This window comes from Oncorhynchus kisutch, linkage group LG13 (assembly GCF_002021735.2).
Source record: "Oncorhynchus kisutch isolate 150728-3 linkage group LG13, Okis_V2, whole genome shotgun sequence".
NCBI classification, from domain to species: Eukaryota; Metazoa; Chordata; class Actinopteri; order Salmoniformes; family Salmonidae; genus Oncorhynchus; species Oncorhynchus kisutch.
In genome coordinates this window covers 39,712,585-40,000,942 of record NC_034186.2, presented here as the reverse complement: position 1 = coordinate 40,000,942, position 288,358 = coordinate 39,712,585, and the positions used below count along the sequence as shown (strand labels likewise).

Sequence of the window (288,358 nt, the reverse complement as noted above, 5' to 3'; positions counted from 1 at the left end):
ACAAAGGCGGTATGAGTAACCAGACCATGAGACTGACCCATTTTGATCCATAAAATGTTTTATCCTGAGATGAGGTCTCAAAATAGACAAACTTCAAAGGTTTCCTAGTGCTCTTTTGTAACATACCCTATTATTCAATGGTTAAGAAATGAATGATTCAAAGATTTTCAGGGAAACATTTGGATGACAGCCTGTTTCTTGACATAGGCTTTGCATAAAAACCTGATCAAAGTTATTATCAAATATAGGTCTGGAATATTTGCCCTTGCGGTGAACTAGCAGCCGAATGGCTTATGAAAAATGGTGCAAGTCAATAACAGTTCAATCTTGTACAGGCTTAACTTAATGAAGAACAAATCTGAACGCAATATGACATTTTATTCAATAGTTTTGGAAATGGTCGTTTGGGAACCTTGGAGCCAAATGATGTGATGGCAGGTAGCCCTATGCGGGACTGCTGGCATCAAAACCCCCCACTGAGGGAAAAGAGTTCCAATGACGAGCCTTAAGGTTATTATAGCTGGTGGTGGTTGGGAGGTGGATTGTTGTCGAAAACTTTTGCTGAAAAACAGCAAGCGAGAGAATAAATATAAGTTGACATAAATTTATCCCAAGATTTACGCACATTGGTTGAGAGATAACTGCAAAAGTGAGCCCATAGGTTAAACAGAAAGTGTGAAGAATGTGCATTATTGTGCCGTGCTTACAGGCTACAAGGTAAATAGGTGGATGACATTCCACACATGGCTAATCAAATTGGTCTCATAGACTAGACGAAAAATAGTAAAGTAAATCCAGGACACTCAAATTTGTATGAAATCAAATCAAATTTTAATTGGCCAGATACATATATTTAGCAGATGTTATTGCGGGGGTGGCGAAAGGCTTGTGAGGGTCTTATGTGCCAGGCCGAATTTCTTCAGCCTCCTGAGGTTGAAGAGGTGCTGTTGCACCTTCTTCACCACACTGTCTGTGTGGGTGGACCATTTCAGATTGTAAGTGATGTGTACGCCGAGGAACTTGATATGTTACGTTTGGTATGGTTACATAGACAGATGCTTATTTAAGGCAAAAACAAAGTAGGGTGGTTGGTCGGGGTGGATGTATAGCGCGAACGTCTAGAATCCCAAAGGTTGCGAGTTTGAATCTCATCACGGATAACTTTAGCAGTTTAGCAACTTTTCAGCTACTTACTACTTTATAGCTACTTTGCAACTACTAAGCATGCTAGCTAACCTTTCCCCTAAACCTTTTAGCTAACCCTAACCTTAACCCTTTAACCCTAACCCCATAACGTTAGCCACCTAGCTAGAATTCGCTACATACATGTATCAAACGTTTTGCAAATTCGTAACAGACTAGGTTTTGCAAATTCTGAACACATTGTACGTTTTGCAAATTTGTGATGGACATGATCTGAGACCAGGTTGGGCTAATAGGAAATAGAAGAATCGCGACGCTATGCTGATGATATTCTGTTTGTATTCATTCCCACTATGCCTGTAGAATAGGAAACAAACGTGAATTATGCTATGCTTACTGGATGAAGATAAAAGAGCATTTAGACCAGCCTTCCTGATTGAACTTTCGGTAACTACATTTGATGTTAATGAAAATACACAATTTACTTGTATTTGGGATTTTGACATCTGAGAATAATCGATATAGCAAATGAATAAACATTAAAGCAGTTAAATGTTTATTTTATAACGGATGACTGAGCAATTCATTTCAGTGTCGCTGCTACTTCCAAAGGCAGAACTAACCTCTTATCAGATCATTTAAAATGTTCAATAGTCCATGATTGCATACTGTACTGTACATAGTGGAGCAAAGGTCATTGCCATGTAAAAGGACCCATGAGCACCAACATGTGAAGTTTATAGGAGCATGTTAAATTTGGTATCAAATTAAAGATAAGAGTCTATATATTTTTTTATGAAGTCATATAGTCATAGCAAAGGCTTTGATTTCTGGTCAAACAGATGGAAAAGTGGTCGTCAGAAACATCTACCAGAAAATGTTTTAATAAAATGTATTAGAAATACATCAAACACAATAATGTTGAAGTAAAGACCTTGCCAACTAATAACATATATGTTTTTGATACCATTCCATTTAATCCACTCCAGCCATTATTATGAGCAGTTCTCCCCTAAGCAGCCTCCACTGATGCGCACACACACACGATCAAAGACACCAGTCGCCTGACAGCACATTTTTCAATCACAGGCACTACATAGCACCTGATGATACTCTACACGTGAGTTAGCAATTCAGGGTGGTAGTGCATCTCAGAAGGTGGCAATTTCTTCCAAAACTAGTTCAAAGTCACCAAGTCAGTGTGTGAAGCTCAATTACTCTGCCCTCATCCCTCCACAGAAGGACTATAATCACTACCCGCAAAGGACTTATTCAGACCGCCAACATAATCATCATCAGTCACACCCGAATTGACCGGCAGCTCCTATAGAGCTCAACTTTTATAGAGCTCATAGAATCAGTCAACTTCCTTCAAAACACCCACTGAGGATGAATTGAGGTGGGAGGGACCAGAGATGGATGCCATTAATGTTTAGACTTATAGGGGGATAAGTGACAGCTGGTCGTAACTAATAAGAAAAGGCAACAGTATAGTTTTTTTAATCGTTTTTTTTTGCTGGGCAAAGAACTTGTTGAATCAACGTTGTTTCCACATCATTGTAATACTCTTCTTTTTTTAAATCTATGTGATGACATTGAATCAATGTGGGAAAAATGATTGGATTTCGCATTAGTTGACTTAACCAAATATATATATCAAAACTAGACATTGAACTGATGTCTGCCCAGTGGGATCCCTGGCTATGGTCTTTCAATAGTGTATATTATTCTCCTTGAACCCTTCCTTTGAAATGACCATGGTAGGTGTTAGTAATATGACGGAAACTATCCAGTTCAAAATTGTGTAGTTAGTCCGCACTCAAAAAGGAGATTCAAGGTTTCTTTTTCTTTTTTTAACTTCATTCAGGGGTGTGTAGATAGACAAACTTTTCGGCCTAAGCCTTCATCAGTGTCATTCAGCGATTTGACAGCGGTACACGTCCCTCCTCCTATCCCCCTGTGTGTGTGTTTACTCACTTTTCCACTTTTCCATCAATTTGAGGACCTTTGGAGTGGGTGCCGTCCTCTGGTTTTCCTGTTTCCCCAAAAATCTCTTTCTGGGTGCAGTTGATCGAACTACTCAGTCCTTTCATTAATCAGTAATCATGAATGACCTGACCAGGAAAAAGAACAGGCCCAAGTTATAGCCTTTGTGGGACCAATAGTTTTTCCCGGACAGATCAGATAGTCAGTAAAACCTCCAGGCTCTAGTCCTGAAGGAAAGGAGATGAGTGAAGGAGGCAATATTACTGGTACTGACTCAGGCTTCCCTGGGTTCAGAGGGAGAACTATAGTGTTCTGTGATGCCTCTGTGAATCTGTTACTGCTGCTCTCATCCCCCTGCAGCTCCTCTTACATAAAGCCTCTGACGAGGATGTCAAATGGCCTAATTAAGACTAAGATAACTGCTCCCGCTTGGCAAATGGAAACTTGCTGCAGCCAGCCGAACTCGCTTTCAAAGAGCAGTGTCACGTGTCATCACTGTTCGAGCTATTGATTGGTGAGTTTAGTCTCCCAATTTAATGACACGAGGAATAGGAAACCACGAATGGAAAAACATGCTGTCCAACTTATTTTGTTGTTGAGGCTCATCATTCTCTGACATATACCTATTTATTTTCCTCAAGCTACACATTTATACCGGCAAATGTCAGCAAAACAATTTGCAATCATTACTGGGAAGCACAGGGGTGACGTCTTTGTCCTTTAAATGGTAAGGTAGAGAAGAGAATAGAGATGTACAATCATTGGAGTACAATCTTAGGGATATGGGTCAGTATGTTGCAGGGCATATCTGTCACCTGTTCACCTCCGTCACTACAAGCCAAACCAATCCCACTGTATTAAAGGCCAGATGTGTAACAGAGACAGGACAAAGGGGCCTGTGTGTGTGTGTGTGTGTGTGTGTGTGTGTGTGTGTGTGTGTGTGTGTGTGTGTGTGTGTGTGTGTGTGTGTGTGTGTGTGTGTGTGTGTGTGTGTGTGTGTGTGTGTGTGTGTGTGTGTGTGTGTGTGTGTGTGTGTGTGTGTGTGTGTGAGTGAGTGGGAGAGACCATGTCTGGTCCTCAACAGCCTAATGAGTCTGACGTGGAGAAAGGCAATTGGAGACGGTGTCGTTAGTGTGATTGAAGTGGTCTATCAGTCACGGTGTGGGTAACTTCCTTCCGCCTTGACTAACTTGTATCCCCGCACATTGACTCAGTACCGGTAGCCCCTGGATATAGCCCTGTTATTGTTATGTACATTTTTTGTGTTACTTCTTGATTAGCTTTTTTTACTTTAGTTTTAGTAAATATTTTCTAAACCAACAACCCAGTTCAAGAAATAGAGTTAAGGGCTTGTAAGTAAGCATTTCACGGGGGCCTCCCGGGTGGCGCTGTGGTTAAGGGCGCCCAGGCACCGTCGCAACCAGCCGCGACCGGGAGGTCCGTGGGGCGACGCACAATTGGCCTAGCGTCGTCCGGGTTAGGGAGGGCTTGGTAGGAAGGGATATCCTTGTCTCATTGCGCACCAGCGACTCCTGTGGTGGGCCGGGCGCAGTGCACGCCAACCAAGGTTGCCAGGTGCACAGTGTTTCCTCCGACACATCTTCCGGGTTGGATGCGCACTGTGTTAAGAAGCAGTGCGGCTTGGTTGGGTTGTGTATCGACGCATGACTTTCAACCGTAGTCTCTCCCGAGCTCGTACGGGAGTTGTAGCGATGAGACAAGATAGTAGCTACAAAAACAATTGGATACCACGAAATTGGGAAGAATAGGGGTCAAATTTAAAAACAATAAAAAATAAAAGTAAGCATTTTACGGTAAGGTCTACACCGGTTGTATTCGGTGCATGTGACAAACACAATTTGATTTCATTTACTAGAGCAGCCATGTCCACCTCTAGTTTGACCCACATTCTGACGAAGTTGAAAGTCAAGCTGTTGCTCTTTCACTCTTTCTCTTGCCCTCTTTCTTCCTCTGCCTTTCAGAAGAACAGAAGCGGGGCTGTCAGGCTGAGTGGAAACAGAACGTGTAATTGGAGAGGTGTGCATTACCACAGCTCTTTCAAGTGAAGGGGGACTATCAAACAGTGGCATCCAATTGCAGGAGTAAATTCCCCTCAATGGAACTGATTTCGCAACATGAATATGCAGACAATGTTGATAAGGTATAAAAATTTGACTCTTCAAATTAATTAACTTCTAATTTATTCCACAAACCTATGCATGCACAACGTTAATGATAGACAATCTCTCTGTGTGTAGCCTAAATGTTAAGAATAAGAGGTCATTCCATTGTCTATCTGGCTGAATTCTGTGAAAAATACAAGCTTGTCATATAGGAATAATGTACCGTAAAACTTTTAATAGCCCAGGCATTTATTTGCTTTAATCACTGAACACAACTGGCGCTTCTATTTGAGCCTGGCGTCTATTTCCTTAATGCACACAACTTTTGCTCAATAAAATGTTGAAAAGACTACCACTACCACCTACTACTGTTTATTATGACCAGTAAAAACATAACAAATCTATCGTAGATAGATCTATCGTAGACTAGGCGGCCTATCATACACCCCCCAATTTCGCGCTTCAGCAGCAATCTCACCCATTGCCCCTCTTATATCCACCATAGTTGAGCCAACCATGTCAAACCACACCGATGTCTCATCCAAGCAATGACGTTGCTCTCCATCTTCTTTTGCGCAATCTTTATGGTAGCCTACTCAGAAACAATTCATTTAGACCCCGCTTTATTTCAAACAGGTGTTTATTGGCTGAAATGTGTGCCGATGCCTTCCTATTAAAAGGGACAGGCAGCTATTTGAGACAGCATTTAAATTGACGTTTTACAGTGCGTGACTCAAGTCATGACTACTACCTAGTGTAGAATAAGTGGCAAGAGTCGCGAGACAATTACAGGTCCCATGAAGACACACAGGTGAAGTATCTAATGAATGTCCTTGCATAGTGCTGTTTCAGCTTGAAATTACTATGGCTACCAATTACAAGTAAGAGGAAAATTACATACAACTTTTTGTCCAAACGTCAGCATTAATTACTACATGGATACTTCTATCTTAATGTAGGAAACGGCTTGTGAAATTCACCTTACTCTACACATTGGGAGGCAAGGTTACGGGTCGTTGCGCTGTGTGGAATGGCCGTACAGTGATGCTACCAAGCGACTAGCACCTTGGGATGAAAGAATGGCATGAGTGGGAGGAAAGTGACAGAAATAGGTAGTGTCTCTCTCTCTTAAACAAAAACACACTCTGTCATCTTCAGATAATCTGTGTAGCGCCTGACATGAGGCAACAGAGAGGTATGAAAAGTGACACTAGTGATTTAGAACTAGCATAGGGCGTCCCTACAAGAGCCAATGTATTTTCTAAGAGTGGTGCGATGTACTGGCTGGTTGACAAAACTCATATACACTGAACAAAAATATAAAACGCAACATGCAAAAATTTCAAAGATTTTACTGAGTTACAGTTCATACAAAGAAATTAGTCAATTAAAATAAATAAATTAGGCCCTAATCTATGGATTTCACATGACTGGGAATACAGATATGCATCAGTTGGTCACAGATACCTTAAAGGTAGGGGCGTGGATCAGAAAACCAGTCAGTATCTGGTGTGACCACCATTCGCCACATCTCCTTCGCAACTCCTTTGAGTTGATCAGGCTGTTGATTGTGGCCTGTGGAATGTTGTCCCACTCCTCTTCAATCGCTGTGCGAAGTTGCTGGATATTGGCAGGAACTGGAACATGCTGTCATAAACGTTGATACAGAGCATCCCAAACATGCTCAATGAGTGACATATCTGGTGAGTATGGGACATTTTCAGCTTCCAGGAATTGTGTACAGATCCTTGCAACATGAGGCCGTGGAACATGAGTTGATGGCAGCGGATGAATGGCAGGAAAATGAGCCTCAGAAACTCATCTAATCTCTGTGCATTAAAAATGCATTGATAAAATTCAATATTGATTGTGTTGATCATGTGAACTTCATACTTTCAAAATCTTCATCATCAGCAGTCATCATCATGAATCAAGTTGACAATCTACTGGCAAATCCTATTTAATCCTTGTCATATGAAGATAAATAATGAAGAGAAATTATAGATAAAACGCATTGGAGCTCATCGGCCATTGGACATAAACATTAAACAAGTTGGAAATTGCAAATTCAACAATGAATGGTTTAGAAGGAATCAGTGGCTAAGTGCAAGCATTGCAAATCAATCATTAGCCTGCTATTCAGTCCAAAAATGTATTGTATTCTGCTGCATAAATGACGTAATATGCCATGGAGATATGTATACTGTAGCTAAAAAAGTAATACTAAGTGTATGTTGTGTAGTAAGCTGTGAGTAGCCCATGTTCCTCTCTATTTTGACCTCTTAATTTCACCTACTGTTCTGACTTGGTGGTGCACATGTAGCCTATAACCTGTTTTTGAGAAATGTAAACATCAAATATTGTAAGAGCTTTCATTGTAACTTCATGCCATAGTTTGTACGTCTCAATTTTCAGTAGAAACCACGTTTAAGCAAGTCAGCCATATGAGTCTGTTTCGCTGCCAGACAAGGCTCCACTGATAGCCAGGTGTAGCAGTGGTATAGTGCAATTAATGTATTGTTTAGTGTTGTGTAGTGGCTTTGCTGGCATGCATCCCACTTCTTCTTTTTTTGACCCACCAAGATTTGCATGCTAAAGATTTGCATCACCACTGACCATTACAGCACATATTAATCAAATGCACAAATGACTTGGTTAGCTAGCAAGCCTAGTTTGGGCACAACACAGCTAGCTGCATATCTCATGTTTTTAATTAGATATTAAAATGTCTTGCCTCCAAACCAGTCAGTAAAGAGGCAGTGTTTGGAATGAAGTGAACCCATCAGTTGCCCTCTTTAGACCCAAAAAACAGATTGAACATTTTTAATTAGCTGGCTAGCAAGTTCACCAATTCAGGATTTAATTTCATAATTTACATATTCTTAAATTCACAACTAGTTAGTTTAGTTCATCTAAACAGCTGATAAGCAAATTTGGATGAGATCGCTTGTTAGCTAGCTATACTAGTTTTTTTTACCCGGAGCGGGTACTTCCGTCCGCCATTAACTTCTTCTTGCTCTTACTCTTCATTCTGGCGGTTCCCAAACAAACTTTGAATGTGCATGCTAAATCAGAAAACTGAAAAAAATAAGGAACACCTGCTCTTTCCATGGCAGACTGACCAGGCGAAAGCTATGATCCTTTTTGATGTCTCTTTTTAAATCCACTTCAAAATCAGTGTCAGATGAAGGGAAGAAGACAGGGTAAAGAAGGATTTTTAAGCTTTGAGACAATTGAGATATGGATTGTGTATGTGTGCCATTCAGAGGGTGAATGTGCAAGCCAAAAACATGTAACTGCCTTTAAAAGTGGTATGCCAGTAGGTGCCATACCACTTTGTGTCAAGAACTGCAACGCTTTTTCACGCTCAACAGTTTCCTGTGTGTATCAAGAATGGTCCACCACCCAAAGGACATCCAGTCAACTTGACACAACTGTGGGAGGCATTGGAGTCAAAATGGGCCAGCATCCTTGTGGAAAGCTTTCGACACCTTGTAGAGTCCACGCCCAGATGAGTTGAGGCTATTTTGAGAGCAAAGGTGTGCAACTCAATATTAGGAAGGTGTTTCTAATGTTTAGTACATTCATAGTACAAACTACCAAAAATATTTTTCTGTAAAAATATAATTGAATCTAATCATATTCCGCCAAATTGGGAGTTTTATCTGCCTGGCGAAAGATACTGTACATTGGATGTTGACTACAAAATCGCTCTTGAAAACACACCACACAGCCATTGTCAGAATTTCACATGAAACAGATGATCTACTCTATTCATATTACTTCCATCTACCATTATGAGAGGTCCCACAAGCTAGTCTGAAACAAAAATATCCTAAATGTTTTATGATTTATTTAACAAATATGATCAAAACCAGGGTACGTGAATGACTGATTAGGGATCCTTTCGCGATGCTAAGGGTAAACGTTACAGAAAAAGTATGAGAAGTGCCATCACTGAATACAAATGACAGATCCTCCTTTTCAGTCAATGTTAAAGTGACATCTTCGAGGAGACAGCTGTTACAAAAAAGCCATAGAAAATGCTACAGACTGCAAAGACACACAAGGTCTTGAGATTTTTTACAAATATAATACATAATGCATGTGTTTCACTGTGTTGACTGCACTTGTTTGCTGAATATGCCCTTGTAGAAAACATAACACTTACATTCAATACAGGAGCATTTGAGTCCATTGCACAATATGATACAAACAAGTGGCACTGACACTACAATAATACAACAAAATACATCACATGAACATCCACAGCACCAAAATAAGACCTTTCGAAATAAAAGTACAGTACAAAAGCAGTAACACAAAAAAACATGTAAATGTCATAACCCACAGAGCCCAAAATAGACAACAATTCACTTGACAAGCTAAAAAATAAATTTACATTTAAAAAAAAAAGTGATTCTGTTTCACTAGACAACTGAAAAGGAAATGCATGACTTTGGCTCCGTCATCACACAACAGCAGCAGATGACAATCTCCTATTGCATTTTGTTGTATATGGTTGGGAGTGCAACGACAAGTCTGGAGTGGCATATCCTTATTCATGGCTGCACAACACAGTGTACTCAGGTTGATGTGTTAGAGCAGTGGATTCCTCTTACCTGCAAGCTGATTGCTGGGTTCAACCACACTTAATCTACTCGATAGGCTCTTAGGGTATACAGTGGGGCAAAAAAGTATTTAGTCAGCCACCAATTCTCCCACTTAAAAAGATGAGAGAGGCCTGTAATTTTCATCGTAGGTACACTTCAACTATGACAGACAAAATTAGAAAAAAAATCCAGAAAATCACATTGTAGGATTTTTAATGAATTTATTTGCAAATTATGGTGGAAAATAAGTATTTGGTCAATAACAAAAGTTTATCTCAATACTTTGTTATATACCCTTTGTTGGCAATGACAGAGGTCAAACGTTTTCTGTAAGTCTTCACAAGGTTTTCACACACTGTTGCTGGTATTTTGGCCCATTCTTCCATTGACGACCTGAAATCCTCCATGAATGATCTCCTTTTGAGAACGACTGAGGCAGAGTTGCGCATTAGCACAGTTGAAGATACCATCGCTAGACATGACCAGGTCTTGATACAACTGCAAAAGGACAATGCCTACCACAAAAACAAGGTAGATCAGATGGAGAACCTGAGTAGACGTAGTAATATCCGTGTGGTGGGATTGAAAGAGGACAGCGAGGGCCGTGACCCGGTCCATTTCTTCACTCAATGGATCCCAGAGGTCCTAGGCATAATCAACTTCACCAAGCCGCTGGAAATCGAACGCGCCCACAGAACATCAGCGCCGAAACCCCGGCCAGATGAGCCCCCACAAGCCGTCCTGATCAGGTTCCTCTGTTTCCAAGACAGAGAGAAGATACTGCAACTCGCAAGAGCCAAAGGGGACATCACCATCGATGGAAAGAGGGTCAGCCTTTTCCCGCATATGAGCGCGGATCTCGCCAGACGTCGCAAGCAGTTCAGACCTGCCGCCAAAGCACTGAAGGAGAAGAACATCACCGGCTACCTCATCCACCCTGCGCGGATGAAAGTTCAGTACAAAGGCCGAAGCCATCTCTTCAACACACCGGGAGAAGTGCACACTTTTCTCAAAGAACTGAACAACGTCTGAGCCAGGACGGTCTCTCTGGGGGATAAAATGCAGTTAGTTTGTTTTCTCTTTCTCTCAGACTGAACTGCTGGTATCTCCCGGTCACTATAATTGATTTGTACATTTTCAACTAACCGTATCTTTCCGGAGTGAGTTCTATTACACTTACAGGAGAGTATATTTTGGTTTAGTCCATATCTACTGGGCGAAGCAATAAGTGGGCTTAGGCCCACTGCTTTCCCCCTCATTTATGTTAATCTTTCAAAAAGAGACTCAAGCAGCCCTTACCGTGGGCAGTAAATATTCAGCCATAAATATCTATTCACAACGTTTGTTTTCAACTTAGAGAGCTCGCAGGTTTTAGTTTACGCCAAAGTTTAGCTAGTAAGAGCAAGATGAAAAGCGAGCAGCAACGTATCTCTACAAGTGTATTCCTGTTTGATTGTTGGGATTGTTGTTTTAGTCTGACAATCGGGTGGGTGGGATTTGAATTTTTCTTCCATTTTTCTATGTTTATTGTTTCCTTCCTAAAGAGACACATAGGTCACTTTTGTGCTCAAACCAAAGTTGAAACATTTCCTAATTATCTGCATATGATAGATTACTATTCAGTTACATATTTGAAACCCAACCTATGCTTAATCCACTAAAATATGTCACATTCAACGTAAAAGGTCTTAACAGCCCGATTAAAAGGAAAAGAGTCTATGCATACCTTAAGAAATTAAAGGCTGACATTGTGTTTTTACAAGAAACACATCTTACAGCCAGTGAACACAAGAAATTGAAGAGGGAATGGGTAGGACAAGTTTTTGCATCCTCTTTTTAAAAAAAAGGAACTGCAATTTTGATAAGTAGACACATCCCCTTCTGCGTCAACAACACCATCTCTGATCCCTCTGGCAGGTTTGTTTTGGTGCAGGGGCATATGCTTTCAGAGTCTTGGACCCTATTGAATATTTATGCTCCTAACTTCGATGACCATATGTTTATTCAGAATGTCTTCCTTCAGGTCGCTCAAGCACCACCAGGATGGCTACTGGTTGGTGGAGATTTTAATTTTAGCTTAGATACAGTTCTTTTAATTTTAACTTAGATACAGTTCTTGATAGGTCTTCTGATAAACCCTCACTCATGAAAGATCTCAATTTACTAGACATCTGGAAACAGTTGCACCCACAGGATAGGGACTACTCTTTTTATTCACACCCACACAAGACACACACACGCATAGATAACTTTTTACTTTCGACACAACTGTTTCATAGAGTGTTAGATGTCGAGTATCTCCCCAGATTGCTTAGTGACCATTCTCCTCTGGTATTATCAATCTCCATTCCTACCAAGGTAAATGGAGCATATAGATGGAGACTAAATTCTACACTCCTAAAGCAACCTGAAATTTGTACATTCATCAAAGAGCAGATCAATATTTTTTACTTTGACAAACAAACCCTCTGCTCCTTACAGCTTCATTCTTTGGGACACATTGAAGGCCTATCTGAGGGGACAGATGATTTCCTATACTAAAGGGCTGAAGAGAAAACACGGTGCGGAACTGAGTGCCCTTGAATCTGAAATCTCCGAGCTAGAGAAAACCTATCAAAGAAGCCCAACTAAAGATCTATACAGGCTTTTGGTAAATAAAAAACTTAAATATAATATTCTGAACACATATCAAGCTGAGAGGGCCATCACTAAATCAAAACAGCGTTATTACTAGCTTGGAGAGAAAGCTCACAAAGTATTGGCATGGCAACTGAAAGCAGAGGAAAGTAAGAGGACAATTAATGCCATAGAAACTCTTACTAATGAGATATCTTTCGACCCTACTGAAATGAATAATACTTTTAAGAAATACTATGAAGACCTCTACACTTCCCAATCAAGCGATGATCTATCAGAGATCGACTCCTTTCTCTCCTCTCTCAACCTCCCATGCCTGTCAGGGGAAGACAGCGAGCGGCTGAGTGAACACTTCTCAGTTCCTGAATTGTTGGAGGCCATTAAATCCTTACATTCTAATAAATCTCCTGGGGAGGATGGCTTCTCTCCAGAGTTCTATAAAGAATTTAGGGAGCTGTTGGTCCCCTACCTTATGGAGGTACTTACAAAAGCCAGAGAAGACAACTGCTTTCCAGAGTCCTTCTCTCAGGCAGTGATTACTGTAAATCCACAAGAAAGGGAAAAACCCGCTAAAGTGTGCCTCCTATAGACCAATCTCTCTCCTTAACACAGATTGTAAACTGGTAACCAAGATGCTATCTAAGAGACTGGAGTCATGTCTTTCCCTGTTGGTCAACCCAGATCAGACTGGCTTCATAATTAATAGATTGTCCTCCAATAATCTCAGAAGGTTCTTTGATATAATTCACCTTGCTAACAAAAACAAAATACCTAGTGTCGCAGTCTCCCTCGACGCTGAAAAGGCCTTTGATAGGGTTGAATGGCCATACCTCTTTCGCGTCTTGGAAAAGTTTGGTTTAGGTACCGTGTTTGTAAATTTAATAAAATCACTCTAAAATTCTCCTAAAGCTAGGATTGCTACCAATGGGATTACTTCCTCCTCTTTCCCTCTTTATAGGGGGAACAGACAAGGTTGCCCAATTAGCCCCCACCTCTTTGCCCTCGCCATCGAACCGTTGGCTGAGGCTATTAGAACGTGCCCTGACATACATGGCTTTGAGGTGGGCCCCCATACCCATAAATTATCACTCTTTGCGGACAACCTTATCTTATTTCTAACAAACCCAGAACACTCCCTCTCTCACTTGCAGATCCTACTACAGTGTTATAGTTCTTTCTCTGGATATAAGGTCAATTTTGATAAAAGCGAAATCTTACCGTTGTCTGTCTTTGACCATCATACCATCAAGCACAAGTTTCCTTTTAGCCTATGGGCTTCACATATTTGGGCATAATGGTGGATGGTAATCTGAACAACCTCTATAAACTCAATCTGGCCAGTTTGTTGCAAAAGGTGGAGGTTGACCTTTGTAAATGGATGGACATACCTCTCACTCTACTGGGTAGAATCAATGTAATTAAAATGAATGTCCTGCCCAGATTTCTATATCTGTTTCAATCTCTCCCTATCCCTGTTCCCGCAGCATTTTTTTCCTCTCTCGACAAGCTGACCAGACGGTTTATCTGGCACGGCAAAACCCCTAGGGTTGGCCTGGATAAACTGACCCTTGATTACAGTCAAGGGGGCTTAAACCTCCCCAATTTTAGAATGTACTACTGGGCTGCACAGTCTAGGTTTCTGGCTCAGAGGTTTGACAATGGTCCCTCTCCCTCATGGTTGAACATTGAAAAGCTTGAGGTAAATGATGACACTGGGGCAGAATTGTTTTACAAATGGGACAGAAAATCTATAAAAACCATCACAGACAACTCTTTAATCATACATTCTGTCCTGGCATGGTGCAAACTGCATGAGCTGTTTCGGACGAGGGGGATTCCCTTCCCCTAAAACCCCTTTATGGAACAATAGATTGATCCCTATGTTTTTCCAGAATAATAACTTTAGACCATGGTCTGATAAGGGGATCACTCTTCTGGAACATTGTTACGAGGAGGGAGTTCTTATGTCTTTTGATCAGCTGAAACATAAATACCACTTGCCTAACAGGGACTTCTTTAGCTACCTACAAATACGAACCTTTATTAGGGTGACTCTCAAGGGACAATGGAACCTACCTAAGATGGCACCTATTGAACAACTCTGCCACGCAGACCAACCACTGTTCAAGACCATTTCCCGTGTATACGATGCTCTTATGTCAGGACTAACACTGCCTGGGCTAGATAAACCCCGACTTAGATGGGGAAAAAGATCTGGGTGTTGATCTTGATGAGGATCTATGGAGTGGCCTATGCAGGGATGGTGTTACATCCACATTGAACTCCAGATACAGACCGATCCAGTTTAATTTCCTCCATCAGCTCTATATCACCCCATCTAGACTGCACAAGTTCAACCCAGATACCTCCTCGATATGTTTTAGATGTGGCTCAGATGAAGGAACATTCCTCCATTCCACTTGGCAATGTTCAAAACTACACGGTTTCTGGCAGGGGGTATGCGATACCATATCCTCAATTCACGGGGTTGCATTCCCTTTAGACCCGGGGGTCTGTCTACTGGGTAACTTTACTAACACCAATCTTAGGCAAAGCCATACTATAAAGCTAACAGAAATATTGCTAGCGATTGCCAAGAAATGTATTGCTTTGAAATGGAAATTGGATTCCTCCCTGCCAGTTGCAATGTGGCTATCGGAAGTTAATAGTTGTATCCCTTTGGAGAAAATCACTTACTGCTTGAGGAATAAGTTAAAGACATTTTACAGGAATTGGCAACCTTTTATTGACTATATGGAGAATCTCCCCCCACATCTCATTGATTGAATCTACATATATAATCCTCACATAATGTTTCACACGTAATGTATAATATGTAGCTTACGGCAGGTGATCCAATGTCTCGTTATTATTTTTTTCTTATTGTATGTTTGTATATATAATTATAATTTTTTTGTTTGTTACACTCGTCTGTCACTTTGTCCTATCATTGTCTAATATCTTTTCACTTTTGTTTTGAATGTTCTTAATTGGAAAATGCAAAAATTAAATATAAAAAGAATAATTAAAAAAAGAAACGCATCGAACAACATTCATAAATGGCAAAAAAATACAGTAAAAAAATAAGGTTTTAAAGTGTCTGTCCTATATCTAGGAGATATAAGATATAAAACTCAGGAAATGTTTGTTTATTTTGGACACATTTAACCCCATACTTTTATTGGCACAAAACTACCTCCATACTTCCATTCATTTGTATGAGTTACCTTCAGATAAGTCCTGTGACACTTGTGGGGGTCGTAGAGTAAAACATACAGACTTTTTTGTGAGAAGACCGATTTTCAGGATGTCTTATGGTCTGACAAACACCGCTGTAGCTCGGCCACCTTCCACCGCAGACGCGGAAGGCCAACATAGGCAGATGCGATGGATAGAGACGCAGCACATGCAAAAAAACATTTCTCTGATTTTATTATGTTACTTAGATTGACGCTTAAAGGATTAATGGTCCACATTCATTATTAGCTACCCACTTGACATTAGTGGAGTGAGTGAGACGCCACTGTACTATTTGTATTGCAAACCAGCCCAGCACGGGCTGGAGTGGTAACGGCGTTTACAGTAGCAGTGGCACAGTACCAAAGTGGTTCTGGTTCCAAAACGTTTGATGCCAAACTAAAGCCTTTTTGGAGTTTTGTTGTGACCCAGAAAGTTGTGTAGAAAATATCTTATTTCTCTCCAGAACCAAGTCTTGAGCCAAGACTTACAATGAGTTCACCACAACCCACCATTTGGTCCAGGCCCACTATTTTGGAAAACACCTTATGAGGTCCCAACTCAGTCATCGGGTATGGGCGTATTACAGTTTCCATGGTAGATATACACCGGCCCGTCACAGTGGTAGTAGAGCTGGAACACGTCCCCATATCCGTGCTCCCTCCACCAGGTGCACAGTTGGCGGTTCCAGCCGCAAGCCAGTGAATGGATCAACCCTGGGTGTTCCATGCTGATCATGGTGAAGAAGTCCTGGTCACCCAGGTAACCCCTGAAGTGGTACTGGTCAGCCAGCAGGGACACGTTTCTGGGCTCCAGGAGCTAGTTGTAGCGGGCCGAGGTCTGCATGGCCCCAGGTCCAGCAGCATCACGCCACTGTTGAAGCCCGGCAAGCCGTCCGCAGGAGGCTCACCCACACGGGACTGAGGGTTCTCTTTACGGTACTGCCAGAAGGTGTGTCTGAAGGGGACACAAAGGAAAGTTTAGAGAAATAAGCATTGGTTGTTCAGTAAAGCAGGATGTTTAGAACAAGGTAGATAAAGCAATGTAGAGGTAGATTGAGAGGTAGTGTAGAGAATATGTACTTTCCTTGTTGTGTGGGAGACCAATAGATGGAACTGATGGCAAATTGGGAGCAAAAAGTTTGGCACAACTGCACCTACACTTTAAGTCAATTTAAATATTAAAACTGATGGACCTCCGTCTCCACAAAGATATATGGTTTTGAGGGAGTAAAGTCTTGTTGACTGTTCCCCTAGTCCCCTGTGCAGGTTCTGGATTATTATCTCTGGAATCCATCTACTTTGGATTTACCTCGCTATTTGATTACCCTCACTGATTCTCCCTCTGCCCATTGAAGTTCGATCCCGCCTCCCCCTCCTTGTTCGCTGGCTAGCAAAACTACTAGGTCCTCTCCACTCTCTCGGATGGGGCCCAGCCATCAATCTGTAAGTCTCCGCCCTCTCTTTGCTTTTGATCTGCTGGCAAGGGTTTTGTTTAAGTTTTGTTCTGTGGGTTCCTGCCAGTGCTGGCTAGTCTCGAGTTGACTAGGGCCTAGGCTAGCTAGCATGCTAAAATAACTAATGTTAGCTGGCTGGATAGCTTTCCGGGTTAGAATATCTAGAGAACATTCTTTGATAACTGGTTAGATGGCATTAAATCAAAGTTTTTATAAAATAAATGTGCACTATATACACAATAATATGTGGACACCCCTTCAAATTAATGGATTCGGCTATTTGAGCCAAACCTGTGGCTGACAGGTGAATAAGAATGAGCACAAAGCCATGCAATCTTCATGAACAAACATTGGCAGCAGAATGGCCTTATTGAAGAGCTCAGTGACTTTCATTGGATGCCACCTTTCCAACAAGTCAGTTTGTCAAATATCTGCCCTGCTAGAGTTGCCCCGGTCAACTAAGTTATGTTATTGTGAAGTGGAAACATCTTACGCACATAGCGCGTAAAAAGTGCGTGTCCTCGGTTGCAAAAATCACTACAGAGTTCCAAACTTCCTCTGGAAGCAATGTCAGCACAATAACTGTTCGTCGAGAACTTAAAGAAATGGGTTTCCATGGCCGAGCAGCCGCAAATTGGACTAAAATCACCATGCCTAATGTTGGCTGGAGGGGTGTAAAGCTCGCCGCCATTGGACTCTGGAGCCATTGGGCTCTACAGACCTCATCCTCACATACAACACCTGTTCTGCCAGTCACATTCTGTTAAAGGTCCCCAAAGCACACACATCCCTGTGTCACTCTTCTTTTCAGTTCGCTGCAGCTAGCGACTGGAACAAGCTGAAACAAATCATTCAAACTGGACAGTTTTATCTCAATCTCTTCATTCAAAGACTCAATCATGGACACTCTTACTGACAGTTGTGGCTGCTTCGCGTGATGTATTGTCTCTATCTTCTTGCCCTTTGTGCTGCTGTCTGTGCCCAATAATGTTTGTGCCATGTTTTGTGCTGCTACCGTGCTCTGTTGTCATGTGTTGCTGCCTTAGGTCACTCTTTATGTAGCGTTGTCTCTCTTGTTGTGAATTGTGTTTTGTCCTCTATTTTTTAATTTTTAATCCCAGCCCCCATCCCCGCAGGAGGCCTTTTGTCCTTTGTGGTAGGCTGTCATTGGAAATAAGAATTTGTCCTTAACTGAATTGCCTAGTTAAATAAAGTTTAAATACAAATCAAATAAAAAAAGTTCTCTGGAGGGATGAATCACGCTTCACCATCTGACCATCCAATGGCCGAATCTGGGTTTGGCGGTTACCAGGAGAACGCTACCTGCCCCAATGCTTAGTGCCAACTGTAAAGTTAGGTAGATGACAAATAATGGTCTGGGGCTGTTTTTCATGGTTCAGGCCACTTAGTTCCAGTGAAGGGAAATCTTAACGCTACAGCATACAATGACAGTCTATACGATTCTGTGCTTCCAACTTTGTGGCAACAGTTTGGGGAAAGCACTTTCCTGTTTCAGCATGGCAATGCCACCCAGCTGGACTCACCTGCTCCCGCCTTCTCCCATTGTGCTACTTACAAACAAAGATGTGACTGGCTCAGCTGTTCTGGGGAACTACGCTAAGCTTCAATGTAAAATAATGTGACCAGTGAAATTTAGAACGCGATCTGGTTTATATTATAACGTATTGCGCAAGATGACTGCAGGCATCTACTTAAAAAGTAGCTACAAATATAACAATTTATTAAAAAAATATTCCCCTGGCTATTTCCAAATACCTGTATACCGGTATACGGTATACCTGCCAAGCCTACTTTTGATGCGTGTACTAATGCAAATCAATATGTTACATATAGTTACACCCCCCCCCCTTAAAGGCCCAGTGCAGTCAACATTCTGTTGTTCCTGTGTTTCGTATCATATGAAACTAACACAGTAAAAGTTTTTTAAAAGGTGTTATTTCAAGATAATTGCTCGTTGAAAATACAATCTACACAGGACCTTCTACTGATGGCGCCATACTGTATGGCCGCCATTTTGTGATTCTTTTGGTGTTTATCTTTAGTTTTTTGGCAGTAAAATGTATCCACTATAATTTTTTATGATCAACAATAATTTTTGAACATCAGATCGTCAGTTACGAACCTCAATTTCGGCTTCAACTTTAACTCATCTACCTTGGGCTCTGTGTAATTCCGACCCAATTGTCTGGCTACCCAAGAGAAAAGGCTGCTGAAAAAGAGTCAGGAGAGGGGAAGTCTTGGCGAGAGTAAGGCAAAGGGAAAACCTGCCACCTCTTCCCTCCATTCTATTGGCTTGATAATAAAGATGGATGACCTCCTATTGTGGATATGTCATCAACGGGAACTTCACCATTCTCTGTTTTTCCGAAACATGGCTTTTGGACAAGATACCCCCCATGGCTATCCAACTCGATGGCTTCTTCATTCACCTTGCGGACAGGAAATTGGATTCAGGATAATCGAGAGGGGGAGGGGGAGGCCTCTTTATCAATAGCAAATGGTGCATCTGCACTGTAGCGCAGTGGAAGTCTCAACCTATTGTTCACCTGTTTTGGAATACCTGATAGTCAAATGCAGACCCAAATATCTATCGAGAGAGTTTTCAGCTGTTATTGTGACAGCTGTATATTTTCCACCTAAGGACAAGAAAAACAACAAGCTGGCACTTAACGAACTGTACGAGGCTATGAACAAGCAGGAAACCATGCACCCGGAGGATGCTTTCCTTGTTGCCAGTGATTTTAATTCCACGTCAAGACACCGTCAACACGTCTCCTTTGACACTAGGGGCGATAAAGTCCTAGACCATTGTTACTATACCCACAAGCATGCATAGAAGGCTTCAGCAAATCAAATCATGTCTCTATAGCTATGCTACAGGAATATGGAATATGTTCCGCTACTCCGCTGATAGCGTCGATGAGCTAACCACCTCTTTCACTGACTTCATTAGGAAATGCATCGGTGACATTGGTCCAAAGTGAAGGTTTGCTGCATCGCAGCCAACCCCGAGGCTATGGCTACGAACATGTACAAGAAGTCACAGGGGTGTGTCCTTGGTCCCCTTCTTTACACTCTTCACCCACGACTGTGTGGCCATGCATGACTCCAACACCATCATCAAGTTTGCTGATGACACAACGGTGGAAGGCCTGATCACCGGCGACGATGAGACAGCCAACAAGAAGGTGATCAGTGACCTGGCAGTGTGGTGCCAGGACACGAACCTCTCCCTCAACATCAGTAAAACAAGGGAGCTGATCGTGGAGGAGGGGGCGAGCACACACAGAGGGGGCGAGCACACCCCCGTCAACACCGCACCACTATAGAGGGTGGTGCGGACAACACAGTACATCACTTGCGCCGAACTCCCTGCCATCCAGGACCTCTACACAGGCGGTGTGAAAGGATGGCCGAAAAATTGTTAAAGAGTCCAGCCACCCAAGACAGACAGACAGTTCTTTCTGCTTCCTCACGGCAAGCGCTACTGGCGCAACAAGTCTGACACCAACAGGCTCCTCAACAGCTTCTACCCCTTCTACCCCTGCATTGACCCTTCCATTTTATTTCTATTTTTGCACTGACTACAGATCTGGGTTTGAAAGGTGCACAATTGGCCCAGCATCGTCCGAGTTAGGGGAAGGTTTGGCCGGCCCGGGATGACCTTGTTCCATCACGCTCTAGCGACTCCTGTGGTGGGCTGGGAGCATGCATGCTGACACGGTCGCCAGTTGAAAGGTGTTTCCTCCGACACATTGGTGCGGCTGGCTTCTCATTTAAGCGAGCAGTGTGTCAAGAAGCAGTGCGGCTTGGCAGGGTCGTGTTTCGGAGGACGCATAGCTCTCGACCTTCGTCTCTCCCGAGTCTGTACGGGAGTTGCAGCCATGGGACAAGACTAACTATCAATTGGATATCATGAAATTGGGGATAAAAGCAGCTAGTTTTAAGTTTTCCCCTTCCCACCCAGACAGTCCTAACAAAATTCTTGCTTGAGAAATAGTTTTTTGCTAAAAAGCCAATTTGGTCCATTTTAATTGAAAACTATTACAGTAAGTTAGTTCAATTGTAATTGTAGACATGATTTAATATTGAGACACAAAAATAGCTGCATTGGGACTTTAAGGACATTTTAACTAAATAAATACTTTGTCATGGCGATATGGACAGATGGATATGTTCCAGATAAGTATACCATCTACTGGCTGATTTTGCGATCTGGAGTGCAGGTCATTGTTTTAAAAGCATTAAGAAACGTGATAGTTTGTTATTCCATATCCCCAGTGACGAGAACCTTGATAGAGCACAACAGGATGTCCTAATTTCACAGACAGACCACTTATAAGTTAAATCATTATTTTACCCACTCATTGAATTTAGGCTATGACCAAATTGACAAGAACAAATTGGCTAACCCCAGAGAGCTCTGATCTGAAGGGTATTTTCTAGGAAAGGAGTAGCCTGCTTCCAACGTGCGGTGCTCTGCACTCCAAATCAAACAGAGGAATGAAGTCTAGTACAGAGGCCAGGTGTGTTTGCTCAGCTGTGGTTACCCTCAGGGCCAGACTCTGACTCTCCACCATTTTGACACCACAGCACTCCCTTATGGTGACCGAGGGGCAGATGCAGTATGGATGGATTTAGGGGAGCTCAGGGTGGACTCAGGACTGAGTCATTTAGCCCTCCACACACTGCAGGCTTAGCCCTTTGCAGCGTGCGAGAGTGAATAACACATATCTGCCGAGGAGGCCTGTCTCTCACAAGCAGCAGCTCATGCAGGTGTAACAGTATAACTTTAGACCTTCCCCTCGCCCATACCCGGGCGTGAACCAGGAACCCTCTGCACACATCAACAACAGTCAACCACGAAGCATCGTTACCCATCGCTCCACAAAAGCCGCGGCCCTTGCAGAGCAAGGGGAACCACTACTTCAAGGTCTTATAGCAAGTGACGTCACCGATTGAAACATTATTTTGCGTGCACCACCGCTAGCTAGCTAGCCGTTTCACATCCGTTACACAGGCTCTACAACCATTCAGAAGATGGTTTGCAAAAGCCCTGTCAAAACACAGGCAAGGTGAAAAACTCATCCTTCCCTCTCTTTGTCTCTCCATCTCAAAGAGGACTTTGTGGACTGAAATTCATTGGAGCCTATTCTCAAGGATAGTGCAGTTAACAATGGTCTCCCAGTAGAAAAGCTCTGCCTGACTCTCAAGGAAGACTTTTATCCACATGCCTCCAATTCAGAGAAACTCCCTCCTCTACTTGAGGGCCTTTGGAGCTGAAAGCTGTCCAGGTAAAGAACCAGGAGATCGCAACCACATCTCAAAGTCCTCCTGGAATTAACTCCTGCTCTTTGAAGCCCCGGGAGGCACCTGCAATGTTACGCCTCCTGCTTTTTATCTGTGTAACCTCCACTCAGGACTTTAGCTTGAAAAGCCACAAGAACAAGAAAACTTAAAAGAAACAAGGAGAACTGAAAGCCTAACCTTTTGCTTTGTCTCCACTACCTGATTTTGTGAACTGAGAGTTTCCGAGTTACAGTACTGCATCTCCATTCCATGGGTTGTCTTTAAAGTGCAACAGGTTAACTTGTGAGCTCTAGCAATAAATAGTAATCACAGTAATACAATGACTGAAACATTTTAAATCAAAGGATCAAAGTTGTGATGCTTGAAAGAAAGAGGACGATGAATTTGCAGGGCCACCACCTTTGCCTGGAGAAAGTTGAAATACATAATAACCTTGTCAACAATCTTTGCCGCACAAAGCGTCCTCCACTATGAGATGACGATTTAAAAGCCGTAATACGAAAGGTGAACCATCACAATTAACAGCCGAATCACATGAACAAAATCTTTCAGCTCAGAGTTTTCTACTGGCGTCAAATGTCAACCTACCAACGCAGTGTTTGTCCCTTTTTAAAATGCTTCTTGGAGCCATTTATATTTGGGCATCATGTGTCAACAAAACAAGGGAAAGCGTAGGTGTTTGGTGAAAATGTTCTGGCCTGATGGTTTTCACGTCTTATTAATGAGAAGGCCCTTGTTGTGCCTCAATCCAGATCTTGGAAACCATCCATCTCTCCTAAGTTTAGTTAGGCAGAGTGCTACGTGCACTCAGCCACATATTTGTGCCCTCTGCAATCGGCTAGGGCAACACTGACACAGCCTTTCCCATGGCTGTTTTGAGGCCAGGCTTTACGTTGAATAGGAAGCCATCTTACAGACGGAGGATAATCGGCACTAAGACTGCAGTGGAGGAAAACACTGGCCTATACCGACTGCTGAGCTAGGGTCAAGGTGAGGAGTGAGCTATGATGGGGAAGTACACTCTCCTACATATGTATTCGGGCAGTGATGCTAACATTTTAAATTTGGCCCTCTACTCCAGCATTTTGAATTTGAGATCAAATGTTTAATGAGGCGACAGTACAGAATGTAAACTTCAGGAATGAAAGCACTTTGTACTGTATATCTAGTCCCCCCCCCATTTGAAGATGTTATAAGTATTTGGACAAATTTCACTTTGTGTATTAAAGTAGTCTAAAATGTTGTATTTGGTCTCAATCCTTGCGCACAATAAATCAAATCAAATTGATTTATATAGCCCTTCGTACATCAGCTGATATCTCAAAGTGCTGTACAGAAACCCAGCCTAAAACCCCAAACAGCAAGCAATGCAGGTGTAGAAGCACTACATCAAGCTTGTGACTCCACAAACTTGTTGGATGCATTTACAGCTTGTTTTTGTTGTGTTTCGGATAATGTTTTGTCCAACAGGAAGTAAATGGTATATAATGTACTGTGTCATTTTGGAGTCACTTTTATTGTAAGTAAGAATAGAACATGTTTAAACACTGACAAGAATGCGGACGCTACCATGATTATGGATAATAATATATGAATCGTGAATGATGATGAGCGAAGGAAGTTTGAGGGAGAAAGATCACACCCCCAAAAATGCTAATGTCCTCCACTCTTTGTAATGTTGAGAGGTAGCATGCTTTGTGGAAGCCTCACTCATCATTATTCATGCTTTTGCTAAATCATGGAATTCTCAGGGTTGACTTTAAGTGTTCAAAAACGTCTTATCTACTCAGAAAGAAAATGACTCCAGTCATCATTCACTTCCTATTGGGCAAAACAGTTTGCAGAGTCACAAGCTTGATGTAGTCATTGCGTGCTAGGAATATGGGAACAAATACTAAACTTGACTAATTTTGTACACTATAAGTGGTATTTGTCCAAATACTTGACATCTTCAAATAGGGGGACTAGATCTATATTTCTAAACGGTAAATCAACATCTAACAAAAGGTCACAAAACAAGGAGACATTTGATCTCAAATCCAAAATGATGGAGTATAGAGCCAAATAAAAAATGTTTTGTGTCAGTGTCCAAATACATACATAGGGGAGTGTACAGCGTGGGGTTAGGGTTGGATAAAATTCTATCTTGGTGGCTGACTCAAAATGTCCACAGGGTAACATGCATAAACACACACCCACAAGTATTGCTGTACATGCACTTCTGTCCACTTTAGTAATTCCAATCCTCTGATGATAAAAGAGGGAAATTGCAATGTGAAAATGACTCATTTTAAAGTTCTCATGTCCAAGGACATACAGTACCAGTCAAATGTTTGGACACACCTACTCAAAATGTTTTTCTTTATTTTTACTATTTTCTTGTAGAATAATAGTGAAGACATAAAACCTATGAAATAACACATATGGAATCATAGTAAGTAAGTAGTAGTAAGCAAAGAAAGTGTTAAACAAAATATATTTTATATTTGAGATTCCTCAAAGTAGCCACCCTTGCCTTGAAAGCTTTGCATACTCGTGGCATTCTCCCAACCAGCTTCATTAGGTAGTCACCTGGAATGCATTTCAATTAACAGGTGTGCCTTGTTAAAAGTACATTTGTGGAATTTCTTTCCTTTTTAATGCGTTTGAGCCAATCAGTTGTGTTGTGACAAGGTAGGGGAGGTATACAGAAGATAGCCCTATTTGGTAAAAGTTCATTTTATAGCAAGAACAGCTCAAATAAGCAAAGAGAAACGACAGTCCATCATTTATTTCTTAAAGTAAGTTCAGTCAATCTGGAAAATGTCAAGAACTGTAAAAGTCGCAAAAACCATCAAGCGCTATGATTGAACTTTCTCTCATGAGGACCGCCACAGGAAAGAAAGACCCAGAGACCAAATTTGAGATTTTTGGTTCCAACCGCTGTGTCTTTGTGAGACGCAGGGTAGGTGAACGGATGATTTTCACACGTGTGGTTCCCACCTTGAAGCATGGAGGAGGTGGTGTGATGTGGGGGTGCTTTGCTGGTGACACTGTCAGTGATTTATTTAGAATTAAAGGCCCACAACCAGCATGGATACCACAGCATTCTGCAGTGATACACCATCCCATCTGGTTTGCACTTAGTGGGAATATAATTTGTTTTTCAACAGGACAATGACCCAACACACCTCCAAGCTGTGTAAGGGCTATTTGAGCAAGAAGGAGAGTGATGGAGTGTTGCATCAGATGACCTGGCCTCCAAAATCACCTGCCCTTAAGCCAATTGAGATGGTTTGGGATGAGATGGACTGCAGAGTGAAGGAAAAGCAGCCAACCAAAGCTCAGCATATGTGGAAACTCCTTCAAGACTGTTGGAAAAGCATTCCAGGTGAAGCTAGTTGAGAGAATGCCAAGAATGTACAACACTGTCATGAAGGCAAAGGGTGGCTACTTTAAAGAATCTCAAATAGAAACTACAGTATATTACGATTTATTTAACACTTTTTTTTGGTTCCATTTGTGTTATTTCCTAGTTGTGATGTCCTCACTATTATTCTACAATGTAGAAAATCATCAAAATAAAGAACAACCCTTGAATGAATAGGTGTGTCCAAACCTTTGACTGGTACTGTAGACAAAAGTCGAGTTAACATGTTCCCTTACAGGAATTGAACACCAAAATAAAAACTCTGCTCAGGCCCATCCATCTACATCAATCGAGCAAAACATGCATACAACTATTTCCAATAAAAGCTTTACAGAAGAGCCCAGAAGGAACTGTTCAAAAGGGAACAGCATGGTTAATGTACCAAAACATGCATTTACAATTACAAGTGTACCAGAACATTTCACCACTCACTTCTCCATGTCAAATAGTTCTCTGCTGTTTTTCAGCCCAAAATCTAAAAACAACAGATAAACCAGGATTCAACATTTGATCAAAATGAACTCGATGCATGTAGATGTGTGTGTATAGGCAACGAATATGTAACCAATTCGCATGAGGCCAAAAGGGTCTGGGTGTTGGACTTAATGGCTGAATTGTCATTCTTTGCCTTTGAGACCATAGTACTCTACTTGGTACATGAAGTAGGTCAAGATTCTGAACAGTCCGCTGTCGGCGCTCTCATCTGCTGTTTCTTTGTGAGCTCACAGGAAGACACCAGGCTGTGACGTGAAGCCTCTCAACAACAGTAGCATGACAGAACGTCAGGGATGATCTGTAACGCTCCTCATTCAAATCTTGCCTCCACATTTTCCAGAGCACGGGAACAACCAGATCTCACAGAGCAGATTAAACATGTTGAGTCAGAGATGGGGTATACTATTTTTACAGAGATAAAACAAACATAAAAACATTCACGCTATATTCCCAACCAATTATCCTTTGACAACGTGAAGCATGAAAACAGAACACCCTCAACAAAAAAAAAAATGTATTTTGATTTATCCAGAAAAAGGCCAAAGGGGTATGTTATAAGAAACTACTTGGCCGGTGGAAACATCAGCCTACACCTCATACGCATTCACATTCAATTATGTACCAACCCCCTCATAAGGAAATTACACCATGGTACAAAAATAACCCCTCGACCACAAACAAAGCATGAGTCTATGTCATCAAATCACATAGGCCTACAGTATGTGTATTCTCTGAAACAACGAGAATTACAGGTAGGAAAACAGTATTAAGAACAATCAGAAGCTAATGATTATAGCACTCACGATGACCTTGGTAGTTAAGTGGATGCTGTGTAGTCAGTGTGTGTCAAGAACATTTTCAGGAAATGACACGAGATAAGAATGCTGTTCATTGACTACAGCTCAGCATTCAACACCTCCAAGCTCATCATTAAGCTTGAGGCCCTGGGTCTCAACCCCGCCCTGTGCAATTGGGTCCTGGACATTGACGGGACTCTCCCAGGTGGTGAAGGTAGGAAACAACACCTCCACTTCACCGATCCTCAACACTGGGGCCCCACAAGGGTACGTGCTCAGCCCCCTCTTGTACTCCCTGTTCACCCATGACTGCGTGGTCATGCACACCTCCAACTCAATCAGGTTTGCAGACGACACAACAGTAGTGGGCTTGATTACAAACAATGAGACAGCCTACAGGGGGGAGGTGAGAGCACTCGGAATGTGCTGTCAGGAAAACAACCTCTCACTCAACGTCAACAAAACAAAAGAGATGACTGTGGACTTCAGGAAACAGCAGAGGGAGCACCCCTCTATCCACATCGACGAGACAGTAGTGGAGAAGGTGGAAAGTTAAGTTCCTCGGCATACACATCACAGACAAACTGAACTGGTCCACCCACACAGACAGTGTGGTGAAGAAGGCACAACAGTGCCTCTTTAACATCAACTTGTCACCTAAAACCTTGACAAACTTTTACAGATGCACAATTGAGAGCATCCTGTCGGCTGTATTACCGCCTGGTACGGCAACTGCACAGCCCTCAAAAGCAAGGCTCTCCAGAAGGTGGTGCGGTCTGCACAACGCATCACCGGCGGCAAACTACCTGCCCTCCAGGACACCTACACCACCCGATGTCACAGGAAGGCCATAAAGATCAAGGACAACAACCACCCGAGCCACTGCCTGTTCATCCCACTACCATCCAGAAGGCGAGGTCATTAGAGGTGCATCAAAGCTGGGAGCGAGAGACTGAAAAACAGCTTCTATCTCAAGGCCATCAGACTGTTAAACAGCCATCGCTCATCCATATATTAATATGCACATATTCTTATTCCATCCCTTTAGATTGGTGTGTATTAGGTAGTTGTTGTGGAATTGTTAGATTACTTGTTAGATATTACTCAACTGACAGAACTAGAAGCACAAGCATTTCGCTACACTCACATTAATATCTGCTAACCATGTGTGTGACCAATAAAATTTGATAAATGGCCCATAATTGAGCTCAATCAGTATTACTTTCTAATAGGCTTTTACCAGAATGTCTTCTTACTCCAGATCTCCCCTGTCAAACTAAGGTTGTTTTTACAAAGCAGACCAATTCTGATCTTTTTTTCACGAATTGGTTTTTTGACCTATCAGATCAGCTCTGAAAAAATCTGATGTGAAGAGATCCGATGTGATTGGTCAAAAGACCAATTCGTGGAATAAATGTCAGAATAGGGCTGTCTGTGTAAACACAGCTTAAGTTGACTATGGCAGTGGAAGTAAACCAGATCTTGCTGCAACCAGTAAGTAAACCAGACAGGTGCACTGGTTTATAGTTATTGTCTCTGGTGCACAGTGGTCTGGCTGTACATCCAGGTGTTACGTAAGCAGGGCTACTGGGCTTTAAAACATTAAGGATGAGACAGGAAGAACATGTTTTCCAGTAATTACATTTTCATTGGAGGGACGTGTTGTGAATGAGGACGAGGAAGGCTGTGCACTCCTGCATAATGCGTTTTCTGTTAGCAACAAACAAGATGAGGAGCAGAGAGCCTTCTCGGCCCTCTCACTCTGCACGGAGATCACCCGAGGTAGTTACACAAACAAACCAGTATTCATTCACAAACCCCTTTGTATGCACACAAACTATTTCTATTTAGCATGAACATACAAAGGTGTACAACAGCAGAAAGTGAACTGTATGACTATGATGCTAATATTCCTAGCGTATCTGTAATACTGGAAAACATTCCACAATCACATCATTAACGTTTGCTGCCTGCTGTCGTTACTTAGCATTTAAGGGCTGGCAGCAGTTAAATCCTACAAAATAGTTGATATTCAACAAGACAAATTGCTTTTGGGATTAAGCAGATTTATTACAATTAAATTCAAGACAGTTTTTTTGGGCCAAAAAACCTTTGTCTGACAAACTAAATACGCTGTGTTGTAAAAACATTTCATTTCCTCCCCAAAAAGCTGTCACCCATTTTCTTGTCCCCTTTTCTTCCCACAACTTTAGCTGACTTGTTTTACTGATTCTACTTCAGCCTGTTGAGTTATGCTGCCACTGCGACTTGGACAAACACATCATCGCTGCCTGGGAACACAAACAGGTCAGGATTGGAAAAATACTGGGTCTTGACGTAGGTCCTCGTGGGATACGGTAAACCCTTAGAGAGGCTAGTATGACTGTGTGCAGTAAGTTATGTGGACACTTGTCTGTTTGTGTACATTCAGGGGGGGGGGGGGGGAGTGGCAACAGTGGCAGGTCTACAGTGGGAGCAGAGGCCGGGATCTGTTTGGAGAAACTGGAGCCCTCTGCGACATGCCAAGAATGCTGGGGTTCCCCTGAAATATAAACCCTCCCTCTGCTCTGGCCCAGGCAGACAGCATCTCTACTGGAAAAACACTGCATAGAGACACAGCGTTAGGATGATACAGTGAGGGGGGAAAAGTATTTGATCCCGTGCTGATTTTGTACATTTGCTCACTGACAAAGAAATTATCAGTCTATAATTTTAATGGTAGGTTTATTTCCCTCATTAAAATGCTAATCAATTCATAACATTTTTGACATGTGTTTTTCTGGATTTTTGTTGTTGTTATTCTGTCTCTCACTGTTCAAATAAACCTACCATTAAAATTATAGACTGATAATTTCTTTGTCAGTGGGCAAACGTACAAAATCAGCACGGGATCAAATACTTTTTCCCCTCACTATAACCTCTCTATGTGAACACTAGTGTAACCCGGAAAGAGGACCAGAGAGGCGAGCACAGGATAGACAGGGCTGGTGTCTTCACTTCCATGGGGTACAGACAAGGGACGACATACATGAGAGACGAGGGGACATGAGTGACACAAAAAAACACTTTATACACTATATATACAAAACATCCACCAGAACCGATGTCTTTCCAGATGTCTTCAACAACAGACTGCATGAGTACACAGTGACAAGATACAGTGTGGCATGAACTGCCATACAAAGCCTATACAAGTTGTGTTTATTTCACTGGAGACATGCAGAATCCATTTTGTTTTTGCTGAGGAATGTGGTTTAGTGACACAGCAGTGAAAAGTGCTCTGTAGTGTAAAATGGTACTTAAACCAGCCAATTTACATTCATGCAAATGTATGGGTAATGGGTTTCTGCTAAGAGTAAAATAATGAGCAGTAAACAAAAAACATTAATCTAGTCTACACAACCTTCTGGAGAGTGAATATTGATGAAAAAAGCTTCTCTTTAAAGCGTGCGCAAGATTGATGATATGCAAGTCCAGTTAAATTGGATCCTTTCTCAGTCTTCCTCTTTTCAAAGTCTTGCTGAGATGAATTTGCTCCGGATGTGGTGAAAAGTAGCAACATTTCCTGCTCTAGACAGACTCCCCTCTGACACTTGGGTGAATATGAGCAAAGAGATCTTGTGTACTTCTACTACTCATAAACTGCATAGAATGTTCTATGAAAAGTGCTGTATGTAATAGGTACAGCACACACTGCCCCATCCATCTCCATAGCATTTGTACTCAAAAAAGGTGGGATCAAAAGTGAGAGGGGTTAAACAGCAAAACAGGCCTAAGTCTACAATGCTAGAGATGCAAACACTCAAACTCACTCCATCTTCATTTCATATACACTTGCTCACACACATTCACACTACCTCTAAAATCCTAGACTTGTTTGTTTACAGCAGTAAGCAGCTGCTCCACAACCCCTTCCTGTGAGCATGGCCCACACACACACACACACACACACAACCTCCCTCCGGCCGTGACGTCCTGTTTTGATGCAGGACCCGGGTGGAAAACAGAGCTGCAGTCTAAACGGACCAGTTGTGTTTCTGTTAGTGGCTGTTAATGGGATGTCACAATCAGGCCAAGAACAAAGGCTGGGAATGACTGAGCCTGGAGCCCAGGCTCACTCCCACACAGCTCTGGAGCAGGTCCAATAACATGCTTTTCTTACACCCTTTACCCATCTGACCACTGATCAGCTGGGCAGTAAAGTAGAAAAAATATTTTTCTGAAAATAGCATGAACATCTATGATAAGTCTCTTGATACAAACATATTGCGTCACGTCTCTTAAGGGAGCACAGCTCACATGTGCGCATGGCTCTTTTCTCCGAGAATGGAGAGCGATTCTTCTTCTTCCTATACTAAAACGTTCACTCCGTTTAGTCTCCCCCTATAGTACAGTATACAGTGTCTTCAGAAAGTATTCATGTACCCAATACTTTTTCCACATTTTGTTGTGTTACAGCCTGAATTCAAAACGGATTAAATCCATGTGTCACGTTCTGACCTTAGTTCTTTTGTTATGTCTTTGTTTTAGTATGGTCAGGGAGTGAGTTGGGGTTGTCTATGTTCGTTTTTCTATGTTGTGTTTTGAGTTTGGCCTGGTATGGTTCTCAATCAGAGGCAGGTGTCGTTAGTTGTCTCTGATTGAGAATCATACTTAGGTAGCCTTTTCCCACCTGTGTTTCGTGGGTGATTGTTTTCTGTTATGTGTCTGTCACTTTACGGAACTGTTTCGTTTCGTTCTCCTTTGTTATTTTGTTTAGTGTTCTCTGTTGAATAAATATAATGATGAACACTTACCACGCTGCACTTTGGTCCTCACCTCATTCCAACGACGAGCATTACACCATGTTTTTCCTCTCACCCATCTACACACAATACCCCATCATGACAAAGTGAAAACATGTTTTTAGAAATGTGTTCAAAATGTATTGAAAACAGAAATCTAACTTACAAAAGTATTCTCACCCCTTTGCTATGACACTCCAAATTGAGCTCAGGTGCATCCAGTTTCCCTTGATCATCCTTGATGTCACAACAACTTGATTGGCTAATTCAATTATTTGGACATGATTTAGAAAGAAACAGACTTGTCTATATAAAAAGATCCCACAGTTGACAATGCATGTCAGAGCAGAAACTGTAACATGAAGTCTAAAGATCTGTCCGTAGAGCTCAAGGATAGAATTGTGATGAGGCATATCTCAGCGGAAGTGTAGAAAACTTGAAATATTCTAGAAATTGTTTTCAAGAGGACATCGTTTTTTTAAATGGAAAAAATATGCAACTACCCAGACTCAGACCTGGCCGTCCGACCAAACTGAGCAACCGGGCAAGAAAGACATTGGCCAGGGAGGTGACCAAGAACCCAATGACCACTCTGACAGAACTACAGAGTCCCTTGGCTGAGATGGGAGAACCTGCCAGAAGGACAGCAGTCTCTACAGCACTTCACCAATCTGGGCTTCATGGGAGATGGAAGCCACTCCTGAGAAAAAAGGCACTTGACAGCACTACTGGAGTTTGCCAAAAAGGCATATGAAAGCAAGAGATTATAAAGCAAGAGATTCTGATGAGACAACAATTGAACTTGTTGGCCTGAATGCAAAGCGCCATGTCTGGAGAAAACCAGGCACAGCTCATCACCCATCGAACACCATCCATACTGTGAAGCATGGTGGTGGCAGCATCATGATATGGGGATGCTTTTTAGCGGCAGTACCCAGGGGACTGGTAACGATTGAGGGAACAATGAATGATGCAAATCCTTGATGAGAACCTGCTTCAGAGTGCAAATGACAGACTGGGGGCGAAGATTTATGTTCCAACTGGACAATGATCCCAATCATACAGCCAAAGCGACGCTGGAATGGCTTCAGGACAAGAATGTGAAAGTGGCCCCAGCCAAAGTCCATACTTCAAAATCACATATAAAATCTGTGGAAAGACAGGATGATTGCCAATCACAGCGGCTCCCCATCTAACTTAACAGAGCTTAAGAAAATGGGTGAAAGAAGGATGGGTGAAAAATCACCAAATCCAGATGTGCAAAGTTGATACAAACATACCCAAGACGACTCGAAGCTGTAAACAACACCAAAATGTGCGTCTACAAAGTATTGACTCAGGGGTGTGAATACTTATGTAAATGAGCTATTTCTTCATTTAATTGTCAATACATTTCGCCAAAAAATCTAAAAACCTGTTTTCACTTTGTCATTATGGGGCATTGCGTATTGCTGTAACAAAATGTGGAGTAAGTCAAGGGGTATGAATACTTTCTGAAGGCACTGTATATACTATATTCAGCATTAGGTACGGTTGAGCCTCTCCCTAATCTGTATTATGTTATCATAGGGTGGCGCACAATTCGCCCATCGTCGTCCGGGTTAGGGGAGGGTTTGGCCGGGGTAGGCCGTCATTGTAAAATAAGAATTTGTTCTTAACCGAGTTGCCTAGTTAAATAAATAAATAAATAATAAATTGTATGCCTTCCTCCAGCCCAAGCCACAGATGGTGGGAGAGAAGGGGGAATGTGTGTGGTGGGGAATGGGATCCCATATTAGATCATCTCATTGGATGAACTTCACAGCATTGTGATCTGGGAGTCTGCTTGTCCTTAGGCAACATCCATCCATGCTTATGTCCGTTTGTCTCACACCTGCAAGCTAAAATGTTGACACTATACTCCAATGAATTTCTCAAGTTCTAGACACGTTTCATGGGAACGTTTCAAGAACATTCATGTGTCCAGTTCTGTAGGTTAGGAGAATATTTCATAAATGTTACACTAAACATAGTTGCCATGTTCTCAGAATATAAGATAATGTTTTAAACATGTTTAATGGCAAAGTGGGTGTATATCCTGCCTGGTTTGCCCTGTCCGGGGGTATAGTCGGACCGGGCTACAGTGTCTTCTGACCCCTGCTATCTCAGCCTCCAGTAATTATGCTGCAATAGTTTGTGTCGGGGAGATAGGGTTAGTCTTTTATATCTGGAGTATTTCTCCTGTCTTATCTGGTGTCCTGTGTGAATTTAAGTATGGTCCCTCTAATATATTCTCTATGAGGACCCGAGCCCTAGGACCATGCCTCAGGACTACCTGGCCCGATGACTCCTTGCTGTCCCCAGTCCAACTGGTCATGCTGCTGCTCCAGTTTCAACTGTTCTGCCTGTGGCTATTGAACCCTGACCTATTCACCGGACGTGCTACCTTGTCCCGGACCTGCTGTTTTTTACTCTCTCCCTACCGTACCTGCTTTCTAACTCTGAATGATTGGCTATGAAAAGCCAACTGACATTTACTTCTGAGGTGCTGACCTGTTGTACCCTCTACAACCACTGTGATTATTATTATTTGAACGTTTGAACATCTTGGCTATGTACTATTATAATCTTCACCTGGCACAGCCGGAAGAGGACTGGCCACCCCTCAGAGCCTGGTTCCTCTCTAGGTTTCTTCCTAGGTTCCTGCTTTTCTAGGGAGTTTTTACTAGCCACTGTGCTTCTACATCTGCATTGCTTGCTGTTTGGGGTTTTAGGCTGGGTTTCTGTACAGCACTTTGTGACATTAGCTGATGTAAAAACATATTTATAAATCCATTGATTGATTGACAAATGCATAATGGGAACGTTGCAGTAATATTTCTGTGTATCAGTTGTCAGGATGTCTTTTGATGGTCCCAAAGAAACGTACTCCCCAAAAAATGTAAAATGTTATTAAACATCACGCATTGTTACTGTTGCTAAGCCAATCAAGGTCCTGATTGGTGAATCACTGATCCATTCATAGCTCTGTCTGTTGGCAAGTTTATGGATACTCTCAAACATATACAGTGCTTTTAACATACATGATTACATTGTGCATTTTCATAATCAGTAGACTTCAGTAGACTACAGTATGTTCTCTGAAGTCTACTGATTACAATGATATAGAATATGATATTATATCCTGTGTCACTTTTAAGAACTGTGATAGGAAACCTGCCCTGTACACGTCACTCTATGCAAAATCCCATAGGAATTGTCATGACTGTCCTGTGAGAATCACAATGAGTCAGATCAGCTTGGCAATGGCCAATAATAACCAGACTTTCTCTCACCCGCAGAGGGGAGGAGGGAACTGGTGTGGAGGTTGACACCTCCACATCCAGTCATAAATTAAGCAGGCGAGGACTCTCTCCCTCTCTACGCTCCAGTATTGGTGAAAGTAATGTGCCTTTGTTTCACAGACTTGTTATCGCCAAAACTAACATCCAAAAAGTTAATACCGGAAACAGTATTTCTAACGTAACTATGTGGGGAATGGTCAGTGGGGGAACTATGAAAAACGAATGTAATATGGGTGTTCATTTTGTGTTGTCATTAAAACCTGTATAACGAAAATACTGTAACTAGAAAAGTATATCCCCTTTATCTGTCAAGCTATCATCCAATATGTTGTGCATATAATATGAACATTAAATTATTTTTTGTTAAGATAGGAATGTGATTTTAGCTTTCTAATTATATATTTTTTTGATAATACTTTGCACAGTAACTAGCCCAACCCCGAGTGAGGTCAGAGAGCTTGTCAGCATGACGGAACGCCCTTTTGACCAAGAGTGCATAAAAGGCTTGGAAGAGAAACCAACTGTTAAACCAGAAAACATGAGGCGTTAGCTACATGTTGTAATGGTTGAAACTTTGAACCTCAACATGAGTTGAAGAAATAAACTCATCTTCTTTTAGACCAGAGAGCCAAAGTGCAGCAGCTCATGTCCATAGTGGTCTGAATCCTAAACTCTGAATAATCAACATGAGGAGGAAGAGGCAACAAACTCCCCTCTCAGACAATAACCCGTACAGCTGATTAGCTGTCCTGGGTAAAATATCTCAAACTCTTCAAACCATCCCATCCTACTACGATTCTCATATCACCGTACGCTACTCTCATCACCCCACTGGAACCATCGGCACGGCCGGCTGATCGTCAAATTAGCAGCTTTAGGAGGAGGAGGAGTGGAGGAGTGAACTCTGTAGTTCTGTTCAGGACTACATGACGGACAAGGACAGCCATACATAAATACATTCATTATGACTTATTTCAAACATGTGGCAGTTTGTGTGCAAAGTACATCATTAATGGGAGAATAGTTATAGAATGTATCGACGATATGGTCTTTCTCTCTATTTATGTTGTTGGGTAAAATGCCATATTGTGTAAGTCCGCTAGGGACCTTTGTCTCATGTAGTAAGTGTGTGTGTGTATTATTTAGATAGCTAGTAAATAAATGATTAAACCAATTTGTGTAGAACTGAATAATGAACAAGGCTGGGGTTTTTGTAGATCCAAGAAGGTTATGACTGTTCAGAATGATGATATTATTGATCAAATAGATATACCTTAGAGTTTAATTCGGAAAATGGTAACTCTTTAAATAACTTCTTCCGTGGTGCCCCAAATCCTAATGAGTTAATTGTTACATGATTATAATGTAATTGGGTAACAATTAAACAAACAGTTAGTGGATTCAATAAATAAGTCATCAGATTAATGAAAGGAAAGTCACAACAGAAGGGATTATGTCCAGCAGGGACAGAGGTAACCCATTTAAGCAAAATCCCTTGATGAGACCACAGAAAATTTACAAAAAGCTTGGATGTCTCAAAGATGTCCAGCTATAATGCCATTGCAGATTTAACCTATTACACTCTAGAGAGGCAGTTTTCCAAAATGGCCACCAATCAGCTCCATGGGGTCAAATAGGACAGGTTAACATGGCAGTATTTCAATTCATAATTGCTATGTAATGCCCAATGATGGCTTAAAATGTTTGAGTTGGTGTTGCGAACACAATAAAATGTCTGACCCTCAGTGTTCACTGACCCTCAGTGTTCACTGAAATAGCACTATTTCAGGTTTTGTTCAGCGCTAAATATCATACAAGTCTGCCAATCTTCACACTTCTATATCAAATCGAACAATATGGTATTTTTTGGGAGCTTATCTACTGAACTAAGTAGTTGAAACGTATTCAGAAAATCTACCCCAGAGCTCCTTGACGGATGACGATGACATTGATGTAATGGAAAGACAAATAAAACTATTTTCTGTTTGCTAAGTACCTGTTAAAACATTCTCTGTTTGTCCCCTGAATATTACAGAGTATGTTTATCTAGTGCAAGTTTTCCCTTCAAACACACAGCTTTGTGGCAGAGCTAATTACAGTAGGATTAATGTGAGCAGACAAATTCCTTAGGGAGGAAAGTAATTAAGCAGAGGACTGTGGACAGTGGACACACACAGGGCAACTGGGTGCTTCCTAGAACCATAAACTTGGCTCTTATGTCTCCGCAATTAGTTTTATTTGACACCTGAAAGGAGAGGGCATCAGAGTAAAGGAGAGGAAGAACGGCAACTGTCCTTCAGTGGAGAGAAAGAGAGGCAGCATTGATGAGCACAGCAGCACAGTGCTTCCTGTTGTTGCAGGCTAAAAACACAGTGACCTTCAGAATGTCATAACATATACACACACTTCCACACTCACAATTTTCCTTTTGGTGCACGCGTCCGTCCCCTTCTCTGATTCCCCCACCCCCAACCTCTCCCCTCCCCTCCCACTGGACTCTCGACCCTCCTCCTCAGACTCAACATATCTGGGTCTCTCTCAACTCCCCTCTTGTAACTTCCTCCCCCTTTCCATTTGGACAGCCCTTGACAGCAGGGCTCTGAGCAGATCTCCTCTCTGCCAGCTCCTGTCACTGTCACTTCAGTGGGAATGTGTGGCAAGGGAGCACTCGGAACGCAAAAAGTGACATCCTTTCAGCTTTTAGAGTGCCCCACTTTAAACAGGCTGGCCACGACTGGCCACAAGACCATATCGACCAGTCTTGCCTCTCTGCCACCCAAAGCCATACGTTTCAAGAGAAAGTTCTGGTCTGCTCTCTCATCTAAGTACTGTGATGTTGTTTCTCTCTGTTTAAGATATAGATTTTTGTGATGTGAAATGGTTTGTACAATAGCTTGTGGCAGTGATTCAATTTATTCAGTAACACACTGATGTTTTCCAACGCCAAGAGTCCACACATCATGTGTGCACATGTGTGCTTGGTTTCACTATCCTTGTGGTGACCAAAGTCCTCACAAGGATAGTAAAACAAGGACAATTGTACTACTTTATGTATTGGAATCTTTAGGGGTGTTAATAATTTTGCCCCCTACCTTTGAGAAAAAAAGTGTTACTTGTTAAACAAAATCTCTTTATCTGACCAATTGTATTAGGATAAAATATAATTTCCCAATTTTTTGAAGCATACAATATAGCTCACTATTTCAATGATTTACTTTATACAGTCATTATTTCTCATGTTTCTCAAGGGTGTCAATAATTTCAGACCACACTATACATAATGTCTTTGTGTTGTGTGGGTACATATTTTAACCGGTCCCCCAAAATAAAAATAAAGGGTATTTTAGGATTAGGGGTTAAGTTTATGGGTTAGGGTTACACTTGGGGATTTTGAATGGGAATCAATTATTTGGTTCCAACAAGGATAGTAAAACAAAAAGGTATGCATGTGTGTGTTCATTGTGTGTTGAATACCTGTATACCGGCTGCATCTCTCGGGCGATGCCGATCACAACTCCAGAAGGGAAGCGATCAAACTCCAGAAACAGCTCCCTGATGTTGCTCCTGTACTTCAGATCTACATCCAGCTGTACAATGCGCTGCAGATCTGAAACAAAGAGTTCAATACATTTTTACTCAGAAATTCAAACGTATTGCTAGCACCCCGTGAGTAGCAGATTACTTTGGCTATACATCATATCAGCCAAAATGATCAGCTATGAAATTATTCTGATTATTGTCTGATACCAATATGTTTTTAGCCATCATCTGATACCGATATAAAGGCTGATATATCATGCATCTCTAATCATAGCTCTGATGTAGGCCCTGTTTCTGGGTAGCTAGCTGGGCTAGGAATTGCCAGGGACCTCATGATACGATATTACCACCATACTTAGGTGCCGATACAATATGTATTGCGATTCTCACGATTCTATATGTATTGTGATTTTATTGCTATTTGATGTTTCAAACTTATTGCTCATCATATGTCTGCTGCAGAGGGACAAGAGAGAGCCATGAGAAGACGAGTTTTGAACAGTCATGGAAATAAAAGTCCTGAAAACAATTGGTCTCCTTGTTTAAAAAGCATGTGTAGAACAAGCTATGAAGGAAACATACTGGAGTTTTGGTGCAGGTAGAGCCAACTAGCCCAAAAATAATATTGTGATAGTCAAAACAATATCCCGACAGTATCGATTTTTCCCCCATCACTAATAGCCAGGAAGCAGCACTCTGTGGACACAGTCACCCCAGTTACCAGGAAATACAGACTCCTCTGTTCATTGTTTCACCTTCCTGTGTTTTGCTGGTTGGCATGGCAGTGAAAAGTAAGGACATTCTTAGGGTGCTGGACTGCTGTGCAATGGACAAAATACTGTGCCAATCTGGATTTACAGAGGGGTGTCAATCTGAAAACCATGCATTGGGTATTGGCATCTCAAACTGCTCAAATCTAACAGCGACTCTAAAGGTGCCCCTCACAATTGTGTATACTGTAACATACAGTTAACGAGTGTTATAGTAAAATAGTAACCTTAAAGTGCAAAAAGAAAGTATCTAGATACTCTATGGGCCTCCAAAAAAGTCCTCTGAAAGTAAAAAAAAACAAACAGATCTAGATCACGTACGCAGATGGTCCAAAAAGCCCGTAGTCTAAGAAAGCAATCTCGGTATGACCCCTGATGGTTCAAGAAAGTTATGCGGTTCCAAGAACCGAATTGCTAACCAACCTCCAAGAAGGAAATGCAGGTACAAGAAGAAGTAAGTTCCAAATCTAGATGGGTGATTTGATGGGAAAACCACATGATCTATTGGCAGTGGTGTAGTACAATTTGTTTAGGTGAGGAAGTGCAAAAAATAAATACCGACAAATGTAGCCAATTGAATAGGCCATCGTTGTAGAATATGCATAAAAGACATCCTCCAATTGCAACATCTGGTATATTGGACTGAAATGTGTATATGTGAAAGTATTCAGACCCCTTGACTTTTCCCACCTTATCTACATAAATATTCAGACCCTTTGCTATGAGACCCAAAATTGAGCTCAGGTGCATCCTGTTTCCATTAATCATCCTTGAGATGTCTTTACAACTTGATTGGAGTCCACCTGTGGTAAATTCAATTGATTGGACATGATTTGGAAAAGCACACACCTGTATATATACACAGTTGAAGTTAGAAGTTAACATACACTTAGGTTCGAGTCATTAAAACTCATTTTTCAACCAGTCCACAAATTTCTTGTTAACCAACTATAGTTTTGGAAAGTCGGTTAGGACATCTACTTTGTGCATGACACAAGTAATTTTTCCAAAAATTGTTTACAGACAGATTATTTCACTTATAATTCACTGCATCACAATTCCAGTGGGTCAGAAGTTTACATACACTAAGTTGACTGTGCCTTTAAACAGCTTGGAAAATTACAGAAAATTATGTCATGGCTTTAGAAACTTCTGATAGGCTAATTGATCATTTGAGTCAATAGGAGGTGTACCTGTGGATGTATTTCAAGGCCTACCTTCAAAGTCAGTGACTCTTTGCTTGACATCATGAAAAAATCTAAATAAATCAGCCAAGACCTCAGAAAAAAATTGCAGACCTCCACAAGTCTGGTTCATCCTTGGGAGCAATTTCCAAACTCCTGAAGGTACCACGTTAATCTGTACAAACAATAGTACGCAAGTATAAACACCATGGGACCAGCCGTCATACAGCTCAGGAAGGAGACGCGTTCTGTCTCCTAGAATGTACTTTGGTGCAAAAAAGTTCAAATCAATCCCAGAACAGCAGCAAAGGACCTGGTGAAGATGCTGGAGGAAACAGGTACAAAAGTATCTATATCCACAGTAAATCGAGTCCTATATCGATATAACCTGAAATGCCTCTCAGCAAGGAAGAAGCCACTGCTTTTTAAGTTTATCTTTTTAATTTAGATTTGGATAGAATTTTGATTAACTACATGACAATGATTGAGATACCAAGACATCCTTATAAATTAAATGAAACTATACTGCAAAAATGTGCATCTAAAACCATTACTGGCACGCAAGATTGTTAGAAATGGTAAGATAAATTGGCATTCCACATGAGAAAGGTTGCCGACTCCTCGTGTAGCCTATTACTGGCAACTTCAGGAGAGTAACGGCAGAAATCTGCGAAAGCCAGCAGCAGGAGAATGGTCGGGTCAGGTAAAAAAAAACAATCTTCTGGGTATCTTGATCTCTGGCTCCCTCGAGTCATTTGTGTCTTATTTCATCAAAACAGAGCGATTAAAGCATCAGACAAGCTCAATGCATATAGTTGATGTTATTAAAACTAGAGGTTGGCCGATTAATTAGGGCCAATTTCAAGTTTTCTTAACAATCGGTAATCGGCCTTTTCGGATGCCAATTATGGCCGATTAAACTGCAATCCACGAGGAAACTACGTGGCAGGATGACTACCTGTTAAATGAGTGCAGCGTCAAAAGGACCTTGTGGCTGCAAGGAGCCAAGGTAAGTTCCTAGCTAGCATTAAACATATCTTATAAAAAACAATCAATCTTCACAATCACTAGTTAACTACACATGGTTGATGATATTACTAGGTTGACTAGTTTCTCCTTTGTTGCATATAATCAATGAGGTGCCTGTTAATTTATCATCGAATCACAGCCTACTTCAACTTCACCAAACAAGTGATTTAACAAAAGCGCATTGCTGAAAAAAGCACAATCTTTGCACAAATTTACCTAACCATAAACATCAATGCCTTTCTTAAAATCAATACACAGAAGTATATATTTTTAAACATGCATATACAGTTAAAAGAATTCATGTTAGCAGGCAAAATTAACTAGGAAAATGGTGTCACTTCTGTTGCGTTCAGTGCAAGCAGAGTCAGAGTATATGCAGCAGTTTGGGCCGCCTGGCTCGTTGCGAACTGTGAACTAATTTGCTTCTGTAACCGTGAAAGCCTTGGTTTCATGCATGTTAATATCAGAAGCCTCCTCCGTAAGTTTGTTCTATTCACTGCTTTAGCACACTCCGCCAATGCTAATGTCCTAGCCGTGTCTAAATCCTGGCTTAGGAAGGCCACCAAAAATTCTGAAATTTCCATCCAACTACAACATTTTCCGACAAGATCAAACTGCCAAAGGGGGCAGAGTAGCAATCCACTGCAGAGATAGCATGCAGACTTCTGTCATACTATCCAGGTCTGTGCCCAAACAAATCAAACTACTACTTTAAAAAATCCACCTTTTCAGAAACAAGTCTCACCGTTGCCGCTTGTTATAGACCCCCCACAGCCGCCAGCTGTGCCCTGGACACCATATGTGAATTGATTGCCCCCCATCTAGCTTCAGAGCTCGTACTGTGAAGTGACTTAAACTGGGATATGCTTAACACCTCGGCCGTCCTACAATCTAAGCTAGATGCCCTCAATCTCACACAAATTATCCATGGGCACCCTCTGAGATATCATCCTGACCAACTTGCCCTCTAAACACACCTCTGCGTCTTCAACCAGGATCTCAGCCTCATTGACCGCTTCCGTAATGGGTCTGCGGTCAAACGACCACCCCCCATCACTGTCAAACGCTCCTATTGACCTCGTCCCGTCAGTAGAGGATGCCTGGTTGCTCTTTAAAAGTGCTTTCCTCACAATCTTAAATAAGCATTCCCCATTCAAAAAATGTAGAACTAAGAACAGATATAGCCCTTGGTTCACCCCAGACTTGACTGCCCTTGACCAGCACAAAAACATCCTGTGGCATTCTGCATTAGCATCATTAGCCTCCGCGATATGCAACTTTTCAGGGAAGTCAGGAACCAATATATCCAGTCAGTTAGGAAAGCTAAGGCTAGCTTTTTCAAACAGAAATTTGCATCCTGTAGAGGAGAATAAGAGCACCTCCTCTCAGCTGCGCACTGCACTGAGGCTAGGAAACACTGTCACCACCGACAAATCTACGATAATCGATCATTTCAATAAGCATTTTTCTATGGCTGGCCATGCTTTCCACCTGGCTACCCCAATCCCAGCCAACAGCTCTGCACCCCTGCAGCAACTTGGGAATATTGAACCACCAGCATTCATATGTTCTCATGTTCTGAGCAAGGGACTTAAACGTCAGCTTTTTTACATGGCACATATTGCACTTTTACTTTCTTCTCCAACACTGTGTTTTTGCATTATTTAAACCAAATTGAACATGTTTCATTATTTATTTGAGACTAAATAGATTTGATTTATTATATTAAGTTAAAATAAGTGTTAATTCAGTATTGTTGTAATTGTCATTATTACAAATATATATATATTAAAAAAAATATATATATATACATACAGTGGGGAGAACAAGTATTTGATACACTGCCGATTTTACAGGTTTTCCTATTTACAAAGCATGTAGAGGTCTGTAATTTTTATCATAGGTACACTTCAACTGTGAGAGACGGAATCTAAAACAAGAATCCAGAAAATCACATTGTATGATTTTTAAGTAATTAATTTGCATTTTATTGTATGACACTGTATATTTATATTTATTTAAAGAAAACAATAAAAAAATGTTTTTAAATTATACATTTAAAAATATATATATAAAAAAAAAGTCAGATTTAGCGGTATCGGCATTTTTTGGTCCATTTTTGGTCCTGGAGCAGAAGGGCAAAAGCTTGCTTGATCTTGATTTTCAGTATGAATACAGACCGTGAAAGCGCGGCCTCACGATCCTTCTGACTTTTTGGGTTTTAAGCAGGAGGTGTCAGAAATGTCACCTTTTCGGCGTTGAAGGTATCGGCGTTGAAAAATCATAATCGGTCGACCTCTAATTAAAACACACAGGAGGTGTTTATATAAGGATAAACCTACCTTTTAAAATTTCAACGAATCAATTGGTCAAAAGAACCGACGACTTTCAGTCGAGCAAGATATTTTTTGGGTCTGGGACAGACTGCTGCACGCTTTGTTGACACAGGTATAAGGCCCTCTCCCGTCCTCCACGAATCAAAAACCATGGATTGATATCAGCCTGAAAGAGGGAGGCTGCTTATAAATAGGGCAAGGTGACCGGGAACAATAGTGTTGTTAACCAATATAAATGCGACCTATGAAGATCGATCAAGATGGTGAAACAAGTATAGGGACAAAGTGGAGGAGCAATTCAGTGAGTCGGACACAAGGCGTATGTGGCAGGGGCTCCTAATGTTCACTGATTACAAAAAGAATGCCAGCCACATCGCCGTCACCAACGCTACCCTACCGGATATGCTAAACACATTTTTCTCACAAGTTGAGCACAATGATGCTGAGCTGCCAAGGCAAGTCTCCGATGACAATGTGGGCTACACACTCAGTCTCCATTGAGGATGTATGTAAGCCATTCAAACGTGTTAACCCTCACAAGGCTGCTGGCATCCCTAGCCGTGCCCTCAGAGCATTTGCAGACCAGCTGGCAGTTATGTTCTGACCTTTTCAATCTCCCTAGCTCAGGGCGCTATACTCACCTGCTTCAAGATGTCCACCATCATCCCTGTGTCCAAGAAAGGGAAAGTAACTGAACTGAATGACTACCGACCAGTAGCACTCACTGCTGTCATTATAAAGTAATTTGAGGCTAGTCAAAGACCATTTCACTTCCTCCCTCCCTGACACACTCAACAGTTTCCAAATCGCCTACTGTTCTGACAGATCCAAAGACAACGCAATCGCCATTGCACTGCACACTGCCCTTACCCAACCGGACAAAAGGAATGGATATGTGATGATGCTGTTCATCGACTACAGCTCGGCCTTCAATGCCATAGTGCGCAATAAGCTCATTACAAAGCTCACGGCCCTGGGTCTGAACTCCTCCCTATGCAACTGGGTCCTGGACTTCCTGGCGGGCTGCTCCCAGGTGGTGAAGTTAGGCAACATTACCTCCTCAACACTGATTTTCAACACTGGGGTCCCACAAGGGTGCGTCCTCAGTCCCCTCATCAGTCCCCCCCGTATACCCACGACTGCGTGGCCTCACACAGTTCCAACTCTATCAAGTTCAATGACAACACAACAGTAGTGGGGCCTGACTACCAACAATGACGAGACAGCCTACAGGGTGGAAGTAGGCACTCTGACAATGTTAGCAAAACAAAGTAGCTGATTGTGGACTTCAGGAGGAACGCACCATTGGGTGCACACTGCCTGCCATCCAGGACACCTACAAAACCAGGTGTCGCAGGAAGGCTAAGAAGATCATCAGGGACCCCAACCATGCCCTGTTCTCCCTGCTTCAAATCACTGACACGGGTAGTACAGGAACATCATGGCAAAAACTGGAAAATAGTTTCAGACCATCAGGCAGCTGAATAGCCACCACTAGTCAGCTACCTGCTACTCCCCCTATGGACATTTACCCCCCCCCCTCAACATTTCCCCTCACACCCCTTCAATGGTCACTTACCGCACATGCTGCTCCCCCTATGGACATTCTCCCCCTCACCAAATGACTTGTACTCTTCCCCAACGACATTCATCACTGTTGCAGTTAATATGTATATTATTGACTAATTATAATTGTCTTTATTTCTTTTGGTCCCCACACCCTTATATATTTATGCTGCTCCCCCTTTGGTCATTCCCCCACATCCCCTAAACAGTCTTTACTCTGCCTCCACTCCAAATGGACCTTTATTCATCCCTTCTACAGTTGTGAAGTATATAGTGCTATTTCTATTTCTATTGTTGCTTTATTATTACCATTTTCATTATTTTATTTAACTTTGTCCTGCATGTTTTAGCTCGGAGCCAAAGATTTTCACTATACCCTGCAATTACACCTGCAACCCTGTACATGTGACTTTTAAACACTCAATCTCTGAATCTGGAAAGTGAGCACAGAGTGCTTCAAAGATGGACCATAGCGCACACACTGTGCAAAAAAAGCTAGCCACCCAGCGTGTTCCCAGTACGAGCCTTATTTTTGCTACTTGTTGCTGCAGTTCGGCAGTGCAATCAGCAAGTTGGTTCTGGTTTTGGGGAGATCGACTGTATTTAGTGTACAATTTGTTCATGACGATATGGAAGTGGTTCACACCACCAACCTCTGACACTTTGTCCCTTACCGCCAATTCATGTCTATGGTTTAGACAGTGCCACACAACAAGGTTTGGATAGTGCTGGGAGAGCCTCCTGCGTGCAACGCCTGATTTCTTCCCCCAGCATGACACTGGCACAATCACTTGCGAAGGACACCAAGTGTTTCTTCAGACAATTGCCGTTGAATTCGTGACCACACAAGCGTCCAAACAAATGTTTCACAGTGTCCGCCTTTTGGGTAAGGACGCTGGATAAAATCAAGACTAAATCTGGGTCACGGGGCTTGTCGGTTTTACATTTGAAATAAACTATCAGCGTACTCTTGCTGCTAAGGCTTGTAGACTCATCTAAAAAATGTAAAGCTTACGGCCCTGGGTTGGTCTGATATGCGAGTGCAAGACCAAGTCAAGCTTCAGCACTTGATTAAGATGGCGAGAATGATAATTGCTATAGATCAAGAATCAGCCACTAACCTGTACACAAAACTCATCCTCCGAATACTTCTTCAAAAGAAAATTCAAACAGAGAGATATGGGGACTCTTTTATTCCAAGAGACATTTGGCTGTATAATAGATCGTCTGTTGGTCCCTCGAGTATACAGCATATTGCACTTTCACTATAAATGTGTAGCTATAGCACATTGAATGAATTATTTTGTGTCGTTTCTGTGGTTTCATGTTTTATTTACTGTCTTCTTAAGCACATGACCATAATACATTTGATCTGAATCTGACTTGTAAAATGACAGACATGTGACATCTGCACATAACTTATTTACAAACTATTCATGAGTATGCCTCCTGTTTGTTCCTCCACATACTGCTTGTCCATACGTCAGCACAGGGTAGCAGGCCTATCGGTGCCGTGGTGGTGGTGCCAGCTGCAGGGAGAGGACCTGTTCTGTCATCTGAGGGAACAGAGGTAGCTGAGGACCTGTGATCGGGAACTGTCAGTGTTACGGAGATCAGGCCTGGACCTGGGGACAGGGCAGGGAGGGAGCCGTCAAGGTTGTGATGCTGGCTGTAAGCTAGTGGCCAGGACAGATGAGGGAGCTGGATTAGGATATTCACCTATGTCAACTTGCTGGCTGTTTGCGTTGTTGTCAGGCCTATTGATTGTGGTAGTTGCTGCAGCTTTTGCAAAAAAAAGAAAATGCACCAATTCTTGTTTTGTCATCATTATGTCTATGACAGCTGGCCAGCTGTCCAAAAATGTACCTCTGCTAACCGTGCATGCTGCAAAGTGAGGAAATTATGACAAATCTAAGGATTCATTTTTTTACGTTCTGATTGATCAAAAAGTAGCCAAGCCTCTGACGGGCCTCCGCAGTGCCTACATGTAGCCTACAGTTCATCATTCTCACCACTGCCAACATAAGAAACCACCATTTACCTACCTCTAGGCTGCTATAAATATTTATCCGGTTTGTCATACTATAATTTTTCATGGAATTTTAGTGGTAACTTATTTATCATTTATATTTAATTATCAGAATACATTTACCAGCTCCGCGTATTCTCAAATTGAAAAAAGTGAGGGAAGGCCGCTCCTTCACTACACCCCTGGGTGCGAGACCCGTTTTCTGATTTCTAGACCATTCAAGGACTTCAAGGACTCTTTTCCAAAAACCTTCTCAGATCAATTTATTGGATCAATAATGTTAATTAGGGTAAGGAGTTTGACACCCATGACACTGAGTATCTATAACGCAAAGTAAGACACCAGTGATGTGTCGGTATTGAACCCAACCCAGCTCACTGTTTTTCAAGCCAATATAATCTAGGCCTATTTACAGTACAAGCAATCGCTGCCTAAGTCAAGCAAGAAAACGTGATTCCAGTTAACAATACTAACAAATAACAGAACAAGAAACAGTTTTCCAGCTTCTTGCTTCTTGAGGTCAGACAGTGGCATGCACTATAATCAAATGTGTCTCTGTCCCAATCTGATGGTTGAAGTCACAATGGAAAGGCCAACCCAAATTGGGGCCCTGGCCTGGAGAGGCCAGCACTGCACAGACAATGGCCCTGTATATGGAAAAAGGAAAACAAGTGTCCTAAACTAAGTCTGTTGAAACAAGAACAATGCTGGGTGACTGGGCTAGAGCAGGGCCTCCACGGAGACCTTGGCCAGAGAGATATTTTAGGGTCGGTCTCTGTCCAAACAAGCAGCGGAAACTAAACTGTCTGCAGAGTGTCAACCATTTTCTCCCCTGCTCTTTAAACAAGGAAGTCCCCTTCAAAATGCCTTCATGTGTTGCGTTAGCAGAGGGAGGTTGGCGGCGAGTCATACCCCGCCGGCTAATGCTGACTTTGTTCGTTCTGAGGGGGCTTAACGGCCTGCTTTGGAACAGGGGAAAGCAGGAAGAGAGTTTTCGGCTGATACATGATTGTGCTAAGCTATAATATAACCACATAAATCATGAAGGCCCACCCAGGCAGAGCCACATTCACGCACACTCTCCCATCGCCGCTTCTCTTTAACGGTCAATGACAGCTATTATGAGACCATTTAATGCTGACAGGCAGTGCAGAATGGCCTTTAAAACAAATGTGATTTTGACATGAACTGCAAGAGGTCAAATTCCCAATTAATACCGATAGGGCAATGCAGGGTGACATTTGACCATATCGGAGGAGCTGGAGGCTCTCTGGCCGGTGCCCCGGGGGTAACGTTACAGTGCACGATAACAGAATGTTTGCGTTTGGCCAACTCAGATTTATTTCACCAGGCCTAGTTTACCCGGAGGGAGAGACCAATTCCCGAACCGGAGGGATCACGGCAGGGTTCGCTGCCACAGCCCACCTCTGGCAACCAGCCGAGCGTGCGGACCAGCAAAGACCGTCTCCACGGACCAGGTTTCAGCAGGCCATGATAGGGCAGGCGGGCTGGCTGCACAACACTGCTTTGTCTAAATCATGCCTTGAAGGAATGTTGTGTCTGAGGTCAAGTATGTGGCATTGAATGGGGGGAGGGGTGGGTTTTTGTCTAATGTGTATTCATGTGATATTTGAGTAACTTAAACATTACTACAAAATCTATGGGCTAAAGAAATCTAGCTAAAAACATTAGCTGACATGGACTGGTTGATCTGGACATTTCTGACCATTTATAAATAGCTCTCTAATGTAATGACAGACATGACAAGAGGAATACTGACGATGCACTACCCAAATTCTAAATTTCTCCTTGTGCATTTTACTATTACAACTTTGAAGAGTAAGTTGAAAGATGGACTGAGTTCTGAACCCTTTATAGAACCCATAGCAGCTGTCAACAGTCTTTCTTTAAATTACTATAGCGGCCGCGAACAGCCTTGTTTTTCTAACAGTAATAACTGTATCAATATCGCAAAATTAACTTGCTAACAACCTGTTGTATTCGTGTGGCTGTTGTCATCAATCAGAAACAGGATTTGCGGTCATTTGACTTTTAAAAAAAATGACTCAAAATGGGGCCTCCAATTGGCATAGCGTCTTCTGGTTTAGATAGGGCTTGGTAGGTAGGGATATCCTTGTCTCATTGCGCACCAGCAACTCTTGTGCACGCTAACCAACTCTTGTGCACGCTAACCAAGGTTGCCAGGTCCACGTTTCCTCCGACACATTGGTGCGACTGGCTTCCGGGTTGGACGCACGCTGTGTTAAGAAGCAGTGCGGCTTGGTTGGGTTGTCTATCGGAGGACGCATGACTCTCAACCTTCGTCTCTCCCAAGCCCCTACGGGAGTTGTAGCGATGAGGCAAGATAGTAGCTACTAACAATTGGATACCATGAAAAAGGGGGTCAACATTTTTTTTAAATACTCCAAATGAAAATGCTGGAGTGGCCACGAATTTTCATTGTGGAAAAAGCTGCAGCTTGGTTGTTGGTTGGTGATATGGCTTCGGACACATCCTTGCACTTTGAAAGTGATGATGATGTCGAGGTGAGTGAAATAAGTAAAACAGCAGATACTATATGTTTGGTGTTTTTGATTGATGCTGTGAAACTGTTCTCAGATTAGCAAATCCTGTCATGATCACTTGGTTGGTACAAGTGAGCACATCAGCAGTGGAGCTTGAATGATTGTTCTCTGTCTCATGGAAATAGTTGCAGTGCTTAACTGTAAATAATCAGCTAACTAGTTGGTTGTTTTGTCTTGTTTCTACTGATGTAATTCATATGGAAGTGGCCCAAGCTTCTTGATATAGTTAGTTAGCTAGTCAGTCAGGCAAGAAAAGTTGTGTGGCGGTAAATTTGGGATGTGCTAGCGAAACGTCAACCTCAGCTGTCACTTTCACTAGCAAGCCATACAGACAACCAGCTAACTAGCCACTGAAATGGAGATGAGTAATTTGTGTTTCTGTTATCATGGTTGCTAGGTACAGATATTCATAGGCTATACATTGCCTCATTTCCCTATTGTTTGACAGCTTAGCTTTCGTGTTAGGATAGATGCTCGCGCAATGGAGCTAAATATAAGGCTCCCGAGTGGCGCAGTGGTCTAAGACACTGCATCTCAGTGCAAGAGGTGTCACTGCAGTACCTAGTTCAAATCCAAGCTGCATCACATCCGGCCGTGATTGGGAGTCCCATAGGGCGGGAAATGTGTTCTTAACTGGCCTGCCTAGTTAAATAAAGGTAAAATAAAAAAATGGTTTAAAGTAAAATATGTTATTGCAGTGATATTCATTTACATAGCCAGATGCTTGTTTGGTCCTGTGTCTCCCGATGCAGTTCATTTGGAAACTGTCCCACCTTCGTACCTTAGTAATTAATCAGCTAACATTGGCAAACTCTGTAGTTGGTCTATAAGGCAAGAAAATGAGAGCTGGAAGCAACATTGTGCTTTGCTCGCAAGACTGTCACACTTGATCCAGTCACTCCCTCCCTACAAAAGACAACCAGCTAACTATGCCCATCGGAATAGATGACATTTTTCTAAATCTGTTTGGCTAAATTGCGTCACGACATGGGGGTCCTGAGCCAGAAGCTCTTCCCCATCGTGGAGGCCATGCAGAAGCACTTCAGCGCCACCATCTTCTTCCTGTTCGTGGCCATGCACCACATCATGTCCACAGGTAAGGGTTGCCTTAGTTACAAAGATAAATGTGAATGTGTAACTTTTTCATAGGTATTTGTGTCATCTTTGTAATCTTTTACTTTCAACATCCTAAATAAATAACAATAGTTGATGTTAGAGGTCGACCGATTAATCAGAATGGCCGATTTCAAGTTTTCATAACAATCGGTAATCTGCATTTTTGGACACCGATTATGGCCAATTATATTGCACTCCACGAGGAGACTGCATGGCAGGCTGACCACCTGTTACACGAGTGCAGCAAGGAGCCAAGGTAAGTTGATAGCTAGCATTAAAATTATCTTATAAAAAACAAATCAAACATAATCACTAGTTAAACTAGTAATATCAACCATGTGTAGTTTATCTAGCTTGTCCTGCTTTGCATATAATCAATACGGTGCCTATTAATTTATCATCGAATCACAGTCAACTTCGCCAAACGGGTGATCATTTAACAAGCGCATTTGCGAAAAAAGCACTGTCATTGCACCAATGTGTACCTAACCATAAACATCAACACCTTTCTTAAAATCAATACACAAGTCAATTTTTTGAACCTGCATATTTAGTTAATATTGCCTGCTAACATGAATTTCTTTTAACTAGGGAAATTGTGTCACTTCTCTTGCGTTCTGTGCAAGCAGAGTCAGGGTATATGCACCAGTTTGGGCCACCTGGCTCGTTGTGAACTGTGTGAAGACCATTTATTCCTAACAAAGACCGTAATTAATTTGCTAGAATTTTACATAATTATGACATAACATTGAAGGTTGTGCAATGTAAAAGCAGTATTTAGACTTAGGGTTGCCGCCCGTTCGATAAAATACGGAACGGTTCCGTATTTCACTGAAAGAATAAACGTTCTGTTTTCGAAATAATGGTTTCCGGATTTGACCATATTACGACCTAAGGCTCGTATTTCTGTGTGTTTATTATGTTCTAATTAAGTCTATGATTTGATATTTGATAGAGCAGTCTGAGTGGTGGTAGGCAGCAGCAGACTCGTAAGCATTCATTCAAACAGCGCTTTCCTGCGTTTACCAGCAGCACTTCGCTGTGCTTCAAGCATTGCAAAGTTTATGACTTCAAGCGTATCAACTCCCGAGATTAGGCGGGCAATACTAAAGTGCCTATAAGAACATCCAATAGTCAAAAGTATATGAAATACAAACAGTATAGAGAGAAAAAGTGATATAATAACTACAACCTAAAACTTCTTACCTGGGAATATTGAAGGCTCATGTTAAAAGGAACCACCAGCTTTCATATGTTCTCATGTTCTGTGCAAGGAACTTAAACGTTAGCTTTTTTACATGGCACATATTGCACTTTTACTTTCTTCTCCAATACTGTGTTTTTACATTTATTTAAACCAAATTGAACGTGTTTCATTATTTATTTGAGACTAAATTGATTTTATTGATGTATCATATTAAGTTAAAATAAGTGTTCATTCAGTATTGTTGTAATTGTCTTCATTACAAATATATAAAAATCGTCCAATTAATCGTTATCGGCTTTTTTTGGTCCTCCAATAATTGGTATCGGCGTTGAAAAATCATAATCGGTCGACCTCTAGTTGATGTGTTGAATCTGTAAACCGTTGTGCCACATACTATTGACCAATAGTATGTGACCAAATACTTATTTTCCACCATAATTTGCAAATAAATTCATTAAAAATGCTACAATGTGATTTTCTGGATTTTTTTTCTAATTTTGTCTGTCATAGTTTAAGTGTACCTATGATGAAAATTACAGGCCTCTCATCTTTTTAAGTGGGAGAACTTGCACAATTGCTGGCTGACTAAATACTTTTTTGCCCCACTGTACTTTGACTTACCATCTATGAAAAATAAATCTGACCATGGGTCTTGAAGTATGTGTATCCTATATTGCCTTTTTGGTTATAATCTGGCCCATCTATGAACATATTCTTGTGTAATCTATCCCGTCGGATTATCCATTAGTCATACATATGCACACCGTGAACTGAGAAACAATCTGGCCGCTATGGACTTCATAAAATCATTTTGATTGATTGATTGATTGATTGAAAGTGCTGTATAGCATCACAAAGATACTGTTTACTGTGTGTGTGTGTGTGTGTGTGTGTGTGTGTGTGTGTGTGTGTGTGTGTGTGTGTGTGTGTGTGTGTGTGTGTGTGTGTGTGTGTGTGTGTGTGTGTGTGTGTGTGTGTGTGTGTAATGGGAGGCGTGTAACTATCATACAATTGATTATGGAAACCTCTAAGAGGTGATGATTAGGAAGAGAATACGTGTATGGTTGTCCGCTCCTTTCTCTCTCTCTCTCTCCCCGTTAGTCTGTTCCTCTAGGTCAGTGAAAGCAAGGGAAGTGATATGGAGACTCAGGGTTCAGCAGCAGAAGGCATGGAGGATGAGCAGTTATGAGATGATCGAAGAGATGTGGAGGGAGAGGAGGCAGCAGAGGGAGAGGAGGGAGAGCACAACTGAGAGGGTAGCCTACAATTCCATGGAGGGCACCTGCCCCAATTCCCACCATTCACCCTTGTGCCACATACCCTGGGCCTAAAATGACAGTAGCAGGGGTTTTGGAGTTGTTTTAAAAGTGGTAGGAGTCAGTTTATGTATGTTCAGATCTAGTGTTTTAAAAAAATTGACAGCGAGTGTCTTTACACAATGGAAGACAATATTTGTGTTTTTTCTATTGACATGAATGTGATGTCATATTAAATAGGTTGTGCTCTTTAAAACTAAGTTAACTTGTATTTGTAATTTGTTCTTTGTTTTTGAGCTGTGTCTAAAATGTGTGAGGAAACAAACTTAATCTTACATTCTCAGTAAATTCTCAGCAACATTCTAGAATTCTACTGGGGTCTAATGGGTAAGAAAACACCCCCGCGCCCCACAGTTTGGGAACCACTGACTTAGGGGACATACTGCTTAAGACAGACAGAAAGAATGAAAAATAATCATTTAGTATATTCCAACAATTGTCATCGACCTGCACTCACTTCCTAAACATAATCTAGTGCTGATTAGTGATGTGTGGGGGTGTTTTTTGTTGTTGCAAAAAAACTAAAAGATGTGGGTCCAGATAAAAGTTGTGAGGAGGACAAGGACTTTGCTAGTTCTCATCACCTTGTTTATTCCCCATGTTCTTGTTACAGGCTGAATTAAAATATGTACACACAATAGCCCATAATGACAAAGTGAAAATGTGTTTTTAGACATTTTTGCAAATGTATTGAAACTGAAATCTCATTGACATAAGTATTCACATCCCTGAGTCAATACTCTGTAGAAGCACCTTTGGCAGCGATTACAGCTCTGAATCTCTAAGAACTTTCCACACCTGGATTTTGCAACAATTGCCCATTCGTATTTTCTAAATTCTTCAATTCTGTCAAATTGGCTGTTGATAATTGCTAGACAAGCCAAGCTGAAAGACCTGTCTCACACACACACACTGCTCTCTCCCACTGTACACTGTACGAGATAAAATAAAATAAAAAAGCTATTATTGATCACTGTTGAGTCATGATTACAATGATGACACTTTCTAGTCACCAGTGCATTGGGACCTATCTGAAACTCAGTGTAACTGGGGCAGACAACATTTTGGTGGACTAACATTTTCTCTGTGGAATGGCACAGACTAAAGTCCACTTAAAGAACAGCTTCATACGAACTGCCATAAAGCCCCAGAAAAAAATTGCTTTGTGACGTTCTGTTATAATGGTCTGTCTTTGTTGTACTGAATTTTTTTATAAATAAGTCTGGCCCATAATCAGATAGTGGCCACATGACACAGTGAACATTCCAGATCAGGCTGTTTTGAGCCTGCCTAGAGACATTTCATACTACATTGAAAACAATCTCTGGCTTTATTCATGAGCAATGGTGTCATTCACACAGCTTCTCAACACAGCCCAGTCCAGCCCATTTCCCAGGCCTCTCAGCCTGTATTGACGGATCTGTTGGGTAGGATTTGAAAGCTGGAACGAGCTATTGAATCCTGCGTCCATGGAAATGCCTCGTAACTGCGCTGCAATTCCTTGAAGTTCTCCAGCGTCGGCTCATTCATCCCATCCTAGAAAAACCTGAAGTAGTTTCAGAGCAGCCCGTGTAAAATGAGATTTAAGATTCATTTCTTACATTTCTTACATTTTGCTTTGGACAACAACTTAGCATGCCACTGGGCTATGGGCAAAAAAAAAATGATGGGGGGGGGGGGTCTCAGTAAGGGTCTCAACTTACTGTTGTGAGTTAGAATAGTAAAATGCACAAGGTGAATTCAAAATTTGGTTGTGCATCAGCAGTTTTTATTTTGTTATATCAGTCACTGAGAGTCACTCAATTAGCCCATGACAGCTAACATATTTTAAACTGGTAAGTTAGTCTAGTGGCCAGCTATCTAAACTTAGTAATCATGGTCAATTTACTGTAATAATTTTGTTAGTCAGTCTCACTCGGATAGCATATTTTGTTAGTCTCACTCGGATAGCAGTGTGTGTGGGGGGGTATGGATGTTGGTACGCAGATCCTTGAGCAACTGCAGCCCCTCACGGTGAGTTCAGCTTTTTTGTGGCCCCCTATCCCGTCAAAGTTGACCAGGCCTAACAACTGTCTAGGTACTAAACAGGCTCCATCTGTCTTCTATCATATTGATTATAGATGAAAAATGGCACAACTGCCACCTCAAACAGCTGTTGCCCAACCACTTTCACACTAACAAAGTACTTCACACAGACTCCGTTCTCTTGCTCTATTAAGAAAGGCCAGGTGGAAAAGGAAGGGAGACAGGTGTGGTTGAGGCCTGGGGGACAGTCAGGTCAGAACATGTTGGAGACCACCCCTGGGAGTTTACAGGCAAACTCAATCTATAAAGGATGAATCACTCAGGGGCTTCATTAAATTAAGATAGTGAGAAATATTTCCATTGTGTACTTCCCCTCGTCTATTTTTAAGAGCGAGTTCTGCGTAGGATACTTATTTTTAGGCTGTTGTTCAATCCCTCATTGTATCCCTTTGGAGTTGAACGTTTGACAACTGACTGCATTGTATGATGAAACTGTTGTGTCCTGGAATAACCAGGTTGCCATTTTCCCCATGTGTATTGCCTCATGCTACTCAGGTGGGTGCATAGCGTTCTGTATGGTTGGAGTGAACGAAATGAACGGTTTGTATGGTTAGGGTAAGAGAGGGAGGAAGCCTAACAAAACGAATCTATTGCCCCCACAGAGACCAACATCCTTCCGAAATAGCTGGAACATTTCCGTACAAATGATCAACATCAAAACGATACATAAAATACAAATGCACTTCCCCTCACATCTGTGTCAATTCTAGCTAGCATTTAACTGTGCAGAAAATATAATGTCCAGTGGTCCACACACACTATCATATTCACACAATCTGCCCATCTTCAAGTGAAGATTCCAGCAGCCCCCTGCAGATATTACAGTTCCTCCGACAGAGGAATAGCTACTTGGTGACTCCGAAGCAACCTTTGGAGAAAGCAGCTCAGAACACAGTAAACAAAGAAGCCACACGAACACGCCTCTGCAATTTGGACGGGCAGAAAAACATCTGTTCAACCTCAGGTTAGCCTTCAATTGCTAGTTGAAGGGGCAAGCAGCTTGGCAAACAGCAACGTTGAACTGAAGAACCATGTTCAAAGTCCTCTGGAAAATGGATTGGATTCTTCAGTAAATTGGCCTCACAGAACTGAAAACTGAGTGACAACGGGTCACTTCAGATGGCGGAAGACAGCGCTGTGTTCAATCCTACTCCTTCCCCTCTCAGACTGTTGACTACGTATGGTTCCTTTGAGTGTGGCACCTTACATCATTTTTTACACTGAAACCTTGTTTCGCTACCACTTAAATGGACAACTGACTGACCGTGATCTTATAACCTCTGGATGTAACATCTTGTTGGAAAAGCATTCATTGAACTCTTCTACTCCTAATGCTTCCGTATTGCTGTAAGGAAGGAGCACAACACACTCATGTTCCAATGCCACTCTTCTTTTATGAAAGGGATTCATAGCAGGGCCACTGTGTGTGTGTGTGTGTGTGGTGTGTGTGTGTGTGTGTGTGTGTGTGTGTGTGTGTGTGTGTGTGTGTGTGTGTGTGTGTGTGTGTGTGTGTGTGTGTGTGTGTGTGTGTGTGTGTGTGTGTGTGTGTGTGTGTGTGTGTGTGTGTGTGTGTGTGTGTGTGTGTGTGTCAAGGTGTTGTGTAGTGAGCATTGATTCAGTATAAGGCGGTATACCATATATTAAACATTAAATCGCATAGAAATTGTATTTCTATGATTCCAACATTTCACGCAAGTGTTTTGATCTAAATCGGAAGTAAAATAGATTTTTGCCCATATCGTGCAGCCCTACAAGGCAGTGTCAAAATGATCTCAAATGAGATCAACTTTGGTTGAAGTTTGATTGAACAGTATAAAACAAATCACAATGGAGAAAGCCCCATTGAAATCACTTACAATGTATGTTTCAACTCTAAGGTCATGCACAACTCATAAAGCAAATGTTGAACTTTTATTATTCCAAACCATCATTCCATAATTGCTAAGAGTGTGCAAAGCTGTCATCAAGGCAAAGGATGGCTACTTTGAAGAATCTCAAATATACTTTGATTTGTTTAACACTTTTTTGGTTAGTACTTTTTTGTGTCCAAACTTTTGACTGGTAGTGTATATATTGTGATATGATATTTTGGCCATAAATCGCCCAGCCCTAATTTGGCTCCAAAAGCCCGGCCACTGGCTCTACCGGCTGAGCGGCGCCCCATGCTGTCCTTCCAGCGGGGTGTTAAAAGTGCTCAACCAGAGGGGACTGCCATCATCAGTTCACACGGAGGGACACTGAAGCGTCATGTGACAATCGAACAGAACACTTCCCTCCTTCCATGGGAGAGCATTCCATGCCATGTGTCCTTCAGGCCCCTGCCAGTCTACCGCATGCTTCGGCTAGGCAAACCGAACAAATGTGCTTGCATACTTCCTTAAAAGACAACTCAAAAAATCCGTCATTCATTTTGACGTTTTTGACGAGATCTTAGTCGCGCAATTTTACATCTAACTAACATGTTCGGTGCAGTTTGCATACACCTTTATCCAGCTATGTCCACCCCTACCCTCAACCCCCATCCCCTCAGTTCTCCCCAAGCATCCTGTGAGGCAACACAGAATAAACAAGTGTATACATTTGACTGAATGTAAGTGTAAGAAACAGTGTACGGTTTGTTTATGAGAGAGAGAGAGAGAGAGAGAGAGAGAGAGAGAGAGAGAGCAAAACACTCCTCAGTCTCTCATTGAGAGCCCTATCAGTGCCCACTCACTAGTCATGGCTCACTGCGTGTTAGAGAGACAGGTTGAGGAAACAAGATAGTGTGCAGAGACAGACAGACAGGAACGTGTTATTTCGAGGTTAACTGTCTACTCCACACAGCCTTATGGGACTCTGACTCCGTTAGAATACATTAACGTTGATTAGTCATAGTCTGGTCCCAGATCTGTTTGTGCTTTTGCCTACTCCATTGTCATGCCAAAACTGTTTTGCATGAGCATTCCACAAGAGAGCCGAAACAGACTGGCACCCGGGCTAGATTAGTCATCCACCAAGCACATAACTTCAGATTGAGCTGGTCACCTTGGGGTGTATTTTGGGGCACTTTGTGAGTCACCCCCAAAAAATAAATCAATAGCAGTAAACATCTGATAGAGTGTGGGGGCAAAAAAAACACCCAATTAGTATAGTGTGTAAGACTGAACTTCATAGTTTTAAACAGTAATGGTCAAAACATGTCAACCCACCAAGACATCTTCTGATGGTACTGACTGTGGAGTTGGACATACTGTAAATGCCTATGAAAAAGTTACATATTCATATTTATCTTTGGTGCTGAAGTGCTTCTGCATGGCTTCCACGATGGGGAAGAGCTTCTGGCTCAGGACCCCCATGTCATGGACCACCACAACACACACAAATGAGGGCAGTCAGTCATATGAGAAACATCTCATTCAGACAGTCAAGTCATTCCGACTTGATATTGTCAATTGCACAAGTCACATGGGATTAGAATAATAATGTCATGGGCAAAATCAGGGTGGGCATAAGGGTTCATCACCTTCAAACAAAGGTCCCCCTGTCCCACTTCCCCTCCCTCCCTCCTCTTCTCTGCAGGTCACTCTCCCAGCTCCCATGAAACACTGCTGCCCCCAGTGGGCCTAATCCCACGGTGCAGGGCAGGGATTTGACTCTAGCGGTCCCCACTCCCCAGTCAGATCATGTGGATCTCCCTCCAGATTAATGAAAGAGGATTTTGCAGTAATTTATTACTGCAGAAACAAATATGTTCCAGATTGTGTCTCGGTTAAATGCTACTGCATTAAAGATGTGTGTGTGTAAGAGCGAGAGAGAGACTGTGTGGTAAAGGTGGGGATTAGACATATTTAAAAGCAGATGTGTGATTTGGACATGCAGACATAATTTAATGTTCCATAACTGATTAAGATAAGCCTCCCCTACGTCTGGCAATAAAAACAGCCCTGGAGATTGTATTGTGGAACAGCATGTTAGCCTAGCTTTGGAAACAGCTAACTGTTACGTTAGCCCATAGAGTACCCACTAACCACAGTGCAATTAAAAGACCATCATCACATTAATTGTAGTTTTAATCAAATAAATCTTCTAAAGCTAACTGGGTGAAATCTGAATGTTGTGCTGATTTTGCCTTTCCCAAATGACTTGCAGCTGAGAGCGCCTCGACTTAGAAAAAGCGGGAATGAGAGCAACAAATTAAACATTTATATGATGTTTATTTCCAGATTTTGCTTGTATATTTAATAGATTACGTTATTTTTTTAAGAGCTATGTGTGAATAATTCAGATCGTAAACAAGACAAGGCAAACCACTCCCAACAACCCACATGTACTAAATAGCCTAATACAGGAGAAGTTATACTCTTATACCGTTATATTCCTCAGCTGTACTGAACCAACGTACAACCTACATTCTATTTCGACTTCATAGAACATAAAGGAAAGGGTAGGCAAAGGGAAGCAGTAGAGAATAGACTCACCTAACATAAAATAGGGTGTCTACAATTGTCATTGTGATTATACACTGAACAAAAATATAAAACGCAACATGTTGGTCCCATGTTTCATGAGCTGAAATAAAAAGATCCTTGAAATGTTCCATATGCACAAAAAGCTTATTTCTCTCAAATTTTGTGCACAAATTTGTTTACATCCCTGTTAGTGAGCATTTCTCCTTTGCCAAGATAATCCATCCATCTGAGAGGTGTGGCATATCAAGAAGCTGATTAAACAGCATGATCATTACACAGGTGCACCTTGTGCTGGAGACAGAAAAAGGTGCAAATTTGTCAGACAATGCCACAGATGTCTCAAGTTGAGCGAGCGTGCAATTGGCATGCTGACTGCAAGAACATCCATCAGAGCTGAATATTAATGGCTCTACCATAAACCGCCTACAACGTTGTTTTAGAGAATTTGGCAGTATGTCCAACCGGCCTCACAACCGCAGACCATGTGTATGGCGTTGTGTGGGCAATCAGTTTGCGGATGTCAACGTTGTGAACAGAGTGCCCCATGGTGGTAGTGGGGTTATGGCATGGGCAGGCATAAGCTACAGACAACAAACACAATTGCATTTTATTGATTGCAATTTGAACGCACAAAGATATTGTGACGGGATCCTAAGGCTAATTTTCTTTTTTAAGGTATTTGTGGCCAACAGATGCATATCTGTATTCCCAGTCATGTGAAATCCATAGATTAGTGCCTAATGGATTTATTTCAATTGACTCATTTCCTCATATGAACTAACTCAGTAAAATAAATGAAATTGTTGAATGTTGCGTTTATATTTTTGTTCAGTATAAATTCATTCAAGAAAACGTTGAATCTAAACCGAACAGTGCAGACTGAACCAAGTTGCTTACTTATGCCACTGAGTACAACAAAATCCAATTGCTTACTAAAGCCAATAAGAAGAGCATGTTCTGAGTTGGATAGTTGACTAAGTACATGACAGCCAACAGAGGAGAGGTTAAGCCTCCTTTACGCACAAAGCACTGGGATAATTACTTACTTGAGGAGAGGGGAGCTTTATCAAATTAAAAAAGGCCCCTCTGTATTAAACCCTGTGGGACATAAGCACAGGGGCAGCTGGTTGTCAGTCTGTCTGCAGCAGGCTGATTATCTGAAAAACCACTAAGGCCTGAGACCATGGCATGACCACATAATTATCCCATTATCTCTACAAGTTCTAGCATTATAGTGTAACTCACTACATGATCATGACTCATGTGAGGCTACATGTGAGGCTACAGAGTGTGAGAACATGTTTGCAAAGCCAACACTATATTGATAAGTCACAATTCCATCCATAATTAGGCTACAAAAGTAATTTTCAGTTTAAATGTCCTTCATAACAATTGGGTTATCTGCTAGCAAACAAGAAAGAATTTAGTAAGAAGAATAAAATACTCAGTCTAAGCAAAGCAAATGTTCCATTGTGAGTGACTCACAAGTGAGAAAAACAAAAAAGGTGACATTTCCAGTCACCTTGTTGGGTAGAGAATAACAGTTTCCTTTCCAAATCTGAGTCAAACTTCCGCTTTGTTGAGAAGAATGTTTTCAATTGAAAACAGTATAGGCCTAAATACGTAGCCTAGCTCACATTAACAGGATACAGTACAGTCAAAATAAAACATACAAAAACATAAGAATCAAAGGGTTAGATACAAGCAAGTTAATAAGAATTTAATTGGGCAGGTATTTGGTGCTGCACTGGTTTGAGAAGGGAAGCTCACATTGAGGAAAGCTTCCTTTCAGCTTTTCCTGGCTGGCTCGCTGAGTCCAGTCCACTGAACAGGGAGACTAGGGTCACCGACTGTCACCCCTCTACGTCATGAGAGCCTGCAGTACGAGCAACCACGGGGATGGCGGAAAGCCCATTGTCCTGTCCCATGCTTCTACCTACTGCCTAACAAATCATAAGCAATGTGGGCAACACCCATGGGACTGGGCAATAACAACAGAAACAACGATTTTCCTTCAGTTCATATGGGCTACTCTGTCAACAAAGCCACACACAAGCATATACACACACTTGTTAGAGTGCGAGTAACTTATACATGCGCGTGTGAGTGTGGGTCAGAGATGCTGTAATGAGCATGGCCCCCGGCGGTGGGATTGTATAGGCTGTTTGCTCTGGTTTTACAGGGATCTCAGCAGTGTTGTAAAGTACTTAAGTAGCACTTTAAATTATTTTTACTTAAGTCGTTTTTTGGTGTATCTGTACTTTTCTATTTACATTTGACAACTTTTACTCCACTACATTCCTCATGGAAATACTATATTTTTTACTCCATACCTTTTCCCTGACACTCAAAAGTAATCATTATTTGAATGCTTAGCAGGACAGGGAAATGGTCAAAATCACACTTATCAACATCCCTGGTCATCCCTACTGATTATCTGGTGGACTCACTAAACACACATGCCTTGTTTGTAAATTATGTCTTAGAGTGTGCCCTTATCTATGCGTGCATTTTAAAAACAAGAAAATGGTTCTGTCTGGTTATCTTAATATAAGGAATTTGAACATTTGGTACTTTTACATTTGATGCTTAAGTATTTTTCAGCAATTACATTTACTTTTGATACTTAAGTATATTTAAAACCAAATACTTTGACTTTTACTCAAGTAGTATTTTACTGGGTGACTTTCACTTTTACTTGAGTCATTTTCTATTAAGGTATCTTTTCTTTTACTCAAGTATGACACTTGGGTACTTTTTCCACCATTGGGACTCAGACAGTGTTTTGTCACTAAAAAGTCACGGAGGAGTTACATATCCACTGTCCTGTGTGGGCGCTCCTGAGAGATAAATAATTAAAGAAATAAGGTGAGGATCTGCTGAAAAGCACATCAACATGCTCACAGGTCATTGCAGTTCATAGCCAGCCCCATGAAGATCCGTCCCATTAGTGACTGTGCAGAGCTACTGCTGCATCCCATAGCAGGGGCCAACAGGAGCGCAGAGGAATAAACTGGATGTCACGGCCTGTCAAGTTCTCATTATATAGCATTACCCTGTTGTGCCTGGCAAAGGGGGCTGGAACAGGGTTCGGTTGGGAGCAAGGGAGAGGAGCATTAGCTGAAGAGGGAGTAATCTGTCCCTCTGGCTCTGAGCCGCCTAAGATGCTAAGCTGAGCAAACTGCTAAACTGAGCAAACTGCCACTCAATCCAAGGCAGAGGATCAGATTAAGCTAATGCAGTGCCTCAACATTCCCCATCAGATGAAGACATGTTACCGGGGACGTGCCTGGCTGGTGAGGGAGGATTTATTTTCATTAGCGGAGGATAAACAACTTGTAAACAAGTTTGTTATCGCGTGCTCTGTGACGCAGACAAAAGAGGTGAGCGGAGTCCCTTACTGCAAGAAACTGTACTCAGATCAAGGGGAAGACAGAGGAATTCCTAGTTAGGAATCGGAGGTCAAATTTTTATGGCAGAAAGTCGGCCATGTTTTGCTCTACCGCGGGTTTGAGATCAGACTGTCACATACTCTTCAGGTACAGGGCTTCTGTCAGTGAAGACATTCTAAAGATGCATCAAGACCATGCATGGACGATATTAGGTACAGCATAATCCTCCCAGTGGCTGAAAAAAGCAGAAGAGGGTATTTCTAAACCGTAATATGTTTTGAAAGGGCAACACTGCCCCCCTGTGTTAAAGAATAAAACTGTTCACTCAGTGCATTGTTGCACTCTCTAGCCAGTCTGCTCCTCCAAGCGTGGCTTGTGCTTGCCAGGTTCAGGATTAAGCCTTTTTTTAAGGATTAAACTTGGGTCTCCACACTTTAGGACTAATATGCCATGTAACACCAGCACAAATACACTGACTTATATGTGATGATAAGAAATGCATCAGGGCTCCAATCAGACTTGCCTCATACTGAAACGTTGTGCCGAGGAGCAGCTCCGGGAGCATCCTCTCGCCCAGCTCTCGGCTGGCCTCGTCGCTCACAAAATGAAGGACCAGCACCTCTTCGTCCAGGAAGAGACCGTATTTGGCCATGGATAACATGGCCACCCAGAACTTCTCCTGAAGGCTCCGGCTCCTGTCCACCTTGGTGAACATCATGAGGGCATGGTAGTACTGGCTGACCTTGGGTCCACTTTCTGACCCAATATCTGCCCTCCTAGTCCTGCCTTCGCCCTCCTCCCCATCTCCACCCTCTCCTCCCTCGGGGTGCAACAGCGTCGTTCCGGTTGGCGTTTTGGCTGGCCTGCGTCTGCTTGGTGGCGCTTGACAAACTCAACAGTGAGTTCAGTGAATTGGTAATTGCTGGAAACTCTTCCATCATCTCACTTGAACCTCTCTGACGTTATTTGTCAACAAAAAGGACAGCAAGCATGGGGGCATCTTCAGCAGTTATTGTTTATGGTAAGAACAAAATACAAGTTGTTGATACAGAATTGAGTCCCGTTCATCTAACGTTTGTATTAGAAAGTCACAGCAGCTCTGATATACTTTTTATGGGCAAAAAAAGAGCAAAACATGCCTTCTAATGACTTCAATGTTTGAAAATGTGAATGCAGTGCACCCAACTTCACAACTGGTAATTACCAGTTACCACCTCCTCACTTGGCTATTGCTATGAACACAGCAAAAATCCACTCCCCCTAGATCAGGTATTGGCAACTGGTGGCCCCTGTTTTTTAGGCCCAAGGATCAATTTCCCCAAAAATAATAATTTTATATACAGTACCAGTCAAAAGTTTTGACACACCTACTCATTCAAGGGTTTTTCTTTATTTTTTCTATTTTCTACATTGTAGAATAAGAGTGAAGACATCAAAACTATGAAATAACACATATGGAATCATGTAGTGACCAAAAACGTTTTAAACAAATCAAAATATGTTTGATGACAGCTTTGCACACTCTTGTCATTCTCTCAACCAGCTTCACCTGGAATGCTTTTCCAGTCTTGAACGAGTTCCCACATATATTGAGCACTTGTTGGCTGCCATCTCAATTGGGTAATGTCGGTGATTGTAGAGGCCAGGTCATCTGATGCAGCATTCCATCACTCTTCTTGTTGGTCACATAGCCCTTACACAGCCTGGAGGTGTGTTGGGTCATTGTCCTGTTGAAAAACAAATGATAGTTCCAATAAGCGCAAACCAGATGGGATGGCGTATTGCTGCAGACTGCTGTGGTAGCCATGCTGGTTAACTGTGCCTTGAATTCTAAATAAATCACTGACAGTGTCACCAGAAAAGCACTCCCACACCACCACCTCCATGCTTCGCTGTGGGAACCACACATGCGGAGATCATCCGTTCACCTACTCTGCGTCTCACAAAGACACAGCGGTTGGAACCAAAAATCTCAAATTTGGACTCATCAGACCAAAGGACAGATTTCCACCGGTCTAATGTCCATTGCTCATGTTTCTTGGCCCAAGCAAGTCTCTTCTTTATTTGTGTCCTTTAGTAGTGGTTTCTTTGCAGCAATTCGACCATGAAGGCCTGATTCCCGCAGTCTCCTCTGAACAGTTGATATTGAGATGTGTCTGTTACTTGAACTCTGAAGCATTTATTTGGGCTGCAATTTGAGGCTGGTAACTGTAATGAACTTATCCTCTGCAGCAGAGGTAACTCTGGGTCTTCCTTTCCTGTGGAGGTCCTCATGAGAGCCAGTTTCACCATAGCGCTTGATGGTTTTTGCGACTGCACTTGAAGAAACTTTTGAAGTTCATGAAATGTCCCGGATTGACTGACCTTCATGCCTTAATGTAATGATGGATTGTCATTTCTCTTTGAGTATTTGAGCTGTTCTTGCCATAATATGGACTAGTTCTTTCACCAAATAGCCCTATCTTCTGTATACCAACCCTACTTTGTCACAACACAACTGACTTTTAACAAGGCACACCTGTTATTTGAAGTACATTCCAGGTGACTACCTAAATGAAGCTGGTTGAGAGAATGCCAAGCGTGTGCAATATATTTATATTCCAGACTCTAACATTGCTTGTTCTGATATTTCTTATTTTGGGGATTTGTGTGTATTGTATTACTTTACTTACTGTTGGAGCTAGAAACATAAGCATTTCGCTGCACCTGCGATAACATCTCCAAAATATTTGATTTGACATTGAAGTCATTACATCTGGTTTGCAAGCATGTAAATGGTTTGTGTGGAATATATGGTTAATGAAATAGTGAAACATATGTAGATGTATTGTTGTAGGTACTAGTATGTGGAAGAGAGGGAAATATTCCTGTGTAGGGGTAGAAGGAATTTTGGGGATGGGAGAGCGTTTTATTTTTTTTATTAACCCCTTCATCACCCCCCCCCCCCCTTTCGTTTTTTTTGACAGTGTTTGTGTTACATATACATACATTTTAACATACACATTTTACATACATGTTTCATTTTATATAAATCAATCACATAACAATAATACATTACCAAACATAAACTTGATAATCCCAACGCTCAGCCACTCTCAGCCCATCCCACCTATCACCATAGACCACCCTCGTTTGGTTTCCATGTGCCATATATTTTTTAATTCTGCTGTGATGTTTTGCAAAATATTTTAACCTTTCTAATCATATATTATCCACAGATTGTGAGCTAAAGATGAAAACCTTTCCTACGAGTATTATTACATTATTTATTGACTGACTATTGCTTTCCAAATCGCCCAACACTCCTATTAGTAAGATTCATTTTAAGTGCATGTTGTGATTTTTTTTTAATATTTTTTTTAACATTCCTGAAACTGTGTACAGAAACAAGCTACATGGGGGCAATACCAGAATGACCAATCGATTATGTCTCTTTATAGTAAAATCTACAGAGCTGAGATTGTTGTATGCCCCATATATATGCATTCTGTTGGTGGCAAGAATATTATACAATCATTTAAATTGAAATACTCTAAGTGTTGAATCAAGTGTAATTTTTTGGAATTGGTACATCGAAAATCTCCACCCATTTATTTTGCAACCTGTGTGGCGCAGCTGTCAACATTTTTGTCCTCAGATGAAACTGGTATATTTTTCTATTTACGCCAGTTCCTTTCAGACGATTTGTATCATTTAATATATGGCAGGCAAACAAGTTCCTTGCCTTCTCCCATTTCCACTTGCCTCCTCCATTTTTGAGGTAGTGCTGCAATCAGTTGGTTGTAAATTTGGATTGAGCAGATATTCCCATATATTTTTGATAACTGCATATGTGACAACTCCTCCTTTCTATCCATAATATCATTAATAAATATAATACAAATTTGAAAAAAAATCCCCAAATAATATTTTTTTATTAATCTGTATATTTAAGTTAACCATAACATTTGTTGTAATATTTGTTTTATCTTTTCTGGGCGATAAAACTGAAATTGTAACCAACTTTGTATGGCTTGTTTAAGAAAGGGTGATACTTTAAACAAAATGTCATTTTCAATTAGTCGGAAATGAGAAGTTGTAATCTGTATGAAGGCAAAAAGGCAATTTTTAACAAAGGACAAGCCTTTCTTAGTAATCTACTGGAGAACCATTTTGGGTTTAAGTATAATTTATGTATGAGTGAAGCTTTTAGTGAGAGGTTTAAAGCTTTAATATTTAAGACTTTTAGCCCCCCAAACTCATATTTATTATATCAATAGGCATGTTTAATTTTGTCTGGTGTAGCATTCCAAATAAAATGAAATATTTTTTGCTCCCTAGATTTAAAAAACTAGTCATCTGGAGTGCCATTAGTAAGTAAGTAAACTGGGATAAGACCAGTTAATCAATGTGATTTTTCCATAAATAGACAAGTATTTACCTCTCCATGGTTGCAGAATCTTATCTATTTTTGCTAACTTTCTATTGAAATTAATTGTGGTAAATTCATTTATATTTTTTGAGATGTGAATACCAAGTATGTCTACTTCACCATCCACCCATTTTATTGGTAAACTACAAGGTAGTGTAAACACTTTTTTTAATGATCCAAGACATAATATGGCACACTTGTCATAATTAGGTTTTAATCCAGAGAGGCTAGAAAAGTGATCAAGATCTTCAATGAGACTGTGCAGGGATCCCGATTGGGGATTTAAGAAAAAAAATAGAGTCATCGGCATACTTTAACCCCTTGATGTTCTTGTTGGATCTCATTTTAATAGCTAGGATTTCAATGTCCACAATAAATAGATATGGAGACAATAGACAGCCTTGTTTTACTCCTCTTTAAAATCTCAATACTTTCTGAGAAGTAACCATTATTTACTATTTTACATCTGGGGTTGCTGTACATACTTTAACCCATTGTATAATTTGTACCAAATTAAAGTAAGCCAGGCATTTATATATAAATTTCAGTCGTACTTTATCAAACGCCTTTTCAAAATCTGCTATGAAGACCAGGTCTGGTATCTTCGATGTTTCATAATGTTCAATTGTTTCAAGTAATTGTCATATATTGTCCATGTAAAAGACCTGTCTGGTCAGGATGAACAGTATCTGGTAAAAACCTGTTTTATTCTATGTGCTATGCATTTCGCCAACATTTTTTCATCACAACATTGAAGTGTTAGAGGCCTCCAGTTTTTTAAATGGACTGGATCTTTATACTTACCACCTGGGTCCTGTTTTAGTAGTAATGAAATCAGGCCTTTTAGTTGAGTACCTGAAAGTCTACCATTTGTATAAGAGTAATTAAAACATGTTTATAATGGATCTATGAGTACATCAAAAAAGGTCTGAAATACCTCTACTGGTATACCATCAAGCTCTGGTGTTTCTCCAGACTGAAAATATTTTTTTGCCTCAAAAAGTTCCTCTTCTGTAAATTGGCCTTCCTCTTCCTCTTCTGTTTGTTCCTTTATTAATTTAGTCTGTAAACTGTGATTGACTACACTCCAGTATAGTAGGTGGCGGCATGCACCTCAACGTTTGTTTGCGGACCGCCATAATATCATAGAAGTAGAGGCAGAAGCTAGCGTGGTACTCCTTACTAGCGAACAGTAGCGTCACATATAGAACAATGAGACCGATATTTCACCGGATGTTTAAATGTGAAGCATCCGCGTGGCATTTCCACTCATACCAATTATGGATTTTGGCCGATATTTTGCACATTTTCTCACCGATGAAACATTTGACCTCAATATAGTTTCTGTTCCCAAAACTAAAATGTGTTATGAGTTTATTTTATTTTTTATTTAAACAACGCGATTTTCAACGGGTAAAGTCTACAAAAGTAGTAGACTTTACCCGTTGAAAATCGCGTTGTTTAAATAAAAAATAAAATAAACTCATATAGAAAATAAAAAAAATTAAGAAACATGTATTTTTTTATTATAAGGAGTGCAAAGGCGAATTGAGTTATTGCATATGTGCACTTCAGAGGTGGCGTTCCGTAACGGAAATATGCAGATGTCCGCTAGAAAGTGCCAATTATTGCATCTCGCCAGCTCGTGCTTGGCTCTGCCCAATATGACTCACTTGTTCCCGTTTGAAACGAAATGCTGTGGTCTATCTTGGTTTAGTTATATACATCTTTGGTAGCGTGCTAATGGCCGTGGGAATTCAATTGTGTAGCATTAGCTAGTGGAAATGATTGTTGTTTATGCTTGCTTGACTGCACAATTATATGTTACGTTCTTTAGATGCTAAATTAGTTGGGTTGTTACATCTAGCTAGACGTCTGTGCGTTTCAAATTAACATCTAGTCGTGGAAAATGACGAACGTTATTCAGGTGACAAATGTCTCTCCGAGTACCACCTCCGAACAGATGAGAACTCTCTTCGGGTTTCTTGGAAATATTGAAGAACTGAAGTTATTTCCACCAGAGTGAGTATTATGAATATTAAACAAATAGCTAGCTAGTAGCGACGTACATTTTCCATGAAAATTCTGCCAAATCTGGCTATCACATAGGTTGGGGCCTGTGCGGCCTCAGTCCACCCCTAGCTAGTAGTAATTAGTTAGCACACGCAAGTGTGCGTTTGCTCATTTAACTGATACAGAGGAGCCTAACTCGCGCCTACATGGCTGTGAGCTCGCAATTTAGCTAGATGGTTAACTTGATGGCTAGCTAGTGAACACTGCTTACTGCAAGCTCATGGAGTAGGATATCTGCGAACTCTTGTCCCTCCGTGCCTATATGAAACATCCTAACGTTAACCAGCTAACTGTACTGAGAAACAACTGGCTAGTAAGTTATCTTGTGATATCGAGAAATAAATCAGTCCTGCAGTCAGTAATATAGTAACTAGTTGACAAAACAATCTGTCGCGAATCAAACTGTTTTGAATTACAATGATACTGTGAAAACAAATGGCTCCATTGAATAACAGGGCAGGGTAGTAGGAGCTAATTAATCTGTTCTGTGCTTTGCTGTTTTTCACCTGTCGAATTACACCTGGCTGCACTGCAGTTAAGGTAGGAATTACAAGACGTCTTGATCATCCCTCTGAAGCTCTCATGGCAAAGACAAGAAAAGACTGCAAGAGATGCAACGTTCTTTCATTGCTCTCTCTTCCCAATTGTAACTAAACCAGACATAAAATATGTTTAATTAGGAAAGTGAGCATATATGTTTTCAGGAAGAAAGTATACTAACAGTGTCAGTACCATGTTTCTTCTACCATATGTCGAGAATCTTTGTATTTCTTGCACAACAAATGTGTATTTTCTTCCAGTGAATCTTCCTTGCCTGTGACTTCACGTGTCTGTTTTGTAAAGTTCCTTGAACCTGAGTCGGTTGGAGTGTCCCAGCATCTGACCAACACTGTCTTCGTGGACAGAGCGCTGATTGTTGTCCCATTCGCAGAAGGTTGGTCGTCTTTGTCCTATTTCTAATGTTTTCCAACATACAACAAAGCTCAATCAAACCCCATTGTTTATCAATATTTTATTTCAAGTAAGATTTAGTACAAAAGTCTTACCAGAGATTGACAATATAATAGGGGTAAACGGGAATACATGTGTAATTTTGCAGTTCTAGTATAGCCTATTAATACAAAATAATTGTATCTGTAATTTGTGTGTTGTGGTTTTCGAAATGGACAAGGCATCTGCTGAGCCCCTACCTTGCAGACTGAACAAGGTCCTCTACAGCCATCAAGAGATTAGACACACATGGCTGCTCGGCTCCTGAGCCCCTTCCCACTGTTGTTCTGCTGCAGAGAAAGAGTTTCTTTATATCTCCAAAGCATATTTTCATTATAAGGATAATCACTCAATGAACCATAGCAATAGCAGGGGCCAAGGGCCCTCCCTATCCCTCATGTCAACAATCTTAATTCTGGAAACGAGATTAAAGTAATCCAAGTTTAAAGGCCACAATCAGTAGTAGGTATGCGTCTAATAAACTAAAGGAAGCATACAAAAGTAAATTAACTGATTGCGGCAATGCATGCCAGAGTAGATTTGTATAGGACTCGGCCGACATCCATTTAGCTACTTTCAGCTACTGGCCTGAAATTCTGAGCATCATTTTAGTTATGATTTACATGCTTATCTGTTGTTTGGACTTAACCCACCCAATTTGAATAGCTTTGTTTCGCAGTCCTTTTATACATATGTGCATTTCCGTCCCCATATATTTTCACTAACTGCAGGTAAAAGTAGGACTGGTTGTTGTAGTGAAATGCTTTATGATGATCCTCTCCACTTGACTCTGAAGTCACACATTTAACGGAGGCTTTTCTTGTTGTTTTTCCAGTTGTTTTTCCTGGTTCAGCCCTATACAACAGGCCCTGCTGAAAATACCACCCAACAGTTTTGTCTTCTGCAGCTTATCCTGTTTCTCAAGTGTCTTTATTTTATTTATTTTTTCCAGAAAAGATTAAACCTGTTTGATTTGAAATTATCTTCATTTTAGATTGCACCCCCATGGACCATCTCATAAGATTTTAGTTTTTATTTCACTAATTGTATGTTTTTTTTCTTCAGCATTGGGCACATAGTTAACCTTTTCTGTTTGGGCTTTTGCTGGCATTTTCCCTTTTTTGTCAGAGCCTACTCAATACTCTGGCAGGTAGGTTAGAGTTTGGGCCAGTTCGAATACCAGAGCCGACAAGGTGAAGAAAGAAAGTGTTGCTTTGCCCTTGAGCAAGGCACTTAATCGTAATTGCTCCAGGGGTGCTGTACAATTGCGACCCTGACCGTGACCCCACTCTGCAGGTCCTCGGGGAATTGGGATATTTAGAAAAATAAACACATTTCAATTACACACTTGTGAGTAACAGGATTAAATATAAACAACCCCCAAATTATTATATATTATTCTTTCTGCAAGTTCAATTTTACAACACTTTACATGAGTGGTATCATACGAAGCGTGTTTGAGGAGTTGTCAAAGTAACTTTGGTCAACTCAGGATAACCAGTCATACGAAAGTGGCTCGCCTTTTAGCCAGGTAAATTTCTATGGCAACAGATCCTAACCAGCTCCAGGGCAGGCTAACTCCACTTACCCTGAATGAAATGACTGAGCAACGAGTTGAGGACCAATTCAATCAGATTCCCTCCCTTTTGCAAAGATTGCATCATCTGCTTCATTTGAGGAAGACAATTGTTTCAGTATTTTGTTAAGGAAATGTTTTTGTGTTAAAAATAGTCATGTTAAAATGTATCACATTACACATATAGTAATGACAGGATGCATTTAAAAAAAAAACGTTCAGCGTTTGCTTAGCCATGTGCGACATAAACACGCAGATGTAGGCCTGCTAGAGTTGGAGGCAGGCGGACGGGCAATATCCACCGTTGGAGTATGGATGAAGCCAGAGGTGAAATGTGAAACTAACTAATGCTGGTTAGCTGTAGAAAACCCTGAGTAGATCTAGCTTGCTTCATAGTATACCCCCCATGTGAATATATTAGCCAATCAACAGTGCTGTAGGCTCTTTGGAAGGAAGAAAAGCCATCAGCAAAAGCCCAGAAAACAGAATTTGGTTGAGCCTTTTTCTGTTTGTTTTGTAATGGTAAGTGTTTTTAGGCAAAAGTAGTTACCTTTTCCCTGAACTTTTTTGTGTGCTTTGTAGCGCAGCAGCCGTCACGAGTCGCTTGTTCATAAAACATCTAATGACACTTGAGAGCACATCCCACTGGACAACCGGCTGTGCTTGCTTACGTTTGGTTCATGACTTAAAAAAACAAGTACAGGTGATACAATCTTGGCAGTGTTGACCATAGTGTGTATTGTGACTTTATTCTTGTAGTAGTATTCTGAAATCATACTTAGCAAATCAGGGACCAACATTTTCCGCCAACACAAAATGGAATGTATGTCTTACTACATATCTATTGTGGTAAGACTAGTTAGGTTGACGTGGTTTGTTTGAGGCTCTGTTTGAGTGTGGGGGTTGTTTGCAAAGACCTGTACTGATTCTGTGGTGTTTTTCTCTAGGAGTGATTCCTGATGAGTCTAAAGCTCTTTCACTGCTGGCACCAGCGAACGCCGTGGCAGGATGCATGCCTGGAGGAGGCCTTCTCCCCACTCCGAATCCTTTGGTGTCCGTAAGTGTTATCTATTGGTGTCGAAATGAGACCTATCAACTGTGTAACCAAAAGCCCCATTTTGACAACAAAAAAAAGTAGCTGGAAGGAAGATTTGTCTGACTTGTGTCCCTTGTCCTTGCAGATGGGAGGCGTACCTCTTTCAGCTCTCGGAAATCCGAACATGGATCACATGGCTGCCATGGGCATGTCTGGCAACATCAACCCCCAGGTTGGACATGGCTACTTTCTATTTCACAACTCTGTACTTTAAAACGGGTGTAGGTTATAGTTTTAATCTGTATGTAACATAATAAAAAATTCCTGTCTCAATCTGTCAGTTTAAGCTAGACATGTCTGTTTTTTGCATGGGCTGCGTCTCAATCCACCGCATCTGACTATGGCGGCCTTCCGCATCTGACTATGGCGGCCTTCCGCATCTGACTATGGCGGCCTTCCGCATCTGACTATGGCGGCCTTCCGCATCTGACTATGGCGGCCTTCCGCATCTGACTATGGCGGCCTTCCGCATCTGACTATGGCGGCCTTCCGCATCTGACTATGGCGGCCTTCCGCATCTGACTATGGCGGCCTTCCGCATCTGACTATGGCGGCCTTCCGCATCTGACTATGGCGGCCTTCCGCATCTGACTATGGCGGCCTTCCGCATCTGACTATGGCGGCCTTCCGCATCTGACTATGGCGGCCTTCCGCATCTGACTATGGCGGCCTTCCGCATCTGACTATGGCGGCCTTCCGCATCTGACTATGGCGGCCTTCCGCATCTGGTGGAAAGTGGCCGAGCTACAGCGGTCTTTGTCAGACCATGAGACAAAAATCGGTCTTCTCACAAAGCTTCCGAACTTTTTGGTCTACAAACAAATCATTTTCCCACTCTATGGAATGACTACGAACACGATGGTGTTTTGCTCTACGACTGAAGTCGGTAACGGTGATGTGCCAACTTTGTCTGTAGCATCCAAATTGTTTGGGCTACAAACTAATGACCCCATTGTGGAAAGGGGAGACTCATGAACCCAATTGTGTTCTCCATTTTGCGCTACGCCCCCACAAGTGTCACAGGACCTGGCTAATACAAATGAATGGAAGTATGTAGGTAGTTTTGTGGCAACAGAAATAAGGTGTTAAACGTGTCCAAAAAAACATTTCCTGAGCTTTCTTATCTCCTAGATCTAGGACAGACCCTTCAAAACTATATTCCTTCCTTAAAGGCAATTCATTTTTTAATTAAAATTTTAAAAAATCAAACATGGTATGACCATCTTAAAACAATTGCATATGTTAGCTTAGTAGAACCCCCCCCCCCCCCCCCCCCCAAACAATAACCTTTTGATTTACTTCTCACATTATAAATGTATATAGCTATGCATTTTCATGTTCCCTATTTCAGGCCCTCTCTGCTGACTTTCTGAAGCTTATGCAGTCCATGGATCCTACTAAGTATGTATCACCTCCAATTCTGGCCAGTCTATGAAGAATATCTTAACTATGATTGTGTATGTGGAAAAGTCATCTGTAATTTCTCTGGGTGACTAACTGGGGTTTGACCATTGCAGGATGAATCCAATGGCTGCTGGTATGATGATTAATCCTGGTATGAAGAATGACTCCAACAAGGAGATAGAGGAGGCCATGAAGAGGGTCAGAGAGGCCCAGTCACTCATCTCTGCCGCCATCGAGCCTGGAAGTGAGTTATCACTAATTTAGACCACATATTTGCAGTATTACACTTTGTATTTTGACTGAATTACTCATTCCTCTCTTCTATGGCGCTCTTCCTCACGTCTTCAGACATTGACGGCTGTCACGTTAGTCAGTTCCCACAGATTTGTATTGTTACGTTGGAGTTTCCTGAGCTTTTGTTCTTCCTCTTTGCAGATAAGAAAGACGACAAGCGCAAACATTCCCGCTCCAGGTCCCGGTCGAGGCGGAGGAGGTCCAGGTCTCGTCACAGGTACGCCGCTGATGAGAAACTGCATACCTTCATTAAATCAGCAGTTTTGGATGTGCTGAAGGTTAGCCCCACTTTACATGCATGTTGGAAAACATCAGCAAATCAGTCACGATGCATCTTGAGTGGTTTGAGTGCATGGATTAGTTGGGACAGCTCTGAGTTCTGTTTAAAAAAATAAATTTAAAAAAACTGTCTATAATCTCATTGCAGGCGATCAAAGAGCAGGTCTCGACGGAGGTCCCACTCGAGGAGCAGGAGGCGGTCGAAGAGCCCCCGCAGACGGAAGTCCCACTCCAGAGAGAGGGGTAGACGCAGCAAATCCAGGTGGGTGGCCATCTACAGTGTTATATTCACAGCGGGGATCAGGGGAAATGTGGTGCGTGATGTACCTCTTTCAGGATTCCTTCAAGTCATTGTTTGCCTTCATTGTTTTTCCTGCTTGTAGGGATAGGAGGAAAGAAGATAAATCCAAAAAGCGCTCCAAGACGCCGCCTAAGAGCTACAGCAGCACCAGGAGGTCTCGAAGCATCAATCGGTGAGTGGTTTAAATAAAGGAGGAGTCTAGTTAGCTTGACCAAAATGCATTGATCCCGCTTGATGTTCTAGACCTTTCAGGAACTTGTCTTATCTTGTCTTCAACAGCAGACGTAGAAGAAGCCGCAGCGCCTCTAGGTCACCAAAAAAGTCCAGGTCCCCAAAGAGGAAACTGTCCAGGTCCCCTTCCCCTAGAAGGTGAGTGTGGTACAAAAGAGGGTCCCCCTAGTTCAGAACCACACTGGGCTTCACAGTGCAGTAGAAGCCGCAGCGCCTCAAGGTAGGTGTACCTGTCTGTATTTAAACTATAGTTTTTGTTCCCACAGGCACAAGAAGGACAAAAAGAAGGACAAAGAGCGAGACAAGGACCGTGACAGGGGGAGGAAAGACGTCAGAGATCGGAGCCAAGACGAAAGAGAATGCTCCACTAGTAAGAAGAGCAAAGACAAGGACAAGGATAAGGACCGAGACCACAAATCTGACAGTGAGAAAGGAGATGTCAAGGTGCGCAACCACTGACTTTCCCACATTAACGGCTCATTCTAATCGTATCTGTTAAATGTCCCTCTAAATAGCTTTTTAGCCATGACTAGGCTTAATCTGTACAGCGACACTGACCCTGAATGTTTTCATGTCCCGAGTTTGACCTGTTTCATGTGTCATTTATTCCTTTGTTGCTCAGAATGCTTTGCTCTTGAAGGTGACCAGGGATTACGATGAGGAGGAGCAAGGCTATGACAGTGGAAAAGAGGTAGAGGAGGAGAGGAAGAGCGACTCTGATTCTGCGTCTCCCCCGAAGCCCCAGGAGTCTTACGAGAAGCTTGCAGGGGAGAGCGGCAAGAAGTCCAAACAGAACGGAGATGACCACCATGATGAGGAAGACATGGAGATGAGCGACTGAGTACACCCAGGGAAACCCAGCCAGATGATGACACTGAAAACCGACATGCTCCACTCCCTACCGGTCTCTTTTTAAAGGCGTCTAGATAACGGGTCTGATCTTTTAAATGAATACTTGTGGGAATCTGGTGGGTTGTGGTCCTATTGGGGAGATGTACAGTTTTTAGAGTTATAGAGACACTTTCCATCTCTAGACTGGTTAGGGGAAATATTGTTCCTGTTTGAAATAGCCAGTTTATTTCTGCCTGTGTCTGGTGAGCATGTGTAGGAAATCAAAATATAAAATGTCAAATTGCTGTACTTTTATGTTGAAGGGCCTGTTGAATGTGAGGGATTTAGAAAGTGATTTCCTTTTTGGGCCTCAAAGATTTTATTCATCTTGAACATATAGGAACTGTTTTCTCCTAAATGACTCACTGAACTTATGTATACTTAAACCTTTTACAGGACAGGGGTTGGCCCCTCACCTACTCAGACTGTTAAATCGTTTTTAGCCTGGTACCATTCTGGTTTCGGTGTAGCTTTCTATTCTTTGTTGTAATCTTGACAAATTGACTCAATCTGTAAAGCACTTAATACTGTTGTAGACATACCCTTCCACCCGTGACGATATACTGTAGATTCAAATCAGTGTTTGGATTATTATGATGGAACACCCTGTACTGTCTACATGTTTTACAAATGAAAGTCTATAATAAAACGTGGTCAAAATAACTATGGTTTTGTGGTGGGATATGTTTGATAGCCTGCACCATTTTTGAAATGCATGATAAACAAATGGTATACAATTTCATTGTGTGGACATTTTAGTAAAAATGTTGTTCATTTCAAAATAGTGTTAGGCTTATACAAGGTTTCGTGTACAACTGGCATGTAGATGAGTGAACTTGTTTACATCAGCTCCTGGCAGCTAAAGCCATGGTAAGGAGTAAAGCAACATTCAGCCCGCAACAAAAAGTAAAGAAAACACATTTCCATTTGCAGCACTAACCAGTAGTAGCATGGAAGCATGATGGAAAGGTTTATAACTACCGGAGGGGTCAATAGGACCCTGATCAATGTACAAAGGCAATGAGTCGGGAGTACAAAGCATTCTGCTATTTATATTGCTGCTGGTGCAGTATTGATCACACTGCAGCTCAGCAAACCCTCCCTGTTGTACCCAGCAGAACCAAATGAGCACCACTTCAGAGAAGTCCTATTTCATTCCTGAAGCAAGGCATAGCTAAGCTTATCGGATTTTACCTTTTCCTTGAATGTAAAGCTTTGTTTATACCTGGTGCTAACGTGTCATTTGTCCTGATCTTGTCCACATTGATTGCCCAAATTTTCAGAAATATGTCTACATGTCATTAAAATGTGTTTAATATCCATCCTTTGTATCTGCATTGTGACCAGAGTTCCAGGTCCCTCCCTATATGCAAATGATTTGACAGCTATTCTTTCAAAATAATATTGATTTGTTTTAAGACACATATTGATGCCATAATTCAATGGTGCCACCTGTCAGTGATTTTAGAAGGGATAATGATTTAAATGGTTTCACTGTCCAGAACTGTCTACACTTGTAAGATATCCTACCTCCGGAGGTGGTCAGAAAGATCTGATCACATTGAGTCTTTTAATCGTTTACACTGTCTGAAAATGTGGGCACAATCAGAATGTGAACAAAATCAGGACAAGGATGGATGTTGGAACCAGGTATAAACGGGGCAACATTTTGCAATGTTCAGAAGCAATCGGGACTCAACTGAAACTGTTCTTCTGAAGATGGAAACTCTGCTGAATAACCCAGTCCTTGTAAAACCCAAGGATGTAAGACCCCACAGTGCTTTGTACACTTGGCTCATACATAGGTCTGAAGGGGAAAAGCCAACAAAGAGTTGACATAAGTGTGACAATGAAGACAAAAAACAAAGGAGAATTGGAGACTTTTACCAGCACAATATTATATGTACAAAAATATCCATTGCCACCACGATACAAACCAATTACCTCTTTGGGTGAACTCACATCAACTAGGCTTGGCATCAAACTTCAGAAACCCTTCTTGTCATAGAAGACATCTACACCCATATTAACACAAAGAAAGTAAAACAAACATAAAAGCAGCGGTATTTACACCTTGCGCAAAGGAAAAGGCCTGGTTTTTGCTAGCTTTAAAAATTGCATTTAGGGCTCGATTCAATCCATACCGCTGAAGTTGAACTCTATAGCGTGATTGAAATGTAATGGTCATTTTGCGATTGAGCCGACATATGCAGTGTTTACCGTGAACACAGTCTCTGCTAACGGGGGCACGTTGACTTTACACTTCTATCGCGCAGTGGCACTGAACCTCCGTGACTTGGAACGTAATCGAGCCCTTTACGTTGTACTTAAATCGTACCTAATCATCTATAGACAACTTTCACTCCTGGTTCATTTCCATTAACTGAATTGTACTGTTTATTACATAGTTTTAAAAAAAATTGTGGAATATGAAAACAATTCTTATATGTAATACTTATAATGCCACACTTTTCTGCCAGTCAAATAGGGTAAGACAACTTCGCTCGGGTACAATTCAATTTCTTAGCATGTCTATCATTGCTTTCAGGTGGAGTACCACAGAGTTGAGTAATCGACTGGCGCAGTAGGTCCTCCCCTCTGCTGCCAAGGCCAACTCAGCCCAGTACTGACTGGCTGTAGTGCATCTAACCAGTGCCCAACGTTCAGTGCAGCTACTCCATACAAAGCGCTGGATAGTAGCTACATCTTTTCACGTCCATTTTAAAACATTACACATACAATTTCCTTTTCTTGTCTTCTTCTCCTATGACAACTTGATGAAACATCAATGCCCTTTCATAGGTGACCCCTTTCGTGTGTCCACCCAACGGGGTTAAAGGTCAGGGAAGCGGCTGGGGTCCTCGTTGTACTCATTGGGGATGGTGAAGATGGACTCCTCAAACTCGTCGTAGCGCAACTCTTGAAATGTCACCGTGGCCGTAATGGTTGGAAAGACGGGGATATCTTTGTGGAGAGACGACAAATGTAAACGTGTTATAACATCAGGGAATATAGCTGGTCAGCCAGTCAGCAGGCGTCCAACTGGATCTCTTATATTTTAGAATATGTTTCCCACTAAGCTGTATACTATACATAGTACTTACCCAGTTTGACAGGGAAACCAGGAGGGAGTTTCATTTGAACAAACTCTCTGAGTTTATTAAAGTGCTTGAAGGGTGCTATCACCTCCAGGACGTTTAATAACCTGAAAATAAACAACAAAAAAGAACAGTCTTTCATTCTCACTCAATGAAGAATGGATTGCATGCATCACTTCATGCCAGAGAGTACAGCAGGTTACAGTCACTAGCACATTCAATTAGCGATGGGGATAATCGCGAGAAAACGAGGCCTCTGCACACCACAAAAGTGAGTGTTAACATTTTTGTTGTTGGTGTGATTACTGATCAATTCATTTATACATTTATAATTAGCAGGTGTTGTTTGTTTTAACAAACCTTTTTTATTTTTGTACTTATGTCTTGTATATTGTTTCCGTTGTGGTGCGGTTTTCATGTCAGCCCTTGGGCTTCCAACCACACCTGCACACCGTTTTTTTTTAGTATTCATTTGTTTTTTTATCTGTATTGTTGTCTATCGTGTGTATTCTTTGGTGCAAATAAATAAATGCACCGTGCCCACCAACCTCTTAAGCCCATTCATTCACACAAACGTCATCTCAGATTTCAATACATTATGAAGAAGAAAGAAAATACATTATTAAAATGTATCCCGCCTGGCAACTACTTGTGTCAGTCTAGACTTCCAAGTTCATTCGGGCGTAATAGAAGAGGATGCTTACGATTCAATGCTCAGAGGGAAGTCTTGACTCATGGCTACGGTCGCTTTGAAGTTCTTCTTGCTCTCTTTGCATACCAGGTCTCTTCCTAGATGAGGCGCTCTGAAGGAGGGGAAGAGGGAGAATGCCCAGTCACAAAATGAGGTGAAATTACTTTTTTGACGGAAAAGAAAGGAAAGAAAGAATCCCCCCTGGGGAGGAGAGCAAGGTAGAGCAAGGTAGAGCAAGGTAGAGCAAGGTAGAGCAAGTTAGAGCAAGGTAGAGCAAGGTCTGACTAACTGTGATCTGAAAGTAAATAACTGATGGGAGAGAGTGAATAGATAGTGGATGATAGGGAGAATATGGCAGATCACACAATTTTGAAAATTGAAAAAACAGGAAGTAGAACAGCTCTCCACAGCTTTAATTGATGAGGTAAGAGGGAATGGCCTTAAATGGCACTATCCACCCTGTCACAACTGTACATAAGTGATCTATCAGTCTGTCCATCAATCCCCCTGGCAAGATGACACTGCAGTGGATAGCAGCCGTCTTACGGGCTCCTGACCTATTTCGTGTGTTTTTTTACGCTGATCGTAACTTTTTTGTACATAATGTTTCCAGCATCATTTCCTATGACCGAAAACAGCTTCAGGGCATCAGAATGGATGAACATTCCAACTTAAACGAGAAGGCACCTCTGGACATTCTGCTTCCTCCGGACCAGGAACTAATCCCCAGGACTCGAAAGCGGAAGCGGCAGCGAAAGAGAGACAGGCGAGGCGGCAACCTGACGAGAGTACATTGGCGAGCAAATAGACCACCATTGCCCTCTGTTGTATTGACGAACATGCAGTCACTCGAGAACAAACTGGAAGAGCTCCGTATCCTCTCAACGGTACCTGAAAAACTGTAATATCCTATGTTTCTCAGAGTCTTAGCTGAACAGGGGGAGGAGAGGTGTGTCTCTTTGTTAACAACAGTTGGTGCGCAATCTCCAATGTTAAGGAAGTCTCAAGTTAGAATACCTCATGATAAACTGCAGACCATACTAATTTATCTAAATTTTTGGCACTAAGACCGCCCTGCCTTTGGAAAATCAGACTTTGACTAAACTCAGCAAAATAATAAATATCCTCTCTCTGTCAACTGCGATTCTTTTCAGCAAACTTAACATGTGTTTGCATGAACAAATATTTGTATGAACATAACAAGATTCAACAACTGAGACATAAACTGAACAAGTTCCACAGACATGAGACTAACAGAAATGGAGTAATGTGTCCCTGAACAAAGGGGGGTCAAAATCAAAAGTAACAGTCAGTATCTGGTGTGGCCACCAGCTGCATTAAGTACTGCAGTGCATCTCTTCCTCATGGACTGCACCAGATTTGCCAGTTCTTGCTGTGAGATGTTACCCCACTCTTCCACCAGGGCACCTGCAAGTTCCCAGACATTTCTGTGGGGGGGGGGGGGGACAGTGAGAGGATGATTATTTTTTTGCTGAGTTTATCTGTGACCAACAGATGCATATCTGTATTCCCAGTCATGTGAAACACATAGATTAGGGCACAATGCATTTATTTAAATTGACAGATTTTCTTTTCAAATCTTTGAAACTGTTGCATGTTGTGTTTATATTTTTGTTCAGTGTAAAAGAGCATATTTTCCATAACCGGTAGGTAGGTAGGTAAGAAGGCAGGAAGGAAGTGAGGTCTGGGGTCTGAACATAACCTGTAGGGAATACAATATATGATCTATACCTGGCATGTAGGTTTGTCACTATACGGAGGAGGGGAATGGGCAAGGTATATGCAAATGAAATACTGTAATATTTACTACAGTTTTTTGTAAATGTAGTTTTTTTTGTGGACTGTAGAGTTTTTACAGACATTACTGTAGCATTTACTACAGTTATTTTGTGGATAATACTGTAGTATTTACTATAGTAATCTACAGTACACTACAGTTTACTACATAATTCTATAGTAAGTACTGTAGTATTCTACAGTAAACCATAGTCTTTTTTCATGTGGGCTGTGACATGCTTAATAGTTGTCCGATGAAGCGGATGCTAAGATACAGGACAGTTTCGTTCCAGCACCGACTGGAATATGTTCTGGGATTCATAGGATATTATTGAGGAGTTTACCACCGTCTTCATTGATAAGTATATTGACGATGTCCTCCCCACAGTGGACGTACGTACATACCCCAACCAGAATCCATGGATTACAGGCAACAACACAATGAAACTAAAGGCTATAGCTACCGCTTTCAAGTAGCGGGATACTAATTTAAGGGATGCTTATAAAAAACCCGCCACGACCTCTGACGAGCCATCAAACAGCCAAAGCATCAATAGAGGACTAAGATTGAATTTTACTATGCTGAAGCTTGACAGATGTATCAAGGCTTGCAAACTATCACAGATTACATAGGGAAACCCAGCCAGAGCTTCCCAGAAATGCAAGCCTACCAGACGAGCTAAATTACCTCTATGCTCGCTTCAAGGCAAGCAACACTGAACCATGCATGAGAGCGACCAGACAACTATGTGATCTCACTCTCCGTAGCCGATGTAAGACCTTTAAACAGTTTATTAACATTTGCAAAGCCGCAGGGCCAGACGGAATACCAGGATGCATACTCACAGCATGCACTGACAGCTTGCAAGTTTCTTCACCAACATTTTCAACCTATCCCTGAACCGGTCTGTAATATCAACTTGTTTCAACCACCATAGTCACCGTGCCCAAGAACGGCAAGGTAACCTGCCTTTATGACTATCGCTCCGTAGCACTCACATCTATAGTATAGCCATGAAATGCTTTGAAAGTCTGATCGTGGCTCACATCAACACCATCATCCCAGACCTACTCCAGTTCGCATACCACTCCAAAAGAACCACATATGACGTGTTGTATGAATGCTGTTAATTGACGACAGCTCATTATTCAACACCATATTCCCCTCCAAGCTCATCACCAAGCTCAGGACCCTAGGACTGAACACCTCTGCAACTGGATCCTGGACTTCCTGACGGGCTGGCCCTAGGCGGTGACTTTGGCAACAAAACATCCGCAATGCTGACCATCTGCATTGTGTGCTTAGTCCCTTACTGTATTCCCTGTTCACCCATGACTGCATGGCCACGCACGACTCCAACACCATCATCAAGTTTGCTGACAACACGACGGTGGTAGGACTGATCACCGACTACGATGAGGTAGTCTATAGGGAAGAGGTCAGAGACCTGGCATTGTGGTGCCAGGACAACAACCTTCCCTGAACGTCAGCAAGATAAAGGAGCTGTTCGTGGACTACAGGAAACGGAGGGGTGAGCACACCCCGATCTACATCGATGGGGCTGGCTGTAGTGGAGTGGGATGAGAGCTTCAAGTTCCTCGGTGTCCACATCACTAAGGAATTAACATGGTCTACGCACACCCACACAGTTGTGAAGAGGGGATGACAGTGCCTCTTCCCCCTCAGGAGGCTGAAAAGATTTGGCATAGGCCTCAGATTCACAAAACTTTTCACAGCTTGGTACGGCAACTACAAGGCACCTGATCGCAAGGCGCCACAGAGGGTGGTGAGTACGGCCCAATACATCACTGGGGCCGAGCTCCCTGCCATCCAGGACCTCTATTCCAGGCTGTGTCAGAGGAAGGCCCAAAACATTTTCACAGACTCCAGCCACCCAAGCCATAGACTGTTCTTCCTGCTACCGCACAGCAAGCAGTGCTACTTACACTGACAACCCAACTCACACATACACACACACATACTGTATACGCCCACACACACATAACACGCGCATACTGACGCCACACACACACACACACACACACACACACACTCTTTCACAGTCACCACATACGCTGCTGCTGTTGCTGCTACTGTCTTATCTATTCTGTTACCTAGTCACTTTCCCCCTTCCTATATGTACCTCAATTACCTCATAATATATCTTCCTTGTTCACATGCATTGACTCCCGATTTGCCAGTCTCTAATGAACTATGCCCGCTTCTTAAGTAGGTGTCTTCTTAATTTGTTTGTACAGCACTGATGAAGGCATAAGGACTCCGTTCCTTGTTTTTATATAGCACCTTGCACTTCTTTTGAGCGTGGATTCAATGAATGATATTATTTCTGTATCTCGGGCCCCCTTGGGGTTTTCCTCTTCATGGTTTTGAGTGCGTTGAGTACTTTTTCCGAACACTACAGATATTTTCTCTCCCACACACCAGCCGCGGTTCATTCTAGCCTGAGCGCTAAACCCTCATACTGGTTTTCCCCCTCCCTGTCTATACCCATGTTGTTTTGACTCTTTATTGTTATTCACTGTGTATTTATTCCCTGTGTCACTATATCACATTTGTAACTCTGCACTGTTGGACCTTTAAGTGTGTATTTCACTGTTTGTCTACACCTGTGTGACAAATAACATTGGATTTGATTAGATTTAACCCTGTATGTAGACATTTGAGACTAACAATGAGGAAGAGGGAAAGGAAGCGTGTAAGAAATGTACTTGTGAGAAGGTGATGGTCACACTTACTTTCCGTTTTCTGCGTTGATGTATTCCTCCCAGGAGATATTGTTGGGTGAAGGGGCAGTTAATGACTGTCGCCTCACAGGCTAAAGAGAGAGTGGACATACATATGAGTGGCAAGAACAGACACCTGGCAATAGAGATCTACACCGAGCAAAGTCCGACATCAAACTGAGCACAGAGTACACAAATCTCATAAACAAAGTCATAGACTACAAAGAAAAACTAAAACACATTCAGACATAACCAACAGCACACGAAAGGAGCATAAAAATCCCAAGCTAATCACTTCAATATAGATTTTTTTGAATGAGCTTCTCAAAGTGGCTTTATTTTTTTGCTGTTGTTTGTAAGATTTTGCCTACAGTCGTGGCCAAAAGTTTTGAGAATGACACAAATATTAATTTCCACAAAGTTTTCTGCTTCAGTGTCTTTAGATATTTTTTGTCAGATGTTACTATGGAATACTAAAGTATAATTACAAGCATTTCATAAGTGTCAAAGGCTTTTATTGACAATTACATGAAGTTGATGCAAAGAGTCAATATTTGCAGTGTTGACCCTTCTCTTTCAAGACCTCTGCAATCCGCCCTGGCATGCTGTCAATTAACTTCTGGGCCACATCCTGACTGACGGCAGCCCATTCTTGCATAATCAATGCTTGGAGTTTGTCAGAATTTGTGGGGATTTGTTTGTCCACCCGCCTCTTGAGGATTGACCACAAGTTCTCAATGGGATTAAGGCCTGGGGAGTTTCCTGGCCATAGACCCAAAATATCGATGTTTTGTTCCCCGAGCCACTTAGTTATCACTTTTGCCTTATGGAAAGGTTCTCCATCATGCTGGAAAAGGCATTGTTCGTCACCAAACTGTTCCTGGATGGTTGGGAGAAGTTGCCTGTGAAGCCCTTTTTTTGCAAAGCAATGATGACGGCCAGTGTTTCCTTGCAGGTAACCATGGTTTACAGAGGAAGAACAATGATTCCAAGCACCACCCTCCTTTTGAAGCTTCCAGTCTGTTATTCGAACTCAATCAGCATGACAGAGTGATCTCCAGCCTTGTCCTCGTCAACACTCACACCTGTGTTAACGAGAGAATCACTGACATGATGTCAGCTGGTCCTTTTGTGGCAAAGAGGGACTTTGGGAGGGACTATATGCAAATTGCCATCATAAAAACTTAGGCAGCAGACTTTGTGAAAATTAATATTTGTGTCATTCTCAAAACCTTTGGCCACGACGACTGTATATCCACCTGAGGTGAATGAAATGTAGGATGCACAACCACGTTTGGGTCACTAGAGGGCCCAAATACATCACTAATGCTGAGAGCGGGATTGACCACATGAACAACACACTGCCAGTGGTAAAACCAACTTGATGATTTTACAGCTGCACACAAACTGCATGAAAGAAAAGGGGTAATTTCAATAAAGCACAGACTCAGTCGTTAATTCTCGACACGTGCCTCGTTACCAGCACCTTGACCTTAGGTTATCATCTCTCTGGACATCAAAGTAGCAACGGCCATCGAATTTGCTAAAAGGTTTTAATAAACGCAACAGTCAGACAATGGACAAAGATACTCCAAACGTTTTGAATTTGTATAATCCATCAGATATTGACTGAGTTATAGCACATAAAACATTTTACTGGCACGGACAAATAACAAATGGAATTCAGGGACTTTGGTGGGATCTATTGAAACATTCATGTTATTGTCTCTTAGAATACACTCATATATACATTTTCTTACTGTATCAGCAAATTTGTTATATTCTGTGTTAAAAGAAAGAAAATGACATGTCCCTCATTTGCATAAATACACCAGGTGTGTTTGTATATATGCACACATTAACATTAAGGGGAGGAACAGAGCTGCAACCACCATACACTTTCTATGTCTACCTTACCCGCTCTGTCTACCCTACTTGCACTCACCAGGGCTGTCTACCCTATCTGCACTCACCAGGGATGTCTACCCTACCTGCACTCACCAGGGCTGTGTACCCTACCTGCACTCACCAGGGCTGTCTACCCTATCTGCACTCACCAGGGATGTCTACCCTACCTGCACTCACCAGGGCTGTGTACCCTACCTGCACTCACCAGGGCTGTGTACCCTACCTACACTCACCAGGGCTGTCTACCCTACCTGCACTCACCAGGGCTGTGTGCCCTACCTGCACTCACCAGGGCTGTCTACCCTACCTGCACTCACCAGGGCTGTCTACCCTACCTGCACTCACCAGGGCTGTCTACCCTACCTGCACTCACCAGGGCTGTCTACCGTACCTGCACTCACCAGGGCTGTCTACCCTACCTGCACTCACCAGGGCTGTGTACCCTACCTGCACTCACCAGGGCTGTCTACCCTACCTGCACTCACCAGGGCTGTCTACCCTACCTGCACTCGCCAGCTCTGTCTACCCTACCTGCACTCACCAGGGCTGTGTACCCTACCTGCACTCACCTGCTCTGTCTACCCTACCTGCACTCACCAGGGCTGTGTACCCTACCTGCACTCACCAGGGCTGTCTACCCTACCTGCACTCACCAGCTCTGTCTACCCTACCTGCACTCACCAGGGCTGTCTACCCCACCTGCACTCACCAGCTCTGTCTACCCTACCTGCAGTCACCTGCTCTGTCTACCCTACCTGCACTCACCAGGGCTGTCTACCCTACCTGCACTCACCAGCTCTCTCTACCCTACCTGCACTCACCTGCTCTGTCTACCCTACCTGCACTCACCAGGGCTGTCTACCCCACCTGCACTCACAAGCTCAGTCTACCCTACCTGCACTCACCAGGTCAGTCTACCCTACCTGCACTCACCAGGTCTGTCTACCCTACCTGCACTCACCTGCTCTGTCTACCCTACCTGCACTCACCAGCTCTGTCTACCCTACCTGCACTCACCAGCTCTATCTACCCTACCTGCACTCACCAGCTCTGTCTACCCTACCTGCACTCACCTGCTCTGTCTACCCTACCTGCACTCACCTGCTCTATCTACCCTACCTGCACTCACCAGCTCTGTCTACCCTACCTGCACTCACCTGCTCTGTCTACCCTACCTGCACTCACCAGCTCTGTCTACCCTACCTGCACTCACCAGGGCTGTGTACCCTACCTGCACTCACCTGCTCTGTCTACCCTACCTGCAGTCACCTGCTCTGTCTACCCTACCTGCAGTCACCTGCTCTGTCTACCCTACCTGCATTCACCAGGGCTGTCTACCCTACCTGCACTCACCAGCTCTCTCTACCCTACCTGCACTCACCTGCTCTGTCTACCCTACCTGCACTCACCAGGTCTGTCTACCCTACCTGCACTCACCTGCTCTGTCTACCCTACCTGCACTCACCAGCTCTGTCTACCCTACCTGCACTCACCAGCTCTGTCTACCCTACCTACTCTATCTACCCTACCTGCACTCACCAGCTCTGTCTACCCTACCTGCACTCACCTGCTCTGTCTACCCTACCTGCACTCACCTGCTCTATCTACCCTACCTGCACTCACCAGCTCTGTCTACCCTACCTGCACTCACCTGCTCTGTCTACCCTACCTGCACTCACCAGCTCTGTCTACCCTACCTGCACTCACCAGGGCTGTCTACCCCACCTGCACTCACCAGCTCTGTCTACCCTACCTGCACTCACCAGGGCTCTCTACCCCACCTGCACTCACCAGGGCTGTCTACCCCACCTGCACTCACGAGGGCTGTCTACCCCACCTGCACTCACCAGGGCTGTCTACCCCACCTGCACTCACCAGGGCCGTCTACCCCACCTGCACTCACCAGCTCTGTCTACCCTACCTGCACTCACCTGCTCTGTCTACCCTACCTGCACTCACCAGGGCTGTCTACCCCACCTGCACTCACCAGGGCTGTCTACCCTTCCTGCACTCACCTGCTCTGTCTACCCCACCTGCACTCACCAGGGCTGTCTACCCCACCTGCACTCACCAGGGCTGTCTACCCCACCTGCACTCACCAGGGCTGTCTACCCCACCTGCACTCACCAGGGCTGTCTACCCCACCTGCACTCACCAGGGCTGTCTACCCCACCTGCACTCACCAGGGCCGTCTACCCCACCTGCACTCACCAGCTCTGTCTACCCTACCTGCACTCACCTGCTCTGTCTACCCTACCTGCACTCACCAGGGCTGTCTACCCTACCTGCACTCACCTGCTCTGTCTACCCCACCTGCACTCACCAGGGCTGTCTACCCCACCTGCACTCACCAGGGCTGTCTACCCCACCTGCACTCACCAGGGCTGTCTACCCCACCTGCACTCACCAGGGCTGTCTACCCCACCTGCACTCACCAGGGCTGTCTACCCCACCTGCACTCACCAAGGCTGTCTACCCCACCTGCACTCACCAAGGCTGTCTACCCTACCTGCACTCACCAGGGCTGTCTACCCCACCTGCACTCACCAGGGCTGTCTACCCCACCTGCACTCACCAGGGCTGTCTACCCTACCTGCACTCACCTGCTCTGTCTACCCCACCTGCACTCACCAGGGCTGTCTACCCCACCTGCACTCACCAGGGCTGTCTACCCCACCTGCACTCACCAGGGCTGTCTACCCCACCTGCACTCACCAGGGCTGTCTACCCCACCTGCACTCACCAGGGCTGTCTACCCCACCTGCACTCACCAGGGCTGTCTACCCCACCTGCACTCACCAAGGCTGTCTACCCCACCTGCACTCACCAGGGCTGTCTACCCTACCTGCACTCACCAGGGCTGTCTACCCCACCTGCACTCACCAGGGCTGTCTACCCCACCTGCACTCACCAGGGCTGTCTACCCTACCTGCACTCACCAGGGCTGTCTACCCCACCTGCACTCACCAAGGCTGTCTACCCCACCTGCACTCACCAAGGCTGTCTACCCCACCTGCACTCACCAAGGCTGTCTACCCTACCTGCACTCACCAGGGCTGTCTACCCTACCTGCACTCACCAAGGCTGTCTACCCCACCTGCACTCACCAAGGCTGTCTACCCTACCTGCACTCACCAGGGCTGTCTACCCCACCTGCACTCACCAGGGCTGTCTACCCCACCTGCACTCACCAGGGCTGTCTACCCCACCTGCACACACCAGGGCTGTCTACCCCACCTGCACTCACCAGGGCTGTCTACCCCACCTGCACTCACCAGGGCTGTCTACCCCACCTGCACTCACCAGGGCTGTCTACCCCACCTGCACTCACCAGGGCTGTCTACCCCACCTGCACTCACCTGCTCTGTCTACCCCACCTGCACTCACCAAGGCTGTCTACCACACCTGCACTCACCAGGGCTGTCTACCCCACCTGCACTCACCAAGGCTGTCTACCCCACCTGCACTCACCAGGACTGTCTACCCCACCTGCACTCACCAGGGCTGTGTACCCCACCTGCACTCACCAGGGCTGTCTACCCTACCTGCACTCACCAGGGCTGTCTACCCCACCTGCACTCACCAGGGCTGTCTACCCCACCTGCACTCACCAGGGCTGTCTACCCTACCTGCACTCACCAGGGCTGTCTACCCCACCTGCACTCACCAAGGCTGTCTACCCCACCTGCACTCACCAAGGCTGTCTACCCCACCTGCACTCACCAAGGCTGTCTACCCTACCTGCACTCACCAGGGCTGTCTACCCTACCTGCACTCACCAAGGCTGTCTACCCCACCTGCACTCACCAAGGCTGTCTACCCTACCTGCACTCACCAGGGCTGTCTACCCCACCTGCACTCACCAGGGCTGTCTACCCCACCTGCACTCACCAGGGCTGTCTACCCCACCTGCACACACCAGGGCTGTCTACCCCACCTGCACTCACCAGGGTTGTCTACCCCACCTGCACTCACCAGGGCTGTCTACCCCACCTGCACTCACCAGGGCTGTCTACCCCACCTGCACTCACCAGGGCTGTCTACCCCACCTGCACTCACCTGCTCTGTCTACCCCACCTGCACTCACCAAGGCTGTCTACCACACCTGCACTCACCAGGGCTGTCTACCCCACCTGCACTCACCAGGGCTGTGTACCCCACCTGCACTCACCAAGGCTGTCTACCCCACCTGCACTCACCAGGGCTGTCTACCCCACCTGCACTCACCAAGGCTGTCTACCCCACCTGCACTCACCAAGGCTGTCTACCCTACCTGCACTCACCAGGGCTGTCTACCCTACCTGCACTCACCAAGGCTGTCTACCCCACCTGCACTCACCAAGGCTGTCTACCCTACCTGCACTCACCAGGGCTGTCTACCCTACCTGCACTCACCAAGGCTGTCTACCCCACCTGCACTCACCAAGGCTGTCTACCCTACCTGCACTCACCAAGGCTGTCTACCCCACCTGCACTCACCAAGGCTGTCTACCCTACCTGCACTCACCAGGGCTGTCTACCCCACCTGCACTCACCAAGGCTGTCTACCCTACCTGCACTCACTAGTGCTGTCTACCCCACCTGCACTCACCAAGGCTGTCTACCCCACCTGCACTCACCAAGGCTGCATTCTGTAAGTTTTTACGTTATGTAACGTTGAATTGAACGGAAATGATGCTGTGCTGAACGACCAGTTGAAAAACAAGGTGGATTGGTTGTGGGTTGGGGAAAGCTGTCAGTATGGTCACTTCCCTTTAAAAACGTCACTTATTGCTTCAAGCCACACCTCGCCACGCCCACCAAACGGAAGCAGACATGCCTCAAAGTCTGTTCAAGAATGTACAAGAACATTTTGGGGAAACGTGTCATTGAACTGAACGCACCTCTGCATTGCCTACACTACTTCATTAATGACTGATGTTTATACGTTCTCTTGCAACTAGGGTGTCAACAACGGGATACCCTCGGATTAAAAATCGAAACGCTTGGCTCTAGATTACGCCTATCTAAAGATACTTTACATTGTTTGCGAGATCAAACAATAATGTGATTGTAATCCGTGTTCAATTTCGAAAGTTGCTTTCATTTTTCAGCGCATCTAATTTTGTAAACATTTCAACTGCATTAAATGGTTACTTTTTAAAATTCCTTCTCTTTCTTGTGATGTAGGTGTCGAGACGGTGTGTTAAATTCCCAACAAAGCTTTTAACGTTCTTCCAGATTCAACGGAAAGACAGTCTTTTCCATTGAGCCCATTCCAGCCATTACCGGCATGTTTGACAGGTCATTACAAATATTAACGGGGGAAAAAACACTACAGGCACAAGCAAGAGTATGAAAGAGTCACAGGAGTCAAATGAAAGCAATCAATCCAGCCAGATTTATTAAGTGACAAGTGGATTTTGCGCGTTGCTAGCGACTGACCCACCACACAGGCTTACTACCTCACATTGGCCAGGACAACTGGCTCCTCAACAGTAGGCTACTGCCAACACTGAAGACTTGGCAACATCGAGGATACCAACCGACGCACGTCCACAAATACGCACGTATGCACAAAAACACAAGCACACCCACACCAATACTGAACTCTATAATGTACTGTGGGATCCTGTGTTTTACATTATAGCCAGTACCATATATATATATGATTAAATATTATCTGATGTTGGCTGTGTGAAGTATCTGCATTTGTGCACTTGAGCATAATCATGAGAGTAAACAACTGCTTGCTACATCTACTTGCCTGTTTGTGTGTGTGACAAGAACTGAGTAACATGGCGTGACCTGCATGTTGCAAAACTGTAGATAACTGCCCAGCAGATGCTTTGTCCTTGTGTTTGTATGTAACAATATTGAGCACATGGTGTGACTTGCTGTATCTTACAAAGTTGTGGTTAAGCAGGCATAGGGAGGGGTGGTCATCACAAGGTTTAACTGAGATGGAAAAATACTGAACAACACAATAGCAGGAACTGAGCAACTGTTCTAACTAGGCTGCGATACCAGAACAGTAAGAATCTATACATCGACGGAGGGAGAACTCCAAGAAGCGCCAAGAGGCAGGGACCCGCCTGAGCGCCTGCAATAGGCTGAGCAAGTTTAAACCACGCCCAGCCTCTACTGTGATAGGCCAACAGACGGGTTGGAACTATGTCCATCACAGTATAAAGAATACTATTTACATACATCTTGTCAGTTCTCTGTTCTGCTCTGCGTGGCATTACAGTGAGCCCGTATATACGAAAGTTGCATTTGCCATTTATTACTTAGCTAATAAAAAATACTTAGTATACAATCGGTGACTCATTGTTATATTTATCCTGATACCAGATTCGAATTTACGCAACTCTAACAGTACCTATGGCCTACTTCAAGAGAAGAAAGACGGAACTGGCACCAGAATGATACCGTCAGTATCTCATCATTCAAACGTAGGGTTCCCTTTACTTCAAACCGGACAATGTTATTATCCCTATGTGACCCTGAGCGGTGGTGGATCACAGTGTTTTGATGCATTTGCAGTCGCCGCTGTTGTTGTGACGGGGGCAGAGTACACACAGCCTCCAGCCAGTGATCTCCTGGTATGCCAGTCCGTCTGTCGGCCAGTGCCACCCGTCGCTCCGTGGCACCAGGGGTTTTAGCCTTCATCCACCCAATCAATAGTACAGAGCCCTGCTTTAAACCCCCTGCTATCTGTTTCCCCAGGCGCCGCGCTGACCCGCTCTGCTATGCCACCGCCGCCGGGAGTAAACAGAGGGGGACGTCAGTGCTGGGACGAACTTGGAATGTTATTTTTCCCCTCAACCTACTTCTGCAAAATAGTTTACACTGAGCAGGGAAGCACTTATACAAACATGGATGGATGGATGCACAGCGGACTGTATAAGCAGTTTTTCCCGTTCAATACTGTGCTGACCTGACCTTGACCTATATGCTCACAGGTTTTAATACCGGTTAAATGCACAGTAAAAAATAAACTTTGGGCAACAAGATGAAAAATGCTTAAAAGCATTTACCGTCACAGTACAAGGACAACAATACCACAAGAAGTAAATACCATAGGACACATCGACAACACAAAACCCAGTTCCTGACAGGACAGGACTAACGAAAACAACAGAGCCGTTAAAAAGCATCTATTGAGCATTGTGAGGCAGTGACTTCCCTGTGTGGCAGCTTTATGCACAGTGCATAGACAGGGGCTCCCAAAGCAAACTCTCGAACGAGCTAGAGGCCGAAAGAGAGGGAAAGCACTGTTACTGTGTGTAAAGTTCAGCTGTGAGCTTCCATCACTAGAGGGGGGTGTTGTGCCTGGTATATAAGCGCAAAGGTGGAGGAAAGGGGTCGGAATGCCACAGACGAGGATCAGGAGGGCGGTTTTCATTCCGACAGACGGTATGTCCATATAAAACTACAAAGAAACCCAAGAGGGGTGTGGAGTCCAATTGAAGTATTTCCAAATAAACCATGCAGACGTGTTTCACTTCAAAAGAGCCCGATGCTAAGGGGAAAAATATGACGCTCTCGTGGTCCATGTAGCATTGACATGTTTTGGTAGGAGTGACTGGAGGTGAGAGGAGATCCCATAGGATGGTGATAGGAGAGTGGCAAGCAGTGAGGTCAGAGGGCGTACCCCGAGGGTCTAGCAGGAGAGGAGAGTTTCCGGACTGGACTCGCACTTAGGCTGCAGGTACAAGCAAACACTATCTTCACTTAACACATAGCAGCCAGCTCACAACCGCAACAGGTGACATCATACCAGTAGGCCCCAGCAGAACGTTCTGGATATGAAAATATGGTTAAGAGTTGGGTGCATGTTTACATTGTGGCCATATTCCCGTCCTCTGCAGCCAGAGGACCTCAACAGCAGAGCTCACCTCGTAGTTCTGCTCAATGAGGTTCCCTCCTTTGCTCAGGCTCTCCATGATGGCCTTGTTTCTTAGGATGTCCTCCTCGCTCAGGTGCTCCCGACGCTTCCGTGACTCCAGCACCAGCCCGTTCACCGAGTAGAAATCCGCCAGGAAATTTCCCACGCGCTCCTGGAGCCACAAAGGACAAGAAAATAAAACTTCTGAGTCACCAATTTCCCTTCAATACACCTCAAAGGACCGAGACAGACAGCAACACCCCCCCCCCCACACACACACACACACACACACACACACATGAACTCCCCCTCAGGTGAACACCTGTGGCTCTCCCAGGAGGCTTATCAAACACGACCACTATGTTTTGGTTACTCTGTTGCCCCTGAACTTTGTGGTGGAGAGATACGACGCGGTCAATGTGAGAAGGACATGGGCGTCCTGTACTTCATTGAATAACAAGGCCGTACTGTAGATCAGCAAAGGTCACATTTAGAGACGGAGAGGTAGTATTCGACAAAAGAGATGTATAAAAACCAACCGTTTTGTCCTCTCGGAACAGCCAGCCGGTCTGGGCTCTGGAGAAGGTGATGGACTTGGTGGAGAGAGTGGCAGAGTAAACATCGCTGCTCATAAGGATGTCCACCTCTTCCTCGGTCTCCATCTCTGACTCCTGCAACACAGGGAATACAGCCCTCTGACACACACACACACTTCACAGACACCGGGGATCATTTTGAAAGGCAAAATACGAGACATCGAGCGTCACTAGCTCGACTTCTGGAAGCAGAAATGCACAACGGTATGCTTGCGTGCGCGCGCGTGCGTATTTGTGCATCTGCGAGCGTGGGTGTATGCGCAAGTGTGTTTGTGTGTGCATGTGTCTCACCTCGTGGTGTATCCGCTGGTACACCTTCTGTTCATTGTCCAGCACCGCAAAGGACTCAGAGGGGATGGCGTCGCCATTAAAGATGAAACTAAGGTCACCACGCTGGCACTTCATATCTGTGAAGTCTATTAGGGTGGTGTCCAGTCTATGACCAATCAGAAAGAAAGGGAAGGAAGGATAGAATTTAAATTCAAACCACTTCATGGGCCAACAGAATGTCAATAGCATCAGCAACAGCACATTAAGACAGCACATATTGCCTCTAGTTCATGTCTACACTAATTGCTTCATCACATCTACATAATCCCTCCACACCCATCAAAAACCAAAAGAAGACTGAAAGAAGCAAGGAGAAATGGAGAAAGAGAGAGACACAGTGAGGGACACACACACACACACGGAGTATAAGTACACGTTCTTGTTACCAAGCAACATACAGCGTAAAAGTAAAGCTTGTTTCAATAAAACTAAAGAACTCAAACTTGGTCTCTAAAAGCTCGGAGACAGCTTTTGTGTTAATAGTTGCCGTGGGCGACAACCCATTTCTATGTTTTCCGACAAAAGCTAGTTCATTGGAGTCGTGGAGGAATGAGGTGTGACAACAAAGAATATAACGGAACTACTTTATGGGCTGCACATAGACACAAAGTGGAGAGTGAGAGGTATGACAGAGCTGAGAATTTCAACCATTGGAATGTAAATTAAGTTATGCCTAGGTCGGTTTCTTTCCCCACCTCAGGAATATCAAACAGACATTATGAAAGTCTATTAGACAGCTTTCAACCCTGGTAAATAAATGACAACCTACGCCCTCCCTTCAGCACTTTCTCACCACCACACACACACACAGTTTGATATGCCTGAGAATGATTTGCCCTGAATCTCCAGTGTTGGATAGATTCAGAGCATGGTAGAGGGGGTGGGGAGGAGGGGGGCAATTTGTGAGGTAGGTAACCTAGCAACACTTTAAAACTCTTTCATTTGTCTGTGTGTGTATGTGTCATTGCTGAGTGGGGTAAAATACAGGCCCTTTGAAGAACAAAACAGCCTAAACCTGGCTTCTCACTGAACACTGAAACTCAGCAGATCAACATACATTAACCAGGCTGCTAGCACATCAAAGCCAGACAAGCAAATTGTTTTTCGTTCTTGTTTTTTTTCTGTTTGTATTTGACCCTCTTGCCTCATCACTGCAACTCCCCAACGGACTCGGGAGGCGAAAGTCGAGTCATGCGTCCTCCAAAACATGACCCGCCAAACCACACTTCTTAACACCCGCCTGCTTAACCCAGAAGCCAGCCACACCAATGTGTCGGCGGAAACAACGTTCAACTGACGACCAGGGTCAGCCTGCAGGTACCCGGCCCGCCACAAGGAGACGATATAGCGCGATAAGCCAAGTGAAGCCCTTTCCTGCCAAACCCTCCCCTAACCCGGACAACGCTGGGCCAATTGTGCGCCGCCCTATGTGACCCCCGATCAGGGCCGGTTGTGAGACAGCCTGGGATCGAACCTGGGTCTGTAGTGATGCCTCTAGCACTCAGACAAGCAATTCTAACCACACTGTGTATTCAAACTGTGAATAGTGAATCTTGTTTTGTTACTGGATGGGACTACTCGGCGCTGGTTCAATTATAATGGAGCCGGTAGGGGGGTAAAGTTAAGGCAAACGTACGTGCTGATTCTCTCTATCTACGTGTAATTATTTGGATAGGGGCGCAGAGGTAATAGATCTGCAAACAGATGCCGTGTTACTCAGTCACAGCAGTGTGAGAACGGATTTCACACTCTAGTTAACCAAGCTTGTCGTTAGCCGCCGTGCTGGGGCTGGCACTACAGCTTCCCATAAGCTGGGAGAGGGTGTAGTGTTCAAAGCCAGGGTTTTCTAATCAACTGAAAAAGGGCCCTAAAAGCCTGAAAGTGGGTTTTTACCATGTCACATTGTCCTTTTTTATAATACTGAAGGCTGTGGATATCACTCCATAGAGGTGCCTGTCTAGTAAATGTTGTTGGCATGTCAATAGGGCAAGCATCAGTACCTGACACTTTCCCCATCCAATAAGACTGCATCTCTGCTCTGCCAAGACTCTGAACCAGATGGCTGGGGCAGAAACAGACTGGCACACAACCAGGACTAAAGATTGGTGATGATCAGTGTATCAACTCAGCTGAGGAGAACAAGCAACATTGTGTACTGTGTGTGTTTGTGTGTGTGTGTGTGTGTGTGTGTGTGTGTGTGTGTGTGTGTGTGTGTGTGTGTGTGTGTGTGTGTGTGTGTGTGTGTGTGTGTGTGTGTGTGTGTGTGTGTGTGTGTGTGTGTGTGTGTGTGTGTGTGCAAGCTGTACATAGGCTGTAACAGCTGAGAAAAGTCCAGACAGAATGATCTGTCCAAGGCATAGCCAAGGGGTCCGTCAGTGATACTGTGTTGATACTTACGTGTGTGGTTATCTCTCTGACATGCTTATTTCTTACAATGATCTCACCTTACCGGCTTCGCGCTAATTATCGCTTGTTACAACTTCATGAAAACAAGGGATTATTAAAAAGGATTACTTGACTTACCTGATGTTGATGCCCTGTTTGTAGATCTTACACACGTCAGAGGGCAGGATTCGGGAGAGCAAAGGCACTGCAACATGGGGGGAAAAGACATGGGGATAATCGATAGGCCAAGGCATTGAAACTTCACTTAATAATGAAAATCACCAACCGCTTCAGAGCCCATGCCAGCAACAGAATATGTGGTTCTGCAGTTGAATATGTAATGCTCTTTTTACAAATACGGTATGAGGCCAATTCAAATCCTTGGAGGGCACCATCCATGTTCCAATCACCACACTAACATGCTATAATATATTGCTAAATTCTAATGTACAGTATATGTCGGTATGCTAGTGTGGATATTGGAACAGAGCCTGTGAATGCCATGTGTGCACTCGGTGCACCTCTCTGATAGGAAATCTAGTACAGACTGGACAATGTGTCTGTTTTGAGACTGTTCTACCCCCAGCATATTGAATAGGGCTGGTGGAGCCCTGGCTTCTCTCAATGTGTGTGCAGTGCATAACACTTGGGTTGTATTCTGGGAGGTGAAACGTTCAGAACATTGCAGATAGAAATGGAATGAATAGAGCTGGCACAATTCCCTATTATATCTGCTCTGCACTATACATTTCTATGTGAACGTTCTGTAACGTTTCACCCTCCCGAACAGTCCTAATAGAAAGGCATCTCCCAATACAATCTTTGGATTTGAGCCCTTGTCACTCAGGGGCCCTACAACCCCTGTGAAATACTACCAAACTAACACTTACACAATCAGCAACCCTTTCTTTACTGGGAAATGTTGACACACTGTTAGCATGCTCTCTGGAGTACACTAGACATTTAGCCAAAGAAATGTGGGACATTTGTAACAGCATCTCTTCTCTAATTAATTCAGTGAAACGGTAAGAAGTTCAATGGATCTAAAAGGTAAGCTTAATTGAAGTAGGCATTCATAGGCCTTAGTAATGCTGTTGGTGTGACGTTGTAATGATGTATAGCCACCACCAGGGGGAGGGTCTGCCTGTGTGGGGAGGCGAGGCCACTCCCTACAGAGGATTACCTCTGTGTTGTAAACAATCTCTCAGTATCACTCTGTCCCCAACCAGCCGGGCAGAGAGCCCTTACTGACACCCACATAATTGGGCTCTCTGAGATGCTACCACCTCTCTCTCTCTCTCTCTCTCTCTCTCTCTCTCTCTCTCTCACACACACACACACACAGCATAACAACACCAACCATTCTGGTACTTCTAAGTAAACTTTAATCTGGTTAAATGCACTTTGTGTAGATGAAAATTGCAAAGAAACTGAACCGTTGTAGTGAGTTGACCTGATCATATACTCATCGTATACCTGTATAGATGCAGAGCAAACTCACCCCAACTTTGAAAGTCCCAGTGAAGCTCAAGATAAAAGTCTCCCAGCTGGAGAAAAAAAAGAAGAAGAATTACAATATGATTCGCAATCAAAATATACCAGAGAGAGTAAACGGGAGGAACAGTACATAAACATCTCTGTATCAAACATAGAATTTCTCAAATGAGTTTAGGATCCAATATGTAGTTCAAATGCTCTGAAATTACACAGCTGGCCCACCTAATCCCAGGGTACTACTGACCGGAAATAAAGCCCTCCAGTGACGTAATATGAATGATTGCGCATCTCTGAGGAGATATAATCCCCTGGAGTCAGGAGAAAAACTATCGGGGACATCTACGCCTGCTTCGTCACAAGAGTTACAGTTAAGAATTCTCGTCGTCTAACACACGACAGGCTCCAAGGCCTCAAGCGGATCTTATATCCCTTTCATCTCCTTCCTCTTATCGCTCCCCTCGGGGAGTCACAGTTAACCTGGCTGTGGCCTATGCCCAGAGCACCAGATGTTTATGCCCACAGAGAACCCTCAATAACATCATGCCGACTGCAGCACTGCAATGCTCCCCAAAGCCCAGACTACCGCTATGGTGCCGCTTTGTTGTGATGACCATAGATAGTGTGTGACTGAGTGACTGAGAGAGGGTCTGTATGTATGTGTACGTGTGCGTGCCGGAGAGTGGCATTTCTGACTGGCAGATGTGGAGTGAGTACACAGCCTGCCCTGCAGCGCATTGGATCATGCTTCATTTTGGGAGAGGAGTAAGATAGGGAGGGGAGAGGTGGAGAGGGTAGAGACGAGGTGGGAATACACAATATATCAGCCTTCATATCGGTTTCAGATATGAGGGATCAGGGATATGAAACTAGAGGAAGGAGAGAGAGAGAGAGAATGTACCGTACCTCTTTGAGGGCGTTCAGTAGCTTTGGCCTCTTGTCCTCCACACTCTCTCTGGACTGCTGTTTGAGCTTCCTTAGCAGTGCTGTGACTGACAGAGAGAAAAGAGGAGGGAGGGAGGGGTGAGACCACAACAACTACATTCAAGCATCATTACTGGAATCTCTATACTCTTAGAAAAAAAGGTATGGTTATGGTACAGTATTGTTCTTGGGGGTACACAAATTGGAAAATACACATAATGTACCTTCCGATGTACACATGGTTAATATATACACTAGATGACTAACAGGGGGTGCTGCTTTGAAGCCACCGCAAAGCTATCTTGGTACTCCAACCATCATTGTAAAACAGATTTTGTAAGCTAGAGAAACACATTTAAAAATGTTAATTGAAATACTGTAGAATTCCATTCATTCCTATGGAGAACTGCTTCTTCTGAGGAGTGCCTATATGGCCAACCGGTGGCTTCAAAGGCTCTTATTGGCCAATAGATAGCATTAGCAAAGGTTTATAGATATCATTGCACAATACTGTTTGGTACCTTTAAGGGTGTGGATAATGTAGTATAATGGTATATGTTTGTACCCAATTTTTTAAATATAAATGTACAACCATCACAATCTCATACCTCTTCATTATCATATTTCCCAGCATGCCCTATTGCAGGTAGATTTTTTAAAAAATTGTTTGTTTCAATATGTGTGTTTTTGCATATACATTGATTAATTTATCTTATGCTACACAAAGATAAATAACATACATCTTTCTAAACTAATACAATCTGTTAGTAGTTGGATTTATTGCATCCATTACTGAGATGGTTGTTCCCATTTAGATAGTTTAGGTGGTCTCATTTATCAATTTTTCCTACCTTGGCAATCATTCTAAGTACAGGTTGCACGTGATTAAAAGTAGGATTTACTGAACATATCACTTTGCAAGCCAGCTTAATGTTACTTGCCCGATGTGACCTGCAAATCAGGAGTTTCAGACCACTGTGTTGGGGTAAAAACTAGGCTGTCAAAGTAGTAGCTTATGATATACAGTGGGGTCTGAAATGATAGACACCCTTGATAAAGATGAGCAGAAATTACTGTATAAAATAAATCATTCAAATACTGAGCTATATTGTATTGTGAAATTGTATGGGGAAATTATATTATTTTATGCTAGTACAATTGCTCAGACAAAGATTTTGTGTTTAAAAAATAATTTAAAAAAATCTCAAATAGGTAGGATTCAAAATGATTGACAAACCTATTTTCAATATTTTTCATTACCTCACCTTGTGAGGATAACGGCACTGCGCCTTTTTCTTGAATGTTTTATGAGTTTGAGAAAACATTGGGAGAGATCTTAGACCATTCCTCCATACAGAATCCTTCCAGATCCTTGATGTCCTTTGTCTGCTCTTATCGACTGCCCTCGTCAATTCAAACCACAGGTTTTCAATGGGTTTCAAGTCCAGAGACTGATTTAGATTTTTTTTGAAATTATGATTTTGCAACCAATTAACAATTTCTTTGTGGATTTTGATGTGTGCTTGGGGTTACTGTCTTGCTGGAAGATCCACTTGCGGCCAAGTTCCAGCCTCCTGGCAGAGGCAACCAGGTTTTTGGGCTAAAATGTCCTGTTACCGTCTAAAGTTCATGATGCTGTTGACCTTAACAAAGGGTCTCAGGACTAGTGTAAGCAAAATAAAGATCAACCACAAATATTTTACAGAAGGTATGGGTTTATTTTCGGCAAATGCATCTTGATGGAAGAAATAAATGAAAGAGTATAATTTTGATAATAAAATATTCACTTCGGCACTCACTTGGTTTAGGCTACAGGACTGAAAGCCTTTGAATGCAACAACCAAACACAGTCATGGATGGTATTGGTAACTCAATTCACTTGAAAGGCACCCTGGGAAACATGCAAACAAGGTTTTACACTCTACAGTGTTAAAACAACATCCAAAAACATTTTTAGAAATACATTTCTGCCACTTAAAGGGAACAAACACATTTCTCACGGCGGTGGTCCCCTAAAAAGGCAATTTTTGACCTTTTCCAAAGGTCAGCTTTGTACCTGTACTATCTTGTCCCCTAAGGTACACTATTGGCTCTTTTAAGGTACGAACTGCAAGGGTACAATTACGTACCTATAACTAAAAGGTACAAAGGACTAAAGGGTACCACTACAGTAAGTAGTTTGTACCCCTTTAAGAACAAATCTAAACCTTTATTTCTGAGAGTGTAGTGTAAAAGTAATCAAGATAAAGTATCCAATCAACAGCATTGCCTATTGCTAAACAGAGGACCACATTTCACCATGCAAACCCCACCTTATACTTTACGTGTGGAAACTTAGTTGAGATGACTGAATCATTTGGCCACTGGGTAACTAAATATCACATCATGCAAAACTTGATCACACAGTAGAGTATTCTACAATATTAAAGCACATACAGGACTGTCGATGAATTTCAATAATGGGAGAGGCTCGCCTAGCGTGGTGAGACTGGTATTTCTAGTTCCTGAGGTACACTATGTTGGCTTCTCGTGGTGAAATGGCATAACAGGACAGCCCACTACACTGTGGCTAGGATCACATATTTACCAGGAAGTTCAAAGAGGGGAAGCGTCTGGGAGTAAACAACAAAGTTTACCGTTAATGAGATATGTCTGTAAGCGCTGACGGCCCAGCTTTCCTGACTGGCTGGCTAATACGAGCTCGCTTGTTTTCAAACAAATAAGACCGAGCTGAAACAGCCACGGCTGACTAACGTGTACCCAGGTTTTTTTGAGAGAGGTGGGAACAACAGCTAATTGCAGTTTTGGAGGTGTCGGGGGAATAAACGAAAATGGGGTGATCCGCCTGTAATATGCTTTTAGAAGAAAACACAGCATTTCATTACATCAAAACAACAAATCTGTAATACAAGGTATGGAATTATGACTGATTGTCACAGATCAATCCTAGTGTTTGATATGGTCACTTCAAATGCAGGGGCTGAAGTAGGCCTAACCTACTGTAGCTATTCAATCATACAGGATGTTTTCCTATCACACATACATGCACAATACATCCCACAATAATGAGCTAACTGTAGGCCTACACTGGTACCCTTAATCCTGTGTACCCCCAGGCCACAAACCCAAAGAGGCACACAAAGGGAGCTGGGACCTTGGTGCTGCTAATGAAACTAGGCCAAGGAGGACCAGGCTGGGGCCAAACACACACACACAAATACACAAACAAGCGCTCCACTCCTTACACACGCTGGGCTATGTTTTGGTGTTTTGGGGGCCAGGCATCTCTCTCCCTCTCAGGCCTGGCTGTCTAATGAGATTTGACAGCCTCCTGATCCTTACCACCCATCGGCGGGGGAGACCAGAGGGGGAGAGGAGGGAGGACTAACTCACCATCTGCCCACGGACCACCCACCATATACGGGTGGCCCATCCACCGGACCTCCCCTCGCTACTTAGACTTGGGCCTATTCACCCTCATTCACACATCATGGCTATTTTGCTGCCATAACTTTCAGAAAGTGGTCTGAGGAGGCACATACAGTGCATTCGGAAAGTATTCAGACCCCTTGACCTTTTCCACATTTTGTTACTTTACAACATTATTCTAAAATGTATTAAATAGCTTTTTTCCATCATCAATCTACACACCCTACCCCATAAAGACAAAGCAAAAACATGTTTTTAGACATTTTTGCCAATGTATTAAAAAACTAAACTGATATATTACATTGACATAAGTATTCAGACCCTTAACTCAGTACTTTGTTAAAGCACCTTTGGCAGCGATTACAGCCTTCAGTCTTCTTGGGTATGAGTCTACAAGCTTGGCACACTTGTATTTGGCGAGTTTCTCCCATTCTTCTCTGCAGACCCTCTCAAGCTCTGTCAGGTTGGAGAAGGAGCGTAGCTGTACAGCCATTTTCAGGTCTCTCCAGAAATGTTCAATTGGGTTCAAGTCCGGGCTCTGGCTGGGTCACTCAAGGACATTCAGAGACTTGTCCCGAAGCCACTCCTGCGTTGTCTTGGCTGTGTGCTTAGGGTTGTTGTCCAGTTGGAAGGTGAACCTTCACCCCAGTCTGAGATCCTGAGCGCTCTGGAGCAGGTTTTCATCCAGGATCTCTCTGTGCTTTGCTCCGTTCATCGTTCCCTTGATCTTGACTGGTCCTGCCACTGAAAAACATGATGCTGCCAACACCATGCTTCACCGTAGGGATGGTGCCAGGTTTCTTCCAGACGTGACACTCAGCACTCAGGCCAAAGAGTTCAATCTTGGTTTCATCAGACCATGTTTCTCAAAATATAAATTTGCAAAAATGTCTAAAATCCTGTTTTAGCTTTGTCATTATGGGATATTGCGTGTAGACTGATGATAAAAAAAATTAGTATTTAATCAATTTTAGAATAAGGCTGTGACATAACAAAATGTGGAACAAGTCAAGGGGTCTGAATACTTTCCGAAGGCACTGTAGATGTAATAGAAGCAATAGAATAGCAACATGTCCTGTCTGAAAGGGGTCTGGAGTGTTAATAATATTAAATCATGTATAATTAATGCTAAATAATCACCCACATAACCAAGACATGAAACAGGCAAAAGACCTGAGGCAACCCCCACTGGTGAAAAATGTACTACAGCTACCAGCCAGCTTCCGAGTAGCAGAGATAGGACAGTAAATATTGACACAGTGTAGGCAGCACCAGGCTTCACTGCGGGCCAAGGGCCTACTCATTATTGGTTACACAACTGCTAAGATGACAGCTAGCTAGATTACCTCCCAGACCAAGCTAAGCTAGCAGTCAGTCACAGACAGAGCAGGCCAAGGCAGGCCTGGGTGCTCCAGTTTTTCAATTCAGCTGCCACATCAGAGGCTATGGGACAAATCCCTTCCATCTCTACTGGGCTTTGATGGATAAAGTCCCCTGTTAGTCTCATCAAAGCACCCAGCAGGGCACCCAGCAGGGCACTGGACAGTAAAAGCCCTATAGACAATTAGCCACCATAGACCCCCACCCCAGGGACCAGGGGCTGCTTTTGAACTATTTCATAGGCTACATGGCGATTGATGTGAGCACAATGTGAGTCATTAACTAACGACTTTCATGCAATTATCATGAGCGAGAACATTATGTTTTGTTAATTATAGATTTCTTTCACATATTAGCAGGAATAAGGGGGCATTTGAAATCAGCAAGGGGGGCACAATTAATTTGAGGACATAGGCTACAAGATAGATAGGGTAATTAACCTATTACAAACAGCCTATGGGAATGCGGTCGTTCATACAGCTGTCTTACCAAAATAATGCAAACTAAATGCTGAAGGTAGTTATGATGAAATATGATGAAACATACCGATACATGGCTATACCTATGGGCATCATTTGAGTTCCTGCATTGGAATTAGATTGAATTCTGCGTACATCACACTATACCACAATAAACATAAAATGTCCAATGCTGAGACCATTTAGGGCTTTTGAAGAGACAGGTTGGCGCTAAATCTGTATCTCGGCTTGGTTGTATCAGCACCATGGAAAGGGTGTAGTACTGCCTACTCTACTGCCCATAGGCAGGGTGTAGTACTGTCTACTAGAGGTCGACCGATTAATCGGATGGACACACAAATGGACATACTTCTCACCCTGGACCAGGCCCTGATCCCTGAGACTCGAAAGAGGAAAAGAGAACGTACAACACTCCGTTCTATTGGTGAATATACAATCACTGGAGAACAAACTGGACAAGCTCCGTTCAAGACTATCCTTTCAGGCCTCCCGGGTGGCGCAGTGGTCTAAGGAACTGCATCGCAGTGCTAGCTGAATCAGGCCTTCAGGCCTTCATGGTTGAATTGCGAGACGCAGAGTAGGCGAACGGATGATCTCCGCATCTGTGGTTCCCACAGTGAAGCATGGAGGAGGAGGTGTGATGGTGCTTTGCTGTAGACACGGTCTGTGATATATTTAGAATTCAAGGCACACTTAACCAGTATGGCTACCACAGCATTCTGCAGCAATACCCCATCCCATCTGGTTTGCGCTTTGTGATAATATATATTTGTTTCAAACAGGACAAAGACCAAACACACCTCCAGGCTGTGAAAAGGCTATTTGACCAAGAAGGAGTGATGGGAGTGGGAGTGATGGGAGTGCTGCATCAGATGACCTGGCCTCCACAATCATCTGACCAAAACCCAATTGAGATGATTTGGGATGAGTTGGAGAGTGAAGGAAAAGCAGCCAACAAGTGCTCAGCATATGTGGGAACTCCTTCAAGACTGTTGGTAAAGCATTCCAGGTGAAGCTGGTTGAGAGAATTCCAAGAGTGTGCAAGGATGTCATCAACTCAAAGGGTGGCTACTTTGAAGAATCTCAAATATAAAATGTATTTTGATTTGTTTAACACTTTTTTTGGTTACTACATGATTCCATATGTGTTATTTCATCGTTTGATGTCTTCACTATTATTCTACAATGTAATAAAAATAGTAAAATAAGGAAAAACTCTTGAATGAGTAGGTGTGTCCAAACTTTTGACTGGTATTGTAAATACTTCTAGTTAAGGCCTATCCAATTGAACTATTGCTGTACATAGTTAATATACTACATATTATATCCATATACTGTCCATGTTGTCTATTCACCCCATTACATATATATTTATACTCCTAATATTTCTACACTTCTTAATTCCATTCTTTTACTTTTTAGATTTGTGTGTACAATGCGTGCACAATCATTAGTCAAGTGAGTATTCTGATCTTCTCATTATTTCTATGCACATTTTCCAACTCCAAACCATATAAACTTGAATGCTTATTGGATTTAATCATTTTCAGGTGATATGTATTCGTGTAATGAGTAATGAGGGAGGGTGTGGCAAAAGTGAAAAACACCTTATATCAAGGTGTGCATAATTATTAGGCAGCTTCATGACCTCAGGTAAAATGTGCCAAAAAAGAGATTTAACTGACACTGTCAAGTCAAAAATTGTAAAATGCCTTTCAGATGGATGCAACACTCTTGAAATAGCTAAACTATTGAGGCGTTGACCACCGGACAATCAAACGCTTTGTTGCGAATAGTCAACTGGGGCGCAAAAAACGCACGGAGAAGAAAAGGCGCAAATTAACTGCAAAAGACTTGAGAAGAATTAAACATCAAGCTACCAGGATCCCATTATCCTCCAGTGCCACCATATTCCAGAACTGAGAAGAATTAAACGTCAAGCTACCAGGAACCCATTATCCTCCAGTGCCACCATATTCCAGAACTGAGAAGAATTAAACGTCAAGCTACCAGGAACCCATTATCCTCCAGTGCCACCATATTCCAGACTTGAGAATAATTAAACGTCAAGCTACCAGGAACCCATTATCCTCCAGTGCCACCATATTCCAGAACTGAGAAGAATTAAACGTCAAGCTACCAGGAACCCATTATCCTCCAGTGCCACCATATTCCAGACTTGAGAAGAATTAAACGTCAAGCTACCAGGATCCCATTATCCTCCAGTGCCACCATATTCCAGAACTGCTACCTACCTGGAGAGTCCAGAAGTACAAGATGTCAAGTGCTCAGAGACATGGCCAAGGTCAAGAAGGCTGAAACACGACCACCACTGGATAAGATTCACAAGTTGAAGCGTCAAGATTGGGCAAAGAAACACCTGAAGACAGATTTTTCAAAGGTTTTATGGACAGATGAAATTAGAGTGACTCTTCATGGTCCAGATGGATGGGACCGTGGCTGGATCAGTAATGGACACAGGGCACCACTTTGAGTCAGGCAAGGTGGAGGAGGGGTACTGGTATGGGCTGATATCATTAAGGATGAGGTAGTTGGACCTTTTCGGGTTGAAGATGGACTGAAACTCAACTCCCAATCCTACTGCTAGTTTCTGGAAGATACTTTCTTCAAGCAGTGGTACAGGAAGAAGTCCTCAGCATTCAAGAAGGCCATGATCTTTATGCAGGACAATGCTCCATCACATGGATCCAAGTACTCCACAGCTTGGCTAGCCGGCAAGGACCTCAAAGATGCCCGAATAATGACCTGTCCCTCTTCCTCACCTGACTTAAATCCTATTGAGAATTTGTGGGCCCTTCTCTAACTTGAGATTTAGAGCGAGGGAAGACAATACACCTCTTTGAACAACATTTGGGAGGCTGTGGTTTCTGCTTCAGCGAAAGTTGATTGTGAACAGATCAATAAACTGACAGACCCCATGGATGGAAGGCTCATGGCAGTTATTGAAAAGAAGGGTGGCTGTATTGGCCAAAATTTTTATTTAATTGTCATTTTGTGTTACTTATTTGTTACTTACTCTAAAAATGGAGAATAAACAAGTGAGTTGGGAGAAATTATTTTTGTAATTTAGTTGCCTAATAATTCTGCACACTAATAGTTGCCTAATAATTGTGCTCACTTATATATTCTGGGGTGGCAGCATAGCCTAGTGGTTAGAGCGTTGGACTAGTAACCAAAAGGTTGCAAGATCAAAACCCCGAGCTGACAAGGTACAAAATCTGTCATTCTGCCCCTGAACAAAGCAGTTTACCCACTGTTCCTAGGCTGTCATTAAAAATAAGAATTTGTTCTTAACTGACTTGCCTAGTAAAATAAATAAAAACTTCCCCTGAAAAAGACAAAACTCACTTTTCCTTTGTTAAACATTCAGTTTTGAGGTTCAATAACATTTTGTTTTGGATTGCATTGTGTTTGTTCAACAATAAAAATGAATCCTGATCAATACAATTTGCCTAATAATTGTGCACGCTCCACTATAATTGAGAATTTCAATAAGCATTTCTCTACGGCTGGCCATGCTTTCCCCTTGGCTACCATACCCAGGTCAACTGCCCGGCACCCTCCACAGCAACCCGCCAAAGCCCCCACCATTTCTCCTTTACCCAAATCCAGATAGCTGATGTTCTGAAAGAGCTGCAAAATCTGAACCCCTACAAATCAGCCGGGCTAGACAATCTGGACCCTCTCTTTCTAAAATGATCTGCCAAAATTGTTGCAACCCCTATTACTAGCCTGTTCAACCTCTCTTTCGTATCATCTGAGATTCCCAAAGATTGGAAAGCTGCCGCGGTCATACCCCTCTTCAAAGGGGGTGACACTCTAGACCCAAACTGCTACAGACCTATATCTATCCTACCCTGTCTTTCTAAGGTCTTCGAAAGCCAAGTTAACAAACAGATTACTGACCATTTCAAATCCCACCATACTTTCTCCGCTATGCAATCTGGTTTCAGAGCTGGTCATGGGTGCACCTCAGCCACGCTCAAGGTTCTAAACGACATCATAACCGCCATCGATAAGAGACATTACTGTGTAGCCGTATTCATCGACCTGGCCAAGGCTTTCGACTCTGTCAATCACAACATTCTTATTGGCAGACTCGACAGCCTTGGTTTCTCAAATGATGACCTCGCCTGGTTTACCAGCTACTTCTCTGATAGAGTTCAGTGTGTCAAATCGGAGGGACTGTTGTCCGGACCTCTGACAGTCTCTATGGGTGTGCCATAGGGTTAAATTCTCGGGCCGACTCTCTTCTCTGTATACATCAATGATGTTGCTCTTGCTGCTGGTGATTCTCTGATCCACCTCTACGCAGACGACACCATTCTGTATACTTCTGGCCCCTCCTTGGACACTGTGTTAACTAACCTCCAGACGAGCTTCAATGCCATACAACTCTCCTTCCGTGGCCTCCAACTGCTCTTAAACGCAAGTAAAACTAAATGCATGCTATTCAATCGATCACTGCCCGCACATGCTCGCCCGTCCAGGATCACTACTCTGGACGGCTCTGTCTTAGAATACGTGGACAACTACAAATACCCGGGTGTCTGGTTAGACTGTAAACTCTCCTTCCAGACTCATATTAAGCATCTCCAATCCAAAATTTAATCTAGAATCGGCTAGATTAAGCAACAAAGCATCCTTCACTCAACAAAGCATCCTTCACTCATGCTGCCAAACATACCCTCGTAAAACTGACCGTCCTACCGATCCTCGACTTCGGTGATGTCATCTATAAAATAGCCTCCAACACTCTACTCAACAAACTGGATGCAGTCTATCACAGTGCCATCCGTTTTGTCACCAAAGCCCCATACACTACCCACCATTGCGACCTGTACGCTCTCGTTGGTTGGCCCTCGCTTCATACTCGTCGCCAAATCCACTGGCTCCAGGTTATCTACAAGTCCCTGCTAGGTAAAGCCCCGCCTTATCTCAGCTCATTGGTCACCATAGCAGCACCCACTCGTAGCACGTGCTCCAGCAGGTATATCTCACTGGTCACCCCCAAAGCCAATTTCTCCTTTGGTCGTCTTTCATTCCAGTTCTCTCATGCCCATGACTGGAACGAATTGCAAAAATCTCTGAAGCTGGAGACTCACATCTCCCTTACTAGCTTTAAGCACCAGCTGTCAGAGCAGCTTACAGATCACTGCACCTGTACATAGCCCATCTATAAACAGCCCATCTATCTACCTACCTCATCCCCATACTGGTATTTATTTATTTATTTTGCTCCTTTGCACCCCAGTATCTCTACCTGCACATTCATCTTCTGCCATTCTACCATTCCAGTGTTTAATTGCTATATTGTAATTACTTCGTCACCATGGCCTATTTATTTCCTTAACTTACCTCATTTGCACTCACTGTATATAGACTTTTTGTTTTCTTTTGTTCTACTGTATTATTGACTGTATGTTTTGTTTATTCCATGTGTAACTCTGTGTTGTATGTGTTGAACTGCTTTGCTTTATCTTGGCCAGGTCGCAGTTGCAAATGAGAACTTGTTCTCAACTAGCCTACCTGGTTAAATAAAGGTGAAATAAAAAATAAAAAATAAAACATTTGTGTATTGTTACTGTTGTGCATTGTGCACTGTTGGCGCTAGGAACACAAGCATATGTGTATGCAACCAATTACATTTGATTTGAAGGCCAAATGCAGTAACTACGCCAACAGTAAAACTGAGAAAAATGGCTTTACATTTTTGGGCTTAGCCCGACAAATATGTTGTAGGTAGACAAGTGATAATTCACTGATGTATCATCTTATTATAAAGTCATTTGTATGCATATAAACCATAACCACTGATTTAACCTATGGCCCCTAAAATGCAAATACTGCACCTTTGTATGACCTTAAACAACTATATATATATAATACAAAGGCAAAGTCCAGTATCTACAATCTAAATGTGTTTTTTCAACTGTCTTATTGTTTTTCTGTTTGCTGGAAACAGTTTGACAGTTCTAACTATATTCCAACTGTATTTAATGGTTTTATGTAGTTATGTTTTCATGTTTTTATGTTGTATTGTAGTAACCCTTAAGCATTTTTCGCCATAAGGTAAGGACTATTTCATGATGAATTAATGTTTATACTTATACTACTTTGTGCAGTATTTACAATCTTAATATGTTTTCCCAATTTTCTTGTGTTTTTCTGTTTGACTTATTTATTTTTTAAACTTTATTTAACTAGGCAAATCAGGTAAGAACAAATTCTTATTAACAATGATGGCCTAACCCAGCTAAACACTAATCCAGATGACGCTGGGCCAATTGTACACCGCCCTATGGGATTCCCAATCACAGCCGGTTGTGATACAGCCTGGAATGGTAATTTATTCACTTAGAGGTCATAGGTCAAATCAGTAGTCATTGTTGATATGCATAAAAATGTACTTCCTAATAAGATAATACATCAGTGCATTATCACTTATCTACCTACAACATATTTGGCTGGACAGCTAGTAAACTTTAAATACATTTTTCTCAGTTTCACTGTTTGTGTAGTTACTGCTCGTTGCCTTTGTATGGCAGAGCGGATAACGGATTACTTGGATTTTGAAGCTACTGCACATTTTACACTATATTTTCACTGAAACTGAGCATAATTGAACAAGGACACTTTATCACAAGATAAAAAATATACTATAAAGCCTGATATCAGTCTGAAAAATGTAGTTACTGCGTTTTGCCTTTGTAGGGCAGAGTACTGGTCTTGTCTTTTTAGAAATCAGAAAGGGCACTTTGAATACGGGATTTTAGAACCTCTATAAAGACCAGACCAGTACTTCCTGGAAAAGTGTGATATCAGCATCTTTCAGCGGCCTCATTCACTCAGATGTTTCCATCCTCACACAGACAGCTCCCACTTCCCTACCAGATCCAGAAAAGTGCTGAACCTGCTAATGTTTCAGAAACACTGGGCAATGCTTTCTTGGCGAACCATGTTAACTACCGACTCCATTTTATATTACTGAATAGGGAAAGCAGCCACTGTTTCCTTCAGTGCTACTCTCCTACCAGGTCATATCACAGGGCCAGGATTATGAGCTACTGTAATCATTTACAATGTGTAACATTCCCAGGAGTCAACTGCCAGGAATGAAAGTGATTCATTTAAGCGAGGATATCAGTGTGATAACAATGCCCCATGATGCCTTGAAAATAGACCGTTAGTGAGTCAGAAGGTAGGTACCAGTGGTGTCAATGAACTAAGTAAAAAATACTTTGAAGTACTACTTAAGTAGTTTTATTTGGGTATCTATACTTTACTATTTATATTTTTTACAACTTTTACTCCACTACATTTGTAAAGAAAATATGTACTTTTTACTCGCATACATTCTTCATGACACCCAAAAGTACTAGTTAAACTTTGAATGCCTAGGCAGGACAGCAATATGGTCAGAAATACGCACCTATCAATATAACGTGTTGTCATCCCTACTGCCTCTGATCTCACTAAACACAAATACTGCGTTTGTAAATGATATCTGAGTGTTGGAGTGTGCCCTGGATGTCTGTAAATAATAATATCCTGCCATCTGGTTTGCTTAACATATGGAATTTGATGTATAGCATTTACTTTGACTTTTCACTTCTACTCAAGTATGACAATGGATTACCTTTCGCCACCACTCTACTTAAGTACATTTAAAACCAGATACTTTTAGACTTTTACTCAGGTAGTATTTTACTGGGGCACCTTCACTTTTACTTGAGTCACTTTCTATTAAGGTATCTTTACTTTTACTTTTAAGTATGACAATTGAGTACTTTTTCCACCACTGGTAGGTGCGTGCATCGACCAACACAACTCAAAGTGTAGCCGAACATCATAGTAATTTCGAAAAAGATGTGCAGTTTTTGCTCCTTTCAAAACAGGTGGACCTAGTTGATTATTTAATTCTAGAATTGATTTAAAAAGTATCCGTTTTTAAAATGAATGAGAGTGCCTCTCCTTTGAAACAGTTACTAAGTCACACAGACCAAATGGATGCTGGGTAGCCATGTTAAGTACAGACTACAGAGGTCAGCCATGGTGTACCCTGGTTCATACCACAGGGCATTGTCTGCAGCGCAACCAAAGACCCAAATAAATCCATAAAAGCACACTCCTCCTCTCATAGTTGTACAGTCAGGATCCATGGGGAAAAAAAGAGGGAGAAGTATACAAAACCTCTGGCTTCTTACACACCCAAAAGACATCAAAGCCAGCCATAGAGGGTGTGTTCTTGAAGAGTTAGAAAGGTCCGTCAGAGAGTAAATTGATGCTTCTGCTAACTATCATTATTCTGACAAGCAAAAGTTCACAAGGCTAGAGAGACAGTGATGGACAGCCAAATGAAATAAGGGGAAGAAAGAGGAACACTTTTCAAAAGATACGTCATTCTAGTCCCTTTTTGAGTGCAATGTTCCATTATGGACACCTGCCTCTGTCTCTCACTCGCTTTAACACTTCAAAAGCTCCCTTTGTGCTGAGTACGGTCCATAACAGTGGCTGGCGGTTGGCCTCGGTCAGAGTGACAGAATAAAGTCAAAGTGACAGAATGCAGTCCCAATCTGTGTCACCTGTGTGAAGCTGAATCAGTTTGGAGAAAGAAAAAAACACTAGTTTTCCCCAGTTTTCCTATTCCCACAGCCAACATGACCAGGGGTGTCAAAAGACCTCTTCAAAATGGAAGACCAGTTCAGTTCCTCTCCCCATATAAAGGAATCTACTTTGATTCACAAGCCAAGAGTAGGGCCAGGGTGATAACATGGGCACTTCACTGCTTTGCAACTGGACAGAGGTTAGAAATAAAAATACAAATATGGGGTCAGGATGATGAGACAGAAATATCTCTACAAGCTTGGGGGATTGGCATACAGTGCCTTTAGAAAGTATTCACACCCCTTGACTTTTTTTTTTTAGAAACGCTGTTGGTTTACAACCTGAATTTTAAAATGTATAAAATTGGGCTTTTGGTCACTGGCCTACCCACAATACCCCATTATGTCAAAGTGGAATTATGTTAAGAAATGAAAAGCGGAAATGTCTCGATTCAATTATTCAACCCCTTTGAAAATATGCAAGCCTAAACAAGTTCAGGAGTAAAAATGTGCTTTACAAATCACAAAATAACTTGTATGGACTCACTCTATGTGCAATAATAGTGTTTAACATGGTTTTTGAATGACTACCTCATCTCTGTACCCCACACATACAATTACAGTATGTATAAGAACCCTCAACCGAGCAGTGAATTTCAAAAACAGATTCAACCACAAAGACCAGAGAGGTTTCCCAATGCCTCGTAAAGAAAGGCACCTATTGGTAGATGGGTAAAAAGAAAAACATACATTGAATATCCCTTTGAGCATGGTGAAGTTATTAATTACACTTTGGATGGTGCAGCCATACACCCAGTCACTACGACGATACAGGCGTCCTTCCTAACTAAGTTGCCGGAGAGGAAGGAAACCGCTTAGGGATTTCACCATGAGGCCAATGGTGACTTTAAAACAGTTACAGAGTTTAATGGCTGTGATAGGAGAAAACTGAGAACTGATCAAAAACATTGTAATTACTCCACAATACTAGCCTAATTGACAGAGTGAAAAGAAGGAAGTCTATGGAGAATAGAAAAGTCCCAAAACATGTATCCTGTTTGCAACAAGGCACTAAAGTAGTACTGCAAAAAATATGGCAAAGCAATTAACTTTTGGTCCTGAATACAAAGTGTTATGTTTGGAGCAAATCCACTACAGCACATTACTGAGTACCACGCTCCATATTTTCTAGCCTAGTGGTGGCTGCATCATGTTATGGATATGCTTATAATTGTTAAGGACAGGCGATATTTTCTGGATAAAAAAGAAATTGAATGGAGCTCAGCACAGGCAAAAACCTAGAGAAAAACCTGGTTCAGTCTGCTTTCCACCAGACACTGGGAGATGAATTTACCTTTCAGCAGTACAATAACCTAATACACAAGGCTAAATCTACACTGGAGTTGCTTACCAATAAGACAGTAAATTTTCCTGAGTGGCCAAGTTACAGTTTTGACTTAAATTTACTTGAAAATCTAAGGCAAGACCTGAAAAGTGTTGTCTAGCAATGATCAACAGCCAATTTGACAGAGCTGGAAGAATTTTGAAAATAAGAATGGACAAATGTTGCACAATCCAGGTGTGGAAAGTTCTTAGAGACTTACCCAGAAAGACTCACAGCTGTAATCGCTGCCAAAGGTGCTTCTACAAAGTATTGACTCAGGGGTGTGAATATTCATGTAAATTATATTTCTGTATTTCATTTCCATACATTTGCAAAAAATGGTCATTATGGGTTATTGCGTGTAGATGGGTGAGAAAAATTCAGGCTGTAACACAACCAAATGTGGAATAAGTCAAGGTGTACGAATACTTTCTGCAGGCACTGTAACACTGCCAGGTCATGCCTGTGGGACACACAGGGCAGAGAGAGAGGCTTGCATTTTCGAATGTATTATTTTTCATCTGAACACAAAAGCCTGAGATCCTTGAGGAATGTCCGCCTCTCTGACAGACAAAGAGGACGGCTTGGTGCCCACTCTGAGAGCCATGTGGAGGAAAGCACAAAGCATCCGTTGATCGGAAGTGGCACAGTGTTTCCCCCTACTTGTTGTTTTCTTTCCCACACAGGTGGGGCCCTCAAGAAAAGATGCACTTCTGATACCAAAATCCTTCATGGAAACCAACTGAGGCCAAATACTTTTCATTAGGAAGGCAATAGACATTGGTGTGTTGGCTAGGCCCACCCACCCCCTTCTATGATAGGGGGAACAATTCTGGTCAGGATTTATGGTCTCAGTACAGTGACAATAGTGCCAGTATATGAGTCAGGGAGTAGTTGCTTACTCATTTGTCGCTCTCCGTAGCTGATGGCTTCGGCGAGGGGACTCCATCCCTGAGCGTTCTTCACCTTCACTGGTGCATTGTGGGCCAGCAGCAGATGAGCACACTCTGTGGAAAAAAGAGACAAGAGGAAACAGTCATTTACTTATTACAGAGAGAGAGACAGAGCTAGTGGGAGAGAGCACTGCCTTGTTGGTTAACTGACAATTTGTCAATGGTTAATCTGATTTGCGCTGCTACATGACCCAGTGTGGACCGACTAGAGGGGACAAGGGTCAAGCATGGAAAATACACTAAATTATTGACCTCCAAAATCTTTAACAACTGTGTTCTGTGTAATGGTTTCTTCATAGCCTGAAGCCTGAAACGAGCAAAGAATGACAAGTCAACAGTACACCATGTTTCCCACCAAAAACGTTCCACCAGCCCTCTGCTGTGAAGTATTTCATTCAAACTCCACTGAGCTTTCCCATCAAACAGACAAAAGAGGCCCTGGAAGCTAATTTTATCTCCAACCTGACACCATGCCCATGTCACAGGCTCTAATTTAGACTTTTAACTTCCCTTCTCCAGGGAAAGCTTCCAGAAATGGAATTTTGCAATAAAGTGAGACATTGTGTATGCTTCAATTCAAATATAATTATCTTCAAATTCATATATTTACTGACAAAATGCAACATTTTGGTCACATAGACCTACGAAAAGGCCTCATAGGATTGTATCCCAATCTGACTATTTCATTCTGATTTTATAAAGGGGATGTACTGTCATACATTTCACTGTGAGGCTCTCTCTTTCTGTGTACCAGTTTTCATGTTGAATAATAAAGGAGACAAATGCTTTGTAGCAGTAGAGAATCATTCATCTAAACCTAAGAATAGTGGAGGGTCAGATAGGGAGTAAGAATGGGATGGAAATAGAAGGGTCGTTCCACGAAATGAGTCTGTTTTGAGTACCTTTGGTATTTTAAGTAGAAATTGTGCACCAATATTGAATTTTAAAATCCTGTATATTTAATGAAGTGCTAGTTAATGTAGAGACCACATTAACAATTCAATGCATCATGTTTATATTAATAAAGACTTGGTAATGTGTCAGAATTCAGCATGTCCCTCTGTGCAGTCTTTGTAACTTCTTGGAAAAGTTTAACCCACTTGACCCCAAAGTTTCTCCAAGTTTTCAACATCACTGTAAAGCCCTAGTTATTTTGTTGCTTCGACAAAGTCATTACTGAAGATCAAAATAGATGCTCTACACATACAGAGACAGAGAGGTGCTGTTTTGCTCGCTCGGATGCTGTCTCTGGTGAGATACATTCAGCCTATTGCGAATTGAATGAAATTTATGAAACACTGAGAGACGAAAGATAAATTATTTCAAATGTTTAAAAAACATTTTTCCTGGTAACATTTTTTTGGGGGAAAGTCTGGCTTCCCTTGGCATCCATGAATACATGCCACCTGCTTGGTTTCCAGATAAATGCACTGAAAGAGAAAAATGAAATAGGCCTCTACCAACATTCTGATGGTGCTTCTGACAATATAGTAAAAGGCGTGTTGTGTTGGGTGATGTGCTAAAGTCTGATGCATTTTGAAAACTTGCTAGTGTGTTGTGTTTATGAGGAGTTTCCTTGTGTGTGTGTTGTCGCATGAGCGGTAAACCTGTGGGCTGCTGTTTCCTCCTTGCTTGGCACAGATCTCACAAAAGTTCAAATTGCGACATTAATCACATAAAATGCATATGCCATATCTCACAACCGATTGGGCTTCCAGAATTTAGTATGATCGCTGTGACAACATTTTCCCGTAGATTTGCATTATTCCACAAAGTTCTACCTAGCGTTGCAGTAACATAACCGTGTGACATAGCAGGCTCTAGCTCTGCCTCCACTCTCCCTGAGTGAGAGAGGTGCGCACTGTGACAGACAGTCCAACAATGAGTCAAAGAGGTTTAGGCACATAGACAAATTTCCGGAATTTATTCCCCTTTAATAGGCACTTACTATAATCCATTCTTTATTTAACCTCTTAAATGGGAAAACATGTTTTTTTATTAAGTAGAACGTGTTCGTCGTGAAAAATGTTAAAATTAAGTGAATGTTTTTTTTTACCAAGTTGAACTACCCTAAAGGGACTCATTTTGTGGGATGACCCAGAACTGTTCCGTTAAACCACATGACCTCATGCATTCATACAGGCTTAGAACTTTAAAGCTAGGATCCCTTCCGATGAGCCATACACAAACAACATATGCAACGTCAAACAACCATCCCACTGGGCACAGACGTCAGTTCAGCGTCTAGTTGTGATTTGCATTTGCTTGGGTTTACTAATGTGAATTCAACGTGGAATCAACAACAAAAAAGCTCTCCTTGTCATTGTATTTAGGTTCAACGTTAGGCGGAATAAAGACAAGATCCCTTACATGAATGACTTTTTGCAAATCCAGTCAGTTTTCCATGTTGATTCAACATCATCACATAGATTTTTTGGCATTGAAATAACATGGAAACAATGTTGATTCAACCAGTTTTTGCCCAGCGGGATGAAGTCTGTAGGAAATTAGATTTTTGATCTCTGTCTTGACCAGAACATATCCTAGGCCAGGACATAAACAGACATCAATTAATGTGTACTCTGATGGGACGATACAACAGCCCAAACCCCCAGGCCTTGCCTATATTTATACAGGAAGCAGCACAGCAGCATGTGAATAACATAAGTTCTCTACTTCCTGGGTTGGGCAACTTGTCAACAACAATAGAGAGAGAAAATGGAGCCCGTTGTTCCGACTGTCAATATAGCAGTGACACCTCTAATTAAAATGGTGGCTTCTATGCAACTATGTTTTTTGGCTAATGTCATTTATAGCACCAAACATGCAGGTCAAATGCGGAAATTGTCAACAATCCGCTGAATGGAAAATATATAGGCCGGGTGTTTCATGGGCAGGAACTGGGACTTTCATCACTCCTTGTTTGGCAACCTGCTACAATGGATGACTCTAATAATTGAAGAAAGGTCAAATGGATGCTCTTCTGTGTGGAACAATAATATCCTGGGCACGTGTGTCAACCAGACAAACCTGTTGCTCAACTAATTGAACCCAAGTTTAATCTCTTTCAATCAACTCTGCCTTCTGCCTTGTTACTCTGCCAAACGTCACAGGAAATGCCCAAGACATTCCTCCCTTAGTCATGAGAATGGGAAATTCTCCTCCTCGGCACAACCGTCAAACACACAGTTTGTATTTCTGGAGGTTGTGTCTTCCACACAATTTTTATATATATATTCTATTTTAAATGTAACCTTTTTTTTAACTAGGCAAGTCAGTTAAGAACAAATTCTTATTTACAATGATGGCCTACCCCAGACGATGACAATGAGACGGCAGGGGAAAAAAACACTGTGCATGAGAAAATCGTACAGATGCACTCACAGCGAATGCCTCTGATTTACAGTTAATTGCCAAAATAAAGGAAACGGCAACATAAAGTGTCTTAATAGGATGTTGGGCCACGACCCAGAAAAACTTAAATGCGTCTTGTCATAGATTCTACAAGTGTCTGGAACTCTACTGGGGGGATGCGACACCATTCTTCCACAAGAAATTCCACAATTTGGTGTTTTGTTGATGGTGGTGGAAAACACTGTCTCAGGCACCGCTCCAGAATCTCCCATAAGTGTTCAATTGGGTTGAGATCTGGTGATGGCCATGGCATATGGTTCACATTGTTTTCATGCTCATCAAACCATTCAGGGATCACTCATGCTCTGTGGATGGAGGCATTGTCATCCTATGCGGTCCTTGCCACTCCCTGTCATTGCCAACATTCTATAAATAATGAGATCGAGGAAAACAGAGGGGTTGATCCTAATTTGATAACCCTCACAACGTATCCTCCAATCACAACAAATATCCAAATATTGGAACTCTATAACTTTTTTCTCCCCACAGAACAGTTGGTATCTGGTTGATAAGCACACATTAAGCACACATTTTTTGTTTTTTCCCGACAAAACCAGTCAGTCAAAAGATGCTAGTTGACGTCAAAATTAGTGGTGCACGACTCCAGGATTTTTGGAGTAGACTCCATCTCCTGTGGTTGGAGTTGCTAGCTCGCTCTTTCTTTGCTGTGAAAGATGTGAGAGTTTGTGTTCTCAAAGTAGACTACAGCAACTAGTCTCCTCCATTGCAAAAATACTGAATCTTAGGAGAAGGTTGACACCCAGAAATGGGAGTTGAAGGGCAAGGAGTCGCGGAATCGAATATTTTGAAGAAGACTCCCCACCACTAGTCTACATTCTCAAACAAAATACATACTGCAATTCCAACCACAAAACCTCTTTGCTTTGATTTTAAGTCTCAAAATACAATAGTTTGCCTAGCTAATAGCTAAATGTTTGTTTTTGAGGCTCCACATGTTGTAATGAAAAATATTAATGCTATTTTCAACAACCATTGAGCAACTCCACTGTAAATCCAGCTATTAATTATTGAGATTGCCGAAAGGCCAGTCTCTTTGGCAATGACATAGAGTGGCAAGGAGTGGAATGTTAGCCAAAAAGACTGGTACCCAGACTGGTACCCAGACTAGAGAAATTCAAACCCCTGCTAGATCAAGAACCCTGTTCCCTAAATTGTTTGGTGCATCAAAAATAAAAAGAGATGGACGCCTCGCTTCGCGTTCTTAGAACGATTTGCGTTCTTTTTTTTAAACATATTATTTCTTACACTGTTACCCCAGGAAATCTTAAGTCTTATTACATACAGCCTGGAGGAACTATTGGATATAAGAGCAACATCAACTTACCAACATTACGACCAGGAATACAACTTTCCCGAAGCGGATCCTCTGTTTGGACCACCACCCAGGATAATGGATCGGATCCCAGTAGGCGACCCAAAACAATGACGCCGCAGAAGGGGCAGACGGAGCGGTCTTCCGCCCACCGCTCCCGAGTATACTATTCACCAATGTCCAGTCTCTTGACAACAAGGTATACGAAAATCGAGCAAGGGTTGCCTTCCAGAGAGACATCAGAGATTGTAACATTCTTTGTTTCATGGAAACATGGCTCACTCGGGATACGTTATCAGAGTTGGTACAGCCACCCGGTTTCTTCTAAAAACAAGGCTCCCTAAATTTGATCAGCATATCGAATGCGTGACCCGGGCCGGCAACACTCTGGATCATTGCTACTCTAATTTCTGCGACAAATACAAACCCTCCCTCGCCCTCCTTTCGGAAAATCTGACCATGCTCAGGTCTGTTCAACGCTGGTCCGACCAATCTGATTCCATGCTTCAAGATTGCTTCGATCACATGGACTGGGATATGTTCCGGATAGCATCGGACAATAACATTGATGTATACGCTGATTCGGTGAGCGAGTTTATTAGCAAGTGCATCGGTGATGTGGTACCCACGGTGACTATTAAATCCTTCCCCAACCAGAAACCGTGGATTGATGGCAGCATTCGTGCAAAACTGAAAAGCGAACCATTGCTTTTAATCTTGGCAAGGCGACCGGAAACATGACCGAATACAAACAGTATAGCTATTCCCTCAGCAAAGGCAATCGAGCACATATAGAGACAAAGTAGAGTCGCAATTCAACGGCTCAGACGCGAGACGTATGTGGCAGGTTCTACAGTCAATCACGGACTACAAAAAGAAAACCAGCCCCGTTGCGTACACCGATGTCTTGCTCCTAGACAAACTAAACAACTTCTTTGCTTGCTTTGAGGACAATACAGTGCGACTGACACGGCCCACTACCAAAACATGCAGGCTCTCCTTCACCACAGCCAACGTGAGTAAAACATTTAAACGTGTTAACCCTCGCAAGGTTGCTGGCCCAGACGGCATCCCTAGCCGCGTCCTCAGAGCATGCGCTGACCAGCTGGCTGGTGTGTACGGACATATTCAATCAATGCCTATTCCAGTCTGCTGTTCCCACATGCTTCAAGAGGGCCACCATTGTTCCTGTTCCCAAGATAGCTACGGTAACTTAGCTAAACGACTAGCACTCACTTCCGTCATCATGAAGTGCTTTGAGAGACTAGTCAAGGATCATATCACCTCCTCCCTACCTGACACCCTAGACCCACTCCAATTTGTAGTGAGGATTGCACAACGCATCACCGGGGGCAAACTACCTGCCCTCCAGGACACCTACACCACCCGATGTCACAAGAAGGCCAAAAAGATCATCAAGGACAACCACCCGAGCCACTGCCTGTTCACCCCGCTATCATCCAGAAGGCGAGGTCAGTACAGGTGCATCAAAGCTGGGACCGAGAGACTGAAAAACTGCTTCTATCTCAAGGTCATCAGACTGTTAAACAGCCATCACTAACATTGAGTGGTTTCTGCCAACATATAGACTCAATCTCTAGCCCCTTTTATAATTAACATTTGGATGTAATAAATGTATCACTAGTCACTTAAACAATGCAACTTTATATAATGTTCACATACCCTACATTACTCATCTCATATGTATATACTGTACTCTTACCATCTACTGCATCTTGCCTATGCCATTCGGCCATCGCTCATCCATATATTTATATGTACATATTCTTAATCATTCCTTTACACTTGTGTGTATAAGGTAGTTGTTGTGAAATTGTTAGATTACTTGTTTGATATTACTGCACGGTCGGAACTAGAAGCACAAACATTTCGCTACACTCTCATTAACATCTGCTAACCATGTATATGTGACCAATTCAATTGTATTTTATTTGATTTGAAAACAAATAGTGCCGATTGAATGCACTTCCAGTAATACCGTAATACCGTATACCCTGGTAAGGGTTTTCACATTGTCAATTAGGTTAGTATTGTGGAGTAACTACCATATTTTTGATCCGGCCTCAGTTTTTCTCCTATTTCTCCTATCACAGCCATTAAACGTTGTAACTATTTTAAAGTCCCCATTGGACTCCTGGTGATATCCCTGGGCGGTTTAGTTCCTCTCCTGCAACTGAGTTATGAAGAGCGCCTGTATCTTTGTAGTGACTGGGTGTATTGATACACCCTCCAAAGTGTAATTAATAACTTCACCGTGTTCAAAGGGATATTCAATGTCTGCTTTCTTTCTTTTTACCCATCTACCAATAGGTGCAAGACTGCTTCCATCACGTGGACTGGGAGATGTTTCGTATTGCGTCAGCCAACAACATTGACGAATACGCTGATTCGGTGTGCGAGTTCATTAGAACGTGCGTTGAAGATGTCGTTCCCATAGCAACGATTAAAACATTCCCCAACCAGAAACCGTGGATTGATGGCAGCATTCGTGTGGAACTGAAGGCGCGAACCACTGCTTTTAATCAGGGCAAGGTGTCTGGTAACATGACTGAATACAAACAGTGCAGCTATTCCCTCCGCAAGGCTATCAAACAAGCTAAGCGCCAGTACAGAGACAAAGTAGAATCTCAATTCAACGGCTCAGACACAAGAGGCATGTGGCAGGGTCTACAGTCAATCACGGACTACAGGAAGAAACCCAGCCCAGTCACGGACCAGGATGTCTTGCTCCCAGGCAGACTAAACAACTTTTTTGCCCGCTTTGAGGACAATACAGTGCCACTGACACGGCCTGCAACGAAAACATGCGGTCTCTCCTTCACTGCAGCCGAAGTGAGTAAGACATTTAAACGTGTTAACCCTCGCAAGGCTGCAGGCCCAGACGGCATCCCCAGCCGCGCCCTCAGAGCATGCGCAGACCAGCTGGCCGGTGTGTTTACGGACATATTCAACCAATCCCTATACCAGTCTGCTGTTCCCACATGCTTCAAGAGGGCCACCATTGTTCCTGTTCCCAAGAAAGCTAAGGTAACTGAGCTAAACGACTACCGCCCCGTAGCACTCACATCCGTCATCATGAAGTGCTTTGAGAGACTAGTCAAGGACCATATCACCTCCACCCTACCTGACACCCTTGACCCACTCCAATTTGCTTACCGCCCAAATAGGTCCACAGACGATGCAATCTCAACCACACTGCACACTGCCCTAACCCATCTGGACAAGAGGAATACCTATGTGAGAATGCTGTTCATCGACTACAGCTCGGCATTCAACACCATAGTACCCTCCAAGCTCGTCATCAAGCTCGAGACCCTGGGTCTCGACCCCGCCCTGTGCAACTGGGTACTGGACTTCCTGACGGGCCGCCCCCAGGTGGTGAGGGTAGGCAACAACATCTCCTCCCCGCTGATCCTCAACACTGGGGCCCCACAAGGGTGCGTTCTGAGCCCTCTCCTGTACTCCCTGTTCACCCACGACTGCGTGGCCACGCACGCCTCCAACTCAATCATCAAGTTTGCGGACGACACAACAGTGGTAGGCTTGATTACCAACAACGACGAGACGGCCTACAGGGAGGAGGTGAGGGCCCTCGGAGTGTGGTGTCAGGAAAATAACCTCACACTCAACGTCAACAAAACTAAGGAGATGATTGTGGACTTCAGGAAACAGCAGAGGGAACACCCCCCCATCCACATCGACGGAACAGTAGTGGAGAGGGTAGCAAGTTTTAAGTTCCTCGGCATACACATCACAGACGAACTGAATTGGTCCACTCACACAGACAGCATCGTGAAGAAGGCGCAGCAGCGCCTCTTCAACCTCAGGAGGCTGAAGAAATTCGGCTTGTCACCAAAAGCACTCACAAACTTCTACAGATGCACAATCGAGAGCATCCTGGCGGGCTGTATCACCGCCTGGTATGGCAACTGCACCGCCCTCAACCGTAAGGCTCTCCAGAGGGTAGTGAGGTCTGCACAACGCATCACCGGGGGCAAACTACCTGCCCTCCAGGACACCTACACCACCCGATGCTACAGGAAGGCCATAAAGATCATCAAGGACATCAACCACCCGAGCCACTGCCTGTTCACCCCGCTGTCATCCAGAAGGCGAGGTCAGTACAGGTGCATCAAAGCTGGGACCGAGAGACTGAAAAACAGCTTCTATCTCAAGGCCATCAGACTGTTAAACAGCCACCACTAACATTGAGTGGCTGCTGCCAACACACTGTCAATGCCACTGACAGGAATTGATGGGAAATGATGTAAATATATCACTAGCCACTTTAAACAATGCTACCTTATATAATGTTACTTACCCTACATTATTCATCTCATATGCATACGTAGATACTGTACTCTATATCATCGACTGCATCCTTATGTAATACATGTATCACTAGCCACTTTAACTATGCCACTTGGTTTACATACTCATCTCATATGTATATGCTGTACTCGATATCATCTACTGTATCTTGCCTATGCTGCTTTGTACCATCACTCATTCATATATCCTTATGTACATATTCTTTATCCCCTTACACTGCGTATAAGACAGTAGTTTTTTGGGGAATTGTTAGTTAGATTACTTGTTCGTTATTACTGCATTGTCGGAACTAGAAGCACAAGCATTTCGCTACACTCGCATTAACATCTGCTAACCATGTGTATGTGACAAATAAATTTGATTTGATTTGATTTGATCTTTGTGAGGCATTGGAAAACTTCCCTGGTCTTTGTTGTTGAATCTGTGTTTGAAATTCACTGCTTGACTGAGGAACCTTCGGATAATTGTATGTGTGGGGTACAGAGGTGAGGTAGTCATTATTGCACACAGAGTGAGTCCATGCAACTTATGTGACTTGTTAAGCACACCAACAGAATGCTCTCAATGGTGCATCTACAGAAATTTGCGAGAGTCTTAGGGGCCATGACGAATTTCTTCAGCCGCCTGAGGTTGTAGAGGCGTTGCGCCTCTGAAACTGCCTGGTATAGAGGTCCTGCATGGCAGGAAGCTTGGCCCCAGTGATGTACTGGGCCGTTCTCATTACCCTTTGTAGTGCCTTGCGGTCGGAGGACGAGCAGTTGCCATACCAGGCAGTGATGCAACCAGTCAGAATGCTCTCAATGGTGCAGCTGTAGAACCTTTTGAGGATCTGAGGACCCATGACAAATCTTTTCAGTCTCCTGGGGGAATAGGTTTTGTCGTACCCTCTTCACGACTGTCTTGGTGAGCTTGGACCATGTTAGTTTGTTGGTGATGTAAACACTAAGGAACTTGGAAGCTCCCAACCTGCTCCACTGCAGCCCCGTCGATGGGAATGGGGGTGTGGTCGGTCATCTTTTTGCTGTAGTCCACAATCATCTCCTTTGTCTTGATCACGTTGAGAGAGAGGTTGTTGTCCTGGCACCACACGACCAGGTCTCTGACCTCCTCCATATAGGCTGTCTCGTTGTTGACGGTGATCAGGCCTACCACTGTGGAAACTTTGGCAAATGATGGTAATGGAGTCGTATCTGGCCGTGCAGTCATGAGTGAACAGGGAATACAGGAGGGGACTGAGCACGCACCCGAGGGGCCCCTGTGTTGAGGATCAGCGTGGCGGGTATGTTGTCACCTACCCTTACAAACTGGGGGCGGTTCATCAGGAAGTCCAGGATCCAGTTGCAGAGGGAGGTGTTTAGTCCCAGGGTCCTTAGCTTTTTGATGAGCTTTGAGGGCACTATGGTATTGAACGCTGAGCTGTAGTCAATGAAAAGCATTCTCACATAGTTTAATAACCTTAGCTTGCTTGGGTACATGAAAAATGCTGGACATCTTGAAGTAAGAGGGGACAGCAGACTGGTATAGGGATAGGTTGAATATGTCCGTAAACACTCCAGCCAGCTGGCCTGCATCATGCACTGGGGACACAGCTTGGTATGCCGTCCGGGCTGGCAGCCATGCTTGAAAGTCCTATAATCGGGAAGCCGTAGTCCTCTTGAGCAGCGTGTTTTCCTTGAAGCTGGCAAAGAATGTGTTAAGTTTGTCTGGGAGTGAGGCATCGGTGTCCGCGACATATCTGGTTTCCTCTTTATAGTCTGTTATAGTCCCTGCCACATGTATTGTGTCTGAGCCACTGAATTGTGACTGCACATTGCCCCATTAATATATTTTTGCCGCTTTGATTGACTTACAGAGGTTGTAGCTGGTCTGTTTGTTCTAGTCCATGTTGCCAGTCACCTTGCCGTGGTTAAATGGGGTGGTTACGCTTTTATTTTTGCTTGAAAGCTGCCAATTACTACGTTTTTTTGGTTTGGATATGCTTTAATCGTCACTGTAGGAACAACATCCTCTATGCACTTGATGATGCGAAACCAGTGACAGAGATAGTGTAGACATCAATGATATTCCAGAGGCGCCTCGGAACATATCTGATATATATATGAACATATATGATTTGCGGGTGGGGGTGGGCCTTGTAACCATCACAGAATAGGGAGAATAACATTGTTCAAGCATCTTCTCTCCCCGTGTGTCACAGGAGATTTCGGGAAAACTTTCCTAAGATTTCCTTTATTAATAATATCCCCAGCTACAACAAATGTGGCCTCAGGATGTGCGGTTTCCAGTTTGCTCAAAGTCCCGTAAAATCACTGTGAAATATCTTTTATAGCTGTTTCAAGCTGGTTGACCAAAACAAAAGTTTGGTTTTGCTCCACCAGCTTCAAACAGCTAGCAATGTTATAATGTTTACAGAACATTATTTAATTACCTCCAAATAACCTATAATTTCCAAATATGCACATTATTGAACAAAACATACATGTATTGTGTAACATGAAGTCCTATGAGTGCCATCTGATGAAGATCATCAAAGGTTAGTGATTCATTTTATCTCTATTTCTGCTTTTTGTGACTCCTCTCTTTGGCTGGAAAATGGCTCTATGTTTTTTTGTGACTAGGCTCTGACCTAACATAATCATATGGTGTGCTTTCGTTGTAAAGCCTTTTTGGAATCGGACACGATGGGTAGATTAACAAAAAGTTAAGCTTTAATTTGGTGTATTGCCCTTGTGAATGTATGAAAGTTAAGTATTTCAAAAAAATATTTTTGAATTTTGCGCTCTGCCTTTTCAGCGAATGTGGTCGAGAGGTTCCGCTAGCGGAACCCCTAGCCTTAAGAAGTTTTTAACTGACTCTTTGGAATTACTTCAATAGCAACAGTAAACAATACAAATGTGGTCTTTGTTGAAAATTGGTTACCATAATGATGATGATTTTACCTTCAAAACAACAGTTGCTTTGACTTTTTCAAATCCAATGTGTTTTCCACAGTGATTCAATCTCACAACATATTGACAGATTAAGTTGAAACCACATTTATTTAATCAGTTTGTGCCCAGTGGGTTGGGTGTCCCCCTTGAGTGCAATTACAACCAACTAAAGTAATAAGATGGGTTGGATGACTACTGAATGTCGGCTAGAGTGTGGAAGAAGGAAAATGGACATGATAAATTCAGAATAATTAGACAAATGGGAGGTATTAGGTACAGAGGGCAGTTGGGAGCTCAGCTTCCACATACTTAGAGAGAATTAGATCAGCATTTCTAGTCAATTCCTCTTGAAGAGGTCGGGAACTGTGAAGAAAGAGCAGAAAATGAGAACGGAAGAAAACATTTTAATGAGAAGGGGAACATACTACCCGTTTCCGAATACCCATACTAGCATACTACATACTTAAACTGCATACTATTTACCCATCGTCGAATACTATTTAGCACATACTGTTTAGTAAAAAGTATGCAGTATGCCACGGTCGTAACGTAGTAGAAGCTTCTGATTGGCTGAGTAGGTTGGGCGGGGCCCAGTGCTGGTGGATTCTTCCAAATTCAACAGACAGGCAAATCATTAACCAACCTGATAATAGCTCATTTTCATTTCCAAATCTGAACATGGTTTAGTATTTAGTTAAAAGGCTATGACGAAGCCCATGAGAACAAGAAACACTTTTCAATGAGATAACAGAAATCCACTTTGGGTAAAACATTTTTTTATTAAAGACTGTTTTCAGAAATGATTTTCGAAATGTTGCATACTATTAAAACGTATATTTTCGCATGCTGAGAACGGGTCACGGGTGATTCCGTTGCTTCCCGCTATTTGTTGATCGAACTGATTAGCTGTTGTCAAAGCAGAAATTAGTATTACAACCTGGCATTTAAAGTATACTTACTCAAACAACCTAATATTTAGGATGCAAATATAGGTATTCGGACAGGGCCAGTGTTTATATGAAAGTGGGTAATATAGTCTATTGCATGATTCAATTAAATGAATCATAATAATAAAGTTGTCCTCCGCTGATTGGGTGACGTTGGGTCACAAAAGGTCTTGCATCCATCTCCGAACTGAAAAGCAAAATGCTCACATGTCAGTGAGTGTTGCATCAGCATGATCTGTGCTTAGCCTCTTCTCGGCCCAGCGCCAGCTGATAAGACTGGTTAATGTAGAGCACGTGTCAAACTCATTCCACGGAGGGCCGAGTGTCTGCGGGTTTTCACTCCACCCTGTAATTGATTGATGAATTAAAGTCACTAATTAGTAAGGAACTCCCCTCACCTGGTTATCTAGGTCTTAATTGAATGGAAAAAACGAAAACCCGCAGACACTCAGCCCTCCGTGGAATCAGTTTGACACCCCCGATGTAGAGGAAACAGAGTTCCCCTGTCCGGCCACCGGAGGGCCCTCGGAGTGTGGTGTCAGGAAAATAACCTCACACTCAACGTCAACAAAACTAAGGAGATGATTGTGGACTTCAGGAAACAGCAGAGGGAACACCCCCCTATCCACATCGATGGAACAGTAGTGGAGAGGGTAGCAAGTTTTAAGTTCCTTGGCATACACATCACAGACAAACTGAATTGGTCCACTCACACAGACAGCATCGTGAAGAAGGCGCAGCAGCGCCTCTTCAACCTCAGGAGGCTGAAGAAATTCGGCTTGTCACCAAAAGCACTCACAAACTTCTACAGATTCACAATCGAGAGCATCCTGGCGGGGTGTATCACCGCCTGGTATGGCAACTGCACCGCCCTCAACCGTAAGGCTATCCAGAGGGTAGTGAGGTCTGCACAACGCATCACTGGGGGCAAACTACCTGCCCTCCAGGACACCTACACCACCCGATGCTACAGGAAGGCCATAAAGATCATCAAGGACATCAACCACCCGAGCCACTGCCTGTTCACCCCGCTGTCATCCAGAAGGCGAGGTCAGTACAGGTGCATCAAAGCTGGGACCGAGAGACTGAAAAACAGCTTCTATCTCAAGGCCATCAGACTGTTAAACAGCCACCACTAACATTGAGTGGCTGCTGCCAACACACTGTCAATGACACTGACTCAACTCCAGCCACTTTAATAATGGGAATTGATGGGAAATTATGTAAATATATCACTAGCCACTTTAAACAATGCTACCTTATATAATGTTACTTACCCTACATTATTCATCTCATATGCATATGTATATACTGTACTCTATATCATCGACTGCATCCTTATGTAATACATGTATCACTAGCCACTTTAACTATGCCACTTTGTTTACATACTCATCTCATATGTTATACTGTACTCGATATCATCTACTGTATCTTGCCTATGCTGCTTTGTACCATCACTCATTCATATATCCTTATGTACATATTCCTTATCCCCTTACACTGTGTATAAGACAGTAGTTTTTTTGGAATTGTTAGTTAGATTACTTGTTCGTTATTACTGCATTGTCGGAACTAGAAGCACAAGCATTTCGCTACACTCGCATTAACATCTGCTAACCATGTGTATGTGACAAATACAATTTGATTTGATTTGATTTGGTCCAGGCGGTTGAGTGCACGACTAGCATCCTCCCGAGTGACATAAGCCAGCCAGCACTCACCCCCCTGGCCTATATTTCCCTGCCTATTCCCTGGTTGTGTAATAAGCACAGCATTTAGCAGAAATGCTTTATGTAAGCCTGAGCAAGCAAGCAGACCGGCTAGGCTAGGCAGGACAGGGCACGGCAGGGCATGTCTCTCTGGCAAGGCCCCAAGAGCAGGGCTTGGCATTTCAGGGAATAGGAGCACTAGGCTAGGGTGGGCTAGTCCTAATGAGTGGACCGATGCCGTACAACCTCATTGGTAAGATAAGTTATCTTATCGCAATCTCTACAGCACAGGTGTCAAAATCAATCCACATAGGGCCGAGTGTCTGCGGGATTTTTCTCCTCCCTTGTACTTGATTGATGAATAAAGGTCACTAATTAGTAAGGAACTCCCCACACCTGATTGTCTAGGGCTTAACTGAAAGGAAAAACCAAAAACCTGCAGACACTAGGCCCTCCACGTTTGTCACCCCTACTCTACAACATTTAATCAACAATGAAATATATATGGCTTTCTCATTCATTCTCTTCTGTCTTATTTTCATTTTTTCCATAATCTCTAACAGAAGTGAGATGCTGCAACAGTCACTGGTTAGGGACAGGAGCAAATAAATATCTCAATTTATTGGTTGCACTCCTCAATAATTAGCCTAACTTATATGTATTTGGGGTTCCGGCCTTCTCATCTATCTTCTAAATAGATACTGTCCTTCCTGATGTTGAAGGCATTTCTCTGATTTGTGAAAAGTGTCCTTTTTATTGTGCCAACTGCCTATGATTTAATGCACTTGAATGTCAGATTCTGCTGTCTGTTGACAAGTTCCATCTCGTACCTTGGTACCAAACACGCAACTCGTTATCCTGGATCTTATGAATCCATTTGAGATGGCCTATCATTTTGTCTCTCTGTGCAAGCACTCCAGGACATGAGGCACAATGGGACATGAGGCACAACAGGACATGAGGCACAACAGGACATGAGGCACAACAGGACATGAGGCACTACAGGACATGAGGCACTACAGGACATGAGGCACAACAGGACATGAGGCACAACAGGACATGAGGCACTACAGGACATGAGGCACTACAGGACATGAGGCACAACAGGACATGAGGCACAACAGGACATGAGGCACAACAGGACATGAGGCACTACAGGACATGAGGCACAACAGGACATGAGGCACACCAGGACATGAGGCACAACAGGACATGAGGCACAACAGGAGATGAGGCACTACAGGACATGTGGCACTACAGGACATGAGGCACAACAGGACATGAGGCACAACAGGACATGAGGCACAACAGGACATGAGGCACTACAGGACATGGGGCCAAAGAAACACCATCCTAACAACTATGTCAGATATAGGCAGCTCAGTGATGTTCTGTTACTATACGCCAAATACAGGAATCCTCTAACACTTCCAGTATAATCCAGTATAATACTGCATTCAGCCCATAGCATTGTGCTGAGTGGAGACACAGACTTATCAGCTATACAGATATGCACTTAAATGATCTGACTCCCCAGATAATACAGCATCTTCAGTACTAAACGTGTCTCCTACAGTCCCTCTCACCCACTGACTTTCATTAGTATTCATTATGATTTTACCGTGCAGGGAGAAGAGAGGTCAGGGCAATTCCACATTAACGGAATTCACTTAATGTATGCCAAACAAAAACTTTCAAAGATTAACAAACCACACCCCAGCTAGCACATTTGGTTCCTTGGAAGTTGTGGGAATGTATGTTTTGGTTTCTGTTGAAGGATTTTGATCAATAATGACTAAATAATGTATACATTTGGCGTAGAGTTATAACTCAGAGTTATCTGTTGTCTGTTGAAGAATATGTTGGTACATAAAGCCAAGAGGAAGGGTCAACAGACAACTCGTGATCACAGTGAAACTAACAACAGGAAAGATGTCTGGTCCCCAACCAGGGAGGGGAGAAACCATTGGGTGTGCAGTAGATTGTGTAACATATGGTAGCAGAAGATAAGCAATGTGTATGTGTTAGAATTGAATTGAAAAGCAGCTTTGTCATTGTCCAAGAGGAGGAGGGACATTTCGTACGACATGACGCTATGTGTGATATATAAACTAATGTACATGTGATTATGTTCCGAGCTCTTGGGAATAAACGCTACTGATTCATTTTGAGACTGATCTTTGTCTATTTTATGCAAATAAGAACCTTACAAATTCTTAGAAACAGACAGTTGTTTTGCTTTGTTATAAATGAATTGGTGAACATATAGGAGTTAAATTCCTCTAACAGGTTCCCATTAGCTCTGGGAACGAAGCCATACGTTTCCTGGCCGGTAGAACGGAAAGTTTTCAAAACATTCTAAGAACAGAAGTGAAAATTTAGCCTGTTCTGGGAACCTACATTTTTAGAGTGCATGGAGGTTCTATTAACTTTCTGAGAATGGAAATTATAGGTTATTTGAAGGTAATTAAATAACATTCTGAGAACAATTTCTAAATGCTGTGAATGTTTTGATTGCAATGTAAGGTTATTTGGAGGTTTTTGAATAACTTTTTACAACTTTCACAACATTTTTTTTTAATAACACTGCTAGCTTAGTTTGGGTTGACGACACTGAACAAAAATATAAACCCAACATGTAACAATTTCAAAGATTTTACTGAGTTACAGTTCATATAAGAAAATCTGTCAATTTAAATGGACGCATTGGGCCCTAATCTATGGTTTTCAAATGACTGGGAATACAGATATGCATCTGTTGGTCACAGATATCTTATTAAAAAAAGAGGTACGGTAGGGGCATGGATAAGACAACCAGTCAGTATCTGGTGTGACCACCATTTTCCTCATGCAGCGCGACACATCTCCTTCGCATAGAGTTGATCAGGCTGATTGTGGCATTTGCAATGTTGTCCCACTCCTTTTCAATGGCTGTGTGAAGTTGCTGCATATTGGCGGGAACTGGAACACACTGTCATACACATCAATCCAGAGCATCCCACACATGCTCAATGGGTGACATGTTTGGTGAGTATGCAGGCCATGGAATAACTTGGACATTTTCAGCTACCAGGAATTGAGTACAGATCCTTGCGACATGGGGCCATGCATTATCATGCTGAAACTTGATATGATGGTGGCGGATAAATGGCATGACAATAGGCCCCAGGATCTCATCACAGTATCTCTGTGCATTCAAATTGCAATCAATAAAATGCAATTGTGTTGTCCATGGCTTGTGCCTGCCCATACCATAACCTCACCACCATCATGGGGCACTGTTCACAAAGTTCATGGGGCAAACCGCTTTCCCACACAACGCCATACATGCTGTCTGCCATCTACCCGGTACAGTTGAAACCGGGATTTATCCATTAAAACTTCTTTGGGATAGGGGGAAGCATTTTCACTTTTGGATGAATAGCAATTAGAAATTCTTCAGTTGCAAACCCCCAGTTTTATCAGCTGTCAAGGTGGCTGGTCTCAGATGATCCCACAGGTGAAGAAGCCGGATGTTAGAGATCCTGGGCTGGCGTGGTTATATGTGGTCTGTGGTTGGGAGGCTGGTTGGACAAACTGCCAATTTCTCTAAAATTATCTTATGGTAGAGAAATTAACATTCAATTCTCTGACAACAGCTCTGGTGGACATTCCTGCAGTCAGCATGCCAATTGCAGGCTCCCTCAAAACTTGAGACATCTGTGGCATTGCGTAGTGTGACAAAACTGCACATTTTTTGTGTTTTTTTTATTGACCCCAACACATCTGTAATGATCATGCTGTTTAATCAGCTTATTGATATGCCACAACTGTCAGGTGAATGGATGAGCAAAGGATAAATGCTCACTAACAGGGATTAAAGAAATGTGTGCATAAGCTTTTTGTGCGTATGGATCATTTCTGGGATCTTATATTTCAGCTCATGAAACCAACACTTTATATCTATATTTTTGTCTAGTGGTTTTTGAACTCCAAGCACAAATAGGACACATAGAAATACCTTTTCTTCGGCATTAATCATGCAAACATATTTATTTTTAATTGTGCACAGCATCATTGAGATTCAAACCTATGATCTTCTGTTTGCTATCCATGGAATTAGTCCACTGTGCCACCAGGATGGGGCTAGCATGCTGTGTTTTTTTTAAACTCATACAAAACATTTTAGTCTATTCAAACAGACGCAACTTCAAAGGAAACAAGTACTTATTAAGATCAGGTGTGGTCAATTAGTGGGTGTGGACAAAACACCTGAACACACTTAACAAATAGAGGAGTTTTGATGAAGTTGAGAACGGAATGTATGTTTTGAAATAATGTATGTTCTTTAAATGTCACAGTGCTAAAGCACTGAAATTCCTAAAAAGCAAAGTGACGAAACCTGAAGGAACTGTTATGCTCAAGTATTGAAATTCCCACAGAAGAATGTTGTTAGTTAACACTCTCTGAACAATTTGAGAACATGACTTTAAATAGAACAATGACGAAACATGTAGGAAACGTTATGTTGAAGTAATGAAATTCCCAAAGAAGAACGTTGTTTCTTAATGTTCTCCGAACAATTTGAGAACATGACTTTAAATAGAACAACGAGGAAACCTGTAAGAAACGTTATGCTGAAGGACCAAATCTGAACCAATCATAGATGTCTATATTTTACATCATAGACGTCTAAGTTTGGACATCAAAGTACGGCACAGCACTGTAGAGTATGGTAGAGCAGAGTACAGTAATGTACAGTATTGTACAGTACAGTACAATACAGTACATTATTGTGTACTCATCTTCAGTGTGCTCTACTGTGTACTGTACTTAAGCAATAAGGCACAAAAGGCATGAATACAGTTACAGGTAAATGGCATTGTTCAGCCCGATGCCATACATTTTTTAATATAAATGATTTATTTTTATATCAACCGGGAAATGTGTGCTTTAGTATTGTATTATTTGGCAACTGTGGTATAAGCAGGATAAACACCTCCATTCTGTACATTACCTTAGAAAAATTAACTCCACAAAGGAACTCAGCTCTGCTTCATCCATTATTTCCAAGGTAAAGTTCAGAACTTCTGTGTTTATCCCATACATTTTTATTTTACTTGACTTTACTGTATGTACTCTTCTGTACTGTACTGTGCTCTACATACTTGTAAAACATAGACGTCTATGATTGGTTCAGATTCAGACTGGACCAAATCTGAAACAATCATGGATGTCTATGTTTGGGCCAAGTCAAGGCCGGTCCGGACTAGGGCTGTTGCAATGACCATATTACCGCAACACTGGCGGTCATGAGTCAAGAAGGCAGTAAAATTCCATGTAACCGTTTAGTCACAGTAATTAGGATTCTCCAAGCTCTGATGCTGCTGCTGGTCATTAGTAGTCTACCAAACTTGCTAAATGCTCAGTACTCAGCACTCAATTGTACCTCTAATCACTCTGACATCAATGTAAATGTCTTCGAAAATCGAATCAAACACTTCATGAGAGCCCATGAGCTCATTTTGTGCAATATTTCTATAGGCTATGCAATTGCGCGAGAAAACAGAGTGATGGCCTCTACCAAAAAGAGGAGGATCCCATCAGCTTTCTATAGGCTAGGCCTGCTATATTTATTTCTCAACTTGCCTAATATTAAGCTCATTGCTTATATTTACAACAGGAGTATAGCCTACCTGACTGGCATGAAAATAAACCACGGGGAAAAGCGTCCTCCATTCGCTATTTACGTGCACAGATGATATGTATTTTTCCCGCTGCCCCTGTTTCGATAAAGGTGCATGATAATGGTCTATTCTAAATAAAAACAAATTTCACACATATATTATTTAGTATATGTAAAGACAAGATTCAATCAGGAATAGTCAGATGGGTGACAATATTAGCCTATCACTTGTGAATGATGCCCAGCATAAGAAAATATGCCTTATTTCCCCCCTTATTTCCCCCTAGCCTAGTCCAAAGGCCTGTATGCTTTAATAAGATTTGTATCACAACTAAAGTGGCCAAATAACTTCTTAAAATTAAGCACGTTAATCCACTTTACAAGGGGTGTAGAGACTAACTGGCATACATAAGCAGCGCATGAGTTTCACGTTTGGGGAAGATCATTTTCACCATAAAAATGCATCTTTATAATAAAAGCATTACATGCATAATTGCATTTGCAGTCACTTATGATAATGGTGTTTTCCGCTAATGGAACAATCACACTTATAGCCTACTGCCATGTGCGCATTGCCAGATCAGTACCTAACATAAGGACAACTCAGATGATGCTATTCTGTTCTTCTGAAATAGACTACATTTTCTTCATTTCATGCTTCTTTAGACTGGTCTAAAATAAATAACAGATTTACTATGACGGTGTAGGCTATATTAAATTGATTTATTAGACTTGTAGGCTATGTGTGGAAGCCAGGAGATGCTAAATGTGTTTATGTTAATTAGAGAGAGAGGGGGGGGGGGGCAGAGAGAGAGAGGGAGACAGAGAGATGGGCAGAGAGAGAGGGAGACAGAGAGGGGCAGAGAGGGAGAGAGGGAGACAGAGAGAAGGGCAGAAAGAGAGAGGGAGACAGAGAGAGGGGCAGAGAGAGGGGAGACAGAGGGAGGGAGGGAGACAGAGGGAGGGAGAGAGGCAGAGGGAGGGAGAGAGGCAGAGACAAAGAGAGGGGCAGAGAGGGAGACAGAGGGAGGGGCAGAGAGAGGGGAGACAGAGGGAGGGAGGGAGACAGAGGGAGGGAGAGAGGCAGAGACATAGAGAGGGGCATAGAGAGAGAGGGAGACAGGGAGACAGAGATAGGGGAAGAGAGAGAGAGGGATACAGAGGGAGGGAGAGAGGCAGAGACAGAGAAGGAGACAGAGGGAGCGAGACAGAGAGGGAGGGAGGGAGACAGAGAGGGAGACAGAGAGGGAGGGAGACAGAGAGGGGAGACAGACAGAGAGGGAGGGAGACAGAGAGGGAGGGAGACAGAGAGGGAGACAGAGAGGGAGACAGAGGGAGGGGCAGAGAGAGAGAGGGAGTGTATGTGTAATTCTGTGTGATTAGTTAGGTATTTAGTAAATAAATAATTAAACCCAATTTTGTATTGCTGATTCAACTTGTGAGCCAGGGTTCGTGCAGATAACCAAGAATTTACAACTTTCAGATGAGACTGAATTAAGATGATGATTAATATTGACTGATGTTGATGTAAAATATTACTAGGTCTTTAAGAGTTTATTCGGAAATATAACAGCTCTATAAACATTATTTCCTGGTGCCCGACTCTCTAGTTAATTACATTTACATGATTAGCTCAATCAGGTGATATTAATTACGGAGAAAATATTTTATAGAATAGCATGTCATATCACTTAATCCGGCATTGCCAAAGACACAACAGTTGCATGGACTCTGTGTGCAATAATAGTGTTTAACATGATTTTTTTAATGTCTAGCTCATCTCTGTACCCCACACATACAATTATCTGTAAGGTCCGTCAGTCGAGCAGTGAATTTCAAACACAGATTCAACCACAAAGACCAGGGAGGTTTTCCAATGCCTCGCAAAGAAGGGTAGTACCTAGTGGAAGATCAGTAAAAATACAAATAAATATCCCTTTGAGCATAGTGATGTAATTAATTACACTTTGGATGGTGTATCAATACACCCAGTCACTACAAAGATAAAAGCGTCCTTTCTAACTCAGTTGCTGGAGAGGAACGAAACCTCTCAAGGATTTCCCCATGTTGCCAATGGTGACCTTAAAACAGTTCGAGTTTAATGGCTGTGATAGGAGAAAACTGAGGATGGATCAAAACATGCATCCTGTTTGCAACAAGGCACTAAATTAATACTGCAAAAAATTTGGCAAAGCAATTAACTTTTGGTCCTAAATACAAAGTGTTATGTTGGGGGCAAATCCAACACAACACATTACTAAGTACCACTCTCCATATTCCTAGTTGTGGCTGCATCATGTTATGGATATGCTTATAATTGTTAAGGACAGGGGATATTTTCTGGATAAAAAAATTAATGGAATGGAGCTAAGCACAGGCAAAATCCTAGAGGAAAACCTGGTTCGGTCTGCTTTCCAACAGACACTGGGAGATGAATTCACCTTTCATCAGGACAATAACCTAAAAGACAAGCCCAAATCTACACTGGAGTTGCTTACCAAGAAGACAGTGAATGTTCCTTTAAGTTTTTTACTTAAATCTGCTTGAAAATCTATGGCAAGACTTGAAAATGTTGTCTAGCAATGATCAACAACCAATTTCACAGAGCTTGAAGAATTTTGAAAAGAATAATGGGAATCCAGGTGTGGAATATTCTTAGAGATTTATTGCCTATTTATGCTTATTCTGGAAAGGCTGTCTGGAGGCTCCGTATGGAGGGTGTGACGCAATTGCGGAGGCCCCGGAGGCACGCAATGGCCAAATCGAGCTCCTACCGCATTGCTGTGTGCCTCTCAAGTTTTTTAACAATGGGGAGAGCGCCATATACAGTTGAAGTCAGAAGTTTACATTCACCTTAGCCAAATACATTTAACTCATTTTTTCACAATCCCTGACATTTAATCCTAGAAAAAAATTCCCTGTCTTAGGTCAGTTAGGATCACCACTTTATTTTAAGAATGTAAGAATAATAGTAGAGAATTATTTCTTTCATCACATTCCCAGTGGGTCAGAAGTTTACATACACTTAATTAGTATTTGGTAGCATTGTCTTTAAATTGTTCAACTTGGGTCAAACGTTTCGGGTAGCGTTCCACAAGCTTCCCACAATAAGTTGGGTGAATTTTGGCTCATTCCTCCTGACAGAGCAGGTGTAACTGAGTCAGGTTTGTTGGCCTCCTTGCTCGCACACGCTTTTTCAGTTCTGCCCACAAATTTTCTATAGGATTGAGGTCAGGGCTTTGTGATGGCCATTCCAATACCTTGACATTGTTGTCCTTAAGCCATTTTGCCCCAACTTTGGAAGTATGCTTGGGGTCATTGTCCATTTGGAAGACCCATTTGCGACCAAGCTTTAACATCTTGACTGATGTCTTGAGATGTTGCTTCAATATATCCACATAATTTTCCTTCCTCGTGAAGTCATCTATTTTGTGAAGTGCACCAGTCCCTGCTGCAGCAAAGCACCGCCAGAACATGATGCTGCCACCCCGTGCTTCACGTGTTCTTCGGCTTGCAAGCCTCCACCGTTTTCCTCCAAACATAACGATGGTCATTATGGCCAAACAGTTATATTTTTGTTTTATCAGACCAGAGGACATTTCTCCAAAAAGTACGATCTTTGTCCCCATGTGCAGTTGCAAACCGTAGTCTGGCTTTTTTATGGCTTCTTCCTTGCTGAGCGGCCTTTTAGGTTATGTTGATATAGGACTCGTTTTACTGTGGCTATAGATACTTTACTGTGGCTATACTGTGGCTATAGATACTTTTGTACCTGTTTCCTCCAGTATCTTCACAAGGTTCTTTGCTGTTGTTCTGGGATTGATTTGCACTTTTCGCACCAAAGTACTTCATCTCTAGGAGACAGAACGCGTCTCCTTCCTGAGCGGTACGACGGCTGCGTGGTCCCATGGTGTTTATATTTGCGCACTATTGTTTGTACAGATGAACGTGGTACTTCAGGCATTTGGAAATTGCTCCCAAGGATGAACCAGACTTGTGGAGGTCTGCAATTTCTTTTCTGAGGTCTTGGCTGGTTTCTTTTGATTTTTCCATGATGTCAAGCAAAGAGGCACTGAGATTGAAGGTCGGCCTTGAAATACATTCACAGGTACACCTCCAATTGACTCAAATGATGTCAATTAGCCTATCCGAAGCTTCTAACGCCATGATATAATTTTCTGGATTTTTCCAGGCTGTTTAAAGGCACAATCAATTTAGTGTATGTAAACTTCTGACCCACTGAAATTGCGATATCGTGAAATAATCTGTCTGTAAACAATTATTGGGAAAAATACTTGTGTCATGCACAAAGTAGATGTTCCTAACCGACTTGCCAAAACTATAGTTTGTTAACAAGAAATTTGTGGAGTAGTTTCAAAACTATTTTTAATGACTCCAACCTAAGTGTATGTAAACTTCTGACTTCAACTGTTGCTCCGGTGATTGGTTGACGGTAGGTGGGGGGGTGGTACGTCCTGTATAAACACAAACTCACTTCCTTAACAACTTCCTTCACAATACCTCTGCCCCGCAAAGCGCAAGAAGTATGAATGCCCTGATGTCTGCGGAAGTCACATCGCAGTAAATGCTGTACGGCAGTGGTCACCAACTGGTTGATCATGATCGACTGGTTGATCACCAAGGCATTCCTAGTCGATCACCAAACATTTCTGTGAAAAACCCAACGATAAAATCTTGCATTATAATTTTTTTAAATCAATTTCATGCTGTTGGCGGTAGGTGGTCTTGATTCAGCAGCTCTAGCACCAGAAGGCAACGTGTTCCCATTTTGAACCATTTATTGTGTCTGAAGGTAGAACTCCGCCTACCCGGGCAGGCCCGGAGAACAATTTAAGTGCACCTATAAGCCTACCGCTGGCCAATCAGAGAGCTCAGATCACCGTGTCTGCACAGTTTCCTCAAGTCATAGCCTGTAAAAAGAAACCTCGAACTCAAAGCAAAGTTGATAATGCGAGATTTCAAAACTTTCAAAACCATGACTAGAGAGACTCAACGAATACAGCACAGGGCTGATGTTTTTATGAGTAAGTTCATGTTTAAGTTGTTATTCAGCACTGTCAACACTTTGTTCAACACTTCTATAAGCCATAAAATGCACATTCTGCCTACAGCCAGCACTGTAGCTGCAATTAATGAGTATAGCAAAGGGTTCCGATAAGCTTGCGTTGTTATTATTTGCAGCATGAATCCTTTTAATATCAAGGAATATTTCACTTTCTCTGGTCATAGGAGTAACAACATGAATTGGTGTATGGGGCAGAAATAATGCAGTGCGACTTGAGTTTCTCCATCAGCTGGAAGACTGTGTCCCATTTTCTCAATGGAGGCATGGAGGGAGAGTGGAGGGATGGTGTCAGCCTCACCGTTGCACCCTCTCTCCCCTCAGACTGACCATCAGATGCAGGCCATCAGTCCAGTAAAAAAAAGAAAAACTCATGATTACGCTCACGCAGCTGTGCATCAAGTAATACAACAAATGATGTATTACCATTGTGGTCATATACTGGGGTGGCAGGTAGCCTAGTGGTTAGAGCGTTTGGCCAGTAATCGAAAGGTTGCTAGATCGAATCCCTGAGCTGACAAGCTGAGCGGCCTTTTAGACCATCATTGTAAATAAGAATTTGTTCTTAACTGACTTGCCAAGTTAAATAAAAAAATGTGTTTTTAAAAATCTACCTAATTAAAAAATATATATATTTCAAAATGGTCTGAGAGGAACAACATTGGTAGGGTAATTCAAGCATATCCAATATGCAGTGATAATGTATTTGGCCTAGAGCCTACTGCACAAACCTCATTGCTACAGAAATGTTTTTAATTGGTTAACATTTTTTAAGTAAATCAAAAAAATAAATCTGAGCGGTAGAACTCAGCTAGCATTTTGACTCAGAAAGTGATCTTGACTCAGAAAAGGTTGGTGACCACTGCTGTACGGCCACTGCAGATGCCAGATTGACCATGCAGAGCCTTTTGCCCAGAAAGACTCATAGCTGATTCTATCATCATCGGGTTGAATACTTATCTAATATGAATATTTATGTGTTTTATTTTTCATTAATTCTCATAGAGTATTTTGTGTTGATCGTTGACAACAAATGACAACGAAATCAAATTTAATCACACTTTGTAACACAACAAAGTGTGGAAAAAGTCAAGGAGTGTGAATACTATCTGAAGGCACTGTATACTGTAATGGGAATGAGAGTTCCATGTTAATTCAATCTTTAACAAGGAACATAATGTCATGCCCTGATCTGTTTCACCTGTCTTTGTGATTGTCTCCACCCACCTCCAGGTGTCTCCTGTTTTACCCAATAGTCCCCAGTGTATTTATCACGGTTTTTCCTGTCTCTCTGTGCCAGTTTGTCTTGTTTTGCCAAGTCAACCAGCGGTTTGCCTAGGTCTTATTTTTCCCAGTCTCTGTTTTTTCCTAGGCCTCCTGGTTTTGACTCTTGCCTGTCCTGACGCCATATCCGCCTGCCTGACCACATTGCCTGTTCTGACCTCGAGCCTGCCTATCGCCTGGTACTGTTTGGACTCTGACCTGGTTTATGAACTCTTGCCTGTCACTGACCTGCTTTTTTTTACCCCTTTTGGTATTATAAATATCGGAGCTCAACCATCTGCCTCCTGTGTCTGCATTTGGGTCTCACCTTGTGCCCTTGAGAATTTCAATAAGCATTTTTCTACGGCTTGCCACGCTTTCCACCTGGCTATCCAAACCCCAGTCAACTGCCCGGCATCCCACAGCAACTGGCCCAAGCCTCCCCATGTCTCCTTCACCCAAGCCCAGACAGCAGATGTTCTGAAAGAGCTACAAATCAGCCGGGCTAGACAATCTGGACCCTCTCTTTCTAAAATGATCTGCCGAAATTGTTGCAACCCCTATTACTAGCCTGTTCAACCTCTCTTTCGTATCGTCTGAGATTCCCAAAGATTGGAAAGCTGCCGCGATCATCCCCCTCTTCAAAGGGGGAGACACACTAGACCCAAACTGCTACAGACCTATATTTATCCTACCCTACCTTTTTAAGGTCTTCGAAAGCCAAGTTAACAAACAGATTACCGACCATTTAGAATCCCACCATACCTTCTCCGCTATGCAATCTGGTTTCAGAGCTGGTCCTGGGTGCACCTCAGCCATGCTCAAGGTCCTAAATGATATCATAACTGCCATCGATAAGAGACATTACTGTGGAGCTGTAGTCATCGACCTGGCCAAGGCTTTCGACCCTGTCAATCACCACATTCTATCAGCAGATTAAACAACCTTGGTTTCTCAAATGACTGCCTCGCCTGGTTCACCAAGTACTTCTCAGATAGAGTTCAGTGTGTCACTGTTGTCTGGACCTCTGGCAGTCTCTATAGGGGTGCCACAGGGTTCAATTCTCGGGCCGACTCTCTTCTCTGTATACATCAATGATGTCGCTCTTGCTGCTGGTGATTCTCTGATCCACCTCTACGCAGACGACACCATTCTGTATACTTCTGGCCCCTCTTTGGACACTGTTAACTAACCTCCAGACGAGCTTCAATGCCATACAACTCTCCTGCTGTTGCCTCCAACTGCTCTCAAATGCAAGTAAAACTAAATGCATACTCTTCAACCGATCGCTGCCAGCACCTGCCCGCCCGACCAGCATCACTACTCTGGACGATTCTGACTTAGATTATGTGGACAACTACAAATACCTAGGTGTCTGGTTAGACTGTAAACTCTCCTTCCAGACTCACATTAAGAATCTCCAATCCAAAATTAAATCTAGAATCAGCTTCCTATTTCGCAACAAAGCATCCTTCACTCATGCTGCCAAACATACCCTCGTAAAACTGACCATCCTACCGATCCTCAACTTCGGCGATGTCATTTACAAAATAGCCTCCAACACACAAATTGGATGCAGTCTATCACAGTGCCATCCGTTTTGTCACCAAAGCCCCATATACTACCCACCATTGTGACCTGTACGCTCTCGTTGGCTGGCCCTCACTTCATACTCGTCGCCAAACTCACTGGCTCCAGGTCATCTACAAGTCTCTACTAGGTAAAGCCCCGCCTTATCTCAGCTCACTGGTCACCATAGCAGCACCCACCCGTAGCACGCACTCCAGCAGGTATATCTCACTAGTCACCCCCAAAGCCAATTCCTCCTTTGGGCGCCTTTCCTTCCAGTTCTCTGCTGCCAATGACTGGAACGAACTGCAAAAATCACTGAAGCTGGAGACTCATATCTCCCTCACTAGCTTTAAGCACCAGCTGTCAGAGCAGCTCACAGATCACTGCACCTGTACATAGCCCATCTGTAATATAGCCATCCAACTACCTCATCCCCATGCGGTATTTATTTATTGATCTTGCTCCTTTGCACCCCAGTATCTCTACTTGCACATTCATCTTCTGCACATCAATCACTCCAGTGTTTAATTGGTATATTGTAATTACTTCGCCACCATGGCCTATTTATTGCCTTATCTTACCTCATTTGCACACACTGTATATAGATTTCTTTCTACTGTATTATTGACTGTATGTTTGTTTATTCCATGTGTAACTCTGTGTTGTATGTGTTGAACTGCTTTGCTTTATTCTTGGCCAGGTCGCAGTTGTAAATGAGAACTTGTTCTCAACTAGCCTACCTGGTTAAATAAAGGTAAAATATATATATATATATATTTTTAAATACATAAGCCTAGATCGTGCACTGAAAGTCCCCTGCAAAAATGCATAAATCTTTCAATAGCATGTACTTTAGTCTCCCAGTGAAATTACATGTAGGCATCTAGTAAAGGGGTATTCCATTAATATTTTACTCAGAAGTATGTTTCCGGTCGAGCCAATATAACTCAACACAAAAATGTATGTACTAATGGATTCCACAAAGCCTTTTAGCAGATGTGGGGATAGTTATTTGTGTCAAACTACCCACATAGGCTATATATTATTCCACTGTATAAATCAAATAAAAATAATATGTAACATGCCAGAACTGATGAGACAGGGTATGGTCTCTGCCTAGATATTTCTGGGATGAGAACAATGACGTGTATATACTGTATAAACCATTGGCTGAGACTAGCTACCTTTTTGAACAGTCTGACTTTGAACAAAATCCCTTTATCAAACCATCTCGGTATCTTCCATGATCCAGAGAGATGATCACTAACATGAATGATCTGCAACAGTCATAGCAGAGTACATTTAGGAGATACAAATCTCTAGTCATTTGTACAGCTAGGTTCATCATCATCACTGCCAAGTTCCGTCGGTCAGGGTATGTGTGTACCAAATGTGCCACATTTACCAATCTCAATCATAGACAAGCGGCAATGGAGAGTCTCTGTTTTGTGCAGCCGTAGATTCAATATTAGGCTAGTTATGCAATCTTCACTATTCTCGAGACAGTCTGTTCTAGCACGGGAGTCCACTCTAGGGGTTTTAGTCTGTTGGCAAGTCCATTAAAAAGGGGTTGCCAGTGCAAACTTATTTTGGTCAGTTATAAATCCATAAGATCAACCTGTTGAGCATCCTGCCTTTTAGAGTTTGCCTCGGAGAGCTGTGATCTGTGACACAAGTCTGGCACTTTACCCTCCGCATATGGACATACCAGGCACACACATGCCAGACACAACACACACACTCACCCTCAGAAACACACACCCACAGACACACACACCAACACACACACACATACACAGAGGCACACACACACGGAGACATACACACACGGACACACACACACACACACACACACACACACACACACACACACACACACACACACACACACACACACAGACACACACAGAGACACACACACGGAGACACACACACACGGAGACACACACACACAAACACCCTAATGAACTCAGTGCACTACTCACCTTTGTGACCCATCATGACAGCGAGGTGTAGAGGTGTGTTTCCTGAAGAGGATAAATACAATAGAGAGTTTAGACTGTGCATTACAGTTAGGCCTGCATACAGACACAAAAACTGCCGCACTGACATTATCCAGCACCAACGCAGTGTTCGGCAATGTACATGTCTAACATCAGCACGCTTGTGTTCAGATGGGAGGGGTGGAAATAATTGAGGTGTGTTTAAAAACATTATCCAAAGTGCTAATTTTAGGCAGTGCTGGTAGGGATATTTAAGACCAACCAAAAGCTCGTTTTAGCGGTAAGGCAGTTGGTTATGGCATGAATTTTGACAGCGGAAATGCAGCCTATATAGCGGTGGTGCACACTGCCGATATGTGCATGGGACAAGATGTGACATCCCATTTTTATCTATGTATTGTAGGCAGGCCTACATTATTTTAGCCATGCTTTGGACGTGCATATAAAACCCCCTCCGTGATGTAGGCTACGTGTCCATGCACATCATGAAACGAGAGATGAGAACCTCGGTGTATATCGGTGAACTTCGTATTTAGAAGCTTTTTTCCTGTAACTATGGTTTGTTTTACATGTCATCTTTTTTTTAAAATCAAGCCCCCCATAGGCTACCCTTACCCTAAGCCTACTACAGTTGAAGTCAGAAGTTTATATACACCTTAGAGAAATACATTTACATTTTTCACAATTCCTGACATTTAATCCTAGTAAATATTCAGTTTTAAGTCAGTTCGGAGCACCACTTTATTTTAAGAATGTGAAAAGTCAGAATAGTAGTAGAGATAATGATTTATTTCAACTTGTATTTCTTTCTCACATTCCCAGTGGGTCAGACGTTTACATACACTCAGTTAGTAGTTGGTAGCATTGCCTTTAAATTGTTCAACTTGGGTCAAACGTTTTGGGTAGCCTTCCACAAGCTTCCCACAAAAAGTTGGGTGAATTTTGGCCCATTCCTCCTGACAGAGCGGGTGTAACTGAGTCAGGTTTGTAGGCCTCCTTGCTCGCACACGCTTTTTCAGTTCTGCCCACAAATATTCTATAGGATTGAGGTCAGGGCTTTGCGATGGCCACTCCAATACCTAGACTTAGTTGTCCTTAAGCCATTTTGCCACAACTTTGGAAGTATGCTTGGGGTCATTGTCCATTTGGAAGACCCATTTGCGACCAAGCTTTAACTTCTTGACTGATGTCTTGAGATGTTGCTTCAATATATCCACATTATTTTACTACCTCATGATGCCATCTGTTTTGTGAAGTGCACCAGTCCCTCTTGCAGCAAAGCACCCCCACAACATGATGCTGCCACCCCCGTGCTTCACAGTTGGGATGGCGTTCTTCGTCTTGCAAGCCACCCCCTTTTTCATCCAAACACAATGATGGTCATTATGGCCAAACAATTCTATTTTTGTTTCATCAGACCAGAGGACATTTCTCCAAAAAGTACGATCTGTGTCCCCATGTGCAGTTGCAAACCATAGTCTGGCTTTTTTATGGCGGTTTTGGAGCAGTGGCTTCTTCCTTGCTGAGCAACCTTTCAGGTTATGTCGATATAGGACTCGTTTTACTGTGGATATAGATACTTTTGTACCTGTTTCCTCCAGCATCTCCACAAGGTTCTTTGCTCCTGTTCTGGGATTGATTTGATTTCACAGGTACACTTCCAATTGACTCAAATTATGTCAATTAGCCTATCAGAAGCTTCTAAAGCCATGACATCGTTTTCTGGAATTTTCCAAGCTGTTTAAAGGCACAGTTAACTTAGTGTATGTAAACTTCTGACCCACTCGAATTGCGATACAGTGAAATAATCTGTCTGTAAACAGTTGTTGGAAAAATGACTTGTATCATGCACAAAGTAGATGTCCTAACCGACTTGCCAAAACTGTAGTTTGTTTACAAGACATTTGTGGATTGGTTGAAAAACACAATTTAATGACTCCAACCTAGGTGTACAGTGCCTTGCGAAAGTATTCGGCCCCCTTGAACTTTGCGACCTTTTGCCACATTTCAGGCTTCAAACATAAAGATATAAAACTGTATTTTTTTGTGAAGAATCAACAACAAGTGGGACACAATCATGAAGTGGAACGACATTTATTGGATATTTCAAACTTTTTTAACAAATCAAAAACTGAAAAATTGGGCTGTATGTAAAGTTCCGACTTCAACTGTAACGAAGGCTGGTTCAACAGCAATGCGTCAAGTGATTTTTTTATACTGCTGATTTTATGATGTCATTAGATTTTACATGTATTTGTTGTTGTTTAAAAAACAAATAGATTGCTTGTTTTTGATTTAATTTGATTAAAACCAAACGTATTAGAATGATTCACTGTCCTGGGTTTCTGGTGAAACAATGCAAAGCAATGCAACTTCTGGAGAAGTGTAAATGCGATCTGTAAGATTGTGTATATAAAACATAGGCCTATTTGAGAGCATCATAACAGTGAGTGGACATTCTCCTCTTCTCTTTATATTGGATTTTGTCCAGCTAATGTGAAAAGTTTGGATCTGCATAAAACCATCCATTGTTTGTGTTGTTGCAATATTATATGGAAGCAATTATGGTGCCTGTCAGTCTGTTTAGCCTATTTAAAACAAGTTGTTGTTAGAATTTGATTAAAAAACAGTCAGTATCTGGTGTGACCACCATTTCCCTCATGCAGCTCAAACACATCTCCTTCGCATAGAGTTGATCAGGCTGTTGATTGTGGCCTGTGGAATGTTTTGGCGGGAACTGGAACATGCTGTCATACACGTCGATCCAGAGCATCCCAAACATGGTCAACAGGTGACCTGTCTGGTGAGTATGCAGGCCATGGAAGAACTGTGCTATTTTCAGCCTCCAGGAATTGTGTACAGATCTGTGCGACATGGGGCCGTGCATTATCATGCTGAAACATGAGGTGATGGCAGCAGATGAATGGCATGACAATGGGCCTCAGAATCTCGTCACGGTATCTCTGTTTGATGCCCTTCTATTTGTTCTGTTCCGGACATTATTATGAGCCGTTCTCCCATCAGCAGCCTCCACTGCTGTGTATTCAAATTGTTATCGATAAAATGTTATTGTGTTCGTGGACTGCCGATACCATAACCCCAACGCCACCATGGGGCACTCTGTTCACAACGTCGACATCCACAAACCCGCTCGCCCAACACAACGCAATACATTCATCCATGAAGAACACATTACTCCATCATGCCAGTGGCCATCGAGGGTTAGCATTTGCCCACCGAAGTCAGTTACAAAGCAAACCTGCAGTGAGGTCAAGACCCTGGTGAGGACGAAGAGCATGCAGATGAGCTTTCCTGAGACGGTTTCTGACAAACCCACAGTTTCATTAGCTGTCCGGGAGGCTCGTCTCAGACCATCCCGCAGGTGAAGAGGCCGGATGTGGAGGTCCTGGGCTGGCATGGTTACACATGGTCTGCGGTTCTGAGGCTGGTTGGACGTACAGCTAAATTCTCTAAAATGATGTTGGAGGCTGCTTATGGCAGAGAAATTAACATTAAATGATCTGGAAATGGCTCTGGTGGACATTCCTGCAGTCAGCATGCCAATTGCACACTCCATCAAAATGTGTGAGGTCTGTGTCATTGTGTTGTGTGACAAAACTGTACATTTTAGAGTTGCCTTTTTATTGTCCCCAGCACAAGGTGCACCTGTGTAATAATCATGCTGTAATCAGCTTCTTGATATGCCACACCTGTCAGGTGGATGGATTATCTGGGCAAAGGAGAAATGCTCAATGACAGGGATGTAAACAAATTTGTACACAACATTTGAGAGAAATAATATTTTTATGAGTATGGAACATTTCTGGGATCTTTTATTTCAGCTCATGAAACATGGGACCAACACTTTACATGTTGCGTTTTATATTTGAATACGTTTCTTACTCATTTTTTCTCTGATTGAAAAGTTCTGTTACCGAAATCTTTCATTTGTTAAGGAAAAGCATTCCTGATTCCCTCAGCCTCACTCTTATTACGTGACACTTATGCATCGCATGCACGTGACCAATAAGGCCTGACCTATAGCATATCATAATCACATCAATAAAAAACTCTGAACACAGTAAAACATGTGAAATGTGAAAAATGGTGCCGATAGATAGGGCAGCCGAGCTTCTAGCCCCTAGGCAACTTTGCAGTATTTTGTTTTTATAATGTGTTATTTCTTACATTATTAGACCAGACATTTTTTGGTGTTATTCCATATAGCCGGGAAGAACATTTGGATATCAGAGCAGCGGTAACTCACCAGCATTTCCTGAATTGGATCAATTGTTCGTACCCCTCAGGGAAATTGAACTGATTACAGAGGCTGACCCAAAACATTGCCGGTGGAGAAGAGGTACCCGGAGGCGCGCACACCACCCATTGCTTCTGAGTATATTACTCTCTAGTGTTCAATCTCTGGATAATAAAGTTGATGAGCTGAGGGTGAGGATTTCCTTCCAGAGGGACATCCGGGGTTGTAACATACTCTGTTTCACGGAAACATGGCTCTCTCAGGATATACTGTCTGAGTCCATACAGCCAGTTGGGTTCTAAGTTCATCGCGCAAAAAGGAATAAATATCTCTCCGGGAAGAAGAAGGGTTCATGATTAACTACTCATGGTGTGATTGTGATAACATACAAGTCCTTTTGTTCACACGACCTAGAATACCTCACAATCAAATGCCGACCGTATTACCTCCCAAGATAATTCTCTTCGGTTATAGTCACAGCCGTGTATATTCCCCCTCAAGCTGATACCATGACGGCCCTCAAAGAACTTCAATGGACTTTATGCAAACTGTAAATCACATATCCTGATTCCGCATTTATTGTAGCCGGGGATTTTAACAAAGAAAATTTGAGAAAACACTACCGAAGTTCTACCAACATATTGACTGCAGTAATCGCGCTGCTAAAACACTCGACCACTGCTACACCAACTTCCGGGATGCCTCAAACAGGAAGTACATGTGCTAAGGACTATTCAGTGCTGGTTTGACCAATCGGAATCCACGCTTCAAGATTGTTTTGATCACGCGGACTGGGATATGTTCCAGGTAGCTGGAATAACATTGACAAATTTACTGATACGGTGACTGAGTATATTAGGAAGTGTATAGGAGATGTTGTACCCGCTGTGACTATAAAACCTACCCTAACCTAACCAGAAACTGTGGATAGATGGCAGCATTCACTCAAAACTGAAAGCGTGAACCACCGCATTTAACCATGGCAGGGTTACTGGGAATATGGCAGAATACAAACAGTGTAGTTATTCCCTCTGTAAGACAATCAGACAGGAAAAACTTCAGTACAGAGACAAAGTGGAGTTGCAAATCAATGACTCACGGACTTACAAAAGGAAAACCAGCCCGTCGCGGACACCGATGTCTTGCTTACCGACAAGCTAAACACCTTCTTCGCCCGCTTTGAGGATAACACAATGCCACTGACACGGCCCACTACCAACGACTGTGGGCTCTCCTTCTCCATAGCCGATGTGAGTAAGACATTAAAGCTTGTTAACCCTTACAAGGCTGCCGAGCCAGATGGCATCCTTAGCCATGTCCTCAGAGCATGCGCAGACCAGCTGGCCGGTGTGTTTACGGACATATTCAATCTCTCCCTATCCCAGTCTGCTGTCCCCACATGCTTCAAGATGGCCCCCATTGTTCCTGTACCCAAGAAAGCAAAGGTAACTGAACTAAGTGACTATCTCCCCATAGCACTCACTTTTGTCATCATCAATTGCTTTGAGAGACTAGTCAAGGATCATATCACCTCTACCTTACCTGACATCTTAGACCCACTTCAATTTGCTTACCGCATAGATAGATCCACAGACGGTGCAATCGCCATCGCACTGCCCTATTCCATCTGGACAAGAGAAATACCTATGTAAGAATCCTGTTCATTGACTATAGCTCAGCATTCAACACCATAGTACCCTCCAAGCTCATCATTAAATTCGAAGCCCTGGGTCTGAACCCCGCCCTATGCAAGTGGGTCCTGGACTTCCTGACAGCCACCCCCAGGTGCTGAAGGTAGGAAGCAACACCTCCACTTCACTGATCCTCAACACTCCCCTTGCTCAGCCCCCTCCTGTAGTCCCTGTTCACCCTTGACTGCCGGGCCATGCACGCCTCCAACTCAATCATCAAGTTTGCAGACAACACTATTAGGCTTGATTACCAACAATGACGAGACAGCCTACAGGAAGGATGTGAGGTCTCTGGGAGTGTGGTGCCAGGAATGTCAACAAAACAAAGGAGATGATAGTGGACTTCAGGAAACATCAGAGGGAGCAGTCCCCTATCCACATTGACGGGACCACAGTGGAGAAGTTGGAAATCTTTATGTTCCTCTACGTACACATCACTGACAAACTGAAATGGTCCACCCACCCCTCCTTCAACCTAAGGAGCCTGAAGAAATTTGGCTTGGCACATAAAACCCTCATAAGCTTTTACAGATGCACAATTTAGAGAATCCTGTCGGGCTGTATCACCGCCATGTACGGAAATTGCACCGCCCGCAACCGCAGGGCTCTCCAGAGGGTGGTGCGGTCTGCCCAACGCATCACCGGGGGAAAACAACCTGCCATCCAGGTCACCTACAGCACCTGATGTCAAAGGAAGGCCAAAAAGATCATCAAGGACAACAACCAACCGAGCCACTGCCTGTTCATCCCACTATCATCCAGAAGGCGAGGTCAGTACAGGTGCATCAAAGCTGGGACCAAGAGACTGAAAAACAGCTTCTATCTCAAGGCCATCAGACTGTTCAATAGCCATCACTACCACATTAGAGGCTGCTGCCTATATTCATAGACTTGAAATCACTGGCCACTTGAATAAATGGAACACTAGTCACTTTAATAATGTTTACATATTTTGCATTACTCATCTCATATGTACAGTGGCTTGCGAAAGTATTCACCCCCCCTTGGAATTTTTCCTATTTTGTTGCCTTACAACCTGGAATTAAAATAGATTTTTGGGGGGTTTGTATCATTTGATTTACACAACATGCCTTGTAAAACAAACAAGAAATAAGATGAAAATACAGAAAACTTGAGCATGCATAACTATTCAACCCCCCCCCCCCCCAAAGTCAAACCTTTTGCAGCAATTACAGCTGCAAGTCTCTTGGGGTATGTCTCTACAAGCTTGGCACATCTAGCCACTGGGAGTTTTGGCCATTCTTCAAGGGAAATCTGCTCCAGCTCCATCAAGTTGGATGGGTTCCGCTGGTGTACAGCAATCTTTAAGTCACACCACAGATTCTCAATTGGACTGAGGTCTGGGCTTTGTCTAGGCCATTCCAAGACATTTAAATGTTTTGGACCACTCAAGTGTTGCTTTAGCAGTATGCTTAGGGTCATTGTCCTGCTGGAAGGTGAACCTCCGTCCTAGTGTCAAATCTCTGGAAGACTGAAACAGGTTTCCCTCAAGAATTTCCCTGTATTTAGCGCCATCCATCATTCCTTCAATTCTGGCCAGTTCCCAGTCCCTGCCGATGAAAAACATCCCCACAGCATGATGCTGCCACCACCATGCTTCACTGGGATGGTGTTCTCGGAGTGATAAGAGGTGTTGGGTTTGTGCCAGACATAGCGTTTTCCTTGATGGCCAAAAAGCTACATTTTAGTCTCATCTGACCAGAGAACCTTCTTCCATATGTTTGGGGAGTATCCCACATGCCTATTGGCGAACACCAAACATGTTTGCTTATTTTTTTCTGGCCACTCCTCCATAAAGCCCAGCTCTGTGGAGTGTATGGCTTCAAGCGGTCCTATGGACAGATACTCCAATCTCCGCTGTGGAGCTTTGAAGCTCCTTCAAGGTTATCTTTGGTCTCTTTGTTGCCTCTCTGATTAATGCCCTCCTTGCCTGGTCCGTGAGTTTTGGTGGACGGCCCTCTCTTGGAAGGTTTGTTGTGGTGCCATATTCTTTAAATTTTTTAATAACGGATTTAATGGAACTCCGTGAGATGTTCAAAGTTTCGGATATATTTTTATAACTCAACCCTGATCTGTACTTCTCCACAACTTTGTCCCTGACCTGTTTGGAGAGCCTCTTGGTCTTCATAGTGCCGCTTGCTTGTTGGTGCCCCTTGCTTAGTGAATTGCAGACTGTGGCCTTTCAGAACAGGTGTATAAACTCAGCAAAAAAAAGAAATATCCACTCACTGTCAACTGCATTTATTCTCAGCAAACTTAACATGTGTACATATTTGTATGAACAAAACAAGATTCAACAACTGAGACATAATCTGAACAAGTTCCACAGACATGTGACTAAGAGAAATGGAAGAATGTGTCCCTGAACAAAGGGTAGGTCAAATCAAAAGTAACAATCAGGATCTGGTGTGGCCACTAGCTGCAGTGGTGTACAGGCCTCGGTGTAACGCTCATTCCTTCGACGATAAACACGAATCCAACCATCACCCTGGTGAGACAAAACCACGACTCGTCAGTGAAGAGCACTTTTTGCCAGTCCTGTCTGGTCCAGCGACGGTGAATTTGTGCCCATAGGCGACATTGTTGCCGGTAATATCTGGTGAGGACCTGTCTTACAACAGGCCTACAAGCTCTCAGTCCATCCTCTCTCAGCCTATTGCGGACAGTCTGAGCACTGACGGAGGGATTGTGCATTCCTGGTGTAACTCGGGCAGTTGTTGTTGCCATCATGTACCTGTCCCGCAGGTGTGATGTTCGGATGTACCGATCCTGTGCAGGTGTTGTTACACGTGGTCTGCCACTGCGAGGATGATCAGCTGTCCTTCCTGTCTACCTGTAGTGCTGTCTTAGGCGTCTCACAGTACAGACATTGCAATTTATTTCCCTGGCCACATCTGTAGTCTTCATGCCTCCTTGCAGCAGGCGTGAGGCACGTTCACGCAGATGAGCAGGGACCCTGCGCATCTTTCTTTTGGTGTTTTTCACTAGAAAGGCCTCTTTAGTGTCCTAAGTTTTCATAACTGTGACCTTAATTGCCTACCATCTGTAAGCTGTTAGTGTCTTAACGACCGTTCCACAGGTGCATGTTCATGAATTGTTTATGGTTCATTGAACAAGCATGGGAAACAGTGTTTAAACCATTTACAATGAAGATCTGTGAAGTTGTTTGGATTTGTATCACTTATCTTTGAAAGACAGGGTCCTGAAAAGGGTATGTTTCTTTTTTGCTGAGTTTATATACTGAGATCATGTGACACTTAGATTGCACACAGGTGGACTTTATTTAACTAATTATGTGTCTTCTGAAGGTAATTGGTTACACCAGATCTTATTTATGGTCTTCATAGCAAAGGGGGTGAATACATATGAACGCACCCCTTTTCTGTAAAAAAAAATGTATTTAAAAAAAAAGTACTTTATTTAATTTCACTTCACCAATTTGGACTATTTTGTGTATGTCCATTACATGAAATCCAAATAAAAATCCATTTAAATTACAGGTTGTAATGCAACAAAATAGGAAAAATGCCAAGGGGGTGGATACTTTTGCAAGACACTGTATATACTGTAATCCATTCTATTCTACTGTATCTTAGTCTATGCCGCTCTTAATTCCATTCCTTTACTTAGATTTGTGTGTATTGTCGTGAAATTGTTAGATATTACTACACTGTTGGAGCTAGAAACACAAGCATTTCGCTACACCCGCAATAACATCAGCTAAACACGTGTATGTGACCAATAAATCTAATTTTATGTGCCCACTCTGGTATTGGCACATGCACGCTAGCCAACAGCTTGCAGATACAGCGCAGATATAGCCTACTACATGATGAGATTATGGAGAAAAGTGCAAGATTTTTTGTTGGTCAAATGGCAGCCAAGCATTGATCGTCATGTCACCAGAATAAGACCCTCGATATTTATTATATAGGAGTATAAAGCGCATCACTGTGCACTTTCACCACCCTGTGAAGTTCATCATAACTTATTTCATTTGTAGCCTAATAAACTGCATGCTTTGTCATGATGTTATGAAAAAGAACATCTGACATGTAGGCTACTTTACTCGCATAAAAAGGTTGAATGGAAACCTGGTTTAATGTCAAGCCATTTTGAGGATGCTGGAATGATATTTTGGATGAACATGTGCATGCCTACAGGAGACTTTTGAAGTGGCCGAATCAGATTAAAACATTGTGACTGATTGTGTTTCTGCCACATTGTAAAAGGTCATACAATTTAAAAGTTAAATTATAAATATTAAGGCTATATTGAAGCTTTTCAGAGTAGTTCCACAACTGATCCAAATCTTATTAAATAGTCAAATCAGGGCTTTTGAGACGTTATTCAAATGACATTTTCACTGCAGCCTAGAATAGAATTGTATTGTCCCTAAACATGATCAATAGGGGGAGCTTTTTGAGATGTGTGTCATGTCTTCACTGTTCACTCACACAGTACCTGGCCTCTCTGCTGCCTATCAGCTATTCTTATTTGTTCTTGTGGGTTAATATTCAAAATTGATGCAGCTTTGAATGCTTTTATGTGTGGTATGATTGTTAGCCTGTTGCAGATCTGGACAAACTATCCAATAAGCACTATTGTCACAATGAATGGTGGATGGAGGGCAGGATGAAACGTTAGACTAGTAGGCTATACTGACCTGTGGTATAGTTAAGCAATAAGGTCAGAGGGGGTGTGGTATATGCCCAACATACCACTGCTAAAGGTTGTTCTTAGGCACGACGCAACGTGGAGTAGCCTGGATACAGCCCTTAGTCGTGGTATTTTGGCAACATCACTGCACTCTATACTCTTCTGTAAACTGATCATCTCTGTATACCCATCGCAAGACCCACTGGTTGATACTTATTTATAAAACCCTCTTAGGATCCACTCCCCCTATCTGAGATATCTACTGCAGCCCTCATCCTCCACATACAACACCCATTCTACAAGTCACATTCTGTTAAAGGTCCCCAAAGCACACACATCCCTGGGTCACTCGTCTTTTCAGTTTGCTGCAGCTAGCGACTGGAACGAGCTGCAATAAACACTCAAACTGGACAGTTTTATCTCACTCTCTTCATTCGAAGACTCAATCATGGACACTCTTACTGACAGTTGTGGCTGCTTTGTGTGATGTATTGCTGTATCTACTTTCTTGCCCTTTGTGCTATTGTCTGTGCCCAATCATGTTTGTACCCTGTTTTGTGCTGCTATCATGTTGTGCTGCTGCCATGTTGTGTTGCTACCATGTTGTTGTCATGTGTTGCTGCCATGCTATTTGTTGTCTTAGGTCTCTCTTTATGTAGTGTTGTGTTGTCTTTCTTGTCGTGATGTGTGTTTTGTCCTATATTTTTTATTTATTTATTTAATCCCAGCCTACGTCCCCGCAGGAGGCCTTTTGCCTTTTGGTAGGCCGTCATTGTAAATAAGAATTTGTTCTTAACTGACTAGCCTAGTTAAATAAATATTATTATATTCCACAAACCCATGAGGTGCCTTATTTCTATTATAAACTGGTTACCAATGTAATTATAGCTGTATAAATAAATGTTTTGTCATACTCGTGATATATGGTCTGATATACCACGGCTTTCAGACAATCAGCATTCAGGGCTCAAACCACCCAGTTTACAATCAAAGTTAGCACACTGAAAAGGAAAAGCATTGTGCATATGGGAAGTACCAATACACCTTAATTTAGGGGAGGCGCATGCTAGCAGATTAAGAAATTTGGCTAGGATGGAAGAAATTATATAGTAAAACCTGCAACTAGCGAATGTAACTAGGGGGAAAATACACTACCCTTCCCTGTGCCCAATAAAGAAAACACACAACCCTCCTCAAAGCAACAAAAAAAGTCTGCCAAACCCACCTTCCCCAGTAAATTGTGATGTGTCCCTAAATTCCCTGTTGAAAAAAGATTGCTGTCTGAGTGCAGTATAACTGCAGTACACTGTAGTATAACTGTGGTTAGAATGCCGTAAAACTGCAGTATGCTGCAAATACTGCATCCAAAATAACACAGTTATAACTGTGGTTAGAATGCCGTAAAACTGCAGTATGCTGCAAATACTGCAACACAGTTATTTTTACTGCAGACATTTAGCATTGTAACAGCAGTTACAGAGTAGTATAACTGCATCTCAACTGCAGTACACAGCTGAAAAGTTCAAACAAAACGATATTAGCGACGGTATCTGTATCAACCGGGTCAAGTATCCTAGTTTGGAACATGGAGATAAAGAGCAATTCGATTCTTACCATGGATATCTTTCTGAGCGATATTCTGAGTTCGAATGAGCGAGGACAAGCGTCGGACATCTCCCTTGAATACACATTCATGGACTGGAAAGTCTTCACGGGTTCGTATGATAGGGTTTTTGTTGTTATCATCGATTACGTCCGCCGTTGATAATGTGTTAGTGTTTGCATTTATCTGCGATTGCTGATTCTGATGTTGTTGCTGTGCCGATGGAGATTTGACCAACTTGTGATTGCTAAAGATTTGACTTGCTTTGCCTTTATTATTATTCTTGGTTAAAGTAAATGTCCCAGTTGCAGCCTCCTCGTCCGGTTCCAGTAAATCCTCTTCTTTGCTCGGTTTATGATCCTTGCGCAGGGAGCGGATCTTTTCTCCGGTCATTTTCTAAACAATTGACAGCAGAACGGAGGGTGCCGTTGACGATGACCCTCTGGGCAAATAGATGTATTTCGTTGGCAAGAATGCAAATGTTAGTTCACCCAAAAACTGTAGATTGCATAACATGAAAACCACAAATTCTTCAATGAATACAATGAAATAACAATGCAATTTAAATCGGTAGCAAATACTCCACAATAACTAAGTAACTACCAGAACTCTGTCCCCTTCTTCTCATTGACGAAACTGTCCCTGCATAAGCGGCTCCTACAGAGCGCATCTGCCATCTTCCGCCATCAGTATCGCGAGAGTTTACAACGGTTACAGATTTTACATGATTTATTATCTGGTGGTTACATTGTATCAGGGGATATTACAAACCAATGTGGTTACAATATTACAACCCAATAGCTACAGTGTTCAGGCCTACTCATAATGAAATGCATTGGCTACTATTATGCACACTAAGCATCAATAAGTTATTAATATTAGTTTAAAAAATATATATGTTGCAAAGCAAACTAGGACACTAGCAACTACAAGTTAAATTCTAGTGTTCTCAAAAAAGTTAATGGTTACAACACTTGACTGACAGACACGCACAGTCAGTGGAATTCTATGCATTTTATGTACACTTTGACAATAACAACATCGTGTTGGTTGTGAGGGCCACCACCGACCCAGAAGATTGGGTGATTTCACTCTTCAAGGATAATGTCAGTAAAGTCTTTAATTGGGTCAATACCGCAAGGCCGCGGGGCCCGATGGTATTCCAGGGTGCATTCTCAGAGCATGTGCAGAACAGCTGGAAGGTATGCTCACGGTAATTTTCAACCTCTCCTTGTCCCAGTCTGCAATTCCCACGTTTTAAGATGACAACCATCATTCCTGTTCCCAAGAAAATGACACACTGCTCAACTCATCTCAACCATAGACCGATATAGCATCCACAGTTACAACTCATAGGTGACACTTAAGACTTGTTCACACTGAAGGCCTTAATGCTTGTTTTTCACATCTGTTTTGGAATGATGATGGTCCAAACAACATGTTACAAGTAACTAAATCAGATTTATGTTCAGACAGTAGTCATTTGCATCTGGGTCATACCTGAAATTGTGATAGTACAAACTGGCCATGACTGACCCAGCAGACTCAGACCAGCTCTGCCACGTCAACTCCTCTCAAGGAGCCACAATTGGAAGGCACGAGGAGTTTCTTCGTGGTCTCATGGAAGGGTTCCAGACCTTGGCCGAACGCCACGACCAAGCATTGAACACAATGCTAGAGCAATTCCGTGGGTTGTCTACTATGCAGCCTACCACGACGGTAACCTCCCAGCCCCTCAGTTACCCGGCTGGTAGCAGCGCAGTCACCATTGTTTCCCGGCAACCCCACTTAACTCCCCCGGGGGAGCACTTAGATGGAGAGTTGGGCACCTGTTGAGCGCTTCTCGCTCAGTGTTCACTCATCATCGAGCTGCAGCCCTCATCCTTTCCCTCAGACTGCTCTAAGATAGCATACCTCATCACACTGATGTCTGGGAGGGCTCTCGCCTGGGCTACAGCAATATGGGAACAACAGTCGGCCGTATGCTTCAGTCTGGAGGAGTTTGTGGCAGAGGTAAAGAAGATTTTTGATGCTCCGTTGTATGGGAGAGAGGCTGCCCGGAAGTTACTCCAGCTTCGGCAAGGCTCCCACAGTGTAGCAGACTACGCAGTGGATATCTGCACTTTGGTAGCTGAGAGTGCCTGGAATCCGGAAGTACTGTTCGACATGTTCCTGCACAGATTTTCGGAGTAAGTAAGGGACGAGCTTGCTGCCCAGGAACTACCGACGGATCTCGACTCGCTCATCGCCTTGACAATTCGGATCAATGGGCGACTACGAGAACGAAGGAAGGAGATTCGATTTCACTTGCCCGTCCAAGGATTCCACCTCGCCTCTAAGGTATCCTGGAAGTCCCCGATGGCTCTGTTGCCGAGAGAACCCAAGGCTTTCCGAGTTTCCCCGGGCAACTCCAAAGACTGCTGATCCACCTCTTCCCCAAACCCATGCAACTAGGCAGAGCTAGGCTGTCTCCAGCTGAACGGCTATACAGGCTTCACACTAAGAGCTATCTGTATTGCAGGACTACTGGTCATTTTGTCTCCACCTGTCCACTAAAAGACCAGGCTCACTGGTAGGAACGGGTACTCTGGTGGGCCATACGGAGAAATTTTCCTCTCCCCTTGCATCCCTTTTCATGCCATGTTGCTGTGGGGGAACCAGTCGCAATCTCTCCGGGTACTCATTGACTCTGGGGCTGATGAGAGCTTTATGGACGCTACCCTGGACATTAGAGCACTGGACGGGCGCTCTATAGGCCAGGTCACCCACAATTACCACCCATCAATCTACGTGTGTCAGGGAACCACAGCAAGACGATCCAGCTCCTGCTCTTTAAGTCTCCTCAGGTTCACGTGGTATTGGGATTCTCCTTGCTCCAGCGACACAATCCCTTATTCACTGGTCTGCCGGTGCTATCATGGGCTGGAGCCCGTTCTGCCACGCCCATTGCCTGAAGTTAGTGCAGCCTGCCCCGGGACATCTTCCTGGGGCCTCAGAAGTTGCCCCAGACCTCTCCACCATTCCCGCGGAGTACCAGGACCTCCGGGAGGTGTTCTGTAAGGCCCAGACCACTTCGCTGCCGCCACACCAACCATATGACTACAGGATTGTTTTTCTTCCAGGCATCACTCCGCTACGGGGACAACTGTACTCTCTGTTGGGTCCAGAGACCAAGGCTATGGAGACCTACATAGAGGACTCCCTAGCTGCTGGGTTCATCCGTCCTTCTGCCGGTGCAGTGTTCTTTGTGGAGAAGGACAAATCTCTGCGCCCGTGCATCAACTACCGATGTCTCAACGACATCACGGTGAAGATTCACTAACCGCTACCTCTCATCTCCTCGGCCTTCGAGCCGCTCCAGGTTGCCACCGTGTTATCCAAGCTGGGCCTACGGAACACCTACCACTTGGAGCGGATACGGAAAGGGGACGAGTGGAAGACTGCCTTCAACACGGCCAGCTGCTACTACGAGAACCTGGTCATGCCCTTTGGCCTTACCAACGGCCCTGCTGTGTTCCAGGCTCTGGTTAATGATGATCTCTGTGACATGTTGAACCGGTTCGTCTTCATCTACCTCGATGACACCCTCGTCTTCTCCCGCTCCACCCAAGAACATGCGCTCCGACAGATTCTCTAATGCCTCCTGAAGAACCAGCTTTTTGTAAAAGCAGAGAAGTGCAAATTCCATCACTCCACCAACCCTTTTCTGGGTTACATCATCACTCCAGGGAGTGTACAGATGGATCCCAGGAAGGTTAGAGTGGTGGTGGATTGGCCCAAGCCTACGTCCAGAGTACAGCTGCAGCGTTTCCTGGGTTTCGCCAACTTTTATCACTGCTTTATCTGGAGCTACAGCACACTGGCTTTCCCCCTGTCTGCACACACCTCTCCCAAGGTTTCGTTCATGTGGTCCCCAGCTGCTGACTGGGCGTTCCGGGATCTCAAACACTGCTTCACCACAGCTCTCATCTTGGTTCATCCTGACCCGTCCCGCCAGTTTGTAGTGGAGACCGATGCTTCGGAAGTCGGAGTGGGGGCTGTTCTGTCCCAGCGGTCTGCCCTGGACCTCAAGTTGCATCCCTGCACCTTCTTCTCCCACCCCCTCAACGCCACAGAGAGGAAATACGATGTGGGGAATCGTGTGCTTCTTGCGGTGAAGATGGCATTGGAGAAGTGGAGGAACTGGCTGGAGGGGGCAGAACATAACAGATAACCAGATGTCCGTGCCTGACGTGGGCTCCCGTTGGACCCTGGCTTTTGTGCGACAACGCTTTTGGTGCACTACCATGGTTTCTGACGTCTCCGCATTTGTTGCCGCTTGCACGGTCTGTGCACAGAACAAGACTCCTCAGCAAGCTCCGGCTGGATTCTTCCAACCTCTGCCTGTCCTTCACCATCCCTGGACTTTGTCACCGCCACCTTGACCGTTGTGGATCGGTTTTCCACTTCATTCCTCTTCCCAAGTTTCCCTCTGCCAAAGTGATGGTCCAGCCCATGGTGCAGCACGTCTTCCGGATCCATGGACTGCCAGCTGACATGGTCTCCAACCGGGGTCCTAAGTTCTAGTCCCGGTTCTGGAAGGCGTTCTGCACCCTCATTCAGTCGTTGGCTCGCCTATCCTCCGGGTTCCACCCCCAGTCCAATGGCCAGTCGGAGCGAGCCAACCAGGACCTTGAGACTACTCAATGTCTGCCATGACCCCCCAGGGGGCAAATCTGTGGTGGCTCTATAGCTAATTATCTGCCCTTCGGGGTGGAATCCCTCAAACTCTTCCCCTGGTTTACCGGCCCATTTCCCATCTCCAAAATCATTAGCCCCTCTGCTGTTCATCTTCTTTTGCCCCGTACCCTTCATATACTTCCCACCTTTCATGTGTCCAGATTTAAACTCATGTCCCACAGCCCTTTGTCTCCTGTTGGTTCAACCTTGGGGCAAGGGGGTTCCAGTACCTTGTTGACTGGGAGGGTTATGGCCCGGAGGAGAGGTGCTGGGTCCCCACCAGAGACATTCTGGACCCAGGCCTCATTGCAGATTTCCAACACGGCACCCCGGTCATCCAGGTATGCACCCAGGTAGGATGCCAGGTGGCGCCCCTAGAGGGGTGGTACTGTCACACCCTGATCTGTTTCACCTGTCTTTGTGCTTGTCTCCACCCCCCTCCAGGTGTTGCCCATCTTCCCCGTTATCCCCTGTGTAATTATACCTGTGTTCTCAGTTTATCCGTTGCCAGTTCGTTTAGTGAAACCTTCCAGCGTTTGTCCCCATGCTCCTGTCTGTTTGTTGCTCCTGTTTCCTAGTCCTTCCCGGTTTTGACCCTTCTGCCTTCCCTGACCCTGAGACTGCCTGCCATTCTGGACCCTTTGCACCTTCTCTGGATTACTGCCCTCTGTCTGCCTTTGACCTGTCGTTTGCCTGCCCTGTATTCAAAATATACTTTAGTTTTTTCGACACTGTCTGCATCTGGGTCATACCTGAAACGTGATAATTGGACATGATTTGGAAAGGCACACACCTGTCTACATAAGGTCCCACAGTTGACAGTGCATGTCCGAGCAAAAACCAAGCCATGAGGTCCAAGGAATTGTCTATGGAGCTCTGATACAGGATTGTGTCGAGGCACAGGTCTTGGGAATATTGAGTTTGGGTGGTGGACCATTCTTGATACACACGGGAATCTGTTGAGTGTGAAAAACCCAGCAGCTTGCAGTTCTTGACACAAAGCGGTGCACCTGGCACCTACTACCATACCCCGTTCAAAGACACTTAAATATTTTGCCTTGCCGATTCACCTTCTGAGTGGTACATGTACACAATCCATGTCTCAATAGTCTTAAGGCTTAAAAATATATATATTGTTTTACCTGTCTCCTTCCCTTTATCTACACTGATTGAAATGGATTTAACAAGTGACATCAATAAGGGATCACCTGGATTGACCTTGTTAGTCTGTCATGGAAAGAGCGGGTGATGTTAATGTTTTGTACACTCAGTGTACCAGTCAAAAGTTTGGACTCACCTACTCATTCAAGGGTTTTTCTTTATTTTGACTATTTACTACATTGTAGAATAATAGTGAAGACATCAAAACTATGAAACAACACATATGGACTCATGTAGTAACCAAAAAAGTGTTAAACAAACAACATATATTTTAGATTCTTCAAAGTAGCCACCCTTTGCCTTGTCTTTGCACTCTCTTGGCATTCTCTCAACCAGCTTCATGAGGAATGCTTTTCTGCAGTGGGAACCACACATGCGTTCACCTACTCAGCGTCTCACAAAGACACGTCAGTTGGAACCAAACATTTCAAATTTGGACTCATCAGACCAAAGGACAGATTTCCATCAGTCTAATGTCCATTGCTCGTGTTTTTTGGCCCAAGCAATCTGTTATTATTATTGGTGTCCTTTAGTAGTGGTTTCTTTGCAGCAATTCGACCATTAAAACCTGATTCACGCAGTCTCCTCTGAACAGTTGATGTTGAGATGTGTCTGTTACTTGAACTCTGTGAAGCATTTATTTGTGCTGCAATCTGAGGCTGGTAACTCTAATGAACTTATCCTCTGCAGCAGAGGTAACTCTGGGTCTTCCTTTCCTGTGGTGGTCCTCATGAGAGCCAGTTTCATTGTAGAGCGTAATGGTTTTTGTGACTGCACTTGAAGAAACTTTCAAAGTTCTTGAAATATTCTGTATTGACTGACCTTCTTGTCAGTAATGATGGACTGTCATTTCTCTTTGCTTATTTGAGCTGTTCTTGCCCTAATATGGACTTGGTCTTTTACCAAATAGGGCTATCTTCATATATACCAACCCGGGTGCTGCTCTACCTTGTCACAGCACAACTGATTGGCTCAAATGCATTAAGAAGAAAATAAATTCCACAAATGTACTTTTAACAAGGCACACCTGTTAATTGAAATGCATTCCAGGTGACTACCTCAGGAAGCTGGTTATTGGGGTCAAAGGCATTTTGTAACACAGCGTCTACGGCCCCCAAGGGCCAAATCTGTGGTGTCGCCGTCTCTCTATTTTGCATACATCTACCTCTGTGCCAGATTTGACTATCTCAAAATAGTCCTTCTGAATTGTACAACTGTGTTAGCACTGGAGCAGCACCCGGAGCAGCACTGGAGCAGCGGAGACGCCATCACGTCATCAAGAAACATGACAGAAATTGGATGAATATAAAATATGAATATCTGCAGTGTGAGTGATGGGAAAAAAATTGGCCTCGAAGACGAAAAGTGTAATTTTAGGACTTTTCTAAATGTACTTCTCTATGGGGCCATCTATGGGAAATGTATTTTTGGGCTCGACTTTAGCTAAACTGCAATAACGAAATTATCCTATGAGCACATTGAAAAGTGTACTTCTAGAACGGAACCCTGGGGTCCTAGCTACAACCCCCAAGGGCAAAATCTGTGGTGGCTCCATAATGAAACCTTTCCAAGGTATATAAATGTGCCTCTCTGACAAATGTGGTACTTTTATATAAAAATAGTCCTTCTGAAATGTAAAACAGTTTTACCGTTGGGGACCATTTTGTAAAATGTCTGCCATGACCCCCCAGGGGGCAAATCTGTGGTGGCTCTATAGCTAATTATTTTCAGGGTACATGAACCTACCTCCGTACCAAATGTAGGTGTTGTTATCTCAAAACAGTCCTTCTGAATTGTAAAAGTGATATGTTTTTTATTGATGGATAGCCAGGGGCATGCTCCAGCACTCAGACATAATTTACAAACAATGTATTTGTGTTTCTTAAGTCCGCCAGATCAGAGGAGGTAGGGATGACCAGGGATGTTCTCTTGATAAGTGTGTGAATTGGACCAGTTTCCTGTCAAAATGTAACAAGCACTTTTGGGTGTCAGAGAAAATGTATGGAGTAAAAAGTACATCATTTTATTTAGGAATGTAGTGAAGTAAAAGTAAAAGTTGCCAAAAATATAAATAGTAAAGTACAGATACCAAAAAAAACTAATTAAGTAGTACTTTAAAGTATTTTTACACCACTGTATAACTCCGGTAAAGAAATATTCTGCCAGGTGCATAGTCTGTGGTTATAGAGTAAGACCTTAGAAGGACTGTCGATCTATAAACTTTAAAATGTTACTTTACAGTCAAACTGTCTTCTGACTGAAACACTCAACAACATAGCACACCAGCTCCCCCCTGTGGCACAGGACTGGAAATAGTGTGATAGAGAAAAAGTGTACTGCTTTTTATCACAGCAATAACTAGACTCTCCTCCGTAGCATCAAGACTCTCCTCCGTAGCATCAATGGGAGTATTGTTGTTGTTGTTCCAAAACCGGGCCAATTTTTTCTGGAGGCCCCCATTGCTAACCAGATCATTCAAATTTTGCTTTAAAAAAAACAAGTTGGACAGGCCCACTGGGCTAAAAATGGACCAGCCCACCAAAATGCCAGATAGCCAGTCCGCCCCGGCGCGGATGTAAATATATAATGCCGCATACTCTTCCTCCTATTGGCTTAAACCATGCATCATACCATCATTGCTGTGGAAAAATAAACCATGCAAGCAAGCATAGCAAACAAGCCACGAGCTAACTCGGGTTACGGGAAGTCCCTGAAATACCAATCGGTGCCATCCTCCCCTTGTAGAGAAGTGGTGATTGGGTTAGAAAGGATTTGGGCGTTACACGTCGCTGTTAAATTCACAATTTACTTTTCATTATGAGTATTCAACCGTAAAACATAGCGACACATCACTCTCAGGGAACCGGACTGGATTTGCAACACATGGCTTCTTCACACCATCAAAACGACCTGTCCACCGGTTTCCACCCGCAGTTCAAATCTTTCGCAACAGAAGCGATCCACGTTGGGCAAGAACCGGAGCAATGGAAATCTATGGCCGTAGTACCACCTATTTCTCTGTCCACCACGTTCAAGCAGTATAGCCCTGGAGATCATGCTGTAAGTTGCCTGATGCAATAACCTTGGTGTCTGGTATCGAAGGCTGTTAGTTCCGTATAGGGTGTCTTTATACCAATCCGGTATACTGAACCGGTCCCGTTCAACGAATTTTCAGGGAAAATGTTGATGTTAATATTCTTATGAATGAAAGTATGGTTGCTAGTCTTTCCGTGCCTAGCACATACGTTACCCATTTTATTACACAGTCAGAATGTTGTCTGCGCAACCTCTGACAGTGATGGGGAAATGAGCGTTTTTTGGTGACGAATATCGAAAAGTGAAAGTGAACAATTTATTAGATTTTACCGGATCATTAATGACCATGTGATCATCAGTACCAGCATCTGTTTATCTATAGAAGCTGTGGCAAATGTGTGCTCTCTACATGTAATGCATCTTCTCATCAGGGTTTTGAGTACAGTCGGAGTGGAAACCCGACCAGAAACTGCCTGGAGAAAGCTGTTGCTGCTCTGGATGGAGCAAAACACTGTATGTGTTCATGTCAGACACCATTACCTCGTGAATTTGCATCTAATCCAATTGAACAAGTTAGAGAATGTATATTCTAAAAGGTCGAAAATATACTTTTAACTAGCCTCGTGACGATAATGTGTTCTTTGAACTATCGTTAACTGAATTTCCTGTGTAGGTCTTGCTCTTGCCTCTGGGCTGGCTGCGACTATGACCATCTCTCACATGCTGAAAGCTGGAGATGGCATTGTCTGCATGAACGATGTATATGGAGGTAAGACATGGCCCACAGTGTCTAAAACTGTGTAGAGAACCACCAAAATGGTAGACAATGTTGTTGGTGAAAGACCACACACACCTAAGTTTTTATATTTGATGCATATGACCATGAAGCAGTAATAGATTATGATTTCTCTCCAGGTACCAATCGTTATTTCCGAAAGATTGCTGCAGAAGTTGGCTTGGTTGTGTCCTTTGCTGATTGCACCAAAATCGAGTTGCTCCAGGCTGCTCTTAAGCCAAACACAAAAGTGAGTGGAATTCTAAGTCTACTTAATGACCGTATTTCACTATTTTTTTTTTTTGCCTAAATCAACCCAGGTTTCAGGTTTCTTGTTCGTACAAGAATAGATGTCATCCAGCATCAGCGCAATTTTTTTTCTCCCCCTTTTGTTCTTTATGTTAAGTGCTCCATCCTGGAGTCATCGGACTCCATTTGAGAATTCAATAAGAGGCGCTTCACTCTCCCTGTGACTTGTCTTTCCAGTTCCTACATGATTATAGCTGCGAGTTTTGGGTTGCGAGCCAAACTATGAAACCTAAACACCTGTTGAACTTCTATTTAAAAACAAATATGCTCTTTTATTTTCTCTTTATGTAGTTGGTATGGATCGAGACCCCCACCAACCCCACCATGAAAGTGGTGGATATCCAGGCCTGTGCAGATGTGGTCCACCAACACAACACTCATACTGTGGTGGTTGTGGACAACACTTTCATGTCAGCCTACTTCCAGGTTTGTTTATACAGTACCAGTCAAAAGTTTGGACACACTTACTCATTCCAGGGTTTTTCTTTATTTTGTACTATTTTCTGCATTGTATGAAATTTTCTACAAACTATGAAATAATACATGGAATCATGTAGTAACCAAAAAGGTGTTAAACAAAAATGTTTTAGGTTCTTCAAAGTAGCCACCCTTTGACTTGATGACAGCTTTGCACACTCTGAGGTATTCTCCTGGAATGCATTTCAGTTAAAAGGTGTGCCTTGTTAATTTGTGGAGTTTCTTTCCTTAATGCGTTTGAGCCAATCAGTTGTTGTGACAAGGTAGGGGTGGTAAAATACTATATTATGGCAAGAACAGCTCAAATAAGCAATGAGAAACAATAGTCCATCATTACTTTAAGATACGAAGGTCAGTCAATCTGGAAAATTTCAAGAACTTTAAGTGTCTTCAAGTGCAGTCGCAAAAACCATCAAGCGCTATGATGAAGATGGAGCTCATGACGGCCGCCACAGGATTTGCAGCCCAAATAAATGCTTCCGAGTTCAAGTAACAGACACGTCTCAACATCAACTGTTCAGAGGAGACTGCGTGAAGCAGGCCTTCAGGGTGGAATTGTTGCAAATAAACCACTACTAAAGGACATGAGACTTGCTTGAGTCAAGAAACTCGAGCAATGGACATTAAACTGGTGTTATTCTGTCTAAAAAAAATATATATATTTGGTTTCCATGTCTTTTGTGAGACTCCGAGTAGTTGAGCAGATCTCCGCATGTGTGGTTCCCACTGTGAAGCATGGAGGTGGTGGTGTGGGGGTGCTTTGCTGGTGACACTGTCGGTTATTTATTTAGAATTCAACGCACACTTAATCAGCATGGCTACCAAAGCATTCTGCAGCAAAACACCATCCCATCTGGTTTGTGCTTAGTGGGACTCATTTGTTTTACAACAGGACAATGACCCAACACACCTCCAGGCTGTGTAAAGGCTATTTGACCAAGAATGAGAGTGATGGACTTCTGCATCAGATGACCTGGCCTCCAACCAATTAAGATGGTTTGGGACGAGTTGGACTGCAGAGTGAAGCAGCCAACAAGTGCTCAGCACATGTGGAAACTCCTTCAAGACTGTTGGAAAAGCATTACAGGTGAAGCTGGTTGAGAGAATGCCAAGAGTGTGCAAAGATGTCATCAAGGCAAAATGTAGCTACTTTGAAGAATCTCAAATAAAATATATTTTGACTTGTTTAACACTTTTGGGGGGGGGTTACTACATGATTCCATGTGTGTGATTTAAGTTTGTTACAATGTAGAAAATAGTACAAATAAATAAAAACCCTTTAATGAGTGGATGTTTTCCAAACTTTTGACAGGTACTGTATTATGTTTGTTATGCTTTGCTCCATTCAGCCCAGTGGCCGTTGGAGATGAATTAAGCTTAATGATTTGAAGTGGAGGTTCCTTCATTTCAAGCTCTCTTAAGCTTCCTAACACACCCAGTAATTTCCTCTCCTCATAGACCGGCTCAAACCGAGTCATTGATTAACCCAAATGTACTCTGCTTGTCTCCTGCTCTTTAGCGCCCCCTGGCCCTCGGCGCGGACATATGCATGTATTCAGCTACTAAGTACATGAATGGTAGGTACACAGTTTGTACATTGATGTTGACTGAAGAGAATTCCCATTGGGTTTGATCAAATGAGTTTAAATATTTGATTGACAGGTCACAGTGACGTTGTAATGGGCCTGGTGTCTGTGAATCGGGAGGACCTGTATGACCGACTGAGGTTTCTACAGAACGGTGAGAGATGAATGAATAGCAACTGGCAAAAAGCCATGTATGTTTAGGTGATAAACCGTTACATTTTTACCCTACTATGATTTGAAGCACTCATCGACGCAGTTGCTCAACTCGTGACCTACTTTCGCTCATCAAACATCCGCACATGCTCGTGATGCCAGGGCTTTCCACCAATTCTAAACCGCCGATAAAGAAGGCTTTGTGTAGCACTCTTGTTGGTTGTTTGTCTGAGGGGCTGATTGGTAGGTTTTGTAAGAATTTGTTCTTCCTTATTGTGCCTTAATCCTGATCCTAAAGCCCTCGGAGCGGTGCCGTCCCCCTTTGACTGCTACCTGTGTAACCGCGGCCTAAAAACCCTGCACCTGCGCATGAGGCAGCACTTCAAGAACGCCCTGGCAGCGGCCAAGTTCCTGGAGGCAGACCCCAGGGTGGACCGAGTCATCTTCCCAGGTGACGGGGGTGGGGTCTCTAGATATCAAACTAGTATTTCTGTATGTTGTATAAAACATGTAACATTGACATGACCTGCTTTCTGGATGATATAAAAAATATCAATGTAGTCACTCTGGTAATTCCCTGGGCCAGTATAAACACAGTTCATGCATTTCCAGTTACCCTCATATTCTCTGATTGAATGGACCGCACCTTGTGGTCATTGAATCTAACAGTTGACCGATTGGTTTTCCTCTTATTCCCTCTCCACTCTACAGGCTTGCCCTCCCACCCCCAGCACGAGCTGATGAAGAAACAGTGCACAGGCTGCCCAGGGATGATCACCTTCTACATAAAGGGAAAACTGGAGAACGCCACCATGTTCCTCAGCAACTTAAAGGTAATTACAAAATTGAGATGCTCATGTGTGATTGACACGACAATGCCAAGACGAGCTGTACTGGGCTGATATGGTTATGCATACAACGTAGTTGCTGGAAGTGACTCAAGGGTCGGCTCTATAGTATGAATCTGGCATCATTGTATTTTACTACAGTATGTGTCGAGGATTCAATCACAGATGGACACTGCAATAATTGTGCTGTTTTTATTTCAAGTTATTTGCACTTGCCGAGAGCCTCGGTGGTTATGAAAGCTTGGCAGAGCATCCGTAAGTATACCCAAATATCAAAACCTTAACATTAAACTGCTACAATATTACCATTCATTCACTATTCCACTAGTCTTGTTAATTATAATGTTTCAGCTGAACCAATTAATATGCTGTGGTATGAAAATGTTCAGTATTTTAATTGCTTAACTTTTAATAACAATGCCATAAGGGGGCAGTAGTGGTTAAGATAATTGTATTTATTTTGAACCAACTTGAATCAGACAAAATACATTTAACCTGTTTAATAGTGGAAGAAATGGAGACCTGCACACTGTCAAATAAATGGATCCAAAACTGAGGCTTGAATGCAAAATAAAGATAGATGTTTAATGGAAACATCACGGTGCCCAAAGAATATAATGCAAGAAAGGGAATAAATATAAGGTGAAAACAAACGTTGTGGCCTCATGCCATCAGTGTAAATTGTTGGTGCACACACCTGCTTCTTAGGAGCGGCCTGCCAGATCCCTACCTGGTTGGCCGCTCCTACCTGGTGAAGTGAAGAAGATCTGTCTGCACCACGTACACTCATTACTGGTGTCCCCCAGGGCTTGGTTCTAGTCCCTCTTCTCTCGATAAACCAAGTCACTCAGGAGACCATGTGTGGATATGACAGAGCTATCATTGCTATACGGATGACACTCAAACATTCAACCTCCAGCTGCGTACCCCCTCTAGCACCAGGGTCAGCGCACTCTCAAATGTTGTTTTTTGCCATCATTGTAAGCCTGCCCCACACACACTATACAATACATTTTATTAAAACACAAGAATGAGTGAGTTGTCAGAACCCGGCTCGTGGGAAGTGACAAAGAGCTCTTACAGGACCAGGGCACGAATAATAATATTAAATTATTTTGCCATCTTACATATTAAACCGTATTTGTGAATAACTCCCCACAGGTTAAGCCCAGTCTAAGCTCTTCTGTCCTGACACCCCAATACTGGAACCAGACCCCCCCCCCCCCCCAAGCTAGGACAGCAGAGTCCTTTCCCATCTTCTGAAATCAAACCCTACCTCTTCAAAGAGTATCTTAAATAATCCCCCTTCTAGCCCTCTCTACTGACGATAGCTACGATATTGATGAATAATATACTTTCTATGCCTGTGTAATGTGGTTGTCCCACCTGGCACTCTTAAGATGAATTCACTAAGTCGCTCTGGATAAGAGAGTCTCCTAAATGATGTAAATGTATTTGGCATTCAAGCCTCAGTTTTGTATCTATACCCTTTGACAGTGTGCGGGTCTCCTTCTTCCAGTATTCTTATTTTGACTCCTATGCACCTGGAACAGACACTTTTCAGTAGTAAGGACCTTTTTAAAAAGAGCGCCAACGGCCTCTGATCATACCTGTTCAATAGTCATGATAAAATGTTAAGTGCTTTCAAGATACTCTAATTGAGGCACATTATACACACCCCTGCATAACTTTAATCAGAAATGCACTTTTGTTTGAATGGTGAGCTATTTATTACCCTCTTCGTTCCCTCTCTCAGGGCGATAATGACCCATGCGTCTGTTCCTGAGAGTGATAGGGCGGCCCTTGGGATCAGTGACACAATGGTCCGTCTGTCTGTGGGGCTGGAGGACGAGCAGGACATCATCGAGGACCTGGAACAAGCCCTGAACGCCGCTGTAAGTACACTACACTCCCTAAAAACAGGTCTCAATTCAGCTAGCCTAACACCAAGAACCACAGATTTCTGCCCAGCGCGAAGTACAGTATCTATGCCAAGTCCAGACATGGGTCCTGGTCAAGAAGTGATAATTATCCCTGGAATATTTTTGCCCCACACATCTGTAGCAGATCTACTGAATATCCTGACCACACACAGTTGTTTCCATCTGTTGATTTATTCCCTCCTTATTTTGAGCAGCATCCAAAGAAGTAATATCTTCAGGGCGTGCCATGACCAGAGGTGGTCTGTCGTCAGCGGGACGGAGCGGCGCTTTAGCACAACGCACACAAACAATGATGAAATCATCATCAGGGAACAACCTGCTCTTTAAACATGACTCCTTAATTATTTAATAGATTCTTTGGATGCTGTTTTTATCAGGAGCACTTCCAAGGACTTTTTAATCCATTTGGCTGCTTTTGCATTATTTTAATGTTATCTTTTGTTTGGAGGGTTTTGACAGGGCATTGTGAATTTGAATAAGAACCTATCTAAACTGGTATCCGGGACACTAGAGTAAGGCAAAACATTTGAGTTACTTTCTGCTTCATTTAGTTAACTTGAACTAATGAACCAGAAGGTCTTGCTCTGGAAATGTCTGGATAGTATGCCTAGATGGATAATGTATGCCCAGTAAAGGGAGCGTGGGGAAGCTTTGTCCCCCAGTGTGTCTTAAAGTTGGCCAGTGAGGGAGTGCCAGTTTGTCCTTGCTGAGCAGTTTTATATTTTTAATAGAATGACAAACTAGTGCTGTGGTAGGATTATTATTTGAGCTATGTGGTGTTGCTGAACTCAACTCAGAGTTCACTAACGGGCTTGTTCTCTGATCAAAACACAGTGACATCAGGGTTGTCTATCTGAGGAGAACCAACCCCACATGTTGGAGCACTCATCTGACGGTGTAATCTATCACATATACTGCATCTGCCTGCTACTCAATGAATGTGCTTTGTTTGGGAAAGATCTCGTTTGATCATGTGACCATTACCAAACTCAATAAAATCAGTTTGCAGTACATTAACCTGTGCCTTTCACTTCCTGAAACTGTCTTTATATTAAAACAATCTTGTATTTTGGCAGCTACACAACATCCGGGTCTAGCGTTAGCCACTAGCAGGACCAGGGTTGGTTACTACAACAAACCCACAGCAAGGTAGCTCTCCAGGACCAGGGTTGGTTACAAAAACCCACAGTAAGGTAGCTCTCCAGGACCAGGGTTGGAGAGCCCTGCTCTAGTGCCACCTGGTAACTTATGCAGACTCAACACATGGATAATCTTTTAGCCATAGTGTACTTATGTCACCTGATTTGTACATTTCTCAATACTACTGCATATGATTTTACAATTAAAGACCCTTGTAAAATCTGTCCTCAATGAAGTATTTACACATTCCTCAAGCTTCTACAGTAGGGCTGTTTGATGTACCCCTCCCTAGGTTTGGAGCTCTTCCAAATACACACTGCTGTCACATTAACAGTGGTTCCCTGGCGCACTATTTGGTGAAACGCATGAATGTGTTAAGGTTCAAAATGCCTGCCAGGGTGGATACCTTTCAGATCAAGACTGTCACACTGCTGTATGGTCTAAGTGTAGAAGTTGAGCTGTTAAACGCTTTGACACCCTCTTTCAAATGTTTTGATTTCCACAATTTGAACTGTGACTTGTTTGAGTGGTGGTGGTAATGTCCTTTGGCACAATGCTCCCCAGCACTGTCACTCCCCCAAGTCTGTTCCTTTGCTGCAGCAGATGAGACTATAGGTAAAAATCAAAGCACCCTCTGTGTGCATCAATACATGTGCAATTGTATTAAATGCATCTTTTTTGGGGCCTTGTCAGATCTTGTCCATGTGTTTAGTACATATTCTCTATATTCGAAGCCTAACAGCAGTTTGTACTTCTTAGTGATCACCAACCTTTAAGTCAAAAAGCAAGCCAAGATCTACATTATTTTTTAAACATGACTTAAATTTAACAATAAAAACAGCTCTGTAGGAATGTTTGTGCAGTAGCCTAATACATTCACACCATTGGATATATGCCTGGCATGCCAATATTGTTCTTCTCAGACCGTATATTTCAAAACAAGCTTTGATAAAATAGATCAGTTGGTGTAGCACTTGAGGCACAGCTGAGCATACATTTAAATAGTATTTTTTATTTTACTGGGCTGATAGTAACTGCATCTGATGGTCATGGTGCTTTCAAGACAAAAGTGAACTCCAAAAGAAACTGTCAAATGACGTCAATGATCTTCAAGTCAGAAAGTTGGAGCTCTAGAAAGATGCCCGAGTTACGAACTTTGAATTCCGAAGTGGATGATCGTTCAAAACAAATTTTTCCCAGTCAGATCTCGTTTTTTTTCAGTTGTCTAGAACGCACGCATTGAAGTCTTAAGTCTGAGATCTCAGTTTTGAACACTGCATTAGTCTCTGGAGGGAGAGAGCAGCAGAGAGTCCGCCTCTTTCTTTCCAGACATCTGCCTCATGCACAAATATTGTTCCTATGACCAGAGATTGTGAAATATTCCATGATATTAAAACAAACAAGATGCTAATAAATAATCAAATGCAGGGCTATCGATACACTTGGCTATTCATTCATTGCAGCTGCAACGCCAGTGAAAGTAGGGAGAAGCGCGTTGTTTTGTAAGTGTTGAATAAAAACTTATTTACAAAAACAGCACTCTTGCTGGTCATGGTTTTATAAAAGTTACGAAATCTCACGTACGCTAGTATCAAAGTTTGCTGTGGCCAGTGTTGTGGAAACTATAGACAGCGCAATACGGGGAAAAGGGAATGCAAGCCTTTATCATTGGAGTAAATGATTAACAGTCCCTGTTGTCATCTTAGTTCACTTTGATAACTTCCTCATACTGTAAGGACAGACAAAAACAGAATGTGCCACAGTCTTGTGATAGAAGATTCTGCTTTTAGTTTAGAGAGAATAATCACCAGTAGGATTCCTTACATACACTGGTATAAAAATCAGGAAGACCATACAGCACATTTGTTTTTGAGTCACTGGTATTGGATGCTTATATCATTAGCTGCCTCATTACATGGGTTGACCTCTCAATAATGAACATCCAGATTCACTACATTGGTCTCTTATTTTGTCTCCGCCTAGTGGTGAATCAATGGTAAATCCCCAAAATTAAAAGACCACAGCATGAGATACAAGCATGTACTGTATTGTCCTGTTAATATTCATTACAGCTCACATCATTCAATTCACACCATTCAATCCCAGACATTCCAAATTGGCATTCTCAGTATGCAGGCACAGACATACAACATCAAACAGCAGTCAGAAGGACAGTGATTCCTCACAAAACCCAGACACACCCCCCCCCCCCCCCTTTCACAAAATGTAATCCATTGGAAGAAGTATTACTGGGATATTTGACATTTTGTCTTTATTCCTTTAACACACCATAATGTTGAATCTGTAGATGCTACAAAGCAACAATTAGTGTCATATGAAGCTTTAACGCTTTGCTCTGGGGTCCTACTAATAACCCCAGACAGGTACCCAAAATTATCAGTTCAGGTTCACATTTTGAACACGTTAACAATGGCTTGGTCGATTGTGTTGGTTCTCCTCTACACGCTAGGAGGCATTTGATAATGCATTAGACTCATTCAGGTCCCTCAAGCGTCTATTAGCTCAAGCAATAGCTCTAGCGATGCAGAAGGAGCTAGGCTATCGTCCTGTGCTAACACATTGACTATTTCCTACCCAGAGCAATAGCTCAAAGGTCTAAAAAAAAAAACATACAAACAAGACTTTTTAAAAATGAGATGTTTCAGGTGTTATGTCCAATAGAGCAGTGATTATTAAGCAATGATAGATGAGAATCATTGCTATCGATACCTATATTGTTGAACATAATATACTCTGCGGGCATATCAAAGTTCCAGACTGGGGTGTTACTTTTAGCGTTATGATCCAATTTGTAAGCATTACCAACAGAGTGAAAGTGAAAATGGATTCCTGCTGGTGATTTTCAGGATGTGCAATGATACAAGTAAAAGGAGGGCTGTGATTGGCTACAATGCCTACTATGTCAATTTCTCTGGATAAAAATGGGCCATAACTTAAACTAACAGAGATCCCACTCTTGAACTTTGATATGCACGTAGACTAAAGTATGTTCAACAATATATTGATAAATAGGCCAAATCAAAAAATATATATATATTTTCAATATGTCAATATTCATCAATTAATGTAAAAAATTTCTTATTGAAATGAAAATACTACTCATAGAGGTAGAGCTTCATATGACACCAATCTTTACTTTCGCATCTACAGATGAAACATCATGGAGCTTTAAAAGGAGGCCTAGGTGAGGTCCAAAATGACATACAAATGCCAACTTTGATTCATTATTTCTCAAATTATGCTTTTAGATACAACATGTCAAATATATGACAATCCTTCCTCCAAAGGACTATTCCATAGATTACATTTCGTTAAAAAAAACCAAAAGCATGTTTTTTTGGGGTCTGGTTCCATGAGGAATCACTCATTAGTATTACATGTCAAACAACTTTTGAAGAGGGGGTCCTCTGTAGTCGATAGTGATCCTGACCCTCCGATTGACATAGTGGCAGGTACAGTACAGTTGACTGAAGCCATATGTATGTAGCTGCAGAAACGTTACAGAAAGTAGAATCTAAAAAAAGGTCCATTTATAAGACATGGCATGCAGACCTTGACCAGGGTTTAGCGGGTTTTCATCCAGGAGGAAAGTGGCTAGTGCTGCTCCCATTTCCCCTTTGACAAGTGAAAGCAGTTCCTATACAGGGAGGAAATGGTGGGAGAGGGAAGAACGTGGCGTTAATCCATTTCCCACGAGAAGGCTGTTCAAGGCACCATAACTGGATCACAAGTGTTTTGGTCCTCATTCGAGCATGTCTCGAGTTGGTACAATTTCCTTGAATCAGCACAAGAGTATCATACAAAGATACATACCCCCCCCCATCGAATATTAAAAGTAGAAATTACCAACGAATTTGTACACTTGACAATGTGCAAATCAAGGCACTATTGACTTTACATTGAGCAAACTGTTTGGGTCTTCTCATAAGGAGACCGTGGAATGGAAATGTGCAATTGCCTGCAGTTTTTCCTCATGAAAACTAAGTATTTAAAAAAGAAAACATTTGTCCATAGATTCCATGCGGCCGCGCAAACTTGATTTAATTTGTCTCTTAAAAAACTACAACAATATATTAAGTGTAGAAAAAGTGCTTGGTGACACATCCTGTTATTACCAGGCATAAGTCACAAGTATATAAACACACATCCATGATCCGTGTCCATGGCAACAGCGACAATAATAGACTCCATACTGTATCCTCAAGACCGAGGGGGGCCCACCATAGATATCCAGTTCCTTATCGAGTTCTATTCTGCCTCCTGTCTGTGTCAAGCTGGGTCACTATAGGGGATGTCAGGGTCTGAGAAGCGTCTGAGGGCCTTGCTGGTGGCCTGGAGACTTTGTGGTGTGGAGCTAGAGAGGGAGGAGGTGGGAGAGGGGAACAGGCCTTTGTCTGGACTGATGTACAGGGACTGGGTGCCGTCTTTGCATCGGGCGGGCTGTTTCCGCCTGTTGATCAGGCTGAAGCCACGGCTGGCAGGAGGGGTTGAGGGCCGCAGCGGGGGGCTGCGAGCGGATGCCCGGCGGCAGCTTTACTGTGCCGAGGATGATGGGGCGATGGCGTTGTGGCCGGGAGTGGAGCCAGAGGAGACTAGGTTGCAGAGAGAGGAATGCCCCCTGGGGCCTTAGGTCTCTGGGCAAGGTCAGCTTGGCCTAATTCAGCAGGAGAGAACGAGGATGAGAAAGTAAGTGTTAAGAGGGGGAAAAAACAGCATCATCCACTCAGAGTTCGAGAGTAACAGCCATCCTGAAAGGGCTCAATATCACCACAAATAAACACCATGTTAGTTCGGTCAATACCTCTGCGTGCCACACAGACACTCATGCAAACACACAAAATGTTGCTTGTGAAACTGGGAGCCTCCAACCTGCTAGAGAGCAGACCTCCGCCACCCTCTTTAAATGCACCACCAGTTTCACCACAGCTTGTCTAGACCTACATCAGAGACAACATGGACAGACAGGGCCAGGTAGGCCGATGAGAAACACGTGTGTGAATAGGTAGGAAAGGGGGGGTGAGACAGTACCTTTAATACTGACCTTCGGGCTCAGAGTTGTGGCAGCGCTCGTCCAGCAGGCTCTCAGAGCTCACCGACGCCTCAGAATCCAGGTTCTCCTGGTCTGAACCAGGCTGCTCCAGCTCTGGCAGTCTGTAGGCTAGTTCCTCCCTGGAAAATAGGGGGAAGGGAGAGAGAGAACAGAGGGGTCACAAAAGTAACCAAGGGTTGGTGGATCTCCGCAACCCAAAACTATATCAATCAGATATAACCAGTGTATAAATCACAGTATTAAAATGTGCTGAATTCAGTGGTGAATCTAGGAATGACTCAGAGGCTCTGCTCGGTTCTTACTTCTCCTGTTTGATGGACTTGATGCGCGCCATCAGGTTCTTCTCAGCCTCCGTATCGGAGTCCAGCGGAACATCGTTCCCAGGGACCACAGTCGGGTCAGAGCACTCTTTCTCATGCACCTGGGAGAGAACACACAGTTATTCAGGACACCTCAACGATTGGGCTATCGCAATGGCAAGTCTACACCACACCGGTTAAGAGGATGAATGAATGGAGGGGAATGGTGGTGGTGTGGGAGTTAGGGGGGGGCTGTGTTAAGTAATCATGCATAGTGTTGCATAAGGTACCAGGGAACCATGATACCATAAGACAGGCAGGAGGTTGTGTCACGATCAGTAGGGAGAAACAGGCACTATGTTATTCAACCACACAACATGTAGGAAAACGTCAGTATCGGATGGGAAGGGTTTGATGCACTATTGAACGCAGCTTGAGACTGCAAATCTGAGCAGAAGTCATGTCATATGATACAAGGTTATTTTACACTAGGAGAAAAAAGTATATCATCAAGACAAACAAGTCATTCCCATGTCAAGCATTCCCCATTTCCCTGAGTTCCAATGCTTGGTACCGGTGAACAGGAAGAATCCACAAACCATCCCTCTAAAACCGTGGTTGTGCTGTGTGGAATCATGTATGTTCCACAAAGCACAAGTGAGTTATGATCAAGAGTGAAATGTCACTATATACTCGTCAACCATACAAAAGTCAAACCATACACAAAATCCTATGTAGAAAAGACCAACAACACCAACCCAACACCATCACCCTGAAGAACCTTCCCATCACAGACGCTGGGGACTGAAACAAATATGCAGTATCACAGGGGTCAAACAAGTTCCCGGAGAGCTACTAAGAGCAGGTAAGGTACGCAGGCATTTGCTACAGCGCAGCACTAACAACACTACTGATCCTGGTCTTTACTCGGGTCCACCATTCGTTGACTTAGTTGTGTTAACACTGGAACAAAAGCCTGCATGCCCTGTAGTTCTCCCGAAACCATAGTTGGGTGACCACTGCAATATTGTATACTACCAGTTAGTATGAAAAGGAGGGGAAGGGGGGGGCATCGACTACTACACGTCATGCACAGACGGGTGGACATGGCAAACTGCATCTAGCTACCAGGAGAACTGGAGCTAAGTGGATACGTACCACCACTCCTTTGTACGGAGCAGAAAACCTGAGGGGCAAATGCCAGTGCAGCTGAAGGAAGGGAGAACCACAAAACAATGAGCAGTAACCCATGGTGGACATGGGAACAATATAGAGTAGAACACTGCCCAACAGTACATCAAGTCCGTGACTATGGTTGGTTTGCCTAGTGAGTCTACGGACCTGGTAAGTGTCAGGATCAATCCATTTCAACTCAGGAAGTAAACAGAAATTCCAATTCCAGATGTTTCACAGAGAGGCATTGAGAAAAACAAATTGAAATGTCAGTTAACTTCCTGAATTGACATGAGATTGACCCCAACCCTGGGTATTGTTCAGACAGACCAAGGGATGTAGCATTGTGCGTACCGTGTTCTGCCTCTTGAGTTTGAGCTGGTTGACGGCCAGAGCCTCGGCATACTCCAGCTGTTCAATCTCTTCCATCTTCTCGTTGTAGCTTCGGATCTGCTCGTTGATCAGCATCTCCACACACCTGGGACACAGACATTACATCTTAGTCATCCAATTCTATTGTGTTAAAGGCACTGCATTGTTCTTCATAGAGAGTGTCCTACCTAGTTGCCTGAACAAAATAATCACTTGATAACAGAAAAGACTAGGGTTGAGATCAATCAAATTCATTCTAAAATGGACCATTTATCTTATTGCATTTCTTTCCCCTTTTTTTTATTTCACCTTTATTTAACTAGGTAGGCTAGTTGAGAACCAGATAGGCTAGTTCATTTACAACTGCAACCTGGCCAAGATAAAGCAAAGCAGTGCGACACAAACAACAGAGTTACACATGGAATGAACAAACACAGTCAATTATACAATAGAAAAAGTCTATATACAGTGTGTGCAAATGAGGTAGGATAAGGGAGGTACGGCAATAAATAATAAAAAATAATTACAATATAGCAATTAAACACTGGAGTGATAGATGTGCAGAAGATGAGTGTGCAAGTAGAGATACTGGGGTGCAAAGGAGCTAAAATAAATAACAGGATGGGGATGAGGTAGTTGGACGGGTGATTTACAGATGGGCTATGTACAGTTACAGTGATCTGTGAGCTGCTCTGACAGCTTGTGCTTAAAGCTAGTGAGGGAGATATGAGTCTCCAGCTTCAGTTATGTTTGCAGTTTGTTCCAGTCATTGGCAGCAGAGAATTGAAAGGAAAGGCGGCTGAAGGAGGAAGTGGCTTTGGGGGTGACCAGTGAAATATACCTGCTGGAGCGCGTGCTACGTGTGGGTGCTGCTATGGTGACCAGTGAGCTAAGATAAGGAGGAGCTTCACCCATCAAAGACTTATAGATGACCTGGAGCCAGTGGGTTTGGCAACGAATATGAAGCGAGGGCCAGCCAATGAGAACATACAGGGCACAGTGGTGGGTAGTATTTGGGGCTTTGGTGACAAAACGGATGGCACTGTGATAGACTGCATCCAATTTGCTGAGTAGAGTGTTGGAGGCTATTTTGTCAATGACATCAGAGTCAAGGATCGGTAGGATAGTCAGTTTTACGAGGGTACAAAGAATGCTTTGTTGCGAAATAGGCAGCCAATTCTAATTTAATTTTAGATTGGAGATGCTTAATGTGTAATTTTAAATGATTTAAACATTTGTTCCAGATATATAAAGTAACAGTGGTTCCAGTCTATGCAGTGATCAGAGAGACTTACGTGGTGGTCTTGGCCACGTCCCTCATGCTCATGAGCGGGTCGGCGCTGTCGGGACAGCGGAGGATGCAGGGGGCAAACACGATGGCCAGGGAGTTGGGAGACATGCGGTTGTGAGACTCCTCCTTAGACACTCTGTGAGAGGAAATAAACGTTACTCATGTTTGAGGGGGAAAATGTGTCCTTTCAAATTGTATTTGTCCAGCAACATAAACTGAGCATGGTGTTTTTTGTCATTAATCCTTTATTCAACCAATCGAGAGCCCCAGCCATGAGTATCGCACCTGACTAGATGGAAGACGAGCCTTTCCAAGGTGTTGAAGCATGCGGTGGGGAGTTGTTCCAACACTTTGTAGATGGCATGTAGCTGTTCTTGCTTTTCAGGATGTTCTGGAGGAGAAAAGTACCAACATTTTGGATCAACAACAAATGTAACGCAATGACACTCGACAATATTACACCACATTTCAACATGCAGTAGAATAGCTCAGTAGAATATACAAAGGAGAGCATATCCCACATGGGCTGATATAGGGGCTGAAGAAGAAAAGACGAGTAGCCATCTCTCTCAATCCTGGAGAAGAGCCATGGTCTATAGCGGGGCAGAGTTTTGTCTAAACCTAGCGTTATAACAGGACTCACCTACGGCCCGAAGGAAGTCATTGTAATGAATGAAGGTCATGAGGGGGTCAGGCAGCTCCCTCAGCCACTGTTTGACCAGCCCCGTCACTGTGTGGATGGGGTAGTCCTCCAGGCACACAGCGTGGGGGTCTGCCACACAACATCAACCATTACACAAGTCATGGAATGGGAATATGAAGAGGCATTCTTACGTCATACATAAGATCTTTAGGCATTATGAAATAAAACAAACACGCTGGTGCTTACATGTTAAGTACGTCTTACGTAGAACCCTTCAAGTGTTAGCCTTCAATATCTTTGTAGCCCTCTTGAAAGCGCTGCTATACTGTTTATGCTATGGCTGGTCCTTACCAGTCTCCATTAGCTGGTGGAGCTCCTTCATGCGGTTGGCAGAGCCAGACTTGCGGTAGATCCCCTCCGTGTACAGGCCGTTCATCTCCACGTGCTCCAGCATTATCTCCAGCACCATGGGAACAGTGTTTTTGTCGCTGGTCAGGTGACAGACTCGCACCCCAAAGTGCAGGCCTCCAGACTCCTCATCACTCTGCATACAGACGTCAACCATCAGTGGCAGGTTAGTCACATAGGAGAAACATAGGGACCAATCCTGAGTTGACATCAGCCAACCTAAATCATGGTCCAAGAATGAGGTTAAAAAGTTTACCTTTTTGACACAAAACGTGGAGCAGTCTGTGACAATTTTGCAGAGGCACTTCTTGTGGCACACCATCTTGCAATCTGGAGGAATACAAATATTATCTTAGCATTTGAGTTTACGGTGGGGCTCAGAAGAATGTAAAAACTATTCTCAACATTCACAATCATTTGGAGTGTCGTACTTGTTACTTAAATATTGTCCGAATATTTGTGTGTGTGTGGTACTCACAGCTACACATGCAGGCTTTCTCCATGCCCCAGATATAGGAGCTGCACTGGTCACAGGACTGCATGATGTTAACCTGGTACGTGCTGAACACATGGTCCAAAGGGTTCTCCATCTAAACCATAACCACAGGACCATTGATATAAATATTTAGAGAGTAATTTATTTGAATACATACAGGTACCTGCCAAAAATAATGGAAACACTTGAGTAAATTAGCAGTTGCTTTCACACAGGTGTGTTTCCGGAGTTAATTAAGCAATTAACATCAAGCTTAGGGTCATGTATAAAAATTCTGGGCAGGCCATTGTTTTGGCTACCATGGCAATGCCCCTATAGGATGACAATGCCCCCATCCACGGGGCCCGAATGGTCCCTGAATGGTTTGATGAGCATGAAAACAATGTAAACCATATGCCATGGCCATCTCAGTTACCAGATCTCAACCCAATTTAACACTTACGGGAGATTCTGAAGCGGTGCCTGAGACAGCATTTTCCCGTCAACAAAACACCACATTTTAGATGGAAGAATGGTGCCGCATCCCTCCAATAGAATCTATGCCATGGTGCATTGAAGGTGTTCTTGCTTGTGGTGCCCTAACGCCCTATTGAGACACTATGTTGGTGTTTCCTTTATTTTGGCAGTTACCTGTTTCGTGCCATATTGAGAACAGAGTGGAAAGATTTTAGGGCTGATCCTTTGTACTTACACTCTTGTATTTTTTGCGCCTCTTCTTCCGAGTTTTATCAGGCTGAAATACAGACAAACACATCAATACCCAATTTATTTAACCCATATATGAAATCAATGCTGTGTTTATCATACAGCGAGGCACTGGTTTTACAAAAGCCTTAAATGGTTTTGATTTTGTTTTTCTATTTGAGCAAAAGAACACAGCATTAGCCATAGCAAAATGCAGGAAATTAGCTTTAAAACTGCAAAATGTTCTCTCCGCTCCATGGCAAAATGTGAAGAATTGCAGGAAATTGCCTTTAAAAAAAAGATGGTGGCCTTTAAAATGTTCAGCCGCGCTGATGGGTAGATTGCACCCACCACCTAAGTCAAGCTTCTTTTTGACGCAGAAAAAACATTGATAATAGCCCTATGACAAAATAAGCAAGTTCACCTTAGCTGGTTCTGCCTCCTCCTTCTTGATCTCTCCCCGTATGAAGCCGTCCAGGACAGACTGAAAGAGGTTGACCACCAGCTGCACCTCACCCTTCTGCTTGTCTCCGGCCAGGCTGATCACCTTGTTCTGGTAGCCACGCATCAGACCGTTGTAGCCAATGTGGGGTTTCTGTCCACCACGGGAGAGAAAGAGAGAGTCAGAAATGCTTAAAGCATCACCCATTCATAATCCATAGTGTGTGAGTGTGTGTGTCCACATACTGGGAGAGAGTACATTCCCTTGATGGTCTCTCTGAACTGCATGGTGGCTGTGACGAAGATGTGCTCGGTTGCCGACAACTGCTTCCCCCTGGAGCGGAAGTCATTCACCTACAGAGAGATTAAACACGTGGTCAATTGAAAATATCGCGGAGCATACAATAAGTGTATTTTAGCTCTATGCATCTGGAAACTACACAAGGTGTGTCACGGAGAACAACCACCCTCATAACAGTTAGGCTTTAGCTGTATGAAGAAGATGAAAAGCGGTCCGACCTGATTCCCCAGGAACTCATCCAGATGTCGGAGCTCGTTGGCGTTGGTAATCTCCCGGTCCAATGAGGCGTTCCACTGCTCTGAGACCCGTGTGGCCCGGCTGATCTTGATGGTGGGGTTCCGGCTCACCGCCCGACCTCCGCTAGCCGGGTCTGAGTGGGAGCGGGATGTGTGAGAGCGGTGGTGTTGTGTGGAAGAGAGAGAGAGCAGTGTTGTCAATATGTACAGTGCCTTGCGAAAGTATTCGGCCCCCTTGAACTTTGCGACCTTTTGCCACATTTCAGGCTTCAAACATAAAGATATAAAACTGTACTGACACAATCATGAAGTGGAACGACATTTATTGGATATTTCAAACTTTTTTAACAAAACAAAAACTGAAAAATTAGGCATGCAAAATTATTCAGCCCCTTTACTTTCAGTGCAGCAAACTCTCTCCAGAAGTTCAGTGAGGATCTCTGAATGATCCAATGTTGACCTAAATGACAAATGATGATAAATACAATCCACCTGTGTGTAATCAAGTCTCCGTATAAATGCACCTGCACTGTGATAGTCTCAGAGGTCCGTTAAAAGCGCAGAGAGCATCATGAAGAACAAGGAACACACCAGGCAGGTCCGAGATACTGTTGTGAAGAAGTTTAAAGCCGGATTTGGATACAAAAAGATTTCCCAAGCTTTAAACATCCCAAGGAGCACTGTGCAAGCGATAATATTGAAATGGAAGGAGTATCAGACCACTGCAAATCTACCAAGACCTGGCCGTCCCTCTAAACTTTCAGCTCATACAAGGAGAAGACTGATCAGAGATGCAGCCAAGAGGCCCATGATCACTCTGGATGAACTGCAGAGATCTACAGCTGAGGTGGGAGACTCTGTCCATAGGACAACAATCAGTCGTATATTGCACAAATCTGGCCTTTATGGAAGAGTGGCAAGAAGAAAGCCATTTCTTAAAGATATCCATAAAAAGTGTTGTTTAAAGTTTGCCACAAGCCACCTGGGAGACACACCAAACATGTGGAAGAAGGTGCTCTGGTCAGATGAAACCAAAATTGAACTTTTTGGCAACAATGCAAAACGTTATGTTTGGCGTAAAAGCAACACAGCTCATCACCCTGAACACACCATCCCCACTGTCAAACATGGTGGTGGCAGCATCATGGTTTGGGCCTGCTTTTCTTCAGCAGGGACAGGGAAGATGGTTAAAATTGATGGGAAGATGGATGGAGCCAAATACAGGACCATTCTGGAAGAAAACCTGATGGAGTCTGCAAAAGACCTGAGACTGGGACGGAGATTTGTCTTCCAACAAGACAATGATCCAAAACATAAAGCAAAATCTACAATGGAATGGTTCAAAAATAAAACATATCCAGGTGTTAGAATGGCCAAGTCAAAGTCCAGACCTGAATCCAATCGAGAATCTGTGGAAAGAACTGAAAACTGCTGTTCACAAATGCTCTCCATCCAACCTCACTGAGCTCGAGCTGTTTTGCAAGGAGGAATGGGAAAAAATTTCAGTCTCTCGATGTGCAAAATTGATAGACATACCCCAAGCGACTTACAGCTGTAATCGCAGCAAAAGGTGGCGCTACAAAAAATCTAAAATGGAAAAGTGGTGCGTGCATATGTATTCACCCCTTTGCTATGAAGTCCCTAAATAAGATCTGGTGTAACCAATTACCTTCAGAAGTCACATTATTAGTTAAATACAGTCCACCTGTGTGCAATCTAAGTGTCATATGATTAATATATATACACACACACACACACAGGTGTACGCACACCTGTTCTGAAAGACCCAAAGTCTGCAACACCACTAAGCGGCACCATGAAGACCAAGGAACTCTCCAAACTGGTCAGGGACAAAGTTGTAGAGAAGTAGTGATCAGGGTTGGGTTATAAAACAAAAGTTCTGAAACTTTGAACATCCCACAGAGCACCATTAAGAGAAAGGAGAAATGCCCACAAACAAGGAGGTAAACAAATTTGGCCTCAACATTTGAGAAGTAATATATTTGTGTGTATGGAACATTTCTGGTATCTTTTATTTTAGCTCATGAAACATGGGACCAATACTTTACATGTTGCGTTTATATTTTTGTTCAATATATGTTGTTTTGTCCATGAAATGAAAGCTTTTAACTTAATTCAAAATTAGTTTTTTTTAACGGGGTTCTTCATATCACTGTAGTTATAACATCCCTTTTTACCCCTCTTAAACGCCAAACTCTCATGCACTGCCATAGCAAGAGGCTAGAGCCAAATTCATGAAAGGTCCAAACTATCTTGTTTTGATAAGAGCTTAATCCTACTTGCCTCATTATTTACCCTGAAAGCAAACACCTGGATTTTCTCTCTGGGTCCCATGTTCAGGAAGTGGCTGACCCTGTATCACCCCTACCTACATCACTACACTTTTCCAGCACCTTCACATGATTAAAACATCTGACAATTCCAGACCAGATCAGCACAAATAATGTGAGCCTTATTGTATAACCTATTGTAGAACTAGGACAGAGTTTTTCCTGGTTTCCTGGTATTTGTGGCCCTCAAGGCTGCGACCAGGTGCCTCTTACCTTCTCCTCGTTCGATCAGGGCCTGGGCCATGGTCAATTCTACATCGTCAGGGGTCTGAGGCTCCTTATGGGGACGTTTCTTCAGGATCTTCCTCAGGAACCCTGAGGGTCTACAGCACAATCAAACTGTAACCGCACTCAGTCAACGCAAATGCATTGTAAGTCTAACATGGGTTATTAACGTGTATTATGGTTTTTAATGGGTTTGACTAATTCTTGGCGCAAGACTGCACTATAGTAAATAGGCACAGGTGAGTAATGTATCTAATCCTAATAACATGTATAACAATTACAAGAGTACCTGTTGTTCAGACATTGATCACATCTGCCACCATGCATGAGAATTGGATAGAACATGTGTGTGAGATGTGAATGCTGAATCTTTATGAAGTGTGAATATCAAGAGGCAGACCTGTGAGGGTTTATGTATGCAAGACTACAGTACTACATTTTCTCATCGGTACAGTCCAGCACCACATGTTTTCAGGGTTTACAACTCCGCTCACTGAGAACCATGGTAACAATCCAAAGCTAAATCAAAACAAAGCACAATATTCGATCTTCCAATCCGATAACTTTGTCATGGCACAGCACATTCAAAAAAGTGAATTAATGAAAGAGTAAATGAAGTTAAGGAATTTATCCCATCCAATAAACTGTCTCTATAGCTATATATGGGAAACTCTAGTTTGTGCAGCAAGCCACATGAAGCTGGACAGTTTGATTACACAAGAAAGAGTGTTTTCCCATGGGCCATCTGACTCAGACCGCCTGGGTGGACAAAATCGTCTGCTGAAGTGTTTTCCTCTACTGTTACTATATTAGCCTCTTTCCATCACCATCACACAAGCATTGGGGTTATCCGGAAGACCCTTAGGACATAAGTATGCAATTTGACATCCAAAACCCAAGGCATCAAACCATAATATTGGCCAAGTATGGTTCTAATCTACACCACTAGTTCCCAAACCATTTTATGCTGTGACCTGCCAAAAGCTCTTATGACTCATCAAATAAACAAAACCAATATTTCTAGGTCCAACCCAGTCTCTTTTCACAACCCAAAAGGAATCAGCCATGAATCAAGGAAGGACTATTCTGTTCCCCATCCTGCTGTACAATATCTCCCATTAGTTTCCCTGAAGCAGCGTACTTCTCTGGGGTGGAAGGATGAGTATGGACAGTGTCCTGGTGGCCTGATGTGTCATGGGTCCTCCTCTTCATGCTGCCCTTTGACCCATCCTCTGTAGGAGACTGGCGATACAGGGAGAAAAATAAGAACAATGTGAGGAATCCAACTACACAATTCCCTTCCCATTGAGCAGGTGTTCAAAAGCACAGTTTGAGAAGATAAGGCCTTGTTAGAAACTCAATGGTGATAGATCATTTGTTTCAGTTGTGATTGGAAAGAGATGACACTTCCAGCAATCAAGAATGGCCCCAACCAAATAGCAACCAATAAACTTCCATGAGAACCACACCTACACAACTTCCAGAAACACCCAATCTTGGCGACAATTACCTTAAGTTCACCACTTCTCATAATTGATACACAAATTATGGATGACGTTCTCATTTTATTACCTGAAAAATACACCCATGTTTATTCCCATCAGCACATTGACTTTTTTTGTGGTGGATTTGGGGAAAGCCAAATTATTGAGTCCACAAATAATCTAGGACCACTTGTTATTTAAATTAATTAATCATTCAATTGAAAAATGAGAGTTGCGTTAGTAATCCACAGGAAAGTCATTGGCTAATAACACACTTACAGTAAGAGCCTGGCAAAATGGTAGCTACGTTACAACTACTTCTTTTTTTGCTGCCATGGACATGACATTTGATAAAAGAAGATTAACTGCTGGGTGAAATAGCCCATGACGACACACATGGCTTGCCGAAACAGCTAAATCATGACGGTTGACCAGAAAGGTTTTCATTGTGGAGTTGACCAACCCTGAAGTGTATACACTCCTAAGCCTCTTTATTATGTTCTGTGTTACATCTAAGGAAGTGTATGATGATGGGGTTAAACACTATGGCAGAAAAGGTCAGAAAATGGAGTCCAGAGATAAAGAGCCAAAGGTGTGCGAGGAGGCACCAGGTTTGCTTTGGCTGGCAGGGCTCAGTTTCTCTGAGATGGCAAGCTGTGCTCTGGCTTTGTGATTATACCTTATCCATGGACTTTGAGTGCAAGGGCCTGCTTGGGCCCACAGGGGACAAAGGGAAGCAGGTCCAATAGTCCACTTCCGCACTTTTCTTAAAAGGCGAGCGTCTACGAGCTAGCCGACGTTTGTGTTTGGCACGTTTACGGTAACGTGATCTGACCTAGCCAGAAAAGCACAACGACACTTTGAGCTTCCATTCAGATGGCTTGCAGGAAGGATGTGATTGGCTAGCTTCAGCCTGTTCAGATCTGATGTGCTACCCTCATATTTGATGAAAAAAAAAACAGTTAATAAGAAAAGGCAAGGCACACAACATGGTGGGTATAATACTAGAGCAACAAGCATGTTACCTCTCTGTTTGACGTAGCACCAGCCGATCCAGGGGACATAGCATCAAAAGATGACGAGTTTCCAACACTCCTGGAAATAAAGTAAGTACGATACAGAGATGAGGGAAATTCATGCTCATAACTGGGGGAATCATCAGTCCTTCCTCATGTTGCAAAAACAATGACATCCTGAAGCAAGTATAGTGTAGATATCAGAAGGATATGACATGTCGTACTGTGAATATTTTTTTATCCTGTCCTTGCTGTGGGCCTCAGGAGGACTGGTACTCTCTGGTTGTTGTAGATCAATCTTCCCCTCCTTCCATTTGTCTGCCTTCTCCTTCATAGCGTCCTGTTGGCTGTACCGAGTCAGGTTGCCGGGACCCAGGACCTCATGGCCGTTCCTGTTAGCCATTGGCTCAGGGGGGTTCAGGGGTAAGGTGCTGGGGCGTATAGGAGCAGGGGTGGTGGCTTTGGCTTCCTTCTTCCCCTTGTCGTCCTTCTTCCAGGCTACAAAGGTGTACTGGTCCATTTCCTTGCTATCCGTCCGGCCTTTTGGCTTTTCCTCGGCTCGGCTGGCTGCCTCCTGATCTATGACCTTAGGGGATGGCTCCTCCTTGGTGGCTGCCGAGGCGACCCGCTTACTCTCTCTCTGGCTGTGCTCCAGGCCCCGCTGGCGCCGAAGCTCCCTCTTCTCCTGGCTCCTGGAGGCTGTGACCTTGTGGAGGGGGGGAGGACGTAGCTTCTTCTGCCCCGACTGGGGGTCTGCAGAGGGGGTAGCCTCCGCAGCCGCCTGAGCCCCCTTGTGTCTCTCTGGTGAGTAGGGGGCAGCTGCCTCTGTGGTCCCCTCCTCCTCGGGCTCCTCGGAGTGGGCTTGCTCCTGTTCCTCCACAGCCTGGCTCTTCTCCTCCAGCTGGGTTCCAGCCTCAGCCTGTGTACTGTTGCCCTTATCAGGCTGGGAGACTGCAGAGGCATTCCCCTTTTCCACCTTCTCAGAAGGTGAACTAACTGCAGTTTCTCCATCTTCCACTTCCTCCCTCTGCTCCTCCTTGTCCTGGACAGGCACTTTGTCCCAATGCCGGCTCTCATCTAGAGTCCTTTCAGCTACCACCTGTGCCTCTAGTTCCTCCTGTGTCTCAGGTTCCTCATTGACGCTTTCTGCCTGCCTCAGCCTTGCCTCTTCATTCTCCCTCCTCTCCGCGGACTCCCACTCTGCCTCTTTCTTTCTCCTGAACGCCTCTTCCTCTGCATCCATTTCCAGTCGGGTTGCCTCCTCTGCCTCTCTCACTAGCCTAGCTGCAGCTTCTTCCCTCCTGGCCTCCTCATCCTCCTTTTTCCTCCTGTCCTCCCGTATTGAATGGCACCTGTAAAGTCCAACATGATTCAGAGGTTGTTCAACATCCATATCACAATGTTAGGCATCTCTTAGAATTTTTTAAGTATTTAGAACAAATAACTGTGGGGATTCTGGCAACAACAGTACCAGAATTCATGAGATGTTGTTAATAATAACTTAGTCGCTAAGTATCTCGAGGCATTTCAAACGTTATAAATACTACATGAAGTATTTCAGTGGTGTGGCCTGGTGCTGTACCTCCTCCGTGCTGAGTGTCCTCTGGCCAGAGCCTGTATCTTCTTGATGCTGGTCCGCCTGTGGAGGTACTGTGATCTCTGTCTAGAGCCCCTCCAAACGGCCTGAATCAGCGTGGCCGCCTGACGCCGTCTCTCCTTGTGTTGCCTACGCCATGCACGCTGGAAGGGACGAACAGGGGCAAGAACACATTATTAGCCTGTCTGCAGAAATATGATTGTCTCATATAGGAAGGTTATTGGACAATTTATATGTATTTCTTGGTAAGAAATAGACACCGAAAATGATAGTATTCAAGGCATTCCATACAGGGAAAAGTAATATCTTTGAACTGACATCAGTGCCTTTTCTGTACACACAGTTTTATGGTGGAACACAAAGGGTTATCACACAGCTTACCTGGATCAAGATGGCCGCCTGTCTCATCTCCAAGAAGTACCTCCTCTCCAGGCGTGCCCTGAACCAGAGCTGCAGGAAGATGATCTTACGCATCACGTCCTTGTGCAGCGTGTCCTGCAGCTGCTGACGCTCTAGTTCCTTCAGGTAAACCTGAGGATCACAATTGAAGAGATACAAGAGACACATAAGTGGAAAACTATCTCTTATTATATATCTCTTTGGGGAGCATAGGCTACCTGTTCATTTTCCTTATGCTAATAGTTTAGAAAGTAACACCACGATAGCCTATATCTTTAACTTATCATAGGAAAGTGAGGGTTGAGTAAAAAGAGTGAAGGAGCGCTTGTCTAACCTTGGTTTTGCCTATCTGGTAGGTGGTGTGGTCTAGATTCATCCTCTGGAACAAGGCTGAGATGTCCTCTGGCTTGGAGGGTGTGGCGTTTTTGGGCAACAGCACTCGGAATTGCTCGATGAATTCCTATTTATGGAAGGTACTTAGTTCATTGACCAACACAATCACAGATTTCCGTGAAATAGACAAACTACTTATTTGAAATTCATAACAGACACACAAAAAAAAAATTGGGGTCCACCACATGACTTTGACCGCACAATTTTTTTCATAACACATTCTTGTCCAGTACACGATTTTCTTCATAATGAATTCCAATTTGTTGTTAGGGTCTTGGAATTATATGTTATGATAATTGACCACGCCAATGTAAACGATCAGACATAACCATTGGAGGGGAGAGGGCAGGATTAGTGCATATCAGACAACTTCTTTTATCATGTGATTTGCGCACATGGGTTTGGGTTGCTAGACCTTCACGTTATACACACATCCTCCCAGACCAAACTCCCTCCTATCATTTCTGTATAAAGTAACCTACTGCCTTTATCTGTGATTGAAGTGCACTGTATACAAAATCGTGTGGTGGACAATTATTTTTGTACCCGCCATGAATTTCTACTTCACAATAATTTATGATTAGTGGGTTACATTAAGACAGACAATGCCCAATAAATATTTTCCTTCTTATACTGTAAATAAACACAACATGTAACAATTAACAATTTTACTGAGTTACAGTTCATATAAGGAAATCAGTCAATTGAAATAAATTAAGCCCTAATTTATGGATTTCACATGACTGGGAATAGTAATCTGCATCGGTTGGTCAGACACCTTAAAAAAAATACCAGTCAGCATCTGGTGTGACCATTTATTTACCTCATGCAGCATGACATTTCTCAGAGTTGATCAGGCTGTTGATTGTGGCCTCAATGGCTGTGCGAAGACGCAGAATTTTGGTGGGAACTGGAACACTGTCGTACAAGTCGATCCAGAACATAGCAAATTTGCTTAAGGGGTGACATGTCTGGTGAGTATGCAGGCCATGGAAGAACTGGGACATTTTCAGCTTCCAGTAATAGTGTACAGATCCTTGCGACATGGGGCCGTGCATTATCATGCTGAAACATGAGGTGATGGCAGCGGATGAATGGCATGAAAATAGGCATCTGGATCTTGTCACGGTATATCTGTGCATTCAAATTGCCATCAATCAAATGCCATTGTTTGCTTTCTGTAGCTTTGCCTGACCATGCCACCATGGGGCACTCTGTTCACACACCGCCATCTGCCCGGTACAGTTGAAACCAAGATTCATCCATGAAGAGCACACTTCTCCAGCATGCCAATGGTCATTGAAGGTGAGAATACCAAACTGTAGTCAGGTCGAGACCCTGGTGAGTATGACAAGCAAGCAGGTGAGCTTTCCTGAGACGGTTTGACAGTTTGTGCAAAAATTCTTCAGTTGTGCAAACCCACAATTTATCAGCTGCCAGGGTGGCTGGTCTCAGGCGATCCTGGAAGTGAAGAAGCCGGATATGGAGGATCTGGGCTGGCATGGTTACACATGGTCTGTAGTTGTGAGGCCAGTTGGACTTACTGCCAAATTATCTAAAACAATGTTGGAGGTGGCTTATGGTAGAGAAATGAACATTCAATTATGTAGCAACAGCTCTGGTCGACATTACTGCAGTACACATGCCAATTGCACGCTCCCTCAAAACTTGGGACATCTGTGTTATGTGACAAACTGCACATTTTAGAGTAGCCTTTTATTGTTCCCAACACAAGGTGCCCCTGTGTAATGATCATGCTATTTAATCAGCTTCTTGATGCAAGACACGTGTCAGGTGGATGGATAATCTTTGCAAGGGAGAAATGCTCACTAACACAGATGTAAACAAATATGTGCCCAAAATGTGAGAGAAATAAGCTTTTTGTGAGTATGGGACATGTTGCGTTTATACTTTTGTTCTATATATATATATATATATATATATATATATATATATATATATATATCAATCAGAGTTACACAGTTAGCTATTGGTAAATAATCAACAACAGATATTGCTTCCTTCCCGGTGTCTGCTGGCTATCCGAGTCAGTGAACAGGTGCAGCGTACCTGGAAGGTGTACTTGGCTCCATAGCCAGACCTTCGGATGCGAACAGTCTCCAGCATGCCTGTGTAGCGCAGCTGCTGCAGCACCAGGGTCTCATTCAGGCACATCTCCTTCTGTACACACACAGACAGAACGTCGTTAGAGGAACGAACGCAATAATTTTCCTCATCTTGGTTGTAAGTAGTAGCCTCAATGTTCTTTATTTATGCATACCTATGTACGAATAACGTAATGTATAATAACTGATACCAATACTGTATAGATGCTCATGTGTTATAGATGACTGCTAATGGAACTGTACCATGTTTTACTATAACTGCTTTTAGTGTCACAAAACTATGAGTTGTCCACAACGTGGTTTTTAAAATCTGTATTTTGTATTGTCAACTACCGTATCATTGTGGATGGACACTAATAAAAAAACGAAACTCCGACTCTGGTAAAACATGTTTTTAGTGAAGTGACTTTACCTTCTCAGAGTTGGAGCGAATACAGCGGACGAAGAAGGGCTCTGCTCTGCCCAGATTCTCCAGCAGCTTTGTCAGAGAGGTCTGTCAATGTAAAAGAGGTTTCATGTCAATTAAGACTTACCTCAACAAATAAACATTTCCCATGTTCTGCATCTGCATTGTATGAAGTTTGCATTGTGTGAAGTGTGGCTATGTCTTTTCAGGTGTATGTATGTTAGTGGCTGCCTGGCTGCAGTATTTGCTGGTGAGATCAGCTGACCTGGAACTGAGCGCTGATGCTGGGGGTCTTCTTCTTCTTGTTGAGGTGATGCAGAGACTTGGTGGAGCGGTCGTGGATGGTCCGACCGACGATGAACTTCAGGGAGCGAGAGTCCAGCAGGCTCTAAGGAACAGCATCAACACCACAGAGTTCTAAACGTCTGCAGATAGCACAACAGTCTCATTGATACTCTCGGAGTTAAATGAAATGTTTTGAAGGAACAAGACCCTCACTGGCCAGTTTATTAGGTACACTCCACTACATTTTTAGTAAATACCTGTAGTCAACTTGTGCAATATGTTAGGAGATAAAGCAGATTGCGTTCTTCATTAAATCGGTCGGATTAGTTTACAATATTAAGCTTACTGTAGTTTCCAAGAACAGTTGAGCCAGTCACGTAGCTTATGCCTGCCCATATCATAAGCCCACCATGGGGCACTCTGTTCACAACGTTGAGATCAACAATCCACTCATCCACACAATGCCATACACATGGTCTGTAGTTGTGAGGCCGGTTGGATGTACTGCCAAATTCTCTGAAACAACGTTGAGGTGGCTAATGGTAGAGAAATTAACATTAAATTCTCTGGCAACAGTTGTGACACAAAACTGCACATTTTAGAGTGGCCTTTTATTGTCCCTAGCACAAGGTGCACCTGTGTAATGACCATGTCTTGATATGCCACACCTGTCAGGTGGATGGATTATCTTGGCAAATGAGAAATACGCACTATAAGGGATGTAAACAAATTTTAGAAAATATTTGAGAAGTATGCTTTGTGCATATGGAAAATGTCTGATATTTTATTTCAGCTCATGAAACATGGGACCAACACTTTACATGTTGTGTTTATATTTTTGTTCAGTGTACTTTAGTGAAACACATTCGGCAGAAAAAAGCTTCATTTTCATTACATTAGAAGTGCAACACAATTTGGCTGGCAGAGCTACCAATGAAAAAGCAATATATATTTTGCAAAAACAATGCATGGCAATCATATTTTATATTTATTATATAATGTAGCAGATACATTTCCTAATGTTTTGCTTAAAGCTAATCTTGCATTTTACCAGAGAAAAGTAGGATGGCTACACCGAGTCAGAGCGCTGTCTGTTGATAGATTGCCCGTTTTGCACTTCTCCACTCGGATGAGAATTCACACAAGAACAAAATCAGTCTGATGCCAAGCAGATATTACAATAATAAGCATTTTAGATCTGTTCACAAAACGCAGCAAGCTATTCCTTATGCGTTTTATATTTTGCTGTGTAAAAAAAAACTAAGAATTCTGCATTAACGCGACCCCTAAGTTACCTTGCTTGTTATCCAAGTAAGTGGTTTAATTAATAAGGTGAAGGGGCATCATATTGTGTTAGCTTTCTGCCGTGCTTGAGTCAAAGCCCTTTGGGTGAGTTCTGTACAGATGCCACTGCCATCTTTTGATATCCTTGCGTTTTTTGTCCTCCATTCTTGACCCGTCTGCTCCTCCCCCATCTTCTCAGAGCAGAGCAGGCAGGCCCGTTGCCCTTGCGACTCCAGACTCCACAGACACAGCGTGTACACATGCTGCTCCAGAGCCAGAGTACCGTTTTCCTTCTGACAAGCATGTCAAAACTTTGTTCATTTGCACAATGCAGCTCATTCACTTGTATCATGTCCAAACTCAACAAAAGCTACCAATACATTTGGTAGCTCCTACCTATATATGTATAATTTTATGAGCTGGATTGCCGGTCTTTGCAATTAGTTTATTCTCATTTGCGCTTGTTAACATATCTAGCTAGCAGCCTCCATGGAAATTTGCTATTACTTGTGCAAATTGTGTTAGCATTCTGGCAATAGATGGACAAATCTGGATAGCACCCAACCTTAGCGCGACAAACACACATCCAGTCAGTGGCAGTCCTGTGGGTGAAAACAGCTTGTTGATGAGGTCGAAGGAGAATGGCACGAATCGTGCCCCCTAACAGGCGGGGCCACAAATAGTCAAATAACGGTGCAGTACAACAGTGGTGTGCAAAACGGCATCTCGGAACGTACAACTCGTCGATCCTTGTCGCGGATGGGCTATTGCAGCAGATTCTCGGATTGTATATTATATTTATTTTTCAAATGACATTAATATAGGCGTGCACATAGCTGGCGTATGTATGATGTATGAAGTTTACCTTGGGTATGATCTGTTTCTGCTTCGCACTCTTGTTTTTCCTGTGGGGAAGGGATAGGTTAGTGAGAGTGGCTCAGCTCAGAGACGTCGCTGAAAAGGTCTACGGGTGAGCATGGGGGCGAGCCGTGTTAGTATGGTGAGTCATGCTCAGTCAGTGAGGCGTGAGGGCTGGCACCTGGAGTATGGGTGGGATGACAAGGGCTGGGGATGATGGAGGGAGGTTGCGGGATGGAGGAAGGGGGAACCTGGCCAACCAAAATCAGCCAGCCCGGCCGAGACCCATACAACCTTTAGGATTACGAGACGTGTTCCCCGAGCTATCTTGTTTTCATCACTACATATAGAGCATTATATAAGCCTTCGGTTTATAGTGGAACTGTTGCCATGTCCCGACTACACTGCTTGACAGTGTGTTATTTGTGAGGTCAACACTCAACTTTTGTTTTGTTTGACTGTGTTGAAAATACTTGCATAGACTACACCCAACAACTATAGTTTTATATAAGTTAAAAGAAACAATAATTTGTAACAAACTTTTACATTCTTTTTGACTTCACAGTCATACAGTTTCATCTAGAAGCCAATGCATTCAGGTGAGTAATGTCCTTGTTCATGCAGCAGCTGATATTCAAGCCATCAGTGCATCCTCAGCTTTTATCAAGGCCTCTGCATCTCCATTAAAACCCATATGGGCAAAAGCCTTGTTGCACTACAACAGCCTCATGCTAATCAACATCACATTGGGACCCAGTCTATCTGGGCCTTACATTTCACTATCACGAGCAGCCTTGTGTTGTTGGGCATCGTTCTGCAAATAATTAGGATTCCTGTGAGGAGGTCTTTGTTCGTAGGTGCGGTCTCAAACAGCTAATTACATAGCCTGTGTCTTCAACTGTCTGTCACGGGTTGAGAGCTTTAACAACCATGTGAGGTGAAGACATTTTTTTGTAGTCAAATCAGGTGTGCTAGTGCTGGAACAAAATGTGCAACTAAGGGGATGCCTCAAGAGGACTAAGGTTGAACACTGTTCGAGCTGGGTTGGACTTGCTAGGCCAAGCTGGGCTGAGCTGGAAGGGGCCAGGGCTACAGACTCACTGAAGGAGGTGTCGAGGGAACCGCAGGCGACCCCAGGACTGCAGCAGCTTGCGAGGGTCCTCGCCATCCAGCTGCAAGTCCTTAATGGAGCTGATTATCTGGGCATGCATGTCCCTGATTCAACCCAGCAAGGGCCACAGTGGGTGAAGAGGACGGTGGGGAGGAGACGGGATGAGGGGGGGGGGGGGGGGGGGTTGGGCACGGGGCATAAGGGGAGGGCATGGGATGTAGGAACACCGCTGTTAGGACACCTCAAACGACAGAACCCCCCCCCCCCCCCCCCCCCCCCCACCACCAAAGAACCCACTTCCAAAGAGAAACACACACAGAACCGTTAGAGGTCTGAAGTCGAGAGCAAGTAAAACTTCTGGTTAACATGTGGGACAATGCCACTTCAGTTCAGACCACCCAGCCATTGCTGCAGTAGAAAGTGAGGTTGTGCACGGTGTGGATGTTCGCACACGCCATACTCCTGTAAGTAAGTATTGTGAGCATGCATTCCTGAATCAAAGCTTCAGTGGTTGACATCTTTTCTCCATGCTGGTGTTACACTGCTGGCGACTGGGATTGGTTTTATACTGGTGGTAAACTGGGGTGGACTGGTGTTGTTAAGATGGCTGTTCCTCTGGATCCATGCATTACTGTACTTACCACTCTGATCAATAAACCAAGGGAGGTCAGGCAGGAAGGGACGGGCCCATAAGGTACCATAGAAAAAACGGCCCCTAGACATGACGTCGTTAGAATTTTCAGGTCTGAAGGGACCAGATAGGGGGAAGCAGTATGGTGGAAACTCCCCCAAGCTAATCGAAAGCCTAGGTGGAGCTATACCCATCTTACTAACACCTATCACCTTTGCAAACACAAGGGGTAGGGCCCTAAGGAAGGAACTAGGGGTGGTTTAAACACAACTGTTCAGTTCCTCTCAGAGAATGCTCATATTAGAACGGGGGCCTTTGGTCCATTTAGAAACTACAATGATGCATTTCACTTTCTCCGTCGGCAATTGTTTATTACATCTCCGACCTCACCACTAGTACTCCAGGACCTGAGATGTATAGCACTTGCCCTGACCTGTTTCATTAACTAAACTTTACTACTACTGTTTATAGTATGCACACATTCTTAAATGCTGTACTAACCATATGTTAGTGTGCCCAGCCTTTCCAGTTGTTTCCTCCCAGTAAAATCAGTAGATTAGCAGAGCAGGGCAGCACTAAGACCTTCCTGTGTTCTACATTAACAATAATAAACTAGGGTGTTGAGACAGATTACCGTGGCCGAGAGATGAAGAGCGAAAGAAAGGGAGACCGTAACGTGAGCAATGTGGTGGAAAATAGAGAGCTAGAACAGGGGGAAGAGAATACGAACAAGATGCAGCCTGTTGATTATAAAGGAAAATGTTTGCCGTGTTTGATGTTTATATGAAGTATTTTTTTGCATGTTTCATATTAGGACTTCCCTTTCCAAACTAAAGAAACCTATGCCTGCTGCAAACTTTCATGACGTAGAGTCTCTCGTGTATCTCTGACATGATGAATATGAGCAAACTCAGAGCGGGAATGAGCCAGAGGCTAACTGCCCGTAACAACACTGTCCCTTCCTCCTGCTTGACCTCCCTCCATCCTTCTTCCTGCTCTCCTCCAGTCCACTTACTTCTTACTCTCATAGCTAGCAAAGATGTCTTCGAAGGCCTCTAGTGGGCGCTCGTCAGAGTGATCAAAGTAGAAATCGAGCATAGAAGCCCGTCTGTGGAGGGGAGAGAACAGCACACGGAGTCACCCAGGGGCAGGGGAGAAAACGCAGGGGCCAGAATGACATGGAGGATTCATTCCACCATAGAGATATTATTGCATGGATTTGATTCTATGGATTTGACAGAGCTTGCGTCATACAAGCGACCAGGAAGCACACATGGGAGCCAACTGTTTCATTCAGTTCCATTTACCGGGGGACTAGTGGGAGTTCTATTTGGCCAGTACAGATACACTTCCTGAACAATCGTATGATTCATAATCATGATAACACTGTCTGATCCTGCTTCATGTAATCCTAGGCGCTGGGACACGGATCCCACAGTACGGGTGCTCACCCTTTCATTTGTCATCTTTGTGACAAATGGATTTCTTAAATACTTTTACAAATAAAATGGGGATTGAAGCCCAAATCACAACGTGTTCTCTGTGAGAGGCCCCCCAATCAGGGACTAGTAAGGGGCTTGTTATTGTAAGGCAAACTGATTTAAGTTATTCTGGTTCATCCTAAATACAAATCTTTTGTCTGTATAGTATAGATACAGTGAGATGACTTGGTCTTGGATCAAGGTAGTCGGGTTTGTGCATTTAAAGTGGATTTTTGATGGAAGACTGAGGCATTGCCCGTGGGCTTTAACGCCACAGGCACTCTGGTAGATTGTAATCACTGTGAACACCTGCCGTTGTGCCTCAGGGGAGAGAGAGAGAGAGAGAGACCCATCTGTCAATCATGACATCACACCCAAAACAGTAGAGGAAGATGGCCCATTTCACAACGCTACCAGAGTATGTCTCAATTTCCACATTAACATACTATCTAGTACGCATGGCGAGGGCCAGCCATTTTTTGTGACCATGTGACCTAACAGGAAAAACAAACGAGGGCCCTATGCATGGGCAATACATCACTTCTTTCTAAGTGGTACAGAAATGTGGATACTGGGACAAATGTTTCCCTTCTTCCCTGTGTGTCCCTCTCTGTCAGAGGTCTGTGCCTTACCGGTACATCCTTTCTACAGGCGTGTTGGACCTCTGCAGCTCCCCCAAAGGAGTCCTGGAAGTGGGGCGCTGCACACCTGTTAAACACAAACCGACATCAGACACACATATAGGTTCTAAAAAGACGAAAAGACTACACCGCATGATTCTGCCTGTCAGAAATCAGAACAATCCAGTTGAGTCATTCCAGGGGCCATTTCCCTGCTTTGTTTTTCCTTGATTCAATTTAATACCATTAATCCCTATAAAAATACCCTCTTACGTCAATGGGCCACTTTTCTCATCTAGTCAACAAAACACAAATTCTCTGGTGGATAATGACTGAAGCTTGCAGGGAAAAACCTGATATTTCAAAAGCCTCATGTTTCCCCCCCAAGCCCTGCTAAACTAATTAAGCTAACACAAGTAAGCCTACTGCAATTATTGGTTACTGTGCATGTCACAGTTCAGGTAGTACAGTTCTAACTCTGAGACATGGCTGTAGACTCCTATAGTGTCTAAAGCATGTGTACACCTATACAATCAGCCGCCCATTGTACCGCTGCTCCCAGCTGTACACGCACTGTACCGCTGCTCCCAGCTGTACACGCATTGTACCGCTGCTCCCAGCTGTACACGCATTGTACCGCTGCTCCCAGCTGTACACGCATTGTACCGCTGCTCCCAGCTGTACACGCATTGTACCGCTGCTCCCAGCTGTACACGCATTGTACCGCTGCTCCCAGCTGTACACGCATTGTACCGCTGCTCCCAGCTGTACACGCATTGTACCGCTGCTCCCAGCTGTACACGTACCTGCGGTCTTGGCGGCCCAGCGGCGTCCAGCCTCGTTGAAGGCCGCCATCCCCCTGATGGTGGCTCGCAGGATGCCCCAGCGGAACATGGCCACAGGGTCCATCCCGATCAGCTGACGCACGTAGGCCCGGTCACTGCTGCGCAGTAGAGCCACAATGTCTGGACGCATGTGGTCCGTATTCTTCTCCCGGAAGTCCTGCCAGGAGAGTCACAAGGAGACGGTTAAGGATGTTGAGGCCATTTTAGAGTCGCCGCTAAGCTTATTAACGCACTGAACAATAATTAGATGTCAGTAACAATGAACAGTTACACAAATGCAAGACGCCTCGCCCAATCCCCTAGACATTACATGATAGTAAACACGGAGTCTGACTATGTTGGTGGGTGGTTGTCCATCCCTACCTTGATCTGGTATTTGACTTTCCCAGCAAAGTGGTGGATGACAAAGGCAGGCTCCATCACAGGCGTGGGCACAAAGTACTTATTCTCCTGGTGCTGCTGCTTAAACTTGGCCAGCAGGGTCTTATCAGTGGCATGGGGGAAGCTGAAGAGCAGGAGAGAAAATAGAGGGCATGAGAGAAGGAGGGGGGAGACGTATACCGTTTGAACCTGCATCTCATCTAAAATGTAATTTCTTGCCGCTTACAGGAAACTATGTAGCAAAGCAAATCTTTAGGCTGCAGTCACATGAAGATCAACACATGGGGGGGGGGGGGGGGGGGGGCGTGATGTCCTTACTTGCTCTCCTCGTCCAGTAGGTACAGGAGACCAGTGGGCTTCTTGCTGATGAGGTGGATGCAGCCCACGTTGTCAGTGTAGTCTATGTTGTGCCAGGTGATGCCCTCCGCCTGGTACTCCTCCTGTAACGGACCAATAACACGGTCAGAGCTAAAGACATAGGATCAGCTCTGTTATACTGTCCTTATGGCACCATAGAATCTGTGTTATTCTATTTCAATGAGGCGCACCCAGGGCCAACTCACCTGCTCAAGTTTGAAGATGTGCTGGTTGAAGTAATACTGAAGCTGCTCGTTTGCATAGTTGATACAGAACTGCTCAAAGCTGTTGGTCTCAAAGTCCTCAAAGCCAAATATGTCCAGGACCCCTATTGACAAACACTGGAACAGAACAAATACATACAGTAGGTCAGTTGGAAATGTAGGTAAGATTGCCTAATAATGTCACCAATATCATACTAGAGCTCTGGTTAGTTCATTCTTTTTTTTTGTCATTCGCGTAAAAATATACTTTTTTCTAGTTATTTCTGGGGAACTACCGACATGTCTGGCCTTGACAATGACGAAACATGGAGAGGGGAACTCTAAGCTGCATTCCTAGGTCTGTGCCGTTGTGTGTGTGTGTGTGTGTGTGTGTGTGTGTGTGTGTGTGTGTGTGTGTGCTCGCTCGCTCTCTTACCGGGACAGATTCCTCCATGTCTTTCTTGTTGAGCAGTGCATGATTGATGCGCAGGACAATCCAGTTGAACAGTGCACTGTACAGAGACTTGGCCATGGAGTCTCTCGCAGTGATGGCCTGAGAGACAGAATGGGAGAGAGACAGAGAAGGGTGAATGGGAGTAGACCGACGCACAGGGAAAAGGAGACCTACGACGACACAATGATCCCGGGGAAGAAATCCAGCAAGATAATGATAGACTGATATTCAGGGCCTATGGTTGCCTACCTCACTGTGGCTGTAGGGCAGAATCAGCTTGTCATTGACTGTCACCGTTTTCCTCTTAGTTAGTGCCTCGACCAGCAACTCCTCTTCCACCTGGGAGGTCACACAGAGAGGACATTACACTCACAATTCTCAAAGCTTGCGACATTACTAGGGACAGACCAAAAATACATACATTTAGTGGAGAGGAGGCTTCCTGTATAATCATTGGGGAGAACCAGGCTTCGTCAGTGGACAATAATAGAACACACTCACTGTTTGGGGATGAAACGGATAACCAGCCACATGTTCAGATTTTTACAATGCTCTAAACTCAACTACATTTGTCTCAGTGGACCATTAAGACAAATGTAGTTGGGCCCATTTTAGCTGTCTCCCTATAGCAGGGATAAGTTTGTCATTTTAGATCATAATAAATTAACATGGGGCCTGATCCTAGATCAGCACTCCTACACTGAGACGCTTAGAACGCAGGCCCCATTTCAAAAACTTTTTTTTTTTTGCTGAATCAGTGTTCCCACACATACTGCATCCCTCCAGGACCCAGAGTAAAGACTACTCACTCATTGATGTGTAGACAAGAGCAGCAGAGCCATTGTTACCTTGAGCAGGTCTGAGAGGGTAGCCAGGACTTCCGGTGGTCCCACGTCCAGTCCCTCGTCTCGGCCTGTAGACGTCTGCCTGTACGTCACGTTGCCCAGGTACAAGATGGCCGACAGCACAGAAAAGATCCTGCAGCAGACAGGTGTCATTATCATAGAACCACAATGAATAGAACAGGCCTTCCTTCTACAGTATTTCTATTTTTCTGCCATATTAGATGCACATGACTGCCAACTACTGCATCAGAGGAAAGGGTTGTCTGGCTACATTTGGGCAGGAGATTCAAGTGGATCCAAGTAACGCCAACCGACTACAGCATACGCAAATCTATATGACCCATTGCATTAGACAGCCATTTAATGGATCAAATGGGGTGTGGTGCCCTTGAAGTAGTGGAGATTGACTGCCCATTGGCATGTTCACTCACTGTTTCTTAGTGGCAGACAGGAAGCCCACCATCTCCATGGCCTGCTGCAGCCTCTCAAAATCATGACGCAGGTCTTCTTCATCTTCGATCTTAAAGTTTTGCTGCACAGACAGGAGAATGGGGAGAGCGGTTCATTAACATGCAGCGCACATATGGGCAAGAAACTAGGAGAACAGAGCATATGCAGGCCATTCACTGCATAACAATGACACCGCATACCAGGTTTACTACCAACTGAGTCAGATGGGGAATGTTACCTTGAGCCAGTTCAAGTACAGGGAAAGAGATTATTAAGACATGCGGAACCCAGGAATAGAATGAGAATCAGGGTACAAAGGATTATACAGTTGAAGTCGGAAGTTTACATACACCTTGGCCAAATCCATTTAAAATCAGTTTTTCACAATTCCTGACATTTAATCTGAGTACACATTTCCTGATTTAGGTCAGTTAGGATGACCACTTTATTTTAAGAATGTGAAATGTCAGAATAATAGTAGAGAATTATTTTTTATTTCAGCTTTTATTTCGTTCCTCACATTCCCAGTAGGTCAGAAGTTTACATACACTCTATTAGTATTTGGTAGCATTGCCTTTAAATTGTTTAACCTGGGTCAAACGTTTCGGGTAGCCTTCCACAAGCTTCCCACAATAAGTTGGGTGAATTTTGGCACATTCCTCCTGGCAGAGCTGGTAAAACCGAGTCAGGTTTGTAGGCCTCCTTGCTCGCACACGCTTTTTCATGTTCTATAGGATTAAGGTCAGGGCTTTGTGATGGCCACTCCAATACCTTGACTTTGTTGTCCTTAAGCCATTTTGCCACAACTTCAGAAGTATTCTTGGGGTCATTGTCCATTTGGAAGACCAATATGCAACCAAGATTTAACATCCTGATGTGCATATGTTGAAGCAACATCAAGACAATTTCCCGCCTCATGATGCCATCTATTTTGTGAATTGCACCAGTCCCTCCTGCAGCAAAGCACCCCCACAACATGATGCTGCCACCCTCGTGCTTCACGTTTGGGATGGTGTTTCTTCAGCTCGCAAGCCTCCCCCTTTTTCCTCCAAACATAACAATGGTCATTATGGCCAAACAGTTCCATTTTTGTTTCATCAGACCAGAGGACATTTCTCCAAAAGGTACGATCTTTGTCCCCATGTGCAGTTGCAAACTGTAGTCTGGCTTTTTTATGGTAGTTTTGGAGCAATGGCTTCTTCCTTGCTGAGCTGCCTTTCAGGTTGTCGATATAGTACTCGTTTTACTGTGGATATAGATAATTTTGTACCCGTTTCCTCCAGCATCGTCACAAGGTCCTTTGCTGTTCTTCTAGGATTGATTTGCACTTTTCGCACCAAAGTAAGTTAATCTCTAGGAGACAGAACGCTTCTCCTTCCTGAGCAGGATGACGGTTGCGTGGTCCCATGGTGTTTATACTTGCGTACTATTGTTTGTACAGATGAGCGTGGTACCTTCAGGCATTTGGAAATTGCGCCCAAGGATGAACCAGACTTGGAGGTCTAGAGTAGAGTAGATGTCCTAACCGACTTGTCAAAACTATCGTATGTTAAGACATTTGTGGAGTGGTACAAAAACAAGTTTTAATGCCTCCAACCTAATTGTATGTAAACTTCTGAATGTAGTTAAGGGACGATAATAAAAAGGTACTGTACAGAAGAGAACACAGCAGAAAATCAGATCAGTACCTAGGGAACTAACTAATGGGGATGTGGCTCTAGATTTAGTGGTGTATACAGTAACTGGATATATACTGCTTGAGGTAGAGAAATACATGTACTGTGCTAAGAAAAACATTACTAGTGTAGTGTAACTACGTAAAACCAGTGTGTGTGTGTGTCATTGCTGAGGGGAGGATGGCTCATAATGTCTGGAACGGAGCAAATGGAATGGCATCAAACACATGGAAACCATGTGTTTGATGTTGATACCTTTCCACTCCAGCCATTACCACTTGCCCGTCCTCCCAAATGAAGGTACCACCAACCTGTGTGTGTGTGTGTGTGTGTGTGTGTGTGTGTGTGTGTGGGGTACCTGCTTGAGGTAGAGGTAATCTTCAGGCTGCAGGAGTTTGAAATCCCTGCGCTCCTCCTCGGACGCTCCCACCAGTAGATAGTAAAACACATGGTAGTTCCTACAGGTACACAAAACCATGTTTAGTGCGTTCAGTAACATTTGTTTTGTGTGTGGATAGTGTGGTTTTCGGCTTTTATTATTTGTTTGCTTTCGTTATTTGGTGAAGGTGATATATTTTAAGGTGGCAATAAATAAATCATTTAATTTAAAAAAACGTGCTTCTTATATTGAAAAATAAATCACTTTTTATTTGGTACACATACACATAATTAGCAGATGTCACTGTGGGTGTAGCGAAACACTTGTGTTCCTAGCACTCAGAAGTCAACACTGCGGTAGTATTAGTTTCCACCACCCAACATTGACTCTGTGTCTAAGGTGCAAGCCTAGTAATGAGCGGGAATGCTGCTATCAGTTGTTCCAGTCCTGCCATCAGGCGGCCGGTCAGCTTGCATTGTTGTAAAACCACACGGGCATAATGAGTTTCCATGTTTACTACTGAGTCTCGCTGACATCACAGATACAGGCAGACGTGATCAAAACAGAAGCTCATTTCAACAGACGTGTTGGCATATGAGTAACATGAGTAGTATAATACTACAACTCCTGTAATACTATAACTCAGACACATCTAGTGAGAACAAGGGTTCATTCTGTTTATAGGCTATACCAACCCCAACCAAAGCATTTGTAGTAGAAATAGTAGCACTTTTTAATTTACCTCTATCTAACTAGGCAAGTCAGTTATGATCAAATTCTTATTTTCAATGACGGCCCAGGAACAGTGGGTTAACTGCCTGTTCAGGGGGCAGAACGACAGATTAGTAACTTGTCAGCTCGGGGATCCGAACTTGCAACCTTTCGGTTACTAGTCCAACGCTCTAACCACTAGGCTACGCTGCCGCCCCACTACGGTGCTAGTCACGGGTAAATAAATTATACATTTCATTTTATTCCTCAAAAAAATAGTCAGTTCACATATTGATGAAACTCTTTGGCACATATTCTGGCTGGGTAAAAAGTTAGCTCTGTGTCTAGGCCCGAAAGTCACCCTTGGACATGGCATGTTAACTGAATATGAAAAAGGCACCCAGGGGATCGTCCCTCTGTTTGTACAGAGGGCCTCCACAGGTCAATAGGGGTCAAAGATCATGACCCCTGCTGTTGCCCTTTACCTCTCATTCTTTTCTCTGGAGACCAGGCGAGACTTCTCCAGGAGATACTTCTCCACGATTGCCCTGAGAATGAGAGAGAGAGGAGAGGGGCGAGGTGAAAGGGGAGAGGGGAGAGAGAATGAAAACATCAATCAAGTCACACTGGAGTTAGTCTGGTCCTTTCACTTGGCTCTGTGTCTCGTGTTCGTGTGTACGTGCGTGCACGGGCGAGTTCATGTGTAAGGGTCGTAAAAGCGGGATGGTAGTGACTGAGGAGGAGGGGAAGCAAAGGCAGATGGTCAGTGGAACAATAAAGACTTGAACAAAGAGTCCAGATATGGACAGCCTTAGCGGGGTGCATAGTGGCATGGTCATGTTAACGTGCATCAAAATAGCCACTACGAGCAAGAGTTTGAAACTGCTCTAATTAAAATTTCAGGCATATGGAAAACATTAAGCTAATCTTCCTGTTTATTGACAAACTAAAAATAGAGTGTCAGGGCGATGGCTGAGTGGTGTGTGTATATTAACCCCTTACATTCGTGGAAATTGGCCTACATGGATAGGGCCAAATTTAAATGTTTCTAGCAGAATAACTATAAAAAGCATACATACCATGGTACCAATTGAAAGGGAAACACTTGATGGGGAAAATGATCAGACCAACAGTTCACCTGACAAGACTGAATCTAAAGTATTACACTTGATTTTGTGCATTTTTTCATATCCTGTACTTTTCACAGCATTTGTCAGTATAACATAAGAGTAGTCATTGAAATTGAGGTAGGTGGTACAAGATCATTTAAAAAACTAGCGTTTGAGTGAGGTCTAATTAGTGTCTCCAAGTGGCCACACACCTCTCCAAACTGGGCACAGTTCCTAAGTCATTTCAGTACAGTTATGATTCAAGGAGAGAGCCTTCAACTATAAGGTGCTTTTAGCTCTTCTAGCTTTGCCATTGAGGAAGTGAAACAAGCACAGTTTTGTTTGGAACACAGCCCTGCGTCCCCACCGGCACACAATTACTGTCGTTGTTTACGCAATCCAAAAAACATTTAATTATAAATCTCAATCTGGGTCCGGTGGGCATCATGGCTAGCTAAGTTATAAAATACGATCTTAGTGTTATGCTTTCAAAAAGGCACTTCAGACCGATTGTAAATTTTGGTCCGCACAGAATGGAGTCGTGAGTGCATTCACGTGCGTGTTCCACGGCTACTTTTCTGCACAATACAAACAAACACAGGCTCATTGTGTTCAGGACAACCCAGGCTATAATGCATGTCATCCTCGCAACTGTGGAGCAAACAGTGATCATCAAGGTTGATACTGTAAATGACATGAGTTTTCAAAACATGGAAATGAGAAGTACACATTCGGACTTTTAGGTGTGTGGTTTTGCTTGTACGACATCAAGCGGTATTCATTATAATCTTCAACGTCTCATCTTTCGGAACAGACTCCTCTCGACGTAGAGTATTTCCCCACACTCGGTTAACAAATGAGGAAAAGTAGCGCAAGTAGCAGGCCTTTTCCTCATTTGTGGCATCTGTTACGCGTGCGGTGCTCAAGTTTATAACGTCCGTTAGTCAAAACCCATACAGCGCTGTGGAGCGGAAAACCTGAGCTCTGACATGTATAGCATGTTGTTATCGTACAGCCACTGTGTTCCAATGTAGGCACTTCTCAAAGAAAATCTGGCATTTTCAACTGTTTACAGGATGACAGGTGCTGTGAGTGGCAAGGGTTAACACTAGTAGCTCAGGCAGGCAGAATGCCCAGTGCTGGGCATGGAAACTTCACTAACTGGCCCGCTGTCTCTTTATAGAGCTGATCTAATAAAAAGCAATGCCAGGCCAGAATGTGCACTAATGCATTACCACAACCAAGCTAAGGGGCTACTGCCTATGATATATTATCTTCATCATTAAGGTCCATATGCAATGCAGACACACTATGACCGATACAGACACACAGTTCAAGACCAGACTATGGATATTGGATAGATCCTCAAACTAAGAAGCCACTCCAGGTATCACAGTGAGAGTCTAATCTCCAAATCCCAGGCAGTGAAAGCTAGTGAGATCCAGTGAGCCAGCTAGACTAATGCGGCGCTGAGCGATAGAACAAGCGTTTCCATTTTAATAATTTAGCAGAGGCCCTTGTGAAGAACGACTTACAGGAGCAATTAGGGTTAAGTGCCCTGCTCAAGGGCACAGATTTTTCACCTACGTGGATCAGGATTCGAACCGGTTACTGGCCCAACACTCTTAAATCACTACGCTACAGTACATGCTTTCCTCTGCTGCTCCATTCACTGCTGCTCAGCAAGCCATTGTTCAGCAGAATGTCAGCAATGTCTAGCTGTAATCAATGGCTTCGGACTGACAGACCGAGACCCTCAACTACAAGCATAACAAGCTCAACCAGCACTACTACAGCTCAGCCACTGAAGTCTCAATGGCAACATTTCAGCCATCGATATTCAATTACTTTGACCCCTCTCAAGCTAAGCAATTCAATAAAAAGCAATGTGTCCCTGTTGTAGGTTGCCTGACAACTCAAACTAAATTATTCTGCTGCTCTATGTTCGCTACATACTTCAGTTTGACACTGCCATCGTTGAAGTCGTTTGTGGTGCTGCAGGATTGTTTTCAGAATACAGATTATTTATGTTCAAAAGATTAATCCACCCAGGACTCCATCTACATTGAGGAATATAGATGGTCAGTCACAGGCTTCATTAGGAAATGTATTGATGTTTTACCCACAACAATCCGGACATGCCACAACCAAAAACCCTAGATGAACTGAGATATCCATACAATGGTGAGAGCCCGTACTGCAGCATTCAATGTCAGCAAAATGAACCCTGATGACTTGGTGGCGCGCGACATGTACAAGGAAAGCAGGTATGAGCTTCGCAAATCCATTAGGGACGCATAAAGACCATACAGACTCTTGAATTGATGTTCGAGAACACAGACCCGCGTCACATATGGCAAGGACTACAAGGGCAAATCCAGCCGTGCGGTGCCCACCGAAGGCTCCCTCTCAGAAGCACTTAACACTTTCTATGCTCACTCCCTGCTCCAGACGACCAGGTGCTTTTGCTCTCAGAGGCTGACGTGAGGAAAACTCAAGACTTGAATGCTCACATAGCCGCTGGCCCAGTTGGCATCCCTGGCCAAAAAAAAGTGACATGCCCAAATGACTATCACCCCTCAGTGTGTGCTGACCGGCTGGCGGGCATCTTTTCAGACATCTTGAACCTGTCCCAGGCTATAGTCCAACTGCTTCAAGACCACCACCATTGACAGTGGTCACATTCCCAGTGACCAAGAAAAAATAAATAAATAAATGTGACATGCTCAAATGACTATCACCCCGTCGAACTCACCTCGGTCATTATGGAGTGCTTCAAAAAGGCTAGTCATGGCACACAAGGCCAGCCTGCTAGGCACACTGGACCCAATAATTTGCCTACAGCGCCAACAGATTCACGGAAAATACCATTTCTATCACTATTCACACAGCCATAACACAATAACTCCTGTGTGAGAATGCTTTTCATTGACTACAGTTCAGCAATCAACATTAACTCCAAGCTCGACACCAAGCTCAGAACCCTGGGTCTGGACACCACCCTCTGCAACTGGATCCTGGACTTCCTGATGGGTAGACCACAGGCCGAGAGGGCTCGCAACACCTCCTCCACACTCTCTTAACACAGGGGCCCCCCCAGGGGTGTGTCCTCAGTCCTCTGCTGTACAATGTACACCAACGACTGCGTGACATTTCACGAAATTTGGCATGCCGCCCCCGGGTCCTCTCCAAATACTACCGCCGTGCCATGACCATTTGCATCATTGCCTGGTCCACGAACACAAGGCCCAGTACATCACTGGCATGCAGCATCAAGGACCCCATACACAAGCTGTTCTCTCCCTTCCTGCAGGCTGACTGTATAGGAGTAGGAGGTCTGAAACCGTCTCAGGACCTGTTGGTTTCTACAAGCCATCAGACTGCTGAACACTTGAACTGACCACCTGCTCTGATTATCCTCACCTTAGCACACATGCACTCACTCATGCACACATCTACTTGGACATACATTCATGCCACACACACACCTGCTGCTACCAGACTCTTATTATACTGCTCAGTTTATGCACTGCCCCCCATTCCCCAATACAAGTGTAAATATTGGACTGTAAAAATGGTGCCTTGTATTATACTTACGCTAAAATCTTTATTCTATTCTACTGAGCTAATGACTTTGTTCCTATTCTTATCTTTTATCATTTCTTATTGGTGTTGCATTGTCAAGAAGGAACATGCAAGTGAGCATTTTGTTGGATCATCCACTATGACGAATAAAACTAGGTGACGTCAAAAAGTCAGTGATTGGATCATCTCTAACCAATCACTGTATCAAAGCCAATGACGCATTTTCAAAACATCGCTTTACCAACGTGTTTTCTGGCTCTGGCCCAACCCATTGGTCTCAAGGGCCAATCAGAATGGTTAGAATATGTTTCTGTTCTGAAAATCGTTGGGAGACAGACGCATTGCGGAGAAGAAACTAAAGTCTATGGGCATGGTGTAGCGTTTGTAATATCTTCACTGAAACGTTTGGGAGCAGCACCTCTGTTAGAGAGGAAATGACAGAGCAGAGCAGTGTGTGACGCAGGCAGTAACCAGAGAGACTGCAGGCAGAGAGAGGAAGGAGGCTCTGCTTTAACTTGGGCCAGCAGGCTTCAAACAGAAACAACCTAAGACAACTAATACACTTCTCACTAGCCTTGTATGGTATGATGGAAGTAACAGCCGCTGTCTGCTGTCACGGAGGTTTCTGCTAGTCACATTACAGTTCTACTGAATTTCAACGGTAACTGCCTTGTGGCTGCCTTTGAGAGCCGGTGTGTGAGTGTGCTGATGAGGATGTTGTTCGTGTTGAAGGGGCAGAGTACGGTGTGGGTGTGTGTTATAAAGTTTTACAAACATACCCAGGAACATCCACACAGGAGGAATGTAGTGTGTGTGTTTACAGGGTTACTCAGACAGACAGAGACAAGAGGATTGACTGTCATCACAACACACAGTGTGGGCCAACGGTCAGTACTTACCCTCTCACCACCCCGCTCTCCAAGTAGTTGACCTGGATGAACTTCCCAAAACGGCTGGAGTTATTGTTGTGGGCCGTCTTGGCATTCCCAAACGCCTGGTAGAAAAAGAGACCGAGAGAGAGGTTGAGATGGTTACGTTCACTGTGTGGACCATAAAATGAGTCTAGTTAAGAAATAGGAATAACTACACTTATGCTAATACTGGGGCTATTAGAAGCTGCCAATGTTACCAACAACAGTCTGCTCAGAATGACAACACACGGCCTCAGAGTCCAACACTAAATGAAAACAGCAGCTGAGAGACGGGGGGACGACGACTCCTCACTTTCCATCCCTGCCCCCCCCCCCCCTCCTTCTCTCTTGCAGAAGTCCAGGGGATGACACTAGCCCAGTGAGACTGCTGTGGGTATGGGGAGACTTAGGTCTAGAAGCCTCCCCCCAGCCAGGGACACAAACCCAGCCCTGCCACCAGTCTGAATGGGGAGCCCTGTTCACGCACACAGGCAACAAAAGGCAGCCACAGGGGAAGTTGAGTCAGTGCATTTTAAATAGGAGCCACATTGTACAGGGAGCAGTCTGAATTTGATACAGTGGTGGTTGAATAGATTTAGAGGAGAGGGGGTCCTCAAAGAGGGGGTAAGATTCCTTACAGTGAACCGTTGACCCATTTCCACTGTTCCAATAGACTGGCTGCCTGGGTATTATGCAGTCTTTAACTATTGCTCAATTTATGAGCAGAAATACTCACTATATCAACTTAAGCTCCAGGATGAGTGCTGCTGGAAGAATAATAATCTACATTTTTTGAGGGCACAGAAAAGAGTTGGAACTTTATGAAAATACCTATAACTTGAAGCAAATAGAGTGTAGACGCAGGAGTTGACAGTGGGGAGACGAAAAGTCTGTCTGAAATGTCGTCATCCATGGCCAGGATTATGTGGTTTAACATGAACCTGTTGGACTCCTCTTTCCCAGGAGACTGTATCCTCATGCTAGTGTGTGTCAATGTATGGTTGTGTGTGTTACTGAGGGGGCGATCACATTGACACAGGGCCAGGTTAATTAAGGCACTGTCAGCTGGCATTGACTGCCCATCGGTCTGAATGGTGCCTAGTGTTGTCAAACGGTTGTCCCAGGGTGAAGGCTAGCAGACCCTGGGAACGCTCCCCTGTGCTCAGCCTCTCTGCCATGGAGGGAATGCTAAAATGTGTCACAGCACCATTCACATTCAAACAGCCCTCTATGCAGCCTTTGTGATTGGTTGAGAGGCACATCAGTTAAGAGGAAGTAGCTCAACGGCTTGGCTACCCAAGCAAAGCAAAATAAAGGCTGACCTCCCCCTTTTTGTTAAATGGAGAAAGAGGGGGTTAAGAGAAAGCAGATGGAGAGAGAGCAAGGGGATTGGGGGAACAGAGCGAGGAAAAGCAAAGGTAGAAGATCGAAAGAGGAAGAGAAAGGAGGGGGGAGATGATTTTAAGATTCCACAGTGTTAAGCGAGAGTGTACACACACACATTTAATATACGACGCCTGACTGTCTTGACTGGCTCCTTTTTCTAGCGCTCCCTGGCAGCCGGCCCCCCTGTATATTTCCACTACAGAAGCCCAAGGCTCAGTTCCCCATTCAGTCCCTTAGCGGGCCACCTCAGACTCTTACCACTTCTCCTTACTAATCACGGCCTTACACGCTAATCGTCATTGTACGGACAGACATCTCAGAAGAAAGATCCTTGGTTTAAATGACTGATATTTGTTTCCCAGTATCACCGCCAGGCTCTGACCTCACAACCACTTGGCTACATGCACAATAGATTCCTAAGCTGCTTATTACGACAAACATTTCCACATTCATAGGAAATGCATTGACACTAAGAATCAGGCTTTATCTGCATAACCTATAACTGGAGGCTGATATGTGATCGCACCAATACGGTAACACAACAACAACCAAAATGGTACTTACAAGAATAATGACAAAACACTAAATTACAAGGCCAATATATATATATATATATATAAAGACACACACCCAGTGCCTTGGGAAAGTATTCAGACCCATTGACTTTTTCCACAGTGAGACATATTCTAAAATGGACTAAATAAAACATCTCAGCCATCTACACACAACACCCCATAATGATAAAGCGAAAACAGGTGTGATTATTTTCAATAAATTTGCAAAAATTAACAAATACCTTATTTACATAAGTATTGAGACCCTTTGCAATGAGACTCAAAATTGAGCTCAAGTGCATCCTGTTTCCATTGCTCATCCTTGAGATGTTTCTACAACGTTTCCACCAAAGGTAAATTGAATTGATTGGACATGGTTTGGAAAGGCACACACCTGTCTATATAAGGTCCCACAGATGTGTATGTCAGAGCAAAAACCAAGCCATGAGGTCAAACAAATTGGCCGTAGAGCTCTGAGACAGGATTGTGTCGAGGTACAGATCTGAAGAATGGTAGCAAAAACAATCTATTCAGCATTGAAGGTCCCCAAGAACACAGTGGCCTCCATCATTCTTAAATGAAAGAAGTTTGGAAACACCAAGACACTTCCTAGAGCTGGCTGCCCGTCCAAACCGAGCAATCGGGGGAGAAGGGCCTTGGTCAGGGAGGTGACCAAGAACCCGATGCTCACTCTGACAGAGCAAGATGGGAGAACCTTCCAGAAGGACAACCATCTCATCAGCACTCCACCAATCAGGCCTTTATGGTAGAGTGGCCAGACGGAAGCCACTCCTCACTAAAAGGCACAGGACACACCCTCGCTTGGAGTTTGCCAAAAGGCAGCTAAAGGACTCAGACCATGAGAAACAAGATTTTCTGGTCTGATGACACCAAGATGGAACTCTTTCCGGAATGTCAAGCGTCATGTCTGGAGGAAACCTGGCACCATGGGTGGCAGCATCATGCTGTGGGGATGTTTTTCAGCAGCATGGACTGGGAGACTATTCAGGATCGCGGGAAAGATTAATGGAGAAAAGTACAGAGATCTTTGATGAAGTCCTGAGCACTCTGGAGCAGGTTCTCAGACTGGGACGAAGGTGCCCCATCCAACAGGAAAACGACCCTGAGCACACAGCCAAGACAACGCAGGAGTAGCTTCGGGACCAGTCTCTGAAAGTCCTTGAGTGGGCCAGCCAGAGCCCAGAATTCAACCTGATCGAACATCCCTGGAAAAACCTGAAAATAGCTGTGCAGCAACACTCCCCAGTCAATCTGACAGAGCTTGGGAGGATCTCCCCAAATACAGGTGTGCCAAGCTTGTAGCATCATACCCAAGAATACGAGAGGCTGTAATTTCTGCCAAAGGTGCTTTAACAAAGTACTGCGTAAAGGGTCTGAATACTTATGTAAATGTGATATTTCAGTATTACATTAATAAATTTGCAAAAATATTTATAAAAAAAATGGATAACAAGTTTTTGTTTTGTGTGTAGATTGTTTTATGCCCCCCTCATCAATTTCATCCATTTTAGAAAAGGCTGTAACTTAGCAAAAATTTTGAAAAAGTCAAGGGGTCAGAATGCCTGCATGCCGGCTCCCCACACACTCAACCAGTCCAAAGTTGACACACCTACTCATTCAAGGGTTTTTCTTTATTTTTTACTATGTTCTACATTGTAGAATAATAGTGAAGACATCAACATTATGAAATACATATGGAATCATGTATTAACCAAATAAGTGTTAAATCAAAATATTGTATATTTGAGATTCTTCAAAGTAGCCACCCTTTGCCTTGATGACAACTTTGCACATACTTGGCATTCTCTCAACCAGCTTCATGAGGTAGTCACCTGGAAAGCCTTTCAATTAACAGGTGTGCCTTGTTAAATGGTCTTTTACCAAATAGGGCAAACTCTACATTATGGCAAGAACAGCTCAAATAAGCAAAGAGAAACAACAGTCCATCATTACTTTAAGACATGAAGGTCAGTCAATCTAGAGAATTTTAAGAACTTTGAAAGTTTCCTCAAGTTCAGTTCATCTCTGCTGCAGATGATAAATTCATTACTCGCCAGCCTCAGAAAACGCAGCCCAAATAAATGCTTCAGAGACTGCGTGAATCAGGCCTTCATGGTCGAATTGCTGCAACACCAATAGAGACTTGCTTGGGCCAAGAAACACGAGCAGTCCTTTGGTCTGATGAGTCCAAATTTGAGATTTTGGGTTCCAACCACCGTGTATTTGTGAGACTCAAGAGTAGGTGAACGGATGATCTCCGCATGTGTGGTTCCCACTGTGAAACAGAGGTGGTGGTGTGATGGTGCTTTGCTGGTGCCATAGTCTGATTTATTTAAAATTCAAGGCACACTTAACCAGCATGGCTACCACAGCATTCTGCAGCGATACACCATCCCATCTGGTTTGTGCTTAGTGGGAGTATCATTTGTTTTTCAACAGGACAATGACCCAACACACCTCCAGGCTGTGTAAGGGCTATTTGACCAAGGAGAGTGGTGAGTGCTGCATCAGATGACCTGGCCTCCACAAATCACCTGACCTCAACCCAATTGAGATGGTTTGGGAGGACCGCAGAGTGAAGGAAAAGCATTCCAGGTGGAGCTGGTTGAGACAATGCCTAGAGTGTGCAACACTGTCATCAAGGCAACGGGTGGCTACTTTGAAGAACCTCAAAATATATTTTTAAATGTTTAACACTTTGTTACTAAGTGATTCCATATGAGTTATATCATAATGCTGATATCTTCACTATTATTCTACAATGTAGAAAACAGTAAAAATAAAAACCCTTGAATGAGTAGATGTGTCCAACTGGTAGTGTGCGCGCACACACACACACACACACACACACACACACACACACACGGCAAGGCAATGCCCCGCCCCAGGCCCAAAGGGATTTTCCAAGGGCGGGAAAAAAAAAAAGCATGGAAGCGAGCGCACTCTTAACTACCAGGACCAGCACACACCACTCACAGCATGAAACCAAAATTGAAAAACATAATTGAAAAACAAAATATTAAATAACCCCTTCCCCACCCCTGATTGGAGGACATCAAACATTTATACTGTACATAATTTTTCCAACACTCATCAATTCCACCCTTCAGACAGTCACGGATCAACCCATCTTTCCCAATAAATCCTAATTCTACAATTTCCTCTCACAATGTACCTCCCCATTGCGTCTCACTAGGGACTTGAAACTCCATCTGCAACATTTCTGCCCAAATTGCCCCAAAAATAAACATTTTACCAAAAACCACAATATTTCCTACTGACTGGTCCTTTAAGTCCCCCAGCAATACAGTTTGCAGATCCAACCGCACCCGGATATTATGGCATAACCACAATTCTTGGACCAGACTCTAAAAACAAGCCACCGGTGGACAGTACCAAAAGATTCTGTTTCTGCATGGCAGTCTGCACTGGTCTGACAGTTGAATACCCCAAATACTGAGCATTCTTTCAAAGCGAGAATTGTTGTTTTGTATATCAATTCATAAAGCCGATGCCATGATTTTGGGACATTGAAAATCTGTTCAACTATTTGTAATTTTATGTGGCATAGTTGCCAAACCTCATGACCGTATGTGAAACTAATACATTTTACGATTTATTAAAAAAGTGATTGACATTTTTTATTTGATGCAGACAAACAAATGAATTCATTTTTGTCTGTGGGACATTCAGATGCTAGTTAAATATAACTGTGCAACTTATCTTGTAGGTTTGGCCGTGCTACAGGTCATCTCTATGGCTAACCAGACAAAGGTATCCAGGCACAGGTCAACTGAGCATCCAATCATTCATTTTGTTATGAGACTGTATGTGTAGTGTTAGGCAGTGTTAGTGCTTAGAGAACATTGATGGGGATTCAGTACTGAAAGTGGCATGTGACAAGGGTCCCCCTGTGTGAATCACATCGAATTAGAATGATCAATTGTAATTGTGTGAATCACTATACATTGTGGGATATCATTGCACTGTAAAACTGTGCAGAAATCAATGCTGGAAAAGAACCGCCCTATCTCAGATAAACACGTTAACAGACCTTAGTAATCTTCAGACAAGCTGCACTCATTTGCCTTGAGTAGAAAATAAACAAAAAAAAAAGGGGTTGAATGCCAGGTCAGTGGAAATAAGAAAGAGATTTGATTGGAGAGGTCTCCGGTTAAATTGCTTCAATATGCATCTTCTCTACTGTAGTCAGAGGATGGCTAGCCACATATTAGTACAGGACCCAGTGTACTGGAGTCAGGCAGGGCTGCAGGGAGTCTCGCTCCAATGCCATGGTTCACCAGACTGGTCCCATTTCCAGGAGCCACACCCAGGGCACCATATCAAGAAAGTCTGTGGTCAATGCCATGAATACTGTACAACTGGCCTGTTACATGAGAACCTGTGCTGGTAACTTGGAAAATAAGACAGCCATTTATGTTCCTAACCGGTGAACAGAGTCAACTAGTATGGTGTGCAAGAATACAAATGACCTACAATATGAGCAAACAATCACATCCCTTGAGAGCTAGGCTAATTTGACGTAGCTGAGCTCACAGTAGATGACTGACAAATTGCTACGTAGCTGCTGATGAATGGCCAAAACAAAAGAACTGGTCTTACAGGAGCTGAGGCCATTGTGTGTCATGCCAGGGAGCCAGTTTCCCACACCACCAACCCACTGTAGTGCCACCGGGCATCCAGCCTAGCCAAATATAGCCAGGGAAGAGTGAAAACGCAGGCAGGCTGGGAGATAAACAATAGGCACCCAGAATGGCCGCGACTCCTCTATACTTCCTGAGCAACAATGCGGCGTCTGTTGACACGCCTAGTGGGCCGGTTGGCCAATGGCGAGGGGAGGCTCCTGCAGCTAGCTCTTCCTGTAGCATAAAACTGCTGCTTCCTGTTAGAGTCTGCCGTTTTAGCCCACTAATAAGAGGTTTCTGTCTCTGGGCTTGGAGACGGTGTGTGGCATGGGGTGGGTATGGTTGGTTAGACTGGCCAAGAGTCTGGTAGAGGTTAAAACCTGGCTTAACTCTGGGCTTTCTGCTAGGCTGGCCCATCAGCCAATCAAATCGATGAAGCAACTAGTTTGTATTATCCAAAAAGAGGTCACATTTGAGTTCTACCAGCATTTGGCTGGTGGCTGTTGTTGAATTCCCACCCCGACATCAACATTGCATTTTAAAAGCCTGTAATAATTAATGAAGTAACCTTTAATATAGACATGGAAAATTCAATACATCAGATTTTGTAAATGAATAAAGACTTGCCAAAGTACCAACATTCAGCCTTTTGTCCATCTGTGCACCCTCTGACTTCTAGGAAGATTTTCTCCCACTTAACCCAAACATGTCTCCAAGTTTTCACCATCATTGTAAAGCCCTAGTTATTTTGTTGCTATGACAGTCAGTTATGAAGATATTGTTGTCCTGTTTAATAAAAATGCAACACGTAAAGCATTGGTCCCATGTTTCATGAGCTGAAATAAGATTTCGCAGAAATATTCCAGGCACAAAAAAGTATTTTCTCAACAAAAAAAATAGCACAAATTTGAATACGTCCCTGTTAGTGAGCATTTCTCCTTTATCAAGATAATCCATCCACCTGACAGGTGTGGCATATCAAGCCGATTAAACAGCTTGATCATTACACATGTGTACCTTGTGCTGGGGGAAATAAAAGTCCACTAAAATGTGCAGTTTTTCACACAAGACAATGCCACAGATGTCTCAAGTATTTAGGGAGCGTGCAAATGGCATGCTGACTGCAGGATTGTCCACCATAGCTGTTGCTAGAGAATTTAATGTTAATTTCTTTACCATAAGTCACCTCTCACATGTTTTAGAAAATGTGGCAGTATGTCCATCCTGCCTCACAACCGCAGACCACGTACATGGTGTCGTGTGGGTGAGTTTTGCTGATGTAAATGTACCCTACAATAGTGTAAATGTACCCTATTGTGGCTGTGGGGTTATGGGATGTGCAGGTATAAGCTATGGACAACAAACACAATTCCATTTTTTAAATGGCAATTTGAATGCACAGAAAAAAACTGACAAGATCATGAGGCGCATTGTCATGCCATTCATCCGCCGCCATCAACAATGTTTCAGCATGATAAAACACTGCCCCATGTCACAAGGATCTGTAAAAAATTCCCGGAAGCTGAAAATGTCCTAGTTCTTCCATGACCTGCATACTCCCTAGACATGTCACCCATTGATCTGGGTATCTGTAGCCAACAAATGCTTATCTGTATTCCAAGTCATGTGAAATCAATAAATTAGGGCCAAATTAATTTATTTTTCGATTGACTGATTTCCTTATATGAACTAATTCAGGAAAATCTTTGAAATTGTTAGATGTTGCTTTTAAATTAATTAATGTGATTAGTGACTCATTTAATTTATGATTCCACAAAAACAAGCTTATATCTGAAATGTCAACAGAGCACTAAGCGTACTGCAAGCTTTATTTTATTACAGCCTTTCCCTTTTAATTTAGCTTGTGTCATGCCAATTTTTGCTTTATAACTGTCACAGATGACCACCACATGTAAAATTCTCAAAAGTTACTGCGAGAAAGTGGCAGTGAACTTAACAGAGCTCGATGCTTATTATGGGATGTGTTATGTTAGGAAACCTGAGATTTTGGATATAATGTTAATGCTATGTTAGAGAAAGATCCCACTGAACGATTCAGAACATGAATAATCATATTTGTCTTGGTAAAAAGCCTTATAACGTAAGTGACATATCCTCACAAAAGCACATTTTCTGACACCCTATAAACCAAACATTCGCTAGCTAACCAACAACCATAATGTATTTGAAAGACAAAAAAATGTTTGTTTTTAATAAACATTGAGACAAAATATAGTTTACATGTTGTCAACAATATAAGCCAACTCCGTTGGTTTGCCCCATAGTTGCGCACGAGTCAGTTTTGTTGCTAAGTTCATTAAGTTGAACTTCTGCGCCTTATGACAGAATGTTAAAATTAGGTGAAATCAAGTTATTCTAACCAAAAAGGGACTCATTTCATGGAACGGCATATACACTAAGCCATAGAAATGTTTTTATGCAAAAACTTCACTCAGAGAGTAAAGATAAAGAAATGGGCGACAGTCTGGCTGGCTAAGGCTAGGTCTCAGACTGGAGGCTGAGGGAGGAGCGGTGGTGGGTAGATGGCTAGCTTCCTGAGCCCAGAGCAGAATTCACACAGTGCTATTTGAGCCACAATGATGTCATACAGTGTGACCAGCCCTGAGCAAAACCTGCAGTACTACAAACTCTCCTGCAGAGGGATAGGAACTTTTGCTGCACGAGACAAAAAACAATAAGTGTGCTCTTGCAAGTTATATTACAAGATTAACTGAGTTTATCTGAAAGTCTAAGCTAATAATACAGGCGTGGCATGAGAACACTGTCAGCACACAGTATACTGTTTCGACTTGACTTGCAGATCTAGAGATGGTGTGTACTGATAATCACCCAGTGGTTATTGGCAGTAAAACAAACCTTCAATCTACTTCAGTGTCAAAAGTATGCAAGCCAAAATTACCTCAAGAGTTAAACGTTCTATTGCAATTGTTTATGTTCAAGTCTTAGCCCTGGAGTGAGAATACGACACATGAATAAAAGAACAGGAGCAGTGACATCTTCCTGTATCAGGCTCTCTGTAAAAGGGACCAGTCTAAAACAGCTCTTCAAAGCACATGAGAACACACAGGTGAAACAGAGGTACCTGTATAACCAGTTGTGTGAACAAATCAAGTTTTAGAGCAGGCTTTCAGTTTGTGCACATTGGACTGAGGCAGGAGACTGCAAGGCCCTACAGAGGGTAGTGCGTACAGCCCAGTACGCACTACCTATCACCCAGGACCTATCAGAGGAAGGCCCTAAAAATTGTCAAAGAAGCCAGCCACCAATGTCAGTCTGTTGCCGCACAGAAAGAGGTACCAGAGTGCCAAGTTTGGGACCAAAAAGCCCCTGAACAGCAGCTACCCCAAAGCCATAAGATTGCTGAACAGTTCATGAAACAGCTACCTGGACTTTTTGCTTTTCACCTACATGTACATAGTACTTCAAATCAATCACCTAACCGAAATGTAGATATTACCCCAACTACCTCGTACTCCAGTACAGGGGTCCCCAAACCTTTTCACTCAAGGTCCCCTTTCCAGCATTAGGGAACAGCCACCCCCACACGCCGATATTTCTATATGCACAAGCACTGTTCATGACGAACTATTCATACCCCTCTTGTTGGTGGAGAGAATTTTGCAGCTAATTTTTAATAAAATGTTTCCATGTTTAGTGTGTATACATATATGAGTGACAAAAAAAAAAAATCTACATCTACAGGCAAATTATTTTTTGCCTCCGGCTGTTGGCAGTAGATGCACTCGATTCAACTGCCCTGCGCCAGGTAGGCCATTTTGAACCATTTAATTTGTCTGAAGGTACAAACGCTGCCTCCCAGGAGGGCCCAGAGAGCAAATCAAGTGCACTATATGCCTACCGCTGGCCAATCAGATGGCTCAGATGACTGTGTCTGCAGTAATGTGGCAGGCATAAAAGAAAGCGACATCAAAGTTGATACTGTGAGATTTCAAAACGTTAAAACCATGACTAGAGAGAGACTGTCAACGAATACAGCAAAGAGATGCTGATTTATGATTGAGTTCACTTTCAAGTCAACACTTTTATAAGCCATAAAATGTGCCTTCTTCCCATTGCCACTTAGTGCTACAACATGCACTGCAGCAGTAACAAATTAATAGGAAAGTACATCTATAGGCTTGCGTTGTTGTTAGCGGCTTGGGTCTTTCTTAATAGCAAGGAATATTTCACTTTCTCTGTTCATAGGAGTAACATGAATTTGTGCATGAGGCAGAAATAATGCGGTGCGACTTGAGTTTGGCCATCAGCTGGAAGGCAGTGTCCCTTTTTGTTCAGAGTCAGTGTAGGAAAGCGAAGGGATGTTGAGAGGCAGACCACTGCTGCCCTCTCCCTCTGCGGAGACTGTTCCGGCAATAAAACGCTAATTATTTAAAATGTAAGCTCCCTCAGCTGTGCTTCACAAGTAATACAACAGATCTATTACCGGTGTGATCATATAGCCTACCTCAAATATTGAAATATATAATTTAAAAAATGTCCCAAACAATGCATTGGCAATGCACAGGGAAATTCAAGCAAAGCCAAGCTGCGGTGATAATGTATTTGGCCAATAGCTCACTGCACAAAACGAATTGCTAAAAAATAAAAACACATTTCCCTTTACTGTGGCAATTGTGATCAAGTCAATGCAATATTTGCCAGTTTCAATGCAACATACCAAAACAAACTGCAAGAGATTTTGTTGTAGGCAGAACGCATAGGAGTAGGATTTTATTGCATTGACACACTACTCTATACAGACCGGTGCAGCAAAAACAGTCAGCGCTACAATAGGATTACATGCAAATAGACCATTGCCATATATCGATGTGCCATTTACTTTGAACTGGACTGTGTTTAAAGCATGAGCGGTCATGAGTAGATGTTCTTGTTTGGAGATCAAAGCAAGAGCTGCATGTAGCCACGTGTACACCTAGTTCATATCCTTTGCTAGTGAGTTATTAGCCCAGTTATAGAGCGTTTTTTGTTGTTGTCAGCAATAGGGGAGGATTGCTTCCTGCAAGAGCACAAAACATGTACATTTCTAGACATCTTTGAAAAGTAGCCAGTAGGCAGAGGTTAGCATCATTTGTCTGATTCTGTAATAATGGTATGGAAATAATATATTTTTTATTGTAAAGTGTTCTTGCATCACACAACACAACCTTTTCATTCACCTCCTTGTCTGAAGGACAAGTAGATAAACAGGTTAATGTCAAGCCCTGCATGTTTTTCTTCAAAAGTCTCAGGGAATGTAGGTCCTACATTGAACACCACACATTGGCTGCTACTGTAGACTGATGGAAATAGAATTACTATGTTAAAATGTTATGGGATGCATTTTGATGGCAGCCAATCAGGTAGGCCTACATTACGATCAAATAGCCACATTAGCCTACATAACCACTTAAAACTAACTTAGAGGGTACAGCGTCAGTGTTCACAGAAAACACATGCTGGCAGTTGCCCAGAATTTTCACAACCTTCAAGTTTACGCTCAGCAGACCTGAAATCTTCTCAGTGCCGGAGAAAATTAGAGGGTGCATTGTTTCACGGTAAAGTCTAAAGATGTATTCGGCTTAACTGACAAATCCCCTTTTTTTTTTAAAGTTCAGATACTCAGAGGCTGTTACGTAATCGAGCAAATCCAATTTTATTTGTCACATGCGTCCTACCTAACAGGTGTAGACTAACCGTGAAATGCTTACGGGACCTTCCCAAACATGCAGAAAGAAAAAAAAAAAGAGAAAAGGTTGATTTTCTTTTTCAAAGAACAAAAGGAATAAATAGACAATGAGTAACGATAAATTGGCTATATTTATTTTTTTTAATTTTTTTTTCACCTTTATTTAACCAGGTAGGCTAGTTGAGAACAAGTTCTCATTTGCAACTGCGACCTGGCCAAGATAAAGCATAGCAGTGTGAGCATACAACAAAGAGTTACACATGGAGTAAACAATTAACAAGTCAATAACACAGTAGAAAACGAAGGGGGGGGTCTATATACAATGTGTGCAAAAGGCATGAGGAGGTAGGCAAATAATTACAATTTTGCAGATTAACACTGGAGTGATAAAAGATCAGATGGTCATGTACAGGTAGAGATATTGGTGTGCAGAAGAGCAGAAAAGTAAATAAATAAAAACAGTATGGGGATGAGGTAGGTGAAAAGGGTGGGCTATTTACCAATAGACTATGTACAGCTGCAGCGATCGGTTAGCTGCTCAGATAGCTGATGTTTGAAGTTGGTGAGGGAGATAAGTCTCCAACTTCAGCGATTTTTGCAATTCGTTCCAGTCACAGGCAGCAGAGTACTGGAACGAAAGGCGGCCAAATGAGGTGTTGGCTTTAGGGATGATCAGTGAGATACACCTGCTGGAGCGCGTGCTACGGATGGGTGTTGCCATCGTGACCAGTGAGCTGAGATAAGGCGGAGCTTTACCTAGCATAGACTTGTAGATGACCTGGAGCCAGTGGGTCTGGCGACGAATATGTAGCGAGGGCCAGCCGACTAGAGCATACAAGTCGCAGTGGTGGGTAGTATAAGGTGCTTTAGTGACAAAACGGATGGCACTGTGATAGACTGCATCCAGTTTGCTGAGTAGAGTGTTGGAAGCCATTTTGTAGATGACATCGCCGAAGTCGAGGATCGGTAGGATAGTCAGTTTTACTAGGGTAAGCTTGGCGGCTTGAGTGAAGGAGGCTTTGTTGCGGAATAGAAAGCCGACTCTTGATTTGATTTTCGATTGGAGATGTTTGATATGAGTCTGGAAGGAGAGTTTGCAGTCTAGCCAGACACCTAGGTACTTATAGACGTCCACATATTCTAGGTCGGAACCATCCAGGGTGGTGATGCTAGTCGGGCATGCAGGTGCAGGCAGCGACCGGTTGAAAAGCATGCATTTGGTTTTACTAGCGTTTAAGAGCAGTTGGAGGCCACGGAAGGAGTGTTGTATGGCATTGAAGCTTGTTTGGAGGTTAGATAGCACAGTGTCCAAAGACGGGCCGAAAGTATATAGAATGGTGTCGTCTGCGTAGAGGTGGATCAGGGAATCGCCCGCAGCAAGAGCAACATCATTGATATACACAGAGAAAAGAGTCGGCCCGAGAATTGAACCCTGTGGCACCCCCATAGAGACTGCCAGAGGACCGGACAGCATGCCCTCCGATTTGACACACTGAACTCTGTCTGCAAAGTAATTGGTGAACCAGGCAAGGCAGTCATCCGAAAAACCGAGGCTACTGAGTCTGCCGATAAGAATATGGTGATTGACAGAGTCGAAAGCCTTGGCAAGGTCGATGAAGACGGCTGCACAGTACTGTCTTTTATCGATGGCGGTTATGATGTCGTTTAGTACCTTGAGTGTGGCTGAGGTGCACCCATGACCGGCTCGGAAACCAGATTGCACAGCGGAGAAGGTACGGTGGGTACCAGTATGGAGTCGATGTGCTGGGGGACGAGGTAGTTGAGGTAGATATGTACATATAGGGAGGGATAAAGTGACTGGGCAACGGGATAGCGGTAAATGATTGAGTTGTGTTTAAGAGGTAAATGTTGAATGCTGCCTGAAAGCTAAGCTAGTCCACCAAACACACTAATTTAAACAGTCACGCTACACGCCAATGATCTCACCTCATCAAAATGCGACCAAAGCTGAAGAGATTCCGCACAGCTTCAGAGCCCAGACAGAGAGGAAACAGTTTACCTTTTACCCAGTCTAACTTTGACTGCCTCCAAGAAAAAGGAGTCAATAAAACCAAATGCCAAAATGTAAAGATTGAAAGCAACCTCATATTTAAGTCATTAGTTGGAATTGGACTTGTTGGAAGAGGAAACGGTAAGACTTGTCTGAAAAACAGGAACACAGAACTTCTAAGAAGATATTACTTCCTCTGTAAAATTCAATTTCATGTCAGCCATCATGTGGGCTTGTTGCAGAACGTTTGCTATGCCTTCTAAAAAACCTTGCAGAGCCTTCTGCAAGAGCAAGATGAAACGGTGTGTGTGTAGGTGCTTGCACAGGTCTGTGCACTTTACCGAAGGGCTGGTAAGGCCGTTACGGAGGAGCCAGGATGGAGCATATGGTCCTGGCTGAGTCCTGCAGGAATTGGGTCTCGATTGTTTCACGGGCCAGTCTAAGTCTGCCCGTCAGACCACAGGCCTGGGGAAGCAGCAGGGCAGTCTGGAGCAGAGAGAGAACCAGCCTCATCCAGCCTGCCAAAGCGACAAGGACTGCTGATTGAGGGGGGGGGGGGGGGGGGGATCTTCAGTTCTCTCCAACCAAAGCCTTGGGACCATCTATTCATCTTGCTGCTGCCTTAGAACATTGCACAGTGACTAGTCTCTCCTGTAAAAGGGTCATGATGAGGCATTGCAGAGAGCTGAAAGTTTGACGGATAGTGTGCCAGATACTGTATTCTATTCTGCCCACTCTGCAGTGCAGTAAATTGACCAGACCAGTTGACATTTACACAGAAATGCTGCCATTCTAGTGTGAAACCAGAATGAACACTGTTAGAATTCAAAGGGGTCTGAGAATTTAATACCGATAAGTTTCAATGCTGCATTTACTTCCAATAAACTGCATTCCTCCTGAGGCCTTTGACAGTTTATGACCTATTTTTAGCCACATTACTGAGGAATAAAACAGAAGTATGTGAGAGGGATTTGATACCATATTAGAGCTGGGGCCCATTAGTTAAACACCAAAGCAGCACTTGCTCCACACTCGTTTACAATCAATGACCAGTGTGTGTGATATCTGGGTTAGACATTTGGCAATTCTGCTGAGTTGTGTCTCTCTGATCTAACCCAGAACCCTATACCAACTGAGCCACACAGGACCATTGATCTGAGCGTGTGTTAAACGCAGGGAGTTCTGCTAGCTGGTATGCGGGGCTCCCGGGGGGCGCAGCAGTCTAAAGCACTGCATCTCAGTGCTAGAGGCGTCACTACAGACCCTGGTTTGATTCCAGGCTGTATCACAACCGGATGTGATTGGGAGTCCCATAGGGCGGCTCACAATTGGCCCAGTGTCGTCTGGTTTAGGGTTTGGCCATTATTGTAAATAAGAATTCTTAACTTAACTGACTTGCATAGTTAAATAAAAATGTGTGTTGGGATGTCCAGGCGGACTCAGATGTGACATGATGCCTGGGGCCCAGAGAAGAGCATGCCTGTCCTCCTGTGATCACTGACTGACTCAGTCCGATTACCACCTCTAACAGGAAGTGCTTCATAACGTCACATGACCAAGGGCCCAGAGTTCACTGACAACACATTACTCACATGGAACCCAAACCGGCTGCACTCGTGCGTCATTGTGCATACATTTATTTTGTCCCCCCACACCAAGCGCGAATTTGTCCTGGGATATAAAACATGGAGTTGTTATTTTACCTGAAATGCACAAGGTCCTCTACTCCGACAATTAACATTCATAGTATTACCACGACGACCGACAACACAGTTCATCTTTCAATCACCCACATGGGTATAACCAATGAGGAAATGGCAAGTGGGTACCTGCTTCTATAAACCAATGAGGAGATAGGAGAGGCAGGACTTGCAGCGCGATCTTCGTCACAAATAGAACCGACTTCTATTTTAGCCCTTGGCAACGCAGACACTCATTGGCACGCGCGAGCAGCGTGGGTGCAATGATTGAATAATAGATTTCTACATTTATTTTGCAACACTCGCGCACACGACACGAGCGGTGTAGTCAGCCTGTCAGGCCACAGGTCAAACAGGCTACATACCGTTAAGATCATAACTACAATCCTATTTGTAAAAGGGTCATGATGAGACACCTCTGTGTGTGTGTAAACTACTCAGTCACCTGATACAAAACACTGATGATGCACAGGCACACATAATTTGCTCTATGCGGCTAGTTGTTCCCTTGTTGCAACTCGTATTACAGTAGGCCTAAACTTGATTGATTCAAATTTTCCAATTATAGGTAATGAATGGTAGCCATTGTTCTGCAATAACGTGTGTGATCCAATTAGAATGTACAATTTCATTTCGCTCTAGACCACAAGCTGGGACATTATAATGAACCACATGGGAGCTCTAGAGTTAAATCAGAGATATTCTAAAGCTTGTGTCTAGAAAGTATTTCCATGAGCTTTCCTTTAGTTTGCACAGCTGTTCAACATAACTGACGATGACTCCTGGTCATCACTCTATTCTCACATAACATTTATATATAAAAATAAAAATAAGTTTTACCTTTATTTAACTAGGCAAGTCAGTTAAGAACAAATTCTTATTTTCAATGACGGCCTAGGAACAGTGGGTTAACTGCCTGTTCAGGGGCAGAACGACAGATCGGTTACGAGTCCAACGCTCTAACCATTAGGCTACCCTGCCGCCCCAATATGGATATGGAACAGAGGGGGTATATCACAAAGCAGGATCATTGAGCAAAAACATTCAGATATAGCAGCTTGTCATCTGCCAGAAAGCCAAAGTTGAATGCGTAAACACCATATAATTTAACTAAATCTTTCTTCAGGACCCAGAAAATGTGTAGTTGTTTGAGAATATTTACAAACATTTTCTAAAGGGTTAAACTGATGCCTGGGACAATATCTCCACATCTTCTTTCATTTCTTCCTTTTGCACACATCTACATCAGCCTCAGATCCTCTTTCAGGTCACATGACGGACGACTAACAGATCTCCAACTCCTGGCTCAAGGAAAACACATTTGACAAGGGAAGCATCTCAAAAGTCCTCTTCTCTGGAAGAACTAGGTTTGATGCTCGTCATGCTTCGTGCACTTCAATATTATGCATGTGGACAGATTGCAGGCTCATGCATCATGACAAGAATAGTCACCTGTGAAGAGGAATCCTCTGCCTTGGGAATGAGATCTCCGCTAAAAACGTTTCACAATGGGTTTAATTCCCTGCTAACCTTGACTGAGACTGGACAAATAATGGGGAATGAGTGTTCACATACACCAATTGACAGACAGTGAGTCAGAAACACACATCCTTAACCCCATTGCAACCACACATACATCCTGCTAGACGAGGTATGATATTAGGTATGAGCTCCAACTTCATTACACATTAGTGATCAGATAAAAATAAATGTTTTAAAGATACCGTTACAGATCACAATATTTTGGGGGGACGATATATCACAATATTATCTTTTACTTGCTAGGTAGTGCTAGCGCTAGTCGGCTGTACGTGCACCAAAACTCTTAGCCATCTTTTTAAAATAGCGAGCCAACATGTTTTCAGCCCTTTTATTTCCATGACTTATCAAAACAACATGTTCTAATGCTATCTTGTTGCTCTGCAGCAGACATAGCCTATAGTGAGCAACATTTTGGGAGCATCAAATTTTAAAAATCTATCGAACCGCAATACATTTCGAATGGTGAAAATTGCAGTACAAATGTGGCAACTAAGTATCACGATATCATCGTATCGTGAGGTCCCTGGCAATTCCCAGCCCTATTGCACATGCGTACAAAAAGTCTTACCTCCAGCACAGGCCCAGCACCCAGGATGGTCCTCTCCACTCCACTGGCATAGCCCTTCTGGCTGAGGGCAGTCAGACAGTGGATGAGGAAGTTGGTGCTCTGCGTCTTTCCTGAGCCGCTCTCCCCAGAGATAACGATGCACTGGTTTACCCTCTTTCTTAGCATGGCGTAGTAGGCCACGTCCGCGATGGCAAAGATGTGCGGCTCCAGTTTCCCCAGCTGATGGTTCTCGTACATCTTGACGTACTTGGGGTTGTAGATGGGTAGGAACTTGAAGGGGTTGATGGCAATGAGGATAGACCCGGCATAGGTGTAGATCTTTTTCTTGTGGAAGCGGTTACGCAGGTTATCCAGGATGCTGCTCTCATTGAGCACTGGGAGGTTGCACAGGTCATCAAAGTCCTCCTGGCGCGGGGGGAGGAAGCCTCTGGCCGCCAACCTCTGTGCCTCCTGCTCCTTGCAGAGGACGGGAAGGTGGACGTAGTGGATGGTGCCGTCGCGGTTCCTCTCCTGGAGAACAAAGTAGAAGCCCTCGCTCTGGGGGTGCTGCTCCTGGGCTTTGCGAGGCCACAGCAGGACCCTCTGGACGGGGAGGTCCCCCGACTCCAGCACCCACTCCTCCCCGCCGCACTCCTTCACCTCGGCCAGCACGTAGAGGAGTTGCGGGTCCACACCCAGGGCAGAGGCTGCGTCCTGGATGACAGAGGCAGCCGTGGCATCCTTGGGCACCTTGAGGGAACAGCAAGGTGGGCAGTCCGCTGAGAGTCGTGGGTAAACCTGCAGGCTGTAGGCCCGCCCATCTTTGCTAGCTGCTCCGCCTTCGCCATCATTGACACTCATTCTGGGGCAGGTGTAGTCGCCTCAGCATGCCGTCCACACTGCCTTCTGTTCTCTCACCACCCAGCACCTGGGGAGCACAGGAAGACAATTGTTTTTAGAGACAGTTTTACATTGAAGCTCATATGGTGAAAAAAAACTGTGGTGCAAACGGTTAGCCACATCTACGCTAAAAGTGCCAAACGACCCTATGAAAGACAGCGCTGTTCCAGATTGTTCCAGATTGTGGAAGTTTCCCATTGCAGCCTCGCAAAAGGCCTAAACAGTTTCCCACAATGGCATTATGCCGGTGTTTCAAAATGCTTACAAATATGTTGGTTTTAAAACGAAAGACTCACAGCCAACAGGGAAAACTTAGATTTGAGCATTTTGAGTATGTATAAACTCCAAACGTCTGTGTGTCTTGGACTAAGCAGTTGGAGTGGACACTTGCATCACAGCATATAGGCAGGCAATTGAAAACTGGTTCTGAATGATTGATTTTTTTTTTTTTTTTTAATAAGTGGATTTGAAAGATCCTTCAACTATTTGAATCAAGCAATTTACACTTACCATCAAGGGAACTCTAAATCCTTCACTCCACTTAATGGTTGAGTAATATCAGTAGAATAACTAAATTCAGAGCTAAGATTATTGTATGGGACAATATTCAAAAGTTTGAGAAAGATAATCAGAAAAATAGTAAAAATGTATTTATTCGTTCCTTTAAAATTCTGATAGATGAAAATGCAATGCATTTAAGGTTCTTTGTTCAAGTAAACATCTATATTTATTTTAAGGTTATGTCATTAGATGTTGACTAAATATAAGCTATACCAAGGGGTAGGGGCCAGTACAACCAAACTGTTGACTGCGATTCAAGTTTTAGTTTTGTGCCACTGTCCATCTGACACACTAATGTTCTGGTTTTCTGCATCTTGAAGCCAGTCTCAAATCTCCCGGACCATAAAATTGGCCAACATTTGATTTCCCCAATGGAATGTCCCGATTTTCCACTAGTGAGAATTTCTGTTGGGTTTGGGTTCATTGGACACAGATCAGACACCCATGCATGGCCTAAATGTGAGAAGTTAATGGGATGATAATAATAATAATAATAATAATAATGACTCATGTTTCAACATCACTACAGTAGCTGTCACATGAAAGGCCTACTCTAAAAATAGCACCACCACAGAAACTTTACTGTTAGCAGCAACGGTCAAATGATCTTGTCACCTCAGCATCTACCTCCAAATTAGGGCTGACCCAATTAGTCAACAGGCCGATTGTTTGGTCATTAACCTCTCTGCGCACGGAACCCGGTAGCGGGATGAAATTCGAGAACATACGGTGATTGCTACATAAATAGTCATATTAAACATTCATGAAAATACAAGTGTCTCACATGTTTCGAAAGCCTAGAATCTTGCTAATCCAACCGCGTTGTCAGATAAAAAAAATAAAAAATAAAGATTTACTGCGAAATAATAAGATGCAATTATCTGAGGATAGAGCCCCATAAACAACTATTTCAACCAGCACAGGGGTAACAAAATCAAACTGCAATAAAATAAATAGTTTACCTTTGACGATCTTCCTCTGTTAGCCTAACACGAAACATTTTGTGAACCGCTTGTGTCGTGAATTCCGTCTCATTCCATTTGACGACACATTCGAGGTAAATACACAGTAAACGTGACTTTTCCAGTCATGTTTGGTTTCATTGCAATCAACTGTTTTGTTTGTAACACAACCAAACCTGATGGGTCATTTCGTGGGACATATTGACTGAAAGAAACCGATTTGAAGACAAGTAATGACATTGTGCACCAATGATTTGTCCGCTGTTTCGTTGATTGACTGTATTTTAACCCAATGACCACTCATCGTCTTGAAATCTAGCTGGGTAGATAGCCAATGAGCTGAGGTAAATGGCAATATGTAATGTTTGTGTTGGAAGACCAACCCATGTAGTAAACTCCGTGGGTAAAGAGGTTCATTCGCCATTGATGATTCATACCGGAAGGAGCAACGCATGTTGCGCACAGCATTGTTTTGGTAAAGCGCATATTCAGCTGTTTATATATCAATCAGTATGGCGACTAAGTCAGGAAAATCTAAATATACAGATGTACACACAATTTAAGAAGAAATTGGAATGGAGGAATATTTTTTTGAACGGAGGAGACATCGTTTTGGACTGTTAAGTTCTTCTCATGCTAATGCCGTTGTTTGAAATTAATATAAAATATTATTTGTGGAATGAAATAGCCTATTTGAGGCTGTTGAGGGGAGGGCAGGCCCACAATGGCCAAAGTGAAATGGAGACAGATATGCATATCCTTGGTTCTGTGCCTGAGCTCCAGGCAGTTAGATTTGGGTATGTCTTCAGGCAGATATTGAAAAAAGTAGGGGGGGGGGGGGGGGGGGGGTAGCTCTAAGAGGATTTATTAAGCGGTTGGTCATCTGAGATTGTATATGTTACTGCTCGACTAACATACACACAAGATATGCGCCCAACTCAGTGAACTAATCCATTGCGGCGGCATAGACCTAAAACCAATTTATGCTTGATCCCAAAATGTGGTCAGAGGGGGTGTGACGCAAAACAAGCTACATACCGCGTCACCATGCTATTCCCAAAGTTTGTAACAATGGAGGGCTCTGTATAGCTCCGCATTGACATGATTTGTTGATGGTAGGTGGATGAGGCGGTACATCCTGTATAAACACAAACTCACTACCTTGACAACCGCTCTGCACAGGTGCGCAACCTTCACTGGGGAAGGGGACAATGTCATGCTCTGATCCAATGGAAACGTCATAAAATAGGCCTACCTGTTAACTTCCTGTAAGTACTTGACTGTCTGAAATTTGCATATGAAAACCATAACTGGCACGCAGATTGGGCAAAATGGTAAGATAATAGGCTACCTTTCTCATGTGGAATGCCAATTTACCAGCAACTTCAGGAGAGTAATGGAAGAATCTGAGAAAGCCAGCAGGAAAATAGCTGGGGTCAGGTTTTTTTTCCTTCTTGTTATCTATATCTCCGGCGCACTCAAGGTATTTGTACCAATCGATTGGTCGAAATAACAAGACAACTTTTGGTCGACAAAGATGGGGTTTTTTTTACCTGTTATGGCTGCAACCCTTTCTCAATTTCCGCCTGAAGACATACCCAAATCTAACTGCCTGTAGCTCAGCCCCAGAGGCAAGGATATGCATATTCTTGGTATCATTTGAATGGAAACATTCTGAAGTGTGTGGAAATGTTAATTGAATGTAGGAGAATATAACACAGTAGATCTGGTGGAAGAAAAGAAAAAGAGCATACGCTTTCTGTTTTTTATTGTTGTAGTATCATCTTTCACATGTACTAGAATAGCCACACAGTCAGATAGTATGCTGGAGATAATTTTGATGGATAACACAAGAGGGCAACTGTAGGTGTGCAAAGTTTGAGACTGATAACTTCAGGAATGGGTGAGCTACATGACATTTAGCATGAAGTCACCCAGGTGTCCCACACAAGTTGCCCAAATGTACCCAAGTGGCCGAATTGGTGAAATGACCTATAACTATATACAGCAGTGCAAATAACTATATACAAAATATCAAAAAGCAATTCTAACACACAAAAAATGTTTTTTTTTAAATATTAGAAAATAAATATTTTTAAAAAAAAGTACTTGGAAGTCCTCGTCATAATATTTTGCTGACCTGTGCCTTGTCCCATAGCAGTCTTTTTCTGATGTAAAGCAGAGGCAAACTGAACAAGTGGTGCATTTCATGCGACACAGAACACAACAACACCTCCATGCTGTACCCTTTTGGCTCTGAGGCACAGTCATGCCTGCAGTAATGAACTGTGGCATATGAACACCACTGGCGGCACAGGTAGAGCGGGCAGCTTGGCACCGGGGCCTCCCAGTCGGAGTCGCTATCACTGTGAAAGAAAACATTTTTTAAATATTTGTATTGTATGAGCCTTTTATCATCACATAAAATAAACAGATATGTATTGATTGTATAGAGCAGAGGGAACAGTCACTAAGGTGTTCCATTCAACTCCGGCCATTGTTGTGTGTATGTGTATACACACACAAAAAAACGAACTACACATTTCATTGCAAAAAAATATTTATTTATAATAAATATATATTTTTTGTATATTTCATATAACGGCATTAGCACTAACCCGTCCAGAAGTACGTCCTGTCCTTGCAGAAACAGCTCCTCAGTTCGTTTGAATGATAACACTCCAAGATTCCTCAAACTAAAAATCTCACTTTCACTTTAGAGTTTGACTTCGCTTTACATGAAGTTTGCCAGGATATCTTCAATGAAATCGTTGAAACTACAACTTTCCGAAATACAGCTGCGCGTAAAAAGCCTTTACAGCAACCCCTCTGATCGTCAAGGCGAAAATGGAGTTCCCTGCGCGTGCGATTACAACAAAGGAATTGTGGTCAAACCCCAAACCATTACATACTGGCGTTTACCTCAGCTCATTGGCTATCTACCCAGCTAGATTTCAAGAAGATCAGTGGTCATTGGGCAGAACTATAGTCAATCAATGAAGCGTCGCTAAAATTATTGGTGCGTCAGGTAGTAATTTATCGTTGTCTTCAAATCAGCTCACTTCGGTCAATTCTCCCCGCAAAAAAAACAACGGTGTTTGACTGTGTTGCAAACAGAGGAATGCACTGACACCCACCATGACTATGTAACGATTGTTTACAGGGGCGAATCACGCAGAATACTCCGTAAAAAAAATTATGGAATTCACTGCACAAATAGTTTAGAAAATCTTTAGATTTAGGCTATAAAAATTTATTTTATCAAAGAAAACGGCACTTAATTTGATCAATGGGATACTCAGGAAGAGAAATAAGAGCAAGATATCAGAATGTAAGTCATAATTTTACCTTCAGATGTAAGTGTAAAAACTGTCATGGCAGAAAATGTTTGTTCTTGATTGCTCTTCTCAAACAAAAGCATGGGATTTGTTCTCTGTAATAGCTATTTTAAATTGGAAAATGTAGTTTGATTACCAAGATTCTAATCTTTTGAAGGGTGTAAGACGCTTGCATTTTCAAGAATGTTTAATTTTACGAAATTTCCCCTGATGTTGACCTCTGTACAGGGACAGCAGCCATAACAAAACGCACGCAGACACCCACTCTGTTAAACACGTCGTCTTCCCATCCATGGATGATTACATTTCCACATTGGCAGAGCTCCAGTAGTACTACATTATGAACCCTAAAAAGTCAATAAGCAGAAACAGTGGAGAAGCTGTTCAGGCTGGAAACTCAGACATCAGTGATTTCCTGAGGGAAGTGACACTAACCATCTCAAGCATTTGGCAGCATTTTATGGTCGACCACAAGACAGCCAAAGAAACTCAAAAAGTAATATGATGAGTAACACAAGCAACATAAAAAGGCAATGTCGCCTAACAAAATGTACAGGAATGGTTTTAAGACTATGCTAATTGATAGGAAGTTAAAAGGCAGACATTTTTTGAAAAGCTTTTAGTTAAGGGAGCTGTAAATCTAATTGAAGAGAGTCCCTTTCACAGCCTCCTCCAACAAGCTGACAGTGGCAGACTGTGGAGAGACTGGCATGGAGCTGTGCTATACTAGTAAATGCCACGGTTCCTCCGCTCTTTGACCAGATGAGACTGGCATGCTTTGTTAAGGTGATGCCAATAGCTTTTGGCTCAAGGTCAACTTGAGATCCCAGATTTACATGTGGGCATTTGTTGCAAAAGGACCTATGAGCATCAACATGTGAAGTACATAGGAGCATGTCAAATTAAAGCTAACAGTATATTTGAGAAATGAAGGCATATACATTTTTCAACCATTTCCATCCAAAAAAATTGGAACAAGCAAAACCTTTGATTTCAAGTCAAACAGATAGACAACATCTACCAGAAAGTATGTAGGTAATAGAAAAACATAAAAACACAATGTGAAGTAAAGACTATTATCAAAATGAATATTTAGCTTTGGAGAAATGATTTGCTTTCTGTAAGTTTAAGAAACATTGCCTTGTAATTCCGCTACCAAAAACCCACATATATCTTATTAAAAGATATTTTCTAACTACTCTCCCTCATGAGGGAGGATAAGGTTCACTGAAGTAACCATTTTTTTTTTAAAGTAGACCTACCAATTAGCTAGTGCTTTTACTGATAAAGTTTATGAATTATTATTAAGTGACTAAAACTCGTAATTCTGTTAGGAAATTGGTAACGGAATTAGTGCAATTGAATTGGCAAGAATGGGAACTCATAGTAGTCACAAACCACAGTTGTGTCACCTGTTACTGTCCTGTCCTCCATTCCCTTCCACTAGCATACTGTTATGTTGAGCTTATAACTGTTACTCTTTCCACTATCTGGTGGTCAAAGTAAGACTAAAAGTCTGGACAACCCCTCCTTCTCACTACCTATCCAGTTGTCATCGCTCTCCGCTTTTACTGACACTAGGGTTGTGCGATATTACAATAGAATCGTAAATCAACGGATGGTTGACAGCCATCGTCTACGGTGAAGACGACATGTGACAGACCATAGTTTTGCCTATTTGAACTTGAATGGCACCCTGCAGTAAAGAGTGTACAACAGAGCATGGCACATGTCTAATGGCAGAGGGTAGCATAATTTGTCTTATTCCGTGTAATAATGGTATGGGAATAATAATGCATTTTATTTTGTAAAGTGGTTTGCGTTCAAACACCACACATTGGCTGCAGTTGCTACTGTAGGCTGATTGATAGCGGTTCCATTGCCATGTTAAAATGTTATGGGATGGATTTTCTCCATTGTTTTTGATAGCAGCCAATCTGGTACGCCTACATTACGATCAAATAGCCACAGTAGCCTACTTGGCCACTTAAACCGGATACAGCCTCAGTGTTCACAGTAAATGCACACTGGAAGTTGCACAGATTTTTCATAACTTTCAAGTTGGATCTCAGTAGACCTGAAATTGTGCCGAGAAAAAAAAAGGGAACATTGATCCTGGCTCACCCTACCATACATCCTTACCCCGTCCAATTAAAATATATATTTTAATGGATTTGACCGAGATGCGCGCCGACACAAAACACCCATCATTGTCAGATGTAAAAATAATAATAATAATAATAATAATAATTATTATTATTATTATTATTATTATTATTATTATTTCACCTTTATTTAACCAGGTAGGCTAGTTGAGAACAAGTTCTCATTTGCAACTGCGACCTGGCCAAGATAAAGCGTTGCAATTCGACACATACAGAGTTACACATGGAATAAACAAAACAATGAATACAGTAGAACAAAAGAAAACAAAAAGTCTATATACAGTGAGTGCAAATGAGGTAAGATAAGGTAGTTAAGACAATAAATAGGCCATGGTGGCGAAGTAATTACAATATAGTAATTAAACACTAGAATGGTAGATGTGCAGAAGATTAATGTGCAAGTAGAGATACTGGGGTGCAAAGGAGCAAAATAAATAAATAAATAAATACCAGTATGGGGATGAGGTAGGTAGATAGCCCATCTGTAAACAGCCCATCTATGTACAGGTGCAGTGATCTGTGAGCTGCTCTGACAGCTGGTGCTGTCATCCGATCAAGCATCCGATCAAGAGAAACAGAGCCTCTGTCTCAGTATGTGTATCTGATGCTATCTGGACAAAGAGTATGGCATGACACTTTTGCCAGACCGCATCAGATACATGTGGCTACAAATTGTATGAAAGAAAAGCACTGTTTCAGTACATCCGATGCTATTTTGGACTAATGTGCGAAGTTAACCTACTTTTTGAAGTGATTTGTTTTACCATCAGATGGAAACATGACTGGTTGTGTTTATGCAACTTTTTTTTTTTTAAGTTACGTGAATACATTTTTACAGTTAAATTACATATTACTATAAAACCCACAATAGAACCACTAAAGCAGTCATATGCCATTTTTAAAGTCATGCCCCCCTCAGTCTACTACCTTTCATAAATACGTCTATAATACACAATATCGTAAGAACCTTAATATCAAAGAGAACTGGTGTTTGACAGTTTTAGGAGGGCAGTCATTTTTTATATGGTTCCCCCGTTGTCCCACCTTCCGACAGCAGGGCTGGCACTTCTCCTCCAGATAGGCACAGCATCTTCAACTATTTGATAATTGCTTCGAAAGTTTGCCTAATCTATACTGGAATTAATTTATAAACAAATAAATGAAGTAGGCAGAATAATGGATGAGTTGATGCGAAGGGAAGCAAACAATGCATAATTGATCTATTCTAATAATTGAAATGTTATGTACTCCAAGTCTTCTCTGGCCTACTTGGAGTACACAGCAAGAGCGTGCGTAATTTACAATGGCAAGAAGAACGTGACTAAACGATGCACTCGTTAGCATTGCTACAACATCTGAATGAAAACGACTCAGATGTTGGAAAGAAATTCATCATGACATCTCTGATGAGTATTCTTATAATTCTGAGCCTCACCCTGAACCTACACCTCCGAGAGCTAAGCACAGAAAAGCCATAAGTGTGCGCACTGAGCAGATGCCCACGCCAGCAAATGAAACGGTGAGAGGACAGAACCATTTGGAATAGAACAAGCCGATGAGAATTCTACGATCTATTGACACAAAATGTCATCCGATCAAAATTGTATTTGTCAGATGCGCCAAACACAACAGGTGTAGTAGACCTTCAAGTGAAATTCTTACTTACAAGCCCTTAAATCAACAATACAGTTCATCGCTGATGGGGCAGGCCCTAAAATCTCAAGCAAGAAATAGAAATCAGAAATCGCACTAAACAGCTTTTGATATTTAGGCTGTGACACACACACACTAACTGATAATTCACTTTTTGACTGGTGTCATATAAACACTTACAGTATATCCAGCTCAGAGCTCCAGCTTTGCATTTGGTTTGCAAAAACAGGGCAAACTGTCCAGAAAATATTATTTAACACTAATGTCAGATCATAGCATGGGCCTTCAGCCTAAAGCCAAAAGCTAGGATTTATTTTATAAAAACACTCCTCAACCATATTGTGCCTAGCTGTTTAAAACTTTAGGGACAGGGGGCAGTATTTTCACGTCCGGATGAAAAGCGTGCCCAAAGTAAACTGCCTGTTACTCAGGCCCAGAAGCTAGGATATGATTTGGATAGAAAACTATAAAGTTTCTAAAACTGTTAAAATAAATGTCTGAGTATAACAGAACTGATTTGGCAGGCAAAACCAAGGACAAACCATCCAGGGGAAAAAAACATTGAGGTCATAGTATTTCCCATTGGTTTTCTATTGAAAGCCCTATTTAAAAAGGAACCTGGTTGCAGTTCCTATGGCTTCCACTAGATGTCAACAGTCTAGAAATTGGTTGAGGTTTTTCTTTTGAGAAATGAAGAAGTACGGCTGTTCTTTGTGTCACTCCAGATGGATTATACTGTTTGGTGTGAGTGAACTGGAAGGCGCTTCACGTTGTTTTTATCCGGTATTAAACACAGTATATTCCTTCTTAAATTTTATTGATTATTTACGTTTTAGGATACCCTAGGTTGGATTTAGGAATATTGTTTGAAATGTTTGGATCAAGTTTACAGGTAACTTATTATTAGATACTTTGTAGTCATGTTGGGCGAGTTGGAACCGGTGTATTTCTGAATCAAACGCGCCAATTAAAATGGACATTATCGAACCAAAGGACCATTTGCGATGTTTCTGGGACATTTGAGCGCCAACAGAAGATGATCTTCAAAGGTAATGCATTTATTATATCGTTACTTCTGACTTGTGTTGACACCTGCCTTGATTGAAAATGATGTTCATGTGTTTGTATGCGGTTGCTGTCCTCAGATAAGCACATGGTCTGCTTTCGCCGTAAAGCCTTTTTGAAATCCGACACTGTGGCTGGATTAACAAGAAGTTATGATTTATTTTGATGTATTCCTTCTATTTTCGGTTATTGTGAATATGGTTATTTCTGTAGTTTGAATTTGGCGCTCTGCAATTTCACTGGATGTTGTCAAATCGGTCCCGCTAATGGGATTGGTGCGGGAAGGGATCACTAACAGGTAAAAAAAAAAAAAGAGGCTATATTCCCTTCTGTCTCCATTCAATATGAATATGACTTTGGCCTAGATCCTTATATGCATGCATGGCTTTCTCCCAATCAAACAATGAATGAATGAATCGAACTGAAAATAATGAAATTGGGAGTCTATAGGTCTAGGAATGGGCTATTCTCAATCACAGCTTTATGAAAGACAGAACAAACAATGGCCTATTAAGAGGATGAGGCAAATAAGGCAATTCTCTAGTTCTGAATAAGGTAGACGTTTGCTTCTATCCAGCCCATGACTTATACCATCTCACTAATGTGTTAAGACAGCCCGTTCCACATCAGTTGACTGTCACTTTGCTCCATCACATGCGCGAGACCGACAACTGTTCCATGCTGAAGCTTGCCTGCCTCTGCCCAGGCTTTCAACTACCTTGTGTTTCATCAGGATTCGTCCAGTTGTAGCATGTGATTTAGCCGAACGGTGGTTTAAGCCAAGTTAATTATTATGTATTTTTTGATTGGCCAATACCATCATAGAGCACAATGTTTTAGGAATATATCACGATAGGGTTGGGTGACAACCTTTGTCCTAAGTGACACCTACTAGGGCCGGGACGATACCAGCATTGCAATACTGGTTAGCATCATTGTGAGGAAATAAACACGAAGTGAATTTAACTTCTTTAGGAAAACAAACATTTTCCAAGCTATAGCACACATTTTACATACAGCTGGATTTTATAGGCCCAATGAGTAGTCTGCTTCGTGTTGTGTTTTTTCTGGCATGGGAAAAAAAAAATGTCCTGATATCGTCACAAGCCACCACCTACCCTCTTCCCATTTACTGTAATCAGCATCCTCACCCACTGAGCACTAACCTACACCGGATGTCAAAAGGCAGTTTACATTTGTTCACTCAGCCGTGGCATTGATTTCAATGTCCACAGACTTCATTCTTTGATCCGGTCCGGACTTGATTTGGCCTAAATATTGACGTGACTATGCATAAACAGCGAGTAGCAGCAGCGTAAAAATTTAAATAGTCGGGATAGCCATTTGATTAGCTGTTCAGCAGTCTTATGGCTTGAGGGTAGAAGCTGTTAAGCCTTTTAGACCTAGACTTTGCGCTCCAGTAACGCTTCCCGTGCGGTAGAAGAAAGAACAGTCTATGACTAGGGTGGCTGGAGTCTTTGGCAAATCTTTGGGGCCTTCCTCTGACACCGCCTGGTATAGACGTCCTAGAAGTCAGGAAGGTTGGCCACAATGATGTACTGGGCCGTACGCACTACCCTCTGTAGCGCCTTGCGGTCCAAGGCCCAGCAGTTTCCATACCAGGTGGTGATGCAACCAGTCAGGATGCACTCGATGGTCTGATGATCTGAGGACCTATGCCAAATCTCAGTCTTCTGAGGTGGAATAGGGGTTGTCGTGCACGCGTCATAACGGTCTTTTTTTAAATGTATTTTTATTTCACCTTTATTTAACCAGGTAGGCTAGTTGAGAACAAGTCTTGGTGATAGTTTGTTGTTGATGTGGACACCAAAGAGCATCACCTTTGATGAGGGGTGTTCGGCCCTCCTTTTCCTGTAGTCCACAATCATCGCCTTGGTCTTGATCACGTTAAGGAAGAGGTTGTTGTAACTGACCTCACTATAGGCCCTCTCATTGTTGGTGATCAGGCCTACCACCGCTGTGTCGTCGACAAACTTGATGGTGCTGAAGTCGTGCTTGGCCACGTAGTCATGGGTGAACGGGGAGTACAGGAGAAGACTAAGCACACCCGATGGGCCCGTGTTGAGGATCAGCATGGCAGATGTATTGTTACCTACCCTTACCACCTGGGGGCAGTCCATCAGGAATTTAGAATCCAGTTGCAGAGGGAGGTGCTTAGTCCCAGGGTTCTGAGAGTAGTGATGAGCTTTGAAGGCACTATGGTGTTGAATGCTGAGCTGTAGTTAATGAATAGCATTCTCACATAGGTGTTCCTTTTGTCCAGGTGGGAAAGGACAGTGTGGAGTGCAATAGAGATTGCATCATCTGTGGATCTGTTTGAGCGATACGCGAATTGGAGTGAGTGAGGTTTCTGGGATGATGGTGTTGATGTGAGCCATGACCAGCCTTTCAAAGCACTTTACGGCTAGACGTGAATGCTACATGTCGGTAGTCATTTAGGCAGGTTACCTTGGCGTTCATGGGCACAGCACTATGGTGCTCTGCTTAAAATTTTTTGGTATTACAGACTTGGGCAGGGACTGGTTGAAAATGTCAGTGAAGACACTTGCCAGTTGGTCAGCGGAGGCTATGAGTAAAAGTCCTGGTAATCCGTCTGGCCCTGCGGCCTTGTGAATGTTGACCTTTTTAAAAAAGGTCTTACGTCAGCTACGGAGAATGCGATTACACTGTTTATCAACATTTTAGGCTAAACAATCAGCCGCATTGCATTTAAATGTTTTTTTGATGCAAGTGGCTGTATTAATTATGTATGCTTGGAATATTTAATTCTTGCAGAGAAGGACAAGTTGACCAATGGAATAAGTCAACTTTTGTACTATGGGGGATAGTAGATCGGCATAGTCTAGTGCGTTCGCGGTTCGTTAGGCCTTGTTGGCTGATGAAAAGTAGGCCAAATGTGGACAGTTGTAACATCTTCAATATGCGCCTCGCAATTCAATAAGATGGACGTGCGCAGTTGCATGCCCGTCTTCAGTCTTCATTCATTCACTTGTAGCCTTGGCCACATCAGAGGGCCATGTGAGGGGTTCTTCTGAGCACGGCAGCCGGGAGAAGGTAATTATAATTAGCCTATTACATTCAGCCCAAGGGCACAATGGCTATTTTGGCCACAAAAGGCATGGATTTTTTAGGGGGCATTACAACCACACAAGGTGGATGCCGCAAGGAAATTTGCGGCCTGGTGAGAATATTATCAACCGCTTGTCAAATTGTGAATGAGAGACTGATGACGTGTGTGCAGCTTGCGACTTACATTATTAGAGTCTCATCATGCAGCCTGAGAATGTATTAAACATATTGGCCAACATTTGCATCACAACTAAAGTTGCATAAATAACTAAATTAAGCATATAGGAGGACCAGTTTCTTTGCTAACCACTCACAAAATAGCCACATGTGCACTTCCTTTGAAATTGTTTGGAGAAAATATCCTATTTTATTAAGCTATGTTCAATTGTATTCTTCATATTAATAAAGCCACGGAATTCAATGATATCTTGCCTGCTAAATGAACTAGTGTAGCCCACAGCTACATGGAATAGACAGATCAGGGCCTAACACATAGACAACTCAGTATGGGTCAATGGCAAAGTTTTAAAAGGGAAAAAACTTGAAAAGGGATTAAATTAAATTTCAAACACTTATGTTCCCTTGAGTCTTACCCATGCACTTACTCACAATCGTGAGTAAACATTTTTTGAAATGTTTTCAGACCATTATTTCAAGCAAAGAAGAGTATAATATGAATATATGCACAGTCTCAAAGATTAAACATTAAAGTTAAGAGTAAAATGAATATATCCTTGTTTGTGTTTTTTTTACTTTTCACTGAACGACCCCAAACCCCCCTCATGAATTTTTTTAACAATGTTAAAAACAGTGTTAGGAAACATTGTAATAAATGAATAGTAAAGTTACTGAAATACAGTAATTCGACATTCTACATTACAATTGCAATAGTCAAATGGTTGTGCATTGTCTTAACATTAAAATCTCCACATTTGCATAGACAAAGTTTCTAATTCTAATATTAAAACATCATTTGAGATTAAGTTTAAGCAGAACATCGCAAGATTACAACTTTGGATTAAGTTTAATTGTGCAAACTATTCATGAGATTCAAACATTAGAAGACAAAGAAGTGATCACTTTGTAGCAAAAGTTAAACTAATTGAAGTTCCCAATAAATCAAACTTACCTTCTTAAAACAGTGCTTTTGATGTTGTTGCACTAGCGTGACAAGAAACCAGCCCAGTCTGTGTCAAACAGCCGAGACGCTCTTGAGCTGAAGGGCTCGGGCTCACTGATCAGACTTCACATCTCCTTCAGTGGAAGGTAATGTCTTGTCCAGAAGGCCAGACCAAAAAAACATTCCTCACTTCATGACCTGCACTTTCTCCCCAATCACCTTCAGCACCTGGCCTACAAAAGGGGCGGTCTTCATCGCTGACAATGACAAAACTACCTAGACTTTTAGCAAGTGTTGACTTGGCCACAGCTTCATCTTGCTGTTCCTCCGTGATGGTCTTCTCCTGATGGTGTTTTTCATTGAAGTTCACTTCCACAGTACTGAAACAGGTGTTGCAGATGCTTAGTCTGCTGCAGAAGCAAGACACTCGCTTGCCACTGTGGAGGTGACCTGGTGCAATTTCATGGTTCCTTTGGCTCCAACAAGGTTGTTTGGCACAGATTCCAAATTACCATTTTGGTTGCACCATATGACTTCTCACATAACCACATTTTAGAGGCAACTACTTATGCACCCATGTGAACACTTGACTTTGACAACAAGTATGCATCTAAATTTATCGAAATAAAATAAGGTTCAGATATTTCTACATTCTAATTAGTTAACGGTCGCACCGAATGATCAGATATTTGGGGTAAAACCTGAAAGGGAGTGGAAATGTAAACTTAAAGATTTACAAGAGACTTGCTAACCTTTATTCTTAACCAAAGCGTATCTTAATGATGTCACATCCTGTCATGAGTACCATCATGTGATTTGATCAAAAATAGTGACTGTAGGTCGCACCAAATGATGCTATTTTTCCAAAATTAAACTGTCTAAACCATACAGACGTATAGTGCAATAGACCCTTAAATCATGCCAGAATAGTCATTTGGCAGTTTTATGATTTGTGATGTTTTATTAACATATATAGGATTGCATTAGTCGGACAGTCGCTCCGCTCCGTATTACTTTTTTGAACTTTAGAGCACCGAAAGGGACAGGTTTTTTCTCCTCTCACATTCAACCATCAACTCTTTCAGGACTCAAGATTAAGGGCATAGTTACTTAACATTGGTATAAATGGGTTGTTGATTTTGGAAAATATTTCAGTCAGACACCAAAATATTCACAGCAGGTCATTGACCCGTATGCTAGTCGGTTCTTCTGAAATAGACTACATTTTCTTCATGTTTCTTTAGACCTGTCTAAAAATAAATAATGGATTTATTGTGATGGTTTAGGCTACATTAAATGGATTTATTCGACTTTTTAAAAAGTAGATGTTCCAAAGGTCTGCATCAGTGGCTTGTAGGCTATGCGTGGAAGCCAGTAGATGCTAAACGTGTTTATACTAATTAACAGTCATTCAATTACCGTGAGACCGGCAGTTATTTGCTTGACAATTTTTCAGGACCGCCACAGCCCTAGTCTCGGTGTAATTCTGTTACTGTGGTTCTGCCCATATCCAAGTACATCTAAAAGGAAGAAAGCAAAAGGAATATAATATAGCTATCTATAACTAATATTGATGTAAAACAATGAGCTAAAACCAAAAGCAGAAAACAGCTGATTATAGCCCAGTGTAACATATCATGTAACCTAACTTGGCACTGGTGGCTTTACTGAGTGAACCGAGAAAGAGAGACAAGAAAGACGTAAATTACTGTAGGCGCATAACCATCATTTATCACTGCTGTCATCAGGCCAGAGGTAGTTTTTTTTCAATGTGAAAAATACAAAATGTCGACCTACATGCCCAAAAACGAGTCCCTCTCCCAAAAGGAGGAATTGGTTTGTTTTGTAATCAAAACATCTTAAAAGCCATTGTTTCCTCTTGGTAAACATGCAAAAAGCCTTACCAAATGCAGGCCTCTTCTCCACATTCACTATAAATTGCTCCCAAACAGAACAGCAACAAAGCTGTAAAGAGACCATAGCCAGAGATGGGCATCAATAGTAAGACACTCTGGAATCATTCAGGGAAATCGCTACAAAACAGCAGCCAGTGACTCAATTGTTGACCACAACCAGAGAAATCCGGCCTGTAAAATGCGAAGGCATGCAAAAATACTGGGACCACAAAAAACAGCATTATCATTATCCTCCATTATGAGCTGGTCTGGTTTAAATCTTTCCACTGATACCCACACCGGCTTCAAAGCAGAGAAGCAAATCCGTGCGAGGGGGTCTCAGAACATAGTCGAAAAGGGTTACTGCGAATGTTTTAGCCAAACACAGAACCTCCTGGAAGCTTGGAGGATGGCCAGAATTCCAGAGATAAAGATAATGGATTGTCTGTGTGGTGGAGGCTACTGTGAGCAGAAAAGGAATTAAAACAAACAAGCTCCTTAGAAGTAGCAAATTGGTGGAGGGTAGCCCTATCGCCTCTGAATTATCAATGGGAATAGGGTAAGTGTCAGTGGAGGGGCCGCAGAGTGGAGGACGGCGCATAATAATGGCTGGAACGGAGCAAATGGCAAACCATGTATTTGATACCATTCCACCTACTCCACTCCAGCCATTACCATGAGCCAGTCCTCCCCAATTAAGGTGCTACCAACCTCCTGTGGTACGTACCTACTGAGCCCAAAGTTTAGACATTTCGATCATATACTGCCCTAATTTCTGTAAGAAAATTTGATTAATATTTCATTCTCTCTAATGTGATGTTATGAATTTACTTGTTTTAATAAGACGTACACATTTTTAAAATATGTTAAAAGTCCAGACTGTGCTTAATGGGTAGGCTACAGAATGTACCTTTAAGCCCTTGGGTGTTCCAAATTAGTCCACCTCTTAATGATTTAAATTATTTTTAAAATGTAAAAAATGTACAAAAGAATAGTTAAGTAAAATTACATGAATCTCGCCTAAAGTAAAAAATAAATAAAAAAAAAATATATTCATCATGAAAGTTGCACTCATATCCAATCAAATTTCAAATCAAATGTATGAGGGGGCGCTTGCAAAGACCATAAGTAATTGAAAGCTGATTCAAAAAGATTAAGATGGGCAAAAGAAGACACACTGGACAGAGAAACTCTGCCTAGAAGGCCAGCATCCCAGAGTCGCCTCTCTTGACGTTGAGACTGGTGTTTTGCGGGTACTATTTAATGAAGCTGCCAGTTGAGGACTTGTGAGGTGTCTGTTTCTCAAACTAGACACTAATGCAATTGTCCTCTTGCTTAGTTGCATACCAGGGCCTCCCAATCTCTATTCTGGTTAGAGTCAGTTTAAGCTGTTCTGTGAATAGAGCTGTACACAGCGTTGTACGAGATCTTCAGTTTTGGTAATTTCTCACATGGAATAGCCTTCATTTCTCAGAACAATAGACTGACGAGTTTCAGAAGGTCTTTGTTTCTGGCCATTTTGAGCCTGTAATCAAAACCACAAATGCTGATGCTCCAGATACTCAACTAGGTCTAAAGAAGGCCAGTTTTTGTATTGCTTCTTTAAAAACAGTTTTCAGCTGTGCTAACATGCTTGCAAAAAAGGGTTTTCAAATGATCAATTAGCCTTTTAAAATGATAAACTTGGATTAGCTAACACAACATACCATTGGAACACAGGAGTGATGGTTGCTGAATATGGACCCCTGTACACCTATGTAGATATTCCATACATTTTGTTTATTATTATTATTCTCTTTTTTATTTTTAATCAGCCGTTTCCAGCTACAATATCAAATGACTACACTGTATTTCTGATCAATTTGATGTTAGTTTAATGGACAACAAAAAAAAGATTTCGTAAACAAGGACATTTCTAAATGACCCAAAACTTTTGAACGGTAGTACACAGTTTACATTTGTTTTACACTTATTTGATGACAATTATTTAATTCCAAGTCATCTCTATTTGTCAGGTCTGAAATGGAGAGAAAATCGAGAGGGAGAGAGACCAGTTGCTTCACGAGGTATCTACTTGAAAAATACATGCTTTAAGATTAATAGTTGGTAATCAGCAGTTATAAAAGTATGCCTTTTTACTTTGAAGAACTACTAAAATACTTATTGTCAGAGAGCATAGGCAGCAGCTCTAAAGAGATACGACTTGGATTGAAATAAAGTCAAACAGGCCTAAAACAAAAGTAACCATTTAATTATTTTATTCAAGTGAATAAATGGTTAATAAGTGATAAGCAGTAATGTGCAGTCACTCATGGCAGAGCATTCAACCTGCACAATGCAGCGCATTTAATGTAAAAAAAATATATTATAAAAAAATCTGAGTATTTGTTAATAATCAAACCGAAACTACCTCAAAAAGCTATACTGAGTAGGTACAAAAAATATATATTTGGGAAATGTGTTTGAGGGTCACCTCCACACCAAAAGTATTTTTTGCAGCTTTGAAATTGTACACTAGTTGGAATTTACACAACCGTCAATAACTTAATAAAACACTTGATTGGCTTAGAATAAAAACGTATGGATAGAACTACATTAAAATAAAGAAAACATTCTTTAAAACAATCAATCTAAAAATTTAAGTGACTTAATAGGTACGCTTAACCTAGGTCTGGCCTAAATCAGATTACTCTCATTACCTTTTGTAAGGGTAATGAGAGTAAAGACAGCATTTCCTAACCATTTAAACAATGATGATTGTCTCAAGATTTCAATGAAAGTTCTTGTTAAAGCACCCTTAGAGCAATGTAAACTAGGCCCGTTTGTGTAAGACCAAATATTTCCATCACTGGACATTTTGCTGTGGCTTTTCAATCCTATGCCTCCAAGGACCGTAACAAATATCACTTGTGATGTGACCAATATTTCAATGAGCTCCATTCTCAAAACTTAGAGTAGACGAATAGCCCTCGAGTTCAGTTTTACTGAACCTTAATGACGTCACCAAGACGGACATAAAATGCACGCACACAAATGACAACTGTTTTACTGGAAGCACATAAAGTATGAGAGCCAAACAAACCTTTTGTGATGGAAATTAGGAGTGTGTTTCTGGAAACACTGGTGAAACAAAATAGCAGTGCCAGCTTCAATATGGGGCAAGGAACAGAAATCTGTAAACACCACGTCGCATACACAGATTTTATCAATATAACTGATCCCACTTGGCACAGAGAGATAGGCAAATCACTCAAGTCGCAGCATTTCCCTGACTGCCTAGCCTGGAATGCCAACTGTGCCATGTTACTCACTCCTCCACGCCATTTAAAGCTATAAACCCCACCCAAAGTGGGGGAGCAAAGCCTGAAGTGCAATACAGTTGAGAGAGGATCCCACCCCATTCCACAATGAATGGGTCTTGCTATAGCTTTTATGAACAGTTGTTTTCAGGGTTTATGACCGAGCTGACAGCATTAAGATTACGAGCATTTCGCTACATTAGTCAGTGAACTGCAGATGGCTGTCAGGCTTCTGCAAACACAGAGCAGCCAGTCAAAGCTGAGCAACCACTGGGTGACTGGCAGGAAGTAAATGAGCCATTACTGAGACAGACCAATGAAGGCGTTTGGTCATTAACCCCCACACAACATTATAGCTCTTTGGGGGTCAACCCACAGGAAGTGAATTCTGAGTGGCCTGGTCTCCTAGAACATGAGCTAGGAGACAATCCCTTTGAACGAGGCAAGCGGGAGGGGCAGGATAAATGCTGTACAGGCTTCCCATGCTATGATGAATGTAAGGGTTATGCTAGGCTTCCCATTAGTGTGACACAGGATTAGCTAAGAGGCAACTATCAGTCTCAGAGGAAGAGTATATCTTCCTGCAGACCACCTAATTCTCTTTGGGGGGGGGGGGGACGATGGCCATTGAGGCGGTCAGCAGCTAGCCTGATTGGGATGAGCAGTAGAGTTGGCCCGGGGCAAAACAGATTGTCCCCCAGGCACAAAAAGAAGGGCCTGCAGTGGAGAATATATATATTTTTTTTTAAATCAGCCAGAGTCCCTTTTATAAAGTGCAGACGCAACCAGAGTCAGTCTGAATGAAAGAGAGCCTCCCACTGAAGCATGTGGCTGAAACAGAAACACTGCCTTTGTTTAAGGAACACCTCAGAGATTGAACTCGTCTAGCAGACGGCCAGGGCAGAGAGAAACTCAAGGGCCAGCAGAAAAGAGCGATGCAGGCAGCCCCCTCCTCCCCACCAACACCACTTGGTTCCCTAAACCTTGCCAGCCATTAACAAAACACGAGTTCAAAAATACTCTGCTTCTTTCTTCAGGGAAAAGTAAATAGGAGAACAGAGGGATCCCTAACTGCATTTGATTTGTATATTCTCAAACTCTACACCCCGTTCTGCCACCTCCACTAGCACTGACATTGACATTTTATCAAAGGAAAATGTACTCGCCAAGACAGCTGGGAGTGACAACCACATCAATCTTAAGATAAATGCTCCAATTGTAAGTCTTTGTAAGTAATTGTCTGCTAAATTACTCAAATGTTAAATAAACATTTGGTAAAATATTCCATATAAAAGTAAGCTGACAGACAAGGGAAAGACTAACCATGAGCCAGCCAGACATCTGATGGGCTATTCTCCTCTGGAATAGCCCATCAGTACCAAATGGAAGAGTACTAACGATGGGATGCCAGTGAGTATGGTCCACAGACTGCACTGTATTGATTAGGTACTGCAGAAACATGCACAAGTGATCAATAGATAAACAAATAGCGGGCTGCCGTCACAATATCTTGAAGCCAGGCATAGACCTAACACTGTTCATACAAGGTCTTCATGGGACACGCAGAGGGCTGATTGGCATGCATGCAGCAGCAGGGAGTACGTTTGCAAAATATAACTGGATCATGACCCCGGGATGAGACTGTACATCGAACCTCTCCCTCTGTTCCTCAGGGAATTCAACACCAATTTTAGCTGGGCTCAATAAAACCCCTTTGTGTAATTTACACAGCAGGTCGGTAATCCGACAGGCCTGGCACGAGCTCCCGAGCTCTGCCCCCCCACAGCCTCACATGTGGCACTGCTCCAGTAACACAGTCCAGATGCCAAGTTACTTAGTTTCCCCTGCAAAGGGTGTCAGTGCCAGGAGAGGAGCTATGAGTGCTATAGGCCAGGCCACAGCGTGTCCACACACCAGGAAGGAAAACAACATGGTCGGTCTCCTTTTCATGGCTTTAAACCAACCTTTTCTCCGTTTGAAGTAGGCTAGGGGCGGTGGGTAGCCAGTTAGTGTTGGGCCAGTAACCGAAAGGTCGCTGGTTTGAATACCAGAGTCAAGATGAAAATTCTGGTGATGCTCAAGGGCACTTCACCATAATTCACTCCAGGGGCACCGTACTACTATGGCAGACCCTGTAAAACCACGTTTTTTATTGTTTTATTGAACCTTTATTTAACTAGGCAAGTCAGCTGAGAGCAAATTCTTATTTACATTGACGGCCTAGGAACATTGGGTTAACTGCCTTGTTCAGTGGCAGAACTAAAGAGTTTTACCTTGTCAGCTTGGGGATTCGATCTAGCAACCTTTCGGTTACTGGCCCAACGCGCTAACCACTAGGCTACATACTGCCCTTTTGTGACAATGAAACATTATTTTTTTACGCCGGTTTAAATGGCACTTCATAAATGGTTCTCATCGCGGTCATGATGGCATATTTTATAGTGGCTCATGCTTACTGTGTAGGCCTAATTGTTTCAACAAGCCTATTTGTTTTCACCTTCTCCCAGTCAACCCACCAAATTCTTCCCCTCTTTTAGAGCAGAGGGTTCTAAATCACTATAACCCATTTTGATTTGAAAGAAACCTTCCAATACATATTTGCCCATTGGAGAAGAGGTCAGAAAGTGAATTTTTGGACCAGAATGACAAATCATTTAAGAGACAAAAAGGAGCTCAAAGTTGGCCATTTTGTATACCCCACCATACCTCCCTCGCTGGAAAATATAAAACAGTTGAGAATGAATTTAAAAGATTACAAACATGGGTGTAAAACTTTAACACAGAAAACAAAAACAACAATTTCAAAGACTTTACTGGGTTACAGTTCATATTGAAATACTTAATTAGGCCCGAACCTATGGCTGTCACATGATTGGGAATACAAATATGCACCTGTTGGGTCACAGAAAGCTGAAAAAAATATGTATGGGCGTGGATGGTATGACCACCATTTTCCTCATGCAGCACGACACATCTCCTTCGCATAGAGTTGATCAGGCTGTTGATCTGCGACCTGTTGTCCCACTCTTCAACGGCTGTGCGAAGTTGCTGGATATTGTCAGGAACTGGAACACGCTTTCATACACATTGATCCAGAGCATCCTAAACATACTCCATGGGTGGCAATTCTGGTAAGTATGCAGGCCATGGAAGAACAGACATTTCCAGCTTCCAGGAATTGTATACATATCCTTGCAAAATGGGGGAGTGCATTATGCTGAAACATGAGGTGGTGGCGGAGGATGAATGGCACGACAATGGGCCTCAGGATCTCGTCACGTATCTCTGTGCATTCAAAATGCCATTGTGTTTGTTGTCCATAGCTTGCGCCTGTCCACACCGCAAACATGCGGCACTCTGATGTCAACATTGTGAACAGCAAACCACTCGCCACCACAAAGCCCTACACGCCATCTGCCGGTACAGTTGAAACCGTGATTCATCTGTGTAGAGTACACTTCTTCAGCGTGCCAGCGGCCATCGAAGGTGAGCATTTACCCACTGAAGTCGGTTACGACACCGAACTGCAGTCATATCAAGACCCTGGTGAGGATGAGCTTCCCCGAGATGTTTTCTGACAATTTGTGCAGAAATTCAGTTGTGCAAACCCACAATTTATCAGCTGTCCGGGTGGCTGGTCTCAGACGATCCTGTAAGTGAATAAGCCAGATGGAGGTCCTGGGCTGGCATGGTTAAACGTGGTCTGCAGTTGTGAGGCTGGTGGGACGTACTGCCAAATTCTCTAAAACGACATTGGAGGTGACTTATGGTATAGAAATAACATTAAGTAATGTAGTAATTGCTCTGGTCGACATTCCTGCAGTCAACATGCCAATTGCATTCCAATGCCATCTCGCTCAAAACTTGGGAGATCTGTGGCATTGTGGTGTGACAAAACGGCACATTATAGAATAGCCTTTTATTGTCCCCAGCACAATATGCACCTGTGTAACGATCATGCTGTTTAATCAGCTTCTTGATATGTCACACCTGTCAGGTGGATTAGTTACCTTCACAGTAGGTATGGTGTTCTTTGGATGCAACTCAGCATTCTTTGTCCTCCAAACGCGACGAGTTGAGTTTTTACCCAAAAGTTATATTTTGGTTTCATCTGACCATATGACATTCTCACAATCTTCTTCTGGATCATCCAAACTTCAGACGGGTCTGGACATGTACTGGCTTAAGCAGGGTGACACGTCTGGCACTGCAGGATTTGAGTCCCTGGTGGCGTAGTGTGTTACTGATGGTAGGCTTTGTTACTTTGGTCCCAGCTCTCTGCAGGTCATTTACTAGGTCCCCCCCGTGTGGTTCTGGGATTTTTGCTCACCGTTCTTGTGATCATTTTGACTCCACGGGGTGAGATCTTGCGTGGAGCCCCAGATCGAGGGAGATTATCAGTGGTCTTGTAGGTCTTCCATTTCCTAATAATTGCTCCCACAGTTGATTTCTTTAAACCAAGCTGCTTACCTATTGCAGATTCAGTCTTCCCAGCCTGGTGCAGGTCTACAATTTTGTTTCTTGTGTCCTTTGACAGCTCTTTGGTCTTGGCCATAGTGGAGTTTGGAGTGTGACTGTTTGAGGTTGTGGACAGGTGTCTTTTATACTGATAACAAGTTCAAACAGGTGCTATTAATACAGGTAACGAGTGGAGGACAGAGGAGCCTCTTAAAGAAGAAGTTACAGGTCTGTGAGAGCCAGAAATCTTGCTTGTTTGTAGGTTACTAGAGATTATGATCGATTGTTTTTGATAAGTTTAATGCTAGCTAGCAACTGACCTTGGCTTACTGCATTCGCGTAACAGGCAGTCTCCTTGTGGAGTGCAACGAGAGAGAGGCAGGTCGTTATTGTGTTGGACTAGTTAACAGTAAGGTTGCAAGATTGGATGCCCCGAGCTGACAAGGTGAAAATCTGTCGTTCTGCCCCTGAATGAGGCAGTTAACCCACTAGGCCGTGATTTAAAAATAAGAATGTGTTCTTAAGAGACTTGCCTTGTTAACTTCTTAGAGATAGGGGCAGCATTTCCACTTTTTGATAAATAGCGTGCACAATTTCAACTTCCTGCTACTCATGCCAGGAATATTATATGCATATGATTAGTAGGTGTGGATAGAAAACACTCCGAAAGTTTAAAACTTGTTCAATCATGTCTGTGACTATAACAGAACTTATGTAGCAGGCAAAACCCCAAGGAAAAACTGTTCAGAATTTTAAATGTTCCTGACAGTTCCCTCAGTTGTCTTTGCCAAGGGAAATTAGATAGCGCCCGTTTTACAGTTCCTACGACTTATCCAGGATGTCACCAGTCTTTTGAATTGTGTTGAAGTTAATCATTGGTGAAACGAAGAAGAGGCACATCCTGGAACAACGTTACTTTTGATAGTTACGCAAGAGGGAAAAAGGGGCGTGTTTTGTTTACTTTCTCTATCGAATACAGTTTTCCCCGTCTACAATTTGATCGATTATTAACGTTTAAAAATACCTAAAGTTGTATTACAAAAGTAGTTTGAAATATTTTGTCAAAGTTTATAGGCAACTTTCGAAATGTTTTGTAGTGACGTTGTGTTTTGGAAAGCTGTTTTTTCCGCGGATCAAACCTGCTTTATAAATTGACATTTTGGGTATACATGGACGGAATTAATCGAAAAAAAAAGTACCAATTGTGATGTTTATGGGACATATTGGAGTGCCAACAAAGAAGCTCGTCAAAGGTAATGCATGTTTTATATTTTATTTCAGCGTTGTGTAGCGCCGGTTAAGAGGTTAAATAAATAAAAACTTCACTTCATATGTGCACTCGCTCCGGAATGGGAAAAATATCCTTTCTACTTTATTCAGCTAAGTACAATTCTATTCTTCTTACTATAAAAATCATACAATATAAAATCTTGTCAGATAAATGAACAAGCCTACAGTTTATGTCAGGTATTCCCACAACTGGGGTACGCGCAATGCCGTCGTGGGTAATCCAAATAAGATTCCCATTTATTTATTTTTAAATACATTTATATTTCCAACAGAGCTATACATTTGGGTGATGTCCGTCCGTCCATCCGTCCCTCCCCCCCCGCCTGAGTAGCCTTGTTTCACTGCAAAAAATACAATTTAATTAACCATCTAGTGTTCAACAAATTAACAATGTCAAATACAGGTAGCCTAGTCAAATAATTAAACATCCAAACCTATTAACCACTACTCTCTCGCGGGAATTCCACTAACGGTATGTAGCCAAACGTAGCTGCTGCTCATGTTGGTAGCTGTACTGATGGTGCAAAAGCCATGACAGGGAGACACAGTGGAGTGGTAACACGAGTGCAAGCAGTTGCTCCCGACGCCACTTGGGTACACTGCAGCATCCATGAGGCTCTTGCTGCCAAGGGAATGCCTGACAGCTTGAAAACCATTTTCACTGTAGTGTCCAAAACGTTTAACTTTGTTAAACCAAGGCCCCTGAACTTTCGCATTTTCTGCACTTTACAATGATATGGGCAGCGACCATGTAACACTTCTACAACATACAGAAGTGCGCTGGTTATCAAGGGGCAAAGTATAAACATGTTTTAATTGAGAAGATCTTAAAGTTCTCTTTTACTGACCATACTTTTCACTTGTCTTAACGCTTGCATGATGACTAGTTTCTCACGACTGGCCTATCTGGGTGGGAATTTTTCCTCGCACGAATGATCTGAATCTAGGATTACAGGGACTCTCCGCAACTATATTCAATGTGCGGAACAAAAATTGCGGCTATGATTAAGAAGTTGGAGCTCTTCTCTGTCTGCATTAACAAGGACAACAGGTCTTTCCATCATTGTATGATTTTGTGTGCAAATTAACTCAAAGCTTACAGACAATGTCAAATGTGGCATAGCGAAGCACCCGAGTGAATTGGGTGCGCAATTACTTTCCAAAAATGACAACACAAACTGGATTCGTTATACCTTTCATGCCCTGCCTCCAGTCCACTTATCAATATCTGAACAAGAGAGCCTCATCGAAATTGCAACAAGCGGTTCTGTGAAAATTGCATTTAAAAATCAGAAGCCACTGCCAGATTTCTGGATTGGGCTGCGATCACGCTGTTAAGACACGGATGCCCTTTGCAACCACGTACCTATGGGAGAGTGGATTCTCGGACCTCACTAGCATGAACTAAATACAGGCACCGACTGTGTGGTGCGCGTTTGACCAGTAACCGAAAGGTTGCTAGATCGATTCCCCGAGCTGACAAGGTAAAAATCTGTCATTCTGCCACTGAACAAGGCAGTTAACCCACTGTTCCTAGGTCATCATTGTAAATATGAATTCACTCTTAACCTCTCTGGGGTAGGGGGCAGTATTTTGACATCCAGATGAAAAGCGTGCCCAAAGTAAACTGCCTGTTACTCAGGCCCAGAAGCTAGGATATGCATATAATTGGTCGATTTGGATAGAAAACTCTAAAGTTTTAAACTTTTAAAATAATGTCTGAAAGTATAACAGAACTGATATGGCAGGCAAAAACTGAGGACAAACCATCCCCCCCAAAATTAATTCAGCCTACCACTGTTTCCAATGGTTGTCATGTTTATTATTCGGCGAAATCCTCCCAGATTGCAGTTCCTAGGGTTTCCACTAGATGTCAGTCTTTAGAAAGAGTTTCAGGCTTGTTGGAAAAATTAGCTATAATTTTTAGGTTTTTTAAGTGGCTCCCATTTTGGCTGTAGCGTTTTCATGCGCATGGATGAGAGCATAACTTTTGTTGTTAATCTCCGGTAAAAACAATAACGATTCTCCGCCTTAATTTTATCGTTTATTTATATATTAGGGTACATGAGGTTTGATTATATACACGTTGTTTATTGGTTACGTTTGGGATTCATTTTGAAGGAGGGAAACCGGTGGATTATTGAATGAAGCACGCCAGCTAAATTGAGTTTTTGGGGATATAAAGGACATTATCGAACAAAAGGATGTAGCTGGGACCTTTTGGAGTGCCAACAGAAGAAAATCTTCAAAGGTAAGGCATTTATTATGTCGCTATTTCTGACGTTCGTGGCACACCTGCCTGGTTGAAAAATGTTTTTCATGCTTTTGAATGCAGGGCGCGGTCCTCAGATAAAATCTGAGCCTTTTTAAAATCTGACACAGCGGCTGGATTAACCTGTAGTGACGCCCAGCCCGTGAACGGGGCAGTTATCATCTGACACTAATTAGCATAACGCAACGGACATAAATCTTCCTAGAAAATCTTCCTATTCATGAAAATCACAAGTGAAATATTGGAACACAGCTTAGCCTTTTGTTAATCACCCGGTCATCTCAGATTTTCAAAATCTGCTTTACAGCCAACACTCGACAAGCATTTGTGTAAGTTTATCATAGCATTATGCCTTGCTAGCAGCAGGCAAACTCGTCACGGAAATCAGAAAAGCAATCAAATTAAATCGTTTACCTTTGATGAACTTCGGATGTTCACTCACGAGACTTCCAGGTAGACAGCCAAAGTTCATTTTTTCCCAAAATATTATTTTTGTAGGCAAAATAGCTCCGTTTGTTCTTCACGGTTGGCTGAGAAATCGCCCGGAAATTGCGGTCACCACAACACCAAAAAATATTCCAAATTAGCTCCATAATATGGCAAACGTGGCATCGAAATGGCAAACGTTGTTTAGAATCCATCCTCAAGGTGTTTTTCTAATATCTATTCGATAATATATCCGTCGGGACAATCCCTTTTTCTCAAGGACCGATTGGAGTAATGGCTACCTCTGCACTTTACGCGAGAATCTCGGAGCCACCATGTGACCACTTACGCAATGTGTCCCCATACGGCTATTCTTCAACAGAAATGCGTAAAACTACGTCACAATGCTAGTGACATCTTGAGGGAATACGTAAGCTCGTTGATGGTACATTCACAGCCATATAGGGAGTCATTGGAACGCAGTGCTTTCAAAACCTGGGGCACATCCGGATTGGATTTTTCTCAGGCTTTCGCCTGCAACATCAGTTCTGTTATACTCACACACAATATCTTTACAGTTTGAAACGTTAGAGTGTTTTCTATCCAAAGCTGTCAATTATATGCATATCCTAGCATCTTTTCCTGACAAAATATCCCGTTTAAAAACAGGAACGTTTTTTTTTTTCAAAAATGAAAATACTGCCCCCTAACACCAAGAGGTTAACAAGAAGTTAAGCTTTATTTTGATGTATGACACTTGTATTTTCATGAATGTTAAATATTTATATAATTTGAATTTCACACTGCAATTTCACCGGAAGTTGTCAAGATGGGACGGTAGCGTCCCACCTGCCCGTGAGAAGTTAACTGACTTGCCTAGTTAAATAAAGGTTAAATCAAATGTAGTGCTGAGTACCAGGCAGTTAGCAAGTTTGGTAGGCTAATAATGACCATCAGCAGCATCAGCTCTTGGAGACGCCCAATTACAATGACTAAACAGTGAAGTGGAATTTGACTGCAGTCATGACTCGTGACCGCCGTTGTGGCGGTTATACGGTCACCTTAACAGCGCTACCCATAATTAAGCTTTTCACTGTTAGTCTACACCTGTTGTTTATAATGCATGTGACAAGTAACTGTAGTGATGCATTTGAGACATCACATTGTTGGTTAGCAGTGAATTTTTGCCATATTAGTATAGATGTGTCAGGAGTCAAAACAAGGTATCAATAACAAGATACAATGAGCTGAAACAAGCCACCTACGATTCCCAACATAGAAACTTCTTGTCATTGTTGCCAGTTATCTGACCGTCCAGAATCATAACACAACAGACTTCTGCCCCATCGTTTGGGACGATGTCAGCTAACAAGTCTATAAACCACACGCAGCAGACCAACGAGGTTTAATCACAACTTTCAACCCAGAGGACCTGCATGCATGAGAATAGAGGAGTTCCCAGCAGAAGATTATTTTAACCAGAAGGCAGCTTGAATGGATGGGGATGACTGCGTTAAAGGGGAAATGTGCCTTCAGTGAGGCGGATGAGCCGAAACAACTCAATGCGGTCACATGAAACATTACCTTTACAATAAGGAAATCCAGAGCATTCCATGGCTCAGGACATCCTGCCTTTAGCCCTTAACTGCTCAGACCTGGTGGGGGTTAGGTCAGTGGGGAGCAGAATTTTGAAGAGAGAAATAAACCATAGAGCAGACCATTTACAATTAGAGGCCTCTAGAGCTGACAACTGTTCAATCTACATCCCATTGAAACATGTCTGTACATTCTGTAATGCTGCATCCCTCCTGAATAAGCCTGAGCAAAGAGACAGACGGACGGAGGGGGGGGTATTCTTCTCTCAAGACGTGGGCAAGAATAGGGAGAGGCGTGGAGGGAGCAGCTGTGAGCGTCAAGTGGCAGAACTCAAGAGGTGAATGGGAAGTTGTGGCAAGGAGGCAGACAGAGGGGATATTGTGCGGGAGCACTCATGTGGGCCTCTGCTCTAAAAACACATGACTCCATTGTGGCACCAGAATAGCCACAAACTTTTCCCTCCCCCCTTGCTAAGCCCTCCCATACTCCCTCACTCCTACTCCTAGTAGACAATGCTCTGAAGACAGGAGCTTAAGGTCAAGTACTAAACCCGGACCACACCCCATCAGACTAAACCATGTGTTCAACCGGGATTGCCATAAAATAGCATGTTGATATAAGGAGCTTGTCTGTTACCAAAGAGGGCTTGTGTAATCTCTTCCTATAGGGAAGTGGAGCAGTCTTCACTGTGGCGTGCCCCTGGTGATGTTTGGGTGCCCTGTCGGGTTCCTGCACTAAAAAGGTGCGACTACAACCATTTTAGAAAGGATAACTCCTTTCTTACCTTGAAAATCCACAGATGGTCAGTAAAGTGACAAACTATGACCTAAACGGCTTCAGGCACATTGACTTACCAAAACAGTCAATTTTGCTGAACTAGAATGCCATCTCAAAACCACGATGTTGCCCCGAACCATAAAATGTGGTCTAGGCCTACAGCCTAGGCCTGCTGACAGTGCCACTTCCATATGGATCCTTTTTTTAAATTTATTTTAACTGACTTGCCTAGTTAAATAAAAAGGTAAGAACAAATTCTTAATGACGGCCTAGGAACGAACAGTGGGTTAACTGCCTTGCTCATGGACAGAACAGATTTTTACCTTGTCAGCTCGAGGACTCGATCTTGCAACTAGGCTACCGGCCGCCCCAAATGACCCTAGAATGTCTGTTATATTAACATTCAGCAAGATATAGAATCTTCCACGAAAACATAACATACATTTGGAGACATTCAGCCGTGAACAGACAGACTTGGACAAAGGTAAAAAATAGACTACAAGCAAACGCAACCAGGTGAACCCGGGCAATACTAAACACTGAGTCTAGGTCTTCTGTTCTTTCCCACCCATCACTCACCATAATCGTTAAGACATCCCTCACTACGCAGCCAGCTCGAGCTGCAGCCTGGAACATATACCGAGTTCAGTTCAGTCACACTGACTGCCGTTGCTGGACTAGCTGGCACATTCATTTGGAATCATTCGTCACTATTATTGCCTCGCCTGGCTGATTTATTTATTTTTTCAAAAATGTCCCTCCTTTGCGCCTGTCCCGTCATTAATCGTCAAGTCAAAATGGTGGGTGGGAGCTCCATTATGAACGGGTCTCTTTAGCCTCGTGTTATTTTCCCTCAGTGTTCTCTCAAGTACACAGTGTTTATTTACTGGGCCTTGATCTCCAGAGGAACCTTGAAACTGTGGCACTGGAACAGGCCACTGATATTCATCATCACCATCATGAGGAGCAGCGGGGGAATTCACGTCACTTCATAGACGTAACTTTTCACATCGCAACCAATTCAAGTCACTCAGCAATGGACATATTACAGCAATTCTAAAGTTTATGAAGCATCAATATCAGGCTAATGTTCTAAAACAGGAAACCAAAGCGCACCCAGGACCTGTACTGCTAGTCAGAGAAAATGGAGAAAACAGGGTGGCCTTGACCGATCGTTGTGATTCTGGAGTAGCCAGGTTTAAGGTGGATGCTAGGACTGGGTCTGGTGCAGGGGAGTGCCTGTCATGTCTCTGGGCCTGGCTCACTGACCACAAAGGATAAAGGGGGAATGCATTACTTCTCACCAGGGCAAACAACCAGTCATCCTGTCCACACCACACACACGGCCAGACAGTGCTCTTCCTGAGAGAGCTAAGCTCAGGGACCGAACCGCTAGTGGGTGGGTGTAGAGCCATGGTCCAATAGTCTCTACCTGACCTGGGATACTAATTTTACAGTATATTATTTATAATGTAGAATGGCCTAGTCTACAGGAATAGAATATTTAAAAACACTACCAGTACCTGTTTGGGTACCTCCCTCCCTGTCTGGACAAGACAACCAAGGAAAATGTCTACATGGGCTGCCCCTAAACCTGTGATGTGGTCTTTGAAAGTGCATATTAAGATGCTGTCTAAGCCTACGCCATCTTCTGGGATAGCTCTTTGACGTGCATGATGCGACAAGTGGCTTTTAAATGCAGTCACCTGTCCATGACTCACACACACTTCACACGTCACTCTGCTGGAAAATTGCTGCATTTTGTGGATAAACATCAAGCTACACTAAAACTCCAGCTAAACACCTAGTTCAGTCTTTGATCATTCATCATCATGATGTCATTATGTTTTACTTCCTCATGTGCATGTTATTTTATGATGGCTGTGGTGGCCTGAATGAAGGCTCAGCACAACAGCCCCAAACAAATATATCCCTTCAAAATTGACAGTCTTGCTTTTTCACTTATACACTGCAATTGCAGCTATTTATAAACTCGCAATAAATTCAGATTGCCCACATTGAGAGATCAGTGTTGCCAGCAGGATTGTGGAGTGCCGTCCAAGTTCTGTCTCCAGCTTAAGCGTTTTCCATACGTTTAAAAAGTACCAAAAAAAACACGTTGTCGCCAAATCCGCACCACATAGCTTGGTTAGCTGCTCACTGCAGAATTCAAAGCTCTTTTTCTTCTTTCTCCCCACAAAACGACACACCCAGGAGCATTCCTGTCAATATACTGCAGGCAAGGCTTCTCTGGATTAGAGGCCCGCTCTGACCAAAACCTCAGCCAATCACAGACAGAGACATAGAGGACCTGGGCCCAACACCTGCAAGGACAACTCCATATTCTAGCCTATATTGGACAAACTTTTCAGAAATTACCAGTTCAGGGCAAACTGCTGAGCTTAAAAGAACTAATGGCTTAGTGTTCAAATAAATAAAACAAATGCTGGTACAAACTCCTATACTGTACTTGGAATTAATGCAAATATAAATTGGGACAGATGTTCTTAAAGGAGTGCATTACTGTAATGTGCCTACATAATGATAACTTGTCACCTTTTTTTAACACTAGCAGTGAATGAGTTACTTGGTGAGGGAACTGAAAGGTTTTTATTTAACCTTTATTTAAACTAGGCAAGTCATTTAAGAACAAATTCTTATTTACAATGAAAGCATAAAGGTAAACTACACTAACAAAGGATCACTCCTCCCTGCCCATCCCAGTATTCTTCAACAGGAGACAGGAAGAAAACAGCCTCCCTGAAAAACACAAAGACAGGCCTCTACGTGTCCAAGACCTTCATGCCAAGAAATGTCCTCAGCAATATTATCACATAGTAACTTAAGGCTGATTCATTCTCATTTCTCTAGTGACTTAACCTTTCCATTAGATTTAGATGTCATTTCAAAGTAAAGTCACAACTTGGCCTAGCCTATTAATTACAGAACCGTAATTTCAAGGCTGCAGCTCCTCTCCAAGTCAGGGTTCCAAACAAACTTTTTCCAGTTGATGGCACCAGCTCTTAATCTGGTCATACCGATTTTTTGACGCTGTGCAACGATAATGACCTGTGTCCCATAAATGTACCTGCATTCTATACAGAACCAGGCTAATAATGACTAGCCATCTTTTAAATTAGCATGGCTTGACATTCAGGTAAATTTTCCAGTGCCAACTGAAAGCTACTGGCCCAAATGACAAGAATACTGGCCCGGGAAAGCATCACTTAAGAGAGTTAGTCCGGGGGGGGGGGTCAATGCAAATCTGGCTAGGTATTTGGTTAACTAAAATCAAATCAAATTTTATTTGTCACAGATGTGCAGATGTTAATGCGAGTGTAGCTTGTGCTTCTAGTTCCGACAATGCAGTAATAACCAACGAGTAATCTAGCTAACAATTCCAAAACTACTACCTTATACACAAGTGTAAAGGGATAAAGAATATGTACATAAAGATATATGAATGAGTGATGGTACAGAGCGGCATAGGCAAGATGCAGTAGATGTATCAAGTACAGTATATACATATCAGATGAGTATGTAAACAAAGTGGCATAGTTTAAAGTGGCTAGTGATACATGTATTACATAAAGATGCAGTAGATGATAGAGTACAGTATATACGTATACATATGAGATAAATAATGTAGGGTATGTAAACATTATATAAGGTAGCATTGTTTAAAGTGGCTAGTGATATATTTTACATCATTTCCCATCAATTCCCATTATTAAAGTGGCTGGAGTTGAGTCAGTGTGTTGGCAGCAGCCACTCAATGTTAGTGGTGGCTGTTTAACAGTCTGATGGTCTTGAGATAAACAGCTTCTTTCAGTCTCTCGGTCCCAGCTTTGATGCACCTGCACTGACCTCGCCTTCTGGATGATAGCGGGGTGAACATGCAGTGGCTCGGGTGGTTGTTGTCCTTGATGATCTTTATGGCCTTCCTGTGACATCGGGTGGTGTAGGTGTCCTGGAGGCCATGTAGTTTGCCCCCGGTGATGCGTTGTGCAGACCTCACTACCCTCTGGAGAGCCTTACGGTTGTGGGCGGAGCAGTTGCCGTACCAGGCGGTGATACAGCCCGACAGGATGCTCTCGATTGTGCATCTGTAGAAGTTTGTGAGTGCTTTTGGTGACAAGCAGAATTTCTTCAGCCTCCTGAGGTTGAAGAGGCACTGCTGCGCCTTCTTCACGATGCTGTCTGTGTTGGTGGACCAATTCAGTTTGTCTGTGATGTGTACGCCGAGGAACTTAAAACTTACTACCCTCTCCACTACTGTTCCATCGATGTGGATAGGGGGGGGGGGGGGGGGGGGGGGGGGGGTGTTCCCTCTGCTGTTTCCTGAAGTCCACAATCATCTCCTTAGTTTTGTTGACGTTGAGTGTGAGGTTATTTTCCTGACACCACACTCCGAGGGCCCTCACCTCCTCCCTGTAGGCCGTCTCGTCGTTGTTGGTAATCAAGCCTACCACTGTTGTGTCGTCCGCAAACTTGATGATTGAGTTGGAGGCGTGCGTGGCCACGCAGTCGTGGGTGAACAGGGAGTACAGGAGAGGGCTCAGAACGCACCCTTGTGGGGCCCCAGTGTTGAGGATCAGCGGGGTGGAGATGTTACCTACCCTCACCACCTGGGGGCGGCAGTCAGGAAGTCCAGTACCCAGTTGCACAGGGCGGGGTCGAGACCCAGGGTCTCGAGCTTGATGACGAGTTTGGAGGGTACTATTGTGTTAAATGCCGAGCTGTAGTCGATGAACAGCATTCTCACATAGGTATTCCTCTTGTCCAGATGGGTTAGGGCAGTGTGCAGTGTGGTTGAGATTGCATCGTCTGTGGACCTATTTGGGCGGTAATCAAATTGGAGTGGGTCTAGGGTGTCAGGTAGGGTGGAGGTGATATGGTCCTTGACTAGTCTCTCAAAGCACTTCATGATGACGGAAGTGAGTGCTACGGGGCGGTAGTCGTTTAGCTCAGTTACCTTAGCTTTCTTGGGAACAGGAACAATGGTGGCCCTCTTGAAGCATGTGGGAACAACAGACTGGGATAGGGATTGATTGAATATGTCCGTAAACACACCAGCCAGCTGGTCTGCGCATGCTCTGAGGGCGCGGCTGGGGATGCCGTCTGGGCCTGCAGCCCTGCGAGGGTTAACACGTTAAAATGTTTTACTCACCTCGGCTGCAGTGAAGGAGAGTCCACATGTTTTGGTTGCGGGCTGTGTCAGTGGCACTGTATTGTCCTCAAAGCGGGCAAAAAAGTTATTTAGTCTGCCTGGGAGCAAGGCATCCTGGTCCGTGACTGGGCTGGTTTTCTTTTTGTAATCCGTGATTGACTGTAGACCCTGCCACATACCTCTTGTCTGAGCCGTTGAATTCTACTTTGTCGCTATACTGACGCTTAGCTTGTTTGATTGCCTTGCGGAAGGAATAGCTACACTGTTTGTATTCTGTCATGTTTCCGGTCACCTTGCCCTGATTAAAAGCAGTGGTTCGCGCTTTCAGTTTCACGCGAATGCTGCCATCAATCCACGGTTTCTGGTTTGGGAATGTTTTAATCGTTGCTATGGGAACGACAACTTCGACGCACGTTCTAATGAACTCTCTCACCGAATCAGCGTATTCGTCAATGTTGTTGTTTGACGCAATACGAAAGTATTACACCCAAGTATTATGACTTGGGTGTAGAAGCTGTTCAGGGTCCTGTTGGTTCCAGACTTGGAGCATCAGTTATGCTTGCCGTGCAGTAGCAGAGAGAACAGTCTATGACTTTGGTGGAGTCGGACAATTTAAGTCCTTCCTCTGACACCGCCTGTGTGTGTGAAATGTAACAAATAAAATCCTATTTACATTGACGGCCTACCCCGGGAAAAACACTAACAACCCTGGGCCAACTGTGTGCCGCCCTATGGGACTCTTAATCACGTCCGGTTGCGATACAGCCTGGAATCGAACCAGGGTCTGTAGTGATGGCTACAGCACTGAGATGCAGTGCCTTAGATGACTGCGCCACTCAGGAACCCCAAACAGAGCGCTCAACGTGGAACACGAACCCACGACCCGGAGATTAAGAGTCTCATGCTCTACGAATTGAGCTAGCCAGGCAAAGGATGTCAGGGAGCTCGGCCCCAGTGACGTACTGGGCCGTACACACCACCTTCTGTAGCGCAGGTGGTGACCACATACCACTTCTCAGTTCCTATGCTTCCTGGCTGATGTTTTTGGTCACTTTTAAATGCTGGCGGTGCTTTCACTCTAGTGGTAGCATGAGACAGAGTCTACAACCCACACAAGTGGCTCAGGTATTGCAGCTCATCCAGGATGGCACATCAATGCGAGCTGTGGCAAGAAGGTTTGCTGTGTCTGTCAGCGTAGTGTCCAGAGCATGGAGGCGCTACCAGCAGACAGGCCAGTACTTCAGGAGACGTGGAGGAGGCCAACAACCCAGCAGCAGGACCGCTACCTCGACCTTTGTGCAAGGAGGAGCAGGAGGAGCACTGCCAGAGCCCTGCAAAATGACCTCTGGGCAGGCCACAAATGTGCATATGTCTGCTCAAATGGTCAGAAACAGACTCCATGAGGGTGTTATGGGGGTTGTGGGAGTTGTGCTTACAGCCCAACACTGTGCAGGACGTTTGGCATTTGCCAGAGAACACCAAGATTGGCAGATGAAAGCAGGTTCACACTGAGCACGTGACAGACGTGACAGTCTGGAGATGCCATGGAGAACGTTCTGGTGCCTGCAACATCCTCCAGCATGACCGGTTTGGCAGTGGGTCAGTCATGGTGTGGGGTGGCATTTCTTTGGGGGGGCCGCACAGCCCTCCATGTGCTCGCCAGAGGTAGCCTGACTGCCATTAGGTACCGAGATGAGATCCTCAGACCCCTTGTGAGACCATATGCTGGTGCGGTTGGCCCTGGGTTCCTCCTAATGCAAGACAATGCTAGACCTCATGTGGCAGCAGTTCCTGCAAGAGGAAGGCATTGATACTATGGACTGGCCCGCCCGTTCCCCAGATCTGAATCGAATTGAGCACATCTGGGACATCATGTCTCGCTCCATCCACCAACGCCACGTTGCACCACAGACTGTCCAGAAGTTGGCGGATGCTTTAGTCCAGGTCTGGGAGGAGATCCCTCAGGAGACCATCCGCCACCTCATCAGGAGCATGCCCAGGCGTTGTAGGGAGGTCATACAGGCACGTGGAGGCCACACACACTACTGAGCCTCATTTTGACTTGTTTTAAGGACATTACATCAAAAGTTGGATGAGCTTGTAGTGTAGTTTTCCACTTTAATTTTGAGTGTGACTACAAATCCAGACCTCCATGGGTTGATAAATTTGATTTCCATTGATAATTTGTGTGATTTTGTTGTCAGCACATTCAACTGTGTGAAGAAAAAAGTATTTAATTAGAATACTTAATTCATTCAGATCTAGGGTGTTATTTTAGTGTTCCCTTTATTTTTTTGAGCAGTGTATACACACACACTCACACTTCTTTTTACGTTCTAAGTCCATAACAACGAAATCAGAAAACAACTTATGCAGTCTGGGAGCAATCCCCCACCAATGTGGAGGGTGGAGTTTCCCCATGAATTAAATTGCGCACCCTACAAGAGACCTGTGTTTGACTAGCAGTGTTTTTGTACTGCACAATGTAATGGCAGAGTTTACAACATTTAATTGTAGAAAGTTTTTTGGGAAAGCCTTTAGAAATGTTTTATTTAAACAGTTCATGACTGAATTGTCCATCGCTAAGATTTAAATATGACTTTGGAACAAACTTTTATACCTGGTTTGCATACCCATTACTGTTTAAATAAATCTTGATAAAAAATAAAAAAATGTGACCAATGAAAACAATTCACTGCCACCCTAGCGACCAATTTTAAATTGATGTCGCATCGCCATGTCAAAGGGTCTACTGTTTTGGTCGCAGTCTCGAATCCTGCAATTGTGTGAGTTTAAGTCCTTTCATCTTCTAAAATAATTTCAATGCCACTGAATAACTGCTTAGACTGTTGTATAGTATCATGCGAGGGCAGGTGGCTTTGACTACTTCTACAGGTAGACCAGGCAGCATATAAACAGACTGGGGGAGCTGGGGGACTCATTAGTGTTTCTAACAAGAGAACGGATCAGATTCCCAAATCCTATTCTTTACCATTTGGAGGGTAAAAAATTAAATTAAATTTTAAAAATCTGACCATGGAAGTGCAGAGGGACTCTTCAGGGTTTGTTACAGAGAACACTGCAATACCAGCACTGGGCTACACATCCTTCTCCACACTCCAAGTCCAAACATGGATACCTTTTAAACCAGAATGGTTTCAAATCTATGAAGTCACATACAAAAAGTGAATGTATCATGCATAGGCCTACTTAATTACGAACTACGCAAAAATATAAAATGCAACAGGCAGCAATTTTACTGTGTTACAGTTCAAAAGGAAATGAGTCAATTGAAATAAATTCATTATGCCCTAGTCTATGGATTTCACATGACTAGGCAGGGGTGCAGCCATGGGTGGGCCTGTTTCCCTTGTGGGTGGGCCTATACCCTCCCAGGCCCACCCATGGCAGCGCCCCTGCCTAGTCATGTGAAATCCATAGATTAGGGACTAATGATTGAGGCCTGTTGGACATACTGCCAAATTCTCTAAAATGACATTGGAGGCAGCTTATGGTAGAGAAATTAACATTGAATACACTGGTAGCATCTCTGGTGGACATTCTTGCAGTCAGCATGCCAATTGCACATTCCCTCAACTTGGGACATCTGTGGCATTGTGACAAAACTGCTCATTTTAGAGTGGCCTTTTACTCTACCCAGCACAATGTGCACCTGTATAATGATCATGCTGTTTAATCAGCTTCTTGATATGCCACACCTGTCAGGTGGATGGATTATCTTGTCAAAGGAGAAATATTCACTCACAGGGATTTAAACAAATTTGTGCACAAAATCGGAGAGAAATAAGCTTTCTGTGCACATGGAATATTTCTGGGATTTTTTATTTCAGCTCATGAAACCAACACTTTCCATGTTGTGTTTATATTTTTGTTCAGTATACTTTCTCTGACCTAATTTCGCAAAGTAGCCATGAGTCATCATTGCTTAGGGCCTGCATGGAAAAATGAGGGTGACTTCCCAAGTTATTCGAGAAACTCAGAACGACACAGTCAGGAACAGGCTTGGGAGATAAGATCGCTAGAGATGGTTCCCAGACAGCTTTCATCTATTCACTAAACGCACCCACCCATATACATCACTTTGCTTAACCACTTCTGAGAGTCATCATCTAAAAATAAGAAACACATTTACGCACAATTAATAACACAATAGGCCTACACCATACAGTCAATGGCTTACACTCAAGCCTCCGACATACACCGAGTACACCAAACATTAGGAACGCCATCCTAATATTGAGTTGCATGCGCCTCCCCCTCAGAACAGCCTCAATTTGTTGGGCCATAGACTACAGGGTGTCAAAAAAGTTCCACAGGGATGCTGGCCCATGTTGACTTCAATGCTTCCCACAGTTGCGCCTAGTTAACTGGATGGCCTTTGGGTGGTGGACCATTTTTGATACAAACAGGAAACTGGAAACGCATGAAAAACCCTGCAGTGTTGCAGTTCTTGACACAAACCGCTGTCCCTAGCACCTACTACCATACCCTGTTCAAAGGCACTTAAATCTTTTGTCTTCTCCATTCACCCTCTGAATGGCACACATACACAATCAATGTCTCAAGGCTTAAATTATTTAACCTGTCGCCTTCCCTTTAACAAGTGACATAAATAAGGGATCATAGCTGTCAGTGTCATGGAAAGAGCAGGTGTTCTTAATGTTTTGTACACTCATTGTACAGTAGCATCATTCGTTAAGGCTATAGTATGAGACTAAGAAATGTAGGGCCTAGGAAACAACCCAATTAAAAAAGTGTAAACATTTAATGCAGTTGTGTAACATGCTGTGTGCTTGATAAGACATAAACAGGGAACAACAACAGTTCCTGTATTAAAGTGCTAGACCTACAGGTTTAGTTTTGGTGAATTAATCAAACTGATGGAAAGCTCTTTTCAGAGAAGTCTCATCTGCTTAGTTGCTTATGCAAAAGCAATGTGGCCTGTGCAAATAGGAAAAAGGATTGTGGATGAAGTGTGGATTTCTGTTAAGTTAGCCTATGTACTGAGACACGGAGCAAATATTTTCTATCACATTAGCCTACTATCAGAGAGAATAGACTGCTTGTAAAATGATGTATCAAAGCATTCCTTTATCAAAGTGTTGTAAATGGAGTGAATATCAAGACATATCTGGCTGATAAAGAAATTACATTGATCTTTCCACCCACAGTTCCACTCAATTGCATCCGCCAGGCTGTTTAGGCCAATTAGAACTCGACTCCTAAAAATGGAACATCACCCTGAGCTTTAACCCTCCCTCTTTTCCAACACCAGTAGCCTGACAACAGTAGGGCAATGGTGTATGAGCCAGGGGCCATATGGCCCTTAAGACAAACAAAATCAACTTTATGTGGATCCAGTGTGCTTTCTGCAGTGCATCCAGAAGTAAATTATTCAAATGAAACCCTGTCTTTCATATCTTTAACATTCCAAGGCATTTGAGTCAGCTATGAAACAAAGTCTCTATTTATTACATTGGTTTCCTGTTCCCCAATCAGGTTTACTAATCAAAGTTAGGGGTCAAAATGGTCGCTGTATCTTGTTCAGCACAGAACTCTTTCAAAGAAGTTGAAGCTGTAAGGGCCACTAAATGCAGACACATGGCAAACAGAGCAGCTTAGAGAGGGAAGTGTAAATACACTATTTCATCAGAAGGAAATGACTTGCACATTACACACCCCCACTGGAATAACACCAAATAGCAAGTTCAAGAATGACAGACTTCAGCTAAACATACACCTAATTTCACTGTTGGGATCTTGCACCTTAAAAAGCACAAGAAAGACGATTGGCACTCCCCATCTCAGATTGTTCTGAAATCGTTTATGTTAGAAACAGATGAGATTAGTATTCCAGGAACATTATTTTGTTGAATTGAATTTGATCACTGAGAAATTCAGCTAATTGATTGCACACAAGTTGGCTATTTAAAATGTATAGGATTATTATATTAAAAATATAACCTAAAATCCAAGTTGGAGTAAACATTTTCTAACAATGAGTTAGACATGAGGAACCCAAACAAATGGTCAAGACACCCACATCCCACCCCAACAACAAGTATATAGTATCAGTTATCTATGTTTGACAAGTAGTATGGAGCTGGGGCTCTGAGTATTGTTTCTTTATCCTACGTAATGTATTTTAAGTGAATTTTGTGATGTTTTTTTCCCCCCCTGTCCAGAGAAATTAGTCATTGAAGTTGTTGGGTTTATGTCCCAGCTTACATCCTGATTTTACCAGGGCCTGACCACTAAATTGTGTTTTTTTTTTTTTAAAGAATCCCTCCTATTCATTGGAATTGGTCCACAAATGCAAAAAAAATAATTACAAAAAATATTTTAAAAAGTGGTACCGTGGTTGTCTTACTCATTAGAAAAAAAGTTTGGTCCAAATCATGTGTTAGGTACTATATTTTTTCGAAATTATATGAATCCTAAAAAAATGTAAATGGACAATATGGGTGCAATCAATTACCTAATTTCTCAGAGATATAATTATATTTCAACAAAATAATGTTTCCAGAATGCTTATCTTATCTGCTTCTAACTGTTCTGAATTTGTTTCTGTAATAAGAGATGGGTGTCAGGGCTTGCTGAAATGACATGGAACGACCTTGTTCCTATTTGGGTCTTTTTCTGTTTGTAATTAAGTTTTTCCACAGGTCATACATTAGTAATGTAGCTACAATGCTGTGGAGGATTTTGGCAGCATGTGGTTGGGTGGAGGTGAAAGGACGTGGGACTGAATTACAGAGGAGAGAGTCCTCTAACTTTGAAGTGGCTACCCCACTCTTTTTTGCTCAAAGATGTGTCATAAAACGTATGTCAGCGACACGTGTGTGTGTAAGCTCAGACAATGAGCACTCGTTGTCACAATGTATAGAGACAAATGGGTTTTGTTAAATTCACTACCAACTTGTCTGGCTGCTTTTTTTGGACATTGGAATGAGAATCAAAGAGGAAGTAGACATTGAGGTAACTTCAATTATAGACATCAATGAACTGCAGTGAAATGTCTTATCACTATTGATTACTATAGCGACACTTCGTTGACTAAAACTCCTACACCAAATTATTTGGATACGGCACAACAATTCTGTCTAGGGTCTGCTTCTCTTATTTCATTGATTTGTTCATTGACAAACTTACGTTCAGAACAAGCATTGTAACTAGATAAACATACATTATCTTACCTTGTTCAGTTGTTTTTCTCATCGTCGAAGATGACTCCTTTCCTTATTGTGTTTCCCGCATACAACTGACGGATAATTTAAAAAGCTGCTTTTGTAGTTCCCTTGTTGATTAAATCAAGACTGGCTAACCAAATACATTCAGCTAACGCTAGCCTGTTAGCTAAGGACGTTGTCGTTCAGAATCAAGCAGTAAAATTACGCAATTAAATTAGCTAACAGTCAAAAACATAAGCAACCCGCAAAGTTATGCATCTACAAGGTGGTGTACCTGTTTGCTATTGCTATCTTTCCCGAATATTAAAACCCGTATTTTAGTAAAATACGTTGAATTGTACATCCTTTTCAAACCTACTGGCTGGCTTTTCGAGCTGACTAATAACTGCTAGCCAGCTACTCTACTTCCTTTTTCTAGCAAAGTACTATTCTGCCAGCAGCACAAATGATAACGTCACTTTAGTTATGGCAATAAAAAAAATCTAGATAAAAGCCCGCATTTCAACACATTACAATATCATTAGTTGATTACAAATATATATTTATTTTTTTATCAGCAGCCATTTTTATTGTGCCAACAAGAAATGTCGATAAGTAATTTATGAAAACAAATCCAAAATAAGGTTGATTTTTTTTTTTAAGACCAATAATGACAAAATACAATGTTGACGCTGGTATGTTGAGAAAATTGGGCTGTAGAGAGAACTTTTCTACCTGTCTTAGCTAAAGGGGAGTGGAAAAATACTCATTAGGGTCTCTACTAACAAAATATGGTTTGTTTTTTAGGGGGACTGTGTCACAAGGCCTGCTGCTAGCTTTTCACTCCACCCAATCTATATCCTCCAATGGAACACACTGTAATAGACTTTACATGGGAAAACCAAATCTACTTGTGTCAGCTAAAGTGGGGTGGGAAATTCTCAGTAGGGTCTATACTAACCAAATAGGTGTCGTTTTGGAGGGAGAACTGTTTTGTACATATTCAGCAGCACTTCGTTCTCCACCCCCTCCATAAAGTAATTCCAATAACATATATTTGTTTGTTTTTTCAAAGTGTATTTCTTTAAATTTCAGCATACCAGTATTTGTGTAAACTTCGAAAAGAAATGCTGGGATAAAATACTTCATTCTTAATTTATTTGGTCAAATGTAGTTGCAGTCAGAGGTGGAAGAAGTACCTAATTGTCATACTTGAGAAAAAAGTAACGATAACTTACTAGAAAATGAGTCAAGTAAAAGTGATGGTCACCCAGTAAAACACTACTTGCGTAAAAGTCTAAAACAATTGTTTTAAATATACTTAAGTATCAAAAGTAAATATAATTGCAAAAATATTCTCATGTATCAAAAGTAAGTCTAAATAATTTAAAATTCCTTATATTAAGCAAACTAGACGGCACCATGTTTTATTGATTTATTTCCGGATATCCAGGGGCACACTCCAACACTTAGACATCATTTACAAACGAAGCATGACTGTTTAGAGTGTCCGATAAATCAGAGTAAGTAGGGAACACCAGGGATGTTCTCTTAATAAGCGCATGAATTTGACTCTTTTCCGGTCCTTCAAAATGTAACTTCAAAATGTCCTTCAAAATGTAAGTATTTTTGGGTGTCAGGGAAAATATATTGAGTAAAAATTGCATGACTTTCTTAAGAAATGTAATTAAGTAAAAGTTGTCAAAAATATAAATAGAAAATACTTTAGTAGATACTTTAAAGTACTACTTAAGTGGTTTTTAGGGGGGTATGTTTACACCACTGGTTGCAATGCTGTGAAAAACAGTAGTATTGCAGGAGATGGCAAAAAAAAAATAGCTATTCTCAGTTTAGCATGTCTTTGCAGGGGGACTCTTATTTAGAAAAGATCATTCCCGATTGTGCTTTCATCATAATATCCTGCTGCTAGGAGAACGGTTCTCTCTAGCGGGCTACGCGCGGTGGGAAAAAGTTGAGAAAAAGCTGCAAGCGATATTCCATACAAAGCACTGTTGCACCAAAAATTTAATTGCTCAGCACCCTCTACAGATATTAGATGAGTGATGCACTTTGAGTACAGTTGTAACATCACAGACGAAAGTGGAAACCGGCTTAGTTTGATTTGTCTTTTATTTGTCTGGTAGAGATAAAATCAAATAGATGCAACTATTACACTGGTGGTTCACTTCGGTGGTGTTGGTCGTACCCCACCTATTTCTACAATTTCTCTTAAAATGTGATTTTTAACCTAATCCTTAACCCTGTAACCTCAATACCCAGAAAACAGAGGTCAAACAGGGAAATGGTTCCAATCGTTTTTCCATCATTCATTTTTCCCATAGGGAATTTTAGAAACACTGAAAATTAGGGATGCACAATATATTAGTAAGAATTGTCCGATATTGGCTAAAAATGCCAACATCAGCATCATCCCGATGTATAGTTTAATGCCAATGTGCAAAACCGGTGTCAAAGCTGATGTGCATACCTATATAACGTAGGTAGATGAAGTAGTGATGCCACAAACAATAAGGCGCAACACGTGCAACAGCATTCCTAACCTAGCCCACAATGTCTGCCGTTGTGGATCGAGCAGTCTTTTGTCGAGACAATTCAAAGGCGAAATCCATTAACACCAAGATAATGAAATGCATTGCCCTTGACAATCTATCTTTCTCTGTCGCAGATGATGTTGGCTTTCGCCGACTGGTCAGGCACCGGTACACACTACCAAGTAGACACTATTTTTCAAATGTTGTTTTACAGTATTGTTGAAACTCACATCCATGAGCTACTTGCTATGGGAGTCACTGTTATTAGCTTCACAACTGACATTTGGACCAGCGATGTCAGCCACATGAGCATTATGAGTCTGACAGCACAGTGGGTCCATGAGGATTTCATACTGAGGAAAGCTGTATTGCATGCTCAAGAATGTGCTGGTTCTCATACCGCTGCTGCCATTTCAATTGCATTTGAGAACATGTTTGACACATGAACACTCCTAGATCCATTCGAACAACTGACTCGAGAAATAAGCTCAACTGTGTCTGCAGCAGACGTGATACCCTCTGTCATGGCATTGAAACGCCTGCTCAACAAAAATACGAACACAGACCGTCGGCTTAACTTGGAAAGGTACTCTACTAGAGGCTGTGAACAAGTGATTCGGGAGCATTCTCTCTGAGCCTCTACTGCGTTGCCACCATGCTCGATACTAGGTACAAGGACTGCTACTTCAATGCAGACAAGAAACAGGGTTTAAGTGAAATGTTAGACACAGCTGGACAAGATGGAAACGGACACAGTGACAGTGCGCACCGAGGAAGTGAAGCCACAAAAAGACAGAGCTGAAACTTCACTGCTTGACATGTATGATGATATCCTGGTTGAGAATGAAACGACTGAACAAATGAACAATGAAACAGCACAGCAAGTAAGTGAAAGAAATTGGTTTTGATTATGTTTTACTAGTAATAGGGACATACGTAAATGCCAACAAAATAACTTTTGATCAGTGTGTGTGTGTTTCAACTATTTAACTGTACTAGAATGACGATGCAATCTCAACCAATCTCAACCACACTGCACACTGCCCTAACCCATCTGGACAAGAGGAATACCTATGTGAGAATGCTGTTCATCGGCTACAGCTCGGCATTCAACACCATAGTACCCTCCAAGCTCGTCATCAAGCTCGAGACCCTGGGTCTCGACCCCGCCCTGTGCAACTGGGTACTGGACTTCCTGACGGGCCGCCCCCAGGTGGTGAGGGTAGGCAACAACATCTCCTCCCCGCTGATCCTCAACACTGGGGCCCCACAAGGGTGCGTTCTGAGCCCTCTCCTGTACTCCCTGTTCACCCACGACTGCGTGGCCACGCACGCCTCCAACTCAATCATCAAGTTTGCGGATGACACAACAGTGGTAGGCTTGATTACCAACAACGACGAGACGGCCTACAGGGAGGAGGTGAGGGCCCTCTGAGTGTGGTGTCAGGAAAATAACCTCACACTCAACGTCAACAAAACTAAGGAGATGATTGTGGACTTCAGGAAACAGCAGAGGGAACACCCCCCCATCCACATCGATGGAACAGTAGTGGAGAGGGTAGCAAGTTTTAAGTTCCTCGGCATATACATCACAGACAAACTGAATTGGTCCACTCACACAGACAGCATCGTGAGGAAGGCGCAGCAGCGCCTCTTCAACCTCAGGAGGCTGAAGAAATTCGGCTTGTCACCAAAAGCACTCACAAACTTCTACAGATGCACAATCGAGAGCATCCTGGCGGGCTGTATCACCGCCTGGTATGGCAACTGCACCGCCCTCAACCGTAAGGCTCTCCAGAGGGTAGTGAGGTCTGCACAATGCATCACCGGGGGCAAACTACCTGCCCTCCAGGACACCTACACCACCCGATGCTACAGGAAGGCCATAAAGATCATCAAGGACATCAACCACCCGAGCCACTGCCTGTTCACCCCGCTGTCATCCAGAAGGCGAGGTCAGTACAGGTGCATCAAAGCTGGGACCGAGAGACTGAAAAACAGCTTCTATCTCAAGGCCATCAGACTGTTAAACAGCCACCACTAACATTGAGTGGCTACTGCCAACACACTGTCAATGACACTGACTCTACTCCAGCCACTTTAATCATGGGAATTGATGGGAAATGATGTAAATATATCACTAGCCACTTTAAACAATGCTACCTTATATAATGTTACCTACCCTACATTATTCATCTCATATGCATACGTAGATACTGTACTCTATATCATCGACTGCATCCTTATGTAATACATGTATCACTAGCCACTTTAACTATGCCACTTGGTTTACATACTCATCTCATATGTATATACTGTACTCGATATCATCTACTGTATCTTGCCTATGCTGCTCTGTACCATCACTCCTTCATATATCCTTATGTACATATTCTTTATCCCCTTACACTGTGTATAAGACAGTAGTTTTTTTTGGAATTGTTAGTTAGATTACTTGTTCGTTATTACTGCATTGTCGGAACTAGAAGCACAAGCATTTCGCTACACTCGCATGAACATCTGCTAACCATGTGTATGTGACAAATAAATTTGATTTAATTTGATTTGAATGCTTAAAAGGCTGCAAAAATGTTAAATATCGGTATCATTTTTTTTGGCAAGGAAAATATCAGTATTGTCCAAAAATGTCATATCGGTGCCTCCCTACTTAAAATAAGGCTTACCCTGGCGTGACGTTTTGATAATCTAGAAGAAAAGAAACGCACACCTATTTAGGCGAGGTACTGGCTAGCGGAGTAGAAAACTTGAAAATTAAAGTGAGCCGTACACTCTAGGAGCGACGTTTTGATAACCATGTAAATCTCTCTCGAACAAAGTGACTTTTATCAATATATTCGGCTCCATTTACTCAGTTTCGAAAATGCTAATTAGCATCAAAGTAGACATCATGCAAGACGACTGCAAGCTCCTGCACGTCATCTCTAGCTGACACCTTTGCTAATTGGTGTTGTGTCAATTTAAAACTTCCACAAGATAGTTCACAGAATTGTCCATTTAAATGTTGCCAATTTATTCTTTACTACATTTAGCAAAAATTAGATATGTCATCCAGGTCTCTTACCATTGCCCTGATTCGCCAGTCTTGTCCAGATCATTATGGCATATGTAATTCTTCATGATAGCCACATTAGCAGTTGATTAGCATTTTATTTGGGGGGGGTAAATACAGGCAAATATATACTGACAATTAAAGGCCACTAAAATTGTCACCCAACACAATGATACAGTTGTCTCAAGTTGAGGGAGCGTGCCATTGGCATGCTGACTGCAGGAATGTCCACCAGAGCTGTTGCCAGATAATTAAATGTTAATTTCTCTACCATAATCCGCCTCCAACGTCATTTTGGGGAATTTGGCAGTATGTCCAACCGGCCTTACAACCGTAAACCAGCCCAGGACCTCCACTTCCGGCTTCTTCACATGCAGGATCGTCTAAGACCAGTCACCCAGACAGCTGTGGAAACTGAGGAGTATTTCTGTCCCAAGTGTGTGGGCCTATGCCCTCCCACCCATGACTGCTCCCCTGCCCAGTCATGTGAAATACATAGATTAGGGCAGTAAAATCTTTTGAATTGTTGCGTTTATATTTTTGTTCAGTATATTGATAAGAATCCCCTTGTCCTAGAAAGATTTACAAAACACAGCCCTTGTTTTAAGTATTTCTAAAATCCCCTATGGGAAAATGTAATGGTGGAAAAACATTTCCTTGTTTGACCTTTAGGTTTTATGGGTATTATGACTCATACGGTTGTACTCTATACACCGAGTTGCAATTCACATAATAATAAGGAATTAATTCCCCTCGACCACACCCACAAATTGGGGGAAACAACCATTCATTCCCATTGAACCCCAGTGTAAAAGACCCAACATGCCGAAAAGCTGTGATGTTCAATGTACATGTAACCAGGTCAAAAATCCCGACCTGCAATGCTCCAATGTAGGGAAATATAGCCTGCAAGAAGAGCCCTGTGACTTCAGGCAATTCAGAGTGGGAAATGAGGGGACCCGGTGTCCAAGAAAGCAACATGTAGCAATGTGTGTGAAAAACACTTAATTACAGGTGAAACATTTAACTTGTTTAGTATCCCCCTAAGTTTCAAAAGTTACTATGGGCACAGCCAAACAATGGAAGTGATGGATTCAAATTCACTTACGTGAGCTAGACCTACAGTAGGCTAGTTCTGTTGTGATAATAATAATAATATAAAAATCATCCACATTAGAGGAAAACTGATCAACGCATCCTACATTAATGTGGTTACAAAACCATTCATAAGATCCCTAACACACACGGGTACAGACCATTCAGTGCTTTCAGGGTATGTTCATTGTCAGTGACAACTGCAAGTACTACTTCAATGTACAGTACATGTAGGTCTAATGAAAAATAATATAGTAACTTGTATTTAAATGTAGTAATTCAACAACAAACGCTGTTTAGCCTGCATATCTTTTACAGCATGTCAATGCCTCATTGTTCAAGTGGTTTGCAAGTGATTTCTATTTTTCGAATGGTTGTCAAGTCCTTTGGGTCTTTTTCATTGAGCTCATCTCTCCATCTGTCCTGTACAACTATTTGCAATGCATCAGCGCAACAATGTTATAACCTGACAAAAGTGATCACACCAATGCACTTTCTCTCCTCAACTTTCCCCTACATGCATGTTCTATGCTGTAGGCCTGTTTTACATGTTGCAATTAGGAAGAGCAAGCCTGATCCTTTCCCCAATAGGCATGGTATAAAAAATATATCAAAATGTCCTGTAACTTTTGTAGCCTATAGCTTTTCCTGGGATTTCACGAGAAGAGGAATGACCTATGGCGGAGAGGCTTGCATAGCCTGCTGCACACGGGAACAGCTGAAAGAGAGAGGCTAGTGATGTGTAGCCGAATTCTACCTGTCAGTGCCAGGCTACTCTGTATTTTTTTGTCATATTACAAATATTCTGCTAATGTCTCCAGTCATATAGTCCTATGGCCAACATTTTTGCTGACAATGACATGAAATGTCTCTGCCATTTTCTATAGACATAGGAATTCTTCCATGCAGCCATCTCACACAGTAGGGTAGGATCCCTACACATAAAGCCTCAAATAAAGCAATGTTTGCACAATTTTTATATAGGCCTATATACAGTTAATTCAAACGGATTATGAAAACAGGATCTTCGAATAGTTTCATTAATTAAGGGCCTGTGTTTGTAGCCATGTCTGCGATGCTAGGCAATATGTTTGAGATAAATCATTTTGTATTGTTTAAAAGGAACAAAGTTGTACAATATCATGGAAATAACTCAGTTTAAGCAGGACTCTCCAACCCTGTCTCTGAACAGCTACCTGTAGGTTTTTGCTCCAACCCTAATCTAGCACACCTGATTCTAATAATTAGCTGATTGATAAAATGAATCAGGTTAGTTGCAACTGGGGTTGAAATGAGAACCTACAGGAGGGGTGACTCTCCAGGAACAGGGAAAATACCATTCTAAAGAAAAATATGTAAATGACTTTAATATATATATAAAATTAAACACTTATTTTCAGGGCTGTAACCATGGTTGGCTGCTGTAGGTTTTCACCTCAGTTGATCTACAAACACTATACAATTGTAATGTTGTAACCCTGAAAGAGGGAAAATGTGAGAAATGATTCACACGGACATGTAACATCAGCGAAGAAACAAACATATGACGTTTTTAGGACTGTATTGGTTGCATGTTAATGTATGCCTATAGGGAAGATAAGCCATGTGGAGATGTTCATTTTGACACGTTTGTTGATAACATTTGTAAAGATTTCCTCAGAGGAGCCCACATGGGACCAGACCACAAGTTTGGGAACCACTGTATCCTACTAACCTCGCTCTCAGGTCTCCTCTGCATGCATTTCAGCCATCCTCGCCACATCGGTCTCAGTAGACTACTCTATGTAAAGCAGTTATGAGAACTTAGTAGGGTTTTTTTGCTCCTGCTGAAGTAGGCTTCGTTTAACGTTTGCTTTTTATTTCATCCTTCGATTAATTCTAGCCAGAGCCCTTCAACATCACTGCAATATAAATCACTGCTGGCAGCTAGCCAACGCCCTAACATATCTAGAAGCGACTATTTATTTATCAATTGTGCATTCATTCTCCGAGGGTCGGTTTTTGTTTGGGGGATGTCGGTAGACACCACAAGAGTCACGGGACGGTTTTAAAATTGCCCTTTGTCCGGCATCTCGTAAACACAATGACTGTGAGCTAGGGAAGTTCCTTTCACGCCAGGCTCTCCGACTGTGCGAGCGGAGTCAGACTTTGAAATAGTGAATGTGACACTAAAAAGACAAACTGGGAGGTAAATCTGGGGACCCTGGCGAACAAAGCACTGTTCATGATTCCACTCGTTCGCAATGAGGCAGCGGGATTAGAACACAATCACGTCCCCAAAAAATATGAGTTCTGATCTTTGATCAACGGGAGCAATATTTATATTAACCCGTACAACAACAAAATACATAAATTACCGCGCCCCCTACTTATTATCATGTCTCAGGTACGCCTACAGTCCGCGAAAGCCTAGAGGCTATGTAAATGCAATAATGAATTTACTAATTTGTGGCATATTCTAATAATTATAACGTGTCAAAAATATCGCCATGGTGAAACTTTCTGGCATTCTTGAAAGTTAGGACAGTCCTTGTCCTGCAAATAAACATACTTTTTATAGTTTGGGGAAAAAATTATTTGGCAAGCAGTCGTCTTGTGGAGTGGAGTTTCTAGTTACGTGATGACATCACGTTCCCCGCTTACCTTCAAAACGAAACTATTCGGCAATCATCGTTTATTCGGAAAAACACCGTTTCCATCGTCATTTGTCGCAATAAAGTTCGACCAAAGAAAACTCCACCGCTGTCGACAAAAGAAAAGTATACGATTGTGGTTGATATTTAGAAAATCTCTCCTTTAGCTGCCGTTTCCATTACACATGTCACAATATTTTTGGGGGGCGACATTTGTTATGTCGAATTTACCTGCGTCAATGAAAACATGTTGAGTGTAATCAAGCATCCTCAGCACGCATATAGAAGTAGGCTAATTTGTCTGCCCACAAATGTATGCCTATTAAAAAAAACTGGGATGTTTGATAGCCGAGTATTTTTTATTTGTCTTAACACCAACACCACCACCACCAATGAGCAAATCCTTTAGCCTGCCTCTTGGAACCCCACAGTTCTGCTCAGCAGCGGTGCCATGAATTTTTCACTGGGGTAGCCTGGCCATTGCATAGGAGTAGCAGGCTGCATTACCGCGGGATGCTCAACGGTCAGCATTTTTCAAGCTGCGGGTAGTCAGACATACATCTTCGCTTCGGGATGATTATTTATTTGAAAGGGGGCGTCTTTCGAGTTTTTTGTCATTATATTCTAGGCTATAAAATCACCTTTGTCACAATATTTACACATACATCTTAAATTGCTCAACTTCATTGTTCATTCATCCTCTCCCCAGTTTGGGCCATGGGTGTATGTGTGTGTTCAAAACAGATGTTATTTGTCACATGCGCCGAATAAAACCGGTGTAGTAGACCTTACTGTGAAATGCGTACGTACATGCCCTTAAACCAACAATGCAGTTTTTAGAAAATATTTACTAAATATAAAAAATATATAAAAACACAATAAAATAACGATAATGAGGCTATATACATATACTGGTATCGAGTCAATGTGTGGGGTACAGGTTAGTCGAGATAATTTGTACATGTAGGTAGAGGTAAAGTGCATGGATAATAAACAGAGTAGCAGCAGCGTAAAAATGGGGGTGGTACCAGAGCGCCAAGTCTAGGTCCAAAAGGCTCCTTAACACCTTCTACCCCCAAGCCATAAGACTGCTGAACAATGAATCAAATGGCCATCTGGACTATTTGCATTGACACCTCTCCCCCTTTTGTTTTTACACTGCTGCTACTCGCTGTTTATTATCTATGTACAGTCACTTTACCCACACCGACATGTACACATACAACTCAACTACCTCGACTAACCTGTGCCCTCGCACATTGACACTGTACTGGTATCCCCTGTACATAGCCTTGCTTCTGTTATTTTATTGTTGCTCCTTAATTTTTTGTTATTTTTCTTATTTTTAATATAGATTACATTTTTTATATTTTTTACTTCAGTTTATTTTAGTAAATACTTTCTCAACACTTTTTTTTCTTAAAACTGCATTGTTGGTTAAGGGCTTGTAAGTAAGCATTTCACTGTAAGGTCTACACCTGTTGTACTCGGTGCACTTGACAAAAACAAATGGATTTGATTTGGAGTTGTGCTTGGCCACGCAGTCGTGGGTGAGCAGGGAGTACAGGAGGGGACTAAGCACGCACCCCTGAGGGCTCCCGTGTTTAGGATTAGGGTGGCAGATGTGTTGTTGCCTATCCTTACCACCTGGGGGCAGCCCATCAGGAAGTCCAGGATCCAGTTGCAGAGGGATGTGGTTAGTCCCAGGGTCCTTAGCATAGTGATGAGCTTTGTGGGCACTATGATGTTGAACGCTAAGCTGTAGTCAATGAACAGCATTCTCACATAGGTGTTCCTTTTGTCCACGTGGGAAAGGGCAGTTTGGAGTGCAATTGAGATTGCATCATCTATG

At 42.9% G+C, this 288,358-nt stretch overlaps 4 protein-coding genes and 1 pseudogene across 19 annotated transcripts; 2 read left to right on the top strand and 3 right to left on the bottom strand.

Annotated features, from left to right (window-relative positions):
- Window positions 1-16,041: 16,041 nt before the first annotated feature.
- On the bottom strand, window positions 16,042-67,690 carry LOC109902957 (xyloside xylosyltransferase 1-like; annotated as a pseudogene).
- Window positions 67,691-69,885: 2,195 nt separating this feature from the next.
- Window positions 69,886-78,146, top strand: LOC109902407 (serine/arginine-rich splicing factor 11-like). 6 transcript variants are annotated; one of them, XM_020498727.2, is made up of 13 exons: window positions 70,068-70,370; window positions 70,957-71,067; window positions 71,222-71,355; window positions 73,935-74,044; window positions 74,169-74,255; window positions 75,435-75,484; window positions 75,601-75,731; window positions 75,923-75,998; window positions 76,209-76,322; window positions 76,444-76,533; window positions 76,641-76,730; window positions 76,859-77,036; window positions 77,215-78,146. In XM_020498727.2, the coding sequence occupies exons 2-13, from the start codon at window positions 71,033-71,035 to the stop codon at window positions 77,431-77,433; spliced, it is 1,314 nt and encodes a 437-aa protein (XP_020354316.1). In that variant the 5' UTR covers window positions 70,068-70,370; window positions 70,957-71,032; the 3' UTR covers window positions 77,434-78,146. The 6 variants fall into 6 exon arrangements, with proteins under 6 accessions (XP_020354314.1, XP_031642100.1, XP_020354315.1 ...); XM_020498725.2 differs by lacking the exon at window positions 70,957-71,067 and having other exon boundaries at window positions 69,886-70,370; XM_031786240.1 differs by lacking the exon at window positions 70,957-71,067 and having other exon boundaries at window positions 69,949-70,370; window positions 77,233-78,146.
- Window positions 78,147-79,351: 1,205 nt separating this feature from the next.
- LOC109902408 (ankyrin repeat domain-containing protein 13C-like) lies at window positions 79,352-160,757 on the bottom strand. Its single transcript, XM_031786239.1, has 13 exons — window positions 160,092-160,757; window positions 147,831-147,872; window positions 117,523-117,627; window positions 101,304-101,389; window positions 100,405-100,450; window positions 99,042-99,108; window positions 96,480-96,624; window positions 96,132-96,263; window positions 95,603-95,764; window positions 85,827-85,906; window positions 81,286-81,384; window positions 80,588-80,688; window positions 79,352-80,447 (listed from the first exon to the last, which is right to left on the bottom strand). The coding sequence occupies exons 1-13, from the start codon at window positions 160,471-160,473 to the stop codon at window positions 80,317-80,319; spliced, it is 1,578 nt and encodes a 525-aa protein (XP_031642099.1). The 5' UTR covers window positions 160,474-160,757; the 3' UTR covers window positions 79,352-80,316.
- Window positions 160,758-167,969: 7,212 nt separating this feature from the next.
- On the top strand, window positions 167,970-176,104 carry LOC109902409 (cystathionine gamma-lyase). The gene is made up of 12 exons (XM_020498729.2): window positions 167,970-169,020; window positions 169,428-169,509; window positions 169,670-169,765; window positions 169,912-170,021; window positions 170,372-170,506; window positions 172,077-172,134; window positions 172,220-172,297; window positions 172,595-172,747; window positions 173,008-173,129; window positions 173,347-173,399; window positions 174,901-175,039; window positions 175,282-176,104. Exons 1-12 carry the CDS (start codon window positions 168,844-168,846, stop codon window positions 175,294-175,296), a joined length of 1,218 nt encoding a protein of 405 aa, XP_020354318.1. The 5' UTR covers window positions 167,970-168,843; the 3' UTR covers window positions 175,297-176,104.
- Window positions 176,105-178,253: 2,149 nt separating this feature from the next.
- On the bottom strand, window positions 178,254-277,591 carry LOC109902410 (unconventional myosin-IXb). 11 transcript variants are annotated; one of them, XM_031786233.1, is made up of 43 exons: window positions 277,184-277,591; window positions 233,951-234,857; window positions 215,804-215,898; window positions 210,696-210,758; window positions 209,479-209,578; window positions 207,426-207,526; window positions 206,998-207,127; window positions 206,399-206,488; window positions 206,132-206,248; window positions 205,699-205,833; window positions 205,454-205,575; window positions 205,118-205,259; window positions 204,716-204,911; window positions 203,922-203,997; window positions 201,168-201,281; window positions 200,074-200,113; window positions 197,905-198,027; window positions 197,646-197,726; window positions 197,178-197,288; window positions 195,049-195,174; window positions 194,697-194,846; window positions 194,301-194,458; window positions 192,943-194,070; window positions 192,728-192,797; window positions 192,382-192,537; window positions 191,360-191,460; window positions 190,207-190,316; window positions 187,625-187,776; window positions 187,352-187,459; window positions 187,089-187,259; window positions 186,672-186,713; window positions 185,963-186,074; window positions 185,741-185,814; window positions 185,428-185,620; window positions 185,077-185,205; window positions 184,719-184,824; window positions 184,438-184,569; window positions 183,125-183,248; window positions 182,756-182,806; window positions 181,601-181,719; window positions 181,290-181,417; window positions 181,118-181,185; window positions 178,254-180,902 (listed from the first exon to the last, which is right to left on the bottom strand). In XM_031786233.1, the coding sequence occupies exons 2-42, from the start codon at window positions 234,788-234,790 to the stop codon at window positions 181,166-181,168; spliced, it is 6,336 nt and encodes a 2,111-aa protein (XP_031642093.1). In that variant the 5' UTR covers window positions 234,791-234,857; window positions 277,184-277,591; the 3' UTR covers window positions 178,254-180,902; window positions 181,118-181,165. The 11 variants fall into 11 exon arrangements, 10 of the variants coding, with proteins under 10 accessions (XP_031642093.1, XP_031642092.1, XP_031642094.1 ...); XR_004202398.1 differs by having other exon boundaries at window positions 180,786-180,902; window positions 181,050-181,185; XM_031786232.1 differs by lacking the exons at window positions 181,118-181,185; window positions 201,168-201,281 and adding an exon at window positions 202,824-202,916.
- Window positions 277,592-288,358: the final 10,767 nt, after the last annotated feature.

Coding starts and splice junctions, on each gene's coding strand:
- LOC109902410 (XM_031786231.1), bottom strand. CDS start 234,790: ATGAGTGTCAATGATGGCGAAGGCGGAGCAGCTAGCAAAGATGGGCGG. Junction 190,317..191,359: donor CATCCTTCCACCCCAGAGAA/GTACGCTGCTTC, acceptor ATTGTGCTGTAG/ACCCTCAGGGTTCCTGAGGA. Junction 187,260..187,351: donor AGGGAATGTACTCTCTCCCA/GTATGTGGACAC, acceptor CGTGGTGGACAG/AAACCCCACATTGGCTACAA.
- LOC109902407 (XM_020498725.2), top strand. CDS start 70,258: ATGACGAACGTTATTCAGGTGACAAATGTCTCTCCGAGTACCACCTCC. Junction 74,256..75,434: donor CTGGCAACATCAACCCCCAG/GTTGGACATGGC, acceptor TCCCTATTTCAG/GCCCTCTCTGCTGACTTTCT. Junction 76,323..76,443: donor GGTAGACGCAGCAAATCCAG/GTGGGTGGCCAT, acceptor TCCTGCTTGTAG/GGATAGGAGGAAAGAAGATA.
- LOC109902409 (XM_020498729.2), top strand. CDS start 168,844: ATGGCTTCTTCACACCATCAAAACGACCTGTCCACCGGTTTCCACCCG. Junction 172,135..172,219: donor AGCTACTAAGTACATGAATG/GTAGGTACACAG, acceptor TTTGATTGACAG/GTCACAGTGACGTTGTAATG. Junction 173,400..174,900: donor GAAAGCTTGGCAGAGCATCC/GTAAGTATACCC, acceptor TCCCTCTCTCAG/GGCGATAATGACCCATGCGT.
- LOC109902408 (XM_031786239.1), bottom strand. CDS start 160,473: ATGACCGGAGAAAAGATCCGCTCCCTGCGCAAGGATCATAAACCGAGC. Junction 100,451..101,303: donor TACTGAACGCCCTCAAAGAG/GTACGGTACATT, acceptor TTTTTTCTCCAG/CTGGGAGACTTTTATCTTGA. Junction 81,385..85,826: donor ATCAACGCAGAAAACGGAAA/GTAAGTGTGACC, acceptor CCCCTCCTTCAG/AGCGCCTCATCTAGGAAGAG.